We start from the raw sequence: 288,358 nt of genomic DNA on the forward strand, positions 1-288,358 counted from the left end.
CTGCGCGGAAAAATCCGCAGGACGAAAATCTACATGTGCACTTAGCCTGAGGGTTTTTTTGTCTTAGGTTTCATTTGGATGTCTGACCGAAACTCTAGCGTATTCCCTCTTGTTTTTACTCACTGAGGGTAACATTAATTTTTTTATATTGAATTCATTAAAAGTTATGTTTTAATTCTCACCTGTGCTGTATATTATCTCATTTTGGTGAGATCTAGATCGATAGTTATCTTGGTATTACCACTTTTTTTTTTTTTTTCATAACTCAGCATTGTGGCAAAACTTTGCAACTTTTGTCATTTCCATTAAAGTTTCTCCCAGATTCATCAAAATTGGCAGAGCTGAAGTCGAATGGGGGCATGACGTCACGACTCGTCTAATTCATAACAAGCTGTGTTGTTCCAAAATTATCTGACTCCAGAGATGTTGCAAAAAAACTGCCAGTCTTGATTAATCTTACAAATCTTCCTTACTACTGGGGTGTTTAGTAAAAGAGGTTTACCGGTTAGAATCCTGGAGACTTGCACACTGGTTCTCTTGGGACCAGTGCTGCATTTCTTTCTTTCTTTCTTTCTTTCTTTCTTTCTTTCTTTCTTTCTTTCTTTCTTTCTTTCTTTCTTTCTCTCTTTCTTTCTCTTTCTCCCTCTTTCTTTCTCTCTCTTTTTCTCTCTTTCTTTCTTTTTATAAAGTACATAGTTGATAAATGAAATGAAATATAGATACAGACAATAGAATAACGTAAAAGAGTAAAAGAATAGAGAGATAGAACAACAAAATATTAAATAAAAATATTCAAAACAAAATTGCCTAGGAGACAAACATCTTCAGAAATTAAGACATCCAAAACGAGCAAAGGAGAAGCTATGTCTAAAAAAAGTCAATCTTTATTGAAACATAGTGGAATTATTCCATAAAAAAAAACATTTCATAAAAGACATGAGACATATGAAGTGAAGGACACAACAAACAGGTCACCGCACCATGGGGTAGGCAGCAAAATTTGCAAGTATATATAAATATTAATTGGTGAGAATTGCTCCTATGGAAGTATACTATGGAGTAACCATATATATAAATGCAATAGGAAATCAAATGAACACCATAAAGTGGGCCAAAAGAGTACATAAATATACTAGTAGTTACTATATAACTAATATACGCATATGCAAAATGTAGCAATGGATAAAAAAAACTAATTTATTTTCTCAGTTCAGACTTCAGTTTTGTAATCCATTTCATTGTGCATTCAGTGCATATAAGGGTGTGACCGCCCTCTTTCTGAGCTGGGAAAACCATCCAGTCTGGCCTACGCTTTTACTAGTGGGTTAGTCCCTTGATCCTTGTTCACATTCACGTCACTTGGCAAGTGGAAAGGTTTCAAATACTAGAGTAGGGACTGTCCCACAAGGGTTGCCGTGACGTGGCGGGATGGCTTGTACATTATTTTGATCAAAATTATGTTTACTAAATATCCTTATTATTATTATTACCTTTATGCATTATTTGCAGTTTATTTTTTACTTTTTATTTGTGTTTTTTGCTTTTTGTTTTAAAATGTAGCAATGGTAAACTCCAATTGGAAGCAACAAAATAAATATCTCTACCAAAAAGGCAAGCCAGAGTTAGATAAGTGCTAGGACTATCTAGAAACCAATATATGCATGTGCAAGAATAGTAATGTTAACCCTGATAAAAGTCTCCAGGCTAGTGATGAAAGGAACATGAATGTGCGTCACGCCCCTGATAAAGCTACCGCGAAACGCGCGTCTGGGTCCTCCTGTCCGCACCCTAAGGTAAACATGCTTTAATTGCACATTCATGTTCCTTTCATCACTAGCCTGGAGACTTTTATCAGGGTTAACATTACTATTCCTGCACATGCATGTATTGGTTTCTAGATAGCCCTAGTACTTATCCATCTCTGGCTTGCCTTTTTGGTAGAGATATTTATTTTATTGCTTCCAATTGGAGTTTACCATTGCTACATTTTGCATATGCGTATATTAGTTATATAGTAACTACTAGTATATTTATGTACATTTGATTACTATTGCATTTATATATATGGTTACTTCCATAGGAGCAATTCTCACCTATTAATATTTATATATACTTGCAAATTTTGCTGCCTACCCCATGGTGCGATGACCTGTTTGTTGTGTCCTTCACTTCATATGTCTCATGTCTTTTATGAAATTTTTTTTATGGAATAATTCTACTATGTTTCAATAAAGATTCACTTTTTTAGACATAGCTTCTCCTTTGCTCATTTTGGATGTAGTAAATAAACATAGCCTGTCTTATCTGGCAGGCAAATTGTTTTTCTGGACTTTTCATCTTCGCCTGGATTCTATTTACTTGTGGATCGGTATTTTTTAATCTTTGGACTTTTTCAAATTTGCTCTCAATATTGCTCTCATTATTCTTCCACAAAACTTTACGTGTTAATCTGGGTTATACTTATAACTTGGTTTACTTAAATCAGTCCAGCAGTGTACATACATACTTTTTTATTATAATTTTAATATACACTTTTTCGCATTTCTTTTTTATTAGTTTCATCTGGCGTGTCTAACTTGTTTCATATCTAAATCAAAGTTAAAAACTAAAACACCAGCGTGTCGTTGTGAAATAATAAAAAAAAGAATAATTAGATTCAACATATTACCTACCTCCACAAAGAAAAAGCAGTGAACGATGGTATAACTTCTTTTTGTCGCTCCTCGCATTTGCCTTATCATTCTTATCTGAAAAGATTACAATAACTTGCGTGAAATATATGAGGTTGTTTCCATCAAACTGTTCTGCACCCTTACACTTTACCTATTTTTTCACAAATGTTTTTCATGTTATATGATATCATCCATTATTCATGATGCGGTAACATCTAACAACAATCAAAAATGTGTATTGGATGTCCTGAGACCCAATTTGAAATCTGTAACAGAAGTTTAATGTTGAGAGAGACAGGGTCCCTCATGAGCAATTTCTACTGCACCCCTGCCTTGCTATTGCTATGCCATGCTCACTGTTCTTCCAGTGCGGCTAAAAAAAACTTCTTTCAGATTCCAAAGGTATGAATCTGAAAGTCTCATAATTCTCTATATCACTTTTGCTGATAGCATAAAAACTGGTGTTCTCTTTTTGAGAACACTCAATAGGAGCAAGGGTCTTAACACAAGGACTCAGTTCATCACCTTTGTCATCCCCCTCCTTCCAGTAGTACCAACATCTGCCATTATTGACCCTAACCTCTAAACTTACTGTATGCTGGTTATATATTATATTGAAAAACAAAGCAATGTGCACTAAGCACCACTGGTGGTGGCTATTTACATGTCTCAGCATGTAACCACTGCAGCCAATCATTTTCCACAGTGATGACCTCAGAAGAGTTAACTGCATCTCTCACATGTTGACCCTCCATGGATTTGCTGAAACAGGTGAACAGACACTGATGTGGAGACTAAAATCCTCTATACACAGAATGTCGACCGAGACCCACCGATATTGATGCATTCAGATGCAGTCTAATGTGTATGGGAGCCCCGGAAACTGATTTTGGAAGAGATGTTGATTGGGCATGTCTGATTTTGAAATGCTGATTGCTTTGTTCTCTTGGCGGTGAACCACCACCATATAGTGGGTAGTATTCAGACCCCTTTAAATTTTTCACTCTTTGTTTAATTGCAGCCATTTAGGAAATTTAAAAACGTTCATTTTTTTCTCATTAATGTACACTCTGCCCCCCATCTTGACTGAAAAAAACAGAAATGTAGAAATTTTTGCAAATTTATTAAAAAAGAAAAACTGAAATATCACATGGTCATAAGTATTCAGACCCTTTTCTCAGTATTGAGAAGCACCCTTTTGAGCTAACACAGCCATGAGTCTTCTTGGGAATGATTCAACAAGTTTTTCCTACCTGAATTTAGGGAACCTCTGCCATTCTTCCTTACAGATCCTCTCCAGTTCCATCAGGTTGGATGCTGAACGTTGGTGGACAGCCCATTTTCAGATCTCTCTAGAGATTATTATTATTATTATTTATTTATATAGCACCATTAATTCCATTTGGCTGTACATGAGAATTATTTATTTATATAGCACCATTAATTCCATGGTGCTGTACATGAGAAGGGGGGTTACATTCAAAGTTATAGATATCGTTAACAGTAAACAAATTTACAATGAAAGACTGGTACAGAGGGGAGAGGACCCTGTCCTTGCAGACTTACATTCTACGGGATAGTGGGAAGAGACAGAAGGTCGGGGGTGCAGCAGCTCTGGTGGTGACGAGGCGGCAGCTCAGGCGGTGGTGAGGCGGCAGAATAGTTATTGCAGGCTGTAAGCTTTCCTGAAAAGATGGGTTTTCAGGTTCTGTTTGAAGGATCCGGGGGTGGTGGATAATCGGATGTGTTGAGGCATGGAATTCCAGAGGATAGGGGATATTCGGGAGAAATCTTGGCGGAACGAATAAGTGTGGAGGAGAGCAGGAGGTTTTGGGAGGATCGAAGATTAGAGATGCTTAATTGGGTTTAGGTCTCGGCTCTGGCTGGGCCAGTCAAGAATGGTCACAGAGTTGTTCTGAAGCCACTCCTTTGTTATTTTAGCTGTGTGCTTAGGGTCATTGTCTTGTTGGAAGGTGAACCTTCGGCAAAGTCTGAGGTCCAGAGCACTCTGGAAGAGGTTTTCATCTATGATATCTCTGTACTTGGCTGCATTCATGTTTTCTTCAATTGCAACCAGTCATTCTGTCCCTGCAGCTGAACTCCCCCCCTATAGCATGATGCTGCCACCACCATGTTTCACTGTTGGGATTGTATTGGGCAGGTGATGAACAGTGCCTGGTTTTCTCCACACATACCACTTAGAGTTATCACCAAAAAGTTCTATCTTTGTCTCATCAGACCAGAGAATCTTATTTCTTATTGTCTGGGAGTCCTTTGTGTGTTTTTTAGCAAACTCTATGTGGGCTTTCATATGTCTTGCCCTGAGGAGAGGCTTCCGTCGGGCCACTCTGCCATAAACACCCGACTGGTGGAGGGCTGCAGTGTTAGTTAACTTTATGGAACTTTCTCCCATCTCCCTACTGCATCTCTAGAGATCAACTACAGTGATCTTGGGGTTCTTCTTTACCTCTCTCAAAGGCTCTTGTCCCATGATTGCTCAGTTTGGCAGGACAGCCAGGTCTAGGAAGACTTCTGGGGGTCCCAAACTTTTTCCATTTAAGGATTATGGAGGCCACTGTGCTCTTAGGAACCTTGAGTACTGCAGAAATTATTTTGTAACCTTGACCAGATCTGTGCCTTGCCACAATTCTGTCTCTGACCTCCTTGGCCAGTTCCTTTGACCTCATGATTCTCATTTGGTCTGACATGCACTGTGAGCTGTGAGGTCTTATATAGACTGGTGTGTGCCTTTACAAATAAAGTCCTATCAGTTTAATTAAACACAGCTGGACTGCAATGAAGGAGTAGAACCATCTCAAGGAGGATCTTCAACTACCCTGAAATACATTGGGGAACCGAAACCTGCAGTTCCAGCAAGGGTAATAGGTTTCTGACAACGATGAGAGACAATTACCTTTCACAACTGGTTCAGGACCCAACAAGAGGGGGGGCACTGCTAGACCTAATATTAACCAACAGGCCAGACCGCATATCAAATGTAAGGGTTGAGGGACACTTGGGTAATAGTGATCACAAATTAATAAGTTTTCATGTATCCTTTAATAAGACGTGTAGTAGAGGGGTTACAAGGACACTAAACTTCAGGAAGGCAAATTTCCACCGGATGAGAGATGATCTTGGTGCAATTAACTGGGACGATATTCTGAGACATAAAAACACACAAAGAAAATGGGAGACATTTATTAGCATCCTGAATAGGACCTGTGCACAATATATACCGTATGGGAATAAACATGCGAGAAATAGGAGGAAACCACTATGGCTAAATAGAGCTGTAAGGGGTGCAATAAGGGACAAAAATAAAGCATTTAGAGAATTAAAGCAAGTAGGTAGTGATGAGGCATTAACTAAATACAGAAGATTAAATAAATTCTGTAAAAAGCAAATCAAGACAGCAAAGATTGAGACAGAGAGACTCATTGCCAGAGAAAGTAAAAATAATCCCAAAATATTCTTTAACTACATAAATAGTAAGAAGCTAAAAAATGATAGTGTTGGTCCCCTTAAAAATAGTCTGGGTGAAATGGTGGATGAGGATGAGGAAAAAGCCAATATGCTAAATAACTTTTTTTCAACAGTATTTACACAAGAAAATCCCATGACGGATAACATGATCAGGGATAAAAATTCTCCATTAAATGTCACCTGCTTAACCCAGCAGGAAGTACGGCGGCATCTACAAATCACTAAAATTGACAAATCCCCGGGCCCGGATGGGATACACCCCCGAGTACTGCAGGAATTAAGCACAGTCATAGATAGACCACTATTTTTAATCTTTAAAGATTCCATAATAACAGGGTCTGTACCACAGGACTGGCGTATAGCATATGTGGTGCCAATATTCAAAAAGGGGACAAAAACTGAACTTGGAAATTATAGGCCAGTAAGTTTAACCTCAACTGTGGGTAAAATCCTGGAGGGTTTTCTAAGAGATACTATACTGGAGTATCTGGAGAAGAATAACCTTATGACCCAATATCAACATGGGTTTACAAGAGACCGTTCCTGTCAGACTAATCTGATAAGCTTTTATGAAGAGGTAAGTTCCGGACTGGACCAAGGGAATTCAGTGGACGTGGTGTATATGGACTTTTCAAAAGCTTTTGATAAGGTGCCACACAAAAGGTTGATACATAAAATGAGAACAATGGGGATAGGGGAAAATATGTGTAGGTGGGTTAAGAGCTGGCTCAGGGATAGGAAACAAAGGGTGGTTATTAATGGAGCACACTCGGACTGGGTCACGGTTAGCAGTGGGGTACCACAGGGGTCAGTTTTGGGCCCGCTTCTTTTTAACATATTTATTAATGACCTTGTAGGGGGCATAGAGAGTAGAATTTCAATATTTGCAGATGACACTAAACTCTGCAGGGTAATTAATACAGAGGAGGACAATTTTATATTACAGGAGGATTTATGGAAACTAGAAGCTTGGGCTGATAAATGGCAAATGAGCTTTAATGGGGATAAATGTAAGGTCATGCACTTGGGTAGAACGAACAAGTTGTATAATTATGTGCTTAATTGTAAAACACTGGGCAAAACAGTCACTGAAAAAGACCTGGGTGTATGGGTGGACGACAAACTCACATTTAGTGGCCAGAGTCAAGCAGCTGCTGCAAAGGCAAATAAAATAATGGGATGCATTAAAAGAGGCATAGATGCTCATGAGGAGAACATAATTTTACCTCTATATAAGTCACTAGTGTGACCACACTTAGAATACTGTGTACAGTTCTGGTCTCCGGTGTATAAGAAAGACATAGCTGAACTGGAGCGGGTGCAGAGAAGAGCGACCAAGGTTATTAGGGAACTAGGGGGTCTGCAATACCAAGACAGGTTATTACACTTGGGGTTATTTAGTTTGGAGAATCGAAGGCTTAGGGGTGATCTTATTACAATGTATAAATATATGCGGGGACAATACAAAGACCTTTCTAATGATCTTTTTACTCTTAGACCTGTGACGGGGACAAGGGGGCATCCTCTACGTCTGGAGGAAAGAAGGTTTAAGCATACTCACAGACGCGGATTCTTTACTGTAAGAGCAGTGAGACTATGGAACTCTCTGCCATATGATGTTGTAATGAGTGATTCACTACTAAAATTTAAGAAGGGACTGGATGCCTTTCTTGAAAAGTATAATATTACAGGGTATATACACTAGTCTCCTTAATATTGCGTTGATCCAGGGAGCTAGTCTGATTGCCGTATGTGGAGTCGGGAAGGAATTTTTTTCCCCAATGTGAAGCCTACTGTTGCCACATGGGGTTTTTTTGCCTTCCTCTGGATCAACATGTTAGGGCAAGTTAGGATAGGATATGGGTTGAACTAGATGGACTTAAAGTCTCCCTTCAACCTTAATAACTATGTTACTATGTTACTATGTTACATGGACAGCATGTGACTTAAATATGAGTGTCTGAATTCTTATGACCATGTGATATTTCAATTTTTCTTTTTTAATAAATTTGCAAAAATTTCTACATTTCTGTTTTTTTCAGTCAAGATGGGGTGCAGAGTGTAAATTAATGAGAAAAAAATGAACTTTTTTGAATTTAACAAATGGCTGCAATGAAGCAAAGAGTGAAAAAATTAAAGGGGTCTGAATAATTTCCATTCCCAGTGTACATGTCTGGTGACAGCTCTCTCTTAGAGAACATAGGTGCGCTTGGCCCAATAAGTTCTCCTGTGTATAAGCGAGAAGGCCCATTTGAATAAAAAAAAATACCAAACGTTGAACTTTCCCGATGGACCTCAATACTTTTATATGTCCATCTTGAACTATCCATACACCTCTTCTTGCTCCCTCCTTGACCACTTGCAATCCAGCTTCCGGCCACACCACTCCACTGAAACTGCCCTAACTAAGGTCACCAATGACCTACTAGCCACCAAGGCCAAGCGACACTACTCTGTCCTCCTCCTCCTGGACCTGTCCTCTGCCTTTGACAGAGTGGACCATTCCCTATTACTACAGACCCTCTCATCTCTTGGTATCACAGACTTGGCCCTATCTTGGATTGCATCATACCTAGCAGACCGGACATTCAGCGTCTCCCATTCGCACACCACCTCCTCACCGCGCCCCCTATCCATCGGAGTCCCGCAAGGTTCAGTCCTAGGGCCCCTGCTCTTCTCCGTTTACACCTTCGGCCTCGGACAGCTCATAGAATCTCATGGCTTTCGGTATCATCTCTATGCTGATGACACACAGATCTACATCTCTGGACCAGATATCACCTCCCTACTAAACAGAATCCCTCAATGTCTGTCTGCTATTTCATCCTTCTTCTCCGCTAGATTTCTAAAACTTAATATGGACAAAACAGAATTAATCAACTTTCGCCCATCTCACGTGACCCCCCAAACAGACCTATCCATTAAAGTAAGTGGCTGCCCACTCTCTCCAGTCCCACAAGCTCGCTGCCTCGGGGTTATCCTTGACACTGATCTCTCTTTCAAACCACATATCCAAGCCCTTTCCGCTTCCTGCCGACTTCAGCTCAAAAATATTTCACGGATCCGTACATTCCTCAACCAAGAATCTGCAAAAACCCTAGTCCATGCCCTCATCATCTCCCGCCTTGACTACTGCAACCTCCTGCTCTGTGGCCTCTCCTCTCACACTCTCGCACCCCTCCAATCTATTCTTAACTCTGCTGCCCGACTAATCCACCTGTCCCCCCGCTATTCCCCGGCTTCTCCCCTCTGTCAATCCCTGCACTGGCTCCCCATTACCCAAAGACTCCAGTTCAAAACCCTAACCATGACATACAAAGCCATCCACAACCTGAGTCCTCCGTACATCTGTGACCTAGTCTCCCGGTACTTACCTGCACGAAACCTCCGATCCTCACAAGATCTCCTTCTGTACTCCCCTCTTATCTCCTCTTCCCACAATCGCATACAAGATTTCTCCTGCGCATCCCCTCTACTCTGGAACTCTCTACCACAACATATCAGACTCTCGCCTACCATGAAAACCTTCAAAAAGAACTTGAAGACCTACCTCTTCCGACAAGCCTACAACTTGCAGTAACCACCGATCCACCAAACCGCTGCACGACCAGCTCTACCCTCGCCTTCTGTATCTTCACCCATCCAGTTGTAGATTGTGAGCCCTCGCGGGCAGGGTCCTCTCTCATCCTGTACCAGTCGTGACTTGTATCGTTTAAGATTACTGTACTTGTATGTATTATGTATACCCCTCCTCACATGTAAAGCGCCATGGAATAAATGGCGCTATAATAATAAATAATAATAATAAGAGCACATAACAAATAAGACATTTTTCATGGGCCGATCCAGCGGCACTAAACAACCATTAATCAAAAAGCATTTACTCAACGGCGGCAGTTTAAAATCCTGTTTACATTGACAGACCACCCTAAATGATGCGCACTAAGCAATGAGTAATAAATTGCTCAGTGCATATTGACTGCCAATGTTCTCGGCAGCACGATTGTTGTTTGCACAGGATGATGGACCACAGAAAACAATGATTTCTTGCATTTCACAAAAGATCTTTTCACCCAATGAATGAGCATTTACTCATTCATCAGGCGATCGGCAGCCTGTTTACAGTGAAAGATTATTAAGAATGCTCATTCACGATAATCTTTCCTTGTAAATGTAGCTTAAAGGGCCCGTCACACTAAGTGATATTGCTAGCAATATCGCTATAACGTCACTGGTTTTGTGACGTAGCAGCGATATTGCTAGCGATATCGCTATGTGTGATACCTCCGACCGGCTCCCCCGCTGGTTATTGCTGATCGCGTGAGAATGGCCTGGGCCGTTTCTCGTCGTCAGCTTCCTGCTGGGCTTCCTGCTGTGGCGAAGAGCGACGCGTGGACGCTGGTGGGAGGACGTCTTCATCGCCTCGTCTGACAGGTAAGTAACGACCGCCGACCGCTGCTATGTCGCTGGTGAGATCTGCCTGTTTGGCGGCTCACTAGTGACCACTTAGCGATGCACCAGCGATCCTGACCAGCTCATATCGTTGTCGGGATCGCTGGTGCATCGCTAAGTGTGACAGTACCTTTAGGCCGAGTTTGCACTATACAATTAAATAACTGCTGTTTACCAATTACCGATAATTTAATAGCCTGTTTGTATAGACTGAGAGTTCTTGCGATGTGCAATGAGTAAGAGAACTTTCTATGCAGGTAATCGGCATTGTTCCCAGCAGCAAATGTCCTGTTTACACAGGTTGCTGTGCTGTCGAGATTTTTTTTTTTAAGCAAGATGAAAAGATAAAGTCAAAACAAAAACAAATCTTTTGCTTGTTCGTCGTGTTATCGGCATTCTGTTTATTCTGCACAAGTATGTAAAACGAACCTCCTAGGAACGCTTGTTCCGGATAATCGTGCAGTATAAATGCTCCCTTATTTTAAGGATTGAGTTGGCATTAATGAATGATTCAAACATATTTACCATTTTGGAAGACAGATGTACTGAAAACATTTACACACCTTTTTGGAGAATTAATCAGTAATTACCTGTATGCTCAAATTAGTTGGGTTATTTGCGCTTCTAGCTGTCAAGCTTACTTTGTATTTGTAGCTCCTGGTGCATAATTAAGCTAAAAATAATCCTCGAAGCTGTGCACTTATAGTATAAATAAGTATGATGGGATTAGATAGGACGCGCAGTTTGATGAAATGCATTGGCAGAATTTATGCAGAAAAATAAATGCGTTACATCAATTTCATTGTACGAGGTCTTCTTAATGGGCTGATGAAAGAGTTTCAGTTGTCTCAGGTGGTAGTTACTTGAAAACCGATAACTATGAGATGGCTTGTAAAATGTATACTTAAAGAGGACCTGTCACTTTCCATAAATATGCAATATTTTTATCTGGTGTAAATTCCGCTGTTTCTGATTCTGGCATTGTTTTACTTTTCTTCCTGCACCTCCCCCTTGATGAGATATTGTTCCCTCTTCCCTGTTTGCTAATCTAGTCTTTTTATCCAAGTGGGCATGGTCATCAGCTCTATTGGTGTCTTCAACAGGACCACACCCAGTTAGCTAAAAGACTAAATTTATATATAGGTAAAGGGAAGGTGCAGGAATAAAAAAAAAAATAAACAATGACAAATTCCTAAGAATAAAATTTATATCAAGTTTAAAAGTATTTCCTAACCTTTTCTTTTCTGCATGGAAGCAATTCTGATTTTAAAAAAAATTACCTTTGGTCACCCATATCAAATATTTTTTTTTTTACAAATGTCCAAAAATGACTAGAAACGTGAATACACAATACTTATTAGCTGTATTGGAAGATTTACTTTAAAATAGGGAAAAAAAGCAGTTTACGTCGTAGTAACACCTGTTCTTGCTTCTTCTTGAACAATACTTCAGTCTGGCCTGGTATTTGTAATGCGCTCTCTCGATTTTTCAACAGAAAGCAAACATGTTCTTTGTTTGCAGTGATGGCAAGGTATTCTGTCTGAATTGAAAGCTAGAAATGAACATACTGTGACCCCCAGGAATATAAAATTAATATAGTGTGCCCCCTAATTATGCAACATGACATCATAAAATTGCCAGCTAAACTAATTCCTTAAGGAAATTACGTGATCATTACAAGAATATTTTTAGATAAACTTGGCTTGTAGAAGTTGTTCTATATTCACCAAGGTAAAACTTCCCGCTTTGGGAGAAAAGTAGGACAAGTTTATTTTCTAACTTGTCATCCTTGTGCTATCCGTGAACAATCAGTTTTTCATTTTTTTTACTCAGCAGCTATTAAAGGGGTTGTCCAATAGGACAACCCCTTCTTGATCAAAATATTTCACCCCCATAAAATAATAAAGCCTATACTCACCACCTGTGCCAGCGTCATTCCCGCAGTGTTGGCATGTGCTCTCCCCAGGGCTCTCGTGTGACCTTGGGACATGTGATGATGTCACGGTTTCTGCTTCCGGACATGTTCAACTTGAAGAGGAAGTCCGGGCTGTGGCTAATTTCTGACTTCCTCTTCATGCTCCAAATGTCCGAAGGTGGCGCCAGTGTCTCAACACCACATGGGATCCCAGGGGAGAGCGAGTGCCGACACCGCTGGAATGGCTCCAGCATGGGAGGTGAGCATATGTTTGATAATGTTATTGGGGCCAAGCGAGGAGTATGAGAAGAAGTTGTCCAAGTAGTGAACAACTTCTTTAATCATTTACAAGATCATTTACAATTTCCTATGTTATAGAATTGCAATATGTTCCTAAAACTCGGATGTCATACTGTGGCTCTGTACGGCATCTAATTTATTTCTCCTTCCCATAGACTTGAATGGGAGTCAACTAATGCATGCTGCAATTTTTTTTTTCACATACAGATTCATTAAGAGAAAAATTTAATAACATTGGTAAGAGTGCTATCCTTTTTTTTATCGAATAGCATTCGGACTGAAAATTCAGTTGTGCGCACTAGTCCTTACCCTGATTTATCCAGGTACGGTATACTGACTCAGTCATGTTTTGCTGAGACGTTCTTTCCCTCTGCTTGATTGCTCCCACCAGGTGACGTCAGTGCCAACATTCTTTAAATCCAGCGTAGATATTTGCATAATCTGGGCTCCGAACGCCGCTATCATGCTCTGTGACCTTGGTGAGGCTGAGGTGTATACACCAGGGATCACTGCGCATGACAGAGGCGTGCTAAACCCGGACCATGCAAGTATCTGTGCTGGATTTCAAAGATGTCACCTGGCTGGAGCCATCAATCAAAGAGAAAGCACATCTCTGCAAACCATGTGTCGGTGACTTAGGCAAAATATCCCATACCACCTTGATGACACAGGGTAATAGTTTTCCACTCATGGATGCAAGTTTTGACTTGATAACTATAGCACTACCTCTACAAACATAATTTAGTTAAAAAAAATCATTGTAATGATCCGCTAAGTTCCTGAAAGCGCTTGGGATTAATTTAACAGGCAATTTTCTGATGTCAGGTTACCTTTAACATTCTGTAGCCTCTGAAAATATACAGTAATATAATATGCCCCAAAATATAGGAAGAATATACTGGGCCTCCAGAACGTACAAGTAATATACTGTGTCCCTGAATATAAAATATACTGTGCCCATTGACGTAAAAATATATATTATGCCCCGTGAATATAAAAAAATGTAATATAATTTTCTGCAGAAAATTATCACTGCCTGGACTACATGGTGCATGAGCTTTGGTCCGACTCCTCCCACTTCTGTGATAAGCAGCTCACAGAAAGCTGTGGTGTGGGCGGGGTTACCTTTCTCAACTCTGCTACATGCTACATCTAAAATTCTGATTGTGTCACCTCTGCTGCGCCCAGTAAACTAAGTGATGCATCTCTGGAATGATGGTCACTTTTCCTACATTATGATGCTCTCGGATGAGGTAGCAAAAACCTGCTTACAGATTCCCTTTAAAGAAACTCTGAACTTTTAATTTAAAAACATGAATTGCTCCCCCCTGAATATTTGAAAAAAGAAAAGAAAACACAACACCGAGTCTTCTTCATAGAAACATGAGTAAAGAAGAAGCTAATCAATTCCAGCACCGACAAGCTGCTTCCTGTCTAGCGATTTACACGCATCAATTTTTTTTTTCTTCTTCCTTTTCGGAATGCTGACATAGTAAACTAGCAAGGTAAAATTTAAAAAATATATATTTTGCTTTTTTACATATATTTTCATCCTTTATTTAAATAAATAAATATTTTCTCCCTGTTCCTGGAGAATCCCTTTAAGTTGTGGGGACCAACCCTTCAGTATCCTATGGCGCATCAAATCTCCAAATCCAATATGGTAAATTATCCGATATCGATACAATATTATCCCCAGGGTTTTAATTACCCAGTCAGTGAAAACATTATGTACTACTAACTATATTACATGGGAATGTATACATATTTGCATTTTGAAAATAATCCATGTATTTTCTTTCCAGGTGGAAAAAAAAAACACTTGCAATATAAGCCTGGATGTCCCGCTCAGCGTCACCTGGGATATGTTCCTGATGAAAATAATCAGCAGTGTTTCTTGGAAGTGTGATATCCTATACAATGTGACATTGCCAACTCGACATGAGATCTACATAATTTTGTTATTATCACACTCTTAGAATTTAATCAATGGAGTTCAAACGGCTCCAACATTTTAGAAAATAAATAAATGAGTCAGTGACGCCCCCATTCTGTTTTCTCTTGGCTTATCTGAGCCCCCCCCATCGCAGATGGTGCACAGAAGCTGCTTTTGCGATTGTCCTTATTTGGACTCCAAGACCTAAATCTTATTCCAGATGCAAAGCAAAGCTGATAGCAATGCGAGTGTTACGCTCGCACAGACTTGTTATAACAGGCAGAACCCTCCTAACCCTAATAGGAAATAGACACGTTTAGACCGAAGCAATGCTTGAAGCCCAGTAGGGCCAATGACAAGCTGCTAAAATGAAAAAGCCTGCTTTTGAGCAAATAATTGTTATAATCTTACATGAAACTGTACAATGCTGGTATATAGTAAAAGTCCTTTTATACAGTAATAGAAGTTTGCATTTCTTTACCCGTCGTAGAAACAGATTATTTAGAGGATGGCTGTATTTACTCTTATAGCCACAGAGAAAAGATCAGAAAATGATATTAAGTTTCTTCCCCCCCAAAAAAAAACATGACCACATATTAGTAAAGATACAAGGAGTGTAGCTATAGGATGAGCCGAGGTCAGAAGTGCAACCGGGTCCAAGATCTCTCTGCTACTTCAGTTCTATAAATGGCACAGTGACGGTAAATTGGGGGTCCTGTCAAAGATTTTATAGTATAGGAGGTCTAATATGCTTATATATATTATAATAGGTCCTATTCTAGACATCATAGACAGAAGAAGAATCAACGCTTTCGAAATGTGATGTTGGAGAAGGGGGCTATCAATATCATGGATGACAAGAAGAGCAAACAAATCAATCTTGGAACAAATCAAGCCAGAGAATGTTACCCGAAGAAAGGTTCACCAAGCTACGACTTGCCTACTTTGGACACATCATATGAAAAGCGCAATCACTGGAGAAGGACATCATGGTCAGAAGAATAGCAGGAACAAGGTGAAGAGGAAAATTAGCAACCGATGGATTGATATTGTCAAGATAACGGTGGAGAAGACCCTGGTGGACCTTTCTAGGCTTGTACAAGATAGATCTTCCTACAGATTGTTCATCCATCAAGTCAAAATGGCTTGCGATCAAGTCGAAGGCCGTTAAATATTAATAATAATAATAATTATATATTTTGCATTTGAGCCCAAGAGATTCAACTTGCATTTATCTGGAGAACTGTGGAAATTTTAATGCATGCACAACTGCAGGCAATGCTTGGTTATTCTGCTGACAGTTTTCCATAAGAAAGTCATAGGTATTGATTCCAACCATATGTAATACGGTATATTAAAATTAAAGTAAAGTATTCAAATTAACTGTAAATAAGCTATAAAATTACATTTTAATTCTAAAATGAAAATGGACCAAAAAGTGTTTATTTTAGAGAAATGCATATATTATTATTATTATTATTATTATACTTGTTGATCCACTTTAATTTTAGATTTACAATTTAATTTTATATTTCATTTTAATACTTTAATTGTAATACTTACCCTAGCTATGCCCAGTGCTAGAATAAATATGACTTGCATTATACAATTTATACAGTAGATAATGACAGTCCTCACAAATCGCTTTTTCGTCCAACCAAGATCAGACAATAAAAAAATATGCAAATAACAGTCCGATCAAACTCTGATCAGAGTTTGACCACAGTGTGATAATAGTGTGATCTGATTCTCTCAGATGTGGAGAAGATAGAGAAAAAAAATTTCCATCTTATCCATTGTGATGATTTTCATGCACTCAGTGACTTGTATGGCAGAATGCAATCCGAATATTTGATCAAACTCGGGCATGCAGTGACATTGTTCTCGACAGAGTCTGTTAGGGGAAAAAAAATAGGACATGTGCACGGCCCTATACACTAACTTTGGTCCAAGTGCGATCCAATATTTTGTCAGATCAGGCTCTGACTGAAAATACAGTCATCTGCCTTACAGTAGGTCATCAACTTCAGATCAGTGGCGGTTTGACATCCGCCACTGTCACTGAATAGCTCCTCTTGAACCCAAGTAAACCAAAAGATTAAGACCCGGGATGGTCGAAACGTCAGGTGTTTCTATTTTACTGGGTTTTGGACCAATTTTTGTAACTTGGCACTTATCTGTATGTCTAAAATAAAATTCCACTGACAGTTGCAAATTATTCCATTAGAGTGTGTGGTGAATTTTTGCTACTTATTTCAAGGACCACCACGGTCTGTTCTACCAGCACCTCGCTTCTACAGTGACCTTGAGTGCACACCAATACCTACTCTACTGATTAGCTACTGTCAGTTCTCGTGTCAGCTGGAATTACGCTGAGTGCAGAGCCAAATCAACAGAACTTTGGACACTGGGTAGTGGCTTTTTTTTGGGTAGAGCAGCTCAGCTCGGGAATGGCCACTGCACAGTGTATGGAGCCGTGTTGTGCTTTTACTGTTTGCATTTGTCAATCACTAGATCCAAAAACAGCTGATTGGTCGCTGTGACCGGTGTTGAGCCCCTGCCAGCAGTCTAATATGGATGATGATTAATGTCCGAAACACGAAAACACTATTTATGACAACAAACAGCCTAAATAATCCAATTTTGCTGACCAGCATTCTTTAGCAGCAGCTTCCTCTACTTTCCCTATTGAAAATATGAAAATACATGATCATTTGGCTAGTTGATCATTGGTGTGTACGGGGGAGACAGGAATGATAAATGATGGACGAATTCTATCCCATGTATGGCCAACATTATATTGGTTTGTTTAAACCTATCCATTTTTCTTACGCCTTTTTCTAGACAATTGTAGATATGCCTCTAGACTAAGCACGATATGGAACGGGATGAAGGTGTCATTCTTGCGCTGCTTATGAAGATTCAGATGCAGATTAAAACTCAATAAAGTTTAATGTACAGGTTTACAGTGTCAACGTGTTTCAAGGCAACACACAACCTCTTCAAAGAGGTTAGGTTTTCGCCCTGATGAAGAGGTTGTGCATAGCCTCGAAACGCGTTGAAACTGTAAACCTGTACATTAAACTTTATTGAGTTTTAATCTTCATCAGCAGCACATTGAATGACACCTTCATCACATTCCATATCACTCTTGGTCTTTTCATCCGCATCCAGACTAAGCAGCTATCTGTATAGGAAACATAGGTGCAGTGAGGGAGATATATTAAAGAAAGTATAAAACATCAAATGATTCTCTGTTAATTCTATCAGATCTCTGCTTTTGAGTTTTTAACCCCTTTGCGACATGTGCAACACTATTACTGTGCATGTCATGTCTATCCCTTTGATGTGGGCGCCGGCGGTGAGCCCACATCTTTTCAGACACATGTCAGCTGCTTTGAACAGCTAACATGTGCCTGGAACAGCCGCAGGTGGAATCGTGATCCACCCGTGGCTATTAGCCCATTAAATGCAGCTGTCATACTCTCCATCGGGCCAGAAATCCACACATCGTTGACCACCGTCATGTGATCGCGGGTCACCGATGTGTTGGCATGACAACCAGAGGTCTCATGGAGAGCTCTATGGTTTTGTCACTGCCAGCTTGCTGTGAGTCTTGCCCGGTGGTCGGCGCTGACAGCAAGTGATGTATTCTGCTACATAGAAGTGATCTGATCATCGCCTGTATGTAGCAGAGCCAATCGGATTATGACAGCTTCTAGTCGCCCATGGAGACTATTGAAGCATGCCAAAAATTAAAAAAAAATTGTTTTAAAAATATTTTAAAAAAAAAGGTTAAATCACCCCCCTTTAGCCCCATTCAAAATAAAGCAATAAAAAAAAGTCAAACATACACATATTAGGTATTGCCGGGTTCAGAATCGCCCAATCTATTAAAAAAAAGGATTAACCTGATTGCTAAACGGTATAGCGAGGAAAAAAATAAAAATTCCAGAATTACATTTTTTTGGTTGCCGCGACATTGCATTAAAATGCAATAACGGGCGATCAAAAGATCATATCTGCACCAAAATGGTATCAATAAAAACAGCAGCTTGGCACGCAAAAAAGGCCCTCACCCAACCCGAGATCACGAAAAATGGAAACGCTATGGGTCTCGGAAAATGACGCAATTATTTAATATTTTTTTTACAAACTTTGGATTTTTTTCCATCACTTAAATAAAAAGAACCTAGACATGTTTGGTTTCTATGAACTCGTAATGACCTGGGAAATAATAATGGCAGGTCAGTTTTAGCATTTGGTGAACATGGTAAAAAATTTTAAAAAAAGTTGTGGAATTGCATTTTTTTTTTTTGCAATTTCACTGCACATGGAATTTTTTTCCCATTTTTGAGTACACGATATGGTAAAACCAATGGTGTTGTTGAAAAGTACAACTTGTCGGGCAAAAAACAAGCCCTAACATTGCCATATTGATGGAAAAAATAAAAAAAGTTATGGCTCTAGGAAGAAGGGGAGCAAAAAACAGAAGCACAAAAATGAAAAAGTGCAAGGTCTTGAATGGGTTAAAAAACATGGTACCAATTATCAGTGAGTTCCTACAGATAGAAGACTACAAGGGGTTGGTGGTTGAATTATCCCCTCTTCCTGGTTCACCATGAAGCCATGGTGGCATCATTAATTTCTGCTTTACACTATTTTTTCTCATAGATCTGTTTATGACCTCTCTACCTTTGACCTCTTTCACACATCAGTGTCTCCAATACGTGTGGTGACAGTTTTCACATGTACTGGAGACACTGACACACGTAGACCCATTCAACTTAATGGGTCTGTGCACATATCTGTGTTTTCTCATGCACCGTAATAAAACAACAATTTACCATACCTGTCCATCATTCCATCCCATGCTATAATCCATATCTGGGGAAGAAATACTTTTCAACCTGGATGGTGCCAAGATGCAGCTGTCCACGCTGAAAAGCACTTGGGAATGAACTACTGTGATGCAGGCTCAGTGACTAGCAGTGACTTCACTGAGGCTGCATTCCCAGCCAGCTTGAACTGTGATAACCTTGGTGAGATCCCCGCTAGCACCTTGAGAAAGTCGCACAGTGCAGAGGCGAGTTCAACCCAGTAAAATTCACCCAGTGTACTCGCCTCTGCACCATGCGACTTTCTCGTGGTGCTAGCGGGATCTCACCAAGGTCACTGCAGTTCAGGCCGGCTGGGAACACAGCCTAAGTGATGTTACCGCTAGTCACTGAGCCTGCTTCACAGCAGTTCATTCCCCAGTGCGTCTCAGCGTGGACAGCTGCATCTTGGCACCGTCCAGGTTGAAAAGTATTTCTCCCCAGACATGGATTACAGCGTGGGACAGAACGACGGACAGGTATGTATATTGTTGGCTTATTATTTTACTTTTATTACAGGAGAACGAGGGCTTCGCTGAAATTAGGCGTTTAAATAAAAATGGAAAACTGTGTTTAGTCTTATTTATAATAAAGTACTTTATTCTGGCTGTTTTTTTCTTTACCATATACTGTACTGTAACTATAGGATTAGTAATGGATAGGTGCATTATTGACTCCTCTCCAGTTCTAAGCCATGGGCTTGATGTCACCTGACAGTACAAAGGTGACATCAACCCCACAAATATTATACCACTTGCCACTGCTACAGGGCAAGTGGGAAAAGCAAGGCTAAGTGAAACAATTGGCACATCTTTGAGATGTGCCTTTTCTGGGGCGGCTGAGAACTCCTGCTTTTAGCCTGGGGGAGGGGCCAGTATTCATGGCTCCTTCCTAGTCCATTAATATCAGCCCACAGCTGTCTGCATAGCATTTGCTGGTTATTAATAATAGGGGGACTCTACATCATTTTTTTGGGGGGTCCCCAATTTAATAGCCAGTAAAGGCTAAGTATACAGTTGTGGACTGGTATTAATAGCCTGGGAAGCTCCATGGGTATTACCCCCTTCCCAGGCTATAAACATCTACCCCCAGCCGTCGACTTTTCCTCTGCTGGTTACGAAAATTGCACGGGAGCCCACACCATTTTTTTCTTAAAAAATATCTTTTATTACTTAAATGTACAGTAAGCTGCGCACACACTGTACTATTTGTATTTGTCACTGACATCTATAAATCTATCTATTGTATGTAATCCCTCTTTTCTATCCTGTTGTGCAGTGAATATACACTATCTTGCTGCTGAATTGGCAGCTTTTATACTATACTATCTATGTACTGTATATATGTATGTATGTATGTAACATGTAACGTGACACAAGCCATGCCAAGCACAACAACGCCTCTTTGAAAAGACATATTTGTTATGCCAAAAGACTACAGCAAACAAGCCAAAGCTGAGATGTCATTGAGACAAATGTTTTTGACATGCTTTAAATACATAATCACTAATGGATCACACCTTTGACATCGCTAACCATTTAATTACCACATTAAGCCTTCATTTTCACATACAAACCTTTGGCTTTGGTATATATTTACACAGACAGCACACAGATCCCACACGAATGGTACACATGGACACAAGGATAGCACATGGATGCCACTCGGATGTGACAAACAGACACGGATATCTCCGGTACTGGTTTTTCTGGTACCGGACATAACAGGACGTTTGAAAGAGGCCTAAGTGTGCTAAAGATAAAAGTCCTTCAAACAGAACTTGCAGAGAAGAATTTTGTCAAAATTGCTTCAGTATGAGTAATACGATAAATACGTCAAAGGATCATAAAACACAATGTACCAGTCATGTTTATACTAAAGTTAAGGAATTTGATCCAATGCTAAACTATATTTAGGGATAAAATATAAAGGCATCTATTCAGGGTGATGACTGCATGAACCAATCTTCAGGAAATGTTGATGTCTGGAAGTCAAGAAGGAAACATTGAGGAGTTTTGCCAGAGGACCCAGCTGAGCATTGGATAAGATGCTATCTGACACAGATGTAATTAATAAAAAAAATACTCTCAGAATTCAGTGTACAACACATTGAGATAATCAGCAAGAGATTAATCTTTACATGAATTGTTAATCTGCAAAATACAGAATTTTCTGTGTGTCTGATGCTGCTTTGCCGACGGTAGAGATTGTATAGATTAGGTTCCCAGAGCAAAAGGTATGGTCGAAAGTGTTGGCACCCTTGAAATTCTTCCAGAAAATGAAGTCATTCTCCCAAAAAATTATTGCAATTACACATACTACACATATTTATTTCCTTTGTGTGTAATGGAACAACACCAAAAAAGATTTCAAACAAGACCACAAAAATGGACTGGATAAAATTGTTGGTACCCTCAACAAAATTTATATATATATATATATATATATATATATATATATATATATATACACATACATACGTGTGTTGAGGGTGCCAACAATTTTTTCCAGTCCATTTTTGTGGATTTGTGTGAAATTACGGTACTATTAAAAATTTTTAGGCAGGTGTAGAAAAAATCCTACAAAGTAATAATGCTTTCAAATATAGAAATGTTGACAGTATATTAATAATCAGCAAAATGCAAAGTGAATGAACGAAAGAGAAGTCTAAATCATGTCAATGCCTGGCGCTACCTGTACTTTTGCCTTGAAAAGCAACCAAAATTCTTCTTGGTACACTTGCACAAAGTTTTTGAAGGAATTTGGCAGGGAGTTTGTTCCAAACATTTTTGTAGACTTAACCACTGATATTCTGTGGACGTAGGCTTACACAAATCTTTTTATATGTGCTGATCCTCGTGAAGCCATAACAACAGGTGGGGTAAATTTTGGGAGGGGGCAGTGACACTCGCCCTGGATTTCTCCAGCTCACAGGATCCATAGCAGTCGCATGGTCTAGCACTATAAACGGTAGACACCTGCATTAAAGTCTCAAAGGGAAGTCATCACCAGAATTTTGTTACCACATCTGATAGCAGCATAAGGTAGGGAAATAGTCCCTGATTCCAGCAAAGTATAACTTACAGTGCTGTGCAAATTAATTGGGACAAAGCATTTTTTTTAAGTAAAATCGTAAGTTGGTTACCAGTCAGTGATTCAAACCAGTATTAACTGCTTTGAACAGGCACTCACACCTGTTCAAAGCAGTTAAAACTGGTTTGAATTCCTGACTGGTAACCAACTTACGATTTTACTTAAAAAAAATGCTTTGTCCCAATTAATTTGCACGGCACTGTACTTTATTGGGTGTAACAACTGTGATACCAGCAAAGTTTTTTCTGGGGTAGACGTAGCAGAGCTCAAAAGCTGACCACACCCACACGAATGATTAGCAGCTTTCTACGTACATTGTATATTGACAGTAAACTGCTAATCAGTGCCGGGGGCATAGTTGGACCAGGAGGCACTTGGACAGCTAGTCCAGCAGTGATAATCTCCTGTTGATAAAACCCAATAATATTGAAACTATAATACACATCTCTAAAATCTGTGTTTCAGCCACTAAATCATAGAGTTCTCAAGATTACATAACAAAAACCTGTTGACAGATTCGCTTTAAGAACTTAGACTCCCATTCCAAACCACCATCCTCTTATACACAGTGTACAACTTCTATTAAATGTGGTTGCTTTAACTTTATCACTAGGACACTAGGGGACGTTAAATGAATGTGAACTCTCACGCAGTAGAAATCATCTACTCTAAAACATCACACATTAATAGCAAGAATGTATTCAGCCATTCACAGTTGGAATTTCTCCCAAAAGGAAAAGTTTCAGCAACTTCTTCTAGGTGAAGTCTTATGTAGTGCCATTTTATCGGGAAATGCTCTTCAATTACTATTGAGAATTCAGTGAATGGTTTAGCTCATACTAGGCCACCATTATTTCTCTGTGTACTGTTGGAGCACCCCCTGCTAGTTTCCTCACTCAATTTCTTGTAATTGTGGTTGTCTATTGTTTGTGAAATAAGATTTCTTGGAGCCTGCAGTGGAGAAAACAATGTTTCTGCTGTTTTAGGGGGTATTCTCGGTACTGAAACCACTATAATGGCATAATTCGCCTGCAGAGTAAATGTGTTTTGCACAGTGACTTTATCAATTGATGCCCTTTTTTACATTTGTACTTTTTAGAACACTGGAGCAGCAGCACAAAAGGAAAACCTGAAATTCACCGTCAAGAAAATACCTGCATGTTGATGGGAGAGCAAATTGTTTTTTCCTTGCCCAACGAATCGTAATGACTGCTCCTAATAAAATGCAAAATATGTGCATCATATCTGTATGTGTATACATGTGTTCACACATAGCATAAATACCGTGTTGTTTTTCTGTTGCATTTGTTTGTATCGAAAATTTGGTGCATTTAACGGTCCAAGCAAAGTGGATGTGAGAATTCATGACTATTGTGCGTTTACATCTGGAGTGCACAACCCGTGGCTTGCGGATCACATGCACCCACCCTGTTCCTAGTTGCGGCCCACACAGTGTAGACCAGAATCAACTGATTGCAAACCTGTGCAATAAGCCGTTTCTGTGCCACTGCCTAAAGACGGCTGGGGCCGGCATCTCCTGTGCTGCTCAGTAACCAATCAGCGCTTTTTCTCACTGCAGAGGAGAGCACCCATTAGTTATTACAATCTCCTATCAGTGACATAGACTCTGTGGCAGAAGTCGGCATTAACCAATGAGCGCGCTCCCTGGTAGTAACATTTAGCACTGATTGGTTACTGAGAGGCTCCTATCACACTGTCAGATCTCTGCTCCTGCTGCTGATCTAGAGGAGGGATGTTTATCCCTTACTTGTATGCTGTCCTTCATATCATGTAACAGTGAAAACTGTTTTTACTCGTACAGCCTCCAAAAGAGGGTGGGGTATAATAGTGGTGGGTGGGGATTAATGAACATTGGGGCTTGGCTTGGAGATCTTGTGAAGATGTAAGTGCTGGACTCAAGAGAAGGCAGGTATTACGCTACAACTAGGGGCCCATTTACCGCGACCACGGCTGTTAAATGACTATTAATCAGCTAAATCGGCATCCATTTATTTGCCTATTTAACCCCTTTACCCCAAAGCCTGTTTCAGTCTTCATGACCAGGCCAAATTTTACAATTCTGACCACTGTCACTTTATGAAGTAATAACGCTCCAACGGATCCCACTGATTCTGAGAGTGTTTTTTCATGAAATATTGTACTTCATGATAGTGGTAACATTTGTTTGCTATAACTTACATTTATTTGAGAAAATATCAGAAATTTGGGAAAATTTTGCAATATTCAAACTTTTACTTCTTATGGGTTTAAACCAGAGAGCTATATCACATAAATTAGTTAATGAATAACATTTGTCATATGTCTACTTTGCATCTGCATTATTTCTGCAACATAGAAGGGTTCAAACTTGACCCGCAATTTCTAATTTTTCCAGCAAAACTTACAAAACCAATTTTTTTAGGAACCACATCACATTTGAAGTGACTTTAGGGTGCCTATATCGAAGAAAATACCCAAAAGTGGCCCCAATAAAAAAAAATGCACCCCTCAAAGTCCACAAAACCACATTCAATGAGTTTATTTACTCTTCAGGTGTTTTACAGAATTACTGCAATGTGAAAAGAAAAAAATGAACATTTTAACTTTTTATATTTTTTTAAATGTTACTTTAGCCCCACATTTTTTTATTTTCACAAGGGTAACAGGAGAAAATGGACTCCAAATTTCATTGTGAAATTTTCCAGAGGATGCAGATGCCCCATATATAGGGGAAAACTACTGTTTAGGCTCATGGCAGAGCTCGGAAGGGAAGCATCACCGTTTGACTTAATTAAATCATTAGTGGACACCATGTTGCATTTGGAGAATGTAACGAATGGAAGCAGAGGCACAGATGGTGAAGTGCGCATTTGTTTAACGCTATTTTGGTGGAACCACTTGACCACGGTCTGGGGTGCTCCAAAGGGGGCGTGACTATGCGAACCCCTGATACCTGTAGTAAGACCCCTCAAACAGTATCAGAGTGGAATGTCAGAGGGACACAGATATTACGTCGAGTTAGTCCACGGACACGCGGAAGCTGGCCCAGCAAAACAGATGCCCAAACAGGGATAATAGACAGTGTAGAACTCAACAGGAAGGATGCGGCTGGCTGGGACGGAGCTGGCAGGCAGTACTGACATCATCGGTAACGTAGAGACGGACGTCTAAGCCAGATGGAACTTGCATAAGTAGTACTGGTGTTGTCCCGAGGATGGAATAGCAAGTCACAGATAATATGAGAAGGCAAGCAGTATTAGCTGGGTACTGGCAGGGCACAGGCAAAGCACAACAGCTCACAGGAACATCAGATCACAGAACCAGAAACTAGCAACAGGAAACACTTGTCGCTCTGGTGCCTTCTCTATGGCAGAGGGGCCAGAAATAAAACACACAAGAATACCATTGGTTAATAATGTTTTTGAAAAATGTGCGCTGTCTCTTTAAGAGACAAAGAGCGTGCACGCAACCTAAGCCTCATATCCGGGGATGTGCCGGCCGCGTGCCATGAAGCAGGAGCAGGAGAGAGAACTGAGGCAGGGTGGCAGGGAGCAGACTGAGAGCGGGGTCCCTGATGGGGCCCCTCGGAGGTACAGGCATCTCAATGGGGGAATGGGGACCCCAGCGGGGACCCCACATGAGCACAGGTGTTGCAGAGAGCTCCTGATGTGCCTAACCATTGCAAAAAACACACAAGTGATCCCATTTTGGAAACTAGATCCCTCAAGTAATGTATTTAGATGTGTGGTAAGCACCATGAACCCCCAGGTGCATCACAGAAGATTATAACGGCTAGCCGTGAAAATAGAAAATCACATTTTCCCCACAAAAATGTTATCTTAGCCACATATTTTTATTTGTTCAAGGACTACAGGAGAAAATAGGCACCAAAATTTGTTGTACAATTTCTCCTGAGTACAAAGATAACCCATATATGGAGGAAAACTTCTGTTTGGGTGCATGGCAGGTCTCAGTAGAGAAGTAACACTTTGGCTTTTTGAACTTAAAATTGTCTGGAATTGAGAGTGGACGCTGTTTTGGGTTTGGAGAGCCCTGATGTGTAAACCCCCGACAAGTGAGCCCATTTTGGAAATGAGACTCCAGAAGAAATTTATCTAGAAGCTTGATGAGCACCCCCAATTTTTTTTTTATGTTCACAATGTTAACAGGAGAAAATGGAAACAAAAATTTTTGATGCACGGTAGGGCTCAGAAAAGAAGGAATGATGTTTTGGAATGCAATAGGATGGTTTGTGGGTGTCGCTCACGTTCGACAAAGTTTCCCCCCCTTACATCATGCCCAAGTATAGATCTATTTGTGCGGGTGGTAACTGAGGATTTTAGAAAAATTCCTAAGTTTGGCAGAGGTGATAATTTGACTGGTGATGAGAGGATGAGGCTACATCACCTTAAAAATTTGACAGATGTGGTACTAAAGCCAGCTGATAAAGGTGGCAATGTGGTGATCTGGCCGACACAAATGTATGAGAGGGAGGCATTTCGGCAGCTGGATAATCCAGTTTGCTACAGAAAGCTTACATATAATCCCCTCTCGGCATTTGTTGCCAAATTGGATAAGATTCTTGATAAAGCTATAGTTGATGGCATTGTCACAAAACAGCTGGCTTCATCACTCATCGTCAAAGAACCTACTATTTCCACATTCTACCTCTTGCCCAAAATCCATAAGAACATTAACTGTCCACCTGGTAGACCTATAGTTTCGGGGAGGGGGAACTTACTCGAAAATGTTAATAAATGGATTGACCATCTTCTTCAGCCACTGGTTACCAGTTTACCCTCCTTCCTCAAGGACACGGGTGAACTATTGCGTAAGGTCGACGGACTATGTTTGGAGAGTGATACTCTTCTGGCTTCTGTGGATGTTGAGTCCCTATACACGAGCATTAGACATCTAGACGGCCTGCGGGCAGTTCAGTTTTTTCTTAGTACATCTACGATCCCGCTGGGACTTAGGGACCTCATCCTGGAGCTATTAGAGTTCACTCTCACGCACAACTTTTTTGTGTTCAAGGGGTCCTTTTACCTGCAGCTCCAGGGGACTGCCATGGGGGCGGCCTTTGCGCCTTCCTATGCCAACCTCTTCCTGGGGCTGTGGGAGAGGGACCTCTTCCTGTCTGACGGACAGGGGTCGATAGACCGTGTTCCATTTTGGGCGCGCTATATCGACGATATCTTGTTTGTCTGGCAGGGTAGTTCCGTCGACCTCATGCAATTTGTGTCCTCTTTGAATTCTAATGACTATAACATCAAACTTACTTTGACATGGGATTCATTTAAAATCAACTTTCTTGATGTTACTATCAAGAAGGATGTAGATGGGACTATTCAGACAGATATTTACCGCAAAGAAACTGCTACTAATTCTCTCCTCCATGCCTCCTCTTGCCATCCGCATCATCTCATTAAGGCTATCCCTGTGGGTCAGTTCTTGCGGTTACGTCGAATTTGCTCTTCAGACAATGATTTTTACAGTAGAGCTAAGGAATTACAAGCACGATTCCTGTCACGCGGGTATAGTAAACGCTGTGTCAAGAAAGCCTACCAACGTGCTAAATATTCGACTCGCGATGATCTCCTTTACAGGAATGCCCCATTGACGAAACGCAAAAATGTTAACACTGTGAGGTTTATTACCTCTTTTCATCCGTTACATGAGATGGTTCGGACGGCAATGAGGAAGGCATGGCCTATTCTCAAGGCTGATCCTATTTTAGCTAAATTTCTTCCCAAGTCTCCTCCCATTACATTCAGACGGGCCAGCAACTTACGGGACAAACTGGTTACTAGTCACTATGTCCATCGTCCGGCGTCCACTTTTTTGGATGCGTTTCCAACTGGGCATGGCTGTTTGCCATGTGGGAAATGTGTGGCCTGTCCGAACATCGAGCGCTGTAACTCGTTTGTCAATCATGATGGTACAAAAACATTTAAGATCAAGTGTCGGATATCGTGCATCACTCGATATGTGATATACCATGCCACGTGTCCCTGTGGATTAATTTATGTGGGCATGACTACAAGGCAGCTTAAAGTCCGCACAAGGGAACATGTTTTAGGTATACAGGCCGCTCTGACCTGTACTGATGATTCCCTTTTAAAAACGTTGCCCAGACATTTTAAGAAGTACCATCAGTGCAATTCTGCACTACTCAGGATTCGGGGTATTGATTCCCTTAAAATAAACATAAGGGGTGGTAAATTGTCTGGTCGCCTGGCTCAACTTGAGACTCGGTGGATATGGAGACTAGGTACTATGTATCCAAACGGTCTAAATGAGAACATATCCTATGCTCCGTTTCTATAGTCCCCGCCTGCTGAACATCAGCGACATCACTGTGGCTTTTTTGGTTTTGTTTATTGGTTTTTTCTGATGACTTTTATTGATTTTAACCTTATTTCTCTCTAACATCTAGGCACGTTTCTTGAAATATTGGACTGTGCGGTATGGATGATTTGGAAATTGTTGGAGGAATGTCTTTTAACAACAAGTTGTTGAGTTGGCCGGAATATCATTAATGAAGATGTTTCCAAGAAGACAACTGTTTCTCTTTTTTGTGGCTAATGTAACGTGCCATATGGACATTTTTATTCCTTTTTTGCTTTTGTTCTATGTGGTTATCCGTTTAATTTTGCATTCTGTGCGCTTGTGTGTACAATTTTGTTTACATATAACATTAGTCTTTTGGGGGTATGCCCCTCTCCTGGGCATGTTCCTTTTGGACATTTACTTGGCCAAGGTGTGTGCGTGTTATATGTGTATATATAACGGTGTGCATAGCGCACACGTATATATGCTGACATATACATGCCCACTTGGGGTATTATTTCGTTATACATTGGCTCTTTATATGCCTTTGTTGTTTTTTGCATATATTGCTTCGGTTGGGTCTTTATGTGTACATGCCACCATATGTTATGATGTCATCTCCGTTTATGTTGATAGTTCACCTGACAGATGTGCACTGTACATGTTACCCACCGTGAGTACTATTGCGATCAATTTTAACTAATGACATTTGATGTAGAATTTGTTATGCGGTAACCCTTCTGGGACAGCTTACATTTGCTGCCTATCAATTCATTGTCGTCTTTCTTGGTTGGATCTTGTATGATGTAATTTTTTCTTTTTTCTTTATGGAGGTATGTGTGGTTTGTGCCAGGATTACTACACATCGATTTAGGTGGAAAGCATTTTCCTTCCCACTTTGTGTTTATTTACTGGCACTGTAACTATACATGCTTCTATATACCGCTATTCGATGTCTGACTTACTCTAATTGTTTTCCTGTATTTTGCTTGTTTTATATTCATTGTGTGTCCATTCCCTTACATTTACCCTCTTTCAAAATGGCGGATATTGCACTTCCGGTTCTGTGTATGCGCTGACTGGTCGGCCTGATGGCGGTTCCTCCCTCTGACGTTCCGGATCACGTGGGGCCCGCGTGTTTCCGCTTCGTCTAGAGGAGGGCGCTGCCTCAGTCATGACATGCAGCCGGCGCATCCAATAACTGCCGAGCTGGCACGTTATAAACTCCATTCACTGATGGTGCCAGCCAAGCCCCTGAGGAAGGAGCAGTACGCTCCAAAACGCGCGTCGGGGTCCGGCCGCTGTATGCTTCACTCCCACTTCGTCCAGGTAATACTGTAGACCCTGTGTAGGTCTATGTATTTTGAACATTTGTTCTAGATGATATATATTCTTTACTGTCAGTGAGTTCCTGGTGTCCCCGGTTATCATGCCGATGCATACTTTATTTACCAACTATGGGGCAATTCTGCATGAACTCCTGAGTGTTGTGACCATATGGGGTTGATATCCTGGTTGATGTGGGTGACATACTAGGCCCTTTGTCTAGCCTTCGGTGAGTTCTTTTTCCCCCCCTCTCATGTACCTTTGTCCAATTACAGATCATTAATAAAGTATTGATTTTTATGTGACATTTTGACTGCTGGCCGTTTCATTTTTGATTTCTTGTGATTGCAGTTGTCCAGACCATTTGTCCTTCATGTGCATGTGTACTGGTTATATATATCTGCCATGTGACTAATTGAGATTCTTTTGGTCCCATGCACATAATGAATTCCACAATTTTCATTTAGTGAGCACAGGTGTTGCAGAGAGCTCCTGATGTGCCTAACCATTGCAAAAAACACACAAGTGACCCCATTTTGGAAACTAGATCCCTCAAGTAATGTATTTAGATGTGTGGTAAGCACCATGAACCCCCAGGTGCATCACAGAAGATTATAACGGCTAGCCGTGAAAATAGAAAATCACATTTTCCCCACAAAAATGTTATCTTAGCCACATATTTTTATTTGTACAAGGACTACAGGAGAAAATAGACACCAAAATTTGTTGTACAATTTCTCCTGAGTACAAAGATAGCCCATATATGGAGGAAATCTTCTGTTTGGGTGCATGGCAGGTCTCAGTAGAGAAGTAACACTTTGGCTTTTTGAACTTAAAATTGTCTGGAATTGAGAGTGGATGCCGTTTTGGGTTTGGAGAGCCCTGATGTGTAAACCCCCGACAAGTGAGCCCATTTTGGAAATGAGACTCCAGAAGAAATTTATCTAGAAGCTTGATGAGCACCCCCAATTTTTTTTTTATGTTCACAATGTTAACAGGAGAAAATGGAAACAAAAATTTTTGATGCACGGTAGGGCTCAGAAAAGAAGGAATGATGTTTTGGAATGCAATAGGATGGTTTGTGGGTGTCATGTCATGTTAAGAGAGCTCTTGATGTGCCTAAACAGTGGAAACCCCCACAAATGACCCCATTTTGGAAACTTTGGTGAGCACCTTCAACCCCCAGGCGCTCCACTGAATATTACAATATTGATCTGTGAAAATGAGAAAAATATATTTTTTCCATAAAAATGTTGTGTTATCCCTGAGTTTTTTTCATTTCACAATGTTAACCTGGAAAATGGACCCCAAAATTTGTTGTGCAATTTCTCCTGAATACACTAATACCCCTTATGCGGTCAAATACTACTGTTGAGGCACTGTGCAAGGCTCAGAAGGGAAAAAGCATCATATCGGAGTACAGATTTTGCTGGAATGGGTTGAGGGTGCCATGTCACATTGGCAGAGCCCCTTAAGTGCTAGAACAGCAGATCCCCCATAAATGACCTCATTTTACAAACTACACCCCCAATGAATACATCTAGAGGTACAGTGAGCTTCACAGAATTTTATACCTTTGGTCGGTGGAGAAAAATAATTAAATTTTTAGCACTAAAATTTTTCAGACACAGTGCAAAGTTCAGAAGTGAAGGAGCGCCAGATTACAGTGCAGATTTTTACTGTTAGGTTTTGCGGGTGCCATGACCTACTGGGAGAGATTCTGAGGTGCCAGAACAGCAGAACTGCCATTAAGTGACCCCATTTTACAAACTACATCTCTCAATGAGTTCATTTTGGGTTGCAGCAATGATATTGACATCACAGGTGGGTCACAAAATTTTATACCATTGGGCAGTGAAGAAAAAATTACATTTTTACCATCAACAATTTATTTTAACCCCAGATTTTACACTTTCATAAGGTGTAATAGGTAAAAGTGGCAGCAAAATTTTCCCCACAATTTCTGTTGCAGGTGGAAATACCCTATATGTCCATGAACAGTAAGTACTGCTTAGCATTACGGCAAGACTCGAGAGGGGCGGAGCACTATTTGCCTCTGGAGCGCAGATTTCCTAAAATAGTTTGCGGACTCTATATATAGAGCCCCTAAGTGCTAGAAGAGAAGACTCCCCCCTAAAGTGATCCAATTTTGGAAATTATACCCCTTTGGGAGTTTATCTACAGGTGTAGTGACGATTTTGACTCTGTGGGTGTTTTCCAGAAATAAGCAGCACTGGATAATGCTGATTGAAAACTGCAAACAGCTATTTTAGTGCCCAGTATATTGTAGTGCCAAGACATTATGTTCAGCTTGTGCTTCTGGAGACATGCATCCATAAATTAGGCGGACTTTCATCGCTACAAAAATGTCAAACATGTCAATCATATTGCACTCTATGTCGAGCACTAACCTTGGGGTTTCCATCTCAATTTCTAAGTGACTTGATTCATATGAAACCTATGAGGAATCCATTCGCTGTAATTAGGCAGCAAAGTTACTCTGGACTTTGGTGGCCTCTGTTCAGCATTGTCTTTCATTTTAGAAGTGCACAAAACTGTGGGGGACCGCGCTTTTATGCTCACCTAAAAAGATAGACACCGCTGTATCATAGGCCAGACAGCATCCACAGTGCCTCCATCTGTCTCATTATAGGGAATGTTCCACCATGGGTTCTGTCTGAATCACATATTTCAAAGATTTACATGGAAACTCATCGTAGAGCACAGGATAAATAAACGTGAGCCAAGCCTTACTGTGATCTTTGGGAGATAGAATGAAAAAATCAACAGCAAATGAAAAATTGTTTTTTTTAATTTTTTACGCTGTTCCTCATGCAGTAATACCGTATACACTCGAGTATAAGCCGACCCCCCTAATTTTGCCACAAAAAAACTGGGAAAACTTATTGACTCACGTATAAGCCTAGGGTGGAAAATGCAGCAGCTACTGGTAAATTTCAAAAATAAAAATACATACCAATAAAAGTAAAATTAATTGAGAAATCAGTAGGTTAAATGTTTCTGAATATTCATATTGAATCAGAGCCCCATACAGTTCATGATGGCCCCATAAGATGCTCCAAACAAAATACACCCCATATAATGCTGCACAAAGATTAGTAATGGCCCCATAATATGCCCCATATGCTGTTCCATAAAGGTTATGGCCCCATAAGATGTTTCATAGATTATGCCCCATATGCTGCCCCATAAGATGATCCATAGATTATGCCCCATATGCTGCTCCATAAAGGTTATGGCCCCATAAAATGCTCCATAAATTATGCCCCATATGCTGCCCCAAATGTTGATCCATAGATTACACCCCATATGCTGTCCCATAAGATGCTCCACAGATCATGTTCCATATGCTGCCCCATAAGATGCTCCATAGATTATGCCCCATAAGATGCTCCATACATTATTCCCCATATGCAGCCCCATAAGATGCTCCATAGATTATGCCTCATAGATTATGCCCCATATGCTGCCCTATAAAATGTTCCATAGATTATACCCCATATGCTGCCCCATAAGATGCTCCATAGATTATGTCCCATATGCTGATCCATAGATTATGCCCCATATGGTGCCCCATATGCTGATCCATAGATTATGCCCCATATGCTGCTCCATAGATTATGCCCCATATGGTGCCCCATAAGATGCTCCATAGAGTATGCCCCATATGCTGCCCCATAAAATGCTCCATAGATTATGCCCCATATGCTGCCCCATAAGATGCTCCATAGATTATGCCCCATATGCTGCCCCATAAGATGCTTCATAGATTATGCCCCATATGCTGCCCCATAAAATGCTCCATAGATTATGCCCCATATGCTGCCCCATAGATTATGCCCCATTTGCTGCCCCAAAAAGATTATGGCCCTATATGCTGCTGCTAATAAAAAAAGACATACTCACCTCTTGTTGCTGGGGGCCAGTTGCCGGCATCCTGAGCAGGCGGAGAAACTGGCGCACTATGGGGGACAGGTGCCAGTGTCACAGCTGGCTCAGGGCCCTGGCACCTGTGATATTCACCTGTCCCCGTTCCACCGCTGTGCTCTGTCAGTGACTGTTCAGGCAAAGGGTGCGGCGCGCACTAACTACGTCATTGTGCCCTCTGACCTGATCATCACAGACAGAGGATGTAGAGGACAGAGCAGCGCGCAGTGGTGGAACGGGGACAGGTGAATATTGTATATACTTACCGCCTCCTGTCACATCTCTGGCAGTTCTTCCTTCAGCAGTCACATGGTACTGCTCATTAAAGTCATGAGTATGCGCAATTCATGACTTTAATGAGCGGTACCACATGACCGCTGAACACAGGCGCAGGAGACCTTGGGAGAAGCAGGGGGGCTGAAGAGATGTGCCAGGAGGGGGTAAGTATGATCTGACACCCCTGCTCCCCTGTTGTGAGCTCATCTGTTCATTCACCTTTTGTGTCTGAGGATCGCCCTCTTCTGGTGAAGGAAGGTAGTGAGGCTGATTTGGATGAAAGAAATCAAACACCTGATCAGGTGGATTGTGACTGGGTAACAGGAACTGCAGACTGGATATAAGGCAGCCGATGCCCTTCTGAGTGGCTGGTGATTTCTCTGCTGGATTCTTGGAGACCAGTCTGATTCCTGCTTCCTAAAGATAAGTTTTTGCTCTGCTATTGAACTTATTAGTTTTGGTTTTGTTTACCTTGTTTTTTGAGTTCAGCCATCCCCGGCCGGGGGTGTGCTGGATTCTTATTCCTTGTTCAGTTTTCTCTTTTGCTCTGCTTTCAGAATATTCTGAGTGCTGATATAGGGTTTGAAGTCTAGTGACTTCAGGGTCCTTTTTGCTTATCAGTTGTGTTGGTAATATTTTTAGCAGGGTTTTCTCGGATTGCAGACAGCAGCTTTTATGTCCTGTCCTTTTTAGTTAGCTTGGGCCCCATCGTTTGCTCAACCTATCTTTCTATCTGTGTTAGTGTTTCATCTTGTTTCACCGTCATTATTTGTTGGGGGCTGCCTATTGCTTTGGGGTCTGCTCTGGGGCAGTCAGTTTTTCCCTTTTCTTTCTTTAGGCTTATTTAGATATCCAGCTGTGATGAGGTGTCTAGGATCACCGTAGGAACACTCCACGGCTACTGCTAGTTGTGTGAAAGGATTAGGGGTCTGCAATCCGCTAGTTTCCAACCTCTCTGATTTTCTGGGCTGAGCTTGTGTTTTGTTTTTTCCTCCTCGGTGACTCAATCATAACAGAATCACCAGCCATACCGCAGATTCTAGGGTACTCAAAAGCAGGAAGGAATTGTTAAAAAAAAAAAGTGTCAGAATTTTTTTTGTGTGTATATTTTTTTCTCTTTTTCTCTGAGGCCGTAGGAGGAATATTTTTTTTTTTCCTGATGGAGTTTAAGCAATTGTCTGATCGCGTGGAGCAGCTTACTGCTGAAGTGCGAGGAATTTCCGCCTATCTTGCTCATTCACACACTGCTGAACCAAAAATCCCCACTCCTGATGTGTTTTTTGGGGATCGGTCTAAATTTTTGAATTTTAAGAATAATTGTAAATTATTTCTTGCCTTGAAGCCTGACTCATCGGGGAGCTCTGCGCAGCAGGATAAAATTGTCATCTCCTTGCTGCACGGCGATCCCCAGGATTGGGAGTTTTCTTTAGTACCAGATGATCCTATTCTAGCAAATGTGGACGCATTTTTTCAGGCATTGGGGTCGTTGTATGATGAACCTAATGCGATTGATCAAGCTGAAAAGACCCTGTTGGCATTGAGCCAGGGTCAAGATTCTGCAGAACTGTACAGTCAAAAATTCCAAAAGTGGGCGGTCCTCACCACTTGGAATGATGGTGCCTTGGCAGCTCTCGTTCGGAAGGGTTTGTCAGAAACCGTAAAAGATACTATGGTGGGATTTCCTGTTCCCTCTGGTCTTGACGATTCTATGTCATTAGCCATTCTGGTTGATCGGCGTTTACGTGAACGTAAAATTACACGGGAAATGCTGCCACCTGTTGAACAAATGTCTGAACCTATGCAATGTGATTGAGTTTTGTCTAGGGCGCAACGTCAGGAGTTTAGAAGGCGTAATAAGCTGTGTTTTTTCTGTGGAGATGCCTCTCATATTATTTCTGTCTGCCCTAAACGAGAGAAACGTTTTGCACACACATTTGCTGTAGGAGGTGTACAACCTAAGTTTCTTCTGGCAATTACTCTGATCTGCTCCCTGTCCACATTTTTTGCTAAAGCCTTTGTGGATTCAGGAGTGGCATTGAACCTAATGGACTTGGATTTTGCTAAACGTTGTGGTTTCCCTATGACACCCCTGTGGACGCCTATTCCTTTGAGGGGTATTGATGCTACTCCTTTTGCGAAGAATAAACCTCAGTTTTGGACCCAGGTGGTAATGCAGGTCGCCCCAGACCATCAAGAAAATTGCAGATTTTTGGTGTTGCATACTTTGCATGATACCATCGTGCTGGGGTTCCCATGGTTGCAAATCCATAATCCAGTTTTGGATTGGAAATCTGTGTCTGTGGTGAGTTGGGGTTGTTGGTGTGCTCTTAGTGACACTCTTGTTTTCTCCACCTCTCCCCAGTCGCATGATGTTCCTGACTATTTGGCTGATTTTTATGATGTGTTTAGTGAGAGTAAGTCTGCGTCGTTGCCTCCTCATAGGAGTTATGACTGTGCAATTGAGCTGAGTCCGGGGTGTAAATTTCCCAAGGGTCGACTTTTTAATTTGTCTGTGCCCGAACATGAGGCTATGCATTCTTATATTAAGGAGTCGTTGGAGAAGGGTCATATTAGACCATCCTCTTCACCCTTGGGTGCTGGGTTTTTTTTGTGGCCAAGAAGGATGGTTCATTAAGGCCCTGTATTGACTATCGCTCCCTTAACAAAATTACTGTTAAATATCAGTATCCGTTACCCCTGATTTCTGACCTATTTTCTAGAGTTGAAGGTGCTTGCTGGTTTACCAAGCTTGACCTCAGGGGGGCGTATAATCTTATTCGCATTAAGCATGGGGATGAATGGAAGACAGCGTTTAATACTCCGGAGGGACATTTTGAGTACCTGGTGATGCCTTTTGGGCTCACTAATGCCCCTTCTGTCTTCCAGTGCTTCATGAGTGATATTTTCCGGGACTTTGTGGATAAGTTTCTGATCATCTATTTGGATGATATTTTGATCCTTTCCAGGGATTGGGACTCTCATGTGGAACATGTTCGGACTGTGTTCCGGATTTTGATGGAAAACTCCCTGTATGTTAAGGGATCGAAATATCTTTTTGGTGTACAGAGGATTTCATTTTTGGGATTTATTTTGTCTCCGTCAACTATTGAAATGGACCCGGCCAAGGTACAGGCCATTTATGATTGGGTTCATCCCACTTCTTTGAAGGCTCCTCCAGAAGTTTTTGGGTTTTGCTAATTTTTATCGTAAGTTTATAGCCAATTTTGCTGTTATTGCCAAACCATTGACTGATTTGACTAAGAAGGGCACTGATTTGATGAATTGGTCTCCACAGGCTGTTTCTTCTTTTCAGGAGCTGAAGCGGAGGTTCACTTCTTCTCCGGTTTTGCGACAACCCGATGTCTCGCTTCCATTTCAGGTGGAGGTGGATGTTTCCGAGACTGGTGCAGGAGCTGTTTTGTCCCATAAAGATCCTGTAACATCTAAAATGAACCCCTGTGCCTTCTTTTCCCGAAAGTTCTCTCCTTCTGAACGCAACTATGATGTGGGGAATCGAGAACTGTTTGCCATGAAGTGGGCATTTAAGGAGTGGAGACATTGGTTGGAGGGAGCTAGACATCAAGTTGTGGTCCTCACTGACCACAAGAATTTGATCTACCTTGAGTCGGCTAAACGCTTGAATCCGAGACAGGCCAGGTGGGCCTTGTTTTTCACATGTTTTGATTTTGTGTTCTCCTTTCTCCCGGGCACAAAGAACGTTAAGGCTGATGCCCTCTCTAGAAGTTTTTTGGCTGATTCTTCTATTGTGACCAAGCCTGCTACCATCTTAGGTGAGGGGGTGGTTCTTTCTGCCATCTCGCCTGATTTGAGACGTGCTCTGGAGAAGTTTCAGGAGGATAAGCCTGAGCGTTGTCCCAGTGGTAGGTTGTATGTTCCTGACCAGTGGAGGAGGAAAGTGATTGTGTCGGACAGAGGAGTTCAGTTTGTCTCTAGATTCTGGAGGACCTTTTGTTCCAAGTTGGGAATTCAGTTGTCCTTCTCCTCTGCATTTCACCCTCAGACCAATGGGCAGACGGAGAGAACAAACCAGACTTTGGAGGCTTATTTGAGATGTTTTATATCTGCTGATCAGGATGATTGGGTCTCATTTTTACCCTTGGCCGAATTTGCTTTAAATAATAGAGCTAGTTCTGCCACTTTGATGTCACCCTTTTTCTGCAACTTTGGGTTTCATCCTTGATTTTCTTCAGGGCAGGTGGAGTCTTCTACATGTCCAGGGGTTGACACTGTGGTGGAAAGAATGCAGCAGATTTGGGACCAAGTGGTGGATAAGTTGTCTCTTTCCCAGGAAAAGGCCCAGCGGTTTTCTAACCGGCATAGGACCATTGGTCCCCGGTTTAAGGTGGGTGATATGGTCTGGTTGTCATCAAAGAATATCTCTAAGAAAGTGGCTTCTCCAAAGTTTAAACCTAGATTTATTGGACCTTACAAGATTTTGGAGATTATTAATCCGGTCTCTTTTCGGTTGGCTCTTCCTGTCACATTTAAGATTCATAATGTGTTTCATAAGTCCTTGTTGAAGAGATTTGTTGAACCAGTGGTTCCTATGGCGGCACCTTCTGACCCTGTGTTGGTTGAAGGTAACATGGAATATGAGGTAGAGAAGATACTGGATTCCCGTCTGGCTAGACGGAGACTCCAGTATTTGGTTAAGTGGAAGGGTTATGGTCAGGAGGATAATTCCTGGGTCTCTGCCTCTGATACTCATGCCAAAAGATTGGTGCGTGCTTTTCATCGGACTCATCCTGATCAGCCTGGTGGCTTGGATGAGGGTTCGGTGACCCCTCCTCAAGGGGGGGTACTGTTGTGAGCTCATCTGTTCATTCACCTTTTGTGTCCGAGGATCTCCCTCTTCTGGTGAAGGAAGGTAGTGAGGCTGATTTGGATGAAAGAAATCAAACACCTGATCAGGTGGATTGTGACTGGGTAACAGGAACTGCAGACTGGATATAAGGCAGCCGACGCCCTTCTGAGTGGCTGGTGATTTCTCTGCTGGATTCTTGGAGACCAGTCTGATTCCTGTTTCCTAAAGATAAGTTTTTGCTCTGCTATTGAACTTATTAGTTTTGGTTTTGTTTACCTTGATTTTTTAGTTCAACCATCCCCGGCCGGGGGTGTGCTGGATTCTTATTCCTTGTTCAGTGTTCTCTTTTGCTCTGCTTTTAGAATATTCTGAGTGCTGATATAGGGTTTGAAGTCTAGTGACTTCAGGGTCCTTTTTGCTTATCAGTTGTGTTGGTAATATTTTTAGCAGGGTTTTCTCGGATTGCAGACAGCAGCTTTTATGTCCTGTCCTTTTTAGTTAGCTTGGGCCCCATCGTTTGCTCAACCTATCTTTCTATCTGTGTTAGTGTTTCATCTTGTTTCACCGTCATTATTTGTTGGGGGCTGCCTATTGCTTTGGGGTCTGCTCTGGGGCAGTCGGTTTTTCCCTTTTCTTTCTTTAGGCTTATTTAGATCTCCGGCTGTGACAAGGTGTCTAGGATCACCGTAGGAACACTCCACGGCTACTGCTAGTTGTGTGATAGGATTGTGGGTCTGCAATCCGCTAGTTTCCAACCTCTCTGATTTTCTGGGCTGAGCTTGTGTTTTGTTTTTTCCTCCTCGGTGACTCAATCATAACACTCCCCCTCCCCCGCCGACCCCCTGGCTTATATGACTCAAGTATAAGCCGAGAGGGGGACTTTCAGCCCAAAAAATGGGCTGGAAATCTCGGCTTATACTCGAGTATATACGGTAAATGATTGGACGACTTTATCCTTCAGGACATTTCAAGTACTGGAAATACCAGATTTATATCACTAAAAGACGCTTTTTATTGCAAAAACTTGTGGCATCCCCATATTTTGAAAGCTGTAATTTTCCTATACTTCTGCAAACAGAGTCATGTGAGGGCTTGTTTTTTGCAGGACACGTTGTCCTTTTTATTGGTACTATTTTTGATCACATAACAATTTTTGATCGCTTTTTATTCCGGAACAAAAACCAGCAATTCAGCAAATTTTGGGGGGGCTTTTTTTATGCCATTTCGTGTGTGGTAAAATTGATAAGTCAGCTTTATTCTTCGAGCCAGTACGATTACAGTGATACCACATTTATGTCTTTTTTTATGTTTTTGCGCTTTTACACAATAAAAACTATTTTATAGAAAAAAAAATTACCATCGCTTTATTCTGAGAACTATAACTTTTTTATTTTTCCATTGATGAGGCTGTATGGTGGCTCGTTTTTTGTGGGACAAGATGATGTTTTCTGTGGTACCATGTTTATTTACATTCGTCTTTTGTTTGTGTTTTATTCGGTGGTTTCATGAAAAAGCATAAGTATTTTTGCCTTGCTTTTTTACAGTGTTCACTGAAGGGGTTAACAAGTATGACATTTTTATGGGGTGGTTCATTTTGGATGCAGCAATACCAAATATGTGTATTTTTTGGCTGCATTTTTTTACATAACAATACAAATTTATGGGTACAATATTTTTTTTGTTATCATGTTGTGATTTTTTAAAACATATTTTTACAATTTGTTAAACCTTTTTTTTTTTTTACTTTATTACTTAGTCCCGTTATGGAACTTTTACTTTCAGTAGTCTGATCGCAGATAAAGAATCATAGAATCGTAGAGTTGGAAGGGACCTCCTGGGCCATCTGGTCCAACCCCCTGCTCAAGGCAGGATTCGCTAAATCATCCCAGACAGATGTGTGTCCAGCCTCTGTTTGAAGACTTCTATTGAAGGAGAACTCACCACCTCTCGTGGCAGCCTGTTCCATTCATTGATCACTCTATCTGTCAAAAAGTTTTTTCTAATATCTAATCTGTGTCTCCTCCCATTCAGTTTCATCCCATTGCTTCTAGTCTTTCCTTGTGCAAATGAGAATAAAGATGGTCCTTCTACAATGTGACAGCCCTTGAGCTATTTGTAGACAGCTATTAAGTCTCCTCTCAGTCTTCTCTTTTGCAAGCTAAATATTTCCAAAACCTGCAACCTTTCCTCATAAGACAGGGTTTGCAGACCAGTCACCATTCTGGTCGTTCTTTTCTGAACTTGCTCCAATTTGTTGATGTCGTTTTTAAAATGTGGCACCCAAAACTGGACACAGTATTCCAGATGAGGTCTGACCAAAGAGGAGTAGAGGGCAATAATGGACTTCACGTGATCTAGACTGTATGCTTCTGTTAATACATCCTAGAATTGCATTTGCCTTTTTTGCTACTGCATCACACTGTTGACTCATATTCAGTCTGTGATCTATTAGTATACCCAAATCTTTTTCACATGTGCTGCTGCTTAGCCCTATTCTTCCCATTCTGTATATGCTTTTTTTATTTTTATTGCCCAGATGTAGTACTTTGCATTTTTCCCTGTTAAAAAACATTTTGTTAGTTGCTGCCCACTGCTCCAGTTTATTTATATCTTTTTGAATCCTTTCTCTCTCTACTCTAGTATTAGCTATCCCTCTTCGCTTTGTGTCATCAGCAAATTTAATCAGTTTACCCTCAATTCCTTCATCTAAATCATTGATACAGATGTTGAACAATACAGGGCCCAGGACAGAGCCCTGTGGTACCCCACTTGAGACATTCTTCCAACTGGATTTACAGCCATTTACGACCACTGTTTAGGTCCGATCACTAAGCCAGTTATGAATCCACCTAACAGTTGCCTTGTCCATTCCATACTTAGTCATTTTTTCAATAAGGATTGTGTGAGATATTTTGTCAAATGCTTTGCTGAAGTCAAGATATACTATATCTACAGAATTTCCCTGATCCACCCAATCAGTGATTCTGTCATAGAAGGAAATTAAGTTAGTCTGACATGACTTATTAGTTACAAACCCATGCTGACTCTGTTTAATCACTTCATTCTTATCCAGGTACTGACATACATGTTGTTTAATAATTTGTTCAAAGATCTTTCCTGGTATAGAAGTCAGACTCACCGGCCTATAGTTGCCTGGGTCCACCTTCTTCCTTTTTTTGAAGATAGGAACAACATTTGCTCTTCTCCAGTCTTCTGGGACTTCTCCTGTTCTCCAAGAATTTTCAAAGATTATGGAGAGGGGTTCAAAAATTTCTTCTGCTATCTCCTTCAGTACTCTGGGGTGTAATTCATCTGGACCTGGAGACTTGAATTCTTTTAGGTTAGCTAAGTGTTTCCTCACTATCTTTCTGTTTATAGATATCCTGGATTCTTCTATTTCCTTAGAAGAACAGTTGATGTTACATTTCCTTTCTGAGAGAAAACAGATGCAAAATAGGAATTTAAAAGTTCGGCCTTCTCAACATCCTGTCTTACCATTTCATCATTTTCATCCTGTAAAAATCCTATAGCATCTTTGACCTATCTTTTACTTTTGACATATCCCCAAAATCCTTTATTATTGCTTTTGACGTCTCTTGCAAACCTCAATTCATTGTCAGCTATAGTAATCTGATTCGTGCCCTGCAGGTTCTGCAGACAGCATTATATTCTTCTTTAGATATGCCTCTCTCTTTCCATTTTATAAACATTTCTTTCTTCCTTTTTAGCATGTGCTTAAGTTCTGTGCTCATCCATCCGTGTTTACTTAAATGTTTCCTATACTTCCCTCTTTTCGGAATTGTTAACAATTGTGCCTTGAGAATCTCATTTTTCAAGATTTCACATCCTTCCTGGACATTTTTGTCTTTAAGGATATCCAGCCATTGGATCCCTCCAATTCTCTTTCTGAATCCCTTAAAATCTGCCTTTCTGAAATCTAACTTTGACGTCTGAGTCTTCACAGGTCTTCCTCCTCTAGTTATCCAAAATTCTAAAATAGCATGGTCGCTACCTCCAAGGGTCCCAGCCACTTTTACCTCCTCAACCATTTCCTCCCTGTTTGTAAGAATTAGATCCAAGGTAGCAGTTCCCCTTGTTTTCTCCCCTACCTTTTGGAAGATATAGTTGTCAGCAAGAGAGGATAAGAATTTCCTTGACCTGTTAGTTTTGCCTGAGAGAGATTCCCAACAAATGTCTGGATAGTTGAAATCTCCCATGACAACTATGTCATATTTTTTGGAGAACTTGGCCATTTGATGCATAAAGAGTTCATCCATATCTTCAGCTTGCACAGGCGGCCTGTAGTAAATGCCTACAATGGTGTCCTTTCCATTGTTCTGTCCTTGTATTCTTACCTAAACTGTTTCCACAGAACTCCCAGTCTCTGTTTGTTTTGTTTTAATGTTTTATTTATTGAAATCTGCAAGTTACATCAGAAAGAAAGCAATCAACAAAGTAGCTTACGAAAGTATTATATAACCTACAAATTCCACTTTTCGGGAGTTAAACAAATGGTTTGAAATATCAATACATGGCAAAAACTATTGATATACAGAGGTTTAAGGACAACAACAGCCTTAAAGGAACTTCCAGTAGCAAGAATATCTGGGTTCAAATCTGGGTTCTTTCCATCCACACGTCCTTGCTACATCACATATGCCATGATTTCAAACAAAGATGAAAAAGAACAAAAAAGAAAAAACAGTATAGGGAATAAAGGGACAGAAGGTCAAGTAGTGAAAAGAGGAAGTTGGAAGATAGGGGTGGAATATAGGGGAAGCAAGGGGAGGGGGGGAGAGGGGAACACTAGGCAACAAGGGCTTCGTCTACTCTGATAAAGCCGAACAAGGAGGCCACTATAGCCTTATTTATTTTTACTAATGGATCTGAATCGGGTCCATGGGTGCCATACTCTTTCAAAAGCTGAAAGTGAGCCATTCACCAAGGCAGCCAGTTTGGCTACTTGATATAGCATATCTACCTTCTCTTGCAATTGGGATATAGATGGAGTAGTAGTTGTCTTCCAGTTCATAGGTATTAAAAGTTTTGCGGCTGAAAGAATGTGTTGAGTCAACAGAGCGGTATTCTTATGTCCAGTCGGTGACAGAAAAGTTAAGAGCACTATCTCCGGTGTCAATGTAAGCTTTTTGCCCACAATTTCCCCAATATAATCCTCTACTAGGCGCCAGAACTGCAGCAGGGGTCGACAGGACCACCACATATGTAAGTATGTTCCCTCCGAGTCCCAGCATCTCCAGCACCTAACAGAAGACCCCATCCGCCAATGAGTGTTCTGCTTTGGTGTAATATACCATCTGGCGACTATTTTAAAAGAATTCTCTTGTGCTCTAACACACTGTGACGGGCCATGAGAAGAATTATAAATGTGTGATATTTGGTTTGGGGTAAACTTGTATCCCAAATCCTTTTCCCAATTTGTTATATAGGCTCTTTTGAGGCAACAGTCAGTTATATTTAAAATCTGGTAAATGGACGACATTATCTTTTTGGGTTTATCCTTTGTTGCACAGAGAGTCTCAAATGCAGTCAGTGGGCGGGTAACGTCTGCTCCTAAAAGATACTGTGCCAAGGAGTCTCTTATAGAGCCGAATTGTATAAAGGTCAAGCTGGAAAGCCCTGGTTGTTTCTTCAGTTCCTGAAAGGAGGGGAGTGTCCCATCCATCAATAGTTCATCAACCGCTACATTTGCCAGGGAGCCGGGTTTGATTAGATCTTTGTCTCGGGAATAAGATGCGTGTGGCATTATATCTGCCAACTTGAGTAAGGGGGACAAAGGGGGAACTAGAGTTTTCACCAATCCCTTCCACAATTTTAAGGTAGCTTTGGTGTGTATATTAGGTAGATTTTTGTTTATGTTTTTACAAGGATATGCCAAAAAGGTGGATCTCAGGGGATAAGGTGCTAGTGCTTCCTCCACCTCAATCCATTGCTTATTGTTAGGAGACCGCAACAGGTCTACCACTCTAGTAAGCATTGTCGCTTGGTAGTACCATACTATGTCTGGAGCACCCATCCCACCCCTCGACTTGTTTAATGTTAATGTTCTGTATGCTAATCGGGGCTTCTGTTTTTTCCAAACATATCTGCGGAATAATGTATTAATTTTAAGAAGATACGATTTGGGGATGGTTATAGGAAGCATTTGGAAGACATATATGAACTTGGGTAAGATTAGGCTCTTCAGTAAATTTTTCCTTCCCATCCACGACACATACGAGTTCCTCCATGATTTCATGGTGGTTTCTACTGAGGCAATTAGGGGGGGAATATTCTGTTGAAAGAGGTCTCTATCCGATCTTCCTATCTTTACACCTAAATATTTGATACATTGTTTTGGCCAGGTGAATGGGTATGTACTTTTTAGTTTGGCTAAGTTACTCGGGGACATACGTATGTCCAGCGCTTCCGACTTAGACATATTTACTTTAAAATTGGAAATTTTGAGAACTCCCAGTCTCTGAAGCTTCAATCTCTGTGCAGACATACTCATTTCTAACATACAAAGCGACACCTCCTCCCCGTTTATCAAGTCTGTTTCTAGCAAATAAGTTGTATCCTTCTAGCCTTGTATTCCAATCATGTGTATCGTCCCACCAAGTTTCAGAGATTCCAATGACATCATATTTCTTTTCCTGTGTTAGTAGTTCCAATTCTCCTTGTTTGTTGCCCATGCTTTGTACATTTGTATAGAAACATTTTAGTTTGTGATTAGTTTCTCTTTCGCCAATATTTTTATTATTTAAATTCTTTTGTCTTTGTTCATCCTTTCCACTTCTAATAGCAGAGTTCTCAATAGCATTTGTCAGGTGTATGGCTTTTTCTGGCCTTTTGCTTCCCTTCCTATAAAGCATTGCAGTGCACTATCATTGAAGTGCTTTATAACGGTCAGTTTTGCACTGACACACAAGATTGTTAGACCATGTTCTGAGCATGGACTAACAAGCTCGCTAGCCTGGTTATCCTGACGACATTGGGTCACCATGGTAACGATTGGGACCATGCGATGACGTTGCGGAGGTGCCGATCAGAGGGGAGAGGGAGCCCCCTCCCTTCTCTCTGCTTTCTAAATGATGTGATCGATATCAATCCCAGCATTTAGGGGGTTAAAATGCTGGGAGAGCCAGATGTAAGTTATGCTGTTAGCTGAACACCTGGCTGCAATTACAAGCGCCCAGCTCCTATGGCGCAAAATCGCCATGACATACTCAGCATGTCCAAGGTCAGGAAAGCATTCCCTTCCAAGACGTACTGGGTACATCAGAGGTTGATAAGAGGTTAAAAAGACCTAATGAACTTCTATGCGCACAGAGCTGATTGCTGTATGCATAAAACATTATCGACAGCACCTGATTACACAGGACAATGCTCTGCCAAGAACAGTGACTTTAAAGTAAGTGTAAAAGGGTTGTCCATGTAGCAATATGTTATATGATGATGTGGCCTCTAGGGGTCCCACTACGTTGATGTGTGTACTATAGAGTTTAAGAACTTGTTGGATAGTTGTTAGCAGACATCTTGTAATGGAGGAATGCTTCACAAGTCTCATGTAATAAACAAGCCTGGAGATATCCAGGAGTGTGATCCATGACAGGAAACAAATAACAGAACATGGTGGCAGCTGGGCACAGAACCTGAAAATCCTCAGAGCTTGTGTGAGGCTTGGACTGTACAGAGGATCACAGAGGATCAAAGCACTTGTAAGTGCAGATTCCCTGACATTACTACAAAATGGAGACTGGTCTGAAGCCCCCTCAGGGACAGGATGTGACTTCATGTAATTTGTCCCAGAATTGAAGACATTGGAAGGAAGAGTTTACACTGTATTTGGATCTCACAGTGGCCCCCAGTGATGACAAACAGAAAGTAAAGCTGTTTTATTACCTTATTGGGGAAAATGGCAAAGAATTAGCCCACACCTTACTCCCACACACAGACAACCTCCTTCTAGCAGATATTGTGCAGGCATTTGATAAACACTGTGACCCAAAGAAGAATGAGACAGTGGAAAGATATAACTTTTTCACAAGACATCAGGAGGATGGCGAAAATGTGGACAGATATCTGACAGAGCTGAGGAGGCTGGCAACAACATGTGGTTTTGGAGAGATCAGGGACATTCTAATCAAAGACAGAATGGTGTGTGGCATAAGAGACAGTCATCTCAAAGAAAGATTACTGAGAGAGGAAGACATGACTTTAGAGAAATGCATGCAAATCTGCAGGGCTGCTGAACTGTCAAAACACAGCCTGAAGATGATGGCAGGCACCAGTGATAATGATGATAAGGTACATGCAGTATCTATGAAAGGAAAGACAAGACCAAGCTCCTCTATAAGCACTGTCCACTGCAAGTATTGTGGGAAAAGACATGAGAGAGACAAAACCAAGTGCTCAGCATATGGAGAAACCTGCAGATCATGTGGGAAGAAGAATCATTTCTCAGCTGTCTGCAGGGAAGGAACAGGCAAACAGTACAGACAGCTCCACACTGTGACACCAGACAATGACAGTGCAGAGGACATTACATGGCTACAACTGCAGCAGAGAAAGTCAATGTAGTCAGGCAGTCCTACGGCAAGGATGCCAAGCAGCTTTAGGCAACATTCTTGTTGGATGAGAAGCCCATTAGATTTCAGCTGGATTGTGGAGCAAGCTGCAATGTAATTCCATCTGCTCTGCTGAACAAACAGGTCTATTGAGCCAACTGACAAGGTACTGGTGATGTACAACAAAAGTGTTTTGAAACCGATGGGGACATGTAAGCTCAAAATACGGAACCCATGTAACAGAAAGAGTTATAGAGTTGAATTTACCGTGTTGCGTGGTGGTAACCATGTACCATTATTGGGAGTAAAAGCTGTTCAGGCAATGGACTTAATAAAAGTACAGTCTCAGAACATTATGTCTGTTGACGTTTCCCAGGATATACCAAATCCCAAACTAAACGCAGAGCACAACTTGAATATTCAGAAAATAAAAACGAAGTATGCTGATTTATTTGAAGGTGATGGGTGCTTTGAAGGTAAATATAGGCTAGAAATTGACAACACCGTGCAGCCTACCAGATTACCTACAAGGAGAGTGCCTGTAGCTTTAATGCAACCACTCAAAGTAGTACTGCAAGATTTACAAAGAAGAGGCATTATAGCACCAGTCCATAAGAGCACAGATTGGATCAGCAGTTTGGTCATAGTGCAGAAACCATCTGGCAAGTTAAGAATATGCATTGATCCTAAGCCACTCAACAAGGCGCTGAAAAGAAATCATTACCCCATGCCGACATTAGATGATGTTCTACCAGATCTATCAAAAGCTAAAATATTTTCTGTATGTGATGTGAAAAATGGATTTTAGCATGTGGCACTGACTGAAGAATCAAGTTTATTGACAAGATTTTCTTCACCGTTTGGAAGCTTTAAATGGCTGAGAATGCCCATGGGACTAAAACCTGCTCCAGAGGTGTTCCAGCAGACATTAAGCAGGCTTTGGAAGGACTTCCTGGAGTGAAGACAATAGCAGATGATATAGTAATAGTGGGAGAAGGTGAAGATATGGAATCTGCAATCAAGGATCACAATCAGAAGATGATACAATTTTTGGACAGATGCAGAGCAAAACACATAAAGCTGAACTTGGACAAATTCAAACTGAAAATGGCAGAAGTGGTTTATATTGGACATCGTCTGACTTCAAACGGTGTAAAAGTGGTGACAGAGAACCCTGGTAAAGAGTGAGTATAAATACCCCTCCCAGATCCAGAAAGAGGCCACGAACACTTAACCCTGTGAGTGCAGGGCAAGAACCCTGTTCAAACCATGACAGTACCCCGCTCTTAATGGGGGGCCACTGGACCCCCAGGCTTGTCTGGGTATCTGGCATGGAAAGCCCGCACCAGACGATCGGCATGCACTGAACTGGCCGGAACCCATGACCGATCCACCAGAGAGTACCCCTTCCAGTGTATCAGATACTGGAGTCTCCGGCGCACCCACCGGGAGTCAACAATGCGCCCTACTTCATACTCTACCAGCACTGGCGGAGCATTTGATGAGGGATCCTCTCTCACTGTCCCCACAGGCTTTAACAGGGACCTGTGGAAGACATTAGAAATTTTAAAGGAGGTGGGCAGCTGCAGTCGGTAGGCTATTGGGTTAACAACCTCCACAACTTTGTATGGGCCAATAAACTTGGGGCCCAGCTTTATAGAAGGTATCTTAAGCTTGATATTGTGGGTAGATAGCCACACCTTTTCCCCTACTGCAAATGCTGGGCCTGGCCCCCTCCTCCTGTCAGCAAACCGCTTATAGTTTTCCTGGGCCTTGGAAATATTCCTCTGAACCTCCCTCCAAAGAATTCTAAGACGTTGTGTCACATCCTCAGCACCAGGACAACCTGAATCCATACGGGAAAACTCTCCAAAATGTGGGTTAAAGCCATAGTTGACCTGAAAAGGAGACTTCCCAGTAGACTGACTCACACGACCTTTGAATGCAAACTCTGCCATGGGCAATACCTCACACCAGTCCTCCTGCCTGGAAGAGGCCAAGCATCTCAGAATCTGCTCCAAAGATTGGTTTGTGCGCTCCGTCTGTCCATTAGACTCTGGGTGGTAGGCAGAGGAGAAGGACAACGAAATCTCCAGCTTTTTGCAAAAAGCCCTCCAGAATCTGGCTACAAACTGTACCCCTCTGTCTGACACCACATTCATAGGCACTCCATGTAACCTAATTATATGCTGCATAAATAAGCGGGCCAGGGTTTCAGCAGATGGTAACGCGAGGAGAGGTCCAAAGTGAGCTTGTTTTGAAAACCTATCCACCACCACCCATATCACCGAGTTGCCCCTGGAAGGAGGAAGATTTGTGATAAAATCCATGGACAAATGTGTCCATGGTCTATCCGGAATTGGCAAAGGCACCAATTCCCCGGCCGGCCGGACCTGAGAACTTTTAGAACGAGCGCACACCCCACATGCAGTCACAAACTTTTTAATATCTGTTACCATAGAGGGCCACCAGAAATCCCTCGCAATTGCCCCCCGGGTAGCTGCAATCCCAGGATGAGCACTCAACACAGAATCGTGAAATTCCTGCATAAGTCCGAGACGGAAACGTTCCGGTACAAACAATTTACCCGGGGGTTTACCACCAGGAGCCCAAGCCTGGGCCTCCAAAATCCCTCTCTATAACTCAGATGAGATTTCGGCCACCACTACTCCTGGCTGAAGAATGGAGGAGGGAGGTTCTGGAGGGGACACCGAATCAAAGCTTCGGGATAAGGCATCAGCCTTGATGTTTTTAGATCCCGGGCGGAATGTGATGGTAAACTGAAAACGAGAAAAAAAAAGCGCCCACCGAGCCTGTCTGGGGGTCAATCTCTTGGCAGACTCAATATAGGCCAAATTTTTGTGATCAGTGATGACTGTAATGGGATGAACAGACCCCTCCAGGAAATGCCTCCATTCTTCAAAAGCCAACTTTACCGCCAACAACTCTCTATTGCCGACATCGTAATTTCTCTCGGCAGAGGAAAATTTTTTAGAGAAGAAGGCGCAAGGCCTCAGGGTAGTAAGGGTAGGAGGGCCCTGAGACAAAACTGCCCCCACCCCCACTTCCGAGGCGTCAACCTCCACGACAAAAGGTCTTGACGGGTCGGGTTGTACTAATACAGGGGCTGAAGAAAAGCACTTTTTTAATGTCATTAAAGAGTTTTTTGCAGCTACAGACCAATTTTTTACATCAGCTCCCTTGAGAGTGAGGTCCGTTAGAGGCTTTACCACCTGCAAAAAGCCCTTAATAAATTTCCTATAAAAGTTGGCAAAGCCCAAAAATCGTTGCAACCCTTTCAAGTCATGAGGTTGTACCCACTCCGTAACAGCCTGGACTTTCTTAGGATCCATGCGGAACCCCTCCCCTGACACAATCAACCCCAGAAAGGATACTTATGGGAATGAAAAATGAGCATTTTTCCAGCTTGGCATACAAATGATTCTCCCTCAGTCTCATGAGAACCATCCGCAAATGGTGCAAGTGAGATTGACTGTCCACCGAGTACACCAGAATGTCATCCAAATAGATAGCCACAAAACGACCGATTAAATCAGAGAAAATTACATTAATAAAATTCTGAAAAACAGCAGGAGCGTTGGTGAGACCAAAGGGCATAACCAAGTTTTCGAACAGCCCTTCAGTCGTCAGGAATGCTGTTTTCCATTCGTCCCCTTCACGGACTCTTATAAGGTTATATGCCCCACGTAAATCCAGTTTAGAGAACCACTTGGCCCCGGTGAGTTGGTTACATCAGGAATTAGGGGGAGAGGGTATGTATTTTTGACAGTAATTTTGTTTAATTCCCGAAAGTCGAGGCACGGCCGCAAACCACCATCTTTTTTCTTAACAAAAAAGAAGCCCGCTGCCACAGGTGAAACAGAAGGCCTAATATGCCCTTTGCGGCGACTCTCAGTAATGTACTCCTTCATGGCTAGACGTTCGGGCCCGGACAAATTGAACAGGCGAGCCTTGGGTAACTTGGCTCCAGGGACTAGATTAATGGCACAATCAAAGGGTTTATGTAGTGGTAGCGCCTCAGCCTCACTTTCAGAAAATACGTCTTCAAAATCTTTCAGGCACTCCGGAATACCTTCCAGATCGACAGACGACACTGACACAGATTTTACTGGGGTGACAAGGGTTGTCAAGTTACAACATAGACCGTTAGCCATACAACCCCACTGAATGATATCCCCTGTGACCCAGTCAATAGTAGGATTGTGACGTTGAAGCCAAGGCATACTCAGTATCAGTCCAGCCGGCAGATTATTTATGACAAAACACCTTAATTTTTCCACATGAGTGGAACCCACTTTCAGAGAAAAGGTATCAGTCATGAAACAAATTCCCTCCTGGGTGATAGGAGAAGAATCAATTGCCACGATTTTAACAGGATCTTTTAACCTGACTGTCCCTATCTTATGAAAAGTCACAACTTTGGCATCGATCAGATTAATAGAAGAACCACAGTCAACAAAGGCGGTAGTCCCAACCGGACCGCCTGTAAGTTCCAGTTCCACCGGAAGCAGAATTTTAGTAAGCGAGTAAAAGGGTACATGGGAGTCTGGGCAACCTCCTCGATTGTTACCCAGACTCAGTCGTTTTCCTGACAGCTTCACTGAAGAAGGGCAAGAAGGACAGTTCCTTTTCCAATGTCCAGCGGATCCACAGTAAAAGCACAATTGGTTGTTTCTTCGGTGTCTCCTCTCTTTTTCCTCCAATGACGTGGCACCAACCTCCATGGGCTCAGGACTAGATGCAGCGTCTCTCAGATTGGAGAATAAAGGGGTCTCCTGCAGCATGACCCCTCTTGCCCGCAGCCTACGGTCCATGCGGACAGCCTGGATCATAGGGTCCTCCAAAGAATCTGGTGGAGGATGAAGGGCTAGGGCATCTTTCAAACGTTCGGACAGGCCTCTACAGAACAAACCCCGGAGGGCAGCGTCATCCCAGGAGACCTCCGCTGCCCAGCATCTGAACTCAGAGCAGAACCATTCAGCAGAGTTCCTTCCCTGTGTCACACTCATCACCATATCCTCTGCCAGACGCACTCTATCAGGCTCATCATAAATGTGCCCCAGAGCCTCAAAGAACAAATTCACAGACATGCGTTCAGGAGCAGAGGAAGAGAGAGAGAAAGCCCATGCCTGTGGAGCCCCCCGAAGTAGGGAAATGACGACCCCCACCCTCTGGAACTCATCCCCGGAAGAGCGGGGCCTCAGAGAAAAAAAAAGCTTGCATCCTTCTCTGAAAGACCTGAACTCCTTTTTATCCCCTGAGAAAAGGTCTGGCAATTTGACCAGAGATTCTGGGAATGCCAATGACACATCTCTATCCCCAGCACAAGAATCCCCTGTAACGGCAGCCCCCTGTACCGTATCCACCAATTGTTGCTGGGTCTGGGCCATCGTGCGCTGTTCCACATTAAGTTTGTGGAACATTTGGGTCAGGTGCTTGACCTGACCAGCCAAAGCTTGTATGGGATCCATGAGGATAACACACTTTTTTTTTTTTTTTTTTTTCCTCAGAGGGGGAAAAAAAAACCTGAAATGGTCAGCTATAATGTCAGGAACACCGCACTGCACTTGCTCACTGAGCCAGTGCGGGTGTCCTGAGTACAAAGACAGTACTCAAAGATACCTGTGGAGCAGGGCAGCAGCGGTGACGATGCGTGCTTCAGAGTATCAGGACCTGAAGCACATGACTGCTGGGGGCGTGGCCTAAGCTCCACAGATCTAGGAGCTGCAGGGAAACTCCTAGAAAGGTAACTACGGGACAATGTTACCAAGGGGCATAGACAGAGACAGAAACCAGACGAAGACAGGGTCAAAGCACCAGATAGCAATACAGTACCACGGGGTTAAGACAGAAAGGATAGTCAGGACGTAGCAATAGGTCAGAAAACCAGAACGGGCAATAGACGGTACAATAGGGACAAACTGTAGCGGAGTAACGATAGAAAAGCCAGGAGGTCATAACCGGAGAAGACAGCAGTACCAAAGCGAGAGTCGGAGTACAGAGTGAGGGAACAGGCCAGGTCATACACGGGAAGCAAACAAGCAACGCAGAATACAGGCACACCAGGGGTCAGACACACCAGAACAACAGTATAGCTGACAGAGAACCCTGGTAAAGAGTGAGTATAAATACCCCTCCCAGATCCAGAAAGAGGCCACGAACACTTAACCCTGTGAGTGCAGGGCAAGAACCCTGTTCAAACCATGACAAGTGGATCCTGAAAAGGTGAGAGCAATACAAGATTTGCCTACCCCTACTGATGTTTGTGGAGTACAACGATTTTTGGGCATGGTAAATTATCAGTTCAAATTTGGCAGTCATTTGTCAGACATATGTGAGCCACTGAGACAGCTAACCCACAAAGATGTGCTCTGGGAATGGACGGAAAGCCAGGAGACTGCTTTCCAATCAGTAAAGAAAGCTATTGCAGATGCAGCACCCCTAAAGTATTTCGATCCAGATCGAGAAGTAGTGGTACAATGTCATGCTTCAGAAAAAGGCCTTGTAGCTACATTAATGCAGAACAAACAGCCACTCACATTTGCGGGCAGAGCCCTTACAACAACAGAGCAGGGGTATGCTCAAATTGAGAAGGAACTACTGGCTGTGGTATTGGGGTTGGAGAAGTTTCACCAATACACCTATGGTCGAAGGGTAAGAGTACAGTCGATCACAGTCAGATTATAAAGAAACCACTACTAAATGCCCCAAAGAGACCACAGCGCATGCTGTTACGACTTCAGAAATATGATTTTGACATCGGGTACTGTCCAGGAAGAGACTTACTGATTGCAGATACACTAAGCAGAGCTTACCTTCCTATCACAAATGATGAGGAGAAAGACATTGAAACCATCAATATGTGTAACTATCTTGCAGTGTCAAAAGAAAAGATGAAGCAAATCCAGACTTTCACAGAGAAGGATAAAAGTCTCCAGAGTTTAAAGACTGTCATCTTGCATGGCTGACCAAAATACAAGCAACATGCTCCAAGGGAAGTTTCACCATTCTTCCACATAAGAGATGAATTGTCAGTGCAGCAAGGAATCATTTTTAAAGGAGACAGGGTGGTTATACCAGAAGTTCTCAGAAGAGACATATTGAAAACATTGCACTCTTCTCACTTAGGCATGGAAGGATGTCTACGTCGAGTGCGAGAATCTGTTTATTGGCCAGGTATGAATGACCACATAAAAAATAATATAGCACAATGTGAAATATGTGCATCCTGCAGTGATAATCAACCAAAGGAGACATTGCAACCACATGAAATTCCACATAGGCCATAGTCAAAAATAGGAACGGACTTGTTCACATGGAATGACAAAGAATACCTGATTACAGTGGACTATTTCTCTAACTTCTGGGAGGTTGATTTGTTGCAGGACACAAGGGTGGGAACAGTGATTAAAAAACTCAAGGCACATTTTGCCAGGTATGGCATTCCAGATGTCGTTTTCTCTGACAATGCAGCGCAGTTTACTTGGAAACAGTTCAAAACCTTCAGCAAGAAATGGGAATTTGAACACCAGACATCTTCTCCCAGATATCCTCAGATTAATGGGATAGCAGAGTCAGCAGTAAAAACAGCCAAAAAAACTCATGCAGAAAGCAAAACAGGCGGGCACTGATGTATATCTATCTATACTGGATCAAAGAAACACACCCACCCAAGGCCTAGACAGCAGTCTGGCACAGAGGCTCATGAGTAGGCATACAAAGACACTCTTACCAACTGCTAGTCATTTGTTAAAGCCAAAGTTGCTGGGAAACATCAAAGCTAAATTACAGAAGAATCAAGATAGGCAAGCTTTCTATTACAATACATCTGCAAAGGATCTGCCTGAGCTCCAGAGAAATGACAACATTCGGCTGCAGCCAAGCAGCACGTTTGACAAACACTGGCAAAAGGCAAAGGTTGTCCAAAAACTAGGACCTCGGTCCTACGAAATTCTAACAGAGGAAAGAAGAAGACTAAGGAGAAATCGGAGATATCTGAGGAAATCGCAAGAAAGAGATGATTCATGGCCTTTTGAGCAGTATCCTGACACCCAAGACAATGAGGCAGCAAGTACAAGTCAAGTACCAACAGTGACAGCTGACCATCAGGGTGAGGATTCTGGCCAGAGACAGGCAATATCAGAAGGCATATTACCAGGATAAGAAGAACTACCAGATGTAGACAGTGACACATCTATTGGGCCCTCCACAAGCTCCCCCATGTAAATGTATGTTACCAGGATAGTGCGGGCAGGACTTTTTTCTCACTTCTATTTGATTACATTGTATCTCTATTTTTAGGTGATGCGGGGTATGGTCTCCATTTACCTTGGATTTATTTCAGCCTGTCCTTAATCTCTATCTGCACTGTTGCTGTATTGCTGGATATGGCTTGAGTTTATTAAGACCACGGTTCACTTATTGGTATATGGACAAAACTATAGGTTATTTTCCTATATTGTGAATATTTCAACTAATTCTTTGGTCACTCTTCAGGGTATTTTGAGGTATTTATGCAAATTGTGCGTCATAGATTCCATTGCCCACTATCTGTTTTATGTATATTTCAGATGCCTTTTCACACCGCTATAGTGCATTGTGTTCATTCTCATGGGCAAACGATTATTATTACTGCTGCTACAGATAGGGGATGGTGATATTAACAATAATCTGATCTATGTATTTCTATTAGTGTACCATATGCATTTATAATTATTGTTCATTGCTTGTCACTCCTATTGCTCATATATTACGTTGAACTGTTCAGCCACTTTCTTAGTCGTGGGTAGAGTTGAGCGACTTTTGGATTTTTAGGGTCGCGTTTCGTTTCGTGAAACCCGACTTTTCCAAAAGTCGGGTCGAGCAAGATCGTCCGATTATAGGGAAAAGTCGGGGTCGTCCCGAAACACGAAACCCAATGTAAGTCAATGGGGAATAAAAGTCGGCAGTGAGAGGAGGACAGGAAACACACCTACAGTGCCCATTTGAATGCCAAAAGCATCAATTCTTCTTACTTAAGCTTGTCAACCTTAATTAACTTCATAATACAAGTTACGCACTGAAAAATGGGGGTTATTTGGCTAAAGTTGTGGGGGGGGAGGGCTGGCTGCAGGTTTTCATGTGCCCTGGGCGAAAGAGCGCCCCTTTAACACATACCACAACTCATCATGCTCCGATACGGCAGAGAAATAGCGGTATAGTACAATGAAAAATACCTCACTTTTTACATCTCATGACGAGGCCCATCTATTTCTCCATACAGAATCATTGGTCCCATATAATGTTTGAAACAGTATATGATGAGCTCCACATAATGCTACAGTATATGTTGGTCCCCATGGATGAAGCTCCACTGTCTTATGGGCCCAAATAATGCTCCAAACATAATGGGCCCCATTTCTAATGCTCTAGTGTATAATGGGCCTTGTAAATGCTACTCCAGCGTCTGATGTCCACCTTTGGAATGTTCCAGTGTATGGTGGGCCCCATCTATCATTCTCCAGAGTATAGTGCTCCCCAAAAATTGCTGTCCCAACATTGAAAACAATCAAATAATTCTCCTCGCTAGGGAATCCCTGTACTTGTCTGGATTCCTCGTCGTCCCCATCTTCCATCTCACTGCACAGTATTTCAACTTTGCAAGTGCTGTGATCCTGGGCAAGCAGGGGGGGCCCACTCATTGGCGACGGCACTGGCACAGGGCCCCTGATAGTACGGTGGTGTGTCTGATGGCGGGTGGGCCGAACCTGCACTTTCATCTGCAGCTTCCTCTTTGTCACCGTGTAAGATGGAACTGTATATGGGAAGGGTAACCTGAGTTTCATCAGGGTCAGATTCAGGTCGTGTAGCGTGCGAGGGGAATGTAGTGGTCTGGGTCAATGTACCAGCAGATTCATCGAGCAGTGGCTGGGCATCAGTGCACTTGTGTCGCCCCCAGGAGTACGGTCGCCACAGTGGCATTACCTTCTTCCTAGGGAGTGTGATGTCATGCTTGGGAGCAACGAAGGATCTCTCTAGCAGGTTAACTGATTGGGCGGCGTTATTCCCACGAGTCATGACCCTCCAAACAGCGTTCATGAAGGCAAAGTGTTTGTTTGACGTGGGCAGTATGGTTGCAAAGCTGAACCTTAAAGGAATGTCCAGAAGGGCACCACCAGGAGTGGAGCCTACGGTTAAATTCGACTCCACCTGGGAAACCTCAACCATGCCAGCTACAGAACAGAAGCACACATTGCAAGCTTAATTCCATTAACGAACGAGACTCCGTCATGCCCCGCGGTCCGAGTCCGGCTTACTAGAGGGACACGTGAGGCTCTGGCACATGAGATTGGCCAATAACTGGTGTGTCATGCCCTTACATGTCCGTGGCTGCATGTGCGCTACACTGAAAAGGCCAGCGTTTGTCGCTTACAGGTGCAGATAACCCGCTGAACAACGTTAGTGATGGGGATCACTGATTACAATTATTACCCGCGAACAATGATTTCCCAGTAAGTGTAGGTCAACCGCAGTTCTGGAATTAGGCCTAACCGTCATTCCTGAAAAAATGAAAAACTTACGTGTGCAAACCACAGGTGCTGTAGCTTGCTTAACAGCTCGCCAGCCGTTCTCACGCCCAGTATGGATTACACGTGATTGCACAAAGGTGAGAAAGGGTACCGTATCCCCAGATAACATGTATGGATAGCGTACACATTCAAAATATATGTCTCAGGAGGCAGGCTCAGACGGTGTTAGGCCCAGTATGGATTGCACGTGATTGCACAAAGGTTAGAAAGGGTACCGTATCCCCAGATAACATGTATGGATAGCATACACATTCAAAATATATGTCTCAGGAGGCAGGCTCAGACGGTGTTAGGCCCAGTATGGATTGCACGTGATTGCACAAAGGTTAGAAAGGGTACCGTATCCCCGGATAACATGTATGGATAGCGTACACATTCAAAATATATGTCTCAGGAGGCAGGCTCAGACGGTGTTAGGCCCAGTATGGATTGCACGTGATTGCACAAAGGTTAGAAAGGGTACCGTATCCCCAGATAACATGTATGGATAGCGTACACATTCAAAATATATGTCTTAGGAGGCAGGCTCAGACGGTGTTAGGCCCAGTATGGATTGCACGTGATTGCACAAAGGTTAGAAAGGGTACCGTATCCCCGGATAACATGTATGGATAGCGTACACATTCAAAATATATGTCTCAGGAGGCAGGCTCAGACGGTGTTAGGCCCAGTATGGATTGCAAGTGATTGCACAAAGGTTAGAAAGGGTACCGTATCCCCAGATAACATGTATGGATAGCGTACACATTCTAAATATATGTCTCAGGAGTCAGGCTCAGACGGTGTTATGCCCAGTATGGATTGCACAAAGGTTAAAAAGGGTACCGTATCCCCGGATAGCATGTATGGATAGCGTACACATTCAAAATATATGTCTCAGGAGGCAGGCTCAGACGGTGTTGGCCCAGTATGGATTGCACGTGATTGCACAAAGGTTAGAAAGGGTACCGTATCCCCAGATAACATGTATGGATAGCGTACACATTCAAAATATATGTCTCAGGAGGCAGGCTCAGACGGTGTTAGGCCCAGTATGGATTGCACGTGATTGCACAAAGGTTAGAAAGGGTACCGTATCCCCGGATAACATGTATGGATAGCGTACACATTCAAAATATATGTCTCAGGAGGCAGGCTCAGACAGTGTTAGGCCCAGTATGGATTGCACGTGATTGCACAAAGGTTAGAAAGGGTACCGTTTCCCTGGATAACATGTATGATAGCGTACACATTCAAAATATATGTCTATACATCAGGAGGCAGGCTCAGACGGTGCCAACAGTATGGATTTGACGGCCCAGACTACACAGCGGAGGAGCAGGGAGAGGTAAAGATTGCAAATGCTGGGGCCCTGCCCAAGCAAGGGGGGCCCATTCGTGGGCGTCGGTACTGGCACTGGGCCCCTCATAGTACGGCGGTGTGTCTGACGGCGGATGTGCACCACCACCGTCAGAGACACTTGATTGCACTATGAAGGACCCTGTACCAGTGCCCGCGCCCAAGAGTCGGCCTACCCACCTGTCCAGGGCAACGGCACTCGCACGGTGTCGTGCGCTAGGTGGTGACCCCGGCCATGGGGGGGGGAGGCAGCACAGTTAGGGAGTTTTAGAAAGTGGCATATGTTGATGTTGGACATTCAGCTGATGCAAAAGGTGAAATAGGTCAAGTCCCAGGAAGAGGTGGACCAAAGCAAGCCATTTTTCTGTCACCCTATGTGTCATCAGAGGAAGGTGGGACAAAATCCTTGGAAACCCATGCGTGGTTCATTTTAATGAAGGTTAGATCATCCACATTTTGGGTTGACAGACGGGTCCTTTTTTCTGTCAGGATTGATCCAGCTGCACTGAAGACTCTTTCCGATAGCACACTTGCAGCTGGGCAAGTGAGCTCCTGTAAGGCATATTGTGCCAATTCAGGCCAGGTGTCCAGTTTAGCGGCCCAATAGTCAAAGGGGAATGACCTGTGTGGGAGAACATCGATATGGGAGGAAAAGTAGTTTGTAACCATAGTTGACAACTGCTGTCTCCTGTCACTTTCCATCGATGCAGTATTACCAGTTGTGTGAGCGGTACTTGAAAAATCAGTCCACAACATTGTCATGAAACCCCTGTCTCCAACGCCACTTCTGCTGTGTGCACCACGAACACCTCTGCCAAGCTGCCCCCGGCCCGTACGGCTCGTGTGAGAACCATCACCGCTGCTGTGTGCTGGGAATGCCTCAAGCAACCGATTTACCAGAGTTGCTTGTTTATTAGCCAATATTAGGTCAAGGTTCTCCTGTGGCATGATGTTTTGTAATTTGCCTTTATAGCGTGGATCCAGGATGCTGGCCAACCAGTAGTCGTCATCGTTCATCATTTTGGCAATGCGTGGGTCCCTTTTTAGGATCTGCAAGGCATAATCTGACATGTGGGCCAATGTTCCTGGTGTCAATGATGCACTGCGAGTGCTGGGTGGAGGAGCACTTTCTGGCAAATCCACATCCCTCCAGTCACGCACAAACCCTGTACCAGACCTTGCCACGCCAACATTTTTACTTGCCCCACGAGATGCATCCTCCTCCCCTAAGTAATCATCCCCATCATCCTCCTCCTCCTCCTCTTCTTCCTCCACCTCGTCCAGGAGAGGTCCCTGAGCAGACAATGGCTGAATGTCATCAAGGATTCCCTCCTCCTCTTCCTCCTCATCAACATTGGCTGCAGACGCCTGCTCCTTAAGGTGCGTCAAAGTTTGCATGAGCAGACGCATAAGTGGGATGCTCATGCTTAGGATGGCGTCGTCTGCGCTTACCAGCCGTGTGCATTCCTCAAAACACTGAAGGACTTTACAGAGGTCTTTCAGCTTCAACCACTGCACACCTGTCAACTCCATGTCTGGTCTCAAAGTGCCTGGCCGTGTATCCTCCCACAAATGCATTATGGCCTGCCTCTGCTCGCACAGCCGCTCCACCATGTGCAGGGTGGAGTTCCACCTTGTTGCAATGTCGATAATGAGGCGGTGGTTGGGAAGGTGGAGCAATCGCTGCAGCTTCTGCATACGAATGGAGTGTACAGGCGACCGGCGGATGTGCGCGCACAGTCTTCGCACCTTCTGGAGCAGGGCTGTTAACTCCGGATAATTTTTGAGGAAGCACTGCACCACCAGGTTCAAGGTGTGAGCCAAGCAAGGTATATGGCTGAGTTTTGAAAGGGATATGGCTGCCACAAAATTACGGCCGTTATCACTAACTACCTTGCCTGCCTCAAGATGTACACTGCCCAGCCAAGACTCAGTTTGTCGCTTCAAGTACTCGGCCAGCACCTCGGCGGTGTGTCTGTTGCCCAAACACATCATCTGCAACACAGCCTGCTGACGCTTTCCACTAGCTGCTCGATAGGGGGACACATCGTGTGCAACAGTGGCAGCTGCAGATGGAGTGCTCGTACGACTGCGCTCTGTGGACGAGCTTTCGCTTCTGGAGGAGGAGGAGGAGGGTCGAACGCCTACAGCCAACTGTTTCCTATACCGTGGGCTAGGCAGCACTGTCCCACCACCGCTGTCCCCTGTGGACCCTGCATCCACCACATTAACCCAGTGCGCAGTGATGGACACGTAACGGCCCTGGCCATGCCGACTGGACCATGCATCAGTTGTGAGGTGCACCTTTCCGCTCACTGACTGCTTGAGTGCATGGACAATGCGGTCTTTCACATGATGGTGGAGGGCTGGGATGGCTTTGCGAGAGAAGAAGTGGCGACTGGGTAGGTCATAGCGTGGTACTGCATAGGCCATGAGTTCGCGGAAAGCTGTGCTTTCCACCAACCGAAAGGGCATCATCTCAAACGAGATTAGTTTGGCAATGTGGGCGTTCAAACCCAGTGTACGCGGATGAGAGACTGAGTACTTTCTTGACCTACTCATAGTGTCTGCGAGGGTGAGCTGGACTTGAGAGCTGCATATGGTGGAAGTAGCGGTGGACAGGGCGGACTGAGAGAGGGTTGATGATGGTGATGGAGTTGGTGTTCTTTCTGATGGCCTAGAATCAGTCTTTCGTTGATATAACAGTGGGATTCCCTGACTGCTGTGGCCTTGCAACGACACCTCAACATTTGCTGCTGTGCTAACCGGTGGGCTTACAGTGGGGGAAACAATGTAGCGTTGCTGACTACCTTCGTTGTGATCAGTTGCACATGTGGCACTTGAGGTTTGGTGTTGTGTCCACGCTTGCAAGTGCATGCTGGTTAAATGTCTAAGCATGCAACTGGTATTCAAATTTTTCAGATTTTCCCCTCGGCTAAAGGTCTTTGCACACTTCTTACAGATAACCTTGGCCTGATCATGAGGATTTTGTTCAAAAAAGTGCCACACTGCACTCTTCCTACCCAGCATCTGAACTCAGAGCAGAACCATTCAGCAGAGTTCCTTCCCTGTGTCACACTCATCACCATATCCTCTGCCAGACGCACTCTATCAGGCTCATCATAAATGTGCCCCAGAGCCTCAAAGAACAAATTCACAGACATGCGTTCAGGAGCAGAGGAAGAGAGAGAGAAAGCCCATGCCTGTGGAGCCCCCCGAAGTAGGGAAATGACGACCCCCACCCTCTGGAACTCATCCCCGGAAGAGCGGGGCCTCAGAGAAAAAAAAAGCTTGCATCCTTCTCTGAAAGACCTGAACTCCTTTTTATCCCCTGAGAAAAGGTCTGGCAATTTGACCAGAGATTCTGGGAATGCCAATGACACATCTCTATCCCCAGCACAAGAATCCCCTGTAACGGCAGCCCCCTGTACCGTATCCACCAATTGTTGCTGGGTCTGGGCCATCGTGCGCTGTTCCACATTAAGTTTGTGGAACATTTGGGTCAGGTGCTTGACCTGACCAGCCAAAGCTTGTATGGGATCCATGAGGATAACACACTTTTTTTTTTTTTTTTTTTTTCCTCAGAGGGGGAAAAAAAAAACTGAAATGGTCAGCTATAATGTCAGGAACACCGCACTGCACTTGCTCACTGAGCCAGTGCGGGTGTCCTGAGTACAGAGACAGTACTCAAAGATACCTGTGGAGCAGGGCAGCAGCGGTGACGATGCGTGCTTCAGAGTATCAGGACCTGAAGCACATGACTGCTGGGGGCGTGGCCTAAGCTCCACAGATCTAGGAGCTGCAGAGAAACTCCTAGAAAGGTAACTACGGGACAATGTTACCAAGGGGCATAGACAGAGACAGAAACCAGACGAAGACAGGGTCAAAGCACCAGATAGCAATACAGTACCACTGGGTTAAGACAGAAAGGATAGTCAGGACGTAGCAATAGGTCAGAAAACCAGAACGGGCAATAGACGGTACAATAGGGACAAACTGTAGCGGAGTAACGATAGAAAAGCCAGGAGGTCATAACCGGAGAAGACAGCAGTACCAAAGCGAGAGACGGAGTACAGAGTGAGGGAACAGGCCAGGTCATACACGGGAAGCAAACAAGCAACGCAGAATACAGGCACACCAGGGGTCAGACACACCAGAACAACAGTATAGCTGACAGAGAACCCTGGTAAAGAGTGAGTATAAATACCCCTCCCAGATCCAGAAAGAGGCCACGAACACTTAACCCTGTGAGTGCAGGGCAAGAACCCTGTTCAAACCATGACAAGTGGATCCTGAAAAGGTGAGAGCAATACAAGATTTGCCTACCCCTACTGATGTTTGTGGAGTACATCGATTTTTGGGCATGATAAATTATCAGTTCAAATTTGGCAGTCATTTGTCAGACATATGTGAGCCACTGAGACAGCTAACCCACAAAGATGTGCTCTGGGAATGGACGGAAAGCCAGGAGACTGCTTTCCAATCAGTAAAGAAAGCTATTGCAGATGCAGCACCCCTAAAGTATTTCGATCCAGATCGAGAAGTAGTGGTACAATGTCATGCTTCAGAAAAAGGCCTTGTAGCTACATTAATGCAGAACAAACAGCCACTCACATTTGCGGGCAGAGCCCTTACAACAACAGAGCAGGGGTATGCTCAAATTGAGAAGGAACTACTGGCTGTGGTATTGGGGTTGGAGAAGTTTCACCAATACACCTATGGTCGACGGGTAAGAGTACAGTCGATCACAGTCGGATTATAAAGAAACCACTACTAAATGCCCCAAAGAGACCACAGCGCATGCTGTTACGACTTCAGAAATATGATTTTGACATCGGGTACTGTCCAGGAAGAGACTTACTGATTGCAGATACACTAAGCAGAGCTTACCTTCCTATCACAAATGATGAGGAGAAAGACATTGAAACCATCAATATGTGTAACTATCTTGCAGTGTCAAAAGAAAAGATGAAGCAAATCCAGACTTTCACAGAGAAGGATAAAAGTCTCCAGAGTTTAAAGACTGTTATCTTGCTGACCAAAATACAAGCAACATGCTCCAAGGGAAGTTTCACCATTCTTCCACATAAGAGATGAATTGTCAGTGCAGCAAGGAATCATTTTTAAAGGAGACAGGGCGGTTATACCAGAAGTTCTCAGAAGAGACATATTGAAAACATTGCACTCTTCTCACTTAGGCATGGAAGGATGTCTACGTCGAGTGCGAGAATCTGTTTATTGGCCAGGTATGAATGACCACATAAAAAATAATATAGCACAATGTGAAATATGTGCATCCTGCAGTGATAATCAACCAAAGGAGACATTGCAACCACATGAAATTCCACATAGGCCATAGTCAAAAATAGGAACGGACTTGTTCACATGGAATGACAAAGAATACCTGATTACAGTGGACTATTTCTCTAACTTCTGGGAGGTTGATTTGTTGCAGGACACAAGGGTGGGAACAGTGATTAAAAAACTCAAGGCACATTTTGCCAGGTATGGCATTCCAGATGTCGTTTTCTCTGACAATGCAGCGCAGTTTACTTGGAAACAGTTCAAAACCTTCAGCAAGAAATGGGAATTTGAACACCAGACATCTTCTCCCAGATATCCTCAGATTAATGGGATAGCAGAGTCAGCAGTAAAAACAGCCAAAAAAACTCATGCAGAAAGCAAAACAGGCGGGCACTGATGTATATCTATCTATACTGGATCAAAGAAACACACCCACCCAAGGCCTAGACAGCAGTCTGGCACAGAGGCTCATGAGTAGGCATACAAAGACACTCTTACCAACTGCTAGTCATTTGTTAAAGCCAAAGTTGCTGGGAAACATCAAAGCTAAATTACAGAAGAATCAAGATAGGCAAGCTTTCTATTACAATACATCTGCAAAGGATCTGCCTGAGCTCCAGAGAAATGACAACATTCGGCTGCAGCCAAGCAGCACGTTTGACAAACACTGGCAAAAGGCAAAGGTTGTCCAAAAACTAGGACCTCGGTCCTACGAAATTCTAACAGAGGAAAGAAGAAGACTAAGGAGAAATCGGAGATATCTGAGGAAATCGCAAGAAAGAGATGATTCATGGCCTTTTGAGCAGTATCCTGACACCCAAGACAATGAGGCAGCAAGTACAAGTCAAGTACCAACAGTGACAGCTGACCATCAGGGTGAGGATTCTGGCCAGAGACAGGCAATATCAGAAGGCATATTACCAGGATAAGAAGAACTACCAGATGTAGACAGTGACACATCTATTGGGCCCTCCACAAGCTCCCCCATGTAAATGTATGTTACCAGGATAGTGCGGGCAGGACTTTTTTCTCACTTCTATTTAATTACATTGCATCTCTATTTTTAGGTGATGCGGGGTATGGTCTCCATTTACCTTGGATTTATTTCAGCCTGTCCTTAATCTCTATCTGCACTGTTGCTGTATTGCTGGATATGGCTTGAGTTTATTAAGACCACGGTTCACTTATTGGTATATGGACAAAACTATAGGTTATTTTCCTATATTGTGAATATTTCAACTAATTCTTTGGTCACTCTTCAGGGTATTTTGAGGTATTTATGCAAATTGTGCGTCATAGATTCCATTGCCCACTATCTGTTTTATGTATATTTCAGATGCCTTTTCACACCGCTATAGTGCATTGTGTTCATTCTCATGGGCAAACGATTATTATTACTGCTGCTACAGATAGGGGATGGTGATATTAACAATAATCTGATCTATGTATTTCTATTAGTGTACCATATGCATTTATAATTATTGTTCATTGCTTGTCACTCCTATTGCTCATATATTACGTTGAACTGTTCAGCCACTTTCTTAGTCGTGGGTAGAGTTGAGCGACTTTTGGATTTTTAGGGTCGCGTTTCGTTTCGTGAAACCCGACTTTTCCAAAAGTCGGGTCGAGCAAGATCGTCCGATTATAGGGAAAAGTCGGGGTCGTCCCGAAACACGAAACCCAATGTAAGTCAATGGGGAATAAAAGTCGGCAGTGAGAGGAGGACAGGAAACACACCTACAGTGCCCATTTGAATGCCAAAAGCATCAATTCTTCTTTCTTAAGCTTGTCAACCTTAATTAACTTCATAATACAAGTTACGCACTGAAAAATGGGGGTTATTTGGCTACAAACTGTGGGGGGGAGGGCTGGCTGCAGGTTTTCATGTGCCCTGGCCGAAAGAGCGCCCCTTTAACACATACCACAACTCATCATGCTCCGATACGGCAGAGAAATAGCGGTATAGTACAATGAAAAATACCTCACTTTTTACATCTCATGACGAGGCCCATCTATTTCTCCATACAGAATCATTGGTCCCATATAATGTTTGAAACAGTATATGATGAGCTCCACATAATGCTACAGTATATGTTGGTCCCCATGGATGAAGCTCCACTGTCTTATGGGCCCAAATAATGCTCCAAACATAATGGGCCCCATTTCTAATGCTCTAGTGTATAATGGGCCTTGTAAATGCTGCTCCAGTGTCTGATGTCCACCTTTGGAATGTTCCAGTGTATGGTGGGCCCCATCTATCATTCTCCAGAGTATAGTGCTCCCCAAAAATTGCTGTCCCAACATTGAAAACGATCAAATAAGTCTCCTCGCTAGGGAATCCCTGTACTTGTCTGGATTCCTCGTCGTCCCCATCTTCCATCTCACTGCACAGTATTTCAACTTTGCAAGTGCTGTGATCCTGGGCAAGCAGGGGGGGCCCACTCATTGGCGACGGCACTGGCACAGGGCCCCTGATAGTACGGTGGTGTGTCTGATGGCGGGTGGGCCGAACCTGCACTTTCATCTGCAGCTTCCTCTTTGTCACCGTGTAAGATGGAACTGTATATGGGAAGGGTAACCTGAGTTTCATCAGGGTCAGATTCAGGTCGTGTAGCGTGCGAGGGGAATGTAGTGGTCTGGGTCAATGTACCAGCAGATTCATCGAGCAGTGGCTGGGCATCAGTGCACTTGTGTCGCCCCCAGGAGTACGGTCGCCACAGTGGCATTACCTTCTTCCTAGGGAGTGTGATGTCATGCTTGGGAGCAACGAAGGATCTCTCTAGCAGGTTAACTGATTGGGCGGCGTTATTCCCACGAGTCATGACCCTCCAAACAGCGTTCATGAAGGCAAAGTGTTTGCTTGACGTGGGCAGTATGGTTGCAAAGCTGAACCTTAAAGGAATGTCCAGAAGGGCACCACCAGGAGTGGAGCCTACGGTTAAATTCGACTCCACCTGGGAAACCTCAACCATGCCAGCTACAGAACAGAAGCACACATTGCAAGCTTAATTCCGTTAACGAACGAGACTCCGTCTTGCCCCGCGGTCCGAGTCCGGCTTACTAGAGGGACACGTGAGGCTCTGGCACATGAGATTGGCCAATAACTGGTGTGTCATGCCCTTACATGTCCGTGGCTGCATGTGCGCTACACTGAAAAGGCCAGCGTTTGTCGCTTACAGGTGCAGATAACCCGCTGAACAACGTTAGTGATGGGGATCACTGATTACAATTATTACCCGCGAACAATGATTTCCCAGTAAGTGCAGGTTAACCGCAGTTCCGGAATTAGGCCTAACCGTCATTCCTGAAAAAATGAAAAACTTACGTGTGCAAACCACAGGTGCTGTAGCTTGCTTAACAGCTCGCCAGCCGTTCTCACGCCCAGTATGGATTACACGTGATTGCACAAAGGTGAGAAAGGGTACCGTATCCCCAGATAACATGTATGGATAGCGTACACATTCAAAATATATGTCTCAGGAGGCAGGCTCAGACGGTGTTAGGCCCAGTATGGATTGCACGTGATTGCACAAAGGTTAGAAAGGGTACCGTATCCCCAGATAACATGTATGGATAGCATACACATTCAAAATATATGTCTCAGGAGGCAGGCTCAGACGGTGTTAGGCCCAGTATGGATTGCACGTGATTGCACAAAGGTTAGAAAGGGTACCGTATCCCCGGATAACATGTATGGATAGCGTACACATTCAAAATATATGTCTCAGGAGGCAGGCTCAGACGGTGTTAGGCCCAGTATGGATTGCACGTGATTGCACAAAGGTTAGAAAGGGTACCGTATCCCCAGATAACATGTATGGATAGCATACACATTCAAAATATATGTCTCAGGAGGCAGGCTCAGACGGTGTTAGGCCCAGTATGGATTGCACGTGATTGCACAAAGGTTAGAAAGGGTACCGTATCCCCGGATAACATGTATGGATAGCGTACACATTCAAAATATATGTCTCAGGAGGCAGGCTCAGACGGTGTTAGGCCCAGTATGGATTGCACGTGATTGCACAAAGGTTAGAAAGGGTACCGTATCCCCGGATAACATGTATGGATAGCGTACACATTCAAAATATATGTCTCAGGAGGCAGGCTCAGACGGTGTTATGCCCAGTATGGATTGCACAAAGGTTAAAAAGGGTACCGTATCCCCGGATAACATGTATGGATAGCGTACACATTCAAAATATATGTCTCAGGAGGCAGGCTCAGACGGTGTTGGCCCAGTATGGATTGCACGTGATTGCACAAAGGTTAGAAAGGGTACCGTATCCCCAGATAACATGTATGGATAGCGTACACATTCAAAATATATGTCTCAGGAGGCAGGCTCAGACGGTGTTAGGCCCAGTATGGATTGCACGTGATTGCACAAAGGTTAGAAAGGGTACCGTATCCCCGGATAACATGTATGGATAGCGTACACATTCAAAATATATGTCTCAGGAGGCAGGCTCAGACGGTGTTAGGCCCAGTATGGATTGCACGTGATTGCACAAAGGTTAGAAAGGATACCGTATCCATGGATAACATGTATGGATAGCGTACACATTCAAAATATATGTCTCAGGAGGCAGGCTCAGACAGTGTTAGGCCCAGTATGGATTGCACGTGATTGCACAAAGGTTAGAAAGGGTACCGTTTCCCTGGATAACATGTATGGATAGCGTACACATTCAAAATATATGTCTATACATCAGGAGGCAGGCTCAGACGGTGTCAGGCACAGTATGGATTTGACGGCCCAGACTACACAGCGGAGGAGCAGGGAGAGGTAAAGATTGCAAATGCTGGGGCCCTGCCCAAGCAAGGGGGGCCCATTCGTGGGCGTCGGTACTGGCACTGGGCCCCTCATAGTACGGCGGTGTGTCTGACGGCGGATGTGCACCACCACCGTCAGAGACACTTGATTGCACTATGAAGGACCCTGTACCAGTGCCCGCGCCCAAGAGTCGGCCTACCCACCTCTCCAGGGCAACGGCACTCGCACGGTGTCGTGCGCTAGGTGGTGACCCCGGCCATGGGGGGGGGGAGGCAGCACAGTTAGGGAGTTTTAGAAAGTGGCATATGTTGATGTTGGACATTCAGCTGATGCAAAAGGTGAAATAGGTCAAGTCCCAGGAAGAGGTGGACCAAAGCAAGCCTTTTTTCTGTCACCCTATGTGTCATCAGAGGAAGGTGGGACAAAATCCTTGGAAACCCATGCGTGGTTCATTTTAATGAAGGTTAGATCATCCACATTTTGGGTTGACAGACGGGTCCTTTTTTCTGTCAGGATTGATCCAGCTGCACTGAAGACTCTTTCCGATAGCACACTTGCAGCTGGGCAAGTGAGCTCCTGTAAGGCATATTGTGCCAATTCAGGCCAGGTGTCCAGTTTAGCGGCCCAATAGTCAAAGGGGAATGACCTGTGTGGGAGAACATCGATATGGGAGGAAAAGTAGTTTGTAACCATAGTTGACAACTACTGTCTCCTGTCACTTTCCATCGATGCAGTATTACCAGTTGTGTGAGCGGTACTTGAAAAATCAGTCCACAACATTGTCATGAAACCCCTGTCTCCAACGCCACTTCTGCTGTGTGCACCACGAACACCTCTGCCAAGCTGCCCCCGGCCCGTACGGCTCGTGTGAGAACCATCACCGCTGCTGTGTGCTGGGAATGCCTCAAGCAACCGATTTACCAGAGTTGCTTGTTTATTAGCCAATATTAGGTCAAGGTTCTCCTGTGGCATGATGTTTTGTAATTTGCCTTTATAGTGTGGATCCAGGATGCTGGCCAACCAGTAGTCGTCATCGTTCATCATTTTGGCAATGCGTGGGTCCCTTTTTAGGATCTGCAAGGCATAATCTGACATGTGGGCCAATGTTCCCGGTGTCAATGATGCACTGCGAGTGCTGGTTGGAGGAGCACTTTCTGGCAAATCCACATCCCTCCAGTCACGCACAAACCCTGTACCAGACCTTGCCACGCCAACATTTTCACTTGCCCCACGAGATGCATCCTCCTCCCCTAAGTAATCATCCCCATCATCCTCCTCCTCCTCCTCTTCTTCCTCCACCTCGTCCAGGAGAGGTCCCTGAGCAGACAATGGCTGAATGTCATCAAGGATTCCCTCCTCCTCTTCCTCCTCATCAACATTGGCTGCAGACGCCTGCTCCTTAAGGTGCGTCAAAGTTTGCATGAGCAGACGCATAAGTGGGATGCTCATGCTTAGGATGGCGTCGTCTGCGCTTACCAGCCGTGTGCATTCCTCAAAACACTGAAGGACTTTACAGAGGTCTTTCAGCTTCAACCACTGCACACCTGTCAACTCCATGTCTGCTCTCAAAGTGCCTGGCCGTGTATCCTCCCACAAATGCATTATGGCCTGCCTCTGCTCACACAGCCGCTCCACCATGTGCAGGGTGGAGTTCCACCTTGTTGCAATGTCGATAATGAGGCGGTGGTTGGGAAGATGGAGCAATCGCTGCAGCTTCTGCATACGAACGGAGTGTACAGGCGACCGGCGGATGTGCGCGCACAGTCTTCGCACCTTCTGGAGCAGGGCTGTTAACTCCGGATAATTTTTGAGGAAGCACTGCACCACCAGGTTCAAGGTGTGAGCCAAGCAAGGTATATGGCTGAGTTTTGAAAGGGCTATGGCTGCCACAAAATTACGGCCGTTATCACTAACTACCTTGCCTGCCTCAAGATGTACACTGCCCAGCCAAGACTCAGTTTGTCGCTTCAAGTACTCGGCCAGCACCTCGGCGGTGTGTCTGTTGCCCAAACACATCATCTGCAACACAGCCTGCTGACGCTTTCCACTAGCTGCTCGATAGGGGGACACATCGTGTGCAACAGTGGCAGCTGCAGATGGAGTGCTCGTACGACTGCGCTCTGTGGACGAGCTTTCGCTTCTGGAGGAGGAGGAGGAGGGTCGAACGCCTACAGCCAACTGTTTCCTATACCGAGGGCTAGGCAGCACTGTCCCACCACCGCTGTCCCCTGTGGACCCTGCATCCACCACATTAACCCAGTGCGCAGTGATGGACACGTAACGGCCCTGGCCATGCCGACTGGACCATGCATCAGTTGTGAGGTGCACCTTTCCGCTCACTGACTGCTTGAGTGCATGGACAATGCGGCCTTTCACATGATGGTGGAGGGCTGGGATGGCTTTGCGAGAGAAGAAGTGGCGACTGGGTAGGTCATAGCGTGGTACTGCATAGGCCATGAGTTCGCGGAAAGCTGTGCTTTCCACCAACCGAAAGGGCATCATCTCAAACGAGATTAGTTTGGCAATGTGGGCGTTCAAACCCAGTGTACGCGGATGAGAGACTGAGTACTTTCTTGACCTACTCATAGTGTCTGCGAGGGTGAGCTGGACTTGAGAGCTGCATATGGTGTTAGTAGCGGTGGACAGGGCGGACTGAGAGAGGGTTGATGATGGTGATGGAGTTGGTGTTCTTTCTGATGGCCTAGAATCAGTATTTCGTTGATACAACAGTGGGATTCCCTGACTGCTGTGACCTTGCAACGACACCTCAACATTTGCTGCTGTGCTAACCGGTGGGCTTACAGTGGGGGAAACAATGTAGCGTTGCTGACTACCTTCGTTGTGATCAGTTGCACATGTGGCACTTGAGGTTTGGTGTTGTGTCCACGCTTGCAAGTGCATGCTGGTTAAATGTCTAAGCATGCAACTGGTATTCAAATTTTTCAGATTTTCCCCTCGGCTAAAGGTCTTTGCGCACTTCTTACAGACAACCTTGGCCTGATCATGAGGATTTTGTTCAAAAAAGTGCCACACTGCACTCTTCCTACTTTGGCAGACATTTTGCGGCCTAGCACGCTGTGATCTTTGGACCCTCTGGACAAGCTGTCCAGCAACTCTTTTGATGTTTGGAACCTGTCTTTGGAGTGCTCCGGGCCTGCCAGATAACAGCTGTTGCGATGTCGATGTCTGCTGTGGATGCTCCTCATCTGAGCTATTGGAAGCAGCACCCTCTTCCCCCAATGGATGCCAATCTGGGTCAACAACTGGGTCATCCATCACCTCCTCTTCTATGTCATGTGCACCTTCCTCTGTGTCACCGTGTATGGTGGTATAGTGTGCGGGAAGGGGCACCTGAGTCTCATCAGGGTCAGAATCTGGCTCTGTACACTGCGAGGACAATGTAGTGCTCTGAGTGAAAGTACCAACAGAATCATCCATCAGCGGCTGTGCATCAGTGCACTCCATGTCAGATTCATCTTGGCCTGGGTAATTCACCATTTCACTTGATAATCCAGGCATGGTATGTGAAAACAGCTCCATGGAGTAATCAGTAGTATGGCCTGCGTCATCCTTCTATCTTGGTTGGGGTGAAGGACACAAGGAAAGGTGTGGTTCATGAACATGAGCCTCCAATGACAACTCAGTGCTTTTACTTTTTACAACTGAAGAAGAGGAGGCGATAGAGCTGGAGGCTGAGTCAGCAATGTAAGACAAAACTTTTTCCTGATGCTCTGGCTTTAAAAGCGGTTTGCCAACTCCTAGAAAACTAAGCGTTCGAGGCCTTATGTAGCCAGACGATGACGCAGGCTCAACACCTCCTGCATTCGGTCCTATTTTGCTCTTGCCACTACCATCAGATCCACCACCAACACCATCATTACCAGCTGCCAACCCCCGCCCAATTCCACGGCCTCTTCCACCAGCCTTCCTCATTTTTGGTAGAAATGGAGACAAAATCCAACAAACTATATAGTAATGTAAAACAAGGTACAAGGTGTCTATAGGACAGGGGAGATTTTGAATTTCTGCAGACACTTGTGGACACTGGACACTTTTGGATTGTGTGAGGCCCACTGATATCTGAGCGCTATGTGACAGGCTCGATGGCACAGCTGTGACCAAAGTGACTAGAGGATAAGGGAGATTTTGAATCTCTGCACACACTTTTGGACACTGGACACTTTTGGATTGTGTGAGGCCCAATGAATATCTGAGCGCTATGTGACAGGCTCGATGGCACAGCTGTGACCAAAGTGACTAGAGGATAAGGGAGATTTTGAATCTCTGCACACACTTTTGGACACTGGACACTTTTGGATTGTGTGAGGCCCAATGAATATCTGAGCGCTATGTGACAGGCTCGATGGCACAGCTGTGACCAAAGTGACTAGAGGATAAGGGAGATTTTGAATCTCTGCACACACTTTTGGACACTGGACACTTTTGGATTGTGTGAGGCCCAATGAATATCTGAGCGCTATGTGACAGGCTCGATGGCACAGCTGTGACCAAAGTGACTAGAGGATAAGGGAGATTTTGAATCTCTGCACACACTTTTGGACACTGGACACTTTTGGATTGTGTGAGGCCCAATGAATATCTGAGCGCTATGTGACAGGCTCGATGGCACAGCTGTGACCAAAGTGACTAGAGGATAAGGGAGATTTTGAATCTCTGCACACACTTTTGGACACTGGACACTTTTGGATTGTGTGAGGCCCAATGAATATTTGAGCGCTATGTGACAGGCTCGATGGCACAGCTGTGACCAAAGTGACTAGAGGATAAGGGAGATTTTGAATCTCTGCACACACTTTTGGACACTGGACACTTTTGGATTGTGTGAGGCCCAATGAATATCTGAGCGCTATGTGACAGGCTCGATGGCACAGCTGTGACCAAAGTGACTAGAGGATAAGGGAGATTTTGAATCTCTGCACACATTTTTGGACACTGGACACTTTTGGATTGTGTGAGGCCCAATGAATATCTGAGCGCTATGTGACAGGCTCGATGGCACAGCTGTGACCAAAGTGACTAGAGGATAAGGGAGATTTTGAATCTCTGCACACACTTTTGGACACTGGACATTTTTGGATTGTGTGAGGCCCAATGAATATCTGAGCGCTATGTGACAGGCTCGATGGCACAGCTGTGACCAAAGTGACTAGAGGATAAGGGAGATTTTGAATCTCTGCACACACCTTTGGACACTGGACACTTTTGGATTGTGTGAGGCCCAATGAATATCTGAGCGCAATGTGACAGGCTCGATGGCACAGCTGTGACCAAAGTGACTAGAGGATAAGGGAGATTTTGAATCTCTGCACACACTTTTGGACACTGGACACTTTTGGATTGTGTGAGGCCCACTGATATCTGAGCGCTATGTCACAGGCTCGATGGCACAGCTGTGACAAAAGTGACTAGAGGATAAGGGAGATTGGATTGCTTTTAAAAAAGCAGTTTGCAGAGCAGTGGGTAAACAGCAATGCCAGCCTGTCAGGAAGCCTTAAAAGGCAGCCCAACAACCAACACCACTGATACACCACAATATAGCCTCCCCTTGCACTGCACACACAGTGACTGGTGTGTTGTGCAGGCCAAATTGCTAGCAGCAGAAGCAGTTTTTTTTTCTTCTCAGCAGGACAAAAAAAAAAAATTGGGATTGCTTTTAAAAAAGCAGTTTGCGGAGCAGTGGGTAAACAGCAATGCAGGAATGTCAGGAAGCCTTAGAAGGCAGCCCAACAACCAACACCACTGATACACCACTATATAGCCTCCCCTTGCACTGAACACACAGTGACTGGTGTGTTGTGCAGGCCAAATCGCTAGCAGCAGAAGCAGTTTTTTTGTCTTCTTCCCTGCCTAACGCTCTCCCTACAGAATCAGCAGCAACCTCTCCCTATACTGAGATCGGCAGAAGTAAGATGGCGGTCGGCGTGCACGCCCTTTTATACCCCCTGTGACGCCCACCAAAGCAAGCCAATCACTTGCATGCCCTTCTGAAAGATGGTGGTGACCCCTGCCTATGTCATCACGTTGCTCACAGTGTCCGTGGATCCTGATTGGCTGAAAAAGAGCGCAAAACAAACTTTTGAAACGCGACTTTGGCGCGTAAGTCGCCGACCTCGTGGCCGACCTCATCCTAGGGTCGGGTTTCGTTTAATGAAACCCGACTTTGCCAAAAGTCGGCGACTTTTGAAATTTTTCGACCCGTCTCGCTCAACTCTAGTCGTGGGGGATGTTTTGTTGGCTTTATTACGAGCCTTGTGTATGCCTAGTCATGTTTTATGACTTTTAAGTGTTTTTATATGGTGTTGTTTATGGCTGTCCAATAAAATTTACTATATTTTCTGGTGATCCCTGCTTTTCTTTGGTCAGTAGCTTTTCTACTTTTTTCCAGTGTATGTCTTTACTGACTGCAGGAGTATCCCTAATTCTTATTTGGTAGTGTCCTCCTTGGAATCATTATTACATCTTATGTTTTTAGAGCTGGCAGAATTATCAGAAAGCTGGCGCACCTCAAGGATTATATCTAACTGGACTTATTATGTTATATCTTTAACTTGGCCACAGTATATATTGTTTTATTAATTTTATTGTTCTTCCAGTAAAAAGAGAAAGAATGTAGAAATATGTTATATGATGATGTGGCCTCTATTGGTCTCACTACGTGGATGTGTGTACTATAGAGTTTAAGAACTTGTTGGTTAGTTGTTGTTAGCAGACATCTTGTAATGGAGGAATGCTTCGCAAGTCTCATGTAATAAAAAAGCTGGAGATATCCAAGGAGTGTGATCCATGACAGGAAACAAATAACAGAACAGTCCAGTCTCAATGGAAAAGTCTACAGGTGCACTGTGACTGTTGAATCATGACCGTGTGTAATGGTAATGCACATGCTGTCACAATTGTCCTATATTCCATATACTGATGGGTTGTTACATGACTGCAAGTGTGAGATTTGCATACTTGCAGTCACATGCTGACTTCTCTCTATTCCCTTCTATTGAAAAAAAACTGGATGAGACCTCCCACTTGCACTGGGAATAGAGGGGAATCAAGATAGCATGCAAATCATGTGCCTCATATTATCATGATTTGGCAGACTTTTTTTCTTAGTCCAAATGACCCCTTTAAAAAATATTTTAATTAAAGAAGCATTTTTTTAATTAAACATTTTGGTAACTTATTTAGACAGGCCAAGAGCAAGCAAGCAGTCATTCATGATGAACGGCAAGTCTGAATGGGCCTTAAAGGGGTTATCCATTACTCAGGTAACCCTTCTCAAATGCTATATTCCTCAATGTAAAATAAAAACAGTTTGTACTCACTTCCAGTTCCGGCACCATTCCAGCCTCATGAGTGCCGGGCCTTCTGGTAACTTCTATTCTTCCATGAAACCCCAAGTTTGGATGTCCGTACCTGTAAAGGTAAGTTGACTTTTCCCCTTAGACTTTTTAACTGAGAAGAGCAAATAGATTCAATGCAACTCTAATCACGTTGAAGTGTTGGAAATATGCTGGGCCTGGCAAATTCAAACAATTGGCAATTTGAGTCATGTGATTTGCCTAAAATTCCTGCTGCCATTTTAAACAGAGCAGAAGCTTGCATCAGCCAGTGAAGGTTCACAAGGCGGCCTTCTCGATAATGCTTTGCAGCTATCACATCACATGGTAAACCACAGCCAAACATGAGAAACTAATATAGCCTGTATAAAAGCAAAAGCAGGAAATGCAGCAGCCATTTTATAATGAATCTGGATAGTAAGAGGATGTCAGAGCTCACAGCTTAGTGTTAAAATCAGGTTAAATCTATAAAACACAGAATAAACTGTACTGCACCTTTAACTGGTTTTTCATTTTCAATATCCAACATGAAATACTAATCAATACCTTGCAAAAGTATTTAAAAGGGTTGTCCGAGACTTACATATCGCTGTACAATCTATAGGATTGGTAATCAATATGAGATCAGTTGGGATCTGACACTCAGCACTGCCATCGATCAGTTGTAGTCCATTACAGCAGCTACCGGATGTAAAGGGTATAATCCAGCAGACCCATGTTTTTATTTACTTATTTTCCTCATTTATTTGGCACCATTAATTGCACAGTGCTTCACAGACACTGTCCCCATCGAGGCTCACAATCTAAATTCGCTAGCAGTATGTCTTTGGAGTGTGGGAGGAAAACAGAGAAGCGTTAGGAAAATACAAACACGGGAAGAACATACAAACTCCTTGCAGATGTTGTCTATGGTGGGATTTGAACCCAGGTAATCTAGCTAACCACTGGGCTACATTATTGATCAAACATTACTTGGTGGGCGGTGCCAAGTGCCCATACAAGCAAATGGGAGAAAAGGGGCAGTTCTTGACAGCAGCCCCTAAGCAATGCATTTGGCTACCTTGTTCCTTATGTTACTTATGCCTGGTCACTGCTTGAGCTAGTTTTAGTGATTGGTTTGAATCCCAAGTGTTAGACCCCAGCTGATCTCCTATTGGATAGGTTATCAGAATGCCTAATCTTTCTTCAAGAGTGCCCCACTTTTTGGCCTCCTGGTTTCGCACTTCCTGGTAAAGCAGTGCATTCTTAAAGATGAACTGTTCAGATCAGTGGCATGTTTGCAATTCTGGTCTGAACTGTGCACTCTCTCATGCTGCAAGCAGAGGCAGCTTTGCCTCTGCAGCGAGGAACACAGCTGCACTGATCCAGTGATTCAGTCCTAATGGGAGTCGGCAATACTATACGCTAGGCCTCAAGTCCCAGGTTGGAGAGTTACTCGGCCCACTTGGCACACTGGTCGCTTTCGTTCCCTGAAGCATGACCCCGGTCCCCACTTTGTTCCAAATTAATTATCCCAGGAATTAAATCAAAAGTGAACATAAATTCCCTTAAAAACAGTTTTTAGTGATCATGTTAAAAACATTTTCCCAGTGAAAAACAGGCCAATACCCAAAATATGAAAAATAACGGCCAGAAAAAAGTACTATGCGTCTACACTGGAAGTGATGGCTCACATAAACGTCTCTCTGCTACAGCCTAGTTGTCTCTCTATCTCTGCTTAGCCTCTGCTCTCTCGGCTCTGATTTCTCTAGAGTCCACTCTTGTCTGATCTCTCTCAGGTCTTCACTCGGATCTGGTCTCTCTAGGGACTTCACTCAGGTCTGTAATGGTGACTATAACTCACTGCAGTGCACATCCATCCTGCTACAAATTCGGGCACCTACTTCCCCCCTTCACTGACCTCCTGGGCCTTTTATAATTACTGAGTCACAGCTATCACCTGACCTGGTGTCTTCTCCTATATCTTCCCTGAGGGAACATGCACTTCACTCTTGGGTTCCTTCTAATGCAGTCCTTTCTGTTTTTACTTTCCTTTCACATTCTCTATCGTCTTTGACCAGAAGATGGCCGTGTTCACTTTCAGACATTCTGTTAGGCTTTAGCTGTGTGAGTCTTCTCAATCTATCTCCTTTCACTTACAAGGTTTACTGAAAACTGCTCGCAATTCTATGCTATTTGCCTAGGAACCATCCACTTCTAATAGAATGCCGCAGTGGACAGTAACTTAGACATTTAGCAGCAATCTCTAAGTTCTAGAGAACAGGAAGGATTTTTTTAAAGAGGTAAATTGAAAAGTTGCTTGTTTATATAATCACTTTGCAATTTTACCCATTTAAGAATCTGAGGCAATCCTTTTAACCCTCAAAAAGGAGGGATTCCATGTGACAGCGTCTGATGCCTCATTGGTGCGGGGTAATGCTTTTATGAGAGAATACTTTCAGTAATATGGCATGCAATGGAGCATGACATTTTTTATGTTGGATTCAACATGATGAAAAGAAATCACCTCCAAAGATCTCTATATGTGCATTTCTCATGACTAAGTTATATGTAAGAAAACAATTAGGGTTGTCATTGAATGAAAGAAAGCAGAGATCTTTAAGACTGTGAGAAATTGTAAATTAAAGTATATTATGCAAGGAAAATCATTAATTTGATAAAATTGTAATTCCCTGTTAGAATGGTTATAAGGTGTAACATATAGCATCAGGTGCAGATACAGGCATTGAAACATCAGATTTTTTTTTAACCCCTTCACTACCAAGGGTGGTTTGCACGTTAACTCCCGGGCCAATTTTTACAATTCTGACCACTGTACCTTTATGAGGTCATAACTCTGGAACGCTTTCATGGATCCCAGTAATTCTGACACTGTTTTCTCGTGACATATTGTACTTCATGGTAGTGGTAAAATTGCATTCAAATAACTTGCGTTTATTTGTGAAAAAAACGGAAATTTGGCGAAAATTTTGAAAATTTCGCAATTTTCCAACTTTGAATTTTTATGCCCTTAAATCACAGCGATACGGCACACAAAAAACTTAATACATAACATTTCCCACATGTTTACTTTACATCAGCACAATTTTGGAACCAAAATTTTTTTTTGTTAGGAAGTTATAAGGGTTAAAAATTGACCAGCGATTTCTCATTTTTGCAACACCATTTTATTTTTAGGGACCACTTCACATTTGAAGCCACTTTGAGGGGTCTATATGATAGAAAATACCAAAAAGTGACACCATTCTAAAAACTGCACCCCTTAAGATGCTTAAAACCACATTCAAGAAGTTTATTAACCCTTTAGGTGCGTCACAGGAATTTTTTGAATATTAAAAAAAAAATGAACATTTAACTTTTTTTCACAAAAAAAATACTTCAGGTTCAATTTTCTTTATTTTACCAAGGGTAACAGGAGAAATTGGACTGCAAAAGTTATTGTGCAATTTGTCCTGAGTACGCTGATACCTGATATGTGGGGGGGAACCACTGTTTCGGCGCATGGCAGACCTCAGTAGGGAAGGAGCGCCGTTAGACTTTTTCAATGCAAAATTGGCTGGAATTCAGATCGGACGCCATGTCGCGTTTGGAGAGCCCCTGATGTACCTAAACAGTGGAAACCCCCCAAGTGACCCCATTTTGGAAACTAGACCCCCCAAGGAACTTATCTAGATATGTGGTGAGAACTTTGAACCCACAAGGGCTTCACAGAAGTTTATAACGTACAGCGGTACAATTAAAAAATCATATTTTTTCCACAAAAATGATCTGTTCACCCCCAATTTTTATTTTTCCAAGGGTAACAGGACCCTAAAAGATATTGTGCAATTTATCCTGAGTACGCTGATACCCCATATGTGGGTGTAAATGACTATTTGGGCGCATAGCAGAGCTCGGAAGGGAAGCAGCGCCATTTGACGTTTTTGGCTAGAATTGAGATCGGACACCATGTCGCGATTGGAAAACCCCTGATGTACCAAAACAGTGGAAACCCCCCACAAATGACACCATTTTGGAATCTAGACCCAACAAGGAACTTATCTAGATGTGTGGTGAGCACTTTGAACCCCCCAGTGCTTCACTGAAGTTTATAACGTCCGGGCGTGAAAATAAAAAAATCGTATTTTTTCCACAAACATGATCTTTTAGTCCCCATTTTTTTATTTTCCCAAGGGTAACAGGAGAAATTGGACCCCAAAAGTTGTTGTCCAATTTGTCCTGAGTAAGCTGATACCTCATATGTTGGAGAAAACTACTGTATGGGCACACGTCGGTGCTCGGAAGGGAAGTAGTGACGTTTTGGAATGCAGACTTTGATGGATTGGTCTGCGGGTGTCATGTGCGTTTGGAGAGCCCCTGATGTACCTAAACAGTGGAAACCCCCACAAGTGACCCCATTTTGGAAACTAGACCCCCTAATGAACTTATCTAGATGTGTGGTGAGCACTTTGAACCTCCCAGTGCTTCACAGAAGTTTATAACGACCGGGCGTGAAAATAAAAATATCGTATTTTTTCAACAAACATCATCTTTTAGTCCCCATTTTTTTTATTTTCCCTAGGGTAACAGGAGAAATTGGACCCCAAAAGTTGTTGTCCAATTTGTCCTGAGTACGCTGATACCTCATATGTGGGAGAAAACTACTGTATGGGCACACGTCGGGGCTCGGAAGGGAAGTAGTGACGTTTTGGAATGCAGACTTTGATGGATTGGTATGCGGGTGTCATGTGCGTTTGGAGAGCCCCTGATGTACCTAAACTATTGAAACTCCCCACAAGTGACCCCATTTTGGAAACTAGACCCCCCACGGAGCTTATCTAGATGTGTGGAGAGCACTTTGAACCCCCAAGTGCTTCACAGAAGTTTATAACGCCTGGGCGTGAAAATAAAAAAAACATTTTTTTCCGCAAAATTATATTTTTGCCCCCAATTTTTTATTTTCCTAAGGGTAACAGGAGAAATTGGACCCCAAAAGTTGTTTTGTAATTTGTCCTGAGTAGGCTGATACCCTACATGTGGGGGTAAAACACTGTTTGGGCACATGGCAGAGCTTGGAAGGGAAGGAGCACCATTTGACTTTTTCAACGCAGAATTGGCTGGAATTGAGATCAGACGCCATGTTGCCTTTGGAGAGCACCTGATGTGCCCAAACAGTGGAAACCCCCAATTATAACTCCAACCCTAACCTCAACACACCCCTAACCCTAATCTGAGCCCTAGCCCTAACCCTAGCCCTAACCCTAGCCCTAGCCCTAACCCTAACCCTAGCCCTAACCCTACCCTAACCCTAACCCTAGCGGGAAAATGGAAATAAATACATTTTCTTTTAGTTTTATTATTTTTCCCTAACTAAAGGGGTGATAACGGGGGGGTTTGATTTACGATTTATGGCGGTTTTTATGTTTGGCGGCGTCGCACGCTAAAAGACGCTTTTTATTGTAAAAATAGTTTTTGCATCACCACATATTGTGAGCTATAATTTTTCCGTATTTTGACCCACCGAGTCATGTTAGGTCTTATTTTTTGTGGGACGAGTTGACGTTTTTATTGGTACCATTTTCGGGCACGTGACATTTTTTGATCGCTTTTTATTCCGATTTTTGGGGCGCAGAATGAACAAAAACCAGCGTTTCATGAATTTCTTTTGGGGGGGTGCGTTTACACCGTTCCGCGTGCGGTAAAATTGATAACGCGTTTTTATTCTTCGGGTCAGTACGGTTACAGCGATACCTCATTTAGGTCGTTTTTTATGTTTTGTCGGTTTTTTGCAATGAAAACAATTTTATATAAAAAATAATTATTTTTGTATTGCTTTATTCTGCGAGCTATAATTTTTTTATTTTTTTGCGGATGATGCTGTATGGTGGCTCGTTTTTTGCGGGACAAGATGACGTTTTCAGCGGTACCATGCATATTTATATGCGTCTTTTTGATCGCGCGTTATTGCACTTTTTGTTCGGTGGTATGATAATAAATCATTATTTTTTGCTTCGTTTTTTATTTTTATTTTTTAAGGGGTTCGCTAAAGGGGTTAACTAATGGGACAGTTTTATAGGGCAGGTCATTACGGACGCGGCGATACCAAATATGTGTACTTTTATTGTTTTGTTTTTTTTATTTTGAAAAAATGGATTTATTGGGGAATATTTTTTTTTTTTTTTACTAATTTATTTAGCGATTTTTTTTAAATTATTTTTAACACTTTTTTTTTTTTTTACTTTATTACCTTGTCCCAGGTGGGACATCACTGTCCTGTGACAGATTGCTGATCTGTCACATCACAGATCACTGTGACAGATCAGCGATCTGACACAGGCACTGCTGAAGGCTTCCTCATGCCTGCGCTTTGCAGGCATTGAGGAAGCCAGCTTCCTCAGGCCCCCGTCGCCATCTTGGATTCGGGGGCCTGGAGGAAAGGAGCCCCCCGCAGCAGCGCTGCACATTGCGCTGCCGTGGGGGGCTCAGGGAAGCACGGAGGGAGCCCCCTCCCTGCCGATGCTTCCCTTTAACCCCCGGTACACCGCGATCGCGTTTGATCGCGGTGTGCAAGGGGTTAACGTGTCGGGGGCGGTCCGTGACCGCCCCTGACACATTGTGCCGGGTGTCAGCTATGATAATTAGCTGACACTCGGCCGCGATCAGCGGCGCTCACCACGTGGGCGCCGCTGATCTCGATGACGTAATATTCCGTCCATGGTAATTAGGTCCATGGTCACATGGACGGAATATTACGTCAATTGTAGGTAAGGGGTTAATAAAAAATAAAGGAAAAATGAAGCAGATGCTGCGTGCCGGTCTCATGAGATGAGAAATGTGCAGCAGCTTAGAGGAAGAACAGATATGGCCCCAAATGGAACATATTGCATGTTAATACAGCCTCAAAATCCACGAGAGGGCACTTTTGGGGATGGCATGGGTTTTCGCAACACAAAATCCAATACTTTGTGGCTGCAATAGTAGGAAACAATCTAGGTGTAGTAAAATAACATCTCAAAAGATCTTGAGTGAGGAAGAAATTAAGCTAAGGTTTTCTAAAACCAAACTGCAAAAACAGATCCTATTAGTATTATAGCATTGCTTGGAATTAAGATTTGTATTTGCTGAACATAGAAATGAAGGGAGCATCTCTGCAATCATAATTAGCCTGAAAATAATGAATCCATGATCATTAAGGGAACAGTAAACCTCTGCAGATTCACATAATCATTCTCAAGGTCCGTCTAAATTTACACCCTCATTGTCTATAAAAGTTAAAAAGACTGTACAAAAAAGCAAGAGATATATGAAGAGAGAAGGAGGGAATAGAAAAACAGGAGACAGAGGCTTTTCTTTTGTTCTAGCAATGAGACTTGTGGAATGTTGTCTATTGTGATAGGGTGCATTCAGATGACTGTAAAAATCGGTCTGAGTTCGGACCACAATGCACAGACTGGCCAAGGGTCTCTCAGCCCAGCATGACAGCTTCATATATTTCTATGAAGTGGTCATGCTTGGGTCGGGAGACTCATGGACATTGTCACGGTTTCACCCCTCAGTGTGTCTGGGATGCAGTTACTGACAGCTCGGCAGTCCAATCTGGTACAGGGGTGTGCTGAAGCTGTCAGTCCTTTGATTGACAGCTCTGACATCCTATTTGGTACAGGGGCATGATGAGCTGTCAGTGTGTGGATTGATAACTCGACTATACAATCTGAGACTGGGAGGTGTCGGCTGTCTCCAAGTGTTCATTATCCCAGGTGATTGCCAGGCAACTTAACTAAGCTGCTTTTCCCAGACCTCTGCCCAATGTACAATCAGCTAGTGAGGTTTGACTTGAGTTCTGTATGCTTGATAATTTGTTGCCTGACCTTGGACTTCGTTCAGACCATCCATCTGTTTATCCCTTTCTGCTCTGATAATCTATGCTCCATGTATTGCGACCTCGGAATGTTACCTGACTACGCTTTTGCTTCTTCCTTCTGTTTATGACGTACCCTCCTGCTTTCTGACCTTGGACTTCTTGACTATTCTGACTCATGGCTTGGCCGTGAGAAGTGACTAGCGTCACAGACAGTCCATGCATTGTGGTCCGATCTCGGACCGATTTGTACGGACATCTGAATGCATCCTTACTGATATTCGTGCACAATAATAATAATAAATTTTATTTCTATAGCGCCGACATATTCTGCAGCACTTTACATTTCAGAGGGGACTTGTACAGACGATAGACATTACAGCATAACAATAATCACATAGATCATAACAGATACCAAGAGGAATGAGGGCCCTGCTCGCAAGCTTATAATCTATGAGGAAAAAAGGTAGACATGAAAGGTGGGTGGTAACAATTGCCTTCATTGTTCGGACCAGCCATAATGTTAAGTGTGTAACAGTACAGACACAGAGGGTTCATAGATGCATAAAGCATGTGGGAACATGATACAGGGAACCTGGTTATGATAAAACTTTTGGCTGTGCCACAGAGGGATAGTTAGGTTAATGTGTTGAGGCGGTAGGCCAGTCTGAATAAATGCGTTTTCAGGGCATGCTTAAAATTGTAGGGATTGGGGACTAATCGTATTGACCTGCGAAATGCATTACAAAGAATTGGCGCAGCACGTGTATAGTCTTGGAGACGGGAGTGGGAGGTTCTGATTATTGAGGATGCTAACCTCAGGTCATCAGCAGAACGGAGGGCATGGGTAGGGTGGTAGACTGAAATGAGGGAGGAGATGTAGGGTGGTGCTGAGCCATGGAGAGCTTTGTGGGTTAGGGTAATAAGTTTGTACTGGATTCTGGAGTGGATGGGTAGCCAGTGTAATGACTGGCACAAGGTAGAGGCATCGATGTACCGATTGGCGAGGAATGTGATCCTGGCTGCAGCATTCAAGACAGATTGGAGGGGGGAAAGTTTGGTAAGAGGGAGACCGATTAGAAGAGACTTACAATTGTCCAGACGAGAATGAATAAGAGTAACAGTAAGAGTTTTTGCGGAATCAAAAGTAACAAAAGGTTGAATTCTAGAAATGTTTTTGAGGTGCAGATAACAAGAGCGAGCCAGAGATCAGATGTGGGGGGCAAAGAAAAGCTCGGAGTCAAGTATGACCCCAAGACAGCGGGCATATTGCTGGGGAGTAATAGTGGAACTACACACAGAAATGGCAGTGTCGGGTATAGGTACATTAGTAGAGGAAGGAAACACAAGGAGTTCAGTCTTTGACAGGTTCAGTTTCACATACAGTATAGTGAGGACATGATGTTAGACACAGTGTTTAGACAATTGCTGGTGTTTTCTTAAAAGGCAGGTGTGATGTCAGGAGAGGAAGCGTATATTTGGGTGTCATCAGCATAGAGATGGTACTGGAAACCAAATCTACTGATTGTTTGACAAATAGGGGCAGTGTACAAAGAGAAGAGGAGGGGACCTAGAACCGATCCTTGAGGAACCCCAACAGTAAGTGGAAGAGGTGGGGAGGAGGAGTCAGCAAAAGATACAGTAAAGGAACGGTCAGAGAAATAGGAGGAGAACGGTGTCCTTGATGCCAATGGAGTGGAGCATAGTGAGGAGGAGCTGATGATCCACCATGTCGAATGCTGCATAGAGATCCAAGAGAATTAGCATGGAGTAGTGACCATTAGATTTAGCTGTTAATAGATCATTAGAGACTTTAGTGAGAGCAGTTTCAGTAGATTGTAAAGAGCGGAAACCGGATTGGAGAGGGTCGAGAAGAGAGTTATCTGAGACATAGCGGATGAGACGGGAGTGGACCAGGCATTCCAGGAGTTTAGGCATGATGGGAAGATTAGAGACAGGTCTATAGTTAGTGGCACGGTTTTGGTCGAGGGATGGTTTTTTAAGTAGTGGATGTATGATGGCATGCTTAAATAAGGAGGGAAAGATACCAGAAGAGAGAGAGGTTAAATATTTTAGTTAGGTGGGTGGTGACAGCAGGGAAAGGGACTGGAGGAGATGTGATAGAAATGGGTCACTGGTGCAAGTGGTTTGGCGAGGAAATCGGAAAACCAGGGGAAGAGTCTTGAGGAGATCATTTGCATATTCCCAGTGCCTTCTGGGATAAGTGAAGAGTCTCCGCGAGCTCAACGATCACTGGGTTTTGGCCGTTGCAGCTGAAAAGAGGAAATCGGAATTTTGGCTCATCTTTCATCGTTTTTAAGCAATCTCAAGATGGAAGAGGCCAGGAGCCATTTGGTGAGCTGCATTTCTTGCTACATGTTCACAGACTTACCAGTGGAAAAGCCAAACTTCACATGCCACAAATGCAAGCTTGTGACCCTGTTGGAGGAAAAGTTGCAAAATCTCGAAGAGAGGTTAGCTACGTTGAAGATCATTAAGGAAGGTGAAGAGTTCTTGGACAGAGCAGAATTATCTCTTCATGTTACAGAAAGAGAAGAAATTCGAAGTGCACCTGAAGAAACAGAGGAATGGAGACATGTGACCCAGAGAAGCAGGAGGATCAGGAGGCAGTCAGCACCCATACTGCTCAGAAACCAGTACCAGGCTCTCACGCAGGAAAACGATGAAGAAATACATCAGGATAAGACTTTGCCAACAAACTGCAACCTTGTACGCCTTCAGAGTCCTCCTGGATGGAGAAAGAAAAATGTTGTGAAGAAGAAACGGAGAGTGGTGGTCATGGGGGATTCCCTGTTGAGAGGAACAGAGGCCGCTATCTGCAGACCGGATATAACTTCAAGAGAAATGTGCTGTCTTCCAGGTGCAAAAATTAAAGATGTGTCTGACAGGATATCAGGACTCTTCAGACCTACAGATGACTACCCATTCCTGCTACTACATGTGGGGACAAATGACACCGCAAGAAACGACCTGGAAACCATCTGCAGAGACTTTGAAGACTTAGGCAAGAAAGTGAAAGAACTGGGAGCGCAGGTGGTCTTCTCTTCCATCCTTCCAGTGGATGGCCATGGAACAAGGAGGTGGAATAAGATTCTGCAGGTGAACAACTGGCTACGTCGATGGTGCCGTCAGCAACGATTTGGATTTCTGGATCACGGAGTGAACTACTTATACGATGGACTACTTGCTAGAGATGGGGTGCACCTTACGAAGACTGGAAAGCAGGTATTTGGAAGTCGCCTTGCTACACTTGTAAGGAGAGCTTTAAACTAGAACAACATGGGAAGGGAAGCAAAAGACCAGAAAAAGCCATACACCTGACAAATGCTATTGAGAACTCTGCTATTAGAAGTGGAAAGGAAGAACAAAGACGAAAGAATCTAATTAATAAAAATATTGGAGAAAGAGAAACCAATCACAAACTAAAATGTTTCTATACTAATGCACAAAGCATGGGCAACAAACAAGGAGAATTGGAACTACTAACACAGGAAAAGAAATATGATGTCATTGGAATCACTGAAACTTGGTGGGACAATACACATGATTGGAATACAAGACTAGAAGGATACAACTTATTTGCAAGAAACAGACTTGATAAACGAGGAGGGGGTGTCGCATTGTATGTTAGAAATGCGTATATCTGCACAGAGATTGAAGCTTCAGAGACTGGGAGTTCTGTGGAATCTGTTTGGGTAAGAATACAAGGACAGAACAATGGAAAGGACACCATTGTAGGCATTTACTACAGGCCGCCTGTGCAAGCTGAAGATATGGATGAACTCTTTATGCATCAAATGGCCAAGTTCTCCAAAAAATATGACATAGTTGTCATGGGAGATTTCAACTATCCAGACATTTGTTGGGAATCTCTCTCAGGCAAAACTAACAGGTCAAGGAAATTCTTATCCTCTCTTGCTGACAACTTTATCTTCCAAAAGGTAAAGGAGAAAACAAGGGGAACTGCTACCTTGGATCTAATCCTTATAAACAGGGAGGAAATGGTTGAGGAGGTAAAAGTGGCTGGGACCCTAGGAGGTAGCGACCATGCTATTTTAGAATTTTGGATAACTAGAGGCGGAAGACCTGTGAAGACTCAGACGTCAAGGTTAGATTTCAGAAAGGCAGATTTTAAGGGATTCAGAAAGAGAATTGGAGGGACCCAATGGCTGGATATCCTTAAAGACAAAAATGTCCAGGAAGGATGGGAAATCTTGAAAAATGAAATTCTCAAAGCACAGTTGTTAACAATTCCGAAAAGAGGGAAGAATAGGAAGCATTTAAGGAAACCAGGATGGATGAACACAGAACTTAAGCACATGCTAAAAAGGAAGAAAAAAATGTTTATAAAATGGAAAGAGGGAGGCATATCTAAAGAAGAATATAATGCTGTCTGCAGAACCTGCAGGGCACAAATCAGATTATCTAAAGCTGAAAATGAATTGAGGCTTGCAAGAGATGTCAAAAGCAATAATAAAGGATTTTGGGGATATGTCAAAAGTAAAAGAAAAGTCAAAGATGCTATAGAATTTTTACAGGATGAAAATGATGAAATGGTAAGACAGGATGTTGAGAAGGCTGAACTTTTAAATTCCTATTTTGCATCTGTTTTCTCTCAGAAAGGAAATGTAACATCAACTGTTATTCACTGTCCTATTAAGGGAATAGAAGAATCCAGGATATCTATAAACAGAAAGATAGTGAGGAAACACTTAGCTAACCTAAATGAATTCAAGTCTCCAGGTCCAGATGAATTACACCCCAGAGTACTGAAGGAGATAGCAGAAGAAATTTTTGAACCCCTCTCCATAATCTTTGAAAATTCTTGGAGAACAGGAGAAGTGCCAGAAGACTGGAGAAGAGCAAATGTTGTTCCTATCTTCAAAAAGGGGAAGAAGGTGGACCCAGGCAACTATAGGCCGGTGAGTCTGACTTCTATACCAGGAAAGATCTTTGAACAAATTATTAAACAACATGTATGTCAATACCTGGATAAGAATGAAGTGATTAAACAGAGTCAGCATGGGTTTGTAACTAATAAGTCATGTCAGACTAATTTAATTTCCTTCTATGATGGTATTACTGATTGGGTGGATCAAGGAAATGCTGTAGATATAGTATATCTTGACTTCAGCAAAGCATTTGACAAAGTCTCTCATACAATCCTTATTGAAAAAATGACTAAGTATGGAATGGACAAGGCAACTGTTAGGTGGATTCATAACTGGCTTAGTGATCGGACCCAAAGAGTGGTCGTAAATGGCTGCACATCCAGTTGGAAGAATGTCTCAAGTGGGGTACCACAGGGCTCTGTCCTGGGCCCTGTATTGTTCAACATCTTTATCAACGATTTAGATGAAGGAATTGAGGGTAAACTGATTAAATTTGCTGATGACACAAAGCTAGGAGAGATAGCTAATACTAGAGAAGAGAGAGATGATTCAAAAAGATTTAAATAAACTGGAGAAGTGGGCAGCAACTAACAGAATGGTTTTTAACAGGGAGAAATGCAAAGTACTACATCTGGGCAATAAAAATGAAAAAAGCATATATAGAATGGGAGGAATAGGGCTAAGTGACAGCACATGTGAAAAAGACTTGGGTATACTAATAGATCACAGACTGAATATGAGTCAACAGTGTGATGCAGCAGCAAAAAAGGCAAATGCAATTCTAGGATGTATTAACAGAAGCATACAGTCTAGATCACGTGAAGTAATTATTTCCCTCTACTCCTCTTTGGTCAGGCCTCATCTGGAATATTGTGTCCAATTTTGAGCACCACATTTTAAAAAAGACATCAACAAACTGGAGCAAGTTCAGAAAAGAGCGACCAGAATGGTGACGGTCTGCAAACCCTGTCTTATGAGGAAAGGTTGCAGGATTTGGGAATGTTTAGTTTGCAAAAGAGAAGACTGAGAGGAGACTTAATAGCTGTCTACAAATATCTAAAGGGCTGTCACATTGTAGAAGGATCAACTTTATTCTCATTTGCACAAGGAAAGACTAGAAGCAATGGGATGAAGCTGAATGGGAGGAGACACAGATTAGATATTAGAAAAAACTTTTTGACAGTTAGAGTGATCAATGAGTGAAACAGGCTGCCACGAGAAGTGGAGAGTTCTCCTTCAATGGAAGTCTTCAAACAGAGGCTGGACAGACATCTAACTGGGATGATTTAGCGAATCCTGCTTTGAGCAGGGGGTTGGACCAGATGGCCCAGGAGGTCCCTTCCAACTCTACGATTCTATGATTCTATGATTCTATGCAAGGAGCCTGCTTACTTCTTCTTCTGTGACTGGTTCAAAATCAGAGAATGAGCTAGGTACAATGGGGAAGGGAGGACAGTGCATGATATGAGGTGATTGGGAGATAATTTCCTGTCGGATATGGTCAATTTTTTCTTTGAAGTAATTAGCCAGATCGTCAGCTTGAAGCTCCGTAGTTGGGACCTGCACTCTTGGGTTGAGCAGGGAATGAAAAGTGTCAAAGAGACGTTTAGGGTTATTGGACAGTGAGTTGATGAGGGTGTTGAAATAGGTTTGTCTGGAGAGGTGAAGGGCAGTGTTGTATGTTCTAAGCATAAACTTATAATGGATGAAATCTTCGTGTAGATTGGATTTTCTCCACAGACGTTCGGCACACCTGGAGCACCGCTGCAGGAAATGTGTTTGCACAGTGTGCCAGGCTTATCGCAGTCTGTGTCGTGTTGCTCTATGTAGGGAAAATTTAACAAAATCTGGGGCAGCTGGATCACATTTTCAGATTTTGTAGAATAGGAGAAAACTGAGGAGTGAGACCATACTCTACCTACAAAAGCCCCCCTCCCTACATGCCCTTTTTATAATGCATTTCTTCTTTGGTGCCGTCCTGTTTTTTGCTTTCTTTCACTTGTGGACTTTAACTGAAATTCTGCTTTAGACATATGTATATGTATGTGTAGTATTACTTCTGGTCATGTTTAAGCGTCTAATTATACTGAATTTTACTAAATCCTCAAACTCAATGTGGACAAATCTGAACTGATCATCTTTCCCCCATCTCACAGATCTTCCTTACCCGACCTATCCATAACAATTGACGACATCACGCTTTCCCCCATTCCAGAGGTCCGCTGCCTCGGAGTAACCCTTGTCTCTGCCCTGTCCTTCAAACCGCACATCCAAGCTCTCTCCACCTCCTTTCGTCTCCAGCTCAAAAATATTTCCAGAATCTGTCCCTTCCTCAACCCTCATTCTACTAAAATGCTAGTACATGCCCTCATCATCTCCCGTCTCGACTATTGCAACATCCTTTTCTGTGGCCTTGCTAACACCCTCGCACCTCTCCAGTCCATCCTTAACTCAGCCGCCCGACTAATTCATCTCTCTCCTTGCTACTCCTCCACTTCTCCCCTCTGCAAATCTCTTCACTGGCTCCCATTCCCTCAACGTATCCAATTCAAATTAATAATACTGACCTACAAGCCCATCTATAACCTGTCTCCGCCATATATCTCTGAACTAATCTCTCGATATCTTCCCTCGAGTAATCTCTGGTCCTCTCAAGACCTCCTTCTCACACTTACTCGCTCCTCACCCAACCGCCTCCAAGACTTCTCCCGAATAGCCCCCATCCTCTGGAATTCTTTGTCCCAACACGTCCGGCTATCAACCACAATCGGATCCTTCAGAGGGAACCTGAAAACCCATCTCTTCAGTAAAGCTTACAGCCTGCAATGATCCCCACTGCCTCCTCACCACTACTGGAGCTACCACCTCACCATCACTGGAGCTGCTACAACCCCCCAACCTACTGTCTCCTTCCCCACCATCCTGTAGAATGTAAACCCGAAAGGGAAGGGCCCTTTCTCCCCTCTGTATCAGTCTGTGATTGTTAGTTTGTTTACTGTAAGTGATATCTTGATATCTGTACTTTGTATATTATCCCTTCTCATGTACAGCACCATGGAATCAATGGTGCTATATAAATAAATAATAATAATAATAAATTAAAGAGATTGTCTGGTCATGGCATATTAATGACTTATTCAAAAGAATAGGTCATCCATTTGAGATTGATGGGAGTTCAACACTCGGCATCTACACCGATCATCTGTTATTTACACCACTGTCAATGCCGATGTGACTAGGAGTTGATCTGCAAGACTCATCTAGACATTTTGCAAATTTTTGAAACTATTCAGGTATCCAGTAACTGCCATCACAAATAACAACATCAGTACTTGTACAGGGGAGTGGAGATGATTCAGAGACTGTATAAGAATGGAAAATTATTAAAGGAATATGAGATCATGTGTAAGCAGAACAGGTTGAAAATCGTAAATTGTTTATAGAAATAATTTTCTTTGCAAAATTGTCGATAGTCTTTAACCCTTTCATGACCCAGCCTATTTTGACCTTAATGACCTGGCCATTTTTTGCAATTCTGACTAGTGTACCTTTATGAGGTAATAACTCAGGAACGCTTCAACGGATCCTAGCGATTCTGAGATAGTTTTTTCGTAACATATTGGGCTTCATGGTAGTGGTAAATTTACGTCAATAATTTTTGCATTTATTTGTGAAAAAAACGGAAATTTGGCAAAAATTTTGAAAAGTTCACAATTTTCACTTTTTGAATTTTTATTCCGTTAAACCAGAGAGTTATGTTACACAAAATAGTTAATAAATAACATTTCCCACATGTCTACTTTACATCAGCACAATTTTGGAAACACATGTTAGGAAGTTATAAGGGTTAAAAGTTGACCAGCGATTTCTCATTTTTACAACAAAATTTACAAAACCATTTTTTTTAGGGACCACCTCACATTTGAAGTCACTTTGAGGGGTCTATATGGCAGAAAATACCCCAAAGTGACACCATTCTAAAACTGCACCCCTCAAGGTGCTCAAGACTACATTCAAGAAGATTATTAACCCTTCAGGTGCTTCACAGTAGCTAAAGCAATGTGGAAGGAAAAAATGGACATTTTAATTTTTCCAACAAAAATTTTCTTTTAGCCTCAGTTTTTTCATTTTCACATGGGCAACAGAATAAAATGTGTTATGAATGAGTCACCGAGGAGGAAAAAACAAAAAGCAAGCTAAGCCCAGAAAACCGGAGAGGTTGGTAACTAGTGGATTGCAGACCCCTGATCCTATACACACAACTAGCAGTAGCCGGGGAGCGGGCCTACGGTGGTCCTAGACACCTCGTCACAGCCGGAGAACTAAATAAGCCTAAAGAAAGAAAGGGAAAATCTAAACTGCCCCAGAGCAGACCCCAAAGCAATAGACAGCCCCCAACATGTATTGTCGGTGAATCAAGATGAAAACACAAACACAGATAGAAAGATAGGCTGAGCAAACAATGGGGTCCTCACTAACTAGAAAGGACAGGAAAGAAAAGCGGCTGTCTGCAATCACGAGAAAAACCCTGCCAAAAAATGTCCAACACGTCTGATAGAAAAAGGCCCTGAAGTCGCTAGACTTCAATTCCCTATATCAGCACTCAGGTATATTCTGAAGACAGAGCAAAAGAGATCAACTGATCAGAGACAAAATGGGGATTCAGCCCAGTCCCAGCCAGGGCTGGCAGAACACAAAAACTAAGTAAACCAGACGAAAACTCATATGAATAATTGCAGAGAAAACTTAGCTTTAAGAAGGCAGGAACCAAACTGGAAACCAGAAGCCACAGTCAGGAGAAATCACCAGCAAGAAACTAGGGAGTCGGCTGCCTTAAATCCAATCAGAAATTCCTGAAATCCAATCACAGTCCTCTTCCTCAGGTGGCCGGTCTCTGCCATTTAGATCAGCTTCATTACCTCCCTTCACCAACAGAGGGAGTCCAGATAGAGAACTCACTACTCCTCTGTCAGCACAGCCAGCTCCATAACCCTCACCAGAAGCCAGAGGCAAACCCGAAAATGAGCTCATAACAGTACCCCACCCTTGAGGAGGGGTCACCGAACCCTCATCCATGCAACCGGGCCGATCAGGATGGGCCTGATGAAAAACATGAACCAATCTATCGGCATGAATATCAGAGGCAGAGACCCAAGTATTGTCCTCCTGACCATAACCCTTCCACTTGACCAAATACTGGAGTCTCCGTCTAGCCAGACGAGAATCCAGTATTTTCTCTACCTCATATTCCACATTACCTTTAACCAATACAGGGTCAGGAGGTGCCGCCATAGGAACTACTGGCTCAACATATCTCTTCAACAGCGACTTATGAAACACGTTATGGATCTTAAACGTAACAGGAAGAGCCAATCGAAAAGAAACCGGATTAAGAATCTCCAAAATCTTGTAAGGTCCAATAAATCTTGGCTTGAACTTTGGAGAAGCCACCTTCATAGAGATATTCTTTGATGACAACCAAACCATATCACCCACTTTAAACCGGGGACCAATGGTCCTATGCCGGTTAGAAAACCGCTGGGCCTTTTCCTGGGAGAGAGGCAACTTATCCACTACTTGGTCCCAAATCTGCTGCATTCTCTCTACCACAGTGTCAACACCTGGGCAGGCTGAAGATTCCACTTGCCCTGAAGAAAATCGAGGATGAAACCCAAAGTTACAGAAAATGGGGGACATCAAGGTGGCAAAACTAGCTCTATTATTTAAAGCGAATTCGGCCAAGGGCAAAAATGAAACCCAATCATCCTGATCAGCAGATATAAAACATCTCAAATAGGACTCCAAAGTCTGGTTTGTTCTCTCCGTCTGCCCATTGGTCTGAGGGTGAAACGCAGAGGAGAAGGACAACTGAATTCCCAGCTTGGAACAAAAGGCTTTCCAGAATCTGGAAACAAACTGAACTCCTCTGTCCGATACAATGTTCTCTGGAATCCCATGTAACCGAACCACCTGTTGTAAAAACAAGGGTACCAACTCTGAAGAAGATGGCAACTTTGGGAGTGGTACAAGATGGACTATCTTAGAGAATCTATCACAAATCACCCAGATAACAGTCATTCTCTGAGAGACAGGAAGATCAGAAATAAAATCCATTGAAATATGGGTCCATGGCCTCTTAGGCACCGGCAACGGCATCAACAACCCACTAGAGCAAGAACAGGGTTTAGACCGGGAACAAGTCCCACAGGACTGCACAAAATTCCTGACATCACGAGATAAGGCAGGCCACCAAAAAGACCGACTCACCAAATCTCTGGTACCAAAAATGCCTGGATGACCAGCCAATGCAGAGCAATGAACTTCAGACATCACTCTCTTCCTCCACTGGTCAGGAACATACAATTTTCCCATAGGACAACGCTCAGGTTTGTCCTCCTGGAATTCTTCCAGAGCACGTCTCAAATCGGGCGAGATGGCAGAAAGAACTACCCCCTCACCTAGGATGGTAGTAGGCTTGGTCACAATAGGAGAATCAGCAAAGAAACTTCTAGAAAGGGCATCTGCCTTAACATTCTTAGTGCCTGGAAGAAAGGAGACCACAAAATCAAAACGCGTTAAAAACAAGGCCCACCTAGCCTGTCTAGGATTCAAGCGTTTGGCCGACTCAAGGTAAATCAAATTCTTGTGGTCAGTGAGGACCACAACTTGATGTCTAGCTCCCTCCAACCAATGTCTCCACTCCTCAAATGCCCATTTCATGGCTAACAATTCCCGATTCCCCACATCATAGTTGCGTTCAGATGGGGAGAACTTTCGGGAAAAGAAGGCACAGGGATTCATTTTAGACATCACAGGATCTTTTTGGGACAAAACAGCTCCTGCACCAATCTCTGAAGCATCTACCTCCACCTGAAACATCAGGTTGCCGCAAAACCGGAGCAGAAGTGAACCTCCGCTTCAGCTCCTGAAAGGCCGAAACAGCCTCTGAAGACAAATTCAGCACATCAGCACCCTTCTTAGTTAAATCAGTCAGTGGTTTAGCAATACCAGAAAAATTAGCTATAAATTTACGATAAAAATTAGCAAAACCCAAAAACTTCTGGAGAGCCTTCAAAGAAGTGGGATGAACCCAATCATAAATGGCCTGTACCTTGGCCGAGTCCATTTCAATAGTTGACACAGACAAAATAAATCCCAAAAATGAAATCCTCTGTACACCAAAAAGGCACTTCGATCCCTTAACATACAAGGAATTCACTCTCAAAATCTGGAACACAGTCCGAACATGTTCCACATGAGAATTCCAATCCCTGGAAAAGATCAAAATATCATCCAGGTAGATGATCAAAAACTTATCCACAAAGTCCCGGAAAATATCATTCATGAAGGATTGGAAGACAGAAGGGGCATTAGTGAGCCCAAAAGGCATCACCAGGTACTCAAAATGTCCCTCCGGAGTATTAATCGCCGTCTTCCATTCATCCCCATGCTTGATGCGAATAAGATTATACGCCCCCCCCTGAGGTCAAGCTTAGTAAACCAGCAAGCACCTTTAACTCTGGAGAATAAATCAGAAATCAGGGGTAGCGGATACTGATATTTAACCGTAATTTTGTTGAGGGAACGATAGTCAATACAAGGCATTAATGAACCATCTTTCTTGGCCACAAAAAAAAAACAGCGCCTAAGGGCGAATATTACCCTTCTCCAACGACTCCTTAATATAAGATCGCATAGCCTCGTGTTCAGGTACAGATAAATTGAAAAGTCGACCCTTGGGAAATTTACACCCAGGTCTCAACTCAATTGCACAGTCATAACTCCTATGAGGAGGCAAAGACGCAGACTTGCTCTCACTAAATACATCATAAAAATCAGCCAAATAGTCAGGAACATCATGCGACTGGGGAGAGGTGGAGAAAACAGGAGTGTCGCCAAGAGCACACCGACAACCCCAACTCACCACAGACACAGATTTCCAATCCAAAACCGGATTATGGATTTGCAACCAGGGAAAACCCAGAACAATGGTATCATGTAAATTATGCAGCACCAAAAATCTGCAATTTTCTTGGTGGTCTGGGGCGACCCGCATTATCACCTGGGTCCAAAACTGAGGTTTATTCTTCGCCAAAGGAGTAGCATCAATACCCCTCAAAGGAATAGGCGTCCACAGAGGTGTCATAGGAAAACCACAATGTTTAGCAAAATCCAAGTCCATCAGATTCAAGGCGGCTCCTGAATCCACAAAAGCCTTCACGGAAAATGTGGATAAGGAGCAGATCAGAGTAATTGCCAAAAGAAATTTAGGTTGTACACCACCCACAGCAAATGTGTGTGCAAAATGTTTCTCTCGTTTAGGGCAGACAGAAATAATATGAGAGGCATCTCCACAGAAAAAACACAGCTTATTACGCCTTCTAAACTCCTGACGTTGCACCATAGACAAAACTCTGTCACATTGCATAGGTTCAGACATTTGTTCAAAAGGTGGCAGCACCTCCCGTGTAATCTTGCGTTCACGTAAATGCCGATCAACTTGAATGGCTAATGACATAGAATCGTCAAGACCAGAGGGAACAGGAAATCCCACCATAGTATCTTTTAAAGTTTCAGAAAACCCTTCCGAAAGAGAGCTGCCAATGCACTATCATTCCATGTAGTAAGGAACGCCCACTTTCGGAATTTCTGACAGTATAACTCTGCAGGATCCCGACCCTGGTTCAATGCCAATAGGGCTCTCTCAGCTTGATCAATAGCATTAGGTTCATCATATAACAACCCCAAGGCTTGAAAAAATGCATCCACATTAGTCAAAACAGGATCTTCAGGTGTCTAAGAAAACGCCCAATCCTGGGGATCGCCGTGCAGCAAGGAAATGACAATTTTAACCTGCTGCGCAGAGTTCCCCGATGAGTTAGGCTTCAAGGCAAGAAATAATTTAAAATTATTCTTAAAATTCAAAAATTTAGACCGATCCCCAAAAACACATCAGGAGTAGGGATCTTTGGTTCAACAGCATGTGAATGAGTGAGATAGGCGGAAATTCCCCGCACTTCAGCAGCAAGCTGCTCCACACGATCAAACAATTGCTTAATCTCTATCAAGGAGAAAGAAAAAAAAAATCCTCCTACGTCCCCAGAGAAAAAGAGGAGAAAATATACATATATAGAAAAAAATTCTGACACTTTTTTTTATAACAATTCTCTCCTGCTTTTGAGTACCCTAGAATCTGCGGTATGGCTGGTGAGTCTGTTATGAATGAGTCACCGAGGAGGAAAAAACAAAAAGCAAGCTAAGCCCAGAAAACCGGAGAGGTTGGTAACTAGTGGATTGCAGACCCCTGATCCTATACACACAACTAGCAGTAGCCGGGGAGCGTGCCTACGGTGGTCCTAGATGCCTCGTCACGGCCGGAGAACTAAATAAGCCTAAAGAAAGAAAGGGAAAATCTAAACTGCCCCAGAGCAGACCCCAAAGCAATAGACAGCCCCCAACATGTATTGTCGGTGAAACAAGATGAAAACACAAACACAGATAGAAAGACAGGCTGAGCAAACGATGGGGCCCTCACTAACTAGAAAGGACAGGAAAGAAAAGCTGCTGTCTGCAATCACGCGAAAAACCTTGCCAAAAAATGTCCAACACGTCTGATAGAAAAAGGCCCTGAAGTCGCTAGACTTCAATTCCCTATATCAGCACTCAGGTATATTCTGAAGACAGAGCAAAAGAGATCAACTGATCAGAGACAAAATGGGGATTCAGCCCAGTCCCAGCCAGGGCTGGCAGAACACAAAAACTAAGTAAACCAGATGAAAACTCATAGGAACAATAGCAGAGAAAACTTAGCTTTAAGAAGGCAGGAACCAAACTGGAAACCAGAAGCCACAGTCAGGAGAAATCACCAGCAAGAAACTAGGGAGTCGGCTGCCTTAAATCCAATCAGAAATTCCTGAAATCCAATCACAGTCCTCTTCCTCAGGTGGCCGGTCTCTGCCATTTAGATCAGCTTCATTACCTCCCTTCACCAACAGAGGGAGTCCAGATAGAGAACTCACTACTCCTCTGTCAGCACAGCCAGCTGCATAACCCTCACCAGAAGCCAGAGGCAAACCCGAAAATGAGCTCACAACAAAAATGGATCCTAAAATTTGTTGGATAATTTCTCCTGAGTACACCGATACCTCATATGTGGTCATAAACCACTGTCTGGGCGCACGGCAGGGCCCAGAAGGGAAGGAGCAACATTTGACTTTTTGAATGGTAAATTAGCTCCAATCGTTAGTGGACACCATGTCGTGTTTGGAGAGCCCCTGTGTACCTAAACATTGGAGCTCCCCCACAAGTGACCCCATTTTGGAAACTAGACCCCCCAAAGAGCTTATCTAGATGTGTAGTGAGCACTTTGAACCCCCAAATGCTTCACAGAAGTTTATAAACGCAGAGCCATGAAAATAAAAAATCATTTTTTTCCTCAAAAATCATTTTTTAGCCCGCTATTTTTTATTTTCACAAGGGTAACAGGATAAATTGGACCCCTAAAGTTGTTGTTCAGTTTGTTCTGAGTACGCTGGTACCCCATATGTGGGGGGAACCACTGTTTGAGCGCACGGTAGGGCTCAGAAGGGAAGGAGCACCATTTGACTTTTTAAATGGAAAATTAGCTCCAATCGTTAGCGGACACCATGTCGTGTTTGGAGAGGCCCTGTCTGCCTACACTTTGGAGCTCCCCCACAAATAACCCCATTTTGGAAACTAGACCCCCTAAGGAACTTATCTAGATGCATAGTGAGCACTTTGAACCCCCCAGTGCTTTACAGAAGTGTATAACGCAGAGCTGTGAAAATAAAAATAATTTTTTTTTCCTCAAAAAATGATTTTTTAGCCCGCTATTTTTTATTTTCACAATGGTAACAGGATAAATTGGACCCCAAAAGTTGTTGTCCAGTTTGTCCTGAGTACGCTGGTACCCCATATGTGGGGGGAACCACTGTTTGGGCACACGTCGGGGCTCGGAAGTGAAGTAGTCACGTTTTGAAATACTGACTTGATAGAATGGTCTGCGGGCGTCATGTTAGGTTTGCAGAGCCACTGATGTGCCTAAACAGTGGAAACCCCCCACATGTGACCCCATTTTGGAAACTAAACCCCCAAATGAACTTATCTAGATGTGTGGTGAGCACTTTGAATCCCCCAGTGCTTCACAGAAGTTTATAATGCAGAACCATGAAAATAAAAAATCTTTTTTTTCCTCAAAAAATGATTCTTTAGCCTGCAATTTTTTATTTTCACAAGGGTAACAGGATAAATTCAACCCCAAAAGTTGTTGTTCAGTTTTTCTTGTGTACGCTGGTACCCCATATGTGGGGGGACCACTGGTTGGGCACACGTCGGGGCTCGGAAGGGAAATAGTGATGTTTTGAAATACCGACTTGATGGAATGGTCTGCGGGCGTCATGTTACGTTTGCAGAGCCTCTGATGTGCCTAAACAGTGGAAACCCCCACAAGTGACCCCATTTTGGAAACTAGACCCCCCAAGGAACTTATCTAGTTGTGTGGTGAGCACTTTGAAGCCCCAAGTGCTTCACAGAAGTTTATAACGCAGAGCCATGAAAATAAAAAATCCTTTTTTTTCACAAAAATCATTTTTTTAACCCCCAATATTTAATTTTCCCAAGGGTAACAGGAGAAATTAGACCTCCAAAGGTGTTGTCCAGTTTGTCCTGAGTACGCTGATACCCCATATGTGGGGGTAAACCACTGTTTGGGCATACATCGGGGCTCAGAACAGAGAGAGCGCTGTTTGACTTTTTGAACTCAAAATTAGCTGGAATAAATCGTGGTGCCATATTGCGTTTGGAGACCCCGTGATGAGCCTAAACAGTTGAAACCCCTCAATTCCAACTCTAACCCCAACACACCACTAACCCTAACCCAACCCTAAACATTACCCTAACTACAACCCTAACCCCCAACACACCCCTAAACCTAATCCCAACTCTAACCCTAACCACAAGCCTAACACTAATCCCAACCCACCCCTAACCCTAATCTTAACCCTAATTCCAGCCCTAACCCTAATTCCAGCCCTAACCCTAAATCCAACCCTAACCCTAATTCCAGCTCTAATTCCAGCCCTAACCCTAATTCCAACCCTAATTCTAATCCTAACCCTAAGTCTAACCCTAACCCTATTTCTAACCCTAATTCCAACCCTAACCCTAATTCTAACCCTAAATGGAAAAAAAATATATTTTTTATTTTATTGTTTGTGCCTGGCTATGGGGGTAATAAGCGGGGGGTGTATTTACTTTTTTCATTTTGATCACTGTGAGAGTTTATCACAGTGATCAAAATGAAAAATGGATCAGCAGTGCATGCGCCTGCCATTTTGCAAGATGGCGGCGCCCATGATCTGGACGGCGGGACACCGGGAGCCACATCAGGACATCGGAGGTACCGGGGGGGAATCGGAAGGTGGGGGGAGCGATAGGAAGGGGAGGGGGAGCAGATGATGATGGCGGCGACCGATCGCCGCCGTCCATCGGTGGCAGGGGCCGATCGGCTCCGCCAGTCGGTGTGGGGGGGTCGGGCGTCAGTGTCCAGCCATGGCCGATGCTATTGCAGCATCGGCCATGGCTGGATTGTAATATTTCACCAAATTTCATTGGTGAAATATTACACATCGCTCTGATTGGCTGTTTCACTTTTAACAGCCAATCAGAGCGATCGTTGGCACGTGGGGGCTAAGCCATGCCCCCTGGGATTAACTCTAGCGCGTCCTCTTTGTGCGGGTTGGGTGACCTTTCAGTGACCCCGGTCACCCGACCTGCAGGAGGGCGATTTATAGCATGATGCCTACGTAGGCGTCATGGGTCGTTTGGGCACGACTTTTCATGATGCCTACGTAGGCATCATGGGTCGTGAAGGGGTTAAAAATCACAGGTTGCAATGCAAAATCTATAAAAGGCCATTCATTCATAAAAGTGCTGCAGTTTTGCCATGTGTCATCAAAATCATATTATTATTATTATATTACTAGACCGGTCTCAGAACTGTTCTAAGGGGTAAGGTTTCTCCTTGTGGAGAGTGACATGCCAGCTCTGGCTTGTCAAGGTAAGGAGGCATATTCGCCGTGCAATGCTCCTCTGGGAAATTTAGTATGCAGATTGCCTCTTCAGAAGGTATGGACTTGAACTCTATAGCGCCACCTGTTGGTAGTAGCGAGTCTTGTAATGTGACTTAGGATAAAAGCCAAATCAGAATCTCAATTTGCAGACACGGTGTTTGAGCTATTGGCCCTCGTCAGTGCAAAGTATGAAAACGGATTTGGCTAGGTGAGAGGCTCTGGAATGAGGTCTAAGGGGTAGAATGACATACCAGCTCTCCACAAGGAGAAACCTTACCCCTTAGACCTCAGTCCAGAGCCTCTCACCTAGCCAAATCAGTTCTCATACTTTGCACTGACGAAGACCAACTGCCCGAAACACCTTGTCTGCAAATAGAGATTCTGATTTGGCTTTTATCCTAAGTCATATTACAAGACTCGTTAAAGGTTTGATTGTGACTTGTAGAATCGCTACTACCAGCAGGTGGCGCTATAGAGTTCAAGTCCTCTTCCTTCTGAAGAGGCAATTTGCATAGAACTTATCTAAGCATTTAAATTCTCCCATATGCATGTCAATATTATTTGTGTCCATGGCACGTAGGAAAAGTGCAGGTGGGAGATAAGGAGGTAGTTGATGTCATTTAAAAGAGATTTTCCACTATTACTTGACCACCTTTCATATGTCCTAGCTCCACTAAATTATAGTGCTCTAATATACTTTTATTATCAGGACGTCATCTCTGAGCTCTTCTCGGCCTGATGTTACAGGGACTCTGTACGTGGGAACCTGGCAGTTCTTAAAGGGGCTTCTATTTGCCCCAACATGTATTTGAGGATACCAACTATCCTCAAATCCAAGAACGACTACCCTTTCCTACTGATACATGTAGGCACAAACGACACGGCAAGAAATGACCTACCAACTATCTGCGAAGACTTTGAAATTCTGGGGAAGAAAATACAGGAATGGAACGTACAGGTTGTTTTCTCATCAATCCTCCCAGTCGATGGTCATGGCATCAGAAGATGGAATAGGATACTAGAGGTGAACAACTGGCTACGACGGTGGTGCAGGCAGCAAGGATTTGGATTCTTGGACCATGGCGTGAATTACCTCTGCGATGGACTTATCGCAAGAGATGGGATACACCTCACAAAACCTGGGAAACACACATTCGCCAGGAGACTTGCCTCACTCATCAGGGGGGAAGGGGGTTACAAAAACAATGAATTTCAGGAAAGCAAAGTTTGATCAGCTTAGAGAAGACCTTCGCCGAATTGATTGGGACAATGTCCTCAAAAATAGGAGCACAGAAAATAAATGGGAAATGTTTAAATCAGTTTTACACACCCACTGCGAGCTAGCCATACCGTACAGAAATAAAAGGGCTAGGAACAGGAGAACACCAATGTGGCTAAATAAGGATGTAAAAAAGGCAATAAATAACAAGAACAAGGCATTTAGGAAGCTAAAACAAGAAGGCAATGAAGAAGCATTAAAAAGTTATAGAGAAAAAAATAAAATGTGTAAAAAACAAATACATTTAGCAAAAGTGGAAACTGAGAAACTCATTGCTAAGGAAAGTAAAACAAACCCCAAACTATTCTTTAATTATGTAAACAGTAAAATGATTAAAATTGATGGTGTCGGCCCTTTAAAGAACAATGAGGGTGAAATCATAGAGAGCGATGTGGGAAAAGCAAATGTTTTAAATACTTTTTTCTCAGCAGTGTTTACACACGAAAAGGATTTGCCAGGGGAAATGCAGAGTGATAATGTAAACTCCCCATTAAGTATTACCTGCCTAACCCAGGAAGAAGTGCAGAACTTAGTAAGATTAAAATTGACAAATCACCAGGCCCTGATGGCATTCACCCTCGGGTATTAAGGGAGTTAAGTAATGTGATAGACAGGCCTCTATTCCTTATATTTAAAGACTCTATATAAACAGGGTCTGTTCCTTTTGATTGGCGGCAAGCAAATGTGGTACCAATGTTCAAAAAGGGGTGTAAAAGGGAACCTGGAAACTATAGGCCGGTAAGCTTAACATCTGTTGTGGGTAAAATTTTTGAAGGGTTTCTAAGGGATACCATTATGGAATATCTCAATGTTAGTAAATGTTTAACTCCATATCAACATGGATTTATGAAGGATCGCTCCTGTCAAACTAACCTGGTCAGCTTCTATGAGGATGTAAGCTCTCAAATGCACCAAGGAGAATCATTGGATGTCATTTATCTCGACTTCTCTAAAGCATGTGACACTGTCCCACATAAAAGATTGGTAATTAAGATGAGAAAGCTTGGGCTAGGGGAAAATGTGTGTAGATGGGTAGGTAGCTGGCTTAGTGATAGAAAACAAAGAGTGGTTATTAATGGTGCATACTCAGATTGGGCCAGGGTTACTAGTGGGGCACCACAGGGTTCTGTATTGGGCCCCTACTATTTAATATATTTATTAATGATCTAGTGGATGGCTTACACAGTAAAATATCAGTATTTGCAGATGATACAAAACTATGTAAGGTAGTTAACACAAAGGAGGACAGTTTGCAACTACAGACAAATTTGAGTAAATTGGAGAATTGGGCTGAAAAATGGCAAATGAGGTTTAACACAGATAAGTGTAAGGTTATGCACATGGGAAGGAGAAACAGATGCTACAATTACTTACTAAATGGGAAACTGCTGGGGAAATCAGACATGGAAAAAGACTTAGGCATCTTAGTCAAAAAGAAGCTAAATTGGAGTGCCCAGTGTCAGGCAGCTGCCACCAAAGCAAATGGGGTCATGGGATGCATTAGAAGAGGTCTGGGGACACGAGATGAAAACATAATTCTCCCTCTGTACAAATCACTCGTCAGACCACACTTGGAGTATTGTGTGCAATTTTGGATGCCGGTGCTCAAGAAAGACATTACTGAACTTGAAAGGGTTCAAAGGCGGGCTACTAAAATGATAAAAGGAGTTGGTTCACTACAATACCCAGAAAGGTTATCAAAATTAGGTCTATTTACTCTAGAAAAGAGAAGACTTGGGGGAGACCTAATATATATGTACAAGTATATCAGAGGGCATTACAGAGATCTCTCCAATGAACTGTTTGTACCAAGGACTGTGACAAGAACAAGGGGGCATTCTCTTCATTTGGAGGAAAGACAATTTCTGCACCAGCATAGAAGAGGGTTCTTCACGGTAAGAGCAGTGAGGCTCTGGAATTCTCTTCCTGAGGAAGTGGTGATGGCCAACTCACTGAATGAATTTAAGAAAGGATTGGATGCTTTTCTTGTGAGTAACAGTATAGAAGGTTACAAATAACAGAATATTATAGGTAGATGGTTGACCCAGCTTAGGGGAAGGAATTTTTTTCCCTATGGAGAAAATTGGCTTCTACTCTGTGGGTTTTTTGCCTTCCCCAGGATCAACAATGCAGAACAGCTGCACTAAAAATAGGCTGAACTAGATGGACATAAGGTCTTCCTTCAGCCTTCAAAACCATGTTACTATGCTACTATTGCAGGCAAATGACCGGAGGAGCATGTTGGAAGAGGATAGTCGTAAGTCTGCATAAAAAATAAGACGTTCAAATAAAAGAATTTATAAAAAAAAAAAAAAGAGGTTCGCAGCAGAATGTAAGGCAGGTGAATAGTTGAAATACAGGCCGAGGTAAAGATAACAGCAAGCTACAAGCAGGAAAAAGGCAGACGTGTGTGAACCAGGTCTAGAAGAACTATAACTGGCAATGGGGAAGTTGATTCCCAAGCTCCAAGTCAGATTTGTCACCACAAGTCTCAGAGAATAAATAGGACCACCACATTGTTGTTCCATGTTACCTGTGACAAAGGAGCGCCGCTGCCTGGAGACAGAAGCATAAAAGAGAGGAGGCAAGCACTGACATGGATGTCACAAATGTATCATGAAATTGTTGACATACAGTTCCTTTTTCTAGCTTTGCGTCGTCTAATCTGGCTCTTTTCTGGGCACGGGATTTGAATGGAACAATAGGAACAGGAAACTTTGCTGATGTTGGAGGTAGTACACTTTGAACCGATTGATAGTTTGTCTGAGCATTCATGCTACATGGATGATTAGAAATGAGTAGTAATGAAAGGAGGAAAACTGGTTGGAGTAAAATAAAGTGAAGTTTATTGTAAGTGGTGCTTTACTTGCGTAAAAGAACTTGTCAGTAGCATTCTCTTGCTTAGGATTCACTCACACTAGCTTATATCACCCGATGATTCCCTCATGCGATATGCTATGTGCAAGTGGCCCTCAGTTCGAACTCTGCTGTGAGCGAGAGTCGAGTGTCAGTTTACTGTGATTAGAGTCTCTTGCATGCGAGAATGGGATCACAGGTGCGGAAAAGATGGAGAACTTAATTTCTCCATTGCGTGAGTTGGCGTATATCGGACTGCACTCGGATGTCATCCTAGTGCAGTCCAATGTTTTACACGCAACCAACAACTTGCTCAGGTGTACGCTGTCCGATATACACTTCCAATCACAGCATGCAGCAATTTTTTTCCGAAGGATTAATGGCAGAATCACAATATATATTAGGGTTGTGGAGAACTACTATAAGCAATTCTCTAAGAAATGATGATCATTTTTGAAAGGAGTTTAAATAAAGAAGTTTTTCAAACTTTAAAGTAATGACATATCGTTGTGATCGATCACGATCCATCACTTTCTGATCGGTTGGGCCCAACTGTTCAGATTCCAACCTACTGGTCCCTTAAAATCCTAAATGTATTTGCATGAGGATTTGTTACAGGTAATTGCAGAATTTAAAAGGGATTTTGAAATGGGTTTATACTGTATTTTATTACTGCTAGCTGCAGTCTACTGATCAGTGCCCTTGTAAAAAATGGGATATTATAGAGATGAGCAAATCTACCAAGATTGAAATTCAGCAGATTTCTGGAATTTAACAAGGAAATTCAATTTGCCTCAAAGTTGATACAAAATGAATGTTCATTTTTATGTTCTGATGTCTCTCCAGACTCCACAACATAATAAACCTTCTCTCTGATGGAGAATATAAATTTATTTTTTGCAAAATTTGAGAATTAAGTTTGCTTAGAAGAGATTTGCTACACTCTAGAGTATTACTTTTTATAAGACCCACAAACAACTCAATGCATAAAGCTTGAAAATCATGAATGTATTTGTATATACAGTCTTTTTCTAGTTTTCTGCTTCCAATTGATTTTTTTTTCACTTTTTATTCCAACATCATCTCAGAAAATCAATGCACATATTATTCTATTGACTATGTAATGCAACATTTGTCAATAAAAAAAAAAAAATTCACGTTAGCAAAGGCACAATGTGCAATACCTCATTTCCACCACCAGGTGGCAAAAGACCATTGGAGATAAATCAACCTCCTCTTCTTTCACTGATGGCAGCGAACAGACATTGCACTAAACTGTGACAGTCCCATCAATGTCAATGGATTGGCTGAAAATATTTCGCTCTCATAGGGCAAAGCCATTAAAATATGAAAACAGAATTAATAATGACATTGATTGTAGCGAAGCATCTTAAATGTTACATCCGCTGCAGGGTTTTGCAGCGATGCAAAGACAAAACTGGAGCACCGCTATTACAGATCAACATCTCCATGGCAACCACTCATGTAGGAATGCCAGTTTAAAGGGACAGCAGGATGCACGTGGCGTGGGACGGGTTTAGAAAACACTGCCAGTTGTGTGCCTCTCGAATATTCCCTGTGTGCAGATAAATGAAAACTATTATGAATCAATTATTTGCTGGAAAATAAAAAGAAAAAGCTAAACTTTATGGAAGAGAAGCAATGATATGCTTAATTATCATTCAATAATAGGAAGATTTAGTTTAAACCCAGATTAAAGGAAATCAGTTTCTCCAACTTTCTATGTTCAGAAATAGGGAGGATGGATACCTTCGCTGAGCGCTTACGAAGACGAAATAACTGTGATGTTTACAAACATTACTACACAAAACGCCAATTACAACCCTGAGACATTGCGGTATAAATATTAATTGCTACTCACACCTATTAATAGCTAGCTATAGTGCAGGAGCTCTCTGCTGAGAATCACAGTTCTCTATCTTTCTGCCATGCTGTCCACCTGCAGGTATCTTACCTACTGGCAAGAAAAAAGTGCTTTCACATTACCAGGGAAGTGAGACACATTTTAATATCAACCCAACACTATCGCCTGACCCAGCAGTGTTTCTAGTAATTTAGTTAATGAATGCCTCCAGGTACAGAGCGCAATCATTGCTCACAATGAATGGAATGGGTTGCTGGAAGCCAACACGGGCAATATCTGTAGTATTAGGCACTGGACATACAATTTGATCACTTAAATGTGGATTATTCCAAATGTCAACTAAAGTGTTAGAACATCAAAGCGATGGAGACCATGCCGGTATGGGTCATAAGTAAGCAATAAGAGCCTTGGCATGGGGCATGCTGAATATTAACAGGATTAACCTGCTCGTCATTGTTAGATAGTGTACAAAAGCCATAATCTTTATACCTAATTCCTGTGGTGTTATTCTTATGCATCCGATGTTATGGTGTTCAATCTTAAAGGGAATCTGTTATGTCCTACAGTTATAAGTGTTGTGATTGGGTCACCGAGGAGGAAAACAAGACCAAGCTAAGCCACAGAAAACCAGAGAGGTTGGTAACCAAGCAGATTGCAGACCCCTGATCCTATCCACACAACCAGCAGTAGCCGTGGATCGCACCCACGATAATTCCAGACACCTCGACACAGCCGGAGGACCAAATAAACCCAAAGCAAGAAAAGGTGAAATCTAAACTGCCTCAGAGCAGACCCCAAAGTAATAGATAGCCCCCAAACATATATTGTCGGTGAGACAAGATGAAAACACAAACACAGGTAGGAAAATAGGCTGAGCAAATGATGGGGCCCACACTAACCAGAAAGGACAGGAAAGGAAAGACACCATCTGCAATCACGCCAAAAAAAACTGCAAAAATGTCCAACACTTCTGATAGCAAAAAAACCCTGAAGTCACTAGACTTCCCTCACTATATCAGCACTCTGGCATATTCTGAAGACAGAGCAAAAAGAGGCCAATCTAATAAGGGACAAAAAGCAAACTGGCACAGACAGTAACATAAGAATGGAAATTCAGCACAGCCCCAGCCGGGGCTGGCTGACCACACCAAACTGAATAGACAAAACCAAATCAAATGTGAACAATAGCAAAGAACACTTAGCTTGAGAATGCAGGGACTGAACTGGAAACTAAGACCTCAGGAGGCAGGAAAAATCACCAGCAGGGATAGAGGGAGTCGGCTGTCTTAAATCCAGTCAGAGACTCCAGATGTCCAGTCGTCATCCTCATTATCAGGTGGCAGGTCTCTGTTAATTAGATCAGCTTCATTACCTCCTGCAACCACCAGAGGGAGCCCGGAAAGAGAACTCACGACTCCTCTGCCAATACAATCAGCTCCACCACCCTCACCAGCAACCAGAGGCAGACCAGAAAGTGAATTCACAACATATAAGCTTAAGGCCGGGGTCACACTTGCGAGTGCAATGCGATAAACTTGCGCCCGTCTCGTGTCTCAATACCCTGCACTACCGTCAGCACTCAGGACCGGAGTGTGCGGCTGCATGTGTTTCTATGCAGCTGAACGCTCCGGTCCGAAATGCCAGCGGTAGTGCCGGGTATTGAGGCAAGAGACTCACACGAGTTTCTTGCATTGCACTCGTAAGTGTGACTCCGGCCTTAAAGGGAATCTGTTGTCCTACAGATATAAGGTTAATAGCATTACAATACTGTTCAGTCACCTTACTAATTGTGCCTCAGCTACCAGAGAAAAATGAGCTATGTTCTTCCCATAAGTCGGCGGTTTTCAGTCATAGAGGCGTGCCGACACAACTACAGTCATCGCTCAGTACGCAGAGAGCAGCAGCTGTAAACACGCCCTGGCACTATGATTGACAGCTCGCTCTGCAGTGCAACTGTAATCCAATTACTGGATCATGCTTTAGGTATTTAATTGTCAATATACTAGGACATTGTTTTATATGGATTTTAGGTGAACCTAATGAAAACCATGTGTCACAGTCGAAACATGTTGTATACATTGTGAGCAATGTAGTTATTCACTGATCACTGCCTCTTTTCTTGCATATCAGGCCCATTAGTATTCTGAGCACATCCACTCTATAGGTCCACATTTTTTTTGCTCTTATCACTCTCTGGTATTCTGAGATTGGCAACATTTGTGTTGATTGGATTTACAATTCTGGAACGTAGGTTGATGCAGCAGGAAAGTGGCAGTGTGATCCATTTTATGCGACATTTTTTGTTGTGCCCACAACACCATAAGGTGATACATTGTCAATTTAATACTTTTTCTTTACAATGACATCAAATGGTGAGCCCTCCCAATCAGGAGAGACTATCACATCCTCTATAAAAGGCAAGACAGGGAATGCAGCTGCCATTTTGTGATTTTAGGATAATGAGTGGTAGTAAGAGCTCACAGCTCAGCATTAGAGATAGTAAAAGAAAGCCTTAACGTATTGGACAAATACTCCAGAGAGTAATGTTCTGCATTACTGCAGCACTGAAGAAGGTAAGGTTAGTAGTCTACGAACAATATAAAGATTCAAGTAGACAGGGAGAGAGATAGGAGAGATTCCAGCATTAGTGCCATATTCATTGAATTTTGCTGAAAAGCAAAAAAGGAAAAGAAAATGAAAAAAAAGACATTTAACTGTGTATCTCTGTTTTTGCACACCTGTTTTCGTAGTTCAGCTTGACAGACACAAATCTATAGTGCAGCCTGTTGCCACATTTTACTTTTGTACGTGTACTTATCAGCTTATAAAAATGTGTTTTGGTCTTTTCTGCAAGGGTTGAAACATAGTTAATAGTAGTGGTTCACAAAATGTATGGTAAAGCAAAATGCACCAATTGCAATGGACGGGGTGGTGTAAAGTTTAAAAAGAAAATATGCCACAGCTAAGAATGTTGGAGCCACTAGTAGCAGAAGAAGCACCACCATCACCACTGGCACCAGTGGTCTGTTAGTTAAACTACTAAATGCAAGCCACATTTGGTCTCCTTTGCTTCCAGAAAACGTATTATTATAGAGGTAGAAGAGGGTATTCTGGAATATATGGAACAGCACTTCCCTCAGTTATTTCAGGTGTTGTTACCTCTGACAGTGACACTGTAAGTTTGAGTCAGAGTTATGCACAGAAAGGTATGTCAGATCATAACTGGCAAATAGTGATAATTTTCAACTTTTTAAAAATAAAAAAAGGATAAAAAGTCTGCCAGTACGTGGTTATTAAGTGAGTTGCTGGTTACTACCAACTGTGATCCATTTCTATGATTAACTTTGACATTACTAAGGTTCTGTCCGTGTTGAAGAGATTGAAAGGCGTTGGGCTCAGTCCCAGGAGACCTCAGTGTGCTATGCACATCTTTTCCAGCCAATTTGAGGATCTGTGAATTTAATTTAAAAAAAAAAAAAAGCTTCACTGAACCTGGTGAATTTGGTTTTCAATATTATGTCCAAATGAAGAGAAAAAAGGCGGCACCGCTGTACCCACCTTAATGTAGCACCATGATTGCAGTGCAGACTCACACACCTGGACTGTACGCCTGTTACTTATAGAACGGGTGCTCAATCCAAAAAGTTACACGAGACTATTCCATGTGAAAAGAACAAAAGGGATGGCACTCACTGTTCTGAAGTGATGAATTTATTATTGGATAAAAAGCATAAGCTCGGGAGTGATGAATAGACTGTGGACAACAGCCGTTTCACACACCTGCGCTTCAACGGGTCTTGAAGTCGGATAACAGGAAGGCTGAACTTAAAACAGCACTTCTGGACCCGTTGAAGCGCAGGTGTGTGAAACGACTGTTGTCCACAGTCTATACATCGCTCCCGAGCTTATGCTTTTTATCTAATAATAAATTCATCACTTCAGAAAGATGAGTGCCATCCCTTTTGTTCTTTTCACATGGAATGTATGATTTCTACATAATTAGTTTACACTTTATTTCATGAAATAAGTGATATAATAGAAAAACAGAACTTAATATTTAGTAAAGAAACCTTTGCTTACAATTACAGAGGTCAGACGTTTCTTGTAGTTCTTGACCTACTCCTCCATATAGATCTTCTCCAGATCTCTCAGGTTTCAGGGCTGCTATTGGGTTCAGGTCCAGAGACTGGCTAGGCCACTCCAGGACCTGGAAATGCTTCTTACGGAGCCACTCCGAATAATGGATCCCATGTGGCGCTCCATATGGAATAATGGACCTAATATAATGCTCATAATGTAGACTATAAACTGTTGTTTCTTAAAAACCTTACGTGATACAGACTTTTGAAGCACATATTTGTGTTCAGCATATCAAAATCTATAATATACAATAAAATGTTCTCAGGGGACAAGAACGTCCCTGAAATTTGTTGCGCAGTGTTATCAACTTTCTGTCAAAGTATAGTGTACACAGAAAGCTGCCAGTGGTGTGGGCGGGATTATACAGGGCTTAGCATTCTGAGCACAGCTATATCTACAGCAAAGAAAATAGTGATTATGTAAAAATGATAGCTTGCTGAGCAACAAGAGACACATTGCTGGAATCAGAGTCTCAGCCCCTACATCATGCTTCTCTTAGATTACATAGCAAAAAAACTGTGACAGATTCCCTTTAACACATAACACTTCAATGTTTTAAAGAAATTGTAACAAATGTGTCAATATGAAAGACTGTGGACTGCTGTGTGCATTATCAGAAAGGACAATAGCTAGCAGAGGTGATTCAGAGAAAATCATTGTGTTCCAAAATAAACTATTGAGTGTTCTAAGGTAGAACGTTGCTGCCTTTCTCAGGGTTGGAAACCTTCATTGAGGAGATTGGAATTTAACAAGTTGTCTCTGTCTGTAGAGGGTATTTATTACATAACCAGATTTCTCTTGAGCAGGTTCCTGCCAATTCTGCTGTAGGAACACCCACATATATGTACTTGTTCCCTGTAAACTGGCTCCGATTAATTTTATTATTTCAAGCACTTCATAGATTTTTGTACCACACAACTGAAAAACCACTTTAATTTAATCTCCAATACACTATGTCCAACCATAAAATATGTAAAATATCAACAACGAACAACCTGGCAGGTCTATAGCAAGGTTAAAAACATGAAATATTTTATTAACCCCCTATCAATGGATCTACTGATCGTGGTTAGTGTTAGCATGGGAATTTGTAATTGTTGAAGTGAAGACAATTGCTCAGATTGAACATTTTCTTCACCTACAGTCACTAAACCAGGTGCAGTTCTGTAATTCCAAAAATAGTATAGTGTATCTGAAAAGACAGAACAGAAAATTACTGTCCTCAATTTGATGACTGTAAATAAGCCATCAGCTCTAAAAGACTACAATGGAAAGAAAAGGCAGAAGCCACTCGACTTAGCAGGTTTAAAGAGCATTTTGGTATTCTCCCTTTCAACCCTGTGCAGAGATATGTTCTTCGCCACATATGGCTCCTGGTGGCATGTATGGAGTAGTTGCTGGTGGAAACAGTTGTGGGATGAGGTATAACACGTTTCAAAGTCCATGTGACTCCTTCTTCAGGACAACCACATGACCTGTTTGTCCTGAGGAAGGAGTCAGATGGACTCTGAAAGGCATTGAAAAATAAATCACTATATCCTGAGATCTTGATTCTTGGATTGCATGGGAAATTAACAGCAAAAAGTAAATCCACCTTTCCTGGTATTCATTAAAAATACTCATGGATGTTGCAGCACCTGGTATCTTCACATTACTAGTGGTTGTGTCACACGCAACCACATAAGGGGAGCACAATACATTTATACCCTCACTGTTTTACCTGGATAAGACCTTACGCTTTGCATTTTTTTATCTAGCATCTTGAGGAAAGAGGGGCAGAAATGAGCGAATATTTCAATGTTGGGTTCAGCTCACGATTGCCGAATTTGCAATATTCGGCTATTAAATCATTGATTAAATTGCCGAATATAGCCGAACATACACAGCACAAAAGCCATGAGCGCTCAGCTGTAATCCGTGGTATAAAGTTTATCTCTGGTCACTGGGTCAGCTGATGGGACTACAGCTCCCATCACCTGACACCTGGTGCCGCTAATAGCAGTGAGAGCAGGAGCACCTGGTGGGAGTAGTCATCAGCCGGCTCCTGCGCTGTAAGTAAATAATAAAAAAAAATCTGCATGGGTTCCCCTGTGTTTTTGATAACCAGCTAGGCAAAACTCACAGCTGGAGGTTGCAACCCTCAGCTGTCAGCTTCAGCAACGTTGATTATCAAGAAAAGATGGGTCCCCATGCCGTATTTTTAATTATTTGACAACCAGCTTTGCTAAAGCAGACAGTTGGGGCTGGTAAGGGCCCATGGATATTGCTCCCCCCCAGCCTAAAAACAGCAGCTTGCAGCTGCCCAGAAAAGGCACATCTGTTAGATGCGCCAATTTTGGCACTTTGCCCAGCTCTTCCCACTTGCCCTGTAGCGGTGGCAAGTGGGGTTCATATTTGTGGGGTTAATGTCGCGCGATGTCAGCAGTGGTTACCATGCCAACAGGGGTGCCAGAAACCGGCACCAGATGAACAATAGTGATGGCGTCAAATGACGCACAATAGCGACAATGGTAGCCACGCCAGCTAAGATGCCAGATGACGACACACCAATTGGAGCAATAATGTACATATAGCACAAATCAAAAATAAGGCAGATGTAAAGTCATGTAAAGTGACATCAAGCCTATGGATTACTAATGGAGAGTAGTCTTTAAGACACCTATCCATTGCTAATTCTATAGCTGTATGGTAAATAAAGACACAGCCAGAATAAAGTCCTATATTAGAAAAAAGACTAAACACAGTTTTCCATTTTATTTAAAAATATCAAACACAGTTATACGCACCTAATACTTATTTCACCGAAACCCTCATTCTCCTGTAATAAAACTAAAATAAAAAACAACAATATACCATACCTGTCTGTCGTTCTGTCCCATACGATAATCCATGTCTGGTGGATTAATAGTTTTCAACCTGGACGGTGCCAAGATGCTGAGGCTGACAACCACTGGGGAATGAACTGCTGTGAGCACAGCCTCAGTGACCGGCGGTGACTTCATCGAGGTTACATCCGGTCACTGAGATTGCATTCCCAGGAGGGGTGAACTGCAAAATTTCTGCCCGTTTATGTAAACTTTCGAGCACAACTGTATATATATATATTACATACAGTTGTGGCCAAAAGTATTGACACCCCTGCAATTCTGTCAGATAATACTCAGTTTCTTCCTGAAAATGATTGCAAACACAAATTCTTTGGTATTATTATCTTCATTTAATTTGTCTTAAATGAAAAAACACAAAAAGAATTGTCCTAAAGCCAAATTGGATATAATTCCACACCAAACATAAAAAAGAGGGTGGACAAAAGTATTGGCACTGATCGAAAAATCATGTGATGCTTCTCTAATTTGTGTGGCACCTAACAGGTGTTGGCAATAACTAAATCACACTTGCAGCCAGTTGACATGGATTAAAGTTGACTCAACCTCTGTCCTGTGTCCTTGTGTGTACCACTTTGAGCATGGAGAAAAGAAAGAAGACCAAAGAACTGTCTGAGGACTTGAGAAACCAAATTGTGAGGAAGCATGAGCAATCTCAAGGCTACAAGTCCATCTCCAAAGACCTGAACGTTCCTGTGTCTACCGTGCGCAGTGTCATCAAGAAGTTTAAAGCCCATGGCACTGTGGCTAATCTCCCTAGATGTGGACGGAAAAGAAAAATTGACAAGAGATTTCAACGCAAGATTGTGCGGATGTTGGATAAAGAACCTTGACTAACATCCAAACAAGTTCAAGCTGCCCTGCAGTCCGAGGGTACAACAGTGTCAACCCGTACTATCAGTCAGCGTCTGAATGAAAAGGGACTATATGGTAGGAGACCCAGGAAGACCCCACTTCTTACCCCGAGACATAAAAAAGCCACCCTGGAGTTTGCCAAAACTTACCTGAAAAAGTCTAAAACATTGTGGAAGAATGTTCTCTGGTCAGATGAGACAAAAGTAGAGCTTTATGGGCAAAGGCATCAACATAGAGTTTACACGAGAAAAAAAGAGGCATTCAAAGAAAAAAACACGGTCCCTACAGTCAAACATGGCGGAGGTTCCCTGATGTTTTGGGGTTGCTTTGCTGCCTCTGGCACTGGAATGCTTGACCGTGTGCATGGCATTATGAAGTCTGAAGACTACCAACAAATTTTGCAGCATAATGTAGGGCCCAGTGTGAGAAAGCTGGGTCTCCCTCAGAGGTCATGGGTCTTCCAGCAGGACAATGACCCAAAACACACTTCAAAAAGCACTAGAAAATGGTTTGAGAGAAAGCACTGGAGACTTCTAAGGTGGCCAGCAATGAGTCCAGACCTGAATCCAATAGAACACCTGTGCAGAGATCTAAAAATGGCAGTTTGGAGAAGGCACCCTTCAAATATCAGGGACCTGGAGCAGTTTGCCAAAGAAGAATGGTCTAAAATTCCAGCAGAGCATTGTAAGAAACTCATTGATGGTTACCGGAAGCGGTTGGTCGCAGTTATTTTGGCTAAAGGTTGTGCAACCAAGTATTAGGCTGAGGGTGCCAAAACTTTTGTCTGGCCCATTTTTGGAGTTTTGTGTGAAATGATTAATGTTTTGCTTTTTGCTTCATTCTCTTTTGTGTTTTTCATTTAAGACAAATTAAATGAAGGTAATAATACCAAAGAATTTGTGTTTGCAATCATTTTCAGGAAGAAACTGAGTATTATCTGGCAGAATTGCAGGGGTGTCAATACTTTTGGCCACAACTGTAGATAGATAGAAGAAAAGGTGGCAATTCTTCCACATCATACAGTGCAATCATACTGACAGGTTAGAATAGATAGAGTAGATATACAGCTCTGGCAAAAATTAAGAGACCACTGCAAAATTTTCAGTTTGTCTGATTTTGCTCTTTCTAGTTATATTTTTGAGTAAAATGTAAATTGCTCTTTTATTCTTTAAACTACTGACACCATGTCTCCGAATTTCCAAGCACTACATTTTGTATTTATTTTTCAGAAAATGAGAAATGGTCAAAATAGCAAAAAATGCAGTGCTTGCAGACCTCAAATAATGCTAAGAAAACAAGTTAATAATCATTTAGAAACAACAATACTAAGGTTTAAACTCAGGAAGAGTTCAGAAATCAATATTTTGTGGAATTACCATGATTTTTGATCACAGCTTTCATACGTCTTGGCATGCTTTCCACCAGTCTTTAACACTGCTTTTGGGTGACCTTATGCCACTCATAGTACAAACACTTAATCAGTTCTTTGTTTGATGGCTTGTGACTATCCATCTTCCTCTTGATTACATTCCAGAGGTTTTCAATGGGATTCAGGTCTGGAAATTGAGCTAGCCATGACAGGAATTTCATGTGGTGGTCCTTCATCCACACATTGATTGACTCAGCTGTGTGGCATGGCACATTGTCCTGCTGGAAAAAACAGTCCTAAAAGTTGAGGAACATTGCCTGAGCAGAAGGAATCAACTGTTTTTCCAGGATAACCGTGTATGCGGCTTGATTCATATGTCCTTCGCAAAGATTAACCTGCCCAATTCCAGCCCTGTTGAAGCATCCCCACATCATCACCGATCCTCCACCAAATTTAACAGTGGGTGTGTAGGGAAGGTGACCTGACGGACGGACGGACTAGTCAGAGTGAAGAAGGAAAGGTTTGCACAGTGTAGGTAGGTGTCAGTTATTACAGTGGGGAAACAGCTAGGAAAGTGTAGTGGACGTGCTGTACCTTGGGTTGACCATTAGATGGCAGGGAGGAGTGTGAGCAAAGGACTTGACAGCAGCTTAGGGCTTTAGAAACCGTTGGTCATGGGGGGCGTGGTGACAGTTGGAGTGACAGTTTCAAGGAACCGGGTGAGCTATAAATTCTGAGGGAGGGTTCCAGAAAGTTCCAGTCCCCAGGGGGAGCTCAGGTGACAGGAAGACTGCGACAGTCTGTGCGCTCTGAGGAGAATCCGACCAGGGGGACTGAGGAGAGAGAACGTCAGGGGGGTGGTCCTGACAGGAAGGTACCGCAGAAGAGACATGGCAGTGGGTGCAGGATACCGTATTTAATACGACGACTGACCAGTGGAAGCGCTGTTGGTTTATGGGCCTAGGGCGGCCACAGTGACGGACCTGTCAGGAACGTCAAATACTGGAGGTGGGACGGCACTGTCCCTGGTGACAGTGTGGAAACGGCTCTGAAAACGAAGAGCCAACAAGTGAAGAGAAGTGCGGTGTGTTGCGGAGGCCGTTAGGTAGACGGCAAGTAAAGAAATAAACTTGGACCTGTTGTACCCAGTAACTGCCTCCATCTTGTCTCTGTGTCATCTCTGCGCGGTAAGAAGAGGGACCACCCCCCCAGCTGGGCCCACCGACCCCCGACCCTACAGGTGCAAGACACTGTGGCTTGTCCACCTCTCCAGGTCTCCGTCTAACCAATGGATGACCAGGTGTTGGGCAAAGCTGATAATTAGACTCATCAGAGAATATTACCCTACTCCAGTCCTCTATGATCCAATCCTTATGGTCTTTGGCAAACTTCAGCCTGCTCTCCTTTGCTTTTCATTGATGGAAGGCTTTTTCTAGCTTTACATGACTTGAGCCCTGCCTCTAGGAGCCTGTTACGAACTGTTCTTACCGTCACTTCACCTCAGCTGCCATTTGCCATCCCTTTTGTAGGTCACTTGAAGTCATCCTGCGGTTGCTGAGTGACATTCGAATAAGATGACGATCATCCCGGTCAGTGGAGAGTCGTTTTTGCCCTCTGACGGTCTTTATCTTTGTTGTCCCCAATGTCTGCTGCTTGACCTTGTTGTAATGGACTGCCATCTTAGAAATTTTAAGGATGGAGGCAACATGACGCTCACTGTATCCCTCTTCTAGTAAAGCCAGAATTGAGCCCTTCTTTTCTTCACTCAAGACTTTTTTTTTCAACACCTTTGGCATGGCTAAACGTTATTTTTTTTCATTCCTATTACTTTTGGGATATTACTAGCACTTGTTTTGCCATCCAGCTTGTCCTATTGCAAGAGGATTGTAAACACCACAGCAGGGTTTTTTTTTATACTTTCCTTTGTTAAATAAGATTTGGTTCAGGTGATCACGTAATCAGAAGCACATTAAGTAGAATGAGGTGTACTCTGGTTGGAATTCAACTGACACTGGAATGGAATGGCTGTCAGACATGTAGAGAAGCTGATTTTTATAAAACTGTGCAGTGGTCTCTTAAATTTTGCCAGACAGCTTGAAATATTTTATGGTAGTTGTGGATGAGGTTCTTTATTTTCTCAGATGCTATTGCCCACTCTTCTTGGCAAAAAGCCACCAGTTCCTGTAAATTCCTGGCAGTCTAGAATCAACTGCGCACTTGAGATTTCCCCAGAGTGGCTCAATGATATTGAGGTAAGGAGACTGAGATGGCCCTCCAGAACCCTTCCTTAGTTCTGCTGTAGTCAATGATGGGTCGACTTGTCCTTTTGTTTTGGATCGTTATCATGTTGGAACGTCCAAGTACTTCCCATGCGCAGCAGTATTTGCTGATAACATGCTGCATTCATCTTTCGTTCAACTTTGACCAATTATCTTGTGCCTTTGTAGCTCACACATCCCCAAAACATCAGCGATCCACCTCTTTTCTTTACAGTAGGAATGGTGTTCCTTTCATCACAGGCCTTGTTGACCTCTCTCCAAATGTAACGTTTATGGTTGTTGCCAAAAAGTTAAATTTTGGTCTCATCACTCCAAATTACCTTGTTTAGGAAGTTTTGAGGATTATCTCTGTGCTGTTTTGCGTACTGTAGGTGAGATACCTTGTGGAATTTGCACAGTAATGACTTTCTCCTGGCGACTTGACCATGCAGCCCATTTTTCTTCAAGTGCCCCCTTATTGTGCATCTTGAAACAGTCACACCACTAGTTTTCAGAGAGTCCAGTATTCCAGTTGATGTTATGATGTTATTTGTGGGTTTTTCTTTGCATCCTGGACAATTTTCCTGACAGTTGTGGACAAAATTTTTATTGATTTACCTGACCATGGTTTTGTTTTGGCAGAGCCCCTGATTTTCCATTTGCTAATCACAGTTTCAACGCTGCTGACTGGCATTATCAATTTCTTGAATATATTTTTGTATCACTTTCCTGTTTTATACAGTTCAACTACCTTTTCCTGTAAATCCATTGACAATTCTTTTGCATTCCCCATGACTCATAATCCAGAAATGTCAGTGGCTGGATGAAAGATGCAAGAGTCTGTCTGGATCCCAGAAACTTACTCAGCTTTTATGCACACACACTGATTACCAGCAAACAGGTCACAGGTGAGGATGTTACCTCTAGTAGCCATTCAAACCCATTTGTGCCAACTTCTGTGCATGTTATCAGGCCAAAATCACCAGAGTATGAGAACTTTTGATCAGGGTCATTTGTATGTTTTGGGTTGTCATTATGATTTAAAAAGTGAAAACACAGTAGTTTGACATTAAATGGCTTCACCCAACCACTAACCATGAGTGGAGAAAAAGTTTGGTGTTATCATTCACATTCTCTGAAAAAAAGGCCAAGAAAGCAAAAATTGTGCCGGGGTATGTAAACTTTTGAGAACAACTGTATCTATGTATTCTATATTTATATATCTATTCTATCCTATTCTAACCTGTCATTCTGTGATTTTACCGTACGCGGCACAAGAATTGCTGGCTTTTGTTCTAGCTTTTGCCGAATGTTACCGACTTTTTCCAATTTGTAAGAAAAATGCTCATGTTAATGATTAGAGATGAGCAAATTTGTTCGGATTCTGTTCTGCATACAATCGGCATTGAATATTGTTTTTGCTATATTCGCCGAACACAGCCGAACGTCATTTGAGTCAATGGGAATAGAAATTACGGCATATGTTCCGAATCGATCATTAAACATACATTCGGCACGAATAGTGTTCGAATATGGCACAAATATGTCAAAATCAGATTCGGGGACTAAAACCGAACAAATTCGCTCATCCTTATTACCGACTACAAATCCGAATGTACCATATTTGTGCCAAATGTATGTTTGGTGATCGTTTTCAGAACATATTCACTCATTTCTAAAGAGGAGTCAACTAGTCAGGTCAGTACATGAGAGTTAGGGACAATGAAAAAATCATAAATTAAAAGTGTAGCCAGGAGAATAGTTGAGTTCAAGACCAGAGGGACATGTAAAGATGTCAGGAAGAAGAATATCCAAGACTGAAGTTCAGAAAAGTATCCAAGGAGGAGGAAAATTTTGTATATGAACAAGTCATAGTTTTATTTTTGAGCGCTATTGTCAGATCATTTGCACAAGCTAGTGATAGACGTAAGTCCCATCTTTAAGACTTCATCCATCATCTCCTGCTGATCTGTGGTGATTCTTGGTTGATAAATTGGGCAGCATGATGACTTTGAGGTTACGAGTGTTGCCTAGCCCAAGTTTTAAGTTTAACCAAAGGCAACTTCTGCATTGAGTTTACAAGTTCTTTTTGCCTTGATATCAGTTTCCAATGGATTCTTTAATTTCTCCAACAATATAAAAACAACGTGATAGCCTAACTGACTTTGTAATAGGGACATTAAATTGAGATCTTTCTTATGAAAAAGCGACTGATAAGTGAATGGTGTCAACGATGAAGAGTACATCGAGGCATTATGTAAACAATGAAAAGTAAATATGAATCTAATCCGAAAATATCAGTTTCTTGTAGGTAGGTTTGCGCTCTTGTAGAGGATCACTCAACACTTACATTGACAAGTGAATGATTACATGAGAAAAAATCCAGTAGAGGTCATTGGGACACAAAAAAATTAAACTCCCGTATTGTGGCAGTGCAGTCTGCAAGCAATATCGCTAAGCTTCTTAATGTCAGGTTAAGTAAGATTAATTTGAAAACCAATATAATTTTAAGATTCTATACATCACTGATAAAGGGAAGAAAGGCTATGCAAATGAGATACTAACACGCGTATCATAATTAGACCTTATTCGCAAAGGCAATTTAACTTAATAGCGCTTTAGCCGTACATGTCTGGATGAGTCATCACCAGGCTTCGCTGTAGATTGGACTTTCTGTATAGTCAATAATAAGAGGGAGGGATGTCAGAAGGAATAATAAGGAGGAGCATTTTCAAGTTGTATTATTTTGATGTAGTTCAGGTGGTAAACACAATAGTTACAATGTTCAGATTCAGCATGCGTGGATTAATTTCATTTAAGTGTTATTTATCCGAAGCCTAAAATTGTAAAGTGCTGCGGAATGCGGTGGCGCTATAGAAATAAAAATAATTAATATATGATTAATATGCTGCACAAGGACTGCAAAGACGAGTCGCATATACAATAAAATGAATTATACATAGCTTCTCAAACAATACTTTGTATCTGGAATGCTGCCGTTAACAACCCGTGTGCTGGTCTGTAGTCCTTATCTCTCTTTCTCCTAAACGATTTTTTTTAAGCTGATTTGTGACCAAATCCAAGTTCACCTGTGATTGGGTCAAAAATCAGCTTAGAAGATTGTTCTGGCGATCAAAGATAAGGGCTAGAGACCAGCTCACTGATATGGATTTTGCTGTTATTTGCACTGTGTTATGTACTGTGATACTTAAGAAACTACAAAAGAAACTGTCCAAAATTTTTAAAAGATACACTATTTTAAAAATCCGTTTAAGCCAACATATGAATTTAAGTACAGTGACCCAGAAGGTGACACTGTGTCACTGTCCTTTATGTCTATGCTGGGGATCTGTATATCTATATCAGAAAAATGTAACTCTACTTACTATAAAGATGGAAAAAAGGAGATTGACGGCACTCCAGGAATAAAGAAAAAAATATATTTTATTGTGGCAAATTAAGCCATATTAAAATCAAGTTGTCTGATGCGTTTCGAGTGCCTGGTGTGCACTCTTAGTCATAGGACTAAGAGTGCACACCAGGCCAACTTGATTTTAATATGGCTTAATTTGCCACAATAAAATATATTTTTTTCTTTATTCCTGAAGTGCCGTCAATCTCCTTTTTTCCTGATTCCGCTATGCTAACTAGCTTGGACGTGCACCCTCCACATGTGAATTGGCTCGTCTAATTTGGATTCATCTCGTGGCAGCTCCAAGACCTCCCTCCATGCACCTCACTATAAAGATCTAAACACAATGTTGAGGCTAAAAAAAGTATGATTATGCAGCACGCACATAAAACACTAAATACTAGACACCCACAAAGCCTGCATACTGGAGTTGATCAAATTGATCCATTACAAATCAAATTTGAGTCAATTTTTGTGAAATTTTTAGGTCTCTGAAAATTTGACCAATTTGTGATTCGATTTGTATAAATCTCCCAAAAAATACCCACTGACTACAATGGGGTCCCCTGCGGCTCCAGATTTTGCATATGTATTTATGACAGACTTTGAGGATTTTTTTCTTCTAGTCATTTCAATATGCTGTAACGTTCCACCATGTGAGTGGACAGGGAATACTCACTTTGCAGGTCTTGGAGGTAAACACTGGCACGCTCAGGGTTAAAATGAAGCCATTCAGTTTATTATTTAGACAGTTCCATCAGCCATTTCACTGTCTATTAAACATTCAACTTTAACACATGAATACAGATACAGTCTCTCTCTCACTGACACCGGTCAGTATAACACGGACGCCAGTCCGTTACCTGCTGGTATCAGCCACACAGGTTCTCAGATCCCTCCTGTCCTCAGAGGTATCCGTAAACATGGAACAAAATACAGTCTTTTCCTGAACAATCCTTCTCACTGACCACGGTCAGCATAACACACGATTGTCATGACCATTACCTGTTGGATTGCCACACAGGTTCTCAGATTCCTCTTGTCCTCAGAGGCATCTGATAAATGTCCATTCACACACAGTCTCTTTCTGACCCCGGTCAGTATCAGTTTTCCAGACTGTTACCTGTTGGCAATGCAGGTTCCCGGATCCCTCTTATCCACAGAGGTATCCTGTAAACACTTCTCTCTGACCCCGGTCAGTATCACATGGTTTTCAAGACCGTTCGTTCCTTTTGGCTCGGACTCGCCATCACAGCTTCCCCAGGCTATGCAATGTCCGAGCCTGGAACATGGGAGCTCTGTCTGGGCTGACAGACTCCAACACACTCTCTCACATGTGCAACACACCTGCCTTAGATAGCCTATAACCACTCCCAGTTACCTACCACATGGCTAGTCACATGTTCATGACCTCATCACAGGTCCTGCAGATTCACAACCACACACATATCTTCAGACAAAAATGGGTACAGTGAACCCCCTCACCACGGAGTGAGGCACATGGGTAGCCAGACCCTCCCAACTCACTTAGCTACCCGTAGCCCGGACCCAAATGTGAGCAACATCTACTTAAACATTTCCGTACACTTAAGAAAAACACTCCGGGCTACATCACAGGGAACTGCCATCCCTGTGACATATACCTTCCATTAACCACTTGACCACCAGTCACACCACAATGCATATAGGACTGTAGATCTGGTATATTAATGACATTTTTATTTTTTGACAGGGCCAGTGGAAGAAGTGTTAGCTTTTGAAAGCTATGCTAATGAATGTCATCCACATATCAAATTCTCATTAGTAAAACAGGTATGTGAAAAAAAATTTTTGGATGTAAAAATGCGGATTAATGGGAGAGTGTTGAAAACCAGTATCTATACTAAAAAAACTGACAAGAATAACATTTTGAGCAAAGTTGTCATGCTCTGCAGGTGTTCTCTTTCTGAGGGACAATTTACAAGACTACGGAGGACATGTTCAGATGATAGTACTTATCACCAAAACAAGGGTATCATGATTAATACGTTTTTTAAAAGGGTTATGACAAAATTAGATAAATACTACTGAAGATGTTGGCATGAACATGAGAGAAGAAGTGAAGAGCAAAAGTAATAAATATTCTTTCATTTCAACTTATGATATCCATTCCTCTTTTATTAGGAATTCTATTAGGAAATATTGGGATTTATTAGAGCATGATATAAAGTTTAGAGGATTGTATAGGGAATCACCTTGCTTTATCTTTCACAAGGGTAAAACTATTGCCAATAGTTTTGCAAGAGCAGACTTTAGGATGCCTAAATTATCTAAACAAACTTTCTTGCGGACACAGAGAAAGGACACGTTTGCATATATCAATTGTAAGAATTGTAATGCTACTATTAAGGGGGACTACATATCCCATCCAACTTTGGGCATGAAAATTTAAATATTTTTTTTTTTACCTGTAATACATCTAACTTTTATTGAATACAAATCAAGATTAGTAGAGGTAGTGTCCTTGATACTCTCCCAGCCGGGGTATCTTCTTGTGTCTTTTAAGTGCAATATGGAGGACCCACTCCAAACCTCCAACGTGGGTCTTGGGTGGGCTGCAAGACATAGCTGGTTTCCCCCGTGGACCACATATTTGACCACACTTATCGGGTTTTTGTTCCATGGTCATTATTTTAAAAGTAAGGTTCTGTTAGATTTCTTGTAAAACCAAGAAGGAGTACCTAAAGAGATGCTGAATTATTTACAAACTAAGTCTCTGGATCATTCAGCGTCCATGATCTCCTAGTCTCTATCATTTACTTATTCCTTCAAAAATAACCTATGGAACATTTTGCCTAAAACCCTCTTGGGGTTAACTACTTACAGGTAGAGATGAGCGACTTTGCCTTTTTTCGGGTCGAGTCATGTTTCACGAAACCCGACTTTCGCAAAAGTCGGGTCGAACGAAATCGGCCGATTATCGTGAAAAGTCGAAGGCCGACTGAAACACGAAACCCAATGCAAGTCAATGGGGAAGCAAAGTCGGCAGGGAGTGGAGGACAGGAAACACGCCTACAGTGCCCTTTTGAATGCCAAAAACATCAATTCTGATTACTGAAGCTTTTCAACCTTAATTTACTTCATAATACTAGTTACGCACTGAAAAATGGGGGTTATTTGGCTAAATTTGTGGGGGGGTAGGGCTGGCTCCAGGTTTTCATGTGCCCTGGGCCAAAGAGCACCCCTTTAACACATACCACAACTCATGATGTTCCGATACCACAGAGAAATAGCGGCATAGTACAATGAAAAATACTTCACTTTTTACATCTCATGACTGATATCAATTTTTAATAGCTCCAAAAACTGACAGTCTATTACTCCATACAGTATTATGGCCACCACATAGTGCGCTATACAGAGTAATGAGGCCCATATATTTCTCCATACAGAATCATTGGCCCATATAATGTTCTATACAGTATATGATGAGCTCCACATAATGCTACAGTATATGTTGGTCCCCATGGATGAAGCTCCACTGTTTTATGGGCCCAAATAATGCTCCATACATAATGGGCCCCATTTCTAATGCTCTAGTGTATAATGTGCCCTGTAAATGCTGCTCCAATGACTGATGTCCACCTTTGGAATGCTCCAGTGTATGGTGGGCCCCATATATCATTCTCCAGAGTATAGTGCTCCCCAAAAATTGATGTCCCAACATTAAAAACAATTAAATAAGTCTCCTCGCTATGGAATCCTTGTACTAGTCTGGACTCCTCATCGTCCCCATCGTCCATCTCACTGCACTTGGCTGTTTAGGCAGAGGGTGTACAGACGTGATGTCATTGCGCTCTCTGATCAGACTATCACTGTCAGGAAACGCGGAAGACGTCATGGCGGTGGAGCAGGGAGAGGTAAGTATTTCAACTTTGCAAGCGCTGTGATCCTGAACAAGCAGGGGGGGCCCACTCATTGGCAATGGCAGTGGCACAGGGCCCCTCTAATAGTACGGCGGTGTGTGGCTGGCGGTGTGTCTGACAGCGGGTGGGGGTGGCCCCTCCCACCGGCAGAGACACTTTTAACCGTAGAGACACTTTTGTGTACTATGAGGGGCCCTATGTCAGTGCCGTCGCCCATGAGTATGCCCCCCCCACTGGCTCAAGGAACCTGCACTTTCATCTGCACCTTCCTCTTTGTCACCGTGTAAGGTGGTATAGTATGCGGCAAGGGGAACCTGAGTTTCCTCTGGGTCAGATTCTGGCTGTGTAGAGTGTGAGGGGAATGTAGTGGTCTGGGTCAATGTACCAGCAGAATCATCTAGCAGTGGCTGGGCATCAGTGCACTTGTGGCGTCCCCAGGAGTACGGTCGCCATAGTGGCATTACCTCCCTCCTAGGGAGTGTGATGTCATGCTTGGGAGCAATGAAGGATCTCTCTATCAGTTAAACCAACACACAACACATTTCCCACTCCACGCCAGCAGGGAGACCTCTGAACATGACTGCTGAGGAGCTGCTCTCTGTGGTCGGGAGGAGGTAAGTTAGGCCATTCTGTGCAGGGAAGGGGAAGTGTGTGGACGTGAGAAGGGGAGCTGGAGGATGAGCAGAGTTAAGGCTCACTCCTAGCTGGAGCCCTTGGTCCGGATTCCGGTCTCCGAGTTTGAAGGGACACTGACGTTCCTGCAGCAGAATCCGGAGGAAGTAGCAGCAGTAAATGCTCTGTACCCAACTGAGGCTCGGAGGCCCCAGCATCGACATGTGTGAGCCAGAAGGAAAAGGCTATGGCTGAAAGTTCCAAAAGAGAGTCAACAGGGGGAAATTCATTGAACTCAGCACTGCGAGTACCTCAGATAAGCGCTAGAACGGAGGCCACACTACCTATCTGCAGAGAGAGAAATCCAAATTGGCTTCCAGGCTGACCAACTCCTTCTCCATCTGTTCTCTGTGTCCTGGACAGCACCTACCAAGTACATGTAAAGGAACTGCACGACTGTGTCTGTCATCTTACTCCTGCGCCTGGCGCACGGCTCAGCTACATCCTGCACTGCACACCATTTCCCAACTCTTTCATCTGCCCTGCAACTACGGCTCTACCTGTGCAGGTCTTCTACATCTTAGCTGCACCACAACATCTGTCCCACAGAAGCGACACTGCAGCACTGGTCAATCTAATCAGAAACCAGAGGTGGCATCACGTATCATTCACCTATAAACGTAATTCACCCCTTTGCATGGACGCCTAGGGCCATGGAATGGGTCACCACCACCGTGACACATCCCTGTGAGACACCGGCCCGGTAGCGATTAACCCCACTGCCCTGGCTGGCCACCCACACCCCATGTCAGATTCATCTTGGACTGGGGAATTCACGATTTGACTTGATAACCCAGGCATGGTATGATAGAAAGAGCTACATGGACTAATGTGAAGTGTGGCCTGCTGCCTCATTCAGTTTGGGTGGGGGTGCAGGACACAAGGAAAGGGGTTCTTCCTGACCAGGAGCCAGCACTTGACCACTCAGTGCTTGCATTTTTTGAAACTTCAGAAGAGGCGCACATATTTGTTGGAGTCTGTTTCGGCAATGTAAGCCAAAACCAGTTCCTCATGCTCCGCCTTTAAAAGCGGTTAACCTACTCCCAGAAAAGATATCATTCCAGGTGTTCCGGAGCCAGACCATGACGCAGGCTCAACACCTCCTGCCTTAGCTGCTATTGTGCTTTTGCCACTACCAGCAGATGCACCACCACCATCATCACCAGCTGGCCCCCCGCACCCACGTCCGCAGCCTCTTCCACCAAACTTCAAAATTTTGCACAAAATAGACACAAAATAACATCAGATATATGGCACTGTATCAGAAATGTACAGCTCTATTCAGTCAAAGGATAATTGTCAATCTCCATATATATTCCATCAGTCACACAGAGACGCTCACAAGCTCAGTATGGATTAGACAAGAATATAAAAAGTAGACAAAGTGTACAGTATCATCAGATAGCAGGTATATATAGCATAGTTTAAACATTAACAATGTACGTCTATATATCAGGAGTAGTGTTGAGCCACCACGCTAGTGTTTTGGTTCGTCACACAGGAGGCAAGTTCGTCGAATGTTCGTCGAACCCCATTGAAAACAATGGCAGGCAAACACAAACACATACAAACACATAGAAAACAATTACAAAACACCTTAAAAGGTGTCCCAAAGCAGAGAAAATGCTCAGAAGACAAAAATTACATATGCGAAAAGGGCAACTACATTTAGAAAAGAGGTGGAGGAGTAAAAGGAGGAGGTGGAGGAGACACAGATATAGGCTTGTCATTCCCTTATGAAGTCAAGAAAGGCTGGAATAAAAATGTAAAATACCAACCAAAAAAAAAAAATTCTGAAATCGAACACGATCATATACCGTCGGACTTCCAACCAATAAATTATGCCAGCTGGCGATCGGGCGGCGTTATTCCCACGAACCTCCAAACAGCTTCCATGAAGGCAAAGTGTTTGCTTTCCGGGGGCAGTATGATTGCAAAGCTGAACCTTAAAGGAATGTCCAAAAGGGCACCACCAGGAGTGGAGCCTGCGGCTTAATTGGACTCCACCCGGGAAACCACAACCATGCCACCTCAAGAAAAGATGCACATATTGAAAGCTTTGTCGATTGTGTGTTTGGTGTGTTATGTCCGCTTGTAGTTGTGCTAGCAATTTGCCAGCTTTATTCCGTTAACGAACGAGACTCTGGCATGCCCCCGCGGTATGCCCCAAGCTTACTAGAGGGATACGCGAGTCTCTGGCACTATCATGGTCTATCATGGCGTTACATGTCTGGGGCTGCATGCGCGCTACACTGAAAGGACCAGCTTTTGTCGCTTACAGGTGCAGATAAGGCCTCTTTCACTCTTCCGTTTTTTACAATCAGTCACAATCCGCCAGGTTTTGAAAAAAACGGATCCTCAATTTTCTTTTGAGGATCCGTTTTTTCCCCCATTGACTTGCATTAATGGCGGATTGTGACGGATTGCTGTCCGTTGCATCCGTTTTTTGTGAGGATCCGCCAAAAGTTGCTGTCCGTCACCATCCTCAAAGATTTCAAAACGGAGCTTGCAACGTTTTTTTCTGTGGCGGATCCTCCAGACACTGATTTAACCCGAAATTCTCATTCTCTCTCATTCTCTCTCTCTCTCTCTCTCTCTCTCCTTCCCGGCCAGCAGTTCCTTTCTATTTCCTCATTTTCAGGATCCGTCTAAAAACGGATCCTGTGCCATCCGCTCGCATCAGTTCAGAACGGATCCGCTTCTCTGACTTTTTGGCGGATTTGAACTGATGCTAAAAAACTGAAGTGTGAAAGAGGCCTAACCAGCAGAACACCGTTAGTGATTGGGATCAGTGATTCCAATTATTCCCCGCAAACGATGATTTCCCAGTAAGTGCAGGTCAACCGCAATTCCTGAATTAGGCCTAACCGGCATTCCTGAAAAAATGCAAAAAATTACGTGTCCAAACCACAGTTGCTGGAGCTTGCTTAACAGCTCGGCAACCATTCTCAGGCCCAGTATGGATTCAACAAGATTCTAGAAAGTTGTTAAAGGGTACAGTTTCAACGGGCAACACGCATATATGTAGCATAGTTTACACATTAAAAACCTATGTCTATATATCAGGAGGCAGGCTTAGACGGTCTCAGGCCCAGTATGGATTAGACGTGATTGGACAAAGGTGAGAAAGGGTACCGTATCACAGGATAACAGGTATGTATAGCATAGTTTACACATTAAAAATGTAGGTCTATATAACAGGAGGCAGGCTCAGACAGTCTCAGGCCCAGTATGGATTAGACGTGATTGGACAAAGGTGAGAAAGGGTACCGTATGACTGGATAACAGGTATGTATAGCATAGTTTACACATTAAAAACCTATGTCTATATATCAGGAGGCAGGCTCAGACGGTCTCAGGCCTTGTATGGATTAGACGTGATTGGACAAAGGTGAGAAAGGGTACCGTATCACAGGAAAACAGGTATGTATAGCATAGTTTACACATTAAAAACGTAGGTCTATATATCAGGAGGCAGGCTCAGTCGGTCTCAGACCCAGTATGGATTAGACGTGATTGGACAAAGGTGAGAAAGGGTAACGTATCACCGGATTACAGGTATGTATAGCATAGTTTACACATTAAAAACCTATGTCTATAGATCAGGAGGCAGGCTCAGACGGTCTCAGGCCCAGTATGGATTTGACCAGCTTGTACAAAGTTGAGAAAGGGTACATTATCACTGGATAGCAGGTATATATAGCATAGTTTAAATATTTAAAATCTCCATGTTCTCAGTATGGATTAGACAACAATTTAAAAAGTAGAAAAAAGGAAATGTATTTGAAGCGTACACCAGTATACACTTTTGGTGGTATTTTTAAATCTTCATATATATTTCTGTCTCAGTAAGACAGTCCAGACTCTGCAATAGGAAATGAGATGCATACAATTACTGACATGAATTCTAGTGATTGCAGAAATCTAGGAATTCCTATTCACGGCATAAACTTCCGTCACAATTCTCAGAGGCGATGCAGACCCTCAATTAATTAGTGTGTGGAGACAGCGAAAACCTTTCTTTGTGAAGAAAGTGTTGCTGTATCGCAGTACCGTTGATCCCATCACCATTACTCATATCCATATAATTTTGATCACAGGGAGAGATGTAAACATGGTGCTCACTGCCAATCATGCTCTGTCACGTAACTTTGGAGTGCAAAAGACAGAAGCCACAGGCCATAGGCGATTCATTTGGATTGGCATAAGAGGGCACATTTCAAAATGTGTACTGGAATATCACACGTCTGTGGGTAGGAAAACTGTGAAAGCTGATGACAAACCACCACTGCATCTCATTGCGAGTCGACGTCCATAAGTAATGGAAGCCGTTTATCATCTGAAGCTAGATCCCGGCCAGCGGGACAGGGCATAGCTACGTCTTAACCATCATCTTCTATCAGATCACCAAATTTGTAGTGGCAGTCCCAGTGAAGGATTTGACAGCCCAGACTACACAGCGGAGGAGCAGGGAGAGGTAAACATTGCAAATGCTGGGGCCCTGCCCAAGCAAGGGGGGCCCACTCGTGGGCGTCGGCTCTGGCACTGGGCCCCTCATAGTACGGCGGTGTGTCTGACGGCGGGTGTGCACCCCCACCGTCAGAGACACTTGATTGCACTATGAGGTACCCTGTGCCAGTGCCCGCACCCAAGAGTCGGCCCACCCACCTGTCCAGGGCAACGGCACTCGCACGGTTGCGTGCGCTAGGTGGTGACCCCGGCCATGGGGGGAGGAGGCAGCCCAGTTAGGGAGGTTTACAAAATGGCATATGTTGATGTGGGACATTCACCTGCTGCTAAAGGCAAAATTGGTCAAGTCCCTGGAAGAGGCAAACCAAAGAAAGCCATTTTTCTGTCAACCTATGTGTCATCAGAGTAAGGTGTGACAAAATCCTTGGAAACTCATGCATGGTTCATTTTAATGAAGGTTAGATCATCCACATTTTGGGTCGACAGACAGCTCCTTTTTTCTGTCAGGATTGATCCAGCAGCACTGAAGACTCTTTCAGATAGCACACTTGCAGCTGGGCAAGCGAGCTCCTGTAAGGCATATTGTGCAAATTCAGGCCAGGTGTCCAGTTTAGCTGCCCAATAGTCAAATGGGAATGACCTGTGAGGGAGAACATCGATATGGGAGGAAAAGTAGTTTGTAACCATAGTTGACAAGTGCTGTCTCCTGTCACTTTCCATTTTATGCAGTATTACCAGTCGTGTGAGTGGGACTTGAAAAATCAGTCCACAACATGGTCATGAAACCTCTGTCTCCAACGCCACTTCTGATGTGTGCACCACCAACAACTCTTCCAAGTTGCCCCCGGCCCCTACGGCTCGTGTGACAACCATCACCACTGCTGTGTGCTGGGAATGCCTCAAACAACCGGTTTACCAGAGTTGCTTGTTTGTTAGCCAATATTAGGTCAAGGTTCTCCTGTGGCATGATGTTTTGGAATTTGCCTTTATAGCGTGGATCCAGGATGCTGGCCAACCAGTAGTCATCATCGTTCATCATTTTGGCAATGAAGGGGTCCCTTTTTAGGATCTGCAAGGCATAATCTGACATGTGGGCCAATGTTCCCGGTGTCAATGATGCACTGCGAGTGCTGGGTGGAGGAGCACTTGCAGGCAAATCCACATCCCTCCAGTCACGCACAAACCCAGTACCAGACCTTGCCACGCCAACATTCTCTCTTGCCCCACGAGAAGCATCCTCCTCCCCTAAATAATCATCCCCATCATCATCCTCCTCCTCCTCTTCTTCCTCCACCTCGTCCACGACAGTTCCCTGAACAGACAATGGCTGACTGTCATCAAGGCTTCCCTCCTCCTCTTCCTCATCATCCTCGGCTGCAGACGCCTGCTCCTTGATGTGCGTCAAAGTTTGCATGAGCAGACGCATAAGTGGGATGCTCATGCTTATGATGGCGTCGTCTGCGCTTACCAGCCGTGTGCACTCCTCAAAACATTGAAGGACTTTACAGAGGTCTTTCAGCTTCGACCACTGCACACTTGTCAACTCCATGTCTGCCCTCAAAGTGCCTGCCCATGTATCCTCCCACAAATGCATTACGGCCTGCCTCTGTTCGCACAGCCGCTCAACCATGTGCAGGGTGGAGTTCCACCTTGTTGCAACGTCGATAATTAGGCGGTGCTTGGGAAGGTGGAGCAATCGCTGCAGCTTCTGCATACGACTGGAGTGTACCGGCGACCGGCGGATGTGCGAGCACAGGCTTCGAACCTTATGGAGCAGGCCTGTTAACTTTGGATAATTAGTGGGGAAGCACTGCACCACCAGGTTCAAGGTGTGAGCCAAGCAAGGTATGTGTCTGAGTTTTGAAAGGGCTATGGCTGCCACAAAATTCCGTCCGTTATCACTAACTACCTTGCCTGCCTCAAGGTGTAGACTGCCCAGCCATGACTGAGTTTGTCGCTGAAAGTAGTCGGCCAGTACCTCCGCCGTGTGTCTGTCGCCCAAACACATCATCTGCAACACAGCCTGCTGACGCTTTCCACTAGCTGATCGATAGTGGGACACATTGTGTGCACCACTGTCAGCTGCGGATGCAGTGCTCTTGCGACTGCACTCTGTGGACGAGCTTTCACTTCTGGAGGAGGAGGAGGAGGGTCGAACGCCTACAGCCAACTGTTTCCTATACCGTGGGCTAGGCAGCACTGTGCCATCACAGCTGTCCCCTGTGGACCCTGCATCCACCACATTAATCCAGTGCGCAGTGATGGACACGTAACGGCCCTGGCCATGCCGACTGGACCATGCATCAGTTGTGAGGTGCACCTTTCCACTCACTGATTGCTTGAGTGCATGGACAATGTGGTCTTTCACATGAAGGTGGAGGGCTGGGATGGCTTTCTGAGAAAAGAAGTGGCGACTGGGTAGGTCATAGCGTGGTACTGCGTAGGCCATGAGTTCGCGGAAAACTGCGCTTTCAACCAACCGATAGGGCATCATCTCTAACGAGATTAGTTTGGCAATGTGGGCGTTCAAACCCAGTGTACGCGGATGAGAGGATGAGTACTTTCTTGTCCTACTCATAGTCTCTGGTAGGGTGAGCTGGACTTGAGAGCTGCATATGGTGGAACTAGCGGTGGACATGGCGGACTGAGAGAGGGTTGATGATGGTGATGGAGTTGGTGTTCTTTCTGATGGCCTAGATTCAGTCTTTCATTGCAATAACAGTGTGATTCCCTGACAGATTTGCCCTTGCGACGACATCTCAACATTTGCTGCTGGTGGTGTGCTAACCGGTGGACTTACAGTGGGGGAAACAATGTAGCATTGCTGACTACCTTCTTTGGGAGCAGTAGCACATGTGGTACGTGAGTTTTGGTAGTCCGTCCACGCTTGCAAGTGCATGGTGGTTAAATGTCTTAGCATGCAACTGGTATTCAAATTTCTCAGATTTTTCCCTCGGCTAAAGGTCTTTGCGCACTTCTTACAGATAACCTTTGCCTGATCATTAGGATTTTGTTAAAAAAAGTGCCACACTGCACTCTTCCTACTATGGAAGACATTTTGAGGCCTTGCACGCTGTGCTATTTTGACCGTCTGGCCAAGCTGTCCTGCAACTCTTTTGGTTTTTGTAACCCGTTTTTGGACTGCTCCGGGTCTGGCCAAGCTGTCCTGCAACTCTTTTGGTTTTTGTAACCCGTTTTTGGACTGCTCCGGGTCTGCCAGATAACAGCTCTTGCGACGTCGATGCCCGCTGCGGATGCTCCTCCTCCTCTTCTGAGCTATTGGCAGCGGCACCCTCTACCCCCAATGGATGCCAATCTGGGTCAACAACTGGGTCATCCATCACCTCCTCTTCAATGTCATGTGCACCTTCCTTTGTGTCACCGTGTATAGTGGTATAGTATGCGGGAAGGGGCACCTGAGTTTCATCTGGGTCAGATTCTGGCTCAGTACACTGCGAGGACAATGTAGTGCTCTGAGTGAATGTACCAGCAGAATCATCTATCAGTGGCTGTGCATCAGTACACTCCATGTCAGATTCATCTTTGCCTGGGTAATTCACGATTTGACTTGATAACCCAGGCATGGTACGTGAAAACAGCTCCATGGAGTAATCTGTAGTGTGGCCTGCCGCATCCTTCAATTATGGTTGGGGTGAAGGACACAAGGAAAGGTGTGGTTCATGAACATAAGCCTCCAATGATGACTCAGTGCTTTTATTTTTTAAAACTTCAGAAGAGGAGGCGATAGAGCTGGAGGCTGAGTCAGCAATGTAAGCCAAAACTTGTTCTTGAAGCTCCAGCTTTAAAAGCGGTTTACCTACTCCCAGAAAAGGGAGCCTTCGAGGCCTTATGGAGCCAGACGATGACGCTTTTGCCACTACCAGCAGATCCAACACCAACATCATCATTACCAGCTGCCAACCTTTGCTGTTATGAATGAGTCACCGTAGGAGGCAAAAGCAGAAATACAAGCTAAGTCCAGAAAACCAGAGAAGTTGGCAACTATCAGATTGCAGACCCCTGAACCTATCAACACAACTAGCAGTAGCCGTGGGGGGTTCCTACGATGCCCTAGACCCCTCTATCACAGCCGGAGAAATACATAGGCCTAAAGAAAGAAAGGGGAAATCTAAACTGCCCCAGAGCAGACCCCAAAGCAATAGGCAGCCCCCAACATATAATGACGGTGAAGCAAGATGAAAATACTAACACAGACAGAAAGATAGACTGAGCAAAGACGGGGCCCCAAAACTACCTAGATAGGAAAGGACAGGAAGGCTGCTGTCTGCAATCTGCCAAAACCCTATCAAAGACATAAGCCAACCAGCTGATATGAAAAAGGCCCTGAAGCAGCTAGGCTTCAAAAACTGAATCAGCACTCAGGTATTTTCAGAAGACAGAGCTAAATGAATTCAGCACACCCCAGCAGGGAATGGCAGAAATCCAGAAAAACAAAGCAAAAACAAAGTCAAAGCACAAAAGCAAAAGGCCGAGCAGCAAACTTAGCTTTGGAGGAGCAGGAATTCAGACTGGTCTCCAAGGATCCCACAGAGAAATCACCCGCAGGGCAGAAGGGCGTCGGCAGCATTATATCCAGTCAGTAACTCCACTCAGCCAGTCACAATCATCAGCCTCAGGTGTTTGACAATCAGGCTCACTACCTTTCTTTACCAGAAGAGGGAGTTCCTCGGGCCTCAGTAATGAAGGGGAAAATGAACTCACAACAGTACCTCCCCCTTGAGGAGGGGTCACCGAACCCTCAACTACGCCACCAGGGCGATCAGGGTGAGCCCGATGAAAGGCACGCACCAATCGTTTGGCATGAATATCAGAGGCGGAGACCCAGGAATTATCCTCCTGACCATAACCCTTCCACTTAACCAAATACTGGAGTCTCCGTCTAGCCAGACGGGAATCCAGTACTTTCTCTACCTCATACTCCATGTCACCTTCAACCAATACAGGGTCTGGAGGTGCCACCCCCGGAACAACAGGTTCAACAAACCTCTTCAACAAAGATTTATGGAACACATTATGGATTTTAAATGTGACAGGAAGAGCCAAACGAAAAGAGACCGAATTAATAATCTCCACAATCTTGTAAGGTCCAATAAATCTAGGCTTAAACTTAGGAGAAGCCACCTTCATAGCAATATTTTTTGATGATAACCACACCATATCACCAACCTTAAACTGGGGACCAATGGTCCTATGTCGGTTGGAAAACCGCTGGGCCTTCTCCTGGGAGAGAGATAACTTATCCACCACTTAGTCCCAGATCTGGTGCATTCTCTCCACCACAGTGTCAACACCTGGGCAGGCAGAGGGCTCCACCTGCCCTGAAGAAAATCGAGGATGAAACCCAAAGTTACAAAAAAAAGGTAACATCAAAGTGGCAGAACTAGCTCTATTATTCAAAGCAAATTTGGCCAAGGGCAAAAATGAAACCCCATCATCCTGATCAGCAGAAACAAAACATCTCAAATATGACTCCAAGGTCTGGTTTGTTCTCTCTGTCTGCCCATTGGTCTGAGGGTGAAAAGCAGAGGAGAAGGACAACTGAATTCCCAGCTTGGAACAGAAAGTTCTCCAAAATCTAGACACAAACTGCACTCCTCTGTCAGATACAATGTTCTCAGGAATCCCGTGCAAACGAACCACCTGTTGTAAAAACAGGGGCACCAACTCAGAGGAAGACGGCAACTTAGGGAGTGGTACAAGATGAACCATCTTAGAGAACCTATCACAAATCACCCAAATAACAGTCATCCTCTGAGAGACAGGCATATCAGAGATGAAATCCATTGAAATATGGGTCCATGGCCTCTTGGGGACAGGCAAAGGCATCAACAACACACTAGAGCGAGAACACGATTTAGACCGGGAGCACGTCCCACAGGACTGCACAAAATTCCTGACATCACGAGACAAGGAGGGCCACCAAAAAAACCGACTCACCAGATCTCTAGTACCAAAAATACCTGGATGACCAGCCAATGCAGAGCAATGAACTTCAGACATCACTCTCTTCTTCCACTGGTCAGGAACATACAACTTTCCACTGGGACAACGCTCAGGTTTGTCCTCCTGGAACTCTTCCAGAGCACGTCTCAAATCGGGTGAGATGGCAGAAAGAACTACCCCTTCACCTAAGATGGTAGCAGGCTTGGGCACCACAGGAGAATCTGCAAGGAAGCTCTAGAGAGGGCGTCTGCCTTGACATTCTTTGTTCCAGGAAGAAAAGAAACCACAAAATCAAAACGTGTAAAAAACAAGGCCCACCTAGCCTGTCTAGGGTTCAAGCGCTTAGCCGACTCTAGGTAAATCAAATTCTTGTGGTCAGTGAGGACCACGACTTGATGCTTAGCTCTCTCCAACCAATGTCTCCACTCCTCAAATGCCCATTTCATGGCCAACAGTTCCCTATTCCCCACATCATAGTTACGTTCAGATGGAGAGAACTTTCGGGAAAAGAAAGCACAGGGATTCATTTTAGATGTTACAGGATCCTTTTGGGACAAAACAGCTCCTGCACCAATCTCAGAAGCATCCACCTCTACCTGGAATGGAAGTGAGACATCAGGTTGCCGCAAAACCGGGGCGGAGGTGAATCTTCGCTTCAACTCCTGAAAGGAAGAAACAGCCTCCGGAGACCAATTTAACACATCAGCACCCTTTTTAGTCAAATCAGTCAATGGCTTGGCAATACTAGAAAATTTTGCTATAAATTTCCGATAAAAATTAGCAAAACCCAAAAACTTCTGGAGGGCCTTCAAAGAAGTGGGCTGAACCCAATCGTGAATGGCCTGTACCTTGGCCGGGTCCATTTCAATAGTTGACGGGGACAAAATGAATCCCAAAAAAGAAATCCTCTGTACTCCAAAAAGGCATTTAGATCCATTGACATACAGGGAATTCTCCCTCAAGATCCGGAACACAGTCCGAATATGTTCCACATGAGAATCCCAATCCTTGGAGAAGATCAAAATATCATCCAGATAGATAATCAAAAATTTATCGACAAAATCTCGGAAAATATCGTTCATGAAGCACTGGAAGACAGAAGGGGCATTAGTGAGCACAAAAGGCATCACCAAGTACTCAAAATGTCCCTCCGGAGTATTAAACGCCGTTTTCCATTCATCCCCATGCTTAATGCGAATAAGATTATACGCCCCCCTGAGGTCAAGCTTGGTAAACCAGTAAGCACCTTTAACTCTGGAGAATAGATCAGAAATCAGGGGTAACGGATACTGATATTTAACAGTAATTTTGTTGAGGGCACGATAATCAATACAAGGTCTTAATGATCCATCCTTTTTGGCTACAAAAAAAAACCCGGCACCCAAGGGTGACGAGGATGGTCTAATATGACCCTTCTCCAACGCCTCCTTAATATAGGATCGCATAGCCTCGTGCTCGGGTACAGATAAATTGAAGAGCCGACCCTTGGGAAATTTACACCCCGGGCTCAGTTCAATTGCACAGTCATAACTCCTATGAGGAGGCAGAGACGCAGACTCATTCTCACTAAATACATCATAAAAGTCCGCCAAATAATCAGGAACATCATGTGACTGAGGAGAGGTGGAAAACACCGGAGCCTCACTAAAGGCACACCGACAACCCCAACTCACCACAGACACAGATTTCCAATCCAAAACTGGATTATGAATCTGTAACCAGGGAAACCCCAGAACAACAGTATCATGCAGATTATGCAACACCAGAAATCTGCAATTTTCTTGATGGTCTGGGGCGACCCGCATTACCACCTGGGTCCAAAACTGGGGTTTATTTTTAGCCAAAGGAGTAGCCTCAATTCCCCTCAAAGGGATAGGCATCTGCAGAGGTGTCATCGGAAATCCACAACGTTTAGCAAAATCCAAGTCCATTAGGTTTAGGGCTGCTCCCGAATCCACAAACGCCTTGGCGGAAAATGTGGACAGGGAGCAGATCAGAGTAATAGCCAGAAGAAACTTAGGTTGAACACCCCCAACAGAAAACGTGTGTGCAAAGCGTTTCTCTCGTTTGGGACAGACAGAAATAATATATGAGGCATCTCCACAGAAAAAACACAACTTATTACGCCTTCTGAACTTCTGACGCTGCTCTCTGGAAAAAACTATATCACATTGCATAGGTTCAGACATTTGTTCAACAGGTGGCAACACCTCTCGTGCAGCTTTGTGTTCGCGCAAACGCCGATCAACCTGAATGGCTAATGACATAGAATCATCAAGACCAGAGGGAACAGGAAATCCCACCATAGTATCTTTTACGGCTTCTGACAACCCCTTCCGAAAGAGAGCAGCCAAGGCATTATCATTCCAGGTAGTAAGTACTTCCCACTTTTGGAATTTTTGACAGTACAATTCTGCAGAATCACGACCCTGGCTCAATGCCAGCAGGGTCTTTTTAGCCTGATCAATGGCATTAGGTTCGTCATACAACAACCCCAAAGCTTGAAAGAATGCGTTCACATTAGTCAGAATAGGATCATCTGGTTTCAAAGAAAATGCCCAATCCTGGGGATCGCCACACAGCAAAGAGATGACAATTTGAACCTGCTGCGCGGAGCTCCCTGACGAGTTAGGCTTCAAGGCAAAAAATAATTTACAATTATTTTTGAAATTCAAAAATTTAGACCGATCCCCAAAAAATACATCAGGTGTAGGAATCTTTGGTTCAGCAGCATGTGAATGAGCAAGGTAGGCGGAAATTCCCCGCACTTCCACAGCGAGCTGCTCCACATGATCAGACAATTGCTTTATCTCCATTGAGAGAAAAAAAAAATTCCCCCTACGGCCTCGGAGTTATAGAGGAAAAAATATACACTTTTTTTTTTTTTTTACACATTTCTTTCCTGCTATTGAGTACCCTAGAATCTGCGGTAAGGCGGGTGATTCTGTTATGAATGAGTCACCGTAGGAGGCAAAAGCAGAAATACAAGCTAAGTCCAAAAAACCAGAGAAGTTGGCAACTATCAGATTGCAGACCCCTGAACCTATCAACACAACTAGCAGTAGCCGTGAGGGGTTCCTACGATGCCCTAGACCCATCGATCACAGCCGGAGAAATACATAGGCCTAAAGAAAGAAAGGGGAAATCTAAACTGCCCCAGAGCAGACCCCAAAGCAATAGGCAGCCCCCAACATATAATGACGGTGAAGCAAGATGAAAATACTAACACAGACAGAAAGATAGACTGAGCAAAGACGGGGCCCCAAAACTACCTAGATAGGAAAGGACAGGAAGGCTGCTGTCTGCAATCTGCCAAAACCCTATCAAAGACATAAGCCAACCAGCTGATATGAAAAAGGCCCTGAAGCAGCTAGGCTTCAAAAACTGAATCAGCACTCAGGTATTTTCAGAAGACAGAGCTAAATGAATTCAGCACACCCCAGCAGGGAATGGCAGAAATCCAGAAAAACAAAGCAAAAACAAAGTCAAAGCACAAAAGCAAAAGGCCGAGCAGCAAACTTAGCTTTGGAGGAGCAGGAATTCAGACTGGTCTCCAAGGATCCCACAGAGAAATCGCCCGCAGGGCAGAAGGGCGTCGGCAGCATTATATCCAGTCCGTAACTCCACTCAGCCAGTCACAATCATCAGCCTCAGGTGTTTGACAATCAAGCTCACTACCTTTCTTTACCAGAAGAGGGAGTTCCTCGGGCCTCAGTAATGAAGGGGAAAATGAACTCACAACACTCCGCCCACTTCCACGGACTCTTCCACCACACTTCCTAAATTTTTGGGAAAATGTACCCAAAAAACCACCAACTATATGGTACTGTAAAACAAGGTACAAGGTGTATATAGTTGTGGGGAGAATTGGAATCTCTGTAGACTTCAGGACACAGTTGGATTCTGTCAGGCCCTGTTTATTTTACACCGCAATGTGACAGGTAGATTCTGGATGGTGTAATAAAGGTGGATAGAGGACTGTGGAGAATTGGAATCTCTGTAGACTTCAGGACACAGTTGGATTCTGTCAGGCCCTGTTTATTTTACACCACAATGTGACAGGCAGATTCTGGATGTTGTCAGAAAGGTGGATAGTGGACTGTGGAGAATTGGAATCTCTCTACACTTCAGGACACAGTTGGATTCTGTCATGCCCTGTGTCTATAACACCGCAATGTGACCGGCAGAAATTGCCTAATGTATGACAAACTACAAGGTGTATATAGAATTGGGCAGAATTGGAATCTCCCTAGAGTGTAGGTCTGTAAGAACGGACAAACTCATCGGCTTTTCCTTACAGAGTCACACACGTAGATAGCTTCAATTTGGCCGTGATAACAGCCGTTACACGGTACTGAGAGAGGAGCGTGCACGTACACCACAGTACGGAGTATGTAAAATTGTCAAGCTCCGTGTTTTTGTATACGGACTGACACATGCTGTCTCGCTCTAGTTTTGAATGTAATCATACAGAAAATATACTAAACTGTTTGAAAAATGGACAGAACTATAAGGTGTAGGTCTGTAAGAACGGACAAACTCCTTGACTTTTCCTTACAGAGTCACACACGTAGATTGCTTCAATTTGGCTGTGGTAACAGCCATTACACGGTACTGTGTGAGGAGCATACAGCGCTGTACGGTGTGTGAAAAAATGAATGCTCACTACCTCACCAGGACAAAACAATACAATTTGGATTGCTTTTAAAAAAGCAGTTTGAACACCAGTGTGCACACAGCAATGCAGCTAGCCTTAAAAGGCAGGCTAATCACCACTAGCGCTGCTGCACAAAAGCAAAAATCTTCACCTTTCACTGCACAGTAACTACAGTGAAAAGCGCTAGCAGCAGAAGCAGTTTTTTTTTTTCTTTTTGCCTTCCTAACGCTCTCGCTACAGAATCAACAGCTGCAGCAGCTCTCCCTATTCTGAGATCAGCATGAGTAACATGGCGGTCGGCATCCCCGCCCTTTAATACCCCCTGTGACGCCACACAAAGCAAGCCAATCACTTGCATGCCTTTCTCCAAGATGGTGGTGACCGCTGCCTATGTGATCACTTGGCCCACAGTGTACGTTCTTCCAGATTGGCTAAAAAAGAGTGCTAAAGCATCTTTTGAAACGCGACTTTGGCAATAAAGTCGCCGACCTCGTGGCCGACCACACGCTAAGGTCGGGTTTCGTTTCATGAAACCCGACTTTGTCGAAAGTCGGCGACTTTTGAATTTTTTCGACCCGTTTCGCCCAACTCTACTTACAGGACTTGCCGAAATTTAGTTCAGTTCACTTTAAAGGGGCTGAATGGCACAGCTTCCTGATTAAGTGGAAGCATTTGTTTTCTTTAGCTTCCAGGGAAGAATTTGTTGTTTGTTGCTTCCTGCAACAATGGTAGAGGTGATTACAGCTGGTGACTCAGAGGTAACTGTAGCAACCTGGGTGGTTGCTGCTTGTGGTGCCTCAGTTGAGATCTCCTCTGGAGCTGCTGCTGTTGCTGTAACCTGGGTGGTCGCTACAATGATTGCAGCCGGGATTGATGCTGCCAGTTGGATTTCGGACAGATCATCTATAGCCTGAAGACCTGCTGCTGATGGTACAATTGCAGCCTGGATTGCTGCTGGCATGACTACAGCCCGGAGAACTGCTGAGATGGCTGAAGCCTGGATCACTACTGGCGGTGGAGCGGTTGTTACTGCCGCAGCGGTAGATGGTGGTACTGTGGCCGCTGTTGCCCCCTGGTGCTATTTCGGGGCTATCAGCTCCACGGGGATCCGGCGTATGTGTAGGGCATTCCAGCCTCTCTCCCCGTAATCGCGATTAAGTGAGACGTATTCCCCCCGGGATGAGGTCACGTTCTGGATGTCCCTGGATAAGGTGGGCTTCCATGTCCCACCTGTTGACAAACAAGTCGGAAGCCTGTTTGGAATTTTGATGAAGCTGTACCCCCTTTCCAGGTCGAAACTCAGAACCGTGCCCCAACCCATTGGATTCCAGCTTTCCTTTCTCGCTCTGGGGACCTGGGTTTTTTTGCGCAGGTCACGCTCCACCAGGGTCATCCGCTGGGCCTGTCGCTCTCTTTCCTCGTGCTCCAGCTTCAGGAACTGCCAGCGGCAGAACTCTTCCCGCGTGATAGGGAATCCCAGGAGATCAGTCCCCTTATCTTCCCAGATGAGGATCTCCAGCCGGCCCGTAGTTCCCAATGAAATATCTTTAAGTTTGTTGATTTAACTTTGCTTGCTCTTTATTTTAAATATTGTATTTGTTCCTGTTTTTTTATTTTACTTCAAAATAAGATATGTGCAGTGTGCATAGGAATTTGTTCATAATTTTTTTTAAACTATATTCCGGCCCTCCAATGGTCTGGGGGACAGTGAACTGTCCCCCTGTTTAAAAAGTTTGAAGACCCCTGGTTAAGTGAATCCTGCATTGATCAGGGGGTTGGACACGATGACACTGGAGGTCCCTTCCAACTCTAACATTCTATGATTCTATGTTATCAAGATAATATAAATATAATAAAGCTCGTTGTGGCCAGTTCTGAACTTAGTCTGCTATTTTTACATTCTTTTTGTGCCACCCACTTAACCCTGAAGATGGCAATACCATACATTTATTTGCCCCTGAGTTATCACAAATTAAATAACACATTTCAATATATTAAACAATGAACAAAAGTTTAAATGATTTATCATATTCATTTTTCAGCAAGTCAAAAGCTTTATGTTTTGATAATTCTTTACAGAGAATCATTTTTACAATGCAGCATATGATGAATAAATCAACCCAAAGCCGTCTGGTCTATTCGAATAGTACATTGTGTTAGAAATGTGTTTGTACCCATGAAAGATTATATAAGGGACACATGGCAGTCCAAATCTGCAAGTAATGGCAGTTTTCAGAGCCAGATCACACCCACCTATCTTTTCGAATCCCAAGAGTCCCATATGGCACGGATCAATGAGTGCTGATCTTTTCTGGCTTTAAACTAGTTAATTCTAAACACTTATACCTGCCAAATCATACTTGTGATTGGCTCAAAAACTATAAAAAAATTATTACTAAAACCAACACAAAATCTGTTTTTCTGATTTCAGCTTTATCTATGTGTTGCCATCACAGCGCCTGCCTTGTAACTAGAATGAGATGTAACAGTAATTACAATACTGGACACATACAATACCCATATATTTTCATCCTGGAGATACACATGCACTTTCTTTTACGTATACCCATAATTAGATTAGTTTATTATGAAAAACTGTATTTTGAGGTATGTGCACATGGACTGTTATAAGGAGTTTTTTTGCAAATACACAAAAAAAATATAAAATTGCTACAAAAACTCTGGAAAGACTTACTTATTTCTATTGTAAAACCACTAGTGTTGAGCGATACTTTCCGATATCGGGAAATATCAGATCGGATTGGATCGGACCGATACCCCAAAAATATCGGATATCGCCGATTCCGATACCGGAAACCAATGCAAGTCAATGGGACACAAATATCGGAATGAAAATAAACCCTTACTTTCCTTGTAGGTTAATTCTACATGAAGGAAAACAACTAAGAATAATGTAGAATGTATTGGGGGAGGTGGAGGAGACATTAAAGGCATAGAGGTTTAGTCCAATCAAATGGAATAGCAGGAATTAATTTTTTTTAAGACGTTTCGTCGTCTTCTTCGGGGTGGTCTTCAGGGTCGTCGTCTTTAGGGTCGTCGTCAGGGAGATCCAGAGTGATTGCCAAAAACCATTTCAAAAAGCTTGAACTTGGAAATGTAGCAGAAGGTACAAGAATGCTGAGGAACTGCTGAGAACCAGCTGACGGTACTGGAACCTGGATGGGTAGCCGAAGGTGCAAGAGCCAATGGAACTACCGAGGACCAGCTGATGGTACTGGAACCCGGTTACTAAGCAGGAGGTACCTGTGCCAGAAAGCACTACCAAGGACCAGCAGACAATGGTGGAACTCGGATACCGAGAAGGAGGAACCTAAGCCAAAGGCTCTGCCTGGAACTAGCTGACGTTACTGGAACCCAGGGGGACATATTCAAGATTGACTTCCAAAGAACCAGCAAATGGTACTGGAACTCAGATAGGCAGCAGAAGGTACACATGAAAAAAAAAGTTGCAAGGCCGCGAGCCGGCCGGAGTTACCAAAACCCACAGTCCTACAGCTGGAGCTTGTCCTATTGGCACTACGGAACCAGCCTTCATTGCCAGATCCCGCAGCCCACATAGGAAGCTCCTAAACTGCAGGCACCATAGAGTCGGCTAACCCGACCGCAACACGACAGGACAACGTATTGGAGGCAAAGTGAGGTTGACACCACCCGGAAACAGCTGGCGTGCTGGAACCAGGCTGGGCAACAGGGAGTACCCGTGCCAAAGACACTGCCGAGCAGCAACTGGCAGTGTTGGAGCCCAGGGATTACAGTAGAAACAGAGTGTAGCCAGAGGCCTAATTGGAGCAAGTTTAGTAGTGTGAATGTGGATAGAGCAGGCGAAATTGCCGGACACACAACAGGGGATCAGCTGACGTTACTGAACCCCAATAACACTGGAGCATTTGTTGACTGTGCAGATGGCACTTCTGAGCAGCAACTGGCAGTGTTGGAGCCCAGGGATTACAGGAGAAACAGAGTGTAGCCAGAGGCCTAATTGGAGCGGTGTTGGAGCCCAGGGATTACAGTTCAGGTGGTAGAAACATGAACACAACAGGAGACCTGGATACTGTTGCCAACCAATTATTTAATCTGGAAGAGGACTGGTAAATTCCTGCGAGATCCAGGCCTTGTTCATTTTCAGAAAAGTAAGCTGGTCAATGTTATCGGAGGATAGTCGCATGTGACGGTCTGTTATTACACCACCTGCGGCACTAAAGACGCGTTCCGATAATACACTAGCAGCAGGGCAAGCCAGCACCTCCAATGCATACTGGCTAAGCTCTGGCCATGTATCCAGCTTAGAGACCCAAAATTTGAAGGGGGAAGAGCCGTATGGGAGAACACTGAGAGGGCAAGACATGTAGTCTGTCACCATCTGACGGAAACGTTGCCTCCTGCTGACTGGAGCCGTCTGTGATGGTGTAGACATTTGTGGCGGGGACACAAAACTTTGCCACATTTGGGCCATACTGGTCTTGCCTTATGCTGAGGCACAGCTTCTGCTCCCTCTTAGTGCAGAGCTTCCATCCTGAGCTGCTTTGTAAAGTACTAGCAGCACTGCTCTCGGGTGGAATGGAGAACATGATGGAATGCACGAGTGTGTCTTGGTACTCCCGCATTTTACACTCCCGGTTCAACGGTGTTATGAGGCTTTGTAAGTTGTCCTGGTAGCGAGGATCTAGGAGGGTGTACACCCAATAATCAGCCGTGTTGAGAATGTGGGTGATGCGGCGGTCGATTCTCAGGCACTGCAGCATGAAATCAACCATGTGCTGCAGACTGCCAACTGGCCAAGAAACGCTGTCCCCTGCATCTCTGCCTGCTCTGCATCACACCACCCTCGCTCTACATACTGACTACTAGAGCACTGTGTACCTCCCTCCTCTGGACAGATGTCTTCCTCCTCCATTGACTCCTCCTGATCCTCCTCACAAAGTGTCCCCTGCCTAGGCCTTTGTGAGAAACCACGTTGCACAGACTGTCCAGAAGCAGATGGCATTTGTGACTCCTCATCCTCCACCTCTTCCACAACCTCCTCCCTTAGTGCTTGCAGTGTTTTTTCAAGCAGGCAGAAAAGGGGGATAGTCATGCTGACTAGTGCATCATCTGCACTCGCCATCCGCGTGGAATCATCAAAGGCATGCAAAACGTGGCAGATGTCCTTCATAAAGGCCCACTCAGTGGTGGTGAAGTGTGAACGGCGTGCAGTGCGACTTGTTTGCGCCTGATGCAGCTGGTACTCCATTACCGCTGCCTGCTGCTCACACAACCTCTCCAACATATGTAACGTGGAATTCCACCTGGTGGGTAGGTCACATATGATGCGATGTTCCGGAAGGTGGAATCGGTTCTGCAGAGCTGCAATGCGCGATCTTGCCATGCTGGAATGCCGCAAGTGAGCGCACTCTATGCGGACCTTGTGCAGCAGTGCATCAAGATCCGGATAATCCCTCAAAAAACTCTGCACGACCAAGTTGAGCACATGTGCCAGACATGGGATGTGAGTGAGGTTGCCTAGGCCCAGAGCTGCCACCAGATTTCAGCCATTGTCACACACTACCATGCCTGGCTGGAGATTCACTGGCACAAACCACACGTCGCTCTCCTGCTTGATGGCATTCCAGAGCTCCTGCACTGTGTGGCTTCGATTCCCCAAAGAAATTAATTTCAATACGGCCTGTTGACGTTTGACCACGGCTGTGCTCATATCGGTCATAACAGGTAAGCGTTCACGGGTCCATGTGGAGGTAGACTGTGACGGCTCCTGCAGTGCTGATTCAGAGGAACTGGATTATGAGGAGGAGTCAATGTGCACAGACTGGATTCCTGCAATCCTTGGAGTTGGCAGAACACGTACAGCGCCACTCTCAGGATCTGTACCCGGCTCCACAACATTTACCCAATGGGCAGTGAGGGAAAGATATCGTCCCTGTCCATGGTTACTGGTCCACGCATCGGTGGTCAGGTGGACCTTGCTACTGACGGCGTTTAGTAGCGCATGTTTAATTTTTCCCTCCACATGCTTTTGCAGGGCAGGAACTGCTTGCCAGCTGAAATAAAAGCAGCTGGGCACATTGTATTGTGGGACTGCCAATGCCATGAAGTTACGGAAGGTGTCAGTCTTCACCAGCCTGAATGAGAGCATTTTAAGGGACAGTAGTTTTGCAATGCCAGCATTCAGAGCCTGTGCTCGGGGGTGGTTTGCGAGTATGGGCGCCTTTTCTCCCATGCCTGTGCTACCGATGGCTGTAGACTGGCCTGGGAGTGTGAGGATGACAGGGAACGTGGTGCTGTGGGTGGAATGACACTGTGTCTCTGTACAACAGTGCCAGAGGTTCTTCCATGGCGATCCTGTGAGGAAGCCGAACCAGCTGTGTGTGAGCTGGAGGAAGAGGCTGCAACACGAGCTGAAGAGGTGGTAGGTGGCGCTGTAGGTTGGCGTACGTCTTCAGTGTGTCTTTGTAAATCAACCACGTGCTTGGTCCGCACATGTTTCCACATATTTGTGGTATTGAGGTTGCTGACACTTTTCCCTCTTTTCACTCTCTGATTACACAGCTTGCATTTGACAAAGCAAATGTCATCTGCAACTGTATCAAAAAAGGACCAGGCACTGCAAATCTTGGGAGCGCCCGTTTTGGGTTTTGGAAGAGGCATGCTCCTAATGGGTGCCGAAGTGGAGGCTACAAGCAACCAAGTCTGCCCCTCCCTCTCACTCCTTTTTTGGCTGTTTGGGGAATCTCTTCCTCAGACCTGCTCCCACCACCTTCCAGTACCTCACACCATGATGGGTCAAGGACCTCATCATCTACACTACCCTCTTCAAACGACTGCTTCTCCTGGGTAGTCTCGACAGCACAGTACGCACCGGAAAGTAGCACCTGAGTCTCATCATCAGATGCGTACTGAGGTGTGCTGACCATAGGCACTGGCCCACCCGCCTCTTCAGATTCAGAGAGACAAAGCTGTTGCGAATCACTGCATACTACCTCTTCTTCAAATTCTTGAATGCTGCTTGGCTGACCCCCTCTTTCCAATCCAACAGATTCAGAGAACAGAAGTAGAGATGGCTCCTGTCCATGGCTCTCTGACTGCCTGGGAAATTTGGCAGGTGGTGAAGAGACAGATGGGTGCTTTTCAGTGCTCTGGACCTGAGAGGATCTGGAACTAATTGAAGTCGATGCGTTAGCTGCCATCCATCCGACAACGGCTTCAATTTCTTCGTCCCGCAGCAGTGGGGTACGGCGAGCTCCTACAAAGCTGTGCATAAAGGACTGTTCCCTGGTAAAACTGGGGGATGCTGAGTCACTGGTGCCCGCAGCAGGCACAGAATCCCCATGTCCTCTCCCTGCAGAAACTCCACGCCCACGACCAAGTGCCTTACTCCCTGCCTTCTTCATCTTGGTAGACTGATAAAGTTAGGCAGAAAAGTACTAAGGGCTTAGTGTGCTTATTCCTGAACAGCTGCTAACAGGTATAAGAAACACTAATTTTATAAAGTGTGTGGACTTGACTTTAATATGAGCTAATGTGACCTACACAACTGTAAAGTGGAGTGTTTGGTGAACTTTATTAACCTTTTTTTTTTCACAAAAAGACACTGGACGTGCCCAAAGATGTAAAACCGATAGTATCACAAACTTTTTGTAGCTATTACAATGCAGGAAGGTAACTTACAATGCAATAGATGAGGCTCCAAAAAATAGGCTAATATTAATCTGGCTGGGGCTGCAGGGCACAAGCCAGCAGAAAGGCTCCTCTATCTACTCCTATATAGTGTTTGCAAATATTCTAGCTGGATACGGATGGAACCACACTAATAGGAGAAATCTGGAAAAATGAGCAGCACTAATGCAAAAAAGGACAATGTATGAGGCAGTGACACACGCTGAGCAGACTACAACCGGAGATGGCTGCAGAACACACTACAGCGTGAGCTGCACTCACACACAGAGACCTTGCAGACAGCCGTGAACAGTGCTGAAAGGCAAAAGAAAGTTTCTCACACAGCGGCTGCTAAAGTAGCCTGGGTAAAGCACAATAAAGCAAATCGCTAGCTCAAACTGTCCCTCAGAGTCAGAACAGCAGTGTCCTGTCCCTAAGTAAATTCACAGCAGAGTGAACCCAAAATGGCGGCGGCGGCTTTTATAGTGCATCATGACATCATTTCAGCAGCCAATCACAGCCATGCCATTAGTCAACATGCCTAACATGCATAACAGGATGTGCCCACACTTCTTAGGATTCCTCATTGGCTGAATAAAATCAAACTGGCTCATTGCATTATGGGAACTTCCGATTCCGGTATTCGATATTCTAAAAGTATCGGAACTCGGTATCGGAACTCCGATACCGCGAATATCGGCCGATACCCGATATTGCAGTATCGGAATGCTCAACACTAAAAACCACTTTACTGTAGATATGTTCAGTCTTTGGAACATTTTTTCCATTTTATGTTTCAAATAGCAACTAGTAGGAAAAAAACAGGTGCGTGTCACCTCTTCAAAGTGGCTTTTGATGGAATCTCCTTCCAACTAGGCACTCATCCAAAAACTCCCCAAGGAAGGAGTAATTCCTGAAATGGTTTCCAATATAAAACGCATCCCCAAGTTGCCGCAGGTGCTCCATTTAACCTCTTCCTGACTGGGCTATTTCCTATTTTTTTTCTCTTCTTCTTACAAGAGCCATATTTCTTTTTATTTTCCCGTACACATAACCATATGAGGGCTGTGTTTTTTCACGAGATGAGTACTACTTTTAAATGACACCATTAATTTTATCATGTGATGTACTGAAAAGAAGGAAAACATTCCAAGTGGATTGAAATTGCAAAAAAAGTGCAGTTCCATATGTGGCTGTTAAAGGGGGAACATGATGGCTGATTAAATCAGCCATCATCTGCCACGAAAGCTGTCAAGTCAGGGAGCCAACATATGACGTACCAGTATGTCAAATGTAGGTAAAGGACTAAATACCTCTGTCAGAGATTGAGAGATTGACAGCAGTAATTAAATGAGTAACAGCAGCAACTGGAGCTCAGCTCCAGCCCCTGTTGATAGAAACAGATGCCAGCTATATAAAATAGCTATCATTTACCACATGTGGAGTAAGCTTAGCTTTCAAGTCCACCCTAGCACTGAAATACGTGTTCATGGTTGTTGTTAAAGGGTTTGTCAACTATATTGAAACATTTTCTTAATGTGTTGCAGCAAATCAATGACCATTAATCAGTTAGAGCCTTCACATTCCTTCCAAGATGACTTGTTCTACCAGTGGTCATATGATGCCCCAGGAGACCGGTAGAAAAGAGATGTTATTGTGGTAAGTGACTTTTTTTGTTATTTCTTTGTGTCCCTACCTGGGCACATTAAGAAAATGTTTGAAAATGGTGCACATTCTCCTTTAACTGCTTCAAGACTACTCCTAGACCCCTAGACTTTAAACATCCATGCGGTCCAGCTCCTACTTTGAAGTGAGGTTCTCAAATGTGCGCAGCTGTGTGTGTTTAATACCACCTGTGCCTTCTCTATCACTATATACCCAACATTAAAGAAGCGCTGTGTATGCATTAATAGGAAACTCTGATGGTGCCTACTCGACCATACACAGCGGTCATGTGATTGGTATGTATAGGGGGACCAGGGACTGCTAGGCCCAGTTGGAAATCCAGACAGTTCTGCTTTGCAAAGAGGCCGCATTTCCTTTGTCATTGGAGCTAATAGATCAACTCCAAGGGAAATAAGATGAAATTAATAATGTTGAAAGGTCATTTATGACTTCATGGCCTGGCACAATATATAAAGCACATGAAAAAGTAAATCAATGGATAAATAAAATATAGCAAGTAAAAAATGAATAAATAAATGAATAAATAAAAATGTCACTTTCAATCCAAATCATTGTTACTAGTCACGCACCTGTAAAAATAAATCAAAATATGTCAGATATATAAGAATTTTTGTTACAGAATAAGGAACACATTTTAAAATACATTTTACAGTAGTGATCCTTTTGTGGTCCTAAATAAAATAAAAAATGGGTAAAGCAGACACTTATTTACCCATTTATTTTGTCCGATGTCAGTAAACATAAAAAAGAGCGAATATGACAGTAACATAAAAAAGAAGCCCTATGTCATGATATAAAAAAATGACTTGAATATCCAAACGAGAAAAAATTCACAGATCTTCATACCGCTTATATATATAAAAAAAGAAACGAAAGTATGCCAATTCAGGAACGGGGGTAAATGGCCTGGTATTAGACTAGGTAAAATAGGATTGAAAGGGGTATAGTACAGTATATTGCTAAGTAGAGATGAGTGAATTAGTGGATTTTCCCCTTATGTAGTTGAAAAGCCTCAGAGTAGTAGAAATTTTCACCGGAAGGAGTTTTGGTAACATCAAGTCATCATCTCTTCACTTCATAGTTGAAAACTGCTAGATCGGTGGGTATATAATTGCTGACTACCACCAGATGCCAAAATTGGGTACTGTGCCCTCTTGTTTGAATGGATTGGTGGTTATGTTTCCATGCTCATGTTCTTTGTTCTGTTCCAAGGTTTCTGAGACTGATTATAAAATATGAGTTAAGCACTTGGCTATTTGTCAGTCTCACATACCTTGAATGGAGCATCAGAGCACCCCTCTGTCCACTGGGTGAAAATCGTCCCCACACTCCAATGATTTATGGTTGCCTCAGTAGTTGGTCCCCCACTGTTCTAACAATTATTATCCATCCAATAGAGAGTTGATAACTTGGTATTGCCTGAATATCTCTTTAATTTAGGATTATGCATCGTACATTTTATAGCCTTGAGGAATTCCATAAAAATTGCTATAGGCACATTATGTAGCTGGCAATGTTATGAATTTTAAACTAATCAGAGTCAGATTTTATGTTCAATACATGCGGCTACAAAATGCAAAATATTTCCAGTGGTGCCGATCTTCCCTGGGTCTCATTGTCAGGTAGAAATCTATCTCTATACTCAATTGATGTCATGGTAACAACTAAACATCAGTCTTTATCACTTTATCTTGGAATTTCTGAAATCAGAAAACATACCAGACATGGCAGTCTACTATTATACAGTGGGGAAAATAAGTATTTGATACACTGACGATTTTTCAAGTTTTCCCACCTTCAAAGAGTCGAGAGATCTGTTATTTTTATCATAGGTACACTTGATTTCTGGATCACGGAGTGAACTACTTATACGATGGACTACTTGCTAGAGATGGGGTGCACCTTACGAAGACTGGAAAGCAGGTATTTGGAAGTCGCCTTGCTACACTTGTAAGGAGAGCTTTAAACTAGAACAACATGGGAAGGGAAGCAAAAGACCAGAAAAAGCCATACACCTGACAAATGCTATTGAGAACTCTGCTATTAGAAGTGGAAAGGAAGAACAAAGACAAAAGAATCTAATTAATAAAAATATTGGAGAAAGAGAAACCAATCACAAACTAAAATGTTTCTATACTAATGCACAAAGCATGGGCAACAAACAAGGAGAATTGGAACTACTAACACAGGAACAGAAATATGATGTAATTGGAATCACTGAAACTTGGTGGGACAATACACATGATTGGAATACAAGGCTAGAAGGATACAACTTATTTGCAAGAAACAGACTTGATAAACGAGGAGGAGGTGTCGCATTGTATGTTCGAAACGCGTATATCTGCACAGAGATTGAAGCTTCAGAGACTGGGAGTTCTGTGGAAACTGTTTGGGTAAGAATACAAGGACAGAACAATGGAAAGGACACCATTGTAGGCATTTACTACAGGCCGCCTGTGCAAGCCGAATATATAGATGAACTCTTTATGCATCAGATGGCCAAGTTCTCCAAAAAATATGACATAGTTGTCATGGGAGATTTCAACTATCCAGACATTTGTTGGGAATCTCTCTCAGGCAAAACTAACAGGTCAAGGAAATTCTTATCCTCTCTTGCTGACAACTTTATCTTCCAAAAGGTAAGGGAGAAGACAAGGGGAACTGCTACCTTGGATCTAATCCTTATAAACAGGGAGGAAATGGTTGAGGAGGTAAAAGTGGCTGGGACCCTAGGAGGTAGCGACCATGCTATTTTAGAATTTTGGATTACTAGAGGTGGAAGACCTGTGAAGACTCAGACGTCAAGGTTAGATTTCAGAAAGGCAGATTTTAAGGGATTCAGAAAGAGAATTGGAGGGATCCAATGGCTGGATATCCTTAAAGACAAAAATGTCCAGGAAGGATGGGAAATCTTGAAAAATGAAATTCTCAAAGCACAGTTGTTAACAATTCCGAAAAGAGGGAAGAATAGGAAGCATTTAAGGAAACCAGGATGGATGAACACAGAACTTAAGCACATGCTAAAAAGGAAGAAAAAAATGTTTATAAAATGGAAAGAGGGAGGCATATCTAAAGAAGAATATAATGCTGTCTGCAGAACCTGCAGGGCACAAATCAGATTATCTAAAGCTGAAAATGAACTGAGGCTTGCAAGAGATGTCAAAAGCAATAATAAAGGATTTTGGGGATATGTCAAAAGTAAAAGAAAAGTCAAAGATGCTATAGGATTTTTACAGGATGAAAATGATGAAATGGTAAGACAGGATGTTGAGAAGGCTGAACTTTTAAATTCCTATTTTGCATCTGTTTTCTCTCAGAAAGGAAATGCAACATCAACTGTTATTCACTGTCCTATTAAGGGAATAGAAGAATCCAGGATATCTATAAACAGAAAGGTAGTGAGGAAACACTTAGCTAACCTAAATGAATTCAAGTCTCCAGGTCCAGATGAATTACACCCCAGAGTACTGAAGGAGATAGCAGAAGAAATTTTTGAACCCCTCTCCATAATCTTTGAAAATTCTTGGAGAACAGGAGAAGTGCCAGAAGACTGGAGAAGAGCAAATGTTGTTCCTATCTTCAAAAAGGGGAAGAAGGTGGACCCAGGCAACTATAGGCCGGTGAGTCTGACTTCTATACCAGGAAAGATCTTTGAACAAATTATTAAACAACATGTATGTCAATACCTGGATAAGAATGAAGTGATTAAACAGAGTCAGCATGGGTTTCTAACTAATAAGTCATGTCAGACTAACTTAATTTCCTTCTATGATGGTATCACTGATTGGGTGGATCAAGGAAATGCTGTAGATATAGTATATCTTGACTTCAGCAAAGCATTTGACAAAGTCTCTCATACAATCCTTATTGAAAAAATGACTAAGTATGGAATGGACAAGGCAACTGTTAGGTGGATTCATAACTGGCTTAGTGATCGGACCCAAAGAGTGGTCGTAAATGGCTGCACATCCAGTTGGAAGAATGTCTCAAGTGGGGTACCACAGGGCTCTGTCCTGGGCCCTGTATTGTTCAACATCTTTATCAACGATTTAGATGAAGGAATTGAGGGTAAACTGATTAAATTTGCTGATGACACAAAGCTAGGAGGGATAGCTAATACTAGAGAAGAGAGAGAGAGGATTCAAAAAGATTTAAATAAACTGGAGAAGTGGGCAGCAACTAACAGAATGGTTTTTAACAGGGAGAAATGCAAAGTACTACATCTGGGCAATAAAAATGAAAAAAGCATATATAGAATGGGAGGAATAGGGCTAAGTGACAGCACATGTGAAAAAGACTTGGGTATACTAATAGATCACAGACTGAATATGAGTCAACAGTGTGATGCAGCAGCAAAAAAGGCAAATGCAATTCTAGGATGTATTAACAGAAGCATACAGTCTAGATCACGTGAAGTCATTATTTCCCTCTACTCCTCTTTGGTCAGACCTCATCTGGAATATTGTGTCCAGTTTTGGGCACCACATTTTAAAAAAGACATCAACAAACTGGAGCAAGTTCAGAAAAGAGCGACCAGAATGGTGACCGGTCTGCAAACCCTGTCTTATGAGGAAAGGTTGCAGGATTTGGGAATGTTTAGTTTGCAAAAGAGAAGACTGAGAGGAGACTTAATAGCTGTCTACAAATATCTAAAGGGCTGTCACATTGTAGAAGGATCAACTTTATTCTCATTTGCACAAGGAAAGACTAGAAGCAATGGGATGAAACTGAATGGGAAGAGACACAGATTAGATATTAGAAAAAACTTTTTGACAGTTAGAGTGATCAATGAGTGGAACAGGCTGCCACGAGAAGTGGTGAGTTCTCCTTCAATGGAAGTCTTCAAACAGAGGCTGGACAGACATCTGACTGGGATGATTTAGCGAATCCTGCTTTGAGCAGGGGGTTGGACCAGATGGCCCAGGAGGTCCCTTCCAACTCTACGATTCTATGATTCTATGATTCTATGATTTAACTGAGAGAAACAGAATCTAAAAATAAAAACCAGAAAGTCACATTGTATGATTTTTAAATAATTAAATTGCATGAAATAAGTATTTGATCACCTACCAACCAGCAAGAATTCTGGCTCTCACAGATCTGTCAGTTTTTCTTTAAGAAGCCCTCCTACTCTGCACTCATTACCTGTATTAATTGCACCTGTTGAAACTCATTACCTGTATAAAATACACCTGTCCTCATACTCAATCACGCTCCAACCTCTCCACCATGGCTAAGACCAAAGAGCTCTGTAAGTACACCGGGGACAAAATTGTAGATCTGTACAAGGCTGGGATGGACTACAGGTCAATAGACAAGCAGCTTGGTGAGAAGGAAACAACTGTTGGCACAATTATTAGAAAATGGAAGAAACACAAGATGACTGTCAATCTTCCTTGGTCTGGATTTCATGCAAGATCTTTCCTCAGGGAGTAAGGATGATTCTGAGAAAGGTCAGGAATCGGCATTGAACTGCACAGAAGAACCTGGTCAGTTGCCTGAAGAGAACGGGGACCCCAGTCTCAAACAGTACTGTTAGTAACACACTAAGCCTTCATGTATTAAAATCCTGCAAGGCACGCAAGGTCCATCTGCTCATGCCAGCACATATCCAGGCCAGTTTGAATATTGCCAATGACCATCTGGATGATCTAGAGGAGACATCAGAGAAGTTTGTGGTCAGATCATACCAAAATAGAACCTTTTGGTTATAACTCCACTCACCATGTTTGGTGGAAGAAGGAAGGATGAGTACAACCCCAAGAACACAGTACCAACCATGAAGCATGGTAAGGGAAATATCATACTTTGGGAATGCTTCTATGCAAAGTGGACAGGAAGACTGCATCATATTAAAGGGAGGAGGGATGGGGTCATGTATTGCGAGATTTTGGCCACCAACTTCCTTCCCGCAGTAAAAGCATTGAAAATGGGTCGTGGCTGGGTCTTCTGTCATGACTAGTGTTGAGCATTCCGATACCGCAAGTATCGGGTATCGGCCGATACTTGCTGTATCGGAATTCCGATACCGACTTCCGATATTTTTTCAATATCGGAATTCGGCATCGGAATCGGAAGTTCAGTTGATTGACGGCCTGACGTCATCATGATGCGCGGTGTGTGCGCATCATGATGCGCCGTCATTTCGGGCCTTCCGGGGGTCTCTGCCGGCCTGCCGGGGGGCTGTGCCGGCCTGCCGGGGGGCTGTGTGGACTGCCCGGGGTCTCTGCCGGCCTGCCGGGGGGCTGTGCCGGCCTGCCGGTGGTCTGTGCACCCTGTGGGGGTCTGTGCCGGCCTGCCGGGGGGCTGTGCCGGCCTGCCGGGGGGCTGTGTGGACTGCCCGGGGTCTGTGCCGGCCTGCCGGGGGGCTGTGCCGGCCTGCCGGGGGGCTGTGCACCCTGTGGGGGTCTGTACCGGCCTGCCGGGGGGCTGTGCCGGCCTGCCGGGGGGCTGTGCTGATGTCCGGAGGTCTGTGCAAGCATCGTCCGATGGGACTACAAGTCCCATCGGGCGATGCCTGCTACCATGACAGTGATTGACACATTAGCCAATGATGGGACAGTAGTAGTCCCATCATCCGGCTAATGTGTTAAATGTTAAAAAAAAAAAAAAAAAAAAATACTACATACATACTACATGCTACATACATACTACATATATACTACATACATACTACATACATACTACATACATACTACATGCATGCTACATACATACTACATATATACTACATACATACTACATACATACTGCATGCTACATACATACTACATACATACTACATACATACTACATGCATGCTACATATATACTACATGCTACATACATACCACATACATACTACATGCATGCTACATATATACTACATGCATGCTACATACATACTACATATATACTACATGCATGCTACATACATACTACATGCTACATGCATGCTACATACATACTACATACATGCTACATATATACTACATACATACTACATATATACTACATGCATGCTACATATATACTACATACATACTACATATATACTACATGCATGCTACATATATACTACATACATACTACATATATACTACATACATGCTACATATATACTACATACATACTACATATATACTACATACATGCTACATACATACTACATACATACTACATATATACTACATGCATGCTACATATATACTACATGCTACATACATACCACATACATGCTACATATATACTACATGCATGCTACATACATACTACATATATACTACATGCATGCTACATACATACTACATGCTACATGCATGCTACATACATACTACATACATACTACATGCTACATACATACCACATATATACTACATACATACAATACATTCATACAATACATACATAGACATACAGTACATATAACATAGAGTAACATACTTACCAATACTTGTCACATTGTTCCCCGAAGCCATTGTCGTCTACGGAATAAATATTAACATAACAAACCACAAAAATACTCACCCACGATCCGAAGCAGTCCACGAGTGTGTCCCACGACGATCTTGGGTAGAGAACTGCAGCATCAGATGATGCTGCCGTTCTCTACGGGCTGCAGGAATCCAATGACGGAAGGTAGGTATCCTTCCGCACTGTATTCCTCCGCCACTTAAAAAAAAAAAAGTCCCTAGTCTCACTTTATGCCATTGCTGTGTGGGAAATTCCCACACAGCAATGGCATAAAGTGAGACTAGGGACTTTTTTTTTTTTTAAGTGGCGGAGGAATACAGTGCGGAAGGATACCTACCTTCCGTCATTGGATTCCTGCAGCCCGTAGAGAACGGCAGCATCAGCTGATGCTGCAGTTCTCTACCCAAGATCGTCGTGGGACACACTCGTGGACTGCTTCGGATCGTGGGTGAGTATTTTTGTGGTTTGTTATGTTAATATTTATTCCGTAGACGACAATGGCTTCGGGGAACAATGTGACAAGTATTGGTAAGTATGTTACTCTATGTTATATGTACTGTATGTCTATGTATGTATTGTATGAATGTATTGTATGTATGTAGTATATATGTGGTATGTATGTAGCATGTAGTATGTATGTAGCATGCATGTAGCATGTAGTATGTATGTAGCATGCATGTAGTATATATGTAGTATGTATGTAGCATGCATGTAGTATATATGTAGCATGCATGTAGTATGTATGTGGTATGTATGTAGTATATATGTAGTATGTATGTAGTATATATGTAGCATGTATGTAGTATGTATGTAGCATGCATGTAGCATGTAGTATGTATGTAGCATGCATGTAGTATATATGTAGTATGTATGTAGCATGCATGTAGTATATATGTAGTATGTATGTAGTATATATGTAGCATGTATGTAGTATATATGTAGCATGCATGTAGCATGTAGTATGTATGTAGCATGCATGTAGTATATATGTAGTATGTATGTAGCATGCATGTAGTATATATGTAGCATGCATGTAGTATATATGTAGTATGTATGTAGTATATATGTAGCATGTATGTAGTATGTATGTAGCATGCATGTAGCATGTAGTATGTATGTAGCATGCATGTAGCATGTAGTATGTATGTAGCATGCATGTAGTATATATGTAGTATGTATGTAGCATGCATGTAGTATATATGTAGTATGTATCATGTAGTATGTATGTAGCATGCATGTAGTATATATGTAGCATGCATGTAGTATATATGTAGTATGTATGTTGCATGTAGTATGAATGTAGCATGTATGTAGTATGTAGTATGAATGTAGCATGTATGTAGTATGTAGTATGAATGTAGCATGTAATTTTTTTTTTTTTTTTTTACATTTAACACATTAGCCGGATGATGGGACTACTACTGTCCCATCATTGGCTAATGTGTCAATCACTGTCATGGTAGCAGGCATCGCCCGATGGGACTTGTAGTCCCATCGGACGATGCCTGCACAGACCCCCGGAGCCTGCACAGCCCCCCGGCAGGCCGGCACAGCCCCCCGGCAGGCCGGCACAGCCCCCCGGAGCCTGCACAGACCACCGGCAGGCCGGCACAGACCACCGGAGCCTGCACAGACCCCCTGGCAGGCCGGCACAGCCCCCCGGCAGGCCGGCACAGCCCCCCGGAGCCTGCACAGACCACCGGCAGGCCGGCACAGACCACCGGAGCCTGCACAGACCCCCTGGCAGGCCGGCACAGCCCCCCGAAAGGCCCGTACAGACCCCAGAGAGGCTGTACAAGGGCAGGAAAGGGTTTTTCTTATTCCGATACCGGAAGTCCCATAGACTTGAATGGGACTTCCGGTATCGGAATCGGCGATACCGATACTTTTTTTAAAGATCGGCCGATACCATCCGATACGATACTTTGAAGTATCGGATGGTATCGCTCAACTCTAGTCATGACTATGACCCAAAACACACAGCCAGTGACAGCTCCAAAACTTGAAAGTTCTGGAGAAGATTTGTATGGAGGAGTGGGCCAAAATCCCTGTGTGTACAAACTTGGTCAAGAACTACAGGAAATGTCTGACCTCTGTAATTGTAGACAAAGGTTTCTGTACCAAATATTAAGTTCTGTTTTTCTATTGTGTCAAATCCTTATTTCATGCAATAAAATGCAAATTAATTATGCAAAAATCATACAATGTGATTTTCTGCATTTTTTTTTTATTCTGTCTCTCACAGTTGAAGTGTACCTCTCCATACTATGTAGGTGGGAAAACTTGCAAAATCGTCAGTTTATCAAACACTTATTTTTCTCACTCTATAAAACTGGCTATGCATATTACATAGCCAGCGGCCGACAGTTATTGATTTCAGGGTTGTCGCGCTCGCACCTTGGCAGGTTGGTGCTATCGAGGGGGTTATGGACCCACTGTGCCACAAACCAGACTACCCTGGAAGTGGCGTAACTAATGCAGCTACCTTGGTCTTCTTTGGAGCCTCTGATGGTGAGGTCAGGCTTGTGTGGCAGGTAGCTGCCAGGTGCCACTCCAGGGCGGTGTCTGGCTGTGGCTGCTGATCCCACTGGAGAACAGAATGCTAGGACAGGTGCGACTGACAGACAGGCAGGTGAGCACGGCAGGCACGGCTGGTACTCTGGCTGGCGGGCACGGCAGAAACACTGGCAGGCGGGCACAGCGAAGACACTGGCAGGCAGGTGTGGTGCCCCTGAAGGTTCAGTCGCCACAGAGCTACTGCACCTCCTCCTGAGGTGTGGTGCCCCACTATCCAGGTAAGGTGGAGACACCTGGCCACACTCCTACACCTGCATCCCACACAACATAGTAGTGTAGCAAAGCACCCTTGGTGGCTCCCTGCTTGGAACACGAAGCGTGCTGGGAGGCGGGTGGAGTTTAGTTTGCATTCAAAAGAGCGGGAAGAGGATAGGATTTAGACAGTTAGTCACAGGAGTCTGACGAGGTCAGTCTGTGAAAGGAGATCCCCTGAGTGGGATGGATGAAAGAAGTGCTGCAGCCGACCTCAGTGATCTGGGTCCGCTGGCACAGGAAAGGAACATTAATAGAAAGCCTGACTCTCCATAAGAAGGAAAGAATTAGTACGGAATGTGAGGAGAAGAAGAGAACAAGGATCAGGGTTAGAGGAGAACCCTTCCCAAGTTCCAAGCGCAAGGCCGGGGTCAAGTCCCCAAGGTTGTATGGATACTAATGGTCTTGCAGCAGACACCGGAGGAATAGAAGTTGTCACCGCTTTATTCCCACACCAGACTTGGGGGCACAACAGCAACGATAGTGAGCCGGGACTAGGTAGTAAGGAGTCCCCGAAGCGGGCTACAGCTGTCTGCCATACAAGTAGAATTAATAGGAACATCTGACAGGAGGAACTCCAGTGTAACTCAGTACTGTGAGTACTTCACTAAAGGTGCTAAGAGGGAGACGTTCAGAAAAGGCACATATGTTGGCGGAGTGTTGGAAAGGAGTACTTCCTCTTGCCTGGAAGTTGGCTGAGCTCCTGACCCAGAGGACACAGCACGGATGCGGGCACCTGCACCTGCAACAGACTGTGAGTAAAGCTTTGGAACTACATTCCCCGGTGTCCTCCACTTATTCCTGCGTCAACCTGCCCAGCACTGCTATATCTCTTGCGCCCGACACTACAACATCTAAGTGTCACTTCACTTACTCTGCCCTGGGACTACAGCCCTGCCTGTGGAGGGCTATAACATCATTGCTGTACCACACCATTCATTCATAAACTCTAATCATCATAAGCACACTGAACTTTCCCCCTTTTACAATGGGTGCCCAGGGCCATGGGCTGGGTCCCAGCTGCCGTGACATCTCCCATTGAAGCTCATCGGGCCCAGTACCGAGTACCCCCACAGCCCTGGGAGAGCGACCCAAGTTGGCGTCACGAACAGGATGACGAAGCCCGGTGCCACCGGGTTCTGTGTGCCTACGATTTATTGGACTTAAAAATTTGTGGAAATGTGCAAAAGACCCAATTTGATAGACTGTAAAATGAACGCTAAAAATGGCCGCCGGCGCGGGGAAGAAGGGCGTGACAACATGGGCGGTCCTAAGAAAAAACCGCGAACTGTCCTGGGCCTCCCCTGCCTGAACTTCTATGCAACCGCAACATGGCCCATCCCCGAGGGGTTCATATACAGGCTTGGTATGGAGGAGTAGGAAGAAGACGCCGCCCCCAGAAGGAGGAGCGAGAGCTGGTGGCGGGAAAAGAGTCCAGGCAGGAAGAAGAAGAAGAAGGAGAGAACGCCATGATGGAAGGAGAGAGGAGGCCTGAAGAGCGAAGGGATGTTGAGCTGAATCTCCCCGGCGTAATGGCTGAAGGCTCCGATATGGCTTCCGGCATGAACCGTCAGCAGCTGGAGGATGAGATAGACCAGCTGACCAGCCATCTGCGACTGAGGCAGGAGGCGTTATGGAGGATGAACTGGCAGCACGCCCGGGAGGGGCCTCCATCAGCGGTACCCCAGCCACCGGTACCCACCACCGCTGCACCGGATCTCCCCCAGGCAAACCCTGTAGAGCCTGCGGCCACTGCAATACCATCGGCAGCGTCTATCCCCGTTTCCCCGCTGTCATCACCGCTGGGTGAGGCCTGCCAGGTGGAGTTGTCCGAGGGCCTAGGAGCTGAAGTGGAGGAAGAAGTTGAGCTCCCGCCTGGACCTGGCGCGGCTGCGCAGGTCCCACCAGAGACCCCTGCAGACCCGGAGCCACCATCTGCTCCACCATCATCTCCGACCTTGAGTCCGGCGGTGCCAGTGAATATCGTACGCCGCCGGGAGGCTCCAGGTATGATCGCTACCCTTCCCAACGGGTTACCCCTCGAGTTTGCATATAGTGAGGCTGGCATGCTTGAACTCCACATGTGACAATTAGATGAGCTATGCTCTCAATTCAGAAGCACTAAGCTTGCTGTGATGGGAAAATGGAAGAAATCCCTGCTGAAAAGAGTGAGACTGGAACAAGCGCGTCCCATTCGACATCGTGTGATCTCAGCAGAAGAGTCTGAGCAGCTGATGGGTGTCACTATGCATCACAGGTTCCCTTTGCCACAGATTCAGGACCCCCGCCTCTCCTCCTACAAGCGCCCACAGACGCCAGTGACACCAGACGTCAGGCCGAAAATCAAGGCAGTGGTACCGTTAACTGCAGTGCCACCTGAAATTGAGGAACCACATCCATTGGTACCAGCTGCAACTTCTGCAGAATTACAGACAGCAGAGATATCACCAGCAGCAGTTGATGTGCTACCTATACAGGCAGATGCCAACCTCACTCCAGGAGAAAAAGGAGTACCTGCAATTTGTAAACAGTCAACAGGAAAAGGATGTCCAGAAGTTCTCCCCTGGAAGCAGCAGCCCAAGTCAACCGCTTCCAGTACCCCAGGAGGGGAACACCAATACTAAAGAAAATAACTAACTCTGTTACCCAGGAGGATATTAGCACCATTGTGCTTGTTTTTCTATTTTTCTATTTTTCTTGGTTATCATGATGTTTCCAGTTTTGTTGCCCAGTTTTATTGGCAGCGTTTTTCTTATTGAACTGCAGTGATCATGAACTTAGAGTGAATCACAAACTTTATTGTATATAGTTGCACCTCTTTAGGTGCTCTTTCTTGGTTCTACATAAGTCTTTTAAGAATAAGGACTACCTCATTAAGAATAAGGACATTTCAAGACATATTGGCTAGATCAATGTCTATATTGCACTTATTAGTAATGTCTAGCATTTTTTTGATAGAGAAAGTAAATAGTGAACGTTTTATAAAGAAGAGACCAATGCTTTGATATTTGAATAAAGATTTGAAAAACTTGCAGGTGACAAACCCGGCATCAGCGGTTGTCACTTAAGGTTAATAATAGGAAGTAGAAAATGTGAAAGAAGAGAAGAAATGTGTTGATGATAATATTTGAAGTGGTAATGAGTTACTGCCAATAGCACTTTTGAATTATTTTGTATTAAAACATAGATAGCTAGTTAAAAATTGTTTTGCAACATTCAAGAAATAGTGCCTCTCATATTGAGAAGATTAGATAAGAATTGTTTACTAAGCATTACAAAAATTTTTGTATGTTCCTGTATTTGTCAAACTTTGTTTTCTTGCAGCCCGCGGACGTGCTGTGTTTAACGGGGGGTATGTGGTGCCCCTGAGGGTTCAGTCACCACAGGGGTACTGCACCTCCTCCTGAGGTGTGGTGCCTCACTATCCAGGTAAGGTGGAGACACCTGGCCACACTCCAACACCTGCATCCCACACAACATAGTAGTGTAGCAAAGCACCCTTGATGGCTCCCTGCTTGGAACACGAAGCGTGCTGGGAGGCGGGTGGAGTTTAGTTTGCACTCAAAAGAGCAAGAAGAGGATAGGATTTAGACAGTTAGTCACAGGAGTCTGACGAGGTCAGTCTGTTAAAGGAGATCCCCTGAGTGGGATGGATGAAGGAAGTGCTGCAGCCGACCTCAGTGATCTGGGTCCACTGGCACAGGAAAGGAACATTAATAGAAAGCCTGACTCTCCATAAGAAGGAAAGAATTAGTACGGAACGTGAGGAGAAGAAGAGAACAAGGATCAGGGTTAGAGGAGAACCCTTCCCAAGTTCCAAGCGCCAGGCTGGGGTCAAGTCCCCAAGGTTGTATGGATACTAATGGTCCTGCAGCAGACACCGGAGGAATAGAAGTTGTCACCGCTTTATTCCCACACCAGACTTGGGGGCACAACAGCAACGATAGTGAGCTGGGACTAGGTGGTAAGGAGTCCCCGAAGCGGGCTACAGCTGTCTGCCGTACAAGTAGAGTTCATAGGAACATCTGACAGGAGGAACTCCAGTGTATCTCAGTACTGTGAGTACTTCACTAAAGGCGCTAAGAGGGAGACATTCAGAAAAGGCACATATGTTGGCGGAGTGTTGGAAAGGAGTATTTCATCTTGCCTGGAAGTTGGCTGAGCTCCTGACCCAGAGGACACGGCACGGATGCGGGCACCTGCACCTGCAACAGACTGTGAGTAAAGCTTTGGAACTACATGCCCCAGTGTCCTCCACTTATTCCTGCATCAACTTGCCCAGCACTGCTACATCCTTGCGTCCGACACTACACCATCTAAGTGTCACTTCACTTACTCTGCCCTGGGACTACAGCCCTGCCTGTGGAGGGCTATAACATCTTTGCTGCACCACACCATCTGTCCCAGAGGATCTGACTGCAGCGTGGGCTCAACACCTTCATTGCCAAACACCACAGGTGGCATCACGACTCATTCATTCATAAACTCTAATCATCATAAGCACACTGAACTTTCCCCCTTTTACAATGGGCGCCCAGGGCCACGGGTCGGGTCCCAGCTGGCGTGACATCTCCCATTGAAGCTCATCGGGCCCAGTACCAAGTACCCCCACAGCCCTGGGAGGGCAACCCACAGGCACAGCTGACTGGGAAGGCACAGGGACTCGGGTAGGAAGGAGTAGTGTATGAAATAGGTAGAGACTTGTTCACACAGGAGGTGCAGGTACTGGTACGGGAAGGATGGAAATATTATGTAGATGGATATGAAGGAACAGGTTTGGACCTGTTCACACTGGAGAAGAACCGCAAGGCTGCAGAGAGGAGCTGCAGCTAGCTGCAAGAGGTTCTGCAGCAGCAGAAGCAGAACAAAGCGGAACCGCAGGAGTGCGGAGCAACGACATAGCCGCAAGAGTGCGGAGCACAAGCAGAGCTGCAAGAGTGCAGAGCACAGGCAGAGCTGCAAGGGTGCAGAGCACAGGCAAACAGAAAGGACACAAGGATAGACACAGCAGGGAAAGGAGCCACAGACAAGGAGACCAAGAGGCAGAGGTAGGACTGAGTTCAGACAAGGTAACGGTACAAGACAAGGTACAGGAACAAAGAAACAAGAACCAGGATATTCTGCCTCCTGGAGAGCGGCTGGGACAAGTATGAGACAAGGACAGGAGCAATAGCACAGAGACCAGGATAATCTGCCTCCTGGAGGGCGGACGGACAGGTACAAGACAAGGCTAGGAACAAAGATGAGAGACCAGGATATTCTGCCTCCTGGAGGGAGGAGCAGACAGGTACAAGGCAAGGCTAGGAAGAAGGACACAGAGATGAGGATATTCTGCCTCCTGGAGAGCAGAGAAGATAGGCACAGATACAGGACAAGGAATCAAGCCTCCAGAGAAGGCAAAACACAGGACAGGACCTGGCAACTCAGCAGCAAGATACATATTAACTGAATAAAGGCATTGCACAGGCCGCTTCCACTGGGAGGAGTTGCCCTAAATACTAGAGGCCTGTTGGTGATTGGCTGGGAGCACATTAGGCAGGCGCACACTGATTCCATAAGGACCAGACAGTGCTGGTGCCACCACCCTATGCACACAGCCAGGAAGCATGCAGGGAGCAAGCAGGAAGCCAGAGGCATGCAGCAAGGAGCCGGCAGCAGACAGAACTCACAGCATGGCCTGGAGCAGTGATTAAGTTGGTGTATTGGGGATGGGAGGCTGTTGTGAATTCTCTCTCTGGCTTCCCTCTGGTGATTACTGAAGGTAGTGGAGCTGGTCAGATTGAAAGAGGGGTTGCGAGTTCTCTTTCTGGGCTCCCTCTGGTGGTTACAGGAGGTAGTGGAGCTGATCTGATTGAAAGAGGCTTGCCACCTGATAATGAGGAAGACGATTGGAGATCTGGGGTTTCTGATTGGTATTTAAGACAGCTGACTCCCTCTATCTAGCTAGTGATTTTCTTCCTGTACCTGTACCTTCTGAGGTCTGATGTCTCCTGCTCTGTCTCTGCATGGTTCAGCTAAGTGATTCATTTGCTATTCTGTCTGCATTTGATCTGGTTTTGTCTATCTCAGCTTTGTGCGGGTCAGCCAGCTCCGGCTTGGGCTATGCTGAATCACCGCCCATATGTTACTTTTTGTGCCAGTTTGTTTTGTCCCCTGTTATATTGGTCTCTTTTTGCTTTCAGAATATACCAGAGTGCTGATATAGTTGGGGGCGAAGTCGTGCGACTTCAGTGTTTTTTGTGCATCAGACGTGTTGGACTTTTTGCAGGGTTTTTTGCGTGATTGCTGACAGTGTCTTTCCTTTCCTGTCCTGTCTTGTCAGTGTGGGCCCCATAGTTTGCTCAGTCATTTTTAAGATAAGATAAGAAAATCCTTTAATCGTCCCACCATGGGGAAATTCAGAGCATTATAGCAACAAGGCAGGAACAAGTACAGATACAGATGCATAAAGGCATTACATTGACAGCAGGTAGGAACATATACGAAAAAAAAAAGATATAACCGGACTATCACAACTTTGGATCTATCAGTTCACTGTTTGGGTCGTTCTCCGTTTTGGACAGTGCTGGTTATACAGCCTAACTGCAGCAGGAAGGAAGGACTTTCGATAGCGCTCTCTCTCACATTTAGGATGAAGTAGCCGGTCACTGACAGTACTGCACATCTTTGTCATGGTCTCATGCATGGGAAGGGAATCATTCAGCACCATGTAGCTCACCTTGGCCAGTATCCTCCTGTCGCCTACTTCCTGAACTGGATCAAGGGGGCATCCCAGGACAGAGCTGACCCTTCTAGTCAGTTTGTCCAGCCTATTCCTGTCCCTGGTTGATATGCCACTACCCCAGCACGCCACACCAAAGAAGATGACAGATGCCACAACAGAGTTGAAGAAGGATGCAAGGAGTGCCCCTCTAACTCTGAAGGCTCTCAGCCTTCTGAGCAGAAAAAACCTACTGTGGCCCTTCCTGTACACTGCATCCAAGTGATGGGCCCAGTCAAGCTTATTATTGAGGATCACACCAAGGTACTTATAGGTGTCGACTATCTCAATGTCATTTCCCTGAATGTTCACCACTACTGGTGGATTTTTTCCCTTGCGAAAGTCCACCACCAATTCCTTGGTCTTCCCGGAATTAATCCTAAGGTGGTTCCTCTGACACCACTCCACAAAAGCTTGGTTAGTATCTCTGTACTCTCTTTCATCTCCTCCTGTGATGAGGCCTACTATTGCAGAGTCATCAGAATACTTCTGCAAGTAGCAGCTAGATGAGTTGCACTTAAAATCCGCAGTGTACAGTGTGAAGAGAAAAGGGGCAAGAACTGTACCTTGAGGTGCCCCTGTATTGCATATCACCGTGTCTGATACACTGTCCCGAACCTTTACAAACTGAGGTCGGTTCGTGAGGTAGTTAAGGATCTAGGTGGAGAGTTGGAGGTCCATGCCAACAAGGCCCAGCTTGTCTCTCAGTAGACCTAGCTGTATGGTATTAAAAGCACTAGAGAAATCGAAGAACATTATTCTCACAGTGTTCCCAGGTTTCTCCAGGTGAGAGAGAGTCCTATCTAGAAGGTGGATAATGGCATCATCCACACCAATGCCCGGCCTGTAGGCAAACTGGAGAGGGTCCATATCCGAGCTCACTAGAGGACGGAGACGTGTGAGAACCAATCTCTCTAGTACCTTCATCAGGTGTGATGTCAATGCTACAGGTATATAGTCATTAAGGTCTTTCGGATAAGGTTTCTTCGGAACTGGTACCACACACGATAATTTCCACAGTTGTGGTACTATACCTATTCTCAGGCTCATATTGAACAGATATGTAATGATCTCACTCAGCTGGTGCCCGCAGGTTCTGATTAGCCTTGCACTGATGCCGTCAGGACCTGCAGCCTTCAAAACTTTGATCTTATCCAGTTCTTTTGCAACCTGGGTACTTGTGAAGAACAGACCCTGGCTCAGTTGACAAGTTGCAGCAGGGGGTGAGGTTATTGTAGCAGAGAGGTGTGAATGGTATGCAGGGGCAGGAGCAGCCAGTGTGTGATTAAATCTGTTAAAGAATAGATTAAGTTCATTAAGCCCCTCTTTATCTACAACCATCCTGGAGACAGTCTGTCTATGCCCAGATTTAAGCCCCCGTTACACACTGCGATATCGCTAGCAATATCACTGTAAAGTCACCGATTTTGTGACGTTGCAGCGATATTGCTAGCGATATCGCTGCATGTGATACTTATCTCCGACCGGCTCCCCCGCTGGTTATCGCTGATCGCGCGAGAAGCTGCTGGATCATTCTTCATCGTCAGCTTCCTGCGGCGCTTCCTGCTGTGACGACGAGCGACGCGTGGAGCCGGGCGGGAGGACGCAGGATTGCCGCGTCTGACAGGTAAGTGGCGATCCACGCCCCCAGCGATGTCGCTGGTGAGATCTGCCTGTTTGGCAGCTCACTAGCGACCACCTAGCGATGCACCAGCGATCCTGACCGCATCATATCGCTGGTTGGGATCGCTGGTCCATCTATAGGTGTAACGGTACCCATAGACTTTAGACCCTCCCAGACTTCATGAATCCTTTTCTGTGACAATTTCAGTTCAATCTTTCTCTTATAATTAGCCTTTCCCTGCCTGATTAGATTCTTCAGATCTTTCAGCACCTCTCTCAGCCTGCCCTTGTCACCTGATCTGAAGGCGAACTTCTTCTCTTTGAGAAGAGCCTTTATTCCTGGGCTGATCCATGATTTATTGTTAGAGACGCACCTCACTACTTTTGTGGGTACCGTGTTGTCTACACAGAAATTAATGTAGTCTGTTATACAGTGTGTGAGACCATACATGTCATCACCATAGGAATCTTGCAGCACATCCCAAGTGGTTGTTTCAAAGCAGTCTCTGAGAGCATCATCACTCTCCTAAGTCCATATCCTCACTGTGCGAGTGACAGCAGGTTCTCTCTGTACAAGTGGCTTGTACACGGGTTGGAGGTGCACTAGGTTGTGATCCTGCCTGTTTTCTGCCTGCGTTTGTGTTTTCATCTTGTCTCACCGACAATATATGTTTGGGGGCTATCTATTCCTTTGGGGTCTGCTCCGGGGCAGTTTAGATTTCCCCTTTCTGGCTTTAGGCTTAGTTAGCTCTCCAGCTGTGCCGAGGCTGTGTGGACAGGATCAGTGGTCTGCAATCCGCTTAGTTACCAACCTCTCTGGTTTTGTGTGGCTTAGCATGGGCCTGCTATCCTCCTCGGTGACCCATTCATAACAGGAGGCCATGCAGTAATGCCGACAGAGTTGTGAGTATCTCTCCTGACTTAGCAGAGCGCACTTTTATTCTTTATAGATCCCTGCATTCAATGTCATCTGATCTAGCATTGACATCTCTTCTTGTTGACCAAACAGATTGGGTTGTTAAATTTCCTGACACAATTTGTAAGCACCCATACACATTTGATTGATGGCCATTCCCACCATAATAGCCTTGTTCGGTTGACTTTTATTTTTTATGTACCAAGACTTGTCTTAGAATACCTACCAAAGTCCCCAATAATAAGTATGTCTTCACTCTCTACACTTTAATCTCACTGTCAAGAATGATAGAAGAAAGAGGATTTTGTAAAAATTCACACTATGGAAGTAGGTTTATTCAAAAACCCAAGGGAAAGAGCATTTGATTCATGTTAATATGTTATTGTAGTTGTGGTTTAGACTACCTTGTGTTTCCTGTCTGCATGTTACTATGCTTTAGGTACTAGAGATGAGCGGATCTGACAAAATGTGAATTTTGCAAATTGCGTAGATTTTCCTTAGAAACTCAATTTACAGCAAAGTTGAATGTCCTTTATTATGCACTGTGAAGAATATTGGAGATATAATTCCATGTCAAACATTTGCTTCCTTTTTGGCATGGGATTATAAAAACCTCTTCAATGCACAGTTTCAACAGAACACCTAGCAGCAGCAGGGCGGTGTCAAGAGTCAAAGGGCTGTGAGTGACAGATCTCACACCTTGGCCATCTCAGAGCAGAACAAAAGGCTTGCTGCCATGTGGATACCATGAGCAAAGCAAAAAATTAGATGGGAATCCGAAGAAAAAGGAGTGTATATACCAACAAAATAGAATAGACAATATTTTATTGGTAAATCAAGACAAAACAATGAATCAATAAAAAATTAAAAATAAATGCCTCGTGTCAACAAAAAATATGATTGTACTCTATGTCTATAAGAGATAACTTCACACAGGAGCTTTTAGCACAGTACTCTCACAGCCAGGTTTACCCAGTACACACAGCGGCTTTTAACACACAAACAGCACATATAGGGGTTACATAGTACACACAGCACTGTGTTTGCAGAGTGCCAGGCAGAATCTGTCCCTCATTCCAATGCCTCCTATCCTTACACTAATGAAAGTATAATGGCCGTGGCATTCGTGATCCGGTCTTTACACAGGCCCCGTCACTTGCTGCGCCAGCCAATCATAGCCATGACAATACTTGACATGGCTGAGATGGCTCTGGAATTGTCCATAGTCTAAAAGCTTGTTGATTGTCAAACGGAACAGGAAATTCGACATACAGTAAAATGTCTGTATCCGGTGTTCGATTCCAGACACTAGGTGTCTGGTACGAACCCCAAACTTTCCGGTTTGGGTTCACTCATCCCTAATGAGCAGCAAGCCCATCACATCTGTGACACATCATGACATGTTGTCATGATCACGTGTGTCAGGTCGCAGATGTTTCCGCAAGGCGGACCCATAACACACGTGACCCTGGACATTATCACAGGCCCTACAGTTTAGCCAGGGGGGACGTGTTGCAGCTATGGTGTCTGGATGAAGGGCTGGCATGGCGTGGTGGGGTCGCAGTGATGGAGTCAGCGGGAAGTGTCTGCATGGTCTGGTGGAGTGGCTACTATGGAGAGTGGCACTCACCATGTGGGACTTGGCCGCTGAGCTGGACTCAAGCATGCATGACTTCGTGGCAGAAGCTGAACACTTCCTTGGGACTCTGGTACTAAGCAGCTGCAACTGGTGTTGGACTCTGCTCCAAGGCTGCACTAAGGTGAAGGATCCTGTTATGGTGATGGATCCAGGTGGAGGAGAAGATGCACTCAGGTGGAGGGCTCTGTTGCTAGGAGCGCATGCAACAGAGCAAAGCTAAGTGGTGTTTCCCCTGTATTGTCTCTTTCCTCATGTGTGTTATTAGTGCAGTGGTGGGATTAGTCTCCGCACCGACCCATTCCCTAGTGAGGGTTTAGGGTCAGGGTGAGCAAGGGCGTTAAGGTACGCGTGCGGCGACAGGTGCGGAGCCTGTTTAGGGAATGTAAGGAGTGCAGGGACACTGGCTCAGGGGAGCTTAGGAGGTCTCCATTTCCCCATTCCCTATCGCAGGGCCCACCATTGTTATAGTTTCCCAGGTTCCCCCTTATTATTTGATTATTGTATGTATAACGTGTAATACCCAAATTCGCCAGGTGGAGGCGGCGTATCCACCTGCACGTTTTATTATTTAAATTCGCCCCACTGGAGGCGGTGTATCCAGGGTCACGTGTGTCACATGGGTTCGCCTTGCGGAAACATCTGCGTCCTGACACACGTGACCATGACACATGTGGCACACAATGGCCTCTCTATGTCTGGTCATGACAAGTCCTGGCTTAGAGTGAACAAGCTGGTAGATGCGGCTCACAATGGGGACAAAAATAGGTTACTCTAAGGACTTAATTGTGGATCCCAAGGGGTCAGACAGGTGAGGGGTGAGATGAGTGTAAGTTTTATTTTAAATTTTTGCTGTCCATCTATGGTTTAGCGACATTTGGCCTCCATTTTGCTGAATCTGCAAAAGGAAATTTACAAGTATTCAAGAAAAATTTTATTTCACCAAAATAAATTTGTTCATCTCTAGTAGTCACATATTACAGTTCTCTGCTACTAAAGGAGAGCTACAGTAAAAACCCAGACAAGCGGTAGGAAATGAGGTATGTAATATCAGGTAATTATGACCTATAGATTAGCTTATCCATCATTTATAGAAGCAAAACTGTACATCCAGATTAATATTTTCTCCTGGAGCGGAAATGATGAATAAGATGATGGAAGAAGTGGCTATGCAGCTTGATAGGGTACATGTAGCAGACCCATGTTTACCACTAGGCAAATGAGGATCCAGTACCTAGGGCGGTGGGCTGCAAGATATTAAAATAAAATATATTTTTTAAATCTTCCCTCCCCCAAACTCTATAAGAAAATGGGAGTCTTTGCAGAGGGGGGAAGCAGCCTCCCTGTATTAGTTTGTATTAGAATCTTTAATGATCCTCCATGTGCGCTGGTACTTCGATGGTCAATGGACCTCTGATCAGCTCCCTGACCTGACAAGCAGAGGTGTGCACACGATACTGACGTCTCTGCAGCACAACGAGCTCATCTCATCACATTGCGGACATCACTGCAGAGCACTGCAGGGGAGGAGAGATCGCTGGAACTGGGAGCAGGTAATCGCTCACAGAGCCAAAAAATGCAGGGATAAGGTGCAGAGGGCTCAATATACAGAAGAGACAGCGGACTCAGTATGCATGAGGTGGGATCACCATGGAAAATTGAGCAGCATGGGGTGAGATCACAAAAGGAAATGTCTCAAGGTGAGGTGGGATCACTATGGAAAAGGGGGCATTGTAGGCCCGGATCACCATGGAAAACAGGTCAGTTTGGAGTGGGATTACCATGGAAAACATGGCAGCATGGGGTGTGATCACTATGGGAAACTGGTCAGCATGAAATGAGATCACTATGGAAAAGAGGGCAGTGAGAGTTAGAATCACTATTGAAAAGGGGGCAGTGTGGCGTGAGCTCGATATGGAAAAGGGGGCATTGTGGGGTGGGATAAATATGCAAAAAGGGGGCAGCATGAAGTGGAATCACTATGGGAAAAGGGGGCAGTGTGAGGTGGGAATTCTCTAGAGAAAGGTTCAGCATGGGTTTGGATAAATAGGTAAAATGGGACAGTGTGAGGTGGGATCACTATGGAAAATGGGACAGCGTTGGGTGGGATCACTATGGAAAAGTGGGCAGTGTTGGTTGGGATCACTATGGGAAAAGGGGCAGCATGGTGTGGGATCACTATGAGAAATGAGTCATTGGGGCGAGGATCACTATGTAAAAGGAGACAGTGTTTGGTGAAATCACTATGGGAAAAGACAGCACCATAGGGATGGATCACTATCGAAATGGGGCAGCACAGGGAGGGTTTATTAAGGAAAAGGGAGCAGCATGGATGGCTCACTATGGAAAAAGGGCAAAATGGGCTCAGTATGGAGAAGGGTAAAGTGAGGGAGAAAGTATGGGGTGGGCATAGTGTGGAGATTGTAGTTCATAAGTGAGGAGAATGCAGTGAATCTAATTCATAAGGGGGATAATGTGGTGGTCATAGTATGTAAGAGTGGATGGTGTGGTGGTCATGGCATATACAGAAGCATGGAGTGGTGGCCATAGTATGTAAGAGAGGACAGTGTGGTATTGATGGTATATAAAGAAGGGATGGTGTGGTGGTCATAGTATACAAAGGAGGACAGTGTGGAGGTCATAGTATATAACGGGGCAGTGTGGAGGTCATACTATATAAGGGGGGATGATGTGGAGGTCATAGTACATAAGGGGAGATGGTGTGGGGGTCATTGTATATATGAGGGACGGTGTTGAGACCACAGTATATAAAGGGATGGTGTGGAGGCAATGTGCCATAAGAGGGACATTGTGTGGTCATTTTTTGTGCAGAGATAACAATGAGGGGCAGTTATTTATCTAGGGCACAGTGTAGGACTTATTTAAAGGAAATTTGTCTGGTGACTTTTTTTCATAGCATAATAATATTATCCTTAAATAGGGTTTGGGCAGCCCTTTTAGAATATGGACCGTTTATTGCTTTACCTTGTCCCATTGTCTTGCTGTAAGCTCGAGACAATTCATAGTTGCGTACAGTCTTGTCAAAGGCAAGTAATTCAAAGCAAATATTCATCATGCCACCATCCTTAATCCCGCCCACCCCTTTGCGCCGATGCCAGTGATAGCTAGAGTGCAATCTGACTGCCGTATTGTTTGCGTATTATATAATTTACTGAGCAGCTTACAAGCTGAAGTTACTTGAGGAATGATCAGGGCTCTTCATTTAACCACTTTACCTCGTTGGAAACCTGGAGCGGTTGAAAAAAGCTCAAAAGACTGAACACATGATCAGCAAGTTATTTTTACACTGCTTCACATATAGTCAGTCTTTTTAGAGTTTATCTAGCGCATTTTCAGATGGGTTACGGAGAGGATCCACCTGAAAAAGATGTTGTGTCCCCATACCCTTAGTCTTGACTTGCCAGTAGGGGGCATGACAACTTAAAGTGCCTAGGGCAGCATGAACACCAAACACGTCCCTTGTAGTAATATACGTATACAGTAACATGTAAGCGCAGCTCCTGGTATACAGATACATTTCCTAGCATCCTTGTGCTTTCCGAGATACCGATTAGGCAGTATAATGTAAGCCTGGATCAGGAAAGAAGAGAAGCAGTGGACGACGTTGGGTTCTTGGCAGCATTTCAGAGTTTCCTTAGGGATTTCCTTTAATTAAAATATAATAGCCTCACTTATTAAAGTTCCTCAACAGTAACAAATAAAGAAGGGTTGAGCAGAAGAGTAGAGCAGTTCTTTTCTTCTATTAGATTCGTGCAAATAGACTTCATACTAACTCATTGGAATGATCTTAGTGCTAAATGTCCGAGATAATAGTAGAACTGTATCTCTCTAAGCATAAACAAAAATATCTGTTTATATCCCACTCTTATTTGAATACATTGAATAGTGCTAAGAGTCTTGTGTCTGCAGAATGTGGCTGCACTGATGATCAGCTGAAACCTGCGGCAGGGCAGGTGGTGATGAGAGATATATATGAAAAAAAAATTGCGCAATTTTCTGAGACCCATAGCGTCTCCATTTTTCGTCATCTGGGGTCAGGTGAGGGCTTTTTTTGCATGCCGCGCTGACGTTTTCAATGATACCACTTTTGTGCAGATATGTTCTTTTGATCGCCCGTTATTGCATTTTAATGCAATGTCGCGGCGACCAAAAAACGTAATTCTGGCGTTTTTAATTTTCTTCTCGCTACACCGTTTAGCGATCGTGTTAATGCTTTTTTTTTTTTTCATTGATCGGGCGATTCTGAATGCAGCGATACCTAGTGTGTGTAAGTGGGATTCTTTTTTTTATTGTTTTATTTTGATTGGGGCGAAAGGGGGGTGATTTGAACTTTTAGGGTTTTTTTATATTTATAAACTTTTTTTTTACTTTTTGCATGCTTCAATAACCTCCATAGGAGGCTTGAAGCATGCACAACTTGATCGGCTCTGCTACATATAGGCGATGAGCAGATCGCCCATATGTAGCAAATTTACTGCAGTGCTTTGAGCGCCGGCCACCGGGCACTGACATTGACTGGTAATGACATTGATCACACTCTGATCTGAGTTTTGATCAGTGTCAGTTTACGGTGATCTGATTCTCTCACATGAGATAACGGTATCACAGGTGCGGAGGAGATGGAGAATCTACATTATTCCATCTTCTCCATTCTTTGTGTCAACTTAAATCAGACTGTAGTCCGAAGTGTCACACGCACCCATAGACATGTATAGGTGCACGTGATCCAATTTGGGAGCCGCTCGTAGCATGCTGCAATTTTTTTTTTCTTTTAAAACCAAAAATGTCAGTAGGGTCACGGGGCATATGCGCAGTCATAGAATGCCATATCTCCCACCTTTTAAAGACAAGGAGGGACGTATACTGTAATTTTTCACCTATTTAACTCCCTTACTGTTCTCACCCACACACTGTACAGAAATGGCTGCATAGAAGATACACTCCTATTTTATTGATTTGAATGTGGGCTGCTTTGGCTTGTGTGCCAGGGCTGATTTTCAGTCCTAGTCCGGCCCTGGCTTCTAGTCTTCCATGGAGACTATTGAAGCAAGGTAAAAGTAAAAAAAATAAAAGTTTTAAAAATATAGTTCAAATCACTCCCTTTTTGCTCCATTTACTATGAAGCCCCTAAACATTTCTGGTGCAAATAATTCCCTTCATAAGTCACATGTTTAGCGACATGACATCCCTATGTGCAATCTAAGTGTCACATATCTGTCAGTATAAACACTTTACCTTTTCTTAAAGACCCCAGAGGCTGCAACACTAGGAAAGAAGCACCACTAACCAAACACCATGAAGACCACGAAGATCTCCAAACAAGTCAGGGGCAAAGTTGTTGAGAAGTACAAGTCAGGGTTGGGTTATAAAAAAAAAAACAAAAAAAAAAATATCCCAATCTCTGATGATCCCCGGAGCACCATCAAATCCATTATTTATCATCAACTGGAAAGAACATGGCACCACGACAAGTTTTCAGTTGCTTTGTCCTATTTGTCATTTGCTTCACAATAAAAAGAAAACCAAATGTTCACAGCTGTAGACATGTTCTTTACATGAACTGATGCAAACCCTTGAACAAACTGGGAAAATCCAGGATGTGAGGTAGCAAAACATGAAAAATGCTAAGAGGGGGTGAATACTTTCACAAGGCACCGTAATATAGTTTCTAACTTCTAGAATGAACATACAATAAAAGCTCCGCATGGGAAAAGCCCTTAACTTCATTGGGTCTGGTTTATGTTAGAAGGTAAGAGACGAGAGATGGCTTTTACCCATTTAATTCCCTAATTGTTACTGCTCTAGAGATGTCTTGCAGCCATTCATCCATCTAAAACACAGGCATAGATAATAAAGAAACAAGCGCTGCTGATGTGAAAAAAAAAGCATAAACCAATTTTCAAGAAAAAGCAACACATCATATATAGAAAATGTGCACATCCAAACAGCCCGTAATTCTATCAATCTGATGAAGATTGGTCTCTGTGCTGTTCCGACCTTATATTAGGTGTTCCCACATTTTACATTACACGTTATTTCCATGTGTGCTTCTGTATCACACACATTGGTGTACATGTGGCTGACTGAGTCTTGCATCTTTTTATCATTTGCATAGGGCTCTTGGTAGTTTGATCTTCCCCATTGTTTTTTTTTTTTTTTTGTATGTGGTCACGATTTATACATTGGTTATGGTATGCATACGGGGCTTTTTTTTTCATATGACCCCTTTTACATTGTTTGGCATCATGTGGGCAGCCCTAAGGCCCGATACAGTCACAGGGCCTCTGACACCTTGAATTGAGTACTAAATAATAATAATAATCATCTTTATTTAGCGCTAACATATTCCGCAGCGCTTCACAGTTTGCACACATTTTCATCACTGTCCCCGATGGGTCTCACAATCTAAATTCCCTATCAGTATGTTTTTGGAGTGTGGGAGGAAACCGGAGTGCCCGGAGGAAACCCACGCAAACACGGGGAGAACATACAAACTCCTTGCAGATGTTGTCCTTGGTAGGATTCGAACCCAGGACCCCAGCACTGCAAGGCTGCAGCGCTAACCACTGAGCCACCGTGCTGCCCAACTAAGCTAAATGTTTCTCTTGATGTCTGTGTTTCCATGTGATTAACGGAAAATAAGATGTTGCTATTATGACATTATTTATTTGAGGTGCAGTCATAGTTTGTACCCCATTGTGTTTTTTGAACCATTCTTGCCATTATTACCTACAGCAGTATACTGTATATCAGTTTTGGACACAGACTTTCTCACCTGTGGACATATATTGTTTTTAGATTTTTTTAATCTTTTGGCTATCTTTCAGTCTGAGTGTGTATGTATGTATATATATATATATATATATATATATATAATTGCTAACTATATATATATATATATATATATATATATATACTGTGATGTAGTGAACCCTGTGACAGCTAGGGGGCGCTGTATGGGCTTCCCGGGACATACATGCGGGCGTTTCCTTTATTGTGATGGGGAAATGGTGAGCGTCAAGGTTGTAAATGGCCGATATGTATCACATGGGTGGGTGCCCTGTGATGGAAGCCTGAACTTGTGTTAATCAGCAGATCTACTGCTGATGGTTTTGTTTTATATTGGGGGGCTTCCAGGTGACTTGGAGAGATGGGTGGGTCCGGTCACCTACACACCCACCCAGGGGCGTGGGTCTGGATACCCAAGATAAAGCCTGTATGTGTGTGGCTCTGTGTAAAAAGGACCTGCAGTGAGGTCATGAGCATATGATCAATACCTCACCTATGGGTGTGGTTATGTACCACATAATGTGCCTGAGGTCTGGTCACATGGGGAGTGTGCATGGACCTGATAGGCTTGTGTGGAAGGTCCTAGAAGGCCTAGGTGTTGGAAGGTGTGCTACCTTCCTGAAGAGAACGTGGTAGGCTTTGGACCTGGTGAGGCCTGTGTGTTGGGAGATCCTGGGAGTAGGATCGGATCCCTGGATAGCACCCGGTGAGGCCCGTGTGTCAGACGGTCCCAGGAGGGGACGGATGTCCTGAATAGCACCTGGAGTGGCCATGTGTTTGCAGAGTCTGTGACGGCCTGCGTTGGGGGAGCTACTGACCTTCTGTAGGTCTGGACTATCTTGAGTGCCCTGGTCACAAGGACGGTGATCCCAGCAAGGCAGCTTCCCAGAGAGAGAGGATTAACAAAGAGTCGGCGTCTGGAGCGGGAGCCCCTGTAAGGTACCTCTGCAGACTGTTGATGCTTGTATTGTTCTATGAACATTAATTAACTGTTTGGTGTGCGGTTGCCCATGGTCACTGGACAGAGAGGTCCAGCATGTTTAAGGACTACAAGAAACAGCCATACCCTGTAAGTTACTCTGGACTATGTATTAAGCCTATGAAATGTAACATGTCCTACAGTACGGTTTATGACTGCACAATAAACCACATAGACTGTTTAAGTGGAAAGTGTTCCTGTGTGCCTCAATATCGCAGTCAAGTGAGTGTCTCCAACACAAACAGTAAGCGCTATCTTACTATTTATATATACTGTATATATGAATATCTTGCTTTCAATACAAATTGTTATACTTCTGGAATATTTGGATAAACACTACAGTTTTGTATGTAATGTTTGGCTAGTTTCTTATTAATTTGATTAGAGCCATTCAACTTCTCCTGCTGCTCGGCTTTCCTAGTATATTAGATATTTTCACTATTATGTTTGATATAATTAAATTTTACATATATATATATGTATGTATATTAGGGTGACCGCAAAAAATCGATGTCGCAATTTTGTCCGTCTGGACCCCACAAAACGATTCCCCTTTCCAGATATTGAGAGAGCCAAAATTTGAGCTCGATCAAACGACGTTAACCCGTGCCGCTCGTCGCTCAAAGTTTGAAAAAATCCAAATTGAGGTATTTTAAGATTTAGGTATTTTGCATAGTCTGTTAGACTATAAAGAATGTGACAACAACATTGCAGAAATAGCCCTGACCAAATTTTCGAACCATTTGTGGTATTTGAATGCAGAGTTGGTGGGATTATCGTTTTTTGATCCCACCATTACAGACAATGAAAAGTTGTTAATGGCTAATAAATTGCTCAGTAGCACAGATGAACCATCAGAGCACGCTAGGGTTGTAAATCCAAAAGTTAGGAAAGAAAAATTAAAAGAGGTAGGAAGTAACCGACTTTAACGACCTTCTGACAAAAGATGAAGAACAAAAGCAATATGTCCTGCAAGTTGTAAGCAAATGCCGAGCATTATATTCTGACGTTTCAAAAACTACTTTAACAAAAGCTCCAGAATAGATTAGATAACTATGTAAAATTATCAACTCATGTAGGTTAGCATGCTCTGATGGTTCATCTGTGCTACTGAGCAATTTATTAGCCATTAACAACTTTTCATTGTCTGTAATGGTGGGATCAAAAAACGATAATCCCACCAACTCTGCATTCAAATACCACAAATGGTTCGAAAATTTGGTCAGGGCTATTTCTGCAATGTTGTTGTCACATTCTTTATAGTCTAACAGACTATGCAAAATACCTAAATCTTAATACACTTCAATTTGGATTTTTTTCAAACTTTGAGCAACGAGCGGCACGGGTTAACGTCGTTTGATCGAGCTGAAATTTTGGTTATCTCAATATCTGGAAAGGGGAATCGTTTTGGGGGGTCCAGATGAACAAGATTCCAACATTTTCCCCCCCCCATATGAGATCCGGTCATCCTAATGTATATATATATATATATATATATTTACTTATATATATATACACAATTGTATTTTCCACGTTTCACCTCTGTATGATTTCCTAATTATACCGTAGCAGGTATTCATTGGAGAAACCTTCATTACATTTGTCTATGAAAAATAATACCATTCATTGTTACTTTTAATAAATTATGATGGCGATAGGAACCAAATCAAACACTTGGATCAGTCTCCTGGCATTGAATAGATTGACTTTTAGTGTTTAGGGTTACGCAAAAGTCATTGCAAGGAAGGAATACTAATGACACTTACGAGATTAGATGCTTTTAAGTGAAGGTTAAGATAACAGTTTGCATCAGGTTGTAACCGTCTAAGAAGTCCTCATGTACCAAAAATGAACCCCGATGATATCCTGTAAAGTAAAGGTAAGGAGTTAGTGGAAAAACATCACCTTGACCTTAACTCTCTTGACACTAATGAATATTTCCAGTGACTTAAATGATTCTCCCATGAATTAGAGGAGTCAGTGGACGTCACCTGATTACAACGCCCCTATAAGTACCCGTTCAATAGCTTTGCATAGGAATACTTACTGATGTTCATTATAGTTTCTAATAGAAGTTTTTTCTATTCTGCGTGGGTGTAATTCCAGACACTGCAAGGTTAGGAGGAAAATAAAGAGTAGGAGGAAATTGTTGCAGTTCCTACCTTGGACAGCTCCTCCGCTTCAGCTTTCTCAAAGATGTTAAATGCATTTATATTAACATTTGACCATTTCTGATCCTAATATGACTCATTGTGCTGCACAGAAATTACCTTCTATTCAGACCTATGGCGCAATAGTAAAGCAGGTTTCAGCTTACTTTCCATCATCTAAATGTGTCTGACCTGCCTGTCACCAAGCTGTACAGTATGAAGATCAGATGTCCGGGATCTATGCACCGGGCTGTGGCATGGAGCCATCCATGTGCTTAAATATGCGCCATTGTTTATTTATAGTGTATCAGGGTATAAAACAGCAAGGACGACTGGAAATGCTGCGCTCAGCGGCCAGACTAGAATGTCGTGCCCAGGTTGATAGGCCATTTGAAAAAATGCAATTACCAACCTTATTGGCAACTGCTTCTTAAATCTAAGGTATAATTGACTGTTTAGACATTTCCTTCTATAGGTCTTATTAAACTAAATATATGTCTGAGTAATCTATTTCGAGATCATCCTAATGACGGGGGCTCAGTGGTTAGCACTGCAGCCTTGCAGCGCTGGGTCCTGGGTCCAAATCCCACCAAGGACAACATCTGCAAGGAGTTTATGTTCTCCCCGTGTTTGTGTGGGTTTCCTTTGGATTCTCCAATTTCCTTCCACACTCCAAGCAGACACTGATATGAATCTAGATTGTGAGTTCCATTTTGGACAGCGGTGAAAATGTCTGTAAAGCGCTGCAGAATGTGATGGCACTTTATAAGCAAATAAAAAATATAATAAATATATCTATAAACCTGAACAGGCAGGAATCGAGCAAGCAATCTATACAACAGGTATTGAACATGAAAACTTAAAGAAATGAACTGGTAGTAAATAAATTGAAATAGTGCATGAGAATCACATGGGGTTACTCATTGCATGCATACCAACTTATATTCTAGTTCATTTCTTAAGATTTTGGTTTCAGGTTTTTGCACTTGTGCAAATAAGGCTGCGACCTCCCCTTTTTTTTAAGCTGGACAGTACATTTATATAGCCGGGCATCCATTATTCGTGGCTTCGGCCCTTAACTCATGTTTACGTCATTAGACATATGGTAAGGTTTTAATACTAGAGGTTAGAACTAGAGGTGAGTGACTGCCTTTTTTCAGGTCGAGTCGGGTTTCATGAAACACGACTTTTGCAAAAGTCGGGTCGAACGAAATCGGCCGACTATAGGGAAAAGTTGGAGGCCGACTGAAACACGAAACCCAATGCAAGTCAATGGGGAAGCAAAGTCGGCAAGGAGTGGAGGACAGAAAACACACCTACAGTGCCCATTTCAATGCCAAAAACATCAATTCTTATAACTGAAGCTTGTCAACCTTAATTTACTTCCTAATAATACTGTAGTTATGCATTGAAAAAAGGGGGTTATTTGGCTAAAGTTGTGGGGGGGTTGGGCTGGCTCCAGGTTTTCGTGTGCCCTGGGCCAAAGAGTGTCAGTGCGCCCCTTTAACACATGCCACAACTCATGATGCTCCGATACGCCACAGAAATATAGGTATAGTACAGTGACACATACTTCACTGCTTACATCACATGACTGATCTATTTTAAATTGTACAATAGCTCAAAAACAGGACAGTATATTACTCCATACAGTGTTATGGTGACCACATTGTGCGCCATACAGAATAATGAGCCCCATATATTTCTCCATACCAAATAATTAGTCACATATAATGTTCCATACAGTATATGATGAGCTCCACATAATGCTCCATATATAATGGGCCCCATTTGTAATGCTCCAGTGTATAATGTGCCCCTTAGATGCTGCTCCAGTGTCTGATCTGCCCCATTTACATAGCTCCAGTACATGATGGGCCTCATGGATTCATGGATGATGCTCCAGTGTCTGATGGGTTCCAATAATGTTCCATATATAATGGGCCCCATTTGTAATGCTCCAGTGTATAATGTGCCCTTTAGATGCTGCTCCAGTGTCTGATCTGCCCCATTTACATTGCTCCAGTACATCATGGGCCTCATGGATGATGCTCCAGTGTATGATGGGCTCTAATAATGCTCCATATATAATGGGCCCCATTTGTAATGCTCCAGTGTATAATGTGCCCCTTAGATGCTGCTCCAGTGTCTGATCTGCCCCATTTACATTGGTCCAGTACATGATGGGCCTCGTGGATGATGCTCCAGTGTATGATGGGCTCTAATAATGCTCCATATATAATAGGCCACATTTGTTATACTCCATTGTATAATGTGCCCCTTAGATGCTGCTTCAGTGTGTTATCTGCCCCATTTACATTGCTCCAGTACATGATGGGCCTCATGGATGATGCTCCAGTGTATGATGGGCTCTAATAATGCTCCATATACATTGGGCCACATTTGACATGCTCCACTGTATAATGTGCCCCTTAGATGTTGCTCCAGTGTGTGATCTGCCCCATTTACATTGCTCCAGTAAATGATGGCCACTATTTTTAATTAACCCAGGCATGTTATGTGAAAAGAGCTCCATGGAGTAATCTGAGGTGTGTGCTTCCACATCCTTCACTTTTGGTGTGGGTGAAGGACACAAGGAAAGGGGTTGCTCCTGACCAGAGCCTGCAGTTACGACTCAGTGCTTGCTTTTTTTACAACTTCAGAATAGGAGGCGATAGAGCTGGAGGTTGTTTCAGCAACATAAGCCACAAACAGTTCCTGATACTCCAGCTTTAAAAGCAATCTACCTACTCCCAGAAAAGGGAGCCTTACAGGTCTGCCAGAGCTACACCATGACGCTGGCTCAACACCTCCTGCCTTAGCTGCTATTGTGTTTTTGGCACTACCAGCAGATGCACCACCACCACCATCAGTACCAGGTGGCCCTCCACGCCCACATCTGCATCCTCTTCCACCATACTTCCTCATGTTTTTGAAAATGGACCCAAAATTCCAGCAGATATATGGTACTGTATCATAAGCGTACAGCTCTATACAGTCTATGGGTAACAGTAAATCTCCGTATATATTTCATGAGGCATACACAGATGCTCACAGGCTCAGTATGGATTACCCAATAAAATAACAAGTTGAAAAAGGGTACAGTATCACCAGATAAAAAGTATATATAGTATAGTGTAAACATTCTGATTCTCCGTATACATTTCAGGAGGCAGACACAAACGCTCTCAGGCCCAGTATGGATTACACAAGAATATGAAAAGCTGTAAATGGGTTATGTAACACAAGCGTACAGCTGTATATAGTGTTGGGGTAATCTTAAAGTTCCAAATATATTGCCGGAGTAACAGACAGACGTTTACAGGCTCATTATGGATTACACCAGAATCTAAACAGCTAAAAAGGTTTCTGTATCAGAAGTGTTCTGCTGTATACAGTTTTGGCCAAATTGAAAATATCGGTATATATTTCCATAGTCACCCTCAGACGCTCACTCAGTTTGGTTTTAAACATAATAAAAAATGTTGTAAAAAAGTTCCTGGATAACAAGATAGCAAGTATATATTTTTTAGAGGACAATTGAAATCTCCGTATAAATAGTCCCGTAGTCACTCTCAGATGCTTACACAGTATGGATTGGACCATAATGCTAAATGTCGAACAAAGGTACTTTATAACAAGATACAAGCTGTATCGAGTATAGTGTAAAAATTTGTTTCTCCGATTCACCATATATATAGAAGGTGTAACCCACACATGCTCACTCACTATGGATGATGTAGGGAAGGTGGACTGACAGACAAACCAGCCTGTAGTGAGAAGCAGAGGTGTAGCGCAGTGTAGATGTGAAACCGCTAAGATAAAGAGAAAGGGTGCAGTGTTTTAGCTTGCCCATTGGAGGGCAGTGGAGAGTGTAGGAGTGGGACTGAATAACTGCCATTGGTCAGAGAAACTGTTAGGTGATGGTGGCCGGAGTTACCAGAACTGGAAGCATAAAAGGCTGAGGGAAGGTTCTGGAAGAGTCAGTCAGTGAAGGGAGCACAGTAAAGAGGAAGTTCTGCTGAGGAAATAGAGACAGTGGAAAGGCTCCAGAGAGGACTGACAGTTGAGGCGGTCACGGGGGGGTGGGCCAGAGGACGGTAGCCACAGACAGCCTGGGGCTATCATACGGACGGTTTGCTCAGACTGGTGCAGCGCTGTGGTGGTTGGGCCTAGGCCAGCCACAGTGGAAGAGCCACAGAGGACGCCATGATTATAGTTACAAAGGAAGTGAAGGTACCGGGGCCTGTGTACAGAGAAATGTGAAACGGCTGTGGTGAATTGCTGTTGTCAACAGAAGGATGGGCACTAAAAACGGACCTGTTCAATACAAACTCTGTCTCAGTGTCGTGTTTGTCTGCGGCAAGAAGAGGTCCCCCCCAAAGTTGGTTATCCTACAGATGATACCTTAATATAAATTTTTGAAACAAGGTACTGTATCAGCACATACCAGGTGTGTCCAGTCTAGGGTTAAATTTCCGTCTATACTTCCGGAGTCAGACACAGACACTCACAGGCTCACTATGTTTTACAACAGAATTAAAAAAGTAGAAAAAAGGAAAGGTATTCATAGCGCACATCAGTATACAGTGTTGTGGTACTTTTAAATGTTCGTATATATTTCAATCTCAGTAAGCCAGTCAAGAATCTCCGCAGCTGGAAACTACATGGATACAAGTATAGATGCAAAGTCCAGTATTAGCAGAAATTTTGGAATTACTCATTGCGGGAAAACCTCCCAGTATATGTTGCAGAGGCGATGCAGACCCTCAATTACTGTGTCTGTGGAGAAAATGAAAAAGGTTCTTTGTGAACAAAGGATTGCTTTATCGCAGTAGCGTGGATCACATCACCGTTACACGTCTCCATCAAACTGGGATCACAGAGAGAGATGTACCCATGGTCCTCACTGCCTATCATGATGTGTCTGGTCATTTTGGAGTGCAAAAGACAGAAGCCACAGGCCGTAGGCGATTCTATTGGATTGGTATGAGAGGAGACATTGAAAAATGGTGGCAGGAATGTCACACGTCTGTGACTATCACAACTGTGAAAGGTGATCATAAACCACCACTGCATCCGCTTGTAAGTTGACGTCCATTTCAAATGGTAGCCATTGATCATCTGAAGGTAGAAGCCAGCAGGACAGGCCATAGCTACATCTTAACCATCACTGATCAATACACCAAATTTCTAGTGGCCGTCCCTGTGAAGGATTTAACTGCCCAGACTACACAGCGGTGGAGCAGGGAGAGGTAAGTTTTGCAACTTTCAAGTGCTGTGGCCATGACCAAGCAGGGGGGCACAATCGTGGTCAACGGTACTTGCACAGGGCCCCTCATAGTACGCTGGTGTGTCTGAGACACGGTATTGTACTATGAGGGGCCCTGTGCCATTGCCGTTGGCCATCAGTGGGCCCATCCACCTGTTCAGAGCAACTGCACTTGCCCGGGTGCGCCAGGTCTTGACCCCAGCCATTATGGAGGTTTAAAAATTGGCATATGTAGATGTGTTGGCTGGACATTCAGCTGCTGCAAGGGCGTAATTGGGCAAGTCCAAGGAAGAGGAGGAAAAAAACGAGGCACTTTTCTGGTAACCTATGTGTCATCAGGGGAAGGTGAGACAAAATCCTTTTAAACCCATGCCGTGGTTTATTTTAATGAAGGTTAGATAATCAACATTTTGGGTCGATAGACGGGTCCTTTTTTCTGTCAGGATTGATCCAGCAGCACTGAAGACTATTTCAGATAACACACTAGCAGCAGGGCAAGCGAGCTCCTGTAAGGCATATTGTGCCCATTCAGGCCAGGCGTCCAGTTTAGAGGCCCAATAGTCAAAGGGGAATGACCTGTGAGGGAGAACATTGATATGGGAGGAAAAGTAGTTTGTAACCATAGTTGACAACTGCTGCCTCCTGTCCCTTTTTATTAGCAGTCGTGTGAGCGGTACTTGAGAAATCATTCCACAGCATGGTCATTAAATCCCTGTCTCCAACGCCACTTCTGCTGTGTGCACCACGAACACCTCTTCCATTGTGCCCACTACGGCTCGTGGGAGAACCAGCACTGCTGCTGTGTGCTGGGAAAGCCTCAAACAAAAGGTTTACTTGAGTTGCTTGTTTGTTTGCCAATATCATCTGTAGGTTCTCCTGTGGCATGATGTTGTGTAATTTGCCTTTGTAGCGTGGATCGAGGATGCTGGCCAGCCAGTAGTCGTCATCCCTCATCATTTTGGCAATGCGGGGGTCCCTTTTTAGGATCCGCAAGGCATAATCACGCATGTGGGCCAATGTTCCAGGTGTCAATGATGCACTGCCCGTGGTAGGTGGAGGAGCAGTTTCTGGAAAATCCACATCCCTACAGTCACGCACAAACACTGTCCCTGACCTTCGAACACCAACATTTTCTCTTGCCCCCTGAAAAACATCCTCCTGCCGAAAATAATCATCCCCCTCATCCTCATCCTCCTTCTCTTCCTCCACCTCGTCCAGGACAGTTCACTGACCAGACAATGGCTGACTGTCATCAAGGCTTCCCTCCTCCTCCTCCGCTGCCGACGCCTGATCCTTAATGTGTGTCAAACTTTGCATGAGCAGACGCATAAGTGGGATGCTCATGCTTATGATGGCATCATCTGCGCTTACCAGCCCTGAGCATTCCTCAAAACACTGAAGGACTTTACAGAGGTCTTTCAGCTTTGACCACTGCACACCCAACAATTCCATGTCTTCCCTCAAACTGCCTGCCCGTGTATCCTCCCACAAATGCATTACAGCCTGCCTCTGTTCACACAGCCTCTCAACCATGTGCATGGTGGAGTTCCACCTTGTTGCAACGTCTATGATTAGGTGGTGCTTGGGGAGGTGGAGCAATTGCTGCAGCTTCTGCATACTACTGGAGTGTACGGCCGAGCGACGGATGTGCGAGCACAGTCTTCGCACCTTATGGAGCAGGGATGTTAAGTATGGATAATTATTAAGGAAGCACTGCACCACCAGGTTCAAAGTGTGAGCCAGGCAAGGTATGTGTGTGAGTTTTGCACGGGCTATGGCTGCCACAAAATTACTGCTGTTATCACTGACTACCTTGCCTGCTTCAAGATATAGACTGCCTAGCCATGACTCAGTTTGTCACTGCAAGTAGTCGGCCAGTACCTCCGCGGTGCGTCTGTTGTCGCCCAAAGACATCATCTTTAACACAGCCTGCTGATGCTTACCACTAGCTGTTCGATAATGGGACACCTTGTGTGCAACACTGCCAGCTGCGGATGTAGTGCTTGTGTGACTGCGCTCTGTGGACGAGCTTTCGCTGATAGACGAGGAGGGAAAGCCTACAGCCAACTGTTTCCTATACCATGGGCTAGGCAGCACTGTTCCACCGCCGCTGTCCCCAGTGGAGCCTGCATCCACCACATTAACCCAGTGCGCAGTGATGGACACATAACGGCCCTGTCCATGCCTACTGGTCCATGCATCTGTTTAGAGGTGCACCTTTCCACTCACTGACTGTTTTATTGCATGGACAATGCGGTCTTTCACATGCCGGTGAAGGGCAGGGATCGCTTTTCGAGAAAAGAAGTGCCGACTGGGTAGGTCATAGCGTGGCACAGCGAAGGCCATGAGGTTGCGGAAAGCTTCGATTTCAACCAAACGGTAGGGCATCATCTCTAATGAGATTAGTTTGGCAATGTAGGTGTTCAAACACAGTGTACGCAGATGAGAGGATGAGTACTTTCTTGTCCTTCTCAGAGTGTCTGGTAGGGTGAGCTGGACTGGAGAGCTGCATATGGGGGAAGTAGCGGTGGACCAGATGGAGTGAGAGGGGGTTGGTGATGGTATTGGTGGTGCTGGCCAAGATTCAGTGTTGTGTTGCAAAACCATTGTGATTCCCTGAGTGCTTTGGCCTTGCGACGACACCTCCACATTTAGTGCTGGTGGTGTGCTTAATGGTGGCGGTGGTCTTACAGTGGGAGTAGCGATGGAGCGTTATTGGCTACCTTCTGTCGGAGCAGGTGCACATGTGCTACCTGAGGTTTTGTAGTCCGGACACGCTTGCAAGTGCATGTTGATTAAATGTCTAAGCATGCAACTGGTATTCAAATTTCTGAGTTGTTTACCTCGGCTAATGGTCCTTCCGCAATTCTTACAGGTAACCTTTGCTTCATCAGTAGGATTTTGGACAAAGAAGTGCCACACTGCACTCTTCCTACAATGGTAAACACTTTCTGGCCTTGCACGCTGTGCTAAGTTGACCATCTGGTCAAGCTGTCCTGCAACTCTTTTAGTTTTTGTTCCACATTTTAGGACAGCTACAGGCCTGCTAGATAACCGCTGCTGCGATGTCAATGCCTGCTGTGGATCCTTCTCCTTATCTGAACTATTGCCAGCGCCACCCTCCTCCCCCAGTGGATGCCAATCCTGGTCCAGAACTGAGTCATCCATCACATCCTCTTCAAAGTCATCTGCACCTTCCTCTTTACCTTCCTCTGTGTCACCGTGTAAGGTGGTATGGTATGCGGGAAGGGGCACCTGGGTTTCATCACGGTCAGATTTTGGCTCAATAGACTGCGAGGGCAATGCAGTGCTGTGGGTCAATGTACCAGCAGAATCATCTAGCAGTGGCTGTGCATCAGTGCACTCCATGTAAGATTCATCTTGGACTGGGGAATTCAGGATTTGACTGGATAACCCAGGCATGGTATGTGAAAAGAGCTCCATAGAGTAATCTGAAGTGTGGGCTGCCGCATCCGTAACTTTTGGTGGGGGTGAAGGACACAAGGAAAGGGGTTTTTTATGACCAGAACCCTGCACTGACGACTCCGTGCTTGCAGTTTTCGACCGTTCAGAAGAGGAGGCAATAGAGCTGGTAGCTGTTTCGGCAATGAACGCCAAAATCTATTCCTGGTGCTCCGGCTTTAAAAGTGGTTTTCCGACTCCAAGAAAAGGCAATCTTACTGTTAGGAACGGCGGAACGCTCTAAATAAAAATAATAATAAAGTGCGTTCGCCGCTCGGGGTCCACCGTGCAGTAGGTGATATAACCGCTGCTAAGTGGTGGCAGGAGCAATATGGCGGAAATGCGCACAGGGTTAAACTTCACCCAGGTGTGCAGAGCAATCTCAGTTAATTCACAGAGATGCCAAATAAGTACAAACACAAAAGACTGAGCCTGTTGAGGTCACAGCACTCAGTAAAAATGCAAACACGGTATCAGGTCACAGGAGTAGCCCAAGATGGCGGCACTACATCCGTCTAGACCTACCATGTGTGGAGCGTCGCAACTGCGGACGCAAAGGGGCTGCTACTGAAGCGCGGCGTGGACACTGCCGCTAAACGACAAGGCTAAGGCGCAAGCGCAATGTCGGACACTAGCAGCTGTGGATGTTGCAGCAGAGGAGCGCTGGCGCTGATTCTAACTCATTCCCTAACCACATACGTAATATCAGAGGGAAGGGGTTTTATAATGAGTCATTCACCAGAATCATACATCCGTCCTCATACACACAGCAGCAAGTAAGACTATACTAGCGCATGGCGGAACAGCCATGCGTGCCTTTTATAGCAGCCGGGACCTTCCGCAAGCCTCCAGATCTCTGAGATGGACCAATGAGATCTGGAGCGGGACCTGAGCACATGACTCCCAATCTCCAATGGGAGATCGTCCCATGAGCATGCTCAGTAGGAGGACAGAAGGACAGCCTCAGGAGAGATTTGCTGCAAGGCAATCTCCTCTGCAGCAGATAAACAGCAGGAGACTGCAGAATGTGAGGGTCTGGATCCCTGCAGAGTAAATGCAGAAATCCGACGCCTAACACTTACAGGCCTTCTTGGCCCAGAGGATAATGCAGGCTCAGCACCTCCTGCCTTAGCTGCTATTGTGCTTTTGCCAGAACCAGCCGATGCACCACCACCATCAGTACCAGCTGCGCCCCCCTGCACACTTCCGCGGACTCTTCCACCATACTTCCTCATGTTTGAGAAAATGTACCAAAAATACCAGCAGAGAGATGGTACTGTATGAGGAGCGTCCAGCTGTGTAAGGTGTATTAAACAAATTAAATCAACGTATATATTGTTAGTCACAGACGCTCTCACTGTATATATTGGACCGTAATCCAACAAGCAGATATGCGGAACTGTTTGAAAAACGGACACGACTCTAAGGTGTAGGTCTGGAAAAACACCTCGTTTTTTTTTCCAGAGTCACACACAGGTAGCTTCTATTTGTCCATGATACCAGCCGGAATACACAGTAGTGTGTGAGGAGCGTACACCGCTGTACGGTGTGTGTATGTAAAATTGTCAAGCTCTGTGTACTTGTATACGGACTGACACACACTGTCTCTGTCTAGTTTTGACTGTAATCAAACATCAGATATACGAAACTGTTTAACCATCCGTCAGGCGCAATATAGATTCTCCTCAGTTCATGCGCAATGTGCCTGACAAGCACAGGTCAGAAAACCACCTATAGTAGCTACATATTTCAATTTCAGGACTATAGAAGTAGTCAGTGACCTTCATAGGAATGTATTAAAAGAGATTACACCAAATCAGATGCAAAAAAAAACATTAACCATAAACTTATTAAAACTAAAAGTACCACTTTTCGGTAGTACCGCCAAATAGGCTCCAGTTATCTTTACTTAACTATTGCTTAAATATAAAATTATGGAAAAAAACTTAAAGGATATTGCACTTAGATGTTACTTAATTATTTTCTACTCATCTTCAGTGGTTTCAATTGCAGCAGAAGCAGCACAGGTACACTTAGAAAAGCAAGGCTGGCAGACGAAAGTTGCATGGGAAAGGCAGATTGATTCTTTACATATTTTGCAGTCATATTTAGAAAGCCTTCTGAAACCAGATACAAATGAGCAGGTAGTACAACTGCGTCTTTTAGAAGGTGGTAGAGTCGGTGTTTGTTCTGGAACGTCCTTGGGACATCCTTTGTATTTTTATCTTTGCCCAAATAATAAGCTAGATCTGTGTCTGTTTCCTCTGTATCAGTGTCATCACCATCCTGCTCTGTTCCAGAATCAGTGTTACATTCTGCTACCTCATCTTCAGATGAAATGTCACTAGATTCCTCTAAATCCTCAGTTACTGCTGGTTCTTCCTCATCATCTTCTAACAAAAAAATCTTCATTTCTTCTAAATGAAGGGGTTTAGATGAATCATACTGTTTTCTGGCCATTGCAGCAGAAAATCTGAAGCAAGAGAGAAAGAGTATGTGTTAGGGCGCAATGTGCCTTAGAAGCCACCCTCCTTTTGTCTAAGAAAACAGTACTTATGTACACTAACTTAGCATTAATCCTTCATAAAACAAGCTAAATACACAATCGTGATGAATAAAAAAAGAAAATACTAACCTTTCAATTTGTGTTGAAATCAGGCGCAATGTGCCTGAGAAGCCAAAGTGTTGATATCTGCTCACTAGAAGGTCTGCTGAGTCACTGTGATATCAGGTTTCACAGAGCCTGTAGAGTCAGGAGATAACTAGGAGGGGTGGGGTTTTCTGATAAGTGGGCAAGGAGAGAGAAGTGAAACTACTGTGTGCCTGTCAGATCTATTGTGCCTGACGGAGGGTTAAAAGCGGACACGACTCTAAGGTGTAGGTCTGGAAAAATGGACAAACTCCTCGGTTTTATTTTCCAGAGTCACACACAGGTAGCTTCTATTTGTCTGTGCTAGAAGGCAGTACACTGTAGTGTGTGAGGAGCATACACCGCTAGACGGTGTGTGTATGGAAAATTGTCAAGCTCTGTGTATTTGTATACGGACTGACACACTGTCTCTGTCTAGTTTTGACTGTAGTCAAACAGCAGATATACGAAACTGTTTGAAAAACGGACACGACTCTAAGGTGTAGGTCTGGAAAAACGGACAAACTCCTTGGCTTTTTCTTCCAGAGTCACACACAGGTAGCTTCTATTTGTCCGTGATACCTGCCGGAATACACGGTAGTGTGTGAGGAGCGTACACCGCTAGACGATGTGTGAAAAAATGAACGCTCAGTAACTCACCAGGACGAAATAATAAAATTTGGAGTGCTTTGAAAAAAGCAGTTTGAACAGCAGTGTGCACACAGCATTGCAGCTAGCAGGTAGCCTTAAAAGGCAGCCTAATCACTACCAGCGCTGCCGCACACAACAAAAATCCTCCCCTTTCACTGCACACTAACTGTACAGTGAAAACGCTACCAGCAGAAGCAGTTTTTTCTTCTTCCCTGCCTATCTGTGATGAGGTCAGCTTACGCTGAGTCGACTTTTTCTTTAGAGTGGACCCTCTGGGTCTTGGCACCCACCCACCTAGGGCGAGCTGACCTTTTGAGGAACCACCCCCAATACAGGGAGTGTCAGGGGCAAGACCAAGGGGGTGAGCCACCACGACTGCTGGCACCAGACGGCTGACTCAGGTAGACACTAGGTACGAGTGTCTGACGACAAGGACGTGCAGGAAACAAGACAAGACGTAAGTTCAAGATATCTTCATTAAGACAAGTTCAGGATAACATTCAGTGCGAAACATGATAACAAGCAAACACAGCAAGGTGTGTGCGTGGCACGCCAAGGTCCATTGAATAGTACATGCTAGAAAGTACGCCCGGTTACCAGCAAGGACACAAGGGCATCGGACTCCGGACAGCTGGCAAGGATCAGGCATCAAGCTGTGGTCTACATGCCTACGATCTCTGGCAGTGATGGCAGGTTCCGGGAATCCAGCAGGCAAACCAGGGTACAGGCAGGAGGCACGACAGATGTACAGGCATGGTGCGTGTTAGGGAACACGACGAGGTCCAGGGCAAGATTCCAGGCGGGGTGCGTGCTAGGGCACACCAGGATCCAGGGCAAGGTGCAAGGCAAGGTGCGTGTGTAGGGGACACGCCAGGTTCAAACATGCAAAGTACGGTGTGTGTGTAGGGGACACGCCAGGGTTCAAAGTTCAACATAAAAGGCAGGGTCCTGCACGTGCCAAGGGACACGCCAGGGTCAAGTTCAAGGCAAAGTAATGCGTGTGCAGAGGGCACGCCAGGGTCAGGTTCAAGGCAGAGTCCTCCGCATGCAGAGGGGCATGCCAGGGTCAGGGTACAAGGCAGAGTCCTGCGCGTGCAAAGGGCATGCCAGGGTCAAGTTCAAGGCAGAGTCCTGCGCGTGCCTAGGGGCACGCCAGGGTCAAGGTTCAAGGCAGAGTCCTACACGTGCAGAGGGCACGCCAGGCTCAGAGGCAGAGTCCTGCGCGTGCAGAGGGACACACCAGGGACAGGGTACAGACTAGGACCTGTATGTGCTAGAGGGCATGACAGGGTGCATGGCTAGACCTGCGTGTACTTTTACAGAAGCATGGGGAGGTATGCCATGGGGCAGGTGAGGGCCTGCGCATGCTAAGAGAAGCACGGAGAGCACAGTGCAGAGACAGCGTAGGTGCAAGGAAGCACAGAGAGCACAGCTGGGCACTGGCTAGCTGGACGGGCTGCAGCACAAACAGGCGGGTAAGACTCCAGCGAACCCGACTGGGGCATAGCAGGCAACACAGCTGTCACTGACCGATGAGCACGGCTGAGGCACAAGCAGGCGGGCACAGCTAGGGCGTGCATGGCTGAGCCACAAGCAGGAGGCTAGGAAGGCCAGGCGCATGCAAAGGGCACACGGAGAAACAAGGCAAGGCAAAGCAAGAAACAAGGCAAAGCTAGGCAGGGTACGGAACAAAGAGCGGAGCGTAGGTAGAAGCACAGAGCGGGGTCAGAGAGAGTAAAGGACTAGCAGCGGAGTATAGGCCGAAGCCCAGAGCCGGGTCAAGGGAGAACCTTGAAACTAGCCATGGAATGTGCAAGAGAGCACCATAAGACAGAGTACGGAAAACCAGGCAGAGATAGAGAACGTGGAAGTACTACAAGGCTCAGAATAGCAAAGGCCAGACATGGCGAAACAGGCAAGGCAGAGAACACAGGAAGGACTACAAGTCCAAGCATGACAGAGACAAAACCTGGCACAAAAGACAACACAAGACATGGCACGAGACAAGAGGCAGAATACAAGCACAGAGCATGTGCAGAGACGCACTACAGAGCAGAGTGCAGGGGCACAGAATACAGGAAGCAACCGAGCAGACCAACCAGCCATGCATGGAAGCAACACGATACTCAGGCCCTGACCATAGGGAGGGGCGGTCTGCTTAGCACCATAGCACCAGTACTTCCGGGTGAGGACCAGGGAGGGACTTTGGGTTCAGATCCTCCAGGATCATGGAGAGCATTGCTAGAACAGCCTGGGTAGAACCATAGAGCAGGTCACATGATCAGGAGCTCCAGGAATACAGCGGATTGCAGAACCAGAGCAGGGCTGGAACATAGGAAAGGTCACATGATCAGGGATTCCAGGAGTACAGCGGATTGCAGAACCAGAGCAGGGCTGGAACATAGGAAAGGTCACATGATCAGGGATTAAAGGAGTACAGCGGATTGCAGAGTCAGACAGAGATGGATGGTTACCCAGCAACAGCGTGCAGCCATGAGGTAAGGCATGCATGCACACTGCTCCAGGCAACTTGCGGCATAACAGACATGGCGGACATGACACTAACGCTCTCCCTGTTCAGAATCAGCAGCAGCACCTCTCCCTATTGTAAGATCGGCAGTAGTAAGATGGTGGTCGGCATTCACAGCCTTTTATACCCCCTATGACGCCACACAAAGCCAGCCAATCACTTCAATGCCCTTCTCTAAGATGGTGCTGGCCGCTGCCTATGTCATCGCGTTGCCCACAGTGTGCGTCCTCCATCATTGGCTGAAAAAAGGCACTGAAAGCATCATTTGAAACGCGACTTTGGTGCTCGGGTCGCCGACATCATGGCCGACCTAACTCTATGGTTGTGTTTCGTTTTATGAAACCCGACTTTACCGAGAGACAGCGATTTTTGAAATTGACTGACCTGTTTCGCTCAACTCTAGTTAGAACCATCCTGGATAGGTTCACCGTGACGCAGTGACATGGCTTTTACATTTTTTTTAATCAAAATTGTGTTAACTAAGTACTCATTGTTATTTTCATGCGCTATTGCTATTTATTGATTTACTGCAGGGTATTGGCTCACTTTGTTTTTATCTTGGATTTTAGGTGTTGAAAATGGCTGCTAATCTTGAATGAGACTGCATTTTGCACGTCCTGTTAGGTAAAGTCGAAATTTGCCACATCCATACGGTAATGTAAAAAATGTTCTTCATTTGTAATTCAATTAAACAGAAGTATTCAGCAGATATTAAAAAGCAAATGTGTTTCTGGCACTATATGTGTTAGGCGTCGAGTTTTCCCCACTGCACATGGGGAATCTCGAGCCATGCTCTCAGTGGTCTCCCATTCCTCCGCAGCGATTCCTGCTCAGCAGGGTCATCGCTCCAGGCGTCTTGCCCAGGCTGATGCTAGGTGTCTACTTGCTCCTTCTGGCTCTGCTATAACTCCATGCCTGAGTCAGCAGCAAGTAGACACTTCTAGGACTAAGTCCCATCTTTTGGGTACTGAGCATGCCCGTGGGACGACCTCCCATTGGAGGTCAGCGGTCACATGCGCAGGTCCCGCTCCTGCTCGGATTGGTCCACCACTGGGAAGGTCCCGGAAGGGCGCCACTATAAAAGAGTCGAATGGCCGCTCGGCCATGCGCTAGTATAGACTCTTATGCTTATTTGTGTGTATGATGATGGATGCATGTATCTGGTGACTGACTCATTAAGACTCCCCTCCCTTTGATACGAATATTGGTTAGGGATTCAGAGTGAGAGTCAGCGCCAATGGGTGACTATGCTCAAGCCACCGTGCTCCCAGTACTCTACGCACGCTAGCGTCTGACTGTGCCTCCCTGCTACAGGCACTGTCATACCGTACCAGGTAGCTGTGATTGCCGTGCGATGCCGTGCGCACCTCTAGTGCTTTCCTCCCTGTCCTGGGTGGTTAGTGGCGTTCGCCGAAGCGGCACTGTGTGCACTTGGTGCGATTATATACAGTATACGGTTACTTTTTGCTGGCACCACAGCCGCGGCTCTGTGACCCCTAATTAGCACTCACTCAGCCGAGCTCTGTAAGTTCAACAGGCTCGCTTGTATCAGCTGCTCTGTGGAGCAACAGAGTTCACCTCTATTCACACTGGGTGAAGTTAACCCATGTGTGAGCAAGCGTTTAGCCACCCTCTAGTTCCGCCATTACTCAGCAGCAGGTTCCATCACTGCACGGTGGACCCTGGGCTGCGAACGCACCTCATATCTCCTTTCTTATTATTTGGTGCGTTCCGCAGACCCTAACATTATACTAGCGCCATTGTCTGGCTAGTAATGGCGGTGACCAGTGATTGCATAGGTACATCCAACAGCTGGAGGGCAGGTTGGCAGCGCTAAAGCACTCCACCTCAGCTGGGGATGTTACCTCGGTCACTGTTCAAGCAACCACAGAGGCTGTCTCCCATGTCTCCACAGCCATCCCTGCTCCGACCTTGTCATGTTTCCCGCTGCCCGAGAAGTTCTCGGGTGATAGTGCATCCTGCAGTGGTTTCATGAGACAGTGCTCCATTCACCTAGAGTTGCTAGCCACACGATTTCCCTCTGAGCTGGCTAAGGTGGGATTCATCATCTCCCTCCTGTCAGGCAGGGCCTTGGAGTGGGCCACCCCACTGTGGGAGCGTGGGGATCCCCTGGTACAGAGTGCCACTCATTTTCTGGTCACTCTGAAGCAGGTTTTCCTGGGGCCACGGGTCACAAATGACACCGCACTTTAGTTGCTGGCCCTAACTCAGGGATCGACTCTGGTCAGCCAGTATGCCATCCTCTTCAGGACTCTGGCCTCAGAGCTGGAGTGGCCAGATAAGGGTCTTATACCTATATTCTGGAGAGGTCTGGCTGATCACATCAAAGACACCTTGGCCACCAGGGAGGTGCCCACTGCTCTGGAGGAGCTCATTACTGTCTCCACCCGCATCAACCCTCGTTTCACGGAGCGAGGGCTGGAGCGCTGGTGCCTCCCGGTTAGGCGTCCGAGTCTCCAGAGGCCATGGAGGTGTCCCGCATGGGTTCCAAGTTCCGTTCCGCACGGGTACCTCCGGTTTGTTTCCGTTGTCGGCAGACGTGCCCACTGCGGTCGGGATACTTTCACGTCTAGTGGTTATCAGAGGGGACCTACTAGACATAGCGACTTTCTCCTCCAAGCTCTTGTTTAGAGGGATGCTGGAGTTCAATTCTTCCACTCTGATTGTGGAGGCTTGCGTGGACTCCAGAGCGGAGGGCAATTTCATGTCATCTGCCTTCGCCCAGCAACACGCAATCCCCCTGGTCTTGCTACCCCAACCAGTCACCATCAGAGTGGTAAATGGTGTGACACTACCATCTGAGATCACCCACCAGATGGCTCCACTGAGGTTCTCTCTGTCTTATTCTCATCAGGAGATGTTATCTCTCCTTGTTATGCCCGAAGGTATCGACCAGGTCCTCTTAGGGGTTCCCTGGCTTCTATTTCACTCTCCTAATATAGAGTGGTCCTCGGGGAAAATTCTCAGTTGGAGCAACTCCTGCGAGGGTAGGAGTCTGAGGGACTGCGTACAGGTTGCTACCTCTGAGGTTCCCGCAGATCTATAGTCACTTCCCAATCCCTATCAACAGTATGCAGACGTTTTCTCCAAGAAGGCAGCGTAGACCATTCCGCCGCACCGCCCTTACGACTGTCCTATTGACCTCTTGCCCGGTGCTGAGCCTCATCGGGGCCGAGTCTACCCCCTATCTCTCCCAGAGACAGAGGCCATGTCTCAGTATATCAGGGAGAATCTGGCAAGAGGATTCATTAGGGAGTCGGTGTCACCGGCAGGAGCGGGATTCTTCGTTGTCCAAAAGAACAATGGAGAATTACGCCCCTGCATCGATTACAGTGGTCTTAACGCCATAACCGTTAATAACAAGTAACCCCTGCCCTTGATATCGGAGCTGTTCGATAGGTTGCAAGGAGCGAGTGTTATGATTGAGTCACCGTAGGAGGCAAAAACAGAAATGCTAGCTAAGTCCAGAAAACCAGAGAGGTTGGCAGCTATCGGATTGCAGACCCCTGAACCTATCAACACAACTAGCAGTAGCCGTGGGGGGTTCCTACGATGCCCTAGACCCCTCGATCACAGCCGGAGAATTAAATAGGCCTAAAGAAAGAAAGGGGAAATCTAAACTGCCCCAGAGCAGACCCCAAAGCAATAGGCAGCCCCCAACATATAATGACGGTGAAGCAAGATGAAAACACTAACACAGACAGAAAGATAGACTGAGCAAAGACGGGGCCCAAACTACCTAGATAGGATAGGACAGGAAGGCTGCTGTCTGCAATCCGTGAAAAACCCTATGAAAATAAGAGCCAACAGACTGACAGTGAAAAAGGCCCTGAAGACGCTAGGCTTCAAAAAAGCTATGTCAGTACTGAGGAATATTCTGAAGACAGAGCAACCGGCAAAAGGAGATTCAGCTCATCCCAGCAGGGAATGGCAGAATCGAGAAAAGCAAGGAAAACAAACACAAAACATAAATGCAAACAGGCAAAGCAGAAACTTAGCTTTAGGGAAGCAGGAATCAGACTGGTGTCCTAGAAGTCCACAGAGAAATCACCCACAGGGCAGAAGGGCGTCGGCATCCTTATATCCAGTCAGTGACTCCACTCAGCCAGTCATCCTCATTAGACTCAGGTGCCTGATAATCAGGCTCATTACCTTCCTTTACCAGAATAGGGAGTTCACCAGACCTCAGTGACGAAGGGGAAAATGAACTCACAACAGTACCTCCCCCTTGAGGAGGGGTCACCGAACCCTCAACCACGCCACCAGGGCGATCAGGGTGAGCCCGATGAAAGGCACGCACCAATCTTTTGGCATGAATATCAGAGGCAGAGACCCAGGAATTATCCTCCTGACCATAACCCTTCACTTAACCAAATACTGGAGTCTCCGTCTAGCCAGACGGGAATCCAGTATTTTCTCTACCTCATATTCCATGTTACCTTCAACCAATAGAGGGTCTGGAGGTGCCACCCCAGGAACAACTGGTTCAACAAACCTCTTCAACAAGGACTTATGGAACACATTATGGATTTTAAATGTGACAGGAAGAGCCAAACGAAAAGAGACCGGATTAATAATCTCCAAAATCTTGCAAGGTCCAATAAATCTAGGCTTAAACTTAGGAGAAGCCACCTTCATAGCAATATTTTTTGAAGATAACCACACCATATCACCAATCTTAAACTGGGGACCAATGGTCCTATGTCGATTGTAAAAACGCCAGGCCTTTTCCTGTTAGAGAGATAACTTATCCACCACTTGGTCCCAGATCTGGTGCATTCTCTCCACCACAGTGTCAACACCTGGGCAGGCAGAAGGCTCCACCTGCCCTGAAGAAAATCGAGGATGAAACCCAAAGTTACAAAAAAAAGGTGACATCAAAGTGGCAGAACTAGTTCTATTATTTAAAGCAAATTCGGCCAAGGGCAAAAATGAAACCCAATCATCCTTATCAGCGGAAATAAAACATCTCAAATACGACTCCAAGGTCTGGTTTGTTCTCTCTGTCTGCCCATTGGTCTGAGGGTGAAAAGCAGAGGAGAAGGACAACTGAATTCCCAGCTTGGAACAGAAAGTCCTCCAAAATCTAGACACAAACTGAACTCCTCTGTCAGATACAATGTTCTCAGGAATCCCGTGCAAGCGAACCACCTGTTGCAAAAACAGGGGCACCAACTCAGAGGAAGATTGCAACTTAGGGAGTGGTACAAGATGAACCATCTTAGAGAACCTATCACAAATCACCCAAATAACAGTCATTCTTTGAGAGACCGGCATATCAGAGATGAAATCCATTGAAATATGGGTCCATGGCCTCCTGGGGACCGGCAAAGGCATCAACAACCCACTAGAGCGAGAACAAGATTTAGACCGGGAGCAAGTCCCACAGGACTGCACAAAATTCCTGACATCATGAGACAAGGTGGGCCACCAAAAAGAGCGACTCACCAGATCTCTAGTACCAAAAATACCTGGATGACCAGCCAATGCAGAGCAATGAACTTCAGACATCACTCTCTTCTTCCACTGGTCAGGAACATACAACTTTCCACTGGGACAATGCTCAGGTTTGTCCTCCTGGAACTCTTGCAGAGCAAGTCTCAAATCGGGCGAGATGGCAGAAAGAACTACCCCTTCACCTAAGATGGTAGCAGGCTTGGTCACCACAGGAGAATCAGCAAAGAAACTCCTAGAGAGGGCGTCTGCCTTGACATTCTTAGTTCCAGGAAGAAAAGAGACCACAAAATCAAAACGTGTAAAAAACAAGGCCCACCTAGCCTGTCTAGGGTTCAAGCGTTTAGCCGACTCTAGGTAAATCAAATTCTTGTGGTCAGTGAGGACCACAACTTGATGTTTAGCTCCCTCCAACCAATGTCGCCACTCCTCAAAAGCCCATTTCATGGCTAACAGTTCCCGATTCCCCACATCATACTTACGTTCAGATGGAGAGAACTTTCTGGAAAAGAAAGCACAGGGATTCATTTTAGATGTTACAGGATCCTTTTGGGACAAAACAGCTCCTGCACCAATCTCAGAAGCATCCACCTCTACCTGGAACGGAAGTGAGACATCCGGTTGCCGCAAAACCGGGGCGGAGGTAAATCTTCGCTTCAGCTCCTGAAAGGAAGCAACAGCCTCCGGAGACCAATTCAACACATCAGCACCCTTCTTAGTCAGATCAGTCAATGGCTTGGCAATACTAGAAAATTTTGCTAAAAATTTCTGATAAAAATTAGCAAACCCCAAAAACTTCTGTAGGGCCTTTAAAGAAGTGGGCTGAACCCAATCATAAATGGCCTGTACCTTGGCCGGGTCCATTTCAATAGTTGACGGAGACAAAATAAATCCCAAAAATGAAATCCTCTGTACTCCAAAAAGGCATTTCGATCCTTTGACATACAGGGAATTCTCCCTCAAGATCCGGAACACAGTCCGAATATGTTCCACATGAGAATCCCAATCCTTGGAGAAGATCAAAATATCATCCAGATAGATAATCAAAAATTTATCGACAAAGTCTCGGAAAATATCGTTCATGAAGCACTGGAAGACAGAAGGGGCATTAGTGAGCCCAAAAGGCATCACCAGGTACTCAAAATGTCCCTCCGGAGTATTAAACGCCGTCTTCCATTCATCCCCCTGCTTAATGCGGATAAGATTATACGCCCCCCTGAGGTCAAGCTTGGTAAACCAGCAAGCACCTCTAACTCTAGAGAATAGATCCGAAATCAGGGGTAACGGATATTGATATTTAATAGTAATTTTATTGAGGGCACGATAATCAATACAAGGCCTTAAAGAACCATCCTTTTTGGCCACAAAAAAAAATCCGGCACCTAAGGGTGAAGAGGATGGTCTAATATGACCCTTCTCCAACGCCTCCTTAATATAGGACCGCATAGCCTCGTGCTCGGGTACAGATAAATTGAAGAGCCGACCCTTGGGAAATTTACACCCCGGGCTTAGTTCAATTGCACAGTCATAACTCCTATGAGGAGGCAAGGACGCAGACTCATTCTCACTAAATACATCATAAAAGTCCGCCAAACAGTCAGGAACATCATGCGACTGAGGAGAGGTGGAAAAAACCGGAGCCTCACTAAAGGCACACCGACAACCCCAACTCACCACAGACACAGACTTCCAATCCAAAACTGGATTATGAATTTGCAACCAGGGAAACCCCAGAACAACGGCATCATGCAGACCATGCAACATCAAAAATCTGCAATTTTCTTGATGGTCTGGGGCGACCCGCATGACCACCTGGGTCCAAAACTGAGGTTTATTTTTAGCCAAAGGAGTAGCATCAATCCCCCTCAAAGGGATAGGCGTCTGCAGAGGTGTCATCGGAAATCCACAACGTTTAGCAAAATCCAAGTCCATTAGGTTTAGCGCTGCTCCCGAATCCACAAAAGCCTTGGCGGAAAATGTGGACAGGGAGCAGATCAGAGTAGTTGCCAGAAGAAACTTAGGTTGAACACCACCGACAGAAAATGTGTGTGCAAAGCGTTTCTCTCGTTTAGGACAAACAGAAATAATATGCGAGGCATCTCCACAGAAAAAACACAGCTTATTACGCCTTCTGAACTCCTGACGTTGCGCCTTAGACAAAACTCTATCACATTGCATAGGTTCAGACATTTGTTCAACAGGTGGCAACATCTCTCGTGTAGTTTTGCGTTCACGTAAACGCCGATCCACCTGAATGGCTAATGACATAGAGTCGTCAAGACCAGAGGGAACAGGAAATCCCACCATCGTATCTTTTACAGTTTCTGACAAACCCTTCCGAAAGAGGGCTGCCAAGGCACCATCATTCCAGGTAGTAAGGACCGCCCACTTTCGGAATTTTTGACAGTACAACTCTGCCGAATCCCGACCCTGGCTTAATGCCAACTGGGTCTTTTCAGCCTGATCAATAGCATTAGGTTCATCATAAAACAACCCCAAAGCTTGAAAGAATGCGTTCACATTAGTCAGAATAGGATCATCTGGTTTCAAAGAAAACGCCCAATCCTGGGGATCGCCACGCAGCAAAGAGATGACAATTTTAACCTGCTGCGCGGAGCTCCCTGACGAGTTAGGCTTCAAGGCAAAAAATAATTTACAATTATTTTTGAAACTCAAAAATTTAGATCGATCCCCAGAAAATACATCAGGTGTAGGGATCTTTGGTTCAACATGCGAACGAGCAAGGTAGGCGGAAATTCCCAGCACTTCCACAGCGAGCTGCTGCACACAATCAGACAATTGCTTTATCTCCATTGAGAGAAAAAAAAATTCCCCCTACGGCCTCAGAGATATAGAGGAAAGAATATTCACACACTTTTTTTTTTTTTTTTTACAACACAATTCTTTCCTGCTATTGAGTACCCTAGGATCTGTGGTATGGCCGGTGATTCTGTTATGATTGAGTCACCGTAGGAGGCAAAAACAGAAATGCTAGCTAAGTCCAGAAAACCAGAGAGGTTGGCAGCTATCGGATTGCAGACCCCTGACCTATCAACACAACTAGCAGTAGCCGTGGGGGGTTCCTACGATGCCCTAGACCCCTCGATCACAGCTGGAGCATTAAATAGGCCTAAAGAAAGAAAGGGGAAATCTAAACTGCCCCAGAGCAGACCCCAAAGCAATAGGCAGCCCCCAACATATAATGACGGTGAAGCAAGATGAAAACACTAACACAGACAGAAAGATAGACTGAGCAAAGACGGGGCCCAAACTACCTAGATAGGAAAGGACAGGAAGGCTGCTGTCTGCAATCCATGAAAAACCCTATGAAAATAAGAGCCAACAGACTGACAGTGAAAAAGGCCCTGAAGACGCTAGGCTTCAAAAAAGCTATGTCAGTACTCAGGAATATTCTGAAGACAGAGCAACTGGCAAAAGGAGATTCAGCTCATCCCAGCAGGGAATGGCAGAATCTAGAAAAGCAAGGAAAACAAACACAAAACATAAATGCAAACAGGCAAAGCAGAAACTTAGCTTTAGGGAAGCATGAATCAGACTGGTGTCCTAGAAGTCCACAGAGAAATCACCCGCAGGGCAGAAGGGCGTCGGCAGCCTTATATCCAGTCAGTGACTCCACTCAGCCAGTCATCCTCATTAGACTCAGGTGCCTGATAATCAGGCTCATTACCTTCCTTTACCAGAATAGGGAGTTCACCAGACCTCAGTGACGAAGGGGAAAATGAACTCACAACAAGCTAGGGTATTTTCCAAGTTGGATCTGCGGGGAGCCTATAACCTAATATGTATTCGTGCAGGGGATGAATAGAAGAAGGCCTTTAACACCAGGGATGGCCACTATGAGTATCTGGTCATGCCCTTTGGCCTCTGTAATGCCCCAGCTGTCTTCCAAGACTTTGGAAATGACGTCTTCCAGGACATGCTCTCCACCTCAGTTGTGGTCTATCTGGACAACATTCTTATCTTCTCTCCAGATTTGGCTTCCCACCGGAGAGACGTCTGCAAGGTCTTCGACCGCCTGCGAGCACACTCCCTCTACTCCAAGTTGGAGAAGTGCCAGTTTGAGCAGGAATCCTTGCCTTTCCTGGGCTATATCATCTCAGCCCAGGGTTTGCCTATGGATCCGGCCAAATTGCAGGCAGTAATGGACTGGCAAGAACGCCACTCCCTTAAGGAGGTGCAGCGCTTTTCGGGGGTTCATTAACTATTATCGCCAGTTCATTCCCCATTTCTCCACCTTGGTGGCCCCTTTGGTCGCCCTCACCGAAAAGAGAGTCAATCCTAAGGTATGGTCTGAACAGGTCTCCGAGGCCTTCTCCACCATCAAGACACATTTCGCTGGCGCTCCCATCCTCCACCGTCCCGATGTGGATAAAACATTTATCCTGGAAGTAGATGCCTCGTCCGTCGGTGCCGGAGTGGTCCTTTATTAGAAGGACGCTCAAGGTCAGAAGCATCCCTGCTTCTTCTTCTCTAAGACCTTTTCACCGGCGGAGAGGAACTATTCCATCGGGGACAGGGAGTTGTTGGCCATGAGTTGGCCTTTTCTGAGTGGAGACACCTCCTGGAGAGTGCGCGGTTCCGCTTTCAGGTGTACACCAACCATAAAAACCTTGTATATCTACAAATGGTCCAGCTGCTGAATTCCTGCCAGGCCAGATGGTCGCTGTTTTTCTCCCGATTCTGTTTCACTCTTCACTATCTGTCCGGTGAGAGGAATATCCGGGCCGATGCTCTCTCTCGCTCTGTGGTGTCACTGGAGGAGGAGGAGACTAAGCCTTGGCTAATCGTCCCATCCGAGAGCTTGAGGCCTGTGGCTCCGGTCGCTCTTGAATCGGTGCCCCCGGGCAAGACCTTTGTCACCGCCTGTCTGCAGCCAGAGGTTCTCTCTTGGGCCCATGCATCCAGGGTGGGAGGCCACTTTGGGACGAAGCGGACCACCAAACTCTTGGTGAGGACTAGAGTTGAGCGAAACGGGTCGAAAAAATTCAAAAGTCGCCGACTTTTGGCAAAGTCGGGTTTCATGAACCGAAACCCGACCCTAGGATGAGGTCGGCCACGAGGTCGGCGACTTACGCGCCAAAGTCGCGTTTCAAAAGTTTGTTTTGCGCTCTTTTTCAGCCAATCAGGATCCACGGACACTGTGGGCAACGTGATGACCTAGGCACGGGTCACCACCATCTTTCAGAAGGGCATGCAAGTGATTGGCTTGCTTTGGTGGGCGTCACAGGGGGTATAAAAGGGCGTGCACGCCGACCGCCATCTTACTTCTGCCGATCTTAGTATAGGGAGAGGTTGCTGCTGATTCTGTAGGGAGAGCGTTAGGCAGGGAAGAAGACAAAAAAACTGCTTCTGCTGCTAGCGATTTGGCATGCACAACACACAAGTCACTGTGTGTGCAGTGCAAGGGGAGGCTATATTGTGGTGTATCAGTGGTGTTGGTTGTTGGGCTGCCTTTTAAGGCTTCCTGACATGCTGACATTGCTGTTTACCCACTGCTCCGCAAACTGCTTTTTTAAAAGCAATCCAATCTCCCTTATCCTCTAGTCACTTTTGTCACAGCTGTGCCATCGAGCCTGTCACATAGCGCTCAGATATCAGTGGGACTCACACAATCCACAAGTGTCCAGTGTCCAAAAGTGTGCGCAGAGATTCAAAATCTCCATTATCCTCTCGTCACTTTGGTCACAGGCAGCTGTGCAATCGAGCGTGTCACATAGCGCTCAGATATCAGTGGGCCTCACACAATCCACAAGTGTCCAGTGTCCAAAAGTGTGCGCAGAGATTCAAAATCTCCATTATCCTCTCGTCACTTTGGTCACAGGCAGCTGTGCCATCGAGCGTGTCACATAGCGCTCAGATATCAGTGGGCCTCACACAATCCACAAGTGTCCAGTGTCCAAAAGTGCGCGCAGAGATTCAAAATCTCCATTATCCTCTCGTCACTTCGGTCACAGGCAGCTGTGCCATCGAGCGTGTCACATAGCGCTCAGATATCAGTGGGCCTCACACAATCCACAAGTGTCCAGTGTCCAAAAATGTGCGCAGAGATTCAAAATCTCCATTATCCTCTCGTCACTTTGGTCACAGGCAGCTGTGCCATCGAGCCTGTCACATAGCGCTCAGATATCAGTGGGCCTCACACAATCCACAAGTGTCCAGTGTCCAAAAGTGTGCGCAGAGATTCAAAATCTCCATTATCCTCTCGTCACTTTGGTCACAGGCAGCTGTGCCATCGAGCCTGTCACATAGCGCTCAGATATCAGTGGGCCTCACACAATCCACAAGTGTCCAGTGTCCAAAAGTGTGCGCAGAGATTCAAAATCTCCATTATCCTCTCGTCACTTTGGTCACAGGCAGCTGTGCCATCGAGCGTGTCACATAGCGCTCAGATATCAGTGGGCCTCACACAATCCACAAGTGTCCAGTGTCCAAAAGTGTGCGCAGAGATTCAAAATCTCCATTATCCTCTCGTCACTTTGGTCACAGCTGTGCCATCGAGCCTGTCACATAGCGCTCAGATATCAGTGGGCCTCACACAATCCACAAGTGTCCAGTGTCCAAAAGTGTGCGCAGAGATTCAAAATCTCCATTATCCTCTCGTCACTTTTGTCACAGGCAGCTGTGCAATCGAGCGTGTCACATAGCGCTCAGATATCAGTGGGCCTCACACAATCCACAAGTGTCCAGTGTCCAAAAGTGTGCGCAGAGATTCAAAATCTCCATTATCCTCTCGTCACTTTGGTCACAGGCAGCTGTGCCATCGAGCCTGTCACATAGCGCTCAGATATCAGTGGGCCTCACACAATCCAAAAGTGTCCACTGTCCACAAGTGTGTGCAGAAATTCTAAATCTCCCCTGTCCTATAGACACCTTGTACCTTGTTTTACATTACTATATAGTTTGTTGCATTTTGTCTACATTTCTACCAAAAATGAGGAAGGCTGGTGGAAGAGGCTGTGGAATTGGGCGGGGGTTGGCAGCTGGTAATGATGGTGTTGGTGGTGGATCTGATGGTAGTGGCAAGAGCAAAATAGGACCGAATGCAGGAGATGCTGACCCTGCATCATCGTCTGGCTACATAAGGCCTCGAACGCTTAGTTTTCTAGGAGTTGGCAAACCGCTTTTAAAGCCAGAGCATCAGGAAAAAGTTTTGTCTTACATTGCTGACTCAGCCTCCAGCTCTATCGCCTCCTCTTCTTCAGTTGTAAAAAGTAAAAGCACTGAGTCGTCATTGGAGGCTCATGTTCATGAACCACACCTTTCCTTGTGTCCTTCACCCCAACCAAGATTGAAGGATGACGCAGGCCATACTACTGATTACTCCATGGAGCTGTTTTCACATACCATGCCTGGATTATCAAGTCAAATGGTGAATTACCCAGGCCAAGATGAATCTGACATGGAGTGCACTGATGCACAGCCGCTGATGGATGATTCTGCTGGTACATTCACTCAGAGCACTACATTGTCCTCGCAGTGTACAGAGCCAGATTTTGACCCTGATGAGACTCAGGTGCCCCTTCCCGCACACTATACCACCATACACGGTGACACAGAGAAAGGTGCACATGACATAGAAGAGGAGGTGATGGATGACCCAGTTGTTGACCCAGATTGGCATCCATTGGGGGAAGAGGGTGCTGCTTCCAATAGCTCAGATGAGGAGCATCCACAGCAGACATCGACATCGCAACAGCTGTTATCTGGCAGGCCCGGAGCACTCCAAAGACAAGTTCCAAACATCAAAAGAGTTGCTGGACAGCTTGTCCAGAGGGTCAAAATATCACAGCGTGCTAGGCCGCAAAATGTCTGCCAAAGTAGGAAGAGTGCAGTGTGGCACTTTTTTGAACAAAATCCTCATGATCAGGCCAAGGTTATCTGTAAGAAGTGCGCAAAGACCTTTAGCCGAGGGAAAAATCTGAAAAATTTGAATACCAGTTGCATGCTTAGACATTTAACCAGCATGCACTTGCAAGCGTGGACACAACACCAAACCTCAAGTGCCACATGTGCAACTGATCACAACGAAGGTAGTCAGCAACGCTACATTGTTTCCCCCACTGTAAGCCCACCGGTTAGCACAGCAGCAAATGTTGAGGTGTCGTTGCAAGACCACAGCAGTCAGGGAATCCCACTGTTATATCAACGAAAGACTGATTCTAGGCCATCAGAAAGAACACCAACTCCATCACCATCATCAACCCTCTCTCAGTCCGCCCTGTCCACCGCTACTTCCACCATATGCAGCTCTCAAGTCCAGCTCACCCTCCCAGACACTATGAGTAGGTCAAGAAAGTACTCAGTCTCTCATCCGCGTACACTGGGTTTGAACGCCCACATTGCCAAACTAATCTCGTTTGAGATGATGCCCTTTCGGTTGGTGGAAAGCACAGCTTTCCGCGAACTCATGGCCTATGCAGTACCACGCTATGACCTACCCAGTCGCCACTTCTTCTCTCGCAAAGCCATCCCAGCCCTCCACCATCATGTGAAAGACCGCATTGTCCATGCACTCAAGCAGTCAGTGAGCGGAAAGGTGCACCTCACAACTGATGCATGGTCCAGTCGGCATGGCCAGGGCCGTTACGTGTCCATCACTGCGCACTGGGTTAATGTGGTGGATGCAGGGTCCACAGGGGACAGCGGTGGTGGGACAGTGCTGCCTAGCCCACGGTATAGGAAACAGTTGGCTGTAAGCGTTCGACCCTCCTCCTCCTCCTCCTCCTCCTCCAGAAGCGAAAGCTCGTCCACAGAGCGCAGTCGTACGAGCACTCCATCTGCAGCTGCCACAGTTGCACACGATGTGTCCCCCTATTGAGCAGCTAGTGGAAAGTGTCAGCAGGCTGTGTTGCAGATGATGTGTTTGGGCGACAGACACACCGCCGAGGTGCTGGCCGAGTACTTGAAGCGACAAACTGAGTCATGGCTGGGCAGTGTACATCTTGAGGCAGGCAAGGTAGTTAGTGATAACGGCCGTAATTTTGTGGCAGCCATAGCCCTTTCAAAACTCAGCCACATACCTTGCTTGGCTCCCACCTTGAACCTGGTGGTGCAGTGCTTCCTCAAAAATTATCTGGAGCTAACAGCCCTGCTCCAGAAGGTGCGAAGACTGTGCGCGCACATCCGCCGGTCGCCTGTACACTCCGTTCGTATGCAGAAGCTGCAGCGATTGCTCCACCTTCCCAGCCACCGCCTCATTATCGACATTGCAACAAGGTGGAACTCCACCCTGCACATGGTGGAGCGGCTGTGCGAGCAGAGGCAGGCCATAATGCATTTGTGGGAGGATACACGGCCAGGCACTTTGAGAGCAGACATGGAGTTGACAGGCGTGCAGTGGTCGAAGCTGAAAGACCTTTGTAAAGTCCTTCAGTGTTTTGAGGAATGCACACGGCTGGTAAGCGCAGACGACGCCATCCTAAGCATGAGCATCCCACTTATGCGTCTGCTCATGCAAACTTTGACGCACCTTAAGGAGCAGGCGTCTGCAGCCAATGTTGATGAGGAGGAAGAGGAGGAGGGAATCCTTGATGACATTCAGCCATTGTCTGCTCAGGGACCTCTCCTGGACGAGGTGGAGGAAGAAGAAGAGGAGGAGGAGGATGATGGGGATGATTACTTAGGGGAGGAGGATGCATCTCGTGGGGCAAGTGAAAATGTTGGCGTGGCAAGGTCTGGTACAGGGTTTGTGCGTGACTGGAGGGATGTGGATTTGCCAGAAAGTGCTCCTCCACCCAGCACTTGCAGTGCATCATTGACACCGGGAACATTGGCCCACATGTCAGATTATGCCTTGCGGATCCTAAAAAGGGACCCCCGCATTGCCAAAATGATGAACGATGACGACTACTGGTTGGCCAGCATCCTGGATCCACGCTATAAAGGCAAATTACAAAACATCATGCCACAGGAGAACCTTGACCTAATATTGGCTAATAAACAAGCAACTCTGGTAAATCGGTTGCTTGAGGCATTCCCAGCACACAGCAGTGGTGATGGTTCTCACACGAGCCGTACGGGCCGGGGGCAGCTTGGCAGAGGTGTTCGTGGTGCACACAGCAGAAGTGGCGTTGGAGACAGGGGTTTCATGACAATGTTGTGGACTGATTTTTCAAATACCGCTCACACAACTGGTAATACTGCATCGATGGAAAGTGACAGGAGACAGCAGTTGTCAACTATGGTTACAAACTACTTTTCCTCCCATATCGATGTTCTCCCACAGAGGTCATTCCCCTTTGACTATTGGGCCGCTAAACTGGACACCTGGCCTGAATTGGCCCAATATGCCTTACAGGAGCTCGCTTGCCCAGCTGCAAGTGTGCTATCGGAAAGAGTCTTCAGTGCAGCTGGATCAATCCTGACAGAAAAAAGGACCCGTCTGTCAACCCAAAATGTGGATGATCTAACCTTCATTAAAATGAACCACGCATGGGTTTCCAAGGATTTTGTCCCACCTTCCCCTGATGACACATAGGGTAACAGAAAAATGGCTTGCTTTGGTCCACCTCTTCCTGGTACTTCACCTATTTCGCCTTTTGCATCAGCTGAATGTCCAACATCAACATATGCCACTTTCTAAAACTCCCTAACTGTGCTGCCTCCCCCCCCATGGCCGGGGTCACCACCTACCGCACGACACCGTGCGAGTGCCGTTGCCCTGGACAGGTGGGTAGGCCGACTCTTGGGCGCGGGCACTGGCACAGGGTCCCTCATAGTGCAATCAAGTGTCTCTGACGGTGGTGGTGCACACCCGCCGTCAGACACACCGCTGTACTATGAGGGGCCCAGTGCCAGTACCGACGCCCACGAGTGGGCCCCCCTTGCTTGGGCAGGGCCCCAGCATTTGCAATCTTTACCTCTCCCTGCTCCTCCGCTGTGTAATCTGGGCCGTCAAATCCATACTGTGCCTGACACCGTCTGAGCCTGCCTCCTGAGACATATATTTTGAATGTGTACGCTATCCATACATGTTATCCGGGGATATGGTACCCTTTCTAACCTTTGTGCAATCACGTGCAATCCATACTGGGCCTAACACCGTCTGAGCCTGCCTCCTGAGACATATATTTTGAATGTGTACGCTATCCATACATGTTATCCGGGGATACGGTACCCTTTCTAACCTTTGTGCAATCACGTGCAATCCATACTGGGCCTAACACCGTCTGAGCCTGCCTCCTGAGACATATATTTTGAATGTGTACGCTATCCATACATGTTATCCGGGGATACGGTACCCTTTCTAACCTTTGTGCAATCACGTGCAATCCATACTGGGCCTAACACCGTCTGAGCCTGCCTCCTGAGACATATATTTTGAATGTGTACGCTATCCATACATGATATCCGGGGATACGGTACCCTTTCTAACCTTTGTGCAATCACGTGCAATCCATACTGTGCCTGACACCGTCTGAGCCTGCCTCCTGAGACATATATTTTGAATGTGTACGCTATCCATACATGTTATCCAGGGATACGGTACCCTTTCTAACCTTTGTGCAATCATGTGCAATCCATACTGGGCCTGACACCGTCTGAGCCTGCCTCCTGAGACATATATTTTGAATGTGTACGCTATCCATACATGTTATCCAGGGATACGGTACCCTTTCTAACCTTTGTGCAATCACGTGCAATCCATACTGGGCCTAACACCGTCTGAGCCTGCCTCCTGAGACATATATTTTGAATGTGTACGCTATCTATCTATCCATACATGTTATCCGGGGATACGGTACCCTTTCTAACCTTTGTGCAATCACGTGCAATCCATACTGTGCCTGACACCGTCTGAGCCTGCCTCCTGAGACATATATTTTGAATGTGTACGCTATCCATACATGTTATCCAGGGATACGGTACCCTTTCTAACCTTTGTGCAATCACGTGCAATCCATACTGGGCCTAACACCGTCTGAGCCTGCCTCCTGAGACATATATTTTGAATGTGTACGCTATCCATACATGTTATCCGGGGATACGGTACCCTTTCTAACCTTTGTGCAATCACGTGCAATCCATACTGGGCCTAACACCGTCTGAGCCTGCCTCCTGAGACATATATTTTGAATGTGTACGCTATCCATACATGTTATCTGGGGATACGGTACCCTTTCTAACCTTTGTGCAATCACGTGCAATTCATACTGTGTCTGACACCGTCTGAGCCTGCCTCCTAAGACATATATTTTGAATGTGTACGCTATCCATACATGTTATCCAGGGATACGGTACCCTTTCTAACCTTTGTGCAATCACGTGCAATCCATACTGGGCCTGACACCGTCTGAGCCTGCCTCCTGAGACATATATTTTGAATGTGTACGCTATCCATACATGTTATCCGGGGATACGGTACCCTTTCTAACCTTTGTGCAATCACGTGCAATCCATACTGGGCCTAACACCGTCTGAGCCTGCCTCCTGAGACATATATTTTGAATGTGTACGCTATCCATACATGTTATCCGGGGATACGGTACCCTTTCTAACCTTTGTGCAATCACGTGCAATCCATACTGGGCCTAACACCGTCTGAGCCTGCCTCCTGAGACATATATTATATCCGGGCATGTGTTTCCTGCGCCCAGAACAGGTCTAATCAGAGGCCTGCTGGGCTACTTTACCCCCTGCCGGTGGTGGACAGACCTTGGGAGATGGTCGGCATGGACTTTGTGGTCGGTCTGCCCTAGTCCAGTGGCAGCATGGTCATCTGGGTTGTCACCGATCATTTTTTTAAAATGGTGCACCTGGTACCACTCTCGCGGCTACCTTCTCCACGAGACCTGGCAGCCTTGTTCATAAAACACGTCTTTCACCTGCATGGTATGCCGGACGAGTTAGTCAGTGACCGGGGCCCCTAGTTTGCGTCTCGGTTCTGGAGAGAGCTCTGTAATTTGCTCAGTATTGAGCTAAATCTCTCCTCGGCCTACCATCCCAAGACGAATGGGTTGGTTGAGAGAGCCAATCAGACCCTGGTCACATACCTACGACATTTTGTCTCGGCCAGGCAGGATGACTGGGCATCCTTGCTACCTGTAACGGTCAACGTGTGACTGGACACAGCGCCTCCAGCAGGGCGAATTTATGACACACGTGACCCTGGATACAGCGCCTCCAGCGGGGCGAATTTAAATAATACCGGGACGTGCAGCCGGATACACCGCCTCCAGCTGGCGAATTTAAAAAGTACACGTAAAACTGGATACCCCGCCTCCAGCTGGCGAATTTAGACAATAAGGGGAAACACAGGAACAATTACAGTGGTGGGCCCTGTAATAGGAAATAGGGACGTGGAGACCTCCTGAGTAGAGTTGAGCGACTTTTAGTTTTTTACGGTCGCGTTTCTTTTCGTGAAACCCGACTTTTCCAAAAGTCGGGTCGAGCAAGATCGTCCGATTATAGGGAAAAGTCAGGGTCGTCCCGAAACACGAAACCCAATGTAAGTCAATGGGGAATAAAAGTCTGCAGTGAGAGGAGGACAGGAAACACACCTACAGTGCCCATTTGAATGCCAAAAGCATCAATTCTTCTTTCTTAAGCTTGTCAACCTTAATTAACTTCATAATACAAGTTACGCACTGAAAAATGGGGGTTATTTGGCTACAAACTGTGGGGGGGAGGGCTGGCTCCAGGTTTTCATGTGCCCTGGGCGAAAGAGCGCCCCTTTAACACATACCACAACTCATCATGCTCCGATACGGCAGAGAAATAGCGGTATAGTACAATGAAAAATACCTCACTTTTTACATCTCTTGACGAGGCCCATCTATTTCTCCAAACAGAATCATTGGTCCCATATAATGTTTGAAACAGTATATGATGAGCTCCACATAATGCTACAGTATATGTTGGTCCCCATGGATGAAGCTCCACTGTCTTATGGGCCCAAATAATGCTCCAAACATAATGGGCCCCATTTCTAATGCTCTAGTGTATAATGGGCCCTGTAAATGCTGCTCCAGTGTCTGATGTCCACCTTTGGAATGTTCCAGTGTATGGTGGGCCCCATCTAAAATTCTCCAGAATATAGTGCTCCCCAAAAATTGCTGTCCCAACATTGAAAACAATCAAATAAGTCTCCTCGGTAGGGAATCCCTGTACTTGTCTGGACAGGTGCTGTAGCTTGCTTAACAGCTCGCCAGCCGTTCTCACGACCAGTATGGATTACACGTGATTGCACAAAGGTGAGAAAGGGTACCGTATCCCCAGATAACATGTATGGATAGCGTACACATTCAAAATATATGTCTCAGGAGGCAGGCTCAGACGGTGTTAGGCCCAGTATGGATTGCACGTGATTGCACAAAGGTTAGAAAAGGTACCGTATCCCAGGATAACATGTATGGATAGCGTACACATTCAAAATATATGTCTATACAGCATGAGGCAGGCTGAGAAGGTGTTCGGCCCAGTATGGATTGCACGTGATTGCACAAAGGTTAGAAAGGGTACCGTATCCCTGGATAACATGTGTGGATAGCGTACACATTCAAAATATATGTCTATACAGCATGAGGCAGGCTCAGACGGTGTTAGGCCCAGTATGGATTGCACGTGATTGCACAAAGGTTAGAAAGGGTACCGTATCCCTGGATAACATGTATGGATAGCGTACACATTCAAAATATATGTCTCAGGAGGCAGGCTCAGACGGTGTTAGGCCCAGTATGGATTGCACGTGATTGCACAAAGGTTAGAAAGGGTACCGTATTCCCGGATAACATGTATGGATAGCGTACACATTCAAAATATATGTCTATACAGCATGAGGCAGGCTCAGACGGTGTTAGGCCCAGTATGGATTGCACGTGATTGCACAAAGGTTAGAAAGGGTACCGTATCCCTGGATAACATGTATGGATAGCGTACACATTCAAAATATATATGTCTATACAGCATGAGGCAGGCTCAGACGGTGTTAGGCCCAGTATGGATTGCACGTGATTGCACAAAGGTTAGAAAGGGTACCGTATCCCTGGATAACATGTATGGATAGCGTACACATTCAAAATATATGTCTATACAGCATGAGGCAGGCTCAGATGGTGTTAGGCCCAGTATGGATTGCACGTGATTGCACAAAGGTTAGAAAGGGTACCGTATCCCTGGATAACATGTATGGATAGCGTACACATTCAAAATATATGTCTCAGGAGGCAGGCTCAGACGGTGTTAGGCCCAGTATGGATTGCACGTGATTGCACAAAGGTTAGAAAGGGTACCGTATACCCGGATAACATGTATGGATAGCGTACACATTCAAAGTATATGTCTCAGGAGGCAGGCTCAGACGGTGTTAGGCCCAGTATGGATTGCACGTGATTGCACAAAGGTTAGAAAGGGAACCGTATCCCTGGATAACATGTATGGATAGCGTACACATTCAAAATATATGTCTCAGGAGGCAGGCTCAGACGGTGTCAGGCACAGTATAGATTTGACGGCCCAGATTACACAGCGGAGGAGCAGGTAGAGGTAAAGATTGCAAATGCTGGGGCCCTGCCCAAGCAAGGGGGGCCCACTCGTGGGCGTCGGTACTGGCACTGGGCCCCTCATAGTACAGCGGTGTGTCTGACGGCGGGTGTGCACCACCACCGTCAGAGACACTTGATTGCACTATGAGGGACCCTGTGCCAGTGCTCGCGCCCAAGAGTCGGCCTACCCACCTGTCCAGGGCAACGGCACTCGCACGGTGTCGTGCGGTAGGTGGTGACCCCGGCCATGGGGGGGAGGCAGCACAGTTAGGGAGTTTTAGAAAGTGGCATATGTTGATGTTGGACATTCAGCTGATGCAAAAGGCGAAATAGGTGAAGTACCAGGAAGAGGTGGACCAAAGCAAGCCATTTTTCTGTCACCCTATGTGTCATCAGGGGAAGGTGGGACAAAATCCTTGGAAACCCATGTGTGGTTCATTTTAATGAAGGTTAGATCATCCACATTTTGGGTTGACAGACGGGTCCTTTTTTCTGTCAGGATTGATCCAGCTGCACTGAAGACTCTTTCCGATAGCACACTTGCAGCTGGGCAAGCGAGCTCCTGTAAGGCATATTGGGCCAATTCAGGCCAGGTGTCCAGTTTAGCGGCCCAATAGTCAAAGGGGAATGACCTGTGTGGGAGAACATCGATATGGGAGGAAAAGTAGTTTGTTACCATAGTTGACAACTGCTGTCTCCTGTCACTTTCCATCGATGCAGTATTACCAGTTGTGTGAGCGGTATTTGAAAAATCAGTCCACAACATTGTCATGAAACCCCTGTCTCCAACGCCACTTCTGCTGTGTGCACCACGAACACCTCTGCCAAGCTGCCCCCGGCCCGTACGGCTCGTGTGAGAACCATCACCGCTGCTGTGTGCTGGGAATGCCTCAAGCAACCGATTTACCAGAGTTGCTTGTTTATTAGCCAATATTAGGTCAAGGTTCTCCTGTGGCATGATGTTTTGTAATTTGCCTTTATAGCGTGGATCCAGGATGCTGGCCAACCAGTAGTCGTCATCGTTCATCATTTTGGCAATGCGGGGGTCCCTTTTTAGGATCCGCAAGGCATAATCTGACATGTGGGCCAATGTTCCCGGTGTCAATGATGCACTGCGAGTGCTGGGTGGAGGAGCACTTTCTGGCAAATCCACATCCCTCCAGTCATGCACAAACCCTGTACCAGACCTTGCCACGCCAACATTTTCACTTGCCCCACGAGATGCATCCTCCTCCCCTAAGTAATCATCCCCATCATCCTCCTCCTCCTCCTCTTCTTCCTCCACCTCGTCCAGGAGAGGTCCCTGAGCAGACAATGGCTGAATGTCATCAAGGATTCCCTCCTCCTCTTCCTCCTCATCAACATTGGCTGCAGACGCCTGCTCCTTAAGGTGCGTCAAAGTTTGCATGAGCAGACGCATAAGTGGGATGCTCATGCTTAGGATGGCGTCGTCTGTGCTTACCAGCCATGTGCATTCCTCAAAACACTGAAGGACTTTACAAAGGTCTTTCAGCTTCGACCACTGCACACCTGTCAACTCCATGTCTGCTCTCAAAGTGCCTAGCCGTGTATCCTCCCACAAATGCATTATGGCCTGCCTCTGCTCGCATAGCCGCTCCACCATGTGCAGGGTGGAGTTCCACCTTGTTGCAATGTCGATAATGAGGCGGTGGTTGGGAAGGTGGAGCAATCGCTGCAGCTTCTGCATACGAACGGAGTGTACAGGCGACCGGCGGATGTGCGCGCACAGTCTTCGCACCTTCTGGAGCAGGGCTGTTAACTCCGGATCATTTTTGAGGAAGCACTGCACCACCAGGTTCAAGGTGGGAGCCAAGCAAGGTATGTGGCTGAGTTTTGAAAGGACTATGGCTGCCACAAAATTACGGCCGTTATCACTAACTACCTTGCCTGCCTCAGGATGTACACTGCCCAGCCATGACTCAGTTTGTCGCTTCAAGTACTCGGCCAGCACCTCGGCGGTGTGTCTGTCGCCCAAACACATCATCTGCAACACAGCCTGCTGACGCTTTCCACTAGCTGCTCGATAGGGGGACACATCGTGTGCAACAGTGGCAGCTGCAGATGGAGTGCTCGTACGACTGCGCTCTGTGGACGAGCTTTCGCTTCTGGAGGAGGTGGAGGAGGAGGATGGTCGAACGCCTACAGCCAACTGTTTCCTATACCGTGGGCTAGGCAGCACTGTCCCACCACCGCTGTCCCCTGTGGACCCTGCATCCACCACATTAACCCAGTGCGCAGTGATGGACACGCAACGGCCCTGGCCATGCCGACTGGACCATGCATCAGTTGTGAGGTGCACCTTTCCGCTCACTGACTGCTTGAGTGCATGGACAATGCAGTCTTTCACATGATGGTGGAGGGCTGGGATGGCTTTGCGAGAGAAGAAGTGGCGACTGGGTAGGTCATAGCGTGGTACTGCATAGGCCATGAGTTCGCGGAAAGCTGTGCTTTCCACCAACCGAAAGGGCATCATCTCAAACGAGATTAGTTTGGCAATGTGGGCGTTCAAACCCAGTGTACGCGGATGAGAGACTGAGTACTTTCTTGACCTACTCATAGTGTCTGGGAGGGTGAGCTGGACTTGAGAGCTGCATATGGTGGAAGTAGCGGTGGACAGGGCGGACTGAGAGAGGGTTGATGATGGTGATGGAGTTGGTGTTCTTTCTGATGGCCTAGAATCAGTATTTCGTTGATATAACAGTGGGATTCCCTAACTGCTGTGGCCTTGCAACGACACCTCAACATTTGCTGCTGTGCTAACCGGTGGGCTTACAGTGGGGGAAACAATGTAGCGTTGCTGACTACCTTCGTTGTGATCAGTTGCACATGTGGCACTTGAGGTTTCGTGTTGTGTCCACGCTTGCAAGTGCATGCTGGTTAAATGTCTAAGCATGCAACTGGTATTCAAATTTTTCATATTTTTCCCTCGGCTAAAGGTCTTTGCGCACTTCTTACAGATAACCTTGGCCTGATCATGAGGATTTTGTTCAAAAAAGTGCCACACTGCACTCTTCCTACTTTGGCAGACATTTTGCGGCCTAGCACGCTGTGATCTTTTGACTCTCTGGACAAGCTGTCCAGCAACTCTTTTGATGTTTGGAACCTGTCTTTGGAGTGCTCCGGGCCTGCTAGATAACAGCTGTTGCGATGTCGATGTCTGCTGTGGATGCTCCTCATCTGAGCTATTGGAAGCAGCACCCTCTTCCCCCAATGGATGCCAATCTGGGTCAACAACTGGGTCATCCATCACCTCCTCTTCTATGTCATGTGCACCTTCCTCTGTGTCACCGTGTATGGTGGTATAGTGTGCGGGAAGGGGCACCTGAGTCTCATCAGGGTCAGAATCTGGCTCTGTACACTGCGAGGACAATATAGTGCTCTGAGTGAATGTACCAGCAGAATCATCCATCAGCGGCTGTGCATCAGTGCACTCCATGTCAGATTCATCTTGGCCTGGGTAATTCACCATTTGACTTGATAATCCAGGCATGGTATGTGAAAACAGCTCCATGGAGTAATCAGTAGTATGGCCTGCGTCATCCTTCAATCTTGGTTGGGGTGAAGGACACAAGGAAAGGTGTGGTTCATGAACATGAGCCTCCAATGACGACTCAGTGCTTTTACTTTTTACAACTGAAGAAGAGGAGGCGATAGAGCTGGAGGCTGAGTCAGCAATGTAAGACAAAACTTTTTCCTGATGCTCTGGCTTTAAAAGCGGTTTGCCAACTCCTAGAAAACTAAGCGTTCGAGGCCTTATGTAGCCAGACGATGACACAGGGTCAGCATCTCCTGCATTCGGTCCTATTTTGCTCTTGCCACTACCATCAGATTCACCACCAACACCATCATTACCAGCTGCCAACCCCCGCCCAATTCCACGGCCTCTTCCACCAGCCTTCCTCATTTTTGGTAGAAATGTAGACAAAATCCAACAAACTATATAGTAATGTAAAACAAGGTACAAGGTGTCTATAGGACAGGGGAGATTTTGAATTTCTGCACACACTTGTGGACAGTGGACACTTTTGGATTGTGTGAGGCCCACTGATATCTGAGCGCTATGTGACAGGATCGATGGCACTGCTGTGACAAAAGTGACTAGAGGATAAGGGAGATTTTGAATATCTGCACACACTTTTGGACAGTGGACACTTTTGGATTGTGTGAGGCCCACTGATATCTGAGCGCTATGTGACAGGCTCGATGGCACAGCTGTGACAAAAGTGACTAGAGGATAAGGGAGATTTTGAATTTCTGCACACACTTGTGGACAGTGGACACTTTTGGATTGTGTGAGGCCCACTGATATCTGAGCGCTATGTGACAGGCTCGATGGCACTGCTGTGACAAAAGTGACTAGAGGATAAGGGAGATTTTGAATATCTGCACACTCTTTTGGACACTGGACACTTTTGGATTGTGTGAGGCCCACTGATATCTGAGCGCTATGTGACAGGCTCGATGGCACTGCTGTGACAAAAGTGACTAGAGGATAAGGGAGATTTTGAATATCTGCACACACTTTTGGACACTGGACACATTTGGATTGTGTGAGGCCCACTGATATCTGAGCGCTATGTGACAGGCTCGATGGCACTGCTGTGACAAAAGTGACTAGAGGATAAGGGAGATTTTGAATATCTGCACACACTTTTGGACAGTGGACACTTTTGGATTGTGTGAGGCCCACTGATATCTGAGCGCTATGTGACAGGCTCGATGGCACTGCTGTGACAAAAGTGACTAGAGGATAAGGGAGATTTTGAATATCTGCACACACTTTTGGACACTGGACACTTTTGGATTGTGTGAGGCCCACTGATATCTGAGCGCTATGTGACAGGCTCGATGGCACTGCTGTGACAAAAGTGACTAGAGGATAAGGGAGATTTTGAATTTCTGCACACACTTGTGGACAGTGGACACTTTTGGATTGTGTGAGGCCCACTGATATCTGAGCGCTATGTGACAGGCTCGATGGCACTGCTGTGACAAAAGTGACTAGAGGATAAGGGAGATTTTGAATATCTGCACACACTTTTGGACACTGGACACATTTGGATTGTGTGAGGCCCACTGATATCTGAGCGCTATGTGACAGGCTCGATGGCACTGCTGTGACAAAAGTGACTAGAGGATAAGGGAGATTTTGAATATCTGCACACACTTTTGGACACTGAACACTTTTGGATTGTGTGAGGCCCACTGATATCTGAGCGCTATGTGACAGGCTCGATGGCACTGCTGTGACAAAAGTGACTAGAGGATAAGGGAGATTTTGAATATCTGCACACACTTTTGGACACTGGACACTTTTGGATTGTGTGAGGCCCACTGATATCTGAGCGCTATGTGACAGGCTCGATGGCACTGCTGTGACAAAAGTGACTAGAGGATAAGGGAGATTTTGAATATCTGCACACACTTTTGGACACTGGACACTTTTGGATTGTGTGAGGCCCACTGATATCTGAGCGCTATATGACAGGCTCGATGGCACTGCTGTGACAAAAGTGACTAGAGGATAAGGGAGATTTTGAATATCTGCACACACTTTTGGACAGTGGACACTTTTGGATTGTGTGAGGCCCACTGATATCTGAGCGCTATGTGACAGGCTCGATGGCACTGCTGTGACAAAAGTGACTAGAGGATAAGGGAGATTTTGAATTTCTGCACACACTTGTGGACAGTGGACACTTTTGGATTGTGTGAGGCCCACTGATATCTGAGTGCTATGTGACAGGCTCGATGGCACAGCTGTGACAAAAGTGACTAGAGGATAAGGGAGATTTTGAATTTCTGCACACACTTGTGGACAGTGGACACTTTTGGATTGTGTGAGGCCCACTGATATCTGAGCGCTATGTGACAGGCTCGATTGCACAGCTGTGACAAAAGTGACTAGAGGATAAGGGAGATTTTGAATTTCTGCACACACTTGTGGACAGTGGACACTTTTGGATTGTGTGAGTCCCACTGATATCTGAGCGCTATGTGACAGGCTCGATGGCACAGCTGTGACCAAAGTGACTAGAGGATAAGGGAGATTTTGAATCTCTGCACACACTTTTGGACACTGGACACTTTTGGATTGTGTGAGGCCCAATGAATATCTGAGCGCTATGTGACAGGCTCGATGGCACAGCTGTGACAAAAGTGACTAGAGGATAAGGGAGATTGGATTGCTTTTAAAAAAGCAGTTTGCGGAGCAGTGGGTAAACAGCAATGCCAGCCTGTCAGGAAGCCTTAGAAGGCAGCCCAACAACCAACACTACTGATACACCACTATATAGCCTCCCCTTGCACTGCACACACAGTGACTGGTGTGTTGTGCAGGCCAAATTGCTAGCAGCAGAAGCAGTTTTTTTTTCTTCTCAGCAGGACAAAAAAAAAAATTGGGATTGCTTTTAAAAAAGCAGTTTGCGGAGCAGTGGGTAAACAGCAATGCCAGCCTGTCAGGAAGCCTTAAAAGGCAGCCCAACAACCAACACCACTGATACACCACTATATAGCCTCCCCTTGCACTGCACACACAGTGACTGGTGTGTTGTGCAGGCCAAATCGCTAGCAGCAGAAGCAGTTTTTTTGTCTTCTTCCCTGCCTAACGCTCTCCCTACAGAATCAGCAGCAACCTCTCCCTATACTAAGATCGGCAGAAGTAAGATGGCGGTCGGCGTGCACGCCCTTTTATACCCCCTGTGACACCCACCAAAGCAAGCCAATCACTTGCATGCCCTTCTGAAAGATGGTGGTGACCCGTGCCTAGGTCATCACGTTGCCCACAGTGTCCGTGGATCCTGATTGGCTGAAAAAGAGCGCAAAACAAACTTTTGAAACGCGACTTTGGCGCGTAAGTCGCCGACCTCGTGGCCGACCTCATCCTAGGGTCGGGTTTCGTTTCATGAAACCCGACTTTGCCAAAAGTCGGCGACTTTTGAATTTTTTCGACCCGTTTCGCTCAACACTACTCCTGAGCTCCCCTGAGCCAGTGTCCCTGCACTCCTTACGTTCCCTATACAGGCTCCGCACCTGTCGCCGCACGCGAACCTTATGCCCTGACTCGCCCTGAACCTAGTCCCTCGCTAGGGCATTGGCCGGTGCGGAAACTAATCCCACCACTGCACTAGATCACACATAAAAAACAACGAAAAAACACCAAGAAAAAATGTCCAAATTTAATTTATTAGCAACACATATATGAATAAATAAATTGTATATATAAAATATATGTATGTATACATGTATAAGATAAAATATGTGGTAATGGGGTAAGGAGGTCAATGCCAAGGGGCACAAACGGGGACCAAAATTAGCAACAATAAAATTACATATAAAGACAAAAAATTCATAAATAAATGGGTTCACTGCATAAGAAATAGCTATATATATATAACAATATAAGTGACAGTGCAAAAGTGAATGTGCAGAGCAAATATAAAATACAAAAAAACATAAAATAAAATAAAAAATAAAAAATAAAATATATATATTTTTGATATAATAATGTGTGACAAAAAAGTATATTAAAATATTAAGATTAGTGAATATATATAAAAAATATTTATATAAATATATATAAAAAATATATAATATATGAAGTAATAAGATAGTGGTTCAAACAAAAAACAAACTCTGTAATATTGTGCTCATGATAAACAAAGTAACACGCAAATTTACCCAAAAATAAAAAGTGAAAAAAGAGAAATAATAAACACTGTATGCAGTACCTTTATGCTGCAAGGGTCCCCGGGATGTGCCAGCCCCGACGCGCATTTCGGCGTGACCCCCTGACGAAGGTACGCCGAAACGCGCGTCGGGGCTGGCACATCCCGGGGACCCTTGCAGCATAAAGGTACTGCATACAGTGTTTATTATTTCTCTTTTTTCACTTTTTATTTTTGGGTAAATTTGCGTGTTACTTTGTTTATCATGAGCACAATATTACAGAGTTTGTTTTTTGTTTGAACCACTATCTTATTACTTCATATATTATATATTTTTTATATATATTTATATAAATATTTTTTATATATATTCACTAATCTTAATATTTTAATATACTTTTTTATCACACATTATTATATCAAAAATATATATATTTTATTTATTATTTTTTATTTTTTATTTTATTTTATTTTTTTGTATTTTATATTTGCTCTGCACATTCACTTTTGCACGGTCACTTATATTGTTATATATATATAGCTATTTCTTATGCAGTGAACCCATTTATTTATGAATTTTTTGTCTTTATATGTAATTTTATTGTTGCTAATTTTGGTCCCTGTTTGTGCCCCTTGGCATTGACCTCCTTACCCCATTACCACATATTTTATCTTATACATGTATACATACATATATTTTATATATACAATTTATTTATTCATATATGTGTTGCTAATAAATTAAATTTGGACATTTTTTCTTGGTGTTTTTTCGTTGTTTTTTATCTTAATTACCGAGTGTCCTTTATTATTCCATGAGTGCTAAGCTTTTATCATTATAACATCTTTTATTGCACTTTTTCCTTGAGTTCATTTTAACTAGATCACACATAAGGAAAGTCAAACAGGGGAAAGAGAAAACTTAGCTCTCTCTGTGCAAATGCTCCAGCACAGAGGCCAGCAACCGACTGCAGCCTTCCTCCTGAAAGCTGCCACCAAGTTCAGTCAGCGCTGCAAAGAACTCCCTTCTGTGACTCCTTCCACACCAGGACTCAGATTGAGCTGAGCAATCTCTCCAGCTCCTTCCACCACCAAGGTTGGTTGCAAATGAACAACTATCACCAACACTGATTGCATACCCTGAGACTCATTTATAGAGCCTAACACCTGATTTATAATTACAAATTAAACCTAACACTAAGGTGCGATACCACTCCCCACCACCGGGCAACTTAGAATGAAAGACACCACGTGTGATAATTCTAATGGCCACTGGGGGCAATTACGTCACACTTTGCACTTGACAAAGTAAAAAAAATTCACTTTGTCCAATTTAAAACTGTCAGATCATGACAGTACCCCCTCCTTAATGAGGGGCCTCTGGACCCTCAAGACCACCCCTCATTAGGGAAACACCTACAGCGGGGACGCCCAGACCCTGAGTTCACCCCACCATCACCTGAATTCAAATTTATGACAAACACACAGCTGGTATTGGCAATAAACTTTATTTTGGAGGCACCACTCATCTCCACAGCGCTGACCTGGGGAACGAGTTTATGTATGTGTAAGTTTGTTTGTTATGAGCTGATCAGGCTCCACAACACACATCCACAAGATGTTTTTTGGTGGCACCCATACACGCTCGTTCACACACAGGTCCGGAAAAGAACGTTTATTGCACACATTCGTTTGTCATAAAATTGGTGAACTCATTCAGGACCTGATAACAGAGGCGTCCCCCTGTGTCACCACACTCACACCCCCGCACTACACCATAGGGTACACCACCCTCCAACCCTTTCCACCACGAGGTCTGCGCCTCACAGGGTTTGCTAGCGGCGAGGGCTGAAACTTGCCCCTACTCTCCCACTGCACAATCGCTGCTCTCACTGGAGAGGAAGGGGTCCCCTGAAGAGAGACGGCAGAGACAGTAGTCCCAAGGCAGCAGCCCCCACACGACTGCCCCCAGCTGACTACTTCCCTAGCTCGCCAATCTATCCCCGGGTTGTGTTTTTTCAGCCAAGGGAAGCCTAAAACGATAGGTACTGGCATTCCCTCCAAGACGTAGCATGACAAGGACTCCTCATGATGTCCTATACGCAGATGGATGTTTTCTACGACTTGGGTAAGGCTTCCCTGGCTCAGTGGAACAGAGTTAATGGCCTGGACGCTTATAGGTTGGGCCAGCGTCCTACACTTCAGGCCATGAGTCTGGACAAAACGAGCATCCACCAGACAGACTCCTGCTCCGCTGTCCACAAGCACCGGTACCACCTCCGGTACCCCGCCAGCCAACACTTCTGCTGACATAATACCTTGGGAGGGCAAAATGGAGGAAATGTATACTCCCTGGTTGCTTCCCTCCAAACGACCAGGGGTCTGCGGCTTCTGAGATGACACAGATATTTTGGCACGTAATGGGCACGCCTTAAGGAAATGACCAGTCTGCCCACAGAAAAAACATGCCGACACCACTCCCTGAACCGTAGGCAGGCCTGAACACAATCCAACACCTCCTACTTGCATAGGTTCGTCCGGAGACTTGGCACGCCCTGGGCAGGCTCCCATGAAATGGCCCGGCTTCCCATTGGAAAAGCATACCCCCCCACCACGGCGAACCCCAGGCAACCCCCTATTTGTACCAACAACACCGGGCTGCCTGGGTTCCACCAACCGTACCGGGGGGTCCTCCCCCCCGGAGAGGACTACAGGGGGCACATTTTGTGTATGTCTTTCCCTAAGGCGTCTATCCACCAGGATGGTGAGGGACATGGCGGCCTCCAGCGACCTGGGGGCGGCGTACTGCACCAGAGTGTCCTGCAACTTAGGAGACAGACCCTGCACAAATTGACTCCTAAGTGCAGGGTCATTCCACTGAGTGTTAGTGGCCCATCTCCTAAACTCAGAGCAGTACTCCTCAGCAATCCGGGCTCCCTGTTTACACCTACAGAGTCGGGATTCCGCCAGAGAGACGCCATCAGGATCCCCATACACAAGCGCCAAAGCCGCAAAAAACTCGTCCACGGACTCTAAAGATGGTGAATCGTCCGGCAGGGAGAAGGCCCAGGATTGGGGATCCCCCTTCAAAAGCGACATAATGATTCCCACCCGTTGCTCTTCGCTCCCTGAAGAACGAGGGCGCAGCCTGAAATATAATTTACAGGCTTGCTGAAATACCAAGAATTGATCTCTCCCTCCAGAAAACCGGTCTGGGAGAGATATCTTGGGTTCTGGCTGAGCCTGTGCCTGAATCAAACCTCCAAAGCCCACCAACAGCTGCAGTTGCTGCACCATCTCACCGCGCAGCCCCCTAATCTCTTCAGTAAAGGTCTGCAGTACCTGGGTAAAGGTTTGCATTAGGTCCATAGCTCAGCAGAAAAAATTTTATGGTTGGTGATAATGTAACGGTCAACGTGTGACTGGACACAGCGCCTCCAGCAGGGCAAATTTATGATACACGTGACCCTGGATACAGCGCCTCCAGTGGGGCGAATTTAAATAATACCGGGACGTGCAGCCGGATACACCGCCTCCAGCTGGCGAATTTAAAAAGTACACGTAAAACTGGATACCCCGCCTCCAGCTGGCGAACTTAAACAATAAGGGGAAACACAGGAACAATTACAGTGGTGGGCCTGTAATAGGAAATAGGGACGTGGAGACCTCCTGAGCTCCCCTGAGCCAGTGTCCCTGCACTCCTTACGTTCCCTATACAGGCTCCGCACCTGTCGCCGCACGCGAACCTTATGCCCTGACTCGCCCTGAACCTAGTCCCTCGCTAGGGCATTGGCCGGTGCGGAAACTAATCCCACCACTGCACTAGATCACACATAAGGAAAGTCAAACAGGGGAAATAGAAAACTTAGCTCTCTCTGTGCAAATGCTCCAGCACAGAGTCCAGCAACCGACTGCAGCCTTCCTCCTGAATAGCTGCCACCAAGTTCAGTCAGCGCTGCAAAGAACTCCCTTCTGTGACTCCTTCCACACCAGGACTCAGATTGAGCTGAGCAATCTCTCCAGCTCCTTCCACCACCAAGGTTGGTTGCAAATGATCAACTATCACCAACACTGATTGCATACCCTGAGACTCATTTATAGAGCCTAACACCTGATTTATAATTACAAATTAAACCTAACACTAAGGTGCAATACCACTCCCCACCACCGGGCAACTTAGAATGAAAGACACCACGTGTGATAATTCTAATGGCCACCGGGGGCAATCACGTCACACTTTGCACTTTACAAAGTAAAAAAAATTCACTTTGTCCAATTTAAAACTGTCAGATCATGACACTACCATGGGCGGAGTTTGCGTTGAACAGCGCTGTGGCCGACTCCACTGGTCAGACGCCGTTTCTCCTTAACTACGGCCACCATCCGCGCGTCCCTATGCCCGTGTCGTCCACCGATTCCAGGGTGGCAAACTGGGCGGTGGAGGCACATGACATTTGGGACTGCACTCAGGATGCCATCAGGGCCTCTAAAGAGAGAATGAGGGCTTCCGCTGACACGCATCTGCGCCCTACTCCGACCTTTGCTCCTGGTGACTTAGTGTGGCTCTCCGCCCGTAATATCAGGCTGTGGGTTGAGTCCACTAAGTTCGCTACTCGCTACATTGGCCCCGTCAAGGTTCTTGAGCAGATCAATCCAGTAGTCTACCGCCTGGCCCTTCCCCCACACTTGGCCATCTCTGACACCTTCCACGTGTCCCTTCTTAAGCCGGTTCACTTGTCCCGGTTCTCCGAGTTATCTGCCGGGACTTCAGACCTGTCTTCGGAGAAGTTTGAGGTCAATGCCATCGTGGGATGCAGGGTGGTGTGTGGTAAAAAGTTTTATTTGGTGGACTGGAAGTGTCATGGTCCAGAGGCTCGGACCTGGGAGCCAGTGGAGAACATCCACGCTCTGCTCCTTATTGCAGCATTTGAGTGTAGCGAGGCTCAGAGAGGAGGGGGCCCTAGGAGGGGGGTAATGTTAGGCATTGAGTTTTCCCCACTGCACATGGGGAATCTCGAGCCATGCTCTCTGAGGTCTCCCATTCCTCTGCAGCCACAGAGATTCCCTGCTCAGCAGGGTCGTCGCTCCAGGTTGATGCTAGGTGTCTGGTTGCTCCTTCTGGCTCTACTATAACTCCATGCCTGAGTCAGCAGCAAGTAGATGCATCTGGGACTAAGTCCTATCTTTTGGGTACTGAGCATGCCCGTGGGACGACCTCCCATTGGAGGTCGGAGGTCACATGCGCAGGTCCCGCTCCTGCTCGGATTGGTCCACCACTGGGAAGGTCGCAGAAGGACGCCACTATAAAAGAGTTGCATGGCCGTTCAACCATGCGCTATTATAGGCTCTTAGGCTGTGTGCACACGTAGCGATTTTTAAGCGTTTTTGCAGCGATTTTTGCAGCGAAAACCCTTAAAAAACACATACAGAACAGAATCAATGCATTCCTATGGCATTCAGCACATGCTGTGCTAATGCTGCGATTTTTTTCTGCGGCAGAATCGTATCGCAGAAAAAAATGCAGCATGCTCATTCATATTCACCTTCCGGCGTCCAGTGCAGCCTTCCCGGGCCTCAGGGATGCTCCCGTTCCCAGTATTGCCTTGCGGCAAGGACCTGTGATGACGTAGCGATCTCGCTAGACTGCTACAGTATCGCGGGACTGTGCATCATCAAAGGTCTCGCAAGGCATTACTGGGAACGGAAGCATTGCTGAGGCCTGGGAAGGCTGCGTGGGACATCAGAAAATGAGAATATCACGATTTTTTATTTTTTTTTTAGTTTTTAACATTCTATCTTTTACTATTGATGCCGCATAGGCAGCCTCAATAGTAAAATGTTGGTCACACTAGTCAAACACTATGTTTGATGAGTGTGACCAACCTGTCAATCACATTCCAAGCGATGCTTCAAATTGCTTGGAAAGTGCTTGAATTTCGCACGCCAAAATCGCAGGACAAATGCAAAAAAAAGTGCAAAAATCGCACGCAAATCGCGGAAAAAGATGCAAAAAAAAACCTGCACGTTTTTCCTGGGAAGAAATGTGTTTTTTTTCTGCGTACGTGGGCACATAGCCTTATGCTTATTTGTGTGTATGATGATGGATGCATGTATCTGGTGACTGACTCATTAAGACTCCCCTCCCTTTGATACGCATGTTGGTTAGGGATTCAGAGTGAGAGTCAGCGCCAATGGCTGGCTATGCTCAAGCCACCGTGCTCCCAGTACTCAACGAACACTAGCGTCTGACTGTGCCTCCCTGCTACAGGCACTGTCGTACTGCACCAGGTAGCTGTGACTGCCGTGCTACGCCTTGCGCACCTCTTGCGCTTTCATCCCCATCCTTGTAGGCTAGTGGCGTTCACCGAAGCGGCACTGTGTACACTGGGTGCGATTATATATATATGGCTACCTTTTGCTGGCACTGCAGCCGCCGCGCCGAGTGCTAATGGTCTAGAGGAGCTCTAGTCCTGTGACCCTAATTAGCACTCACTCAGCCGAGCTCTGTGAGTTCAAGAGGTTCCGGCGTTTGTTACAGCGGCTCTGTGGAGCAACAGAGTTTGCCTCTATTCACACAGGGTGAAGTTAACCCACGTGTGAGCAAGTGTTTAGCCACCATCTAGTTCTGCCATTACTCAGCAGCAGGTTCCATAACTGTACGGTGGACCCCGGGCTGCGAACGCACCTCATATCTCCTTTCATATTATTTGGTGCGTTCCGCAGACCCTAACATTATGTGTCCTGTATGTGCATTATTATGAGCTTTTCTGGGGTTATAGGATGCTATATCTTCACTTATATCCTAACAGGGTCAATATAAGTTAAGGCCAACTTGTTGTTAGAATTATGTATAAGTTGCATTGAAAAAAGTAAACTAACAAATAGAAAAATCCTCACTTGTCCTCTGCTTACTATAAATCAGAATTCCATCTCTGCCAGCCCACTAAAACCATACTTCAGCCAGCTTTATCCACTAGACCTCTCCACTCAGCTCTCACTAAGATCTTCTTCACTAGTCAGAGATGTCCTTCTGCCTGCTTTAACATATTGTTCATCTAAGGCCGGGGTCACTCCTGTGAGTGCAATGCGAGAAACTCGCATCAATACCATGGCACTCGGGACCGGAGAGTTCAGCTGCATAGAAAAACATGCAGTCGCACACTACAGTCCCGATTGCCGGTGGCAGTGCCGGGTATTGATGCGAAAGACTCGCTCAAGTTTTTCGCATTGCACTCGCAAGTGTGACCCCAGCCTAAGGCTTATTCTTCCGACCCGCACTGCTTAAATATCTACTGGAGATGGGCAAATTTATTTGAATTGAATTCTATTGACATTTTACAAAAATCTGTGTTCTCCAGAATGCAGGTTTCTTTGTAATTCGACCCAAGTGAATTAAGAAATATAATATAACCACTGGCTGGCAGCCATTTTGATGAATCATACAGTGCTGGAAAACGTTAAATAAATAAATTAAAAAAAATAACGAATCCTCACCTCACTGCTTACCTCTCAGCCACCTCCATTGCACATGCTCCCCCATACGGTCCTCACCACTTCTTCATAGCGGCACACAGTGCTGAAACCCTGGTCCTCTTCTTGGTAGGCAGGGATATCCAGGCATGCCCAGACTTCTGAGTATACACATCATAAAGTCTGAGTGACATCGTGAAGTATGCAGCAATCTTATAGTTAGCATGCTAGGCCGGTACTTCCAGTCGCGAGTATGCTTAATTATAAAGAGTCCAAGGGTTTCAGCAAACGGCAGCAGTAACAGAAGGTGAGGACCGTACGGGTAACATTACGCAGTGGTGAGTGCTGTTTTTTCTTTTCTTTCCTACATCTTATGTTTATTATACTCTGCGTCTCTGAAGAATCCCAACCATTTTAAAGGACATACAATTTGCAAAGTATAAATATTTCTCAGTAAAATCCAACAGATTTGGCAAATCTCAAACTCGTCAGATCTGTTCATCTCAAATATCTACCTTTGTCTCACCCAACTCCAATAATCAAACCTTCGGTCAAGGTCTTATAAAAGAACATCACTAGGGAAATAGTTTAGTCTATGTTCAAACATTGATTTTGGCTCCTAGAAATGGAGCAACACTATTAATATTGCTTATTTAAGTGTGCATGCAGTTTTACACTGTATAGGTATAGCAAAACAGCACTAAAAATGACTGACAGGTAAACAGAGAGACAGAACCTTGCCCACGAGGGCTCATAAGTGTAACATGGTGCAGGCAGTAGTTATAAGTGAGGTACTCATGCTTCACTGCTTGGCATGGGTGAAATGGGGGTCCTGGCTGGGTGTGTAGACTTTATCCATAGGAGCACTACGCTCTTGCAAACTGCATGATGCAGGTGACTTTGGCTGGCCAGGACCAAATGTTGAAAAGTTCACTGAGGAAGACCACTATCTAAAAATAACATGGGGAGGAATATGTACAGTGAATAGTGAGTGCTAAACTTTATGGACGTTTCACTTAAAACATAGAACATCTTCATACACATTCTGTTACTTCCTGAGCTCATTCCACTTTCTGTCCGCTAACCTCTCTCTCTCTCTCTCTGTTGCTTCACCACCACCCAGCACAGCAGTTCAGGAGCTTTTCTAGTCATCAACAACAGCACCACTAACCAGACAGCAAGAGTCCTATTCTTCAACCCACAGTTCAATGTCCTTTCTCTAGAGGATCTACTTGCGCCACTATAGCCACTACTTAGCTTAGCTACTTTCAGACACCTTGTAACTACCACACTGGGGAATCTCTCTTCATCCCACCTTCCTTCTCAGCGCTGCTCCATTACTTGACTGTTAAATAACTGTACAGTCCCGCTTCGCTTCCTGCTCAAGACCTCGTCTTCAGAGAATCACTCACTCTTTCTAACATCTTTCCTTGTTTCTCCTCTGGATCACGCTATCCATTGCCTCAGTCTCCTTTTGCTTTAGGGGCACACAATTTATGCGAAATGGCTGAGTGCTCTTGCTGCAAGCAGGACCCTATCTGCTAGGAAACTGTGCCTTCAACTACCTGTGGGTGGGCAGAACTCGGCTCTACTTAGAACACATCACTAAGAACACTACACGTCACATTACATTAATACATCTGTTTTCAAGGGGGATCATGGGTAGATCTTCAATCTTCTTACTCAATCTTGAAGAAAATTCACAGTAGATGAAGGCAGAAGATGTTGATATTGCAGGTTGTAAGCTTTATTGGAATGTTAAATTTTCAGCTAACATATGAAGACTTCAGAATATACCGTATATTTTCCATCCTTCTCCAAAATCCATATGAAAAACAAAAAATGTTTCAAATACATGCCTATAGTGTACTTGGTGCTGATTTCTTCCACGTGTAACATACATACATTACATAGTAACATAGTTTTGAAGGCTGAAGGAAGACCTTATGTCCATCTAGTTCAGCCTATTTTTAGTGCAGCTGTTCTGCATTGTTGATCCTTGGGAAAGGCAAAAAACCCACAGAGTAGAAGCCAATTTTCTCCATAGGGAAAAAAAATTCCTTCCCCTAAACTGTAGTTTTCTTCGTTGTGGAAAATGATGAAACGTCAATTCATGAGTCATTTTTGCATGAAAACAAATATTTAAAATTTGAGTACTAAATCAATGGAAGCAGAAAAATCGTCTTATACATAAAAACCCCATAAAAGCACATGGAAACGTGGAAATGCCATTTTGATGTAGTTATTGTATTCAATACCAGAAGGAACACCAAGAAGAATAAGACATTCTTTTAATTTCCCGTTGCTTTTGAATCCACTTCTCACTTTACCAATGAAACTGCATAAAAAATATCAGATACTGCCATTTTATCTAAAAAATAATAATTAACCAAACGACCCCTAGGATGGAGTTTTATTGAATTTTTTCAATGCAGCGTTTTAAACCAGTGATACTGTAGATTGGGATCATATATAGGAAATATTTTATTTATCTTTTCATGATTCTATGGCATAAAAACTGCACAAATGAGAGCCCAAACCCCCAATGTGGTTGATACCACCGGCACCGACCAGACCCTATTACTCCACAACTGGAATCATCAGGTTTAAATTTTTTTGTTGTTGTCATTTATGCCCATCAAATTTGAGACAATCAATGATGAAATCCATAAATACATCTTTAAACATAAATGATTTTTAAACAATATATAGTTACAAGTGATTTCTAATTGTAATAAAAACAATGTATCTTACATAAATATACAAAATCTCCATAATATGGCAACATCCTAGGAGAAGAGAGTGCTGGCTTGTTAAGTAATAACTAATGCAATGAGTCTACACTTTTTGTACTGAGGTCCTCAATTACTGAACAAGCTAATTACATAATCTGCAAAGAAGTGCAATAATTTTGGAAGCTCTAATTTCCCTATAGAGATGACAGATTTGGCATTGACCTACTGTAGGATGAGGACGGCAGTTTTTAGCAAAGCTAAAGTAAGCACAAGTCTTTGTGGTGCATTCAGAGTTGTTGCACTGTAGGACATGGATAATTGTGCAGTCCTATACCCAGGATAAAAATGCACATACTACCTGTGTAGCGCTATACAGTGCCCATTTATTATACCTAGTACATATGTGGTATCTACTCCATTCCCATATATATATATATATATACATACATACATACATATATATTCACAGTTATAATTATTCATACTCCATTGGGAAAAAAAAAAATAGTAAAATTTACCAAAGTTCCGACCAAAATAGAAGGAACTAGGGAAAAAGCCGGGGTGGGATGGATCATGGCTACAACCACCTGTCAAATTCATTAAAAGTTCTGTTTTGTATACCAAAAATGCTACTACAGCGTAGCATTTCGGGTGAGGTGCACAAAGGTGCACGTCACAGAGAAGATGCTCTAAATTTGGTACATTATCTTCCTGGGAGCACTTCATTATGGCTAAAGTGTGCAACGCCAGTGTTAATGAATTGGCCCCAAAATGCGTTGTTTAATGACTATTACAGTCTCAGAATTATTCAATCCCCTGAATAGAATCCCTCATAAAGGCTCACATTTGCAATTCAGGTGTAATAATAAGATAATATGCAATAATCAAGAACTTCATTAATTGTATCAGAGATGCTTGAAATAACATAGAAACATAGTTTTGAAGGCTGAAGGAAGACCTTATGTCCATCTAGTTCAGCCTATTTTTAGTGCAGCTGTTCTGCATTGTTGATCCTGGGGAAGGCAAAAAACCCACAGAGTAGAAGCCAATTTTCTCCATAGGGAAAAAAATTCCTTCCCCTAAGCTGGGTCAACCATCTACCTATAATATTCTGTTATTCGTAACCTTCTATACTGTTACTCACAAGAAAAGCATCCATTCCTTTCTTAAATTCATTCAGTGAGTTGGCCATCACCACTTCCTCAGGAAGAGAATTCCAGAGATCACTGCTCTTACCATGAAGAACCCTCTTCTATGCTGGTGCAGAAATTGTCTTTCCTCCAAACGAAGAGAATGCCCCCTTGTTCTTGTCACAGTCCTTGGTACAAACAGTTCATTGGAGAGATCTCTGTAATGCCCTCTGATATACTTGTACATATATATTAGGTCTCCCCTAAGTCTTCTCTTTTCAAGAGTAAATAGACCTAATTTTGATAACCTTTCTGGGTATTGTAGTGAACCAACTCCATTTATCATTTTAGTAGCCCGCCTTTGAACCCTTTCAAGTTCAGTAATGTCTTTCTTGACCACCGGCGTCCAAAATTGCACACAATACTCCAAGTGTGGTCTGACGAGTGATTTGTACAGAGGAAGAATTATGTTTTCATCTTGTGTCCCCAGACCTCTTCTAATGCATCCTTTGACCCTATTTGCTTTGGTGGCAGCTGCCTGACACTGGGCACTTCAATTTAGCTTCTTATTGACTAAGATGCCTAAGTCTTTTTCCATGTCTGATTTCCCCAGCAGTTTCCCATTTAGTAAGTAATTGTAGCATCTGTTTCTCCTTCCCATGTGCATAACCTTACACTTATCTGTGTTAAACCTCACTTGCCATTTTTCAGCCCAATTCTCCAATTTACTCAAATCTGTCTGTAGTTGCAAACTGTCCTCCTTTGTGTTAACTACCTTATATAGTTTTGTATCATCTGCAAATGCTGATATTTTACTGTGTAAGCCATTCACTAGATCATTAATAAATATATTAAATAGTAGGGGGCCCAATACAGAACCCTGTTGTACCCCACTAGTAACCCTGGCCCAACCTGAGTATGCCCCATTAATAACCACTCTTTGTTTTCTATCACTAAGCCAGCTACCTACCCATCTTCACACATTTTCCCCTAGCCCAAGCTTTCTCATTTTACTTACCAATCTTTTATGTGGGACAGTGTCAAATGCTTTAGAGAAGTCGAGATAAATGACATCCAATGATTCTCCTTGGTCCATTTGAGAGCTTACATCCTCATAGAAGCTGATCAGGTTAGTTTGACAGGAGCGATCCTTCATAAATCCATGTTGATATGGAGTTAAACATTTATTAACATTGAGATATTCCATAATGGTATCCCTTAGAAACCCTTCAAAAATTTTACCCACAACAGATGTTAAGCTTACCGGCCTATAGTTTCCAGGTTCCCTTTTACACCCCTTTTTGAATATTGGTACCACATTTGCTTGCCGCCAATCAAAAGGAACTGACCCTGTTGCTATAGAGTCTTTAAATATAAGGAATATAGGCCTGTCTATCACATTACTTAACTCCCTTAATACCCGAGGGTGAATGCCATCAGGGCCTGGTGATTTGTCAATTTTAATCTTACTAAGGCGGTTCTGCACTTCTTCCTGGGTTAGGCAGGTAATACTTAATGGGGAGTTTACATTATCACTCTGCATTTCCCCTGGCAAATCCTTTACCTGTGTGAACACTGTTGAGAAAAAAGTATTTAAAACATTTGCTTTTCCACATCGCTCTCTATGATTTCACCCTCATTGTTCTTTAAAGGGCCAACACCATCAATTTTAATCTTTTTACTGTTTATATAATTAAAGAATAGTTTGGGGTTTGTTTTACTTTCCTTAGCAATGAGTCTCTCAGTTTCCACTTTTGCTAAATGTATTTGTTTTTTTACACATTTTATTTTTTTCTCTATAACTTTTAAATGCTTCTTCATTGCCTTCTTGTTTTAGCTTCCTAAATGCCTTGTTCTTGTTATTTATTGCCTTTTTTACATCCTTATTTAGCCACATTGGTGTTCTCCTGTTCCTAGCCCTTTTATTTCTGTAAGGTATGGTTAGCTCGCAGTGGGTGTGTAAAACTGATTTAAATATTTCCCATTTATTTTCTGTGCTCCTATTTTTGAGGACATTGTCCCAATCAATTCGGCGAAGGTCCTCTCTAAGCTGATCACACTTTGCTTTCCTGAAATTCAGCGTTTTTGTAACCCCCTTCCAGGGCACCTTACTGAAGGACAAGTGGAATTTTATTATATTGTGGTCACTGTTCCCTAGGTGCCCATCGACTCGTACTTCTGTTATTCTATCTGGCCTGTTGCTTAAAATTAAGTCCAGAAGGGCTGTCCCTCTAGTTGGTCCTGCACAAGTTGTGACAGATAATTATGCTTGGTTACTGACAGAAATTGGTTTCTTTTCTGAAATACGCAGGTATCAGTTTCCCAGTCTATGTCGGGGTAGTTGAAGTCCCCCATAATAATCACCTCATTGTGATTTGCTGCTTTGTCTATTTGTTTCAATAACAGATTTTCTGTGGCTTCTGTTATATTTGGTGGCTTATAACAAACCCCTATGAGGATTTTATTACTTTTCCCTCCTTGTATCTCCACCCATAGAGACTCCACCTCTTCGTAAGACGTAAATTACCTGGACTGGTTTGGTTTGAGGAATGTTACGCTTGATTGCATGTTTTAAATATGGTTAAAGAGGATGTCCAATACCTTTTCATTGTTGACCTATACTTGTGATAGGTCATTAATGTGTGATGGCCAAGGTCCAACACCCATACCCCCGCTGATCTGCTGTTATCAGTGGCGGTGACCGCCAGTCAGAGGTGCTTACTTGCGGAGCTGAGTGTCTTCTGGTAGTGACCAAGGCTTGGTACTAAACATCCACGTCTTATTCATATCAATAGGAGGCAGATGTGTAGTACTCTACGGTGGCCCCTATATGAAGATGGCTGTCGACAGCCATAACAGCTGATCCGTGGTGGTTCCAGGCGTCGGATTCTGGACGATCAAACATTGATGACCTATCGAAAGAATAGACCATCAATGAAAGAGTAGTGGACAACCTCTTTAAGACAAAAGTTTGGTCTAGAAAGTTAAGAGAAGAGATCACTGACATACACAAACAAAGAAAAGGATCCAAATAGATAGCAAAGGCATTAAACATTCCTAGAGAATCACTTGGAAGCAGAGTTCACAAGTTCAAAGTTACATTTGTGGTCCGAAACTGATATTGATTTTAATCCTAAATGTTTCTCTATTTACTACAATAATCTAATTACTTTTCTAATATACTTTCATTAACATTTAATTTAATTTTTTTAGCTAATTCTGTTTTGATGACATTTCATTTGAAAATCCAAAGTGCATGTTGGGATACTAAAACGGAACGTCATCAGTAGGCAGAGGCTACTGTCACTGCCTCAACCTCTGTCCTCACCATAAAAAGAAGTATCATCAGTGACGTCCATTTCAGGGGCTAGTCACTGCCGCAGCCTCTGTCTCCACCCTAAAAAGAAGTTTCATCAGAGATGTCCGTTTCAGGGGCTTGGTTAGTCAATGCTTTACTGAGCACGCTTTGGTTGTCATTTCTGATGTACGCTCGACACGAGCTTTCTTGTCACTGAATAATATCCTTTTTGAATGCACAGTGACAGTGCGCTCCCTCGTCAGCTGTACTGAAAAGTGACGAGCTGGTAAGAGAGCAAATGGTGTATATGATGAGGTTTTATAAAGGTTCTTAACCTTTTTTTCAGCCTTTTATGGTTCACAAAAATGTTTGCTGAATCCACACAGAAGCAAACTACAAAAAATCTGAATTTTTACAAATAGGGATTTTTGTAAAATTTGAGTAGACTTCAACTCCACTCGAATATATTCCCTCATCTTTATTTTGGACTCAAAATTCATAATAATGGAATAAACATCATTACAAAAGTCATAAGGTTACTTTGAGATCTGATCCACGGCAGCTTAATCTTCAGGTTGAGCGGACTACAGTTTGCATGCTTCTTCAAACAGATGTGCGTGACAGCATCCTGACTTCAACAAGTACATGAATCATGCGCAGTCTGCTCAGTGAGTCATACATCATTAACTAATAAGCAGAATCTAATGACCATGAGTATAAATAAGGGAAAGTGAGCTACTCAAGGCAATGAAAATTCATGTTTATTATTGGACCACAGCTCCAACTGTTTAGGTTTCTTGGGAGTTAACTTTTCCAAATTCTCTTTTTCTCTTGTTTGTTTTGCTTTATTACATGATGAACTGTTACCGTTATGGAGATGAATTGATTATACAATGAAGAATGTTTTTATTATTGACTCAGGTATTTCACAGTCTAGAGACTATAATGAATAAAGGCAACCACAATTAAAATAATCCAACTAGTTATGAGTTGGCACTTTAAAGGAATATTGCAACCGGAAGCAAATACCACCATTAACTAGACTGATAATTAATGCTGGATAAGTAAATATAAAAGTGCTGCTGAGTGGTTCTGGTGATTAATGGGGATCTGTTTGGGGATGGCTAGTGTATTAGTTTGTCTGTATGTGTCTGCCTCTTCTTTCCTTCACATGTTGGACTGCCAGCTTTTCTTTCTGTCCATTATTGTTTCTTTCTTTCTGCTGACAAACTGATGAAGCATTCCCCATTATCACCCAGCATTAACATAGTACTTGTCACAACTCTGTTGTCAGGTGTCCCGGGACCAGGGGCTCCTTCCCAGTCCCTAACGCTAGGGACGCACTAGCTCGCCCTGCTCCCCTGAATACTTCTGATGGTGAAGGTGCCAGGGCCACATACCTTGCCTTAGCTCCTGAATTCGCCCGCAGTCTGTACCCTTCCCCCACCCAGAGAAGAGGAAAGTAGTAGTGTATCGTAATACACCAACCAGACTAACAAGGTAATACGGACAGAGGTAATGAAAAATACCAAACATACACATATACTCACACATGTAACGGAGGTAAACAACGGGGAGTGGAGGATAGTGTAAAACCTAAGTAGAGGAAGAAAGGGAATTATCGCACACTCAAAACCTAGCAACAGTCACAGATAAATCCACCAAATGCCTTCCCCAATAATAACCACCAACAACCTTCAGCCATGCAGCATAAGCTGACAATTAGTGCTAGCCAGGACCCAGATTATATAGGAGATGGGAGTGGCTAACAGTGCACAGCTGAGAGCCTTAATGCAGGAAAGCTTCCAGGCACTCTCAACAGAGCAGACTAACACCCGCACTGCCAAAAAATTTAGACCATTTAATAAGAAGATGAAGTGCTTCTAATCAGTGCAGTAGCAGGAGAAATCAGTCTATGCCATTTTCTAGCTCCTCTCTGTCATGGTAAACCCATGACAGTACTTGCATGTGTCTAAAACCAAATTAAAGGATGAGTTGGGTATGTACAGAATGCACTTGAGTAGTTCCAGATGTCTTTGAGTGCAAAAGTATGTGAAGTGAACCTTTAGGATTAGCAGATAATTTGAAGGTGAAGTTAGAGTCTAGTGTTTTCAATCAATAGGATGACAATCAGATGTGAATGGGAAACCTGATTTATTTATTTAAAGAACTGTGATCTATGAAAGTCTGATCTTCACAGCACATTTTTGAGAATGTGCATCATGGCATGAATGGAGTTTTCTCTGGAACTCAAGAGTTGTTGATGTTTATCAAACATGAAAAGTTTACTAAACCATCTCTAAAGTTGATAAACCAAAAAAGATTACAAAACCATCTCTAAATTTGATAAATAGGAAAAAAAACTTTGAAGACACTGTTTCAGTGATGACTCACATCAATCGTACTAAGTCCCACATAATTGGGAGATACTTACCTTACTCAATGAGTCAGAATTCTTCTACAGTTAGAGCTAAAAGAACCGTCTTTTTGTTATGGACTTATATCAAAAGACTGACCCATCACTTTCAAGCAAAAAAACAAATGTGAACAGGTGCAAGCTATGAGATCCACTCTATATGTAAGTAACAAATTAAAGCTGCACTCTGAAACGCTGTAGTATGTAAACATTGAATATATGAAAATTGGAATTGCATTACTGCAAAATGAAGGTACACAGTGCATAAATTGATCAATTCATATGAGCCCAACAGCCAGCGACAAGGTGTACCCCTTTGTTGGGACCCTGACCTAACATGATACCTCTCCCTGTTATGGACTGTCTATGGAGTTCTGGCTATTCCTATAAAGGCATCCAAGGAAAGTCTTGGCACCAGCTTCTTTCTGCTTAGCAGGTCCCAGGGAACACTTTGGGCTTCCTCCCATCACTCTTATACAAGGATTTCCGCTGTGAAGTGTTTCAGCCATGGAGTGGCTGCTGGCTGGTGGAGTAGGTTGGTAAAATAGTCAACAAGCTGGGCCAGAACCAGAAAGGATGTATATTTAGATAAAGTAAGAAGGCAAGGATGAAGCCAGGTGGGTAGCTGGGATCAAAAGCAAGAGAACAAAATTTGAGTCAAAATCATCAAGCAGGAGAATGGTTAATTCAGTATAAGATCAAGTTCAGGTATAATGTAAATGAGGTTGGATATTACACTGTTAACTGCTAGTGTGTTAGAGTTGCATATGGCTGCCAAACTTTGACTGGTGAAGTTCTGCTGATTGGCTCAGCCATAGGCAGCCGGCAGTAGCTAATTAAAATACAATAGTATATTATGAAATGGTGGAAAGAGCAAAATTTGAGGGTTTGCCCTGGCAGAGTGCACATCGTTCAGCAGAATAAAACACTCCATTAGCAAGGACTGAAAGCTGGACAGTGAATGCGCTGCCCAACGCTATTGTCAGGTCCATCCCCTTCGCTGCCAGCTGCATCTTCTGGTGAGAGGTCCAGAAGTTAAGTCAAGGAAAGGCGGCTCTGCAGCATCTTATATGGCTTGCACCAAATTTATTATGTGTTTTTGATGCTTTCTGAGCTTTGACTAACAAGTGGTTTTGACTTCACGAAAAGACTTCTTGAAAAGAAGCATGACCCAATGTTCAATACCAAGCACCAAAAATGCACCAATATTTTGACACCAATTTTAGGCATCAAGTAAGCCAGCTAATAGGTAGTTGGGTAAGGTAAACTAAAGTTGTGCCAAATGTATCACCAGTTTGGTGCATTATAAGACTGTCAAGTCTAAATTTGCGCAGTCTAAAGCTGGGCAGTTTTAAAAAATCTGCTCCCATATTATTTGGCGCAATATATTGTTCCTGGTTTTATCATAAAAATAAAGTTTTCCATTTATTGAGACGTATAATATTCTTTGTATCACTTGCTGGAATTGTATTCTATTGATCAACAGAGTACCCTTTCAGTGAAATCATAATCTGAATCATCCTATGAAATATTTATGAGCCTCTTAGTATTGTTACATTTCTTTTATGCTTACCCCCTTTCCTACATTAGACATACTATTCCATCCATGTGACCTGGGACATAAGTCCCAAGGACAAATAGTACGTCTAGCACGATCAGCTGCGCTCACGGGGGGAGCGCAGCTGATCGTGGCCGGGTGTCAGCTGACTATCACAGCTGACACCCGGCACTATGAGTCAGAGGCGGTCACGGACTGCCCCCGACACGTTAACCCCTGGCACACTGCGATCAAACACGATCGCAGTGTACCGGGGTTTAGGGAAGCATCGGCAGGGAGGGGGCTCCCTCTGTGCTTCCCTGAGACACCCACAGCAGCGCGATGTGCAGCACTGCTGTGGGGGTCTCCTTCCCTGCAGGTCCCCAAATCCAAAATGGCAGCAGGGACCTTCGGGGGCCTGCAGGGAGACGGCTTCCTCATGCCTGCAAAGCGCCGGCATGAGGAAGCCTGCAGCACTGCCTGGGGCGTACGTAGAAATCATGGTGTCCCATAGCAAAAGTCTGAATGGGCCCCCCCAAAAAAAAATAAATAAATAAATAAACAGGTGCTCTTAACTCCAGGCATGCATATTATAGGTCAAACAATTAATTTTATAGCTAGTCTTTGATTTTTTTCTCATTTGAGTAAAAGAAAAAGTAAAACACTTACATCCAATTTGATATATTCCTTGTAAAAGTCAAAATGGAAGATTAAGTAGGACAACCTCGTTAAGCTGTCTACAATAAGACCAGCGATTATGGAATCTGTCGGCACAAAATGACTGCTCATACCAAATATGTCCTCCTCAGTGCACCCTTGGCAGAGCTAGACAGAAAGCAGACAGAAGGTGCCCTAGACTGGCCTCACCATGGGTGCACTGAGCACCTGTACTTTCAGTCATTTTGTGCTCAGACTCCCTTTAAGGTTTTTCCCCCCCCCCCAGAATCAGATTGAATGACAATAGGTCACTATGATGAGTGATACATAAAGAAATTTTAAATGGCAAGAACTACACATTGTGTCTTCCCATCACCTCCCAGGGGAGTTCTAAACAGACAAAAGGCATGATCATCATATCTAGGATGCAAGTATACGTTTTGTCAGCGAGAAGGGGTTAAAGCATTCCTGCCCACACATTAATCCTCTATATGCCTTAGTTTCTTGCAAACATCTGTAATCCTGCCCCAGAGTCATAGCGCAGCACAGTTCTATCTCCTCTCCGGCAGCATCGCTCGTCCTCCATCCAATTAGTGTTTAATCGCTGTTGCGTTCTGCTGATTACAGCTCTTTGCTCATTACTCAGAAAAATCAGCTCATTTTCACGTTTTTTTTCCCTTCCTGATGTTTATTTTTTCACATTTGGTCCCATTTCTTGTACAGCTGGACGTACTGTAGCATTTAATGCTTAATTGCCTTCTTTATGTATGTTAGCATGTAATCTGGATCAGGATGCATCAGGATTGCTACGCATCACAACGCACCGTACCAAAACACTAGTGTGAACGCAGCCCCACTCGTGCAGCCCCTAACCAGGTGCCCCCATGTCATATACATGCTCCCAATACATTTTATTATCATTACCACACTGTAACACAGGGCACAAGCCCTTCTAGTGAGGCAGGAAAGATCACTGTATGACAGAGCAGCATACAGACGTAGACTACATTATGTCTGCAGTCTGTTCCCATACAGTTTCATCACTTTCCCATACAGCACATCCCTCGCTTCCGAGCATGCTCAATGCCGCAAAATGGATCCCTGCACATGGATCCGTGTTCTCCTGGATCCGTGCTCCATAGAGCTCCATGTTAATTCCAGACGTGTAGCCACTGTTCCGTGCGTCACCCTGTGCCTGCGTGTTTTTCAGATGACACAAAACTGCAACAAGTTGCGTTTTTGTGCATCTGAAAAAATATGCAGACACACGGATCCGTGGGAAAACGGTGACAACTGGATGCACATGCAAGTCCCATCCGAAAATGGATCCGTGTGCAGCCAAAATATGCACTTGTGAAACCAGCTGAACTCTATATATTGACTGGAGCTGGACCTGATCTCTCCACAAGTTTTACCTAAAATCACTTTACATTACTTACCCTACCCTAAGGGCTCATACTCACTTGCGAGAGAGTTGCGTGATTCTCGTGCGAGTCTCTCGCATGGAAACCTGGCACTGCCGCCGGCACTCAGACCGGAGGGGGCGGCTGCATAGAAGTACATGTAACCGCACGCTTCAGTCCCAGTGCTGGCGGCAGTGCTAGGTTTCCATGCGAGAGACTCGCACGAGAATGACGCAACTCTCTCGCAAGTGAGTATGAGCCCTTAGCAGCAACAACTGACGCCATCCTCCTCCCTGTAGTGTTGTCCTGAATTCTCCTGGCCCTGCGTTCAACAGGATCCGTTACATAGCATCACTAATGCACCCTTTGGCCACAGTGATACTAACGCATCCAAAATCGGCATGATGCGTTACTTCATGACGCACCCTGGAACGCGGTCTGCAACATGCGTTGCCATTAACGCAATGTGAACCTGGCCTAACACTATGAGAAGATGATATACCAAACAATGTGCTGAGCCTCTCCTCCTACATATACCATATACCGTATGCATACGCCATGGATGAGGGGACAGTGAAGTGTATCTTTATTTGGGACCAAAGGTAACGCACAGGTCATTGCAGATGATGATGATGACAAACAATGTGCTGCGTCCCTCCTCCTACTACACATAGTCACATACCATATATGCCATGGAGGAACTGGCAGGATATATTTGGGACTCAAGGGTTAACTCACGTGCATTTATTTACAGCCCACAACAGCACATCTCCCTCTCTCCTGACACCGCTCCTCCCCCCAGATGAGTCACAGTCAGGCTTCACTAAGCTGAAGCTGCCAGGCACCAGGAAAAAAAAACTCAGCTGTTCTCCCTGCAGAGCCGGCTCATTTTGTTCACAGCAGGGAGCCGGCTCTTTGAATAGGATCTTTCAGGAATGACACATCACTACTGAAGAAGCAATGTTATGTCACAATTCACAGGGAGGAAGCCAAAGTCCTTCACACACCTCATACACCTCCTGACAGACGGCTGGGTCTCCTCCCTCCTCCCAAGGAGCAACATCTTAACTCCTTCTTATGAGCTCATGTTCTGCAGGGGGAACACACAGCGCTCTGCTACATCCTGACCAAGCACAGCCCACCACTGACAGACAGCCTACACGTGCAGACAGGACCCTTCATTATAATACATCACCTTGCACATGTAGCCCATCAGCACCAGAGACCCTTCTGCTTCCTGCAATGCACTTGTGCTGCTACCTCTATGGCTGCTAGGAGGCATGGCGTTCTTATGCAAATCCAGCCAGAGACTTCAGCCAACTGCTGACCAGGAAACAAGGAAAGGGGTGCTTCAAGGAGCCCGGGGGTATACAGCGGCCGTCGCTTACATTTAATTAAAGGAGATAGTACTGTGTCAGCACAGCACAACTGCCAAACCGCAGCGGCCGTCGCAGGCCCCCTCACCTCTCCGGGCCCCATAGCAGCTGCGTGGTCTGCTACTATTGAAGGTACACCACTGTGCACTGCCTGTGACAGATCGCTGATCTGTCACAGCGATCTGTGATGTCAGTGATGTCCCCCCTGGGACAATGTAATAAAGTAAAAAAAAAAGTGTAAAAATAATCTATAAAAAATTGCTAAATAAATTAAATATATATATATATATATATATATATATATATATATATATATATATATATATAAACCCCAATAAATTCACTTTTTGAAAATAAAAAAAAATTTAAAAGTACACATATTTGGTATCGCCGCATCCGTAATGACCCGCCCTATAAAACTGTCCCACTAGTTAACCCCTTTATTGAACCCTTTAAAAAATAAAAATAAAAAACGAAGCAAAAATAAAACTTTATCATCATACCGCCGTACAAAAAGTGCAATAACGCGCGATCAAAAAGACGGATATAAATATCCATGGTACCGCTGAAAACGTCATCTTGTCCCACAAAAAACAAGCCACCACACAGTGTCATCAGTGAAAAAATAAAAAAGTTATAGCTCGCAGAATAAGGCGATGCAAAATTAATTATTTTTATATAAAATTGTTTATATTGCATAAAAGCGCCAAAACATAAAAAAAATGACATAAATGAGGTATCGCTGTAACCGTATTGACGCAAAGAATAAAACCGCTTTATCAATTTTACCACACGTGGAACGGTGTAAACGCACCCCCCAAAAGAAATTCATGAAACGCTGGTTTTTGTTCATTCTGCGTCCCAAAAATCAGAATAAAAAGCGATCAAAAAATGTCACGTGCCCGAAAATGGTACCAATAAAAATGTCAACTTGTCCCGCAAAAAATAAGACCTCACATAACTTGGTGGTAGAGATGAGCGACTTTGCCTTTTTTAAGGTCGAGTCAGGTTTCGTGAAATCCGACTTTCTCAAAAGTCGAGTCAAACGAAATCGGCCGACTATAGGGAAAAGTCGGGGTCCGACTGAAACACGAAACCCAATGCAAGTCAATGGGGAAGGAAAGTCGTCAAGGAGTGGAGGACAGTAAACACACCTACAGTGCCCATTTCAATGCCAAAAACATCAATTCTTATTACTGAAGCTTGTCAACCTTAATTTACTTTATAATAATAGTTACGCATAGAAAACTGGGGGTTATTTGGCTAAAGTTATGGGGGGGTATGACTGGCTTCAGGTTTTCATGTGGGCCGGGCCAAAGAGTGTCAGTGGGCCCCTTTAACACATACCACAATTCATGATTCTCCGATACAGCACAAAAATATAGGTATCGTACAATGAAAAATACTTCACTTCTTACATGACATGACTGATATCTATTTTAAATTCTACAATAGCTCAAAAAACGGACAGTATATTACTCCATACAGTATTATGGCCACCACATAGTGTGCCATACAGAATAATGAGCCCCATATATTTCTCCATACAGAATAATTGGTCCCATATAATGTTCCATACAGTATATGACGAGCGCCACATAATGCTACAGTATATGTTGGTCCCCATGGATGATGCTCCACTGTCTGATGGGCCCAAATAATGCTCCATATATAATGGGCCCAATTTCTAAAGCTCCAGTGTATAATGTGCCACGTAAATGCTGCTCCAGTGTATGATGTCCCCCATTTGGAATGCTCCAGTATATGATGGGCCTCATGGATGATGCACCAGTGTATGATGGGCCCAAATAATGTTCCATATATAATCTGCCCCATTTAGAAAGTTCCAGTATATGATGGGCCCCAGGGATGATGCTCCAGTGTCTTATGGGCCCAACTAATGCTCCATATCTAATGGGCCCCATTTCTAATGCTCCAGTGTATAATGTGCCCCATAAATACTGCCCCAGTGTCTGATGTCCCCCATTTGGAATGCTCCAGTATATGATGGGCCTCATGGATGATGCTCCAGGGTATGATGGGCCAAAATAATGCTCCATATATAATCTGCCCCATTTAGAATGCTCCAGTATATGATGGGCCCCATGGATGATGCTCCAGTGTCTTATGGGCCCAAATAATGCTCCATATATAATGGGCCCCATTTCTAATGCTCCAGTGTATAATGTTTCCTGTAAATGCTGCTCCAGTGTCTGATGTCCCCCATTTGGAATGCTCCAGTATATGATGGGCCAAATGGATGATGCTCCAGTGTATGATGGGCCCATATCTCATTTTCCAGTGTATAGTGCTCCCCAAAAATTGCTCCCAACCTTTAAAAAAGTTAAATACCTCTCCTCGCTGGGCACTGCTCTACTCTGGACTCCTCAGCGTCAACATCTTTCAGCTCTCTGCACTTGGACTGTTTAGGCAGAGGGCATACAGACGTGATGTCATTGCACTCTCTGACCTGAATATCACTGTTAGGAAACGCAGAAGACGTCACGACTGTGGAGCAGGGAGAGGTAAATATTGCAAGTGCTGTGGACATGAGCAAGCAGGGGGGCCAACTCATGGGCGAAGCCACTGGCACAGGGCCCCTCATAGTACACCGGTGTGTCTGACGGCGAGTGGGCCCCCCCACCAGCAGAGACACTTCTGCATACTATGAGGGGCCCTGTGCCAGTGCCGTCACCCACGAGTATGCCCCCCACCTACTCTGGGAACCGGCACTTTCATCTGCACCTTCCTCTGTGTAAGGTGGTATAGTATGTGGGAAGGGGAACCTGAGTTTCATCAGAGTCAGATTCTGGCTCTGTAGAGTGCGAGGTGTTGTGAGCTCTCTTGATCTGACTTTTGAGGCAAGACTCCCTCTGGTGGATACTGCTGCTAGTGGTGCTGGTCAACATGATGTTAACCCAACAGCTGCAGAAGATAATTGGAGGAGTGGTGGTAGTGACTGGGACTACATAAGCAAGCAGACTTCTCTCAGTGACTGCCGGTGATACTCCTTTCTTTGCTTACTGAGGATTTCTGTCTCCTGCCTAATGCTGCATTTTTTCAGCTAAGTGTTATTTGCTAAACCCTTTGCATCTGTTTTTGCCTGCTGTCAGGGGTCAGCTTGCTCACCCTGGAGCTGCTGGCTCCTGCCCTGTATTTTTGTATCTTGTGTTTGTTTGCTCAGTCCCCTGTTGTATTAGCCTGTTGCTAGCCACCAGTTCACACCTGAGTGCTGATATAGTGGGGGCGAGGTTGTTTAGACCTCAGTATTTTTGTACATCAGTCGTGTTGGAATTATTAAGGTTTTTGCGTGATTGCAGACAGTGCCTTTTCTGTCCTGTCCTATCTAGTCAGTGTGGGCCCCATCATTTGCTCAGTCTATTTTCTGTCTGTGTTTGTGCTTCATCTTGTCTCACTGACAATATATGTTTGGGGGCTGTCTATTCCTTTGGGGATCTGCTTCGGGGCAGTTTAGATTTCACCTTTCTGTCTTTAGGCTAGTTAGTCCTCCGGCTGTGACGAGGCGTCTAGGGCAACGTAGGAACGCTCCACGGCTACTGCTAGTTGTGTTGTTGAGATCAGGAGTCTGCAATCCGCTGAGCGACCAACCTCTCTGGTGTTCTGGTGGCATAGCCTATTGTGCTCTCCTCTCCGGTGACCCATTCATAACAGCGAGGGGAATGTAGTGCTGTGGGTAAATGTACCAGCAGAATCATCTAGCAGTGGCTGTGCATCAGTGCACTCCATCTCTGATTCATGTTGGACTGGGGAATTCAGGATTTGACTTGATAACCCAGGCATGGTATGTGAAAAAAGCTCCATTGAGTAATCTCAAGTGTGGGCTGCCACATCCTTCACTTTGGGTGGGGGTGAAGGACACAAGGAAAGGGGTTGTTCCTGACCAGAAGCCTGCACTGACGACTGAGTGCTTGCATTTTGTGAAACTTCAGAAGAGGAGGCGATAGCGCAGGAGGCTGTTTCGGCAATGTAAGCCAAAACCAGTTCATGATGCTCCGGTTTAAAAAGCGGTTTACCTACTCCCAGAAAAGGGAGCCTTCCAGGCCTTCTGGAGTCAGACCATGCCACAGTCTCAACACCTCCTGCCTTAGCTGGTATTGCACTTTGGGCACTACCAGCAGATGCACCACCACCACCATCAGTACCAGCTAGCCGCCCACGCCCACAGTCTCTTAAACCATACTTCCTAATTTTTGTAAAAATGGACCCAAAATACCAGCAGATATATGGTACTGTATCAGAAGCGTAAAGCTGTATACAGTGTAGGGGTCATTGTAAATCTCCATATATATTTCCATAGTCAGAAACAGACTCTCACTGGCTCTGTATGCATTAGACCGGAATATAAACAGCAGTAAATGGGCAATGTATCACAAGTTTACAGCTGTATAAAGTGTTGTGTTAATCGTAAATCTCCAAATATATTTACGGAGTAATAGACAGACAATCACAGGCTGAGTATGGATTACAACAGAATGTAAATAGCAAAAAAGGGTACTTTATCAAAAGCGTACAGCTGGATACAGTGTTGGGCTAAATGTAAATCTCTGTATATATTTCCGGAGTCACCCTCAGACACTCACTCAGTCTGGATTTAGCCATAATACAAAATGTTTAAAAAAGGTACTGGATAACAAGATAGCAAGTATATGTATTGTAGGGTACAATTTAAATATCCGTATATATTTCCGTAGTCACCCTCAGACACTCACCCAGTATGGATTTGACCGCAACACAAAGTGTCAAACAAAGGTACTGTATCACAAGATAGGAGGTGTATAGAGTATAGGGTAAAATGTTTTTCTCCATATATATTTAATGAGTAAACCACACATGCTCACTCAGTATGTATTATACCTAGAGTTGAGCGACTTTTGGTTTTTTAGGGTTGCGTTTCGTTTCGTGAAACCCGACTTTTCCAAAAGTCGGGTCGAGCAAGATCGTCCGATTATAGGGAAAAGTCGGGGTCGTCCCGAAACACGAAACCCAATGTAAGTCAATGGGGAATAAAAGTCGGCAGTGAGAGGAGGAAACACACCTACAGTGCCCATTTGAATGCCAAAAGCATCAATTCTTCTTACTTAAGCTTGTCAACCTTAATTAACTTCATAATACAAGTTACGCACTGAAAAATGGGGGTTATTTGGCTAAAGTTGTGGGGGGGGGAGGGCTGGCTGCAGGTTTTCATGTGCCCTGGGCGAAAGAGCGCCCCTTTAACACATACCACAACTCATCATGCTCCGATATGGCAGATAAATAGCGGTATAGTACAATGAAAAATACCTCACTTTTTACATCTCATGACGAGGCCCATCTATTTCTCCATACAGAATCATTGGTCCCATATAATGTTTGAAACAGTATATGATGAGCTCCACATAATGCTACAGTATATGTTGGTCCCCATGGATGAAGCTCCACTGTCTTATGGGCCCAAATAATGCTCCAAACATAATGGGCCCCATTTCTAATGCTCTAGTGTATAATGGGCCCTGTAAATGCTGCTCCAGTGTCTGATGTCCACCTTTGGAATGTTCCAGTGTATGGTGGGCCCCATCTATCATTCTCCAGAGTATAGTGCTCCCCAAAAATTGCTGTCCCAACATTGAAAACAATCAAATAAGTCTCCTCGCTAGGGAATCCCTGTACTTGTCTGGACAGGTGCTGTAGCTTGCTTAACAGCTCGCCAGCCGTTCTCACGCCCAGTATGGATTGCACGTGATTGCACAAAGGTTAGAAAGGGTACCGTATCCCTGGATAACATGTATGGATAGCGTACACATTCAAAATATATGTCTCAGGAGGCAGGCTCAGACGGTGTCAGGCCCAGTATGGATTGCACGTGATTGCACAAAGGTTAGAAAGGGTACCGTATCCCTGGATAACATGTATGGATAGCGTACACATTCAAAATATATGTCTCAGGAGGCAGGCTCAGACGGTGTCAGGCACAGTATGGATTGCACGTGATTGCACAAAGGTTAGAAAGGGTACCGTATCCCCGGATAACATGTATGGATAGCGTACACATTCAAAATATATGTCTCAGGAGGCAGGCTCAGACGGTGTTAGGCCCAGTATGGATTGCACATGATTGCACAAAGGTTAGAAAGGGTACCGTATCCCCGGATAACATGTATGGATAGCGTACACATTCAAAATATATGTCTCAGGAGGCAGGCTCAGACGGTGTTAGGCCCAGTATGGATTGCACGTGATTGCACAAAGGTTAGAAAGGGTACCGTATCCCTGGATAACATGTATGGATAGCGTACACATTCAAAATATATGTCTCAGGAGGCAGGCTCAGATGGTGTCAGGCACAGTATGGATTGCACGTGATTGCACAAAGGTTAGAAAGGGTACCGTATCCCCGGATAACATGTATGGATAGCGTACACATTCAAAATATATGTCTCAGGAGGCAGGCTCAGACGGTGTTAGGCCCAGTATGGATTGCACGTGATTGCACAAAGGTTAGAAAGGGTACCGTATCCCCGGATAACATGTATGGATAGCGTACACATTCAAAATATATGTCTCAGGAGGCAGGTTCAGACGGTGTCAGGCACAGTATGGATTGCACGTGATTGCACAAAGGTTAGAAAGGGTACCGTATCCCCGGATAACATGTATGGATAGCATACACATTCAAAATATATGTCTCAGGAGGCAGGCTCAGACGGTGTCAGGCACAGTATGGATTTGACGGCCAAGATTACACAGCGGAGGAGCAGGGAGAGGTAAAGATTGCAAATGCTGGGGCCCTGCCCAAGCAAGGGGGGCCCACTCGTGGGCGTCGGTACTGGCACTGGGCCCCTCATAGTACAGCGGTGTGTCTGACGGCGGGTGTGCACCACCACCGTTAGAGACACTTGATTGCACTATGAGGGACCCTGTGCCAGTGCCCGCGCCCAAGAGTCGGCCTACCCACCTGTCCAGGGCAATGGCACTCGCACGGTGTCGTGCGGTAGGTGGTGACCCCGGCCATGGGGGGGGAGGCAGCACAGTTAGGGAGTTTTAGAAAGTGGCATATGTTGATGTTGGACATTCAGCTGATGCAAAAGGCGAAATAGGTGAAGTACCAGGGAGAGGTGGACCAAAGCAAGCCATTTTTCTGTCACCCTATGTGTCATCAGGGGAAGGTGGGACAAAATCCTTGGAAACCCATGCGTGGTTCATTTTAATGAAGGTTAGATCATCCACATTTTGGGTTGACAGACGGGTCCTTTTTTCTGTCAGGATTGATCCAGCTGCACTGAAGACTCTTTCCGATAGCACACTTGCAGCTGGGCAAGCGAGCTCCTGTAAGGCATATTGGGCCAATTCAGGCCAGGTGTCCAGTTTAGCGGCCCAATAGTCAAAGGGGAATAACCTGTGTGGGAGAACATCGATATGGGAGGAAAAGTAGTTTGTAACCATAGTTGACAACTGCTGTCTCCTGTCACTTTCCATCGATGCAGTATTACCAGTTGTGTGAGCGGTATTTGAAAAATCAGTCCACAACATTGTCATGAAACCCCTGTCTCCAACGCCACTTCTGCTGTGTGCACCACGAACACCTCTGCCAAGCTGCCCCCGGCCCGTACAGCTCGTGTGAGAACCATCACCGCTGCTGTGTGCTGGGAATGCCTCAAGCAACCGATTTACCAGAGTTGCTTGTTTATTAGCCAATATTAGGTCAAGGTTCTCCTGTGGCATGATGTTTTGTAATTTGCCTTTATAGCGTGGATCCAGGATGCTGGCCAACCAGTAGTCGTCATCGTTCATCATTTTGGCAATGCGGGGGTCCCTTTTTAGGATCCGCAAGGCATAATCTGACATGTGTTTAAGAATCATAGAATCATAGAATCATAGAATCGTAGAGTTGGAAGGGACCTCCTGGGCCATCTGGTCCAACCCCCTGCTCAAAGCAGGATTCGCTAAATCATCCCAGTCAGATGTCTGTCCAGCCTCTGTTTGAAGACTTCCATTGAAGGAGAACTCACCACTTCTCGTGGCAGCATGTTCCACTCATTGATCACTCTAACTGTCAAAAAGTTTTTTCTAATATCTAATCTGTGTCTCTTCCCATTCAGTTTCATCCCATTGCTTCTAGTCTTTCCTTGTGCAAATGAGAATAAAGTTGATCCTTCTACAATGTGACAGCCCTTTAGATATTTGTAGACAGCTATTAAGTCTCCTCTCAGTCTTCTCTTTTGCAAACTAAACATTCCCAAATCCTGCAACCTTTCCTCATAAGACAGGGTTTGCAGACCGGTCACCATTCTGGTCGCTCTTTTCTGAACTTGCTCCAGTTTGTTGATGTCTTTTTTAAAATGTGGTGCCCAAAACTGGACACAATATTCCAGATGAGGTCTGACCAAAGAGGAGTAGAGGGAAATAATGACTTCACGTGATCTAGACTGTATGCTTCTGTTAATACATCCTAGAATTGCATTTGCCTTTTTTACTGCTGCATCACACTGTTGACTCATATTCAGTCTGTGATCTATTAGTATACCCAAGTCTTTTTCACATGTGCTGTCACTTAGCCCTATTCCTCCCATTCTATATATGCTTTTTTCATTTTTATTGCCCAGATGTAGTACTTTGCATTTCTCCCTGTTAAAAACCATTCTGTTAGTTGCTGCCCACTTCTCCAGTTTATTTAAATCTTTTTGAATCCTCTCTCTCTCTTCTCTAGTATTAGCTATCCCTCCTAGCTTTGTGTCATCAGCAAATTTAATCAGTTTACCCTCAATTCCTTCATCTAAATCATTGATAAAGATGTTGAACAATACAGGGCCCAGGACAGAGCCCTGTGGTACCCCACTTGAGACATTCTTCCAACTGGATGTGCAGCCATTTACGACCACTCTTTGGGTCCGATCACTAAGCCAGTTATGAATCCACCTAACAGTTGCCTTGTCCATTCCATACTTAGTCATTTTTTCAATAAGGATTGTATGAGAGACTTTGTCAAATGCTTTGCTGAAGTCAAGATATACTATATCTACAGCATTTCCTTGATCCACCCAATCAGTGATACCGTCATAGAAGGAAATTAAGTTAGTCTGACATGACTTATTAGTTAGAAACCCATGCTGACTCTGTTTAATCACTGCATTCTTATCCAGGTATTGACATACATGTTGTTTAATAATTTGTTCAAAGATCTTTCCTGGTATAGAAGTCAGACTCACCGGCCTATAGTTGCCTGGGTCCACCTTCTTCCCCTTTTTGAAGATAGGAACAACATTTGCTCTTCTCCAGTCTTCTGGCACTTCTCCTGTTCTCCAAGAATTTTCAAAGATTATGGAGAGGGGTTCAAAAATTTCTTCTGCTATCTCCTTCAGTACTCTGGGGTGTAATTCATCTGGACCTGGAGACTTGAATTCATTTAGGTTAGCTAAGTGTTTCCTCACTATCTTTCTGTTTATAGATATCCTGGATTCTTCTATTCCCTTAATAGGACAGTGAATAACAGTTGATGTTGCATTTCCTTTCTGAGAGAAAACAGATGCAAAATAGGAATTTAAAAGTTCAGCCTTCTCAACATCCTGTCTTACCATTTCATCATTTTCATCCTGTAAAAATCCTATAGCATCTTTGACTTTTCTTTTACTTTTGACATATCCCCAAAATCCTTTATTATTGCTTTTGACATCTCTTGCAAGCCTCAGTTCATTTTCAGCTTTAGCTAATCTGATTTGTGCCCTGCAGGTTCTGCAGACAGCATTATATTCTTCTTTAGATATGCCTCCCTCTTTCCATTTTATAAACATTTTTTTCTTCCTTTTTAGCATGTGCTTAAGTTCTGTGTTCATCCATCCTGGTTTCCTTAAATGCTTCCTATTCTTCCCTCTTTTCGGAATTGTTAACAACTGTGCTTTGAGAATTTCATTTTTCAAGATTTCCCATCCTTCCTGGACATTTTTGTCTTTAAGGATATCCAGCCATTGGATCCCTCCAATTCTCTTTCTGAATCCCTTAAAATCTGCCTTTCTGAAATCTAACCTTGATGTCTGAGTCTTCACAGGTCTTCCACCTCTAGTTATCCAAAATTCTAAAATAGCATGGTCGCTACCTCCTAGGGTCCCAGCCACTTTTACCTCCTCAACCATTTCCTCCCTGTTTATAAGGATTAGATCCAAGGTAGCAGTTCCCCTTGTTTTCTCCCTTACCTTTTGGAAGATAAAGTTGTCAGCAAGAGAGGATAAGAATTTCCTTGACCTGTTAGTTTTGCCTGAGAGAGATTCCCAACAAATGTCTGGATAGTTGAAATCTCCCATGACAACTATGTCATATTTTTTGGAGAACTTGGCCATCTGATGCATAAAGAGTTCATCTATATCTTCGGCTTGCACAGGCGGCCTGTAGTAAATGCCTACAATGGTGTCCTTTCCATTGTTCTGTCCTTGTATTCTTACCCAAACAGTTTCCACAGAACTCCCAGTCTCTGAAGCTTCAATCTCTGTGCAGATATACGCGTTTCGAACATACAATGCGACACCCCCTCCTCGTTTATCAAGTCTGTTTCTTGCAAATAAGTTGTATCCTTCTAGTCTTGTATTCCAATCATGTGTATTGTCCCACCAAGTTTCAGTGATTCCAATTACATCATATTTCTTTTCCTGTGTTAGTAGTTCCAATTCTCCTTGTTTGTTGCCCATGCTTTGTGCATTAGTATAGAAACATTTTAGTTTGTGATTGGTTTCTCTTTCTCCAATATTTTTATTAATTAGATTCTTTCGTCTTTGTTCTTCCTTTCCACTTCTAATAGCAGAGTTCTCAATAGCATTTGTCAGGTGTATGGCTTTTTCTGGTCTTTTGCTTCCCTTCCCATGTTGTTCTAGTTTAAAGCTCTCCTTACAAGTGTAGCAAGGCGACTTCCAAATACATGCTTTCCAGTCTTCGTAAGGTGCACCCCATCTCTAGCAAGTAGTCCATCGTATAAGTAGTTCACTCCGTGATCCAGAAATCCAAATCGTTGCTGACGGCACCATCGACGTAGCCAGTTGTTCACCTGCAGAATCTTATTCCACCTCCTTGTTCCATGGCCATCCACTGGGAGGATGGAAGAGAAGACCACCTGCGCTCCCAGTTCTTTCACTTTCTTGCCTAAGTCTTCAAAGTCTCTGCAGATGGTTTCCAGGTCGTTTCTTGCGGTGTCATTTGTCCCCACATGTAGTAGCAGGAATGGGTAGTCATCTGTAGGTCTGAAGAGTCCTGATATCCTGTCAGACACATCTTTAATTTTTGCACCTGGAAGACAGCACATTTCTCTTGTAGTTATATCCGGTCTGCAGATAGCGGCCTCTGTTCCTCTCAGCAGGGAATCCCCCATGACCACCACTCTCCGTTTCTTCTTCACAACATTTTTCTTTCTCCATCCAGGAGGACTCTGAGGGCGTACAAGGTTGCTGTTTGTTGGCAAAGTCTTATCCTGATGTATTTCTTCATCGTTTTCCTGCGTGAGAGCCTGGTACTGGTTTCTGAGCAGTATGGGTGCTGACTGCCTCCTGATCCTCCTGCTTCTCTGGGTCACATGTCTCCATTCCTCTGTTTCTTCAGGTGCACTTCGAATTTCTTCTCTTTCTGTAACATGAAGAGATAATTCTGCTCTGTCCAAGAACTCTTCACCTTCCTTAATGATCTTCAACGTAGCTAACCTCTCTTCGAGATTTTGCAACTTTTCCTCCAACAGGGACACAAGCTTGCATTTGTGGCATGTGAAGTTTGGCTTTTCCACTGGTAAATCTGTGAACATGTAGCAAGAAATGCAGCTCACCAAATGGCTCCTGGCCTCTTCCATCTTGAGATTTCTTAAAAACGATGAAAGACGAGCCAAATATGCAAATGATCTCCTCAAGACTCTTCCCCTGGTTTTCCGATTTCCTCTTTTCAGCTGCAACGGCCAAAACCCAGTGATCGTTGAGCTCGCGGAGACTCTTCACTTATCCCAGAAGGCACTGGGAATATGCAAATGATCTCCTCAAGACTCTTCCCCTGGTTTTCCGATTTCCTCTTTTCAGCTGCAACGGCCAAAACCCAGTGATCGTTGAGCTCGCGGAGACTCTTCACTTATCCCAGAAGGCACTGGGAATATGCAAATGATCTCCTCAAGACTCTTCCCCTGGTTTTCCGATTTCCTCTTTTCAGCTGCAACGGCCAAAACCCAGTGATCGTTGAGCTCGCGGAGACTCTTCACTTATCCCAGAAGGCACTGGGAATATGCAAATGATCTCCTCAAGACTCTTCCCCTGGTTTTCCGATTTCCTCTTTTCAGCTGCAACGGCCAAAACCCAGTGATCGTTGAGCTCGCGGAGACTCTTCACTTATCCCAGAAGGCACTGGGAATATGCAAATGATCTCCTCAAGACTCTTCCCCTGGTTTTCCGATTTCCTCTTTTCAGCTGCAACGGCCAAAACCCAGTGATCGTTGAGCTCGCGGAGACTCTTCACTTATCCCAGAAGGCACTGGGAATATGCAAATGATCTCCTCAAGACTCTTCCCCTGGTTTTCCGATTTCCTCTTTTCAGCTGCAACGGCCAAAACCCAGTGATCGTTGAGCTCGCGGAGACTCTTCACTTATCCCAGAAGGCACTGGGAATATGCAAATGATCTCCTCAAGACTCTTCCCCTTCCCAATGTTCCCGGTGTCAATGATGCACTGCGAGTGCTGGGTGGAGGAGCACTTTCTGGCAAATCCACATCCCTACAGTCACGCACAAACCCTGTACCAGACCTTGCCACGCCAACATTTTCACTTGCCCCACGAGATGCATCCTCCTCCCCTAAGTAATCATCCCCATCATCCTCCTCCTCCTCCTCTTCTTCCTCCACCTCGTCCAGGAGAGGTCCCTGAGCAGACAATGGCTGAATGTCATCAAGGATTCCCTCCTCCTCTTCCTCCTCATCAACATTGGCTGCAGACGCCTGCTCCTTAAGGTGCGTCAAAGTTTGCATGAGCAGACGCATAAGTGGGATGCTCATGCTTAGGATGGCGTCATCTGCGCTTACCAGCCGTGTGCATTCCTCAAAACACTGAAGGACTTTACAAAGGTCTTTCAGCTTCGACCACTGCACGCCTGTCAACTCCATGTCTGCTCTCAAAGTGCCTGGCCGTGTATCCTCCCACAAATGCATTATGGCCTGCCTCTGCTCGCACAGCCGCTCCACCATGTGCAGGGTGGAGTTCCACCTTGTTGCAATGTCGATAATGAGGCGGTGGTTGGGAAGGTGGAGCAATCGCTGCAGCTTCTGCATACGAACGGAGTGTACAGGCGACCGGCGGATGTGCGCGCACAGTCTTCGCACCTTCTGGAGCAGGGCTGTTAACTCCGGATAATTTTTGAGGAAGCACTGCACCACCAGGTTCAAGGTGTGAGCCAAGCAAGGTATGTGGCTGAGTTTTGAAAGGGCTATGGCTGCCACAAAATTACGGCCGTTATCACTAACTACCTTGCCTGCCTCAAGATGTACACTGCCCAGCCATGACTCAGTTTGTCGCTTCAAGTACTCGGCCAGCACCTCGGCGGTGTGTCTGTCGCCCAAACACATCATCTGCAACACAGCCTGCTGACGCTTTCCACTAGCTGCTCGATAGGGGGACACATCGTGTGCAACAGTGGCAGCTGCAGATGGAGTGCTCGTACGACTGCGCTCTGTGGACGAGCTTTCGCTTCTGGAGGAGGAGGAAGAGGAGGAGGGTCGAACGCCTACAGCCAACTGTTTCCTATACCGTGGGCTAGGCAGCACTGTCCCACCACCGCTGTCCCCTGTGGACCCTGCATCCACCACATTAACCCAGTGCGCAGTGATGGACACGTAACGGCCCTGGCCATGCCGACTGGACCATGCATCAGTTGTGAGGTGCACCTTTCCGCTCTCTGACTGCTTGAGTGCATGGACAATGCGGTCTTTCACATGATGGTGGAGGGCTGGGATGGCTTTGCGAGAGAAGAAGTGGCGACTGGGTAGGTCATAGCGTGGTACTGCATAGGCCATGAGTTCGCGGAAAGCTGTGCTTTCCACCAACCGAAAGGGCATCATCTCAAACGAGATTAGTTTGGCAATGTGGGCGTTCAAACCCAGTGTACGCGGATGAGAGACTGAGTACTTTCTTGACCTACTCATAGTGTCTGGGAGGGTGAGCTGGACTTGAGAGCTGCATATGGTGGAAGTAGCGGTGGACAGGGCGGACTGAGAGAGGGTTGATGATGGTGATGGAGTTGGTGTTCTTTCTGATGGCCTAGAATCAGTCTTTCGTTGATATAACAGTGGGATTCCCTGACTGCTGTGGTCTTGCAACGACACCTCAACATTTGCTGCTGTGCTAACCGGTGGGCTTACAGTGGGGGAAACAATGTAGCGTTGCTGACTACCTTCGTTGTGATCAGTTGCACATGTGGCACTTGAGGTTTGGTGTTGTGTCCACGCTTGCAAGTGCATGCTGGTTAAATGTCTAAGCATGCAACTGGTATTCAAATTTTTCAGATTTTTCCCTCGGCTAAAGGTCTTTGCGCACTTCTTACAGATAATCTTGGCCTGATCATGAGGATTTTGTTCAAAAAAGTGCCACACTGCACTCTTCCTACTTTGGCAGACATTTTGCGGCCTAGCACGCTGTGATCTTTTGACCCTCTGGACAAGCTGTCCAGCAACTCTTTTGATGTTTGGAACCTGTCTTTGGAGTGCTCCGGGCCTGCCAGATAACAGCTGTTGCGATGTCGATGTCTGCTGTGGATGCTCCTCATCTGAGCTATTGGAAGCAGCACCCTCTTCCCCCAATGGATGCCAATCTGGGTCAACAACTGGGTCATCCATCACCTCCTCTTCTATGTCATGTGCACCTTTCTCTGTGTCACCATGTATGGTGGTATAGTGTGCGGGAAGGGGCACCTGAGTCTCATCAGGGTCAAAATCTGGCTCTGTACACTGCGAGGACAATGTAGTGCTCTGAGTGAATGTACCAGCAGAATCATCCATCAGCGGCTGTGCATCAGTGCACTCCATGTCAGATTCATCTTGGCCTGGGTAATTCACCATTTCACTTGATAATCCAGGCATGGTATGTGAAAACAGCTCCATGGAGTAATCAGTAGTATGGCCTGCGTCATCCTTCAATCTTGGTTGGGGTGAAGGACACAAGGAAAGGTGTGGTTCATGAACATGAGCCTCCAATGACGACTCAGTGCTTTTACTTTTTACAACTGCAGAAGAGGAGGCGATAGAGCTGGAGGCTGAGTCAGCAATGTAAGACAAAACTTTTTCCTGATGCTCTGCCTTTAAAAGCGGTTTGCCAACTCCTAGAAAACTAAGCGTTCGAGGCCTTATGTAGCCAGACGATGACGCAGGGTCAGCACCTCCTGCATTCGGTCCTATTTTGCTCTTGCCACTACCATCAGATCCACCACCAACACCATCATTACCAGCTGCCAACCCCCGCCCAATTCCACGGCCTCTTCCACCAGCCTTCCTCATTTTTGGTAGAAATGTAGACAAAATCCAACAAACTATATAGTAATGTAAAACAAGGTACAAGGTGTCTATAGGACAGGGGAGATTTAGAATTTCTGCACACACTTTTGGACACTGGACACTTGTGGATTGTATGAGGCCCACTGATATCTGAGCGCTATGTGACACGCTCGATGGCACAGCTGCCTGTGACCAAAGTGACGAGAGGATAATGGAGATTTTGAATCTCTGCGCACACTTTTGGACACTGGACACTTGTGGATTGTGTGAGGCCCACTGATATCTGAGCGCTATGTGACAGGCTCGATGGCACAGCTGCCTGTGACAAAAGTGACGAGAGGATAATGGAGATTTTGAATCTCTGCGCACACTTTTGGACACTGGACACTTGTGGATTGTGTGAGGCCCACTGATATCTGAGCGCTATGTGACAGGCTCGATGGCACAGCTGTGACCAAAGTGACGAGAGGATAATGGAGATTTTGAATCTCTGCGCACACTTTTGGACACTGGACACTTGTGGATTGTGTGAGGCCCACTGATATCTGAGCGCTATGTGACAGGCTCGATGGCACAGCTGCCAGTGACAAAAGTGACGAGAGGATAATGGTAATTTTGAATCTCTGCGCACACTTTTGGACACTGGACACTTGTGGATTGTGTGAGGCCCACTGATATCTGAGCGCTATGTGACAGGCTCGATGGCACAGCTGTGACCAAAGTGACGAGAGGATAATGGAGATTTTGAATCTCTGCGCACACTTTTGGACACTGGACACTTGTGGATTGTGTGAGGCCCACTGATATCTGAGCGCTATGTGACACGCTCGATGGCACAGCTGCCTGTGACCAAAGTGACGAGAGGATAATGGAGATTTTGAATCTCTGCGCACACTTTTGGACACTGGACACTTGTGGATTGTGTGAGGCCCACTGATATCTGAGCGCTATGTGACAGGCTCGATGGCACAGCTGCCTGTGACCAAAGTGACGAGAGCATAATGGAGATTTTGAATCTCTGCGCACACTTTTGGACACTGGACACTTGTGGATTGTGTGAGGCCCACTGATATCTGAGCGCTATGTGACACGCTCGATGGCACAGCTGCTTGTGACCAAAGTGACGAGAGGATAATGGAGATTTTGAATCTCTGCGCGCACTTTTGGACACTGGACACTTGTGGATTGTGTGAGGCCCACTGATATCTGAGTGCTATGTGACACGCTCGATGGCACAGCTGCCTGTGACCAAAGTGATGAGAGGATAATGGAGATTTTGAATCTCTGCGCACACTTTTGGACACTGGACACTTGTGGATTGTGTGAGGCCCACTGATATCTGAGCGCTATGTGACACGCTCGATGGCACAGCTGCCTGTGACCAAAGTGACGAGAGGATAATGGAGATTTTGAATCTCTGCGCACACTTTTGGACACTGGACACTTGTGGATTGTGTGAGGCCCACTGATATCTGAGCGCTATGTGACAGGCTCGATGGCACAGCTGTGACAAAAGTGACTAGAGGATAAGGGAGATTGGATTGCTTTTAAAAAAGCAGTTTGCGGAGCAGTGGGTAAACAGCAATGCCAGCGTATCAGGAAGCCTTAAAAGGCAGCCCAACAACCAACACCACTGATACACCACAATATAGCCTCCCCTTGCACTACACACACAGTGACTTGTGTGTTGTGCAGGCCAAATCGCTAGCAGCAGAAGCAGTTTTTTTGTCTTCTTCCCTGCCTAATGCTCTCCCTACAGAATCAGCAGCAACCTCTCCCTATACTAAGATCGGCAGAAGTAAGATGGCGGTCGGCGTGCACGCCCTTTTATACCCCCTGTGACGCCCACCAAAGCAAGCCAATCACTTGCATGCCCTTCTGAAAGATGGTGGTGACCCGTGCCTAGGTCATCACGTTGCCCACAGTGTCCGTGGATCGTGATTGGCTGAAAAAGAGCGCAAAACAAACTTTTGAAACGCGACTTTGGCGCGTAAGTCGCCGACCTCGTGGCCGACCTCATCCTAGGGTCGGGTTTCGTTTCATGAAACCCGACTTTGCCAAAAGTCGGCGACTTTTGAATTTTTTCGACCCGTTTCGCTCAACTCTAATTATACCGTAAGCAAAAATTTAGAACAAAGGTACTGCATCATCAAATACCAGGTGTATATAGTGTAATAGAAAATGTTAATCTCCCTATATATTTCCGTAGTCTCATACAGATAGTCAGCATGTATTTCTCCGTTATACTATCCGGTACACGGTAGTGTGTGAGGAGCGTACAGCTCTATATGGTGTGTGAAATAATGAACGTTCGTTCACTGCAGGAAAACAGAATAAAAGTAGGAGTGCTGTGTAAAAAGCAGTCAGCACAGCAGTGTACACACAGCAATACTGCAATAAGGCAGGTTAATAATCAGCGCTGCTGCACACAAGAAAATGGTCCCTGTCACTGGCAGGCAGCCTAATAACTAGCGCTGCTGCACACAAGAAATCCTCCCCTGTCACTGCACACTAACAGAACACAACAATTGCGTTCAGCGCAAGCACAAAATAACTTCTGTTTACAGGACTAAGTGTCTCCCAAATCATAAACAGCATCAGCAACTTCTCCCTACTGTAAAGATGGGCAGAAGAAAAATGGCGGTCGGCTGTGAGGGCTTTTTTACACACTCCGTATATACAGGGGTTGGAAAAATAATGCAACCAAACACCTAACGGGTTGTCATCATAATCTTCAAACATGTTATAAACATGCAAACCGTGACATATGTTAATGTTTTGTAGTTGATTATTTGTGTCATGTGATATGTGTATGTAAATTAAATGTTTGTTTTGCATAATTCTAAGAACATTGAGGAAAAACTTATAACAATGGCAGACCTCTCTGATTTTGAAAGAGCCCAAATTGTTGATGCTGGTATAGCAGGCGCTAGTGTAACAGAAAGTGACCGTATGCTTGGCGTGTCAAGCGGTACTGTCTCCAAAGTAATGACTGCGTTTGAAAGAAAAGGAAAAACGTCCGTAGCAAAGCACAGGTCTGGCCGAAAGTCCGAGTTGACTGAGAGATTTACTGTCGAACTGTAAAGCAAATTTGGAGAGAGGATCGCAAGACCACTGCTCGGAAAAACAATGCAGAGCTCAATGAACACCTACAGAACACAGTTTCCACGAAAAAAGTTTGTCGCGAGCTGCACAAATCTGGATTCCACAGAATTGTAAAAACACTTCTCTCAATGACAAATGTTTCCATGCGTTTAGAGTGGTGTAGAAACCTACAGAAAAGGTCTCTTGAGCTGTGAAAACATTTTATATTCTCAGACGAATCATCGTTTACCCTATTTATGACCTCCGGCCGAGTGTACGTTTGGAGATAGCCTAAAGAAGCATTCAATCCAGACTGCCTTCTCTCAACCGTAAAACATGGCAGATGTTCTGAGATGATCTGGGGTGATATTTCGTGGAGATATGCCGGGCCAATGCTATCGCTTAATTGAAGAAGTAACAGCCGCGATTATTTAGGCATTTTGGGAAACCAAGTGCATCCTGTGGATCAAGCACTGTTCCCGGAGGGGAACGCCATCTTTCAGGATGATAATGCACGAATTCATACAGCTCGAATCGTTAAAGAATGGCACGAGTAACAGTGTAATGAAGTTGAGCATCTCATCTGTCCCCCACAATCCCCAGACCTCCACATTATTGATCATTTATGGCAGATTTTCTAGATTCAAGTTAGACGTCGATTTCCACCACCATTGTCGCTCAAAGAACTGGATGTTGTTTTAACTGAAGAATGGGCTGCAATTCCTTTGGAAACATTTCACACCTTGTATGAATTCATACCTCGAATAATCGAGGCTGTAATCGACGCAAAAGGTGGACCTACACCATATTAACTTAAGTTTTGTTGATGTTTTCATGTGTTTCTATTATTTATTCCAACCACCGGATTTCATGAGTCAACCACACCCGCTCACTCAGTCAGTATGGATTTAACCGTACTCAAACAAGTTGAAAAAAGGTACTGTATCAGCAGATACAAGGTGTATCCAGTCCAGGGGTAATTGGAAATATCCGTCTATATTTCCGGAGTCAGAAAAATACACTCCCAGGCTCAGTATGGATTAGACAAGAATATAAAAAGTCCAAAAAGGGTAATATATTACCAGCGTACTGCTGCATACAGTGTTGGTGTCATTTTAAATCTCCTTATAGTTTTGCAGGGTCTGACACAAACTCTCACAGGCTCAGTACGTATTACACCAGAATATAAAAATTAGAAAAAGGAAATGTATTCGAAGCGTACAACAGTATACAGTGTTGTGGTACTTTTAAATATTCGTATATATTTCAGTGTCTGTAAGCCAGTTCAGACTCTCTGCTACAGGAAACTAGATGGATACAAGACCAAAAGGAAAGTCGAGTGATTGCAGAAATTTTGGAAATTACTAATCACGGGAAAACCTCCCGGGAGAATTTGCAGAGGTGATACTGACCCTCAATGAATTTGTCTGTGGAGACTGCGAAAACAGTTCTTTGTGAATAAAGGGTTGCTGTATCACAGTAGCCTGGATCCCATCACCGTTACTCGTCTCCATCAAATTGTGATCACAGCGAGAGATGTACACATGGTCCTCACTGCCTATCATGATCTGTCTGTTCACTTTGGAGTGCAAAAGACAGAAGCCACCGGCCGTAGGCGATTATATTGGATTGCCATGAGAGGAGACATTGAAAAATGGTGGCAGGAATGTCACATGTCTGTGACTAGGAAAACTGTGAAAGCTGATCATAAAGCACTCCTGCATCCGATTGTGAGTCAACGTCCATTACAAATGGTAGCCATTGATCATCTGAAGGTAGAGCCCAGCAGGACTGGCCATAGATACGCTTTAACCATCATCGATCAATTCAGCAAAGTTGTAGTGCCCGTCCCTGTGAAGGATTTAACTGGCCAGACTACACAGCTGAGGAGCAGGGAGAGGTAAGTCTTGCAAGTACTTGGGCCCTGAGCAAGCAGGGGGGCACACTCGTGGACGGCGGTACTGGCACAGGGCCCCTCATAGTACGCCAGTGTGTCTGACGGCAAGTGGGCCCCCCCACTGTCGGAGACACTTTATTGTACTATGAGGGGCCCTGTGCCAGTGCCGTCACCCAAGAGTGGGCCCACCCACCTGTTCAGGGCAACGACACTTGCCTGGGTGCGCCAGGTGGTGACCCCGGCCATGGGGGGGCAGCCCAGTTAGGGTGGCTGAAAAAATGGCATATGTTGAAGTGTAGGCTGCTTATTCAGCCACTGCAAATGGAGGAAGTGGAGAAGTACGAGGAAGAGGAGGACAAAAGCGAGACATTTTTATTGCCACCTATGTGTCATCAGGGGAAGGTGGGACAAAATCCTTTGAAACCCATGCATGGTTCATTTTAATGAAGGTTAGATCATCAACATTTTGGGTCAACAGACGGGTCCTTTTTTCTGTGAGGATTGATCCAGCAGCACTGAAGACTCTTTCAGATAACACACTAGCAGCAGAGCAAAAGAGATCCTGTAAGACATATTGTACCAATTCAGGCCAGGTGTCCAGTTTACAGGCCCAACAGTCAAAGGGGAATGACCTGTGAGGGAGAACATCGATATGGGAGGAGAAGTAGTTTGTATTCATAGTTGACAACTGCTGTCTCCTGTCACTTGCAATCGATTCTGTATTAGCAGTCGTGTGAGTGGTACTTCAAAAATCAGTCCACAGCATGGTCATGAAATCCCTGTCTCCAATGCCACTTCGGCTGTGTGCACCTCGAACACCTCTTCCATTTTGACCTCTACGGCTTGTGGGAGAACCAGCACCACTGCTGTGTGCTGGGAATGCCTCCAACAAACAGTTTACCAGAGTTACTTGTTTGCTAGCCAATACTATCTCTAGGTTCTCCTGTGGCATGATGTTCTGTAATTTGCCTTTATAGCGTGGATCCAGGATGCTGGCCAACCAGTAGTTGTCATCCTTCATCATTTTGTTAATGCGGGCGTCCCTTTTTAGGATCCGCAAGGCATAATCACACATGTGGGCCAATGTTCCAGGTGTCAATGATGCACTGCCAGTGGTGGGTGGAGGAGCACTTTCTGGCAAATCAACATCCCTCCAGTCATGCACAAACCCTGTACCTGACCTTGCCACACCGGACAATTCCCTGTCTTCCCTCAAACTGCCTGCCCGTGTAGCCTCCCACAAATGCATTACAGTCAGCCTCTGTTCGCACAGTCTCTCAACCATGTGCATGGTGGAGTTCCACCTTTTTGCAATGTCTATGACTAGGCGGTGCTTGGGGAGGTGGAGCGATCGCTGCAGCTTCTGCATACGACTGGAGTGTACAGGCGAGCGACGGATGTGTGAGCACAGTCTTCGCACATTATTGAGCAGGGCTGTTAACTCCGGATAATTATTTAGGAAGCACTGCACCACCAGGTTCAAGGTGTGAGCCAGGCAAGGCATGTGTCTGAGTTTTGCAAGGGCCATGGCTGCCACAAAATTCCTGCTGTTATCAATGACTACCTTGCCTGGCTCAAGATGTAGACTGCCCAGCCATGACAGTTTGTCGATGCAAGTAGTCAGCCAGTACCTCCGCAGTGTGTCTTTTGTCACCCAAAGACATCATCTTTAACACAGCCTGCTGCCGCTTAGCACTAGCTGTTCGAAAGTGGGACACCTCGTGTGCAACACTGGCAGCTGCGGATGGAGTGCTCGTGCAAGTGCACTCTGTCGACAAGCTTTCGCTTCTGGAGGAGGAGGAGAGTTGAACGCCTACAGCCAACTGTTTCCTATATCGTGGGCTAGGCTGCACTGTTCCACCACCGCTGTCCCCAGTGGAGCCAGCATCCACCACATTAACCCAGTGCGCAGTGATGGACACATAACGGCCCTGGCCATGCCAACTGGCCCATGCATCTGTTGTGATGTGCGCCTTTCCACTCACTGATTGTTTGAGTGCATGGACAATGCGGTCTTTCTCATGCAGATGGAGGGCAGGGATGGCTTTTCGAGAAAAGAAGTGCCGAATGGGTAGGTCATAGCAGGTCAACCAGAAGGGCATCATCTCTAATGAGATCAGTTTGGCAATGTAGTCGTTCAAAGCCAGTGTACGCGGATGAGAGGATGAGTACTTTCTTGTCTTACTCAGAGTGTTGTGTCTGGTAGGGTGAGCTGTACTTGAGAGCTGCATAGGGGGGAACTAGCAGTGGACATTAAGGACTGAGAGGGGGTTGGTGATGGTGGTGTCGGTGATGGCCTAGATTCTGTCTTTTTTTGCAAAAACATTGTGATTCCCTAACTGCTTTGGCCTTGCGGCGACAACTCAACATTTCTTGCTGGTGGTGTGCTTAGCGGTGGCCTTTCAGTGGGGGAAGCAATGGAGCATGGCTGGCTACCTTCAGTTGGAGCAGGTGCACATGTGCTACCTGAGGTTTTGTAGTCCGTCCACGCTTGCAAGTGCATGGTGGTTCAAAGTCTAAGCATGCAGCTGGTGTTTAAATTTCGAAGATTTTTACCTCGGCTCAAGGTCCTTCCGCACTTCTTACAGATAACCTTTGCCTCATCAATAGGGTTTTGGTAAAAAAAGTGCCACACTGCACTCTTCCTACTATGGTATAAATTTTCAAGGCTTGCACGGTGTGCCAATTTGAACGTCTGGCCAAGCTGTTCTGCAACTCTTTTTGTTTCTTTAACTAGTTTTGGTACAGATACGGGCCTGCCAGATAACCGCTGCTGCGATGTCGATGCCTGCTGTGGATCCTTCTTCTCTTCTGAGCTATTGCGAGCGGCACGCTCTTCCCCCAATGGATGACAATCCGGGTCAGCAACTGGGTCATCCATCAACTCCTCTTCAATGTCATCTGCACCTTACTCTGAAGTCACCGTGTAAGGTGGTATAGTATGCAGGATGGGGCACCTGAGTTTCATCAGGGTCTGATTCAGGCTCACTAGACTGCGAGGCAAATGTATTGCTCTGGGTGAATGTACCAGCAGAATCATCTAGCAGTGGCTGTGCATCAGTGCACTCCATGTCAGATTCATCTTGGACTGGGGAATTCATGATTTGACTTGATAACCCTGGTATGGTATGTGAAAAGAGCTCCAAGTAATGTGAAGTGTGTGCTGCGACATCCTTCACTTTTGGTGTGGGTGAAGGACACAAGGAAAGGTGTTGTTCCTGACCAGAAGCCTGCACTGACGACTCTGTGCTTGCAGTATTTGTAACTTCAGAAGAGGAGGCAATAGAGCTGGAGGCTGTTTCGGCAATGTAAGCCAAAACCTGTTCCTGATGCTCCGGCTTTAAAAGCGGTTTACCTACTTCCAGAAAAGGGAACCTTAAAGGCCTTCTTGTGCCAGACGATGATGCAGGCTCAACACCTCCTGCCTTAGCTGCTATTGTGCTTTTGCCATAACCAGCAGATGCACCACCACCACCATTAGTACCAGCTGCACCCCCACGCCCCCGTATGCGGCCTCTTCCACCAAACTTCCTCATGTTTGGGAAAAATACTGTACCAGCAGATATATGGTACTGTATGAGGAGCGTACAGCTGTGTAAGCTGTCTGGAAAAATTTTAACACTAGAAGTCCCAGAGAGGGGTCATTTAACATTTCTACCTTTGGAACCCAGAGACAGGTGGAATGACCTGAAGGATTTTATCTAACATCCTATAATCACCGTCTTTTGTTATGTAATTAAGGCCACTACTGTAGCACCACAGGAGGTTGTTTTCCATTGAGTTTAACCATTTTAATCACCGTCTTTTGTTATGTAATTAAGGCCACTACTGTAGCACCACAGGAGGTTGTTTTCCATTGAGTTTAACCATTTAGTTTCTAGTTAGTTCTATTCAGTTTATTGTATTTGATAATATAAAGACTATACATATTGTATTTAGTTTAGTTTTATTTGAGCCAAAAAGCACTGAAGCAATGAATCATTTTTTTATATATTTTAAATAGAGAATTAGAAATTTTAGAGCAAGGTACAGCTGTGAGTAATGACCAGAAGCATTTGTGTCTAAGTCAAGAGGACTGAAATTTCAGTGTGAAAAATATACAAAAGAACAACTGTTATTTGTCTCCATGCTTTTTATTTTCACAGAGCTATGAGGGGCATGTACCGCCAAATAGTGCACAGTGACACAGCTATGAGGGGCCGTACCACCATATAGTGCACAGTCACACTGGTGGGTGGCCTGTACCGCCATATAGTGCACAGTCACACTGCTATGGGTGGCCTGTACGGCCATATAGTGCGCAGTCACACAGCTGTAAGGTGTCTGTACCGCCATATAGTGCACAGTCACAGAGCTATGAGGGGCCTGTACCGCCATATAGTGCACAGTCACAGAGCTATGAGGGGCCTGTACCGCCATATAGTGCACAGTCATACAGCTATGAGGGGCCTGTACCGCCAAATAGTGCACAGTCACACAGCTATGAGGGGCCGTACCACCATATAGTGCACAGTCACACTGGTGGGTGGCCTGTACTGCCATATAATGCACAGTCACACAGCTGTAAGGTGTCTGTACCGCCATATAATGCACAGTCACAGAGCTATGAGGGGCCTGTACCGCCATATAGTGCACAGTGACAGAGCTATGAGGGGCCTGTACCGCCATATAGTTCACAGTCACAGAGCTATGAGGGGCCTGTACCGCCATATAGTGCACAGTCACACTGCTATGAGGGGCCTGTAGCACCATATAGTGCACAGTCACACAGCTATGTATATATATATATTGTATTTAGTTTAGTTTTATTTGAGCAAAAAAGCACTGAAACAATGAATCATTTTTTATATATTTTAAATAGAGAATTAGAAATTTTAGAGCAAGGTACAGCTGTGAGTAATGACCAGAAGCATTTGTGTCTAAGTCAAGAGGACTGAAATTTCAGTGTGAAAAATATACAAAAGAACAACTGTTTTTGTCTCCATGCTTTGAGGAGTCTCATCATCTGCAAGATAAATAATTTCAAATAAACATTTTGTTTTGGTTCTACTGAGACAGCCCTGAACAAAATCACTAATGATCTACTTACAGCCAAAGCAAACGGACCATATTCTATACTCCTGCTTCTAGACCTGTCCTCTGCTTTCGACACAGTTGACCACTGCCTCCTACTGCAGATCCTCTCCTCCTTTGGCATCAAAGACCTAGCCCTATCCCGGATCTCCTCATACCTTTCAAACCGCACATTCAGCGTCTCCCACTCCCACACTACCTCCTCATCCCACCCTCTCTCTGTTGGAGTCCCCCAAGGCATTGCTCCTCACCTAACCGCCTCCAAGACTTCTCCCGAATAGCCCCCATCCTCTGGAATTCCCTGCCCCCACACGTCCGGCTATCAACCACACTTGGATCCTACAGACGGAACCTGAAAACCCACCTCTTCAGGAAAGCCTACAGCCTGCAGTGATCCCGCTGCCTTCTCACCACTACTGGAGCTACTGCCTCACCATCACTGGAACTGCTTAAACCCCAACCTACTGTCTCCTTCCCCACCATCCTGTAGCATGTAAGCCAGAAAGGGCAGGGTCCTCTCTCCCCTATGTATCAGTCTGTAATTCTTAGTTTGTTTGCTGTAAGTGATATCTGTAATCTGCATGCAACCCCTTCTCATGTACAGCACTATGGAACCAATGGTGCTATAAAAATAAATAATAATAATAATAATAAATAAAAAGATATTCAGGAAATAAAAATAGGTAATTTGAAAAATCTAACCTGAAGACAGCTCAGAGTCCGAATCCAGTTGAAGGACTATGTCAACTCCATCTGAGTCACAAGGGTTGGTGTTGCTCAGGATCAGTTCCAATGCCAGTTGAGTGGTGAGCCTTCTCTGCATTTTGTTTCTGGTGAAGAAAATAGGTGAAGCAGTCACCTATTTATCCCCCAGAGCACAAAAGGCTTCATGCAAATTTGCTAAGGTGTTAGCATCATTATGCATACCCCCTGCACAACAATGCAGCTGGGGGGTGGGCAGACACACTCAGGAGCAGCTTACATTCTTTTCAGCTCTACTCCCCCCTGCAGATTCCTCAGACAATGGCCACATTAAGAAATTAAAGGATGCTAATTGGAGCCATCAGAGTCATCAGTTCAGACTGAGGGTCATTTTACCCTCTTTCGGGACTTCAGCTGGGAGCTCTAAATTTCTGGGACTTCTAGTGTTAAATCTCCCTATATATTTCGTTACTCACAGATGCTCTCCCAGTATATATTTGACCGTATTCCAACCAGCAGATATACGGTACTGTATCAGAAGTGTACAGCTGTATACGTTTTGGTGAAACTGTCAATCTCCGTATATTTGTTTCTGGAGTCACACCCAGTTCAGACTGAGGGTCATTTGACCCTCTTTCGGGACTTCAGGTGGGAGCTCTAAATTTCTGGGACTTCTAGTGTTAAATCTCCCTATATATTTCGTTACTCACAGATGCTCTCCCAGTATATATTTGACCGTATTCCAACCAGCAGATATACGGTACTGTATCAGAAGTGTACAGCTGTATACGTTTTGGTGAAACTGTCAATCTCCGTATATTTGTTTCTGGAGTCACACCCAGATGCTCTGGCAGTATGTATTTGACCGTAATACAGCCAGCAGATATATGGTACTGTATGAGAAGCGGACAGCTCTATACGGTGTATTGAAAAATGGAAATGTATGTATATGTATTTCTGGAGTCACACACGCGCTGTGTCTGTATAGATGTGACCGTAATGCAAACAGCAGATATGCGATACTGTTTGAGAAGCGGACAGCTCAATACCGTGTATGGAGAAATGGAAATGTCCATATATGTATTTACGGAGTCTCACACACACACGATGACTCTGTATAGATGTGACCATAAAGCGAACAGCAGATATACGATACTGTTTGAGAAGCGGACAGCTCAATACGGTGTATGGAGAAATGGAAATGTCCGTATATGTATTTACAGAGTCTCACACACACACAATGATGCTGTATAGATGTGACCGTAAAGCGAACAGCAGATATATGATACTTTTTGAGAAGCGGACAGCTCAATATGGTGTATGGAGAAATGGAGATGTCCGTATATGTATTTACAGAGTCTCACACAAACACAATGACTCTGTATAGATGTGACCATAAAGTGAACAGCAGATATACGATACTGTTAGAGAAGCAGACAGCTCTATATGATGTATGCAAAAATGGAAATGTCTGTCTATGTATTTAAAGACTCACACACACACGCGCTGTCTCTGTATAGATTGGACCGTAATCCAAACAGCAGATAAACGATACTGTTTGAGAAGTGGACAGCTCTACATGGTGTATGTATGGAAAATTTTAAATCTCTGTCTATTGTTTACGGAGTCAAACACAGATAGCATGTATTTGTCCATGATAACAGCCGGTACATGGTAGTGTGTGAGGAGCGTACAGCTCTATACGGTGTAGGTATGGAAAAATGAAAATCTACATCTATTTCTTTCTGTGCAGATTTGACCGTGATTAAACAGCAGATATAGGATACTGTTTGACAAGCGGACAGCTCGATACGGTGTATGTATGGAAAATTTTAATTCTCCGTCTATTTTTTAACGGAGTCACACACGCTGTCTCTGTATAGATTTGACCGTAATGAAACAGCAGATATACGATATTGTTTGACAAGCGGACAGCTCTATACGGTGTATGTATGGGAAAATGAAAATCTCAGTCTATCTTTTTACTGAGTCACACACAGATAGCATGTATTTGTCCATGATACCAGCCAGTACACAGTAGTGTGTGAGGAGCGTACAGCTCTATATGGTGTATGTATTGAAAATTTTAAATCTCCATCTATTTTTATACGGACTCACACACACGCTGTCTCTGTATAGATTTGACCGTAATCAAACAACAGATATAGGATACTGTTTGACAAGCGGACAGCTCGATACGGTGTATGTATTGAAAAATTTTAAATCTCCATCTATTTTTTAATGGAGTCACACACACACGCTGTCTCTGTACAGATTTGACTGTAATCAAACAGCAGATATAGTATACTGTTTGACAAGCAGCATAAAATAGAGTACTCATAGACACAATCAGACTAGGAGGACATATTCCTGGCACAATAAATTACACCTAGATGCCTCCTCTGTTGTGTAAGACCTAAATGTAGATCCGTCGCTAGAAACAACTATAAAGAAGGGGGGGAGTGGAAACCACTAATGAACGACTATAGATCCGATATAAAAATATATATCTTTATTAGGACACATAGACAGATCCCAGACAAAACAGTGCTCGATAGTGCATTAAAATGATCCACGTACCATGGGAAACATAGCAGACCTCCCTAAGAGACTTAAATAATATAGTCCAAAAGGACACTGAAATCTCCCCACATAGATAGGCATACAAGATAAACATTATATCATAACATCGTGAATGTTCATTTACAAACCTACCAGCCCTACTCACATTATTGCTCTCCCCTAAGACTAATAGTCAGAGAACCGCTAAAATAATAAAGGGAAGATGTCACTATATATCTTCCCCACCAAATGGTTAGACAAATGCCTCAGTGGTTGGTACATACTATCAAGCAGAAACGCATATAGCGGAAAAGCGGTAATAATTACCAGCACCGGGCGGTAGAGAGGAGTCCCAGGGGGGTCTGCGTGTGTGCCCCGACGCGCGTTTCGGAAGCTCGTCCTTCGTCAGGGGGCCCCCCCTCTCTACCGCCCGGTGCTGGTAATTATTACCGCTTTTCCGCTATATGCGTTTCTGCTTGATAGTATGTACCAACCACTGAGGCATTTGTCTAACCATTTGGTGGGGCAGATATATAGTGACATCTTCCCTTTATTATTTTAGCGGTTCTCTGACTATTAGTCTTAGGGGAGAGCAATAATGTGAGTAGGGCTGGTAGGTTTGTAAATGAACATTCACGATGTTATGATATAATGTTTATCTTGTATGCCTATCTATGTGGGGAGATTTCAGTGTCCTTTTGGACTATATTATTTAAGTCTCTTAGGGAGGTCTGCTATGTTTCCCATGGTACGTGGATCATTTTAATGCACTATCGAGCACTGTTTTGTCTGGGATCTGTCTATGTGTCCTAATAAAGATATATATTTTTATATCGGATCTATAGTCGTTCATTAGTGGTTTCCACTCCCCCCCTTCTTTGTTTGACAAGCAGACAGCTCTATACGGTGTATTGAAAAATTGAAATTTCCATATATGTATTTACGGAGTCTCATACACGCACGCTGTCTCTGTATAGATTTGACCGCAATACAAACAGCAGAAATACAATATATACAAAATATACTTTTGAATTTGACCTACCCGTTTTGCTCAACTCTACTTGGTGGGTCAAAATATGGAAAAATTATAGCTCTCAAAATGTGGTGATGCATAAACTATTTTTACAATGAAAAGCGTCTTTTAGCGTGTGACAGCTGCCAAAAATAAAAACCTGCTATAAATAATAAATCAAACCCCCCCTTTATCATCCCCTTAGTTAGAGAAAAATAATAAAATAAAAAAAAATCTATTTATTTCCATTTTCTCATTAGGGCTAGGGTTAGGGCTAGGGGTGTGTTGGGGTTAGGGTTGGAGTTAGAATTGGGGGGTTTCCACTGTGTTGGCACATCAGGGGCTTTCCAAACGCGACATGGCGTCCGCTCTCAATTCCAGCCAAAAAAGTCAAATGGCGCTGCTTCCCTTTCGAGCTCTGCCATGCGCCCAAATAGTGGTTTACCCCCACATATGGGGTATTAGCATACTCAGGACAAATTGCACAATAACTTTTGGGGTCCTGTTACTCTTGGGAAAATAACAATTAGGGATGAAAAGATCATTTTTGTGCAAAAATATGATTTTTTAATTGTACGGCTGTACGTTATAAACTTCTATGAAGCCCTTGGGGGTTCAAAGTGCTCACCACATATCTAGGTAAGTTCCTTGGGGGGTCTAGTTTCCAAAATGGGGTCAATTGTTGGGGGGTTTTTACTGTTTAGGCACATCAGGAGCTCTCCAAACCTGACATGGCATCCGATCTGAATTCCAGCCAATTTTGCAGTGAAAAAGTCAAATGGCGCTCCTCCCCTTCCGAGCTCTGCCATGCACCCAAACAGTGATTCCCCCCCACATATCAGGTATCAGCGAACTCAGGACAAATTGCACAATAACTTTCCCAGTCCAATTTCTCCTGTTACCCTTGGTAAAATAAAAAAATTGAACCTGAAGTAATTTCATTTTGTGAAAAAAAGTTAAATGTTCATTTTTTTTTTAAAACATTCAAAAAATTCCTGTGAAGCACCTAAAGGGTTAATAAACTTCTTGAATCTGGTTTTAAGCACCTTCAGGGGTGCAGTTTTTAGAATGGTGTCACTTTTTGGTATTTTCTATCATATAGACCCCTCAAAGTGACTTCAAATGTAATGTGGTCCATAAAAATAAAATGGTGTTGTAAAAATGAGAAATCGCTGGTCAACTTTTAACCCTTATAACTTCCTAACAAAAAAACATTTTCATTCCCAAATTGTGCTGATGTAAAGTAAACATGTGGGAAATGTTACTTATTAAGTATTTTGAGTGCTGTATCTCTGTGATTTAAGAGCATAAAAATTCAAAGTTGGAAAATTGCGAAATTTTCAAAATTTTTGCCAAATTTCCATTTTTTTCACAAATAAATGCAAGTTATATGAATGAAATTTTACCACTAACATGAAGTACAATATGTCATGAGAAAACAATGTCAGAATCACCGGGATCCATGCAAGCATTCCAGAGTTATTACCTCATAAAGGGACAGTGGTCAGAATTGTAAAAATTGGCCCAGGCATTAACATGCAAACCACCCTTGGGAGTAAAGGGGTTAAGATACCCATACCTGATAGAGAATGTACTATAAACAGGTAACATTATTGCCATGAGGCGAGTTCATGTTCTCCTCGGGGCAATACGGCTGACACCATCTACTCCAAGCAAAAGAACAAAAATAACATATCTATTGTAGCATGTTTTTTGCTAGGGATGCTTTAGATCTAGCAGTTTTTTTGCCATTGATTCTAGTAGGAGGTCACAGCCTTCATAAACTGAAATTCGTTGTTCAAAAATATTTGACATAATGTTTTTGGGTTTTTTTTCAAAAGGGGAATTAATAATATTTGCAAATGACATATGGAAATGGTAGAAATATGACTCAATTTTTTTTCTATTGAGGTACAGTGGGTACAGAAAGTATTCAGACCCCTTTATTTTTTCACTCTTTGTTCCATTGCAGCCATTTGGTAAATTCAAAACAGTTCATTTTTTTCTCATTAATGTACACTCTGGACTCCATCTTGACTGAAAAAAACAGGAATGTAGAAATTTTTGCAAATTTATTAAAAAAGAAAAACTGAAATATCACATGGTCATAAGTATTCAATAAAAAGAGAAAAGAGCCAGCACTGCCAGTGGTCAGAACGCATAACATGAGGTGCATATGCACATATCTTACTGCATTCAAAATGAGACATTTAGCAAAATATTGATCAATATATTGAGCCACCCCGCCACGCCAAGGCAATCTCATATGGGGGGTCCTACTCTACATTTGTATTTATTCACTGTGCCATTGCGGCCTCCTAAATGTTTTAAAAGCAAGACCATATCAAATGCAATCCATACCTGAAGCATGACTGCATCACTCCCGTGCAGCCAGATGGAGCAGGTGCAGATGAAGGCCAACCAGGTCTGAACACAGACATCTCAGGTTTGACCTCCACACACTGCCTGACCAGCAAACACAGATGAAGGGCAATGCAGGCTCAGACATGGATGCAAAAATAAATAAAGCCTGGGGCAGGGCGGGGCTGCCGTGAGTGTGCACAGCAGCCTAGATCAATCACAATAAACACAGAAAAGATGGCGAACATGACCCAGCGTGCACGGCAACAGTGGTGGTCAGCCACAAAACCAATTTGCAATAAAAAGAGAAAAGAGCCAGCACTGCCAGTGGTCAGAACGCATAACATGAGGTGCATATGCACATATCTTACTGCATTCAAAATGAGACATTTAGCAAAATATTGATCAATATATTGAGCCACCCCGCCACGCCAAGGCAATCTCATATGGGGGGTCCTACTCTACATTTGTATTTATTCACTGTGCCATTGCGGCCTCCTAAATGTTTTAAAAGCAAGACCATATAAAATGCAATCCATACCTGAAGCATGACTGCATCACTCCCGTGCAGCCAGATGGAGCAGGTGCAGATGAAGGCCAACCAGGTCTGAACACAGACATCTCAGGTTTGACCTCCACACACTGCCTGACCAGCAAACACAGATGAAGGGCAATGCAGGCTCAGACATGGATGCAAAAATAAATAAAGCCTGGGGCAGGGCGGGGCTGCCGTGAGTGTGCACAGCAGCCTAGATCAATCACAATAAACACAGAAAAGATGGCGAACATGACCCAGCGTGCACGGCAACAGTGGTGGTCAGCCACAAAACCAATTTGCAATAAAAAGAGAAAACCTGAAATGTCTGTGTTCAGACCTGGTTGGCCTTCATCTGCACCTGCTCCATCTGGCTGCACGGGAGTGATGCAGATATGCTTCAGGTATGGATTGCATTTGATATGGTCTTGCTTTTAAAACATTTAGGAGGCCGCAATGGCACAGTGAATAAATAAAAATGTAGAGTAGGACCCCCATATGAGATTGCCTTGGCATGGCGGGGTGGCTCAATATATTGATCAATATTTTGCTAAATGTCTCATTTTGAATGCAGTAAGATATGTGCATATGCACCTCATGTTATGCGTTCTGACCACTGGCAGTGCTGGCTCTTCTCTCTTTTTATTGTGGCTGACCACCACTGTTGCCGTGCACGCTGGGTCATGTTCGCCATCTTTTCTGTGTTTATTGTGATTGATCTAGGCTGCTGTGCACACTCACGGCAGCCCCGCCCTGCCCCAGGCTTTATTTATTTTTGCATCCATGTCTGAGCCTGCATTGCCCTTCATCTGTGTTTGCTGGTCAGGCAGTGTGTGGAGGTCAAACCTGAAATGTCTGTGTTCAGACCTGGTTGGCCTTCATCTGCACCTGCTCCATCTGGCTGCACGGGAGTGATGCAGATATGCTTCAGGTATGGATTGCATTTGATATGGTCTTGCTTTTAAAACATTTAGGAGGCCGCAATGGCACAGTGAATAAATAAAAATGTAGAGTAGGACCCCCCATATGAGATTGCCTTGGCGTGGCGGGGTGGCTCAATATATTGATCAATATTTTGCTAAATGTCTCATTTTGAATGCAGTAAGATATGTGCATATGCACCTCATGTTATGCGTTCTGACCACTGGCAGTGCTGGCTCTTCTCTCTTTTTATTGCAAATTGGTTTTGTGGCTGACGACCACTGTTGCCGTGCACGCTGGGTCATGTTCGCCATCTTTTCTGTGTTTATTGTGATTGATCTAGGCTGCTGTGCACACTCACGGCAGCCCCGCCCTGCCCCAGGCTTTATTTATTTTTGCATCCATGTCTGAGCCTGCATTGCCCTTCATCTGTGTTTGCTGGTCAGGCAGTGTGTGGAGGTCAAACCTGAAATGTCTGTGTTCAGACCTGGTTGGCCTTCATCTGCACCTGCTCCATCTGGCTGCACGGGAGTGATGCAGATATGCTTCAGGTATGGATTGCATTTGATATGGTCTTGCTTTTAAAACATTTAGGAGGCCGCAATGGCACAGTGAATAAATAAAAATGTAGAGTAGGACCCCCCATATGAGATTGCCTTGGCGTGGCGGGGTGGCTCAATATATTGATCAATATTTTGCTAAATGTCTCATTTTGAATGCAGTAAGATATGTGCATATGCACCTCATGTTATGCGTTCTGACCACTGGCAGTGCTGGCTCTTCTCTCTTTTTATCATAAGTATTCAGACCCTTTGCTCAGTATTGAGTAGAAGCCCCCTTTTGAGCTAATACAGCCATGAGTCTTCTTGGGAGTGATGCAACAAGTTAAGTTTTTCACACCTGGATTTGGGGATCCTCTGCCATTCTTCCTTGCAGATCCTCTCCAGTTTCGTCAGGTTGGATGGTGAACGTTGGTGGACAGCCATTTTCAGGTCTCTCTCGAGATGCTCAATTGGGTTTAGGTCAGGGCTCTGGCTGGGCCAGTGAAGAATGGTCACAGAGTTGTTCTGAAGCCACTCCTTTGTTATTTTAGCTTTGTGCTTAGGGTCATTGTCTTGTTGGAAGGTGAACCTTCGGCCACGTCTGAGATCCAGAGCACTCTGGAAGAGGTTTTCATCCAGGATATCTCTGAACTTGGATGCATTCATGTCTCCTTCAATAGCAACCAGTCATCCTGTCCTGGCAGCTGAAAAACACCCCAATAACATTATGCTGTTACCACCATGTTTTAATGTTGGGATTGTATTGGGCAGGTGATGAGCAGTGCCTGGTTTTCTCCACACATACCACTTAGAATTATCACCAAAAAGTTCTATCTTCGTGTCATCAGACCAGAGAATCTTATTTCTCATAGTCTGGGAGTCCTTCATGTGTTTTTTAGCAAACTCTATGCAGGTTTTCATATGTCTTGCACTGACGAGAGGCTTCCATCTGGCCAGTCTGTCATAAAGGCCCGAATGGTGGAGGGCTGCAGTGATAGTTGATTTTGAGGAACTTTCTCCCATCTCCCTACTGCATCTGTGGAGATCAGCCACAGTGATCTTGGGGTTCTTCTTTACCTCTCTCTCCAAGGCTTTTCTCCCATGATTGCTCAGTTTGGCTTGACGGCCAGGTCTAGGAAGTATTCTGGTGGTCCCAAACTTCTTCCATTTAAGGATTATGGAGGCCACTGTGCTCTTAGGAACCTTTGGTACTGCAGAAATTCTTTTGTAACCTTGACCAGATCTGTGCCTTGCCACAATTCTGTCTCTGAGCTCCTTGTCCAGTTCCTTTGACCTCATGATTCTCATTTGGTCTGACATGCATTGTGAGCTGTGAGGTCTTATATAGACAGGACTTGATTTGGATAGGCACACACCTATCAGTTTAATTAACCACTGCTGGACTCAAATGAAAAAGTAGAACCATATCAATGAGGATCGTAAGGAAATGGACAGCATGTGACATAAATATGAGTGTCTGAGCAAGGCATCTGAATACTTATGACCATGTGATATTTCAGTGTTTCTTTTTAATAAATTTGCCAAAATTTCTACATTTATTTTTTTTTCAGTCAAGATGGGGTACAGACTGTACATTTATGAGAAACAAAGAGTGAAAAATTTAAAGGAGTCTGAATACTTTCTGTACCCACTGTACATGAGCTCTGTAATATACTGTAGCCCTGCATGCCTCCTGCAGCATTATGCATGCAAGTGCGAAAAGTAAAGTCGGCATTTATGTGGTACGGAAGAGTTAGGGTCTGTGCACATGTTGCACTTTTTTGTGCAGATTTGTCACAAAATGTGAAGTTTCCTGATGCCAGCAAAGTGAAAGAGAATCCTGAAGTCTCCCAAACATGTTGCTTATTTCTGACTTGCAGATTTAGGTCTGTCGCATGTCAATTCTTTTTGTTGCAGATATCACTTGTACTAATGAGTGGGGAAAAATCTGCACCAAAAACTCATTTAAAAAATGCTGCAAAAATGCACGTATTGTATGCTGCATCTTTTTCTGCTAAGAGATGCAGGCATTTCTACACCAAATACTTAACTTGTGTACATACCCTCATGCTGCCCTACCTGCCCCTTCAGTCTTGATTAAAGGGAACTGGTCACTACACTCATGCTGTCTAATCCATGGGCAGCCTGAATCAGAGCCTGGTTGTACAATTGCTCTCAGAAATGTCTTTATCTGCAACATTTCAGAGAAAATGTTGTTTGAATATCCCACCAAGGACCATATGGAGAAATGTGTTTAGCCTGGCACAGGTCACAGCCAGCTCTCCCTACCAAGCTCCAAGTAATTAACAAGTTTCTTTCTTTAGGAAAAACCTGTAAATCACCTTTAATAAGGTGGGAAGAAGCTAGCTGGGGCCAAGTCAGGCAAGTACTGTCTATTCCTATAGTTCCCAGCCAACTTTCAAAACTATGCTGGAGCGTTTCAGAGATAGAGATACCTGGCCGTAATTGCACGGTTGCACTGTCAGGCTCTGATTCATGATGGCCATAGTTCAGCCAGAATGAATCTAGTGATTGGTTCCCTTTAACAGGTTCCCAATGGCTGAAGTCACCACCAGCCTACTCCAAATCTTTCACATGTGCCATTGCCTTTGTATTCCCAAGTATGCAAGGAAATGGAGAAATACAAACTTTGCATGAGTCCGATGGGGACTACAGCTAGGCATGTCAGTTAACACAAGAGGGATAGGATTGGACTTAGTATATCTTGATTCCTCAGTACAGAGTAAATGCCTTCTTAACTTTTCCCTGAGCGTTACCATACAGTACAAAGTGCAGCATTTCATAATATTTGTTTTATTACTTTTGCTGCATTTGAAAACATAGACTGGAGCATGGCTGTGTAATTCTGGTGGGTGTTAGAGGGTCAGAGGCGTGGGAACACTGTAAAGAAGGGCAAAAAAAGGCATGGTCAGACAGTCCGATATCAGGGCAGGCAGCGCAGGTTCAATACATGTAGCCAAGGTCAGGAGCAGAGAGGTCAGCCAGGATGGGTGAACAAGCCTGGTCGATAACAGGAAGTAGAATATGGTGAAACTGATGTACTAGGTGCTAGCAAGCAAAGAACAAACGTTCGAGCAAGGAGTGGTGTGAGGAATTGCCTTATATAGATCCTGCCAGCACCAATTTGACAGCGTAACGTAATTTCTGCAGGACACAGCAGGTTTAAATTCCTGCAGAGACCAGCCACGCCACTCTAAGGCAAAATGGAAGCAACTTGCTTTTGCAGCAATGCAAAGGAGTGTGCAGTCACCATGGTAAGTAGGGCGGCGCTGAGGAAGCATGCAAGTTGCCGCCGTGGCTGTCTGGATAGATTGTTAGCTCAATTACTATGGCATGTTGACAGTGTAGGGTGGTAAATTACCTGACACGTTTCCTTTAGGCTCAGCCCATGTGAATATATACAAATTAACCCTAAATTTGGGAGGAATGCACTAGTAAAAGGAATAATTGACTGTCAGGCTGTTGGAAAGTCACCTTCACCATTTTTTGTTGGAGGTGCACAGACATGTACAATTTTGGTGCTTTAATCTTATTTTTTTATGATATTTACAATACGAGTTAAGCAATTTTAATAGAGCAGACTTCTAAAAATGTGACAATAATAAATATGTATATAGTTATTACATTTCTTTATTTTTAAATAGAAAAAGAGGTGATTCAATTTTATTTTTTAAAATATTTTTTTAAAGTTATTTTTTTATTTTTTTCAGCCCCCATAGAGAAGTCTGGCATCTGTCTCATAGAGAACATAGAAGCTCAGCAGAGTGAGAGATCCAATGTATGGAGGAGTTGGGGAAGTTTGCTACTGGCGGGACAATAGCTATTGACAGCTATATATTGTATATGGGGTTCCTAAGAAGTACATGCAAATAAAAAGCAAAAGAACTGCAGGCTCAATCTGCACAATTTTCAATCTGCAAGCAAAATTAAAGTTATGGCCAAAAGTGTTGGCACCGTTTAAATTGTTCCTGAAAATGAAGTATTTCTCCCAGAAAATTATTGCAACTATTTTTGTTATACACATGTTTATTTTCAATGTGTGTATTGTAACAAACCCCAAAAAATAAAAAATGAAAAAATTTCACAAAAAAAAAAAAAATGGGCCGGACAAAATTATTGTCACTTTTCCAAAATTATGGATAAATAACTTTGCTTCAAGCGTGTAATGCTCGTTCAAACTCACCTGTGGCAAGTATCATGTGTGGACAATATGAAAATCACACCGGAAACCAGATAAAAAGGGGAGAAGTTGACTCAAGCTTTGCATTGTATGTCTGTGTGTGTCACACTAAGCATGGAGAACAGAAAGAGAAAATAACCATCTAAGAGCATGAGAACAAAAATTATTGAAAATATCAATAATCTCAAGGCTACAAGTCCATCTCCATAAATCTTGATATTCCTTTGTACACAGTGCACAACATATTCAAGAAGTTTACAACCCATAGCACTGTAGCTAATCTCCCTGGACTTGGGTAGCAGAGAAAAATTGATGAAAAGTTGCAACGCAGGATAGTTCGCATGGTGGATAAGCATCCCCAATCAAGTTCCAAAAAAATTCAAGCTGTCCTGTAGGCTCAGGGTGCATCAGTGTCAGCGCAATCTGTCA

The 288,358-nt window shown here is 44.4% G+C and overlaps 1 long non-coding RNA gene across 1 annotated transcript; it reads right to left on the bottom strand.

Moving 5' to 3' along the window:
- Positions 1-323: 323 nt before the first annotated feature.
- Positions 324-184,277, bottom strand: LOC141085710 (uncharacterized). The gene is made up of 5 exons (XR_012231384.1): positions 184,221-184,277; positions 183,940-184,039; positions 77,349-77,439; positions 2,673-2,747; positions 324-677 (listed from the first exon to the last, which is right to left on the bottom strand). It is a non-coding gene; the product is annotated as an uncharacterized lncRNA (long non-coding RNA).
- Between the last annotated feature and the right edge of the window lie 104,081 nt (positions 184,278-288,358).

This window comes from Dendrobates tinctorius, unplaced genomic scaffold, assembly GCF_039654945.1.
Source record: "Dendrobates tinctorius isolate UK_male_01 unplaced genomic scaffold, ASM3965494v1 ptg000029l, whole genome shotgun sequence".
Lineage (NCBI taxonomy): Eukaryota > Metazoa > Chordata > Amphibia > Anura > Dendrobatidae > Dendrobates > Dendrobates tinctorius.